This window comes from Haematobia irritans, chromosome 3 (assembly GCF_050003625.1).
Source record: "Haematobia irritans isolate KBUSLIRL chromosome 3, ASM5000362v1, whole genome shotgun sequence".
Taxonomy (NCBI): domain Eukaryota; kingdom Metazoa; phylum Arthropoda; class Insecta; order Diptera; family Muscidae; genus Haematobia; species Haematobia irritans.
In genome coordinates, this window is record NC_134399.1 from 229363107 (window position 1) to 229639883 (window position 276777).

A 276777-nucleotide genomic window follows, 5' to 3' on the forward strand; every position below is an offset into this window, starting at 1 on the left:
AAAATTTCATCAAAGAAAATTATCCTCATATCATAAACTTCTTCATACCGCAAAAAAATGACTTAAATAAATAATGTGAAAAATTTCCTTTTTTAATAAAATAATGAGAAAAAAGTTTTGTAATTTTATGTTTAATTTTATTATAGGTAAGCTTTTCGAAAATAAATCTAAAATAAAAAATGGTAAAAAAGGACGTTTTACCCAATTATTGTGTAAATGTTGAGTCCTTCAATTTAGATAATATTTTATATTAGGTTAAATTCTGTTCAGTGTCCCACAAACCTCCTACTATTTAAACAATCCCTGGTTTGGTGAAATAATCCCTAATCTGGCAACCATACAATATTCTAGAAACCCTTAAGAGATACCTCAGCTTATCAATGGTAGCAATTGCGCCTGGTTTAATCCATAGCTCTTTTAGAATATCAGCTGATGTCAGCTATATGCCATCAAGGTATTTAGTTCAGGTAGAATTGGTTTGTAGGTTAACTTAAACAGAGACATTACTACACCATTTCATTTGTAATTCTTGTGCTACCAAAGTCCATTAAAATATTTTAATGGCAACATAAATTTTCATATTCAAACTCGACTTCAAGTAGAAATTAGAAGTGTTAAAAACATATCCTATTTTTAAACTCTTTTTACCTTAGTAACTAAGATGCAAAAAGTCTGCAAATTTAAAGAAGATTTCATTAATTTTAAATATTTTTTCAGAAGTATTAAAGCCAAGTCGACCTTAGTAAAATGAAATTTTTTGTCATGTTAGGACACCCAATTTTAAGTCGAATTATTAATTGAATAATTGAAATGAAAAAAAAAAAACAAAATAATCACCTAACAATAAGGATAAAACAACTTCGTTGAAAAGTTTATCGACTTTTGGATAAGGAAAACAAAAAATTATATCAGAGAAATGTGTCTTTTATGGTAAGCAAAATTCGCATTCGAAATTTAAGGAAATCTTTGGCTTTACGACAATATTTTTTCCAGTGCAGAGAGTTAAATATAATATTATAATTATCAGTGATATCAGAAATTTTTACTGTAGGGAACGATATTATTATGTTTTTGACATTTGTATGCAATTAGTAGCAATCTAATCCGCTAATACAACTCCTTTAATTCTCTTATCATGATGGTCTCCTTCGAAATCCTAATACTTTATTGAAACTAGAGACAAGAAGTGTTCGTCGCAAAATTTACTTACGTGAGTCTCGAATGAAATTCAAACTACATCTCGAAAATTTGCTTGAATGGGTATAAAAAATGTGTCGTGCATGAGCGTGAATGAAAACCAAATTTTGTTCCTGAACCCACACTGAAAAAAAAGCATACTCGGTTCCAAAGATTTTGTCTTTACTTTAAAAAATGTGGAATTGATTCCGAGCCAAAGAAGCGGAGAATACAAGTAAGGATACTTTTAAGACACAATTCTCTTTTAAATTTAGGTTTTGTGTACTTGCTTCTAGGAAGCAAATTTTAATTTTTCGCTTTCTCAGCTTTTTTTCTTCAAAGTTCTTTAAAAACGAGTTAACGGCAACTTTATTTTCCAAATTAGGACTCGACTTCCAGTAGAAATTATGCTATGTTTGAAGTAAAAAACTTCTTTAAAATAAAGTTTTGAAAAACATGTCCTATATTTGAACGATTTTTTGCTTTTAGTCAAGATGCAAAAAGACAACAAATTTAAAGACAATTTCATTAAATTTAAAGAATTTTTCTGTATTATTAAAGTCAAGTTGACCTTAGCCTATAAATTTTTTCTTTCATGTTAAGATACCCATTTTTAAGTCAAATCACTTAATTATAAGGACAATACGACTTCATTGAAAAGTTTATCGACTCTTGGACAAGGAAAATAACTTTATTTTAGAGAAATGCGTCTTCTATGCTAAGAAAAATTTGTATTCGTAGTTTAAAGACATGAAATTTTTGACCTCACGACAATATTTTTTTCAGTGCAGTAAAAAAAGCGTCGCCAAAAAAGTAGTGATAATGTTCTTTTTGGATCCGGAAGTAGTGCAAAATTGGCGCAGAAGCGATGAATGAACACGGGCTTGTCATCGGACGGATGTCCACCATTTCAACAGCCGTTGTACTGAGTCTGCATCACTTCTTACTCTGCGATTCAAATTCAGTGTTTTGGATGTGAATTAAAACATGTTGTCATATTTTGACAAATAAATAATTTTTATTCTTTTTGTTTGATTTTTAATGCATTCTAAGGCTTGTCCGAAACGTTTCTTGAATAGATTTTGAATTTCAATAATTTGTACCATTTTTGTAATGCTTACTCTGTTTTTAACCGTTTTGAAGCAAAAAAATTAAATTTACCCATTAAAAATAAGAAAAAAGCGAGTTATATATAATTGAATTAAAAGAACTTCCTGTGTGGTTGAAATAAAGAACATCTTTGGGACTACATCTTTTGGAAGTGCTTTTAAAGTTGTGCCTTTGGAGGAACTTCCAAATTTTTTTGCTGGGAACTTACGTGAGCAAAATTTCTTCAAAATCACATTCAAGAAATAAATTCACGTTTACCACACCATGATAAGTCATATGACCACGTCAAACATGTTGCAAGAGAAAAATTATATTTTTGGATAGGGAATATGCTGTCTCGTCAAACATAATATTGTTTTCTCGCCAAACATAAAATGGTTACCGAAATCAGATACATAATTTCCGAGAAAATAAGATGGTTGTCAAAAACATGTTAAATGTTCTCCATGCAAGTTTTCGTCGTGAGTTATGAAAATGTTCCGTACTCATGAGTAATTGCAGCGGGTTCGTGAATCACGAGAATTGTCATATTCCGAAAATTTTCGTGAGCTACGAGAATTTTCCCAAATCTCGAAAATTGAATCTTGTGCGAGCGTTACGCTTTAAACGTTGTTCGCGAAATAAATATGCGTGAGCTTGAAGTCGTACCCACTTATCATGTGTGAATGTGCGTGAGTATAAATGTTTCTTCATGATTGTGCATAAACAAAAAAAAAAAATCTGATTCAATCATGAAATTGATCCAATTAATTTTTTAATTGAATGTCTTCAATCACAGAAATGATAGTATCAATTAAAAAAATAATTGACAGCCAATTAAAAAGCTAATTGATCCAATTAAATAATTAATTGATACTATTAATTTGTGTGATTGATTTTTGATAAAAAAATTTTGAATAAAAAAATTTGTTGAATCAATGAAATTTTTAATTGAATATTTTTCAAACAATTAAAAAAATTTTAATTGTTTGAAGATTTTAATTGGAAAAATGTTCGAGATTTTTTTTTCTGTGTACGGCTGAGAGAAATTTCATTCACGCACACACCCATGGATTTCACTTTAACTAATGTTTACAAATAGTCGCAAGCCTCCGACCTTATTTGTGCTCAGCGAGAGCCTTTTATTAAGTTTGGACGAAAAATATGACACAGCTCCAAATCTGGAGAATATGTACAAATTGTAGATGTAATCATGTTCATTACCATGGTTAAAAATAAGCTTTCTTCGCGAATAGTTTTTTCTTCAATTCGTACTGTATCGAATGATTGTATGATTGTATCCAAACGTGTTTTTTTTTCTTTCAAACAAAAGGGAATTATGAACGATGTTCGTTTGGGAGGAACAAGTATTTTCTTATGTGTAATCAATTCAAATTGACGATGGTCAAAATCGGCTTTTAAGTATAAGGCTATGGGCACACTAGGCAAATATTTGATCAAAATGAGTGCCAAACTATTTTCCAGGACCTCTTTCGAAATATCTTGATGCTGTATTAGGAAAATTCTCCTATCGTGACGTTATATACTCAGTATGAGCTAAAAATGTTTGCGGGTTCGACTGTGACGAGGACTTCTTTTATGATTTCTATCAAATATTTGGCCAGTGTGACCGTACCGTAACCCAACAAAGTTATTCTCTACAGGAAATACTTACTTAAAATAAACTTGCTTTCTCTTTGAGATTTATTTACCTAGAAGGAAACAACAAAAAGGCAACTCCAGTTCCAAAGGAAAAATATCGAAATTTCATTTTATCGCTAAATAACAAGACGTTTTTATTTTCAAATTTATTTTGGTTTAAAATTGATTCATGATCGGTTGTTTACCTTAAGACAAAATTATTAGAGTAGTTTTTCAAACTGATCTCTGATTGAAATGTTTATTTTGCATCAATATTGTATTCGGTTTATCATTATTTTATAGCGTTTTTTTTTTGAAAGAATTATAGGAGTTTCGTCTTAGGGATTTTTAAAATATCTTTTTTTTGCCAACAATGTCAATAAATATAAGCTTAAAAATATTTAAATATTTTTTTCTCTCATTTGGGATTAATTAAATAAATACATCATACAGTTTAATAAATACGTTTTGTTCATTTGTTTAGGTTTTATTTGTAATATCATATCATGAAAATATATGTCTGCAATCATTTATGGATATTTTGCATTGTTTTGTTACTTTTTATTCTTTTGCTAGTTTTATGTAAATACACATATTTTAGAAATATTTGTCGCTTTTCATTTTTATTTTTTTTGCTTCAAAAAAATCACATCAAAATTACATTGTTTTTTTATTAAGATTTTTTTCTTGTTTTCAAAAAGTGTTTTTCTCAATTGTTTTCTTTTTTGATGAGGGATTCCAAAAATATGTTTTTTTTCTGGTTAAAATAGACTTTTTTGGTTTGTTAAGTTTCAGTAAGTTTTTTTGTGAATTGTACTATTTTTACCATATTATATTCAGGTAATGGTGGGTCAATACTATGTACGTAGTTTGTTTTTTTTTTTGTTTCGTTTTTAACAATAATAATGGTAAGTATGTAGGAAAATATGTGAATCTATGGTTGTGGCTATGTTTGTTCATAATGAAAGCATACGCAAACACCATAATACTCGAATTGTGTTCCATTAGATAGAAGAATTTCCATTAAAATTTACTAAATTATTCATTATTTTATACACCTACTCCCTAAAATAAAAATAATTATATTAAGCTACAGTTGGGATTATTTCCCATGTTGATCCTTAAAGCATGTGCATTCTTCAAACATTTTTGACAAAGTTTTACCCTTAGGTGTCTTTTTTCTCATTAGCTGTTTCGATGTATGTTCGAAACTTCCTCATTTTGCGTCTTCTTTCCCAGTTTCGATAAATACTTCTCTTTTTTATTTTAAATTCCATTTTTTTGTAATCGTTTGTCACATGTATTTCTCTACAGATTTTATATACAAATAATATACGTTACAAACAAGTAGCATTTTTCGATCAGAAATTCGGTATTAATGGTCGTATTTGTAAAGGAGAACTGACAGTTTTTTTTTTTAAGATCAAGGGTATTATAACACTAATGAAAAAAAAATCTAGTAAATTTATTTTTGTTTCATCGTTCGTTTCACCCATAGAAAAAAGTCTGCTGACAGTTTTTTTTTTAATAAAGGGTATTATAACACTAATGATAAAAAAATCTTGTAAATTTATTTTTGTTTCATCCTTCCATAGAAAAAAGTCTGCTAAAACAGCATTCGATGTTTGCTGTTATATGTTTGTAAGCAAACATTTTGTTTGTTATTGACTTAATTTAATAAGTATTCAGATTTGTGGGCAAATACAAGACACATTATTTATACATTATTTTTATAGGCTTATTATAGGCCATATTTAATTCTTTTTGTTTGTTTCAGCCAAGCTAAAACATGTTTTAGTGTACTCGAGCCTAAAAAATAGCATTAAATGCTGGCTATTTCAGCAAAAAAACAATTGGTAGTTTTTGATTATGCAAAAACATTTGCAAACAGTTCGCCATATAGTAAATATATCGTAATTTAGATTTTAGTTAAAATATTTTTTTTAAATTAATATATTCCAAAATATGGATACAAATTTTTGTAGTTGTTATAGCAGCTATTTCAACTACTACAGTTTTCTTTCTCAGCAGTCATGTTTGTCAAAAATTGTTAGCAAACACGTTAGCTAAATCAGCAGTATTTGTTTGCTATTTCAGCAGATATGTTTGTTGAAACAACTACATGCCCTGCTTTGCCTCTATCAGCAAACGCAAAAGCCTATTTTAGCACAGTTATGTTGTTTTTAATAAACATTTTTTTTAGAGTGTAAGAAACAAAAAAAAAACTGATACACATTTCCAAAAGGATCAACTTGGGTTATAAGATTCTAGCACATATTTTTTTTAATAGCTAACCAATGAATTTAACTTCTAAACCATTTTATGAAATTACATTAATCTATACAACGTCTATCTTAGTGTAGGCTAAGATTGAATCAAATTCTACAAATGTTATCTGATAGTTTAGAAAACAGCTATAAATATAGCATCTGTATTTGTCGACCAATATTTTCATAGTTGAACAAAATAAGAAGTACTTTTTTGAAAAAGAAAAGTTGTTTCGTGAATAGCAAATTTCGAGCATTATAAACTATGTCGTTTAAATTTTCTTGATCAAAATTTTGGTATCTGAGTAAGTGATTGAATATAATTCACCTTTTACGTCTTCGTTCAGATCGATTGCTCTATCTGCTGCAAGAGATGCATTGTTAAGTTCGCTCATCATCTTCCTTTTCTGCTGAAAACAGCTACAACTGATTGAAAATTGGTTTTCAAGCGGATGCTTTTTAATTAAACTTCTGCATATAAAACGTATTTCTATTGAATATCTAAAATGTTTACATTCTAAATGCAAAGTAATAAAAATTATTTTCAATACAGAATATAGTTGTGAACAAATTCAGTACCTACAGCCATATTAAAAAAAAAATGCTAGAAAATTGTTCCAATTTATTGGCAATTTTGTGACTCCTATAGTATTAATAACTAACATGTAACTATGCCTAGATTTTATAATACAATTGTAGGTAAATATTTATATTTAAACAAGTAGAAAAACAAAAACAAATACATCTCTATAATAAATTTATAGAGCCAGAGACTAAAGTGAGTTTACACCAGTGTATATATAGTACATGATTTACTTATGGTTATTATGCTGTGTTCCATATGCTCCAAAACGTATGGTTGAATCTGTTTGCACCAATCCTCTGAATAGAAAAATGTAAAGCATATGTAATGATTGATTTCTACTACAAGGATTTGAAGGGTCGCCTTTGTTGGCATCGCTCCTAATATTTTCTTCACTGAACACCAACAAGATTTATTTCATCAATTTCATTGCGTTTGTAATTACATTTGCATTAATAGGTTTAACTGGTTCCTTCACTTCTATATATTTTTGGAAATTTTATGTAGTTTGTAATACCATCAAACAACAGGAGGATACAGTCTTTCTAGCCAGGTACCTGTAAGGAGCAATAAACCATAGTTGAAAAATATATAAGAGTCAATTTTCTGTAAGGTTTTACATCGTATTCACAGTGAAGGACATCGAAGAGTTTCCGAAGAGAATCAGTATGAATACTTTTTAATACTAATTTTATAAAGATATACATTTTGAATTGTTCATATTAATTTGCTTTAGTGTGTAAATACAGTGAAACCTCTCAAACTTGGACACTCTGAAAACCGAAACGTGGAGAGTTGTCTGGGAACGTTTGCTATATTAACACATGTGGACAAAATTTAGGCGACCGTGGGTTTCCACCTTTCAGAGGATTCACTGTATAACCATAGCGATAGGCGGTAGGCAACCACTTGTTGACGTGTATCTCTTATGGGAAGCCCAAAATCCGTTACGGAATAACGTAGTGCCGCCAAATTAAAATCTATTCTAAGTTCCTGGCGGAAAATGGTATAGTGTTGCCATCGCTTATCAATTTTTTTTTTAATTCCCCGCTAGGCATTGTTGTTGTCTGGCCTGACATTTTTTCATCTTCAAATATCTTAACAAATAACAAGATATTCAAGTTTTTATTCAGCACCAATATTAAATATTGAAAAATCATCTTGGAAACAATAAGGAAGAAATTTTTGTTATATTTGTCTACACGGAAAAAATGTTTCGCCTACTGCCTATTCGCTATGGTTATATTTACTCAATTATTGTAAATTCTTCCTGAATTGTAGTATAATACTATTTATGTCTCCGATGCTTGACAGTTGGAGCACTAGACATACGCACCCAAAAATTGGTAGTTGTTCCACAAACATTTCTTTTTAAGAGAACGCCGGGATCCTGCATCAATTTTTTGTACTTCCAATTAATTTAAAAAAAATGTATACAAAATATTTTTCCACATTTTTTAAGGATCTAAAAAATTAATAAAATTTTATATAAAAAATTACAATAATAAAACAATTGTCTGATACGGGATTCGAAGCTGGGTCCCCAAACCTTTTGTTTGCCATTAAAAGTTAAATAGTCCATGCCTGATTATAAATTCGTAACCATTACGTTTTCAGGTCATGAATGCTGGTTATTGTTTTGACAACTCATGGTGTAATTTTATCGTTTTGAAACTCAGGTTTCCTGATTTATGATCGTGATACTTTCAATGGACAATTTTCAAAATTGCACTTTTTTTCAAAATATTTGATTAACTATTGCAAAGAATATTTTATGAAATTTTAAAGTGACATTGTACTTTATTATATTAAATTTGAAACAATTTTGTAGTCTTTTAACCCTCCGATGGATGATAAGGTTGCTGTGGACTTTTTGCACAATTCATGCACGCAGAGAATGAATATGATCACCTCAAACATGTTTCAAGAGCAAAATGTTATTTTTGTATGGTGACCATGTAACATGTTTGTCACTAAAATGTTATTTTCTCGTCAAATATAACCTGCCGAAATCAGATACATGATTTCCGAGAAAATAACATGGTTGCGAAAACCATGTTACATGGTCGCCATCCAAAAATAACATTTTGCTCTTAAAACATGTTTGAGGTGATCATATTTGTTGGAATTGAAAAATTTATTTACACGCCAAATTAGCAACATCATTTATTACATATGTAAATATTTCGTATCTATATGGCAACATTATAGTTTGAATAAAAACTTTGTTTTTCTCTCTCCTTTTGTACATCAAACTGAGCGCGTGTTTCACTTAAAGCGATTACAAGGTTTGTTTCAGGTTCACCCGCTTCCAACAGGTTATGGGCCCAGGAATCGCATAATGGAGAAGGTAATCGAAATTGAAAAGCTGAGTGGTAGGGAAAACTACCATCAGTGGAAGTTTGCTGTGGAGCACGCGATGAAGCTGCAAGGTTTTTGGCAAGCTGTTACTGGTACGGAGCAAGATGCAGCTGTCAAGGAGAAGGCCATGTCCAGGTTGGTTTTGTACATATCACCAAGTTTATATGTACATATCCAAGATGTCTCAACGGCAAAAGACATTTGGGATAAGCTCAAAACAACCTTTGATGACTCCGGATTAACGCGCCGGTGTGGACTATTAAGGAAGCTTACAACAACACAATTGGTTAATTGTAAAGACATTAGTGAGTATGTCAACACAATTATAGACACCGCCCAGAAACTCAACCAAATTGGATTTAAAGTAAATGAAGAGTGGGTTGGAAGCCTTTTGTTAAGCGGTTTACCTGAACATTTTGGTCCAATGATAATGGCAATTGAAAGTAGTAACACCAAGGTTACAGCAGACACAATAAAAACAAAATTATTGCAAGATTTTGATGCGTACAATAATTTCAGTGTTACGGCCGAATCAGTTTTTTATGCAAATAAAAAAGGTAAAAAATTTCCGGATGGGAATAAGATAACCATTTGCTTCAATTGCAAAAAAGAGGGACACATTGCAAAATTTTGTAAAGCGCCAAAGAAAAAGAAAAATGGCGGCAATAATGAAAAAACATTAGCAGCGAAGTTTGCAGAAAACTTCAGCAGAGCCGACGACGCATGGTTAATCGATTCTGGCGCTACAACACACATGGTGAATTCTGAGGATGTATTTGTGAGTTTAAAAAAATTTGACGTTGATGATACTGTCACCGTAGCTAACGACCACAAAGTAAAAGTTCTTGGTATTGGTAATGTAAGAATCCAACATAAAGTAAAAAATAATTTGGAGTCCATAACAATACAAAATGCATTGTTGGTACCAGAACTTTCGGCGAATTTGATATCAGTGAGTCAGCTTACAGAAAACGGTTTGGAAGTTATGTTTAATGGTGATAAATGTCAAATTGCAAAAAATGGAGAATTGTATTTAGAAGCTCACAAAAAAGGAAAATTGTATCAAATTAATGTACACACAAGAAATTTTGCAGCAGTTAGTAAAGAAATTCTTCATAAGCGTATGGGTCACCCTGGTGACATGAGTGTAATTAAAAAAAATGCCGATGAAAATTTGGATGCTGAGTCTTTGGAAGTTTCTAAGCCAGCAATTTGTGAATCGTGCTTATTAGGAAAACAAATCCGTCCACCATACAAGTCGTCATCAACAAAAACAGATGATATTTTGCAAATTATTCATACAGATGTTTGTGGAAAAATGGAGCAGCAGTCTATTGGTGGCGCAGAATACTACGTACTGTTTTTTGATGATTTTTCAAATAAAGTATTTGTTTATATGATGAAACGTAAATCTGAGGTGCCAAAAATATTTCAAGATTTTAAAAATCTAGTGGAAAATCAAACGGGCAAACGCATTAAAATCCTTAGATCAGATAATGGCTTAGAATACATAAACAAACAACTAAAACAGATTTGTAACGACAGTGGGATTTTGCATCAAACGTCAGCACCGTATAGCCCGCAACAAAACGGCAAAGCAGAGCGTATGAATAGAAGCCTTGTGGAAAAAGCTCGAACTATGTTGTATGATGCAAATATGGGTAAAGAATTTTGGGCAGAAGCGACTAACACCGCAGCTTATTTGTTAAATTTGACCCCGAAAAAGAATTTAAACGGAAAGTCACCCGAAGAAGTGTGGAGTGGAAAACCACAAAACTTAAATTATTTGCGTGTGTTTGGCTGTGTAGCGATGGTGATGACACCAAAAGAGTTAAGGCGAAAATGGGATCCACGATCAAAGAAATGTGTATTCGTTGGATACAGTAAAAGTTCAAAAGCGTACAGATTGTATGAACCTGAAACGAACAAAATGCACATAAGCCGTAATGTAACTTTTATTGAGGATAAAATGTATTTTTCAAAACCCGAATATGATAACAAAAGTATTTTAAGAGAACAGGATCAGAATTTAGTGAGGATATATGTGAAAGAAAATTCTAATCCAGTTGAAAATTCTGATGAAAATATTAATTCAGTTGAAAACACAGTCACAGAAAATAGTATCATTCCTCAACAACAAGATGAAGTATGTGACACTCCGCGTCGTTCCACAAGAATAAGAAAACCAACGCGTATGGATGACTATGTGACGTTTTTAACATATGGAAGTGTGGAGGATCCAATGGATTACTATGAAGCTGTAAACTGTAATGAAAACAAACATTGGTTGGAGGCGATAAACAGTGAGTACAAGTCATTATTAGAAAACAATACTTGGAATATAGTTGAAGACAAAAGTGAATTTAAAAAGTTGTCAACAAGATGGGTTTTTAAAAAGAAAATTGATGAAACGGGCAATGTCAAATATAAGGCCAGATTAGTGGCAAGGGGTTGTGCCCAGCGTAGCGGCATAGATTATCAGGAGACATACGCTCCAGTGATGAGATACAACACACTTCGTTTCTTATTAACGCTTGCCCTGGAATTAGATTTCAAAATCAATCACTTAGATGTTTGTACCGCTTTCCTCCAAGGAAATTTAGAAGACGACATTTTCATTGAACCCCCTGATGGAATACAAATTAATAACAACCAAGTTTTAAAGTTGAATAAACCATTGTATGGTTTAAAACAGGCATCCAGAATGTGGAATAAAAAGCTAAGTGGAAAGTTGAGGGCTTTAGGAATGCGTCAACTTAAAACAGATCAATGTGTTTACGTTATCAATGAAAATACAGAAAATATGGTCATTTTAGCAGTTTATGTAGATGACATGATTGTTTTATGGAAATCTGAAGAGATTAAAAATACTTTGATTCAACAATTGATGAATGATTTTAAAATGAAGGACCTTGGACCAGCGAAATCATTTCTAGGCGTGAATATTGATTATGTCCCTGGTCAATATGTAACAATCGATCAAATGACATATATTAAAAAATTGTTGGAGCGATTTGATATGGTTTCTTGCAATCCAGTTTCTACTCCAATGGATGCAAACGTAAAATTCCAGAAAAGTGAACAAACAGCGCATTCGAAAGAAGAAAAGTATCCATATCAAAATTTAATCGGTAGTTTGCTATTTGCAGCTCAGGTTTCCAGGCCTGATATAAGTTTTGCTGTAAATCTGCTAAGTCGTTTTAACAACAGCTACGAAACACAACATTGGATAGCAGCAAAGCGGATTTTACGGTACTTGAAGGGTACCATGAATTGCAAATTGACATTTAAAAAGAAATCGAGTTTTGAAACTACATGTTTTTGTGATGCAGATTATGCGGCGGACCTACAAGGAAGGAAATCAGTAAGTGGTTACGTTTTGATGAAGAAAGGCGGACCGATAGCATGGGGCTCTAAAAAACAACAAACAACTGCACTTTCGACTTGTGAGGCCGAGTATATGTCAATGGGAATGGCGATTCAAGAAGTTCTATGGCAGAAATGTTTGGAAGAAGAGTTAATGCAGCGTCAGCTTGAGCCAATTCGTCTATTTTGCGATAATCAAAGCGCAATTCATCTCGCTATGAACGGATCGTTTCATCCAAGAACCAAACACATAGATGTGAGGTACCACTTCATAAGAGATAATGTAGATTTGAACAAAATTTCTTTAAGTTATGTATGCTCCGAAAATAATGTGGCAGATGTTTTCACAAAGCCTCTTGTTCATGTAAAATTTAATCAATTTACTAATTTATTGAATTTGAAATAGTAAATAAATTTTTAGTGAGGATGTTGGAATTGAAAAATTTATTTACACGCCAAATTAGCAACATCATTTATTACATATGTAAATATTTCGTATCTATATGGCAACATTATACTTTGAATAAAAACTTTGTTTTTCTCTCTCCTTTTGTACATCAAACTGAGCGCGTGTTTCACTTAAAGCGATTACAAGGTTTGTTTCAGGTTCACCCGCTTCCAACAATATTCCTTCTCTGGGTGTGCATAACTCTACTATTATTACTAGCTCCAAAGCATGACATTATTTAGCCAGCATTGATTCTTGTTATTCTTTTATTCTTTTTCTTATGTCTTTTCTTTTGGAAACATTATTTCACTATTTTAAGCTTTTTTAAACTTTTGGCATTGAAATGTTGTAAAAATCAATAAAAAAAAATCAGTTATGGATCCAATGTACTCAGGTTGAACTCACGATCGGAGCGAACCAATTTCTTTTAAGTTTTCTTTTTATGGAAACAACATTGATGTCACCATTCAAATTAGCGTCCAAAGCATAGCATCTGAAGCAGAGACAAGGATACCAAAATGGAGTGCTTCCGTTCTATAACAAATTAATGTAAAATTCTTTGGAAGTGATCTAAATTTGCACCACATGTTGGGAATACAAGCCATCTTATTTTGATTCTCTGTTTTTACTCGAAATTCGATTACAATGTCCTTCACTGTATGTAGACGATTAGATCCTGCAAAACAATTGAGCACTTCTTGACTAGCAGTATATTTGTAAGCAAGAAGATATAGATAGATAGGAAATTAAGATAGAGATTTGTATAATGATACATATACAGAGATACATTCAGTCAATTGGCTACTTACTGCGTGACTTATATTAGACGTCTTTTCTTAGTTTTAGTTAATATTCTAGGTTTTGAGTAATGATTGATTGTTTGATAATAGAATTAATAGTTTGAACGCACTGACACACTCTCTAAGTCCTCAGCTATGGTATTATGCAAGTTGGCGCAAATCTCAGATTAGGCTATGCTTGTGGTGGTGTGGTGTAGTGTTGGTTGATTGGCGGTGGTTTGGTTAATCGCTTCACTTTGTCCAATTGACAAATGAAATCAGCTACAGATTTTGGAAAGCTTTGTTAGATGCATTGGAGTAGGAGTTGAGTAATTGTATATGTAGTGGGTGGGTAACATCTAAATTTTGTCTCTAAGATATTGATGGGAGATGGTGGTGGGATCCACAATATGCCACCGAGTGTCATGTTCTCAAGACTGACTAATTGGACGAGCAGGTGTATAGTCAGCCCACTATACCACTAATTACTCCTGCCACAGTCACAGTTGAAGATATGCTGCTGCCGCTGCTTTCACTACTTCTACTGTGAGGATTAGTGTTGATGACCAAAATAGGTTTTGCGTTTCAGATAGCCACTGCGTATTGGCGAAGACAGACCGGTCGTCTCATTACTGATGATTGAGAGCAATTTGTATTGCCGATTGTAGTTAATGTTGTAGATGGTCCATTTGATGATGACATTTTGAATAGGTTGGTGGGTATTTAAGTATTGAGGAGGGGGTTATAGATACAAGTTCGTAACAAATTAATTATAAATTCTTTGAATATCAACAGGTTGGTTTGTTTGGTTTTGGGTGAAATGCAAGGATTTCTCAACTACTGTTTGTTTTTTTAAACACAACATTCATTAAATACTAATTGTTCATCTGTATTTTTGTTTTGTTCGTTTGCTGTGATTGTTCGTTAACTGTGTTCGTTTTGAGACACAAAAAAAAAAGAGACAGAGAGGGGATTTGTCCGATAACGAGAACAATATCATCTGTGTCCTTGTGTTTCTATGACGGCACTTCAGTTTGCAGATTTAAGCGTCCTGTTGCTCATGCAGCCTAATTTAGAACATAATCAATTTTGTTTGTGTTTAAAGGGGATAGGTGATGGGGTATTTATTGTGGTTTGCAGGATGATAGGAGGAGGGGTGATATTAGTTTGGGGTTTGGGGCCGTCATATATGGACCGTTTGGTATGTGGGCGGGAGAGGAATGTGATAGTTAACAGTTGCACGTATGAGAGAAACCAAGAAAGACGCAGAAAATGAAAATAAAGAAAAGAAAAACAAAAACAATGAAACATTTTTTAAACCCCAATAAAATAAAACGATTATAAGAAAAACAAACAGAAAAGACATATTTTAAACATTTCATTCATTGGTTAGTTGCAAAATTTAATACGGTTGGGTAGCTAGTGATTTAGATGATAAATTCATTATTATTAGATATAACATTCATCATATATGTATATATATAGTTTTGGATTAGTTCAACAAATTAATATTAAAATTATTAATAAAATTAAAAAAAAAATTGGTTAGATTCTCAAACTCAACAAACAATCCTTGTCGGTCACAATCGATTTAGTTTTGCTCTCCCATATAAACACACATTGTTCTCCATGCCCCCTAGTCATCATCATAGTCTTGCATATTGTTGGGTATATTATTTGGATCGAATGTATTGCTACGTCCGAAAAAGAATGAATTAATAAAATAAAATTTTGAAAATAATACAATTTCTTTTTAATTTTAATATCCAAAAACAAGACAAAGCAAAAACATAAAGTCGAACTCAAAAACAAATTCAAAACAAAAAACTTTCGAAAATTACCAACAACAAAGGCAAGGCATCATAAGACTAACCCCATATATACAATTGACATACATACATATATACAGACATTCCAAGAGGTATTTATCCAGGTATGGATTGTGGAAGAAGGGATACATAAGAATGGTGCTGGGGGTTATCAGAAATCCATAGTAATTAAGGAATTCCTTTATGCTATCTGTGCAATGGTAGCATGAAAATTTAATATGCACGCAGAGAAGGAATATGATCACTCTAAACAAGAAATATTTTGTTACAAAAATATTGTTTTCTGTCCATATATAAACATGCTTGTCGTAGTATACAATTTCCGCTACAAACATGGGACATGTTCCCCGTGCAAAAGTAACATTAGGTTCGTCAAACATTTTTGGATAGAAATTATTGCATAGAAATAAAGCGAATTTATTTATGACACTTTTGTTTAGATCGATTACATTTTAATGGAAATTATTGCAATCAAGAGAGTGCAGTGAAACTTGCTATTTAGATTAAAGACGTTGAACTTGTCCCAATAAATTTAATTAATTTCGTTCGGGATTTTCAAATAATGACGACCCTTTGTCTTGATTAAAATGTTAATTTAAAGTATTTAAAGGGTGATACGGTCAACATTTGGTCAAGGGAAAACGCGTGTAAATCGGTGAAATCGTTTATTTAAAAAATCAAATTAAATTTCGTTTTCAAGTTCAATTAGTATAAAATTCAGGAAAAATATTCAGTTAGGCTTTCGCTTTTCCAAATCCGAATTGCCGGGCCTCACGCTTGACACCTGCCATAAGATTTTGTACAGCCACCTTGTCCACCTTCTTCGCCGCAGAAAGCCAGTTTGCCTTGAACTGCTGCTCGTCCTTAGCAGTTTTTTTGGTCTTCTTTCTTCTCAATTGGGCGGAGCTCTGGCGTGTTGGTAGGGTTCTTGTCCTTGGGAACCACCTGCACGTTGTTGGCGGCGTACCACTCCATGGCCTTTTTACCGTAATGGCAAGATGCCAAATCCGGCCAAAACAGTACGGAACAACCGTGATTCTTCAGGAAAGGCAGCTGACGTCTATTCAAACACTCTTTCACGTAAATTTCTTGGTTTACAGTCCCGGAAGCTATGAAAATGCTGCTTTTCAAGCCACAGGTACAGATGGCTTGCCAAACCAGATATTTCTTTGCGAACGTTGACAGTTTTATGTGCTTGAAAATATCTGCTACCTTTCCCCTTCCTTTTGCCGTATAAAACTCCTGTCCCGGAAGCTGCTTGTAGTCGGCTTTACCGTAGGTTTCGTCGTCCATTACCACGCAGTCAAACTTCGTCAGCATCGTCGTGTACAGCCTCCGGAATTGGGCTTTGGCCGTCGTATTTTGTTTATCATCGCGATTTGGAGTCACTACCTTCTTGTAAGTCGATAGTCCGGCTCGTTTTTTGGCTCGATGCACGGTTGTAGACGATACACCCAGCTTATTTGCGGCATCTCGGAGAGAGAGGTTAGGGTTTCGCTTGAAACTACCGGCAACTCTCTTTGTCGTCTCAGCGGCTTCCGGTTTTCGATTTTCCCCCGATCCAGACTTCCTGGCTGTCGACAAACGTTCCCCAAACACTTTAATTACATTTGTAACGGTTGATTTGGCAACTTTTAGCGATTTTGCCAGCTTTGCGTGCGAGTAGCTCGGATTTTCGCGATGCGCGAGCAAAATTTTGATACGCTGCTCTTCTTGCTTGAACGGCATTTTGACAACTGGAGAGTGAATTCCAAAATCAAAATAGGAGCAGCATTCTACACACACACACCTTCAAAATGAGGGGTGTTCAGGTTTTTTAAATGCAAAATTGAAAGAAATACGTCAAGTTTATATTGACCAAATTTTGACCGTATCACCCTTTAAATTCAATTCAATTAAATCAAATTAAATTTAATTGAGTTTTTAATTTTCTTTAATCTGTTTATGTTAATCTTTATTTTAGCATTATTTAATTTAAATGTACACCGAAAAAAAACACCAAAATACTTCCTAATAAGAAGTTTGTTGAAGCTGAAAACTTTTTCAATTAAAAATTAATTGATACAATTTGCGTTTTAATCAAACTGAAATCATTAAGTCAATGATTGAACATTTTTAAATAAAAAATTAATTTATAGAATTAACTTTATAATCAAACTCGGAAGACTTTCGATTTTTAATTAAAAATTTATTAGTGTAGTATATTGTTATTCGCTAAATCGGCCTTTAAAAGGCTTTGGATTGCTTAAATAAATGGAAAATAAAAAAATAATATGATTAAAAAATAATCAAATGAAAAACACTAAGTCAGTTAAGAAAGTGATTGCAAATAGTTACGTTTTTAATAAAACAATACCTTGCAAATAGTTGCGTTTTTAATAAAACAATGCCTTGAGTTTTGCAATCAACATCAATTAAGTTCATAATTCAATCAATCACAAATAATTTACCAATGTAATTAATTAGTTTTTGAAGTATTTTTTTATGTCCAATTAAAACTGTGATTACTGTGATACTATCATTTTCGTGATTGAAGACATTTAAATTAAAACATTGATTGGATCAATTAATTTCGTGATTGAATCAGGAAAACATTTTTGTCTGTGTATGTAACACATTTCAGATAATGTTTTGTACCAAAGTATACGAGTAGGCACTTTTTATGCAGGATTTGAGCATGTCTTCTCCCAAATATATGTTTTTTGAAATATTCCTAATTTATAATTTTACTAAATAATTAAAAAAGGAAATTGTGGTACAATTGGAATATATTTTGACTGACAATATGAAGGCTAATACTCAATGCTATTTATGATAAAACCTTTTGAATTGTCAAGGTGGCTTATGAGGGGGCTACATATAAGGTGATTATTCGAGAGGGAAATGCATCTAAAGAACCTAACCTCAGAAAAAAGTGAACAAAATTTTTATAGTCGATTTCACTTTTAGTTAATAAAAATTAGTTGATTTTAGTTAAATTTTGTCAAATACGAGAAGATTTTCCACATTTTAATGTGTTATTGATTAATTTATTGACATGAGAGAAAAAAGTTATATTCGTAATTTTACTAAATTTGAAAATAGTTCAAGTTTTCCTAAAATGGGTGAAGTTTACTTAAATTGTGTTTATAAGTTTCTGGAATGTGTATTTTTTCTTTAATAAATTGTGTCTGTCTTGAACTTCATATAGCGCCAAATTTAACTCCAATATCAATATTTAACTCCAATGTTTTCTTTCAAAATATAAAATTTTCTTAAACAACAGAAAAGCAAAAATTATTATTTTTATTAAACATTCTTCAATTTGATAAAAATGAAATGTGAAATGTTCACTTTTTTCTGGGTGTAATTTATTTTACCCACTCTAGGAATAATATATTTATAATCGTAATATATTTGATTATCTATATTTCGTATTCCTAAACGCCCATTGGCAACTAATCCTAATTACTAGAATCGTCCTAAAGTATGAACGGATACCCTATATTCTGGAAATTTTGCTATGGATTTGTGGTCTATTTAGGTTATAACATAGATACGTACACACATTAGACATACATACATATACAACATCCATTGGAACCAATTGTGATTACGCAATACAAGTTTTATATTTTCCGCAACTTACCTTCTACGTCTGGGATTTGTAGTTTGACCAGGTAAATTGAAACATCCTCGAGGAATTACCATGCGGGCATTACCCTTAGCAGGTCGAGAACCACCGACAACTTGTAGAGAAGCCAAATGTGCCGCATAGCCATCATTAAGAACTGTGGCGTTTGTTTGCAATTTTTTGCTTACCTACAAAAAAAAACAGGAAAATTTGATTAATGGAGAGACAATAGCATTTCGTACGACAATAGCAATGTTTTCCAAATTTTTATATGTTTTTGTTCTTTGATTAGTTCTCGATCTCCTCTATACAAGACTTGTACTAACCTTGCCAACAATAAATATTTGATCCATTCTCAAACCGACATTGGAGTAAACACTAATGTCTTTACTACTACCATAAGCTGCCATAATTGAGATTCCATGATTTTGTACCAAATTATTTAAATAGGACGTTTTGTGTCCCAACGGATCTGTTGTCAGACCATCGGCAAATGATATCAAACCATGGGGGAAGTTGTGTTGGCTCAGCCACGAGACGACACGCTGTTGTTGCATATCCGGCCGACCTGTCATATAGATTAGTAGATAGCCGAGTTCTTGCCAATGACGACATACGTCCACAGCGCCAGCTCTTACTTTGGGATCTCGGCCGGTGACTGACATAGATGCCGTAAATGAACCATCTATACTAAAGACAACACATTCAGTAAGTGGTGGTACCACGGCCAAATAACAATCGACGGATGTGTGATCTCCACGAACCACCATTTTGATGGGATAGATACCATAGCCCAAGGTAACCTCATCTGGAATTGTGTATGAAATGCGACCAGTTTTATCGGTAACTTCAGTACTGAGGTAACTCCACTCGCCAGCGGGTGGATCTTTCATGATGTGAATATCAACTTTCTCGCCATGCAATGTGATCATGTCCAAGGGTCCATACATGAAACGGGCATTGATTCGTTGTTCGCGTCCTTCCAACACTATCACATCGTTAGCCCGGTGATTGGCGGCGACATTCTTTAATTTCACCGAAGTTCTCTTTCTTATCCATTTTTCACGCGGTTGACCAGGGTTGAATTGTACAGTCTCCTTATGATCCGGCGAAGTTACATAGGGGATGCCTTCAAACTTGCCAATCTGAAATAAGAGCAACAAATTAGCTTCAATTTAATTACTGCTGGTATTCCTCATACCTGTCGTAGAATAAATGCTATAACATCTGCACTCTCCCAATAACTGGCATGGAATAGATGAGGTAATGCATTGGCTGGGAAATTACTCAAGCCTTCCGGACAATAGAGGGCATAATCTAAACGTTTTGTACCCCACCATTTGCTTTGTACTGAAAAGATAGTGAAAATCATTAGAAAAATTTCACATAGATACATACAGTCAAAGATAAGAAATTAACATATAAAGCCTAGTATTAAGATCACGTTTTCGCACGAAAAACTGTTATACTCCATATAAAAAACGTTAGCGCGGAATAAATGCGAAATTTTTGTTTTAAGCATTTTAAAACACATATTTATACAACCCTGGATTTTCCGCACGAAAAAATAGGCAGGCATATTATTTCGCATAAATAAGTTAACATCCCTGGGTTTGAGAGCCTATTTACAAAGATAGATGAAGATATTCGTTTTTCGCAGAAACGAACTTAGTACTAAGCATAAGACCCAAATTGAATCATCTCGCCCGGCCAGACTTACTAGAGACTATGGGAATGTGTATTGGCCAACACTGAAACATATGTGTAGTCAGGCTTATGAGATTGGTATCTGGCATTTTCTATACCAATCCCTTAATCTTCATGTCTAATAAGCTCGTATGAGAATTGTAATGATATGTAAAACTTTTTCTTCTTTAGTTGAAACAAACAAATTAAATTTGGGGGTTATATGGTTTTCTTAGGAAGAGCAGCCACCAAAATGTTTGCTGATCGTATTTAGGAGCTTTTAAGACCATTATGTGGAGGGCAGGGATGCCCAATAAACTGTGTTTGGTTCTTGAAAATACTTTGGGTAACATTTTACAAATTTGTTATATGCTAGATCATGAAGTACAAAAATTGTACAGCAGACACCGACTGCTGTTTTTGGCAGACTTTTTTCTTTGGGTGTAAGGTACGTGTAGACGTCAACCTGAATGTATACAAATATTAGCCAGATATTCGTTATTGGACAGACACTTTCTAAATTTTTTGAACACAGAAATAAATCCTAAACAGCAGCAGTGTCGATCTCACCATTTGTCAAATAAACGCAGGGTTATGGCCAACAATGCCAAGCTAAGGTTAAGCATCCACTGTCATAAGAAAACTATCAAATGGAAAAGGATCCGGTATCAATGGTATACCCGCCCAAACCTGATGTAAATCCTACTGCTGAAATCCTCCTCCCTTTGACAACTGAAGTCTAGGAGCAAGGAACCTTTCCGAGCGAATGAAAGGATATAATAATTGTTAAAATTGCTAAGAACGGAGACCTGAAGGAATGTGGAATTTAGCGAGGTTTCTGTGTTTTACCGACAATAGCAAAAATAAATGATAAAATTATACTCAATGGCATCAAAAGACTCCATAAACACCGCCCAAGTCGGTTTCCGAAGTGGCTGTGCAAATCATATAAATACCATCCGTTTAATTATTGAGCAAAGCGTTGAATTTAAATCTTAAGGTGAGTATTAAGTTCGAGTTTAGCCGCTAAATTTCACTAAAGTGAAAACTAAATCAGTAAAAAAAGCCATACAAGTATACATATTTGTTGCAGATTTCATTATAACTTGATGGGGAATATCCCAAAGCAAATTTTCACAAAGTTTGTATTCCTTAAAATGGATTATTAAAGAAAAGTAATCGTGAAAAAATGACGATTTTAGCGGCTAAACTCGAACTTAATACCCACCTTGAAGGTGAGTACTATGTTCGGGGTTTTCACCAAAACACTAAATTAAAAGTACAAATATATTTAGGAAGGCGATTACATTTTGATCAAGTCTTGCAAAATAATGGATGGAAAAGGTCCAAGGAATTGATTGCAAATAATTTTATATTTCTAAATTAATTAATTAAAAAAGTAACCGTGAAAACAAGCTGGTTTTCAGCTTGAAAACTAAACATAGTACTCAGCTTTAGTTGCATCTACTTTTCATAGATTTTGAAAAGGCTTTCGATAGGCTGCATTTGGAATTCATTGCACAAAAAATTATTATTTAAAGCCTTATAAAAGAAAGATATAGTGGTGCAGAATGCTATGTACTGGATAAAGGAAAATTATCCCAACCGTTGCAGGTTGTGAATGGAATACGCATACACTCGACCATCTTATTCTTGCTCGTTTTAAATATAACCCCGTTCTAAGAAAAAGGAATAAAATTGTGAATGAACGACACATATTTAATCCAGATCCAGTGACCTAAGACAATCCATCACCAATATTAAACTGAACATACTCTTTACGAACATCTCTTAAATCTTCGGATGATAACTCGTAATAATAATATTTAATATTAAAATATAACAAGTTTGGCAATATTAAAGAGGGATTCTAGCATTTCTACTTACTTGAGTTAATGGTACTTAAGGAGATATTTTCAATTAAACCCGACACTGTACTTTGCATGGACGCGTCAGATAAGCGACGTCCACTCAAAAAGTTTTGACCCTCACTGAAATGATGAGGATGTGACTGTATAACCTCCACTAAAATATAAAGAAGCGTGATAGAAATTTACTACAGCTTATAGCATATCGCTTACATAAATGCAGCGGTTGGCCATTTCCAAGTGGATATTTGGCATATCTTGGTATGTTGACTGGAGGCAACATAGAAAATCGAGCACTAACCAAAGGCTCAAGACGGGAAGCTGTTGGATCGGTTGGATGAAACATGTTGTAGACTTGATGGCAATTTGGACGTTGCAAAGCTAAAAACGAGACAGAGATTTATTTAAAAGTGATATCGAGATTAGTGAAGAACTACCTACCAGTTTTGGAGTCATGCAGTTTTTTAGCGGCCAAGACTATGGATAACGGCGAACCGAACATAAAAAAGTCACTAACTTCAAAATCTAATTTCGAATGTTTGGAATCGCTTGTTGAGGAAGAACGTCTGCGACGTGGGGATGGGGCCACCAGCAGACGTTTTGCATCCATATCACTATCATCGAAACGTTCATCATCGTCGGTGGTACGAGAGGAACGACTACCACCATCGTTAGAGGACACTCGGCATAGGGCTTCATAGGCCAATAGAGAACCCATAGAGTCACCCAGCATAACAACTTGCCCCGAAAATCCACGTCCTTCCTCCGATTTGAGGAACTCATGGTAGACGATATTTGCTGCGGCTACTGTTTTATTGACAGTGTCATGGAATTCTGGAGAGCTCACCGACAGCAATGGGATGGCACCAATAGGAACGTCTGCTATATTTGGTATATCAGCTGAGGGGGATGCATCAAACGAATATGGACTAAGACTAGATAGTATACCAAGAGCATCGGTACATATGGAGGGACAAGGTACCATTTTAATGGTAACATGAGTTAACAAACTTGGATAATGTTGTCTCATAACGGATTCGAATGCACCACGGAAAGTTGTTACATCGGATTTTTTTGATGTCAGTTCACTCGTGGCATCTGCAAAAGTTACTTAGCTGGTCAACTATTCCACAAATGTATATTATGGTAATTACCTAATACACTTCCAGCATGGACTACCATAATCAATATGGTTGTTGAACATGAAGGTGTTCCCGGTGACCCAGGTGGTGAGACATCATGTCCTCCTCTTTCCAGGCTGGCCGATGATCGCAGTTGCCTTTTATTGCCTCTCTCAGAAGCAACTCTCATAAGAAAATCTTGATTGAAAATACTGTCATCTTTGTTATTTCTACCAGGTACTCCACTATGTGGTGGCGGACTATCATCAGTTTCACCCAATAATTCCAGTGAACTCCATTTTGCCAGAGAGTTGGTTTCATTGGTATCTACCAAAGAATATTAATAAATATTGCAATTGCACAAACTAAGCCATTGAGGATGATAGACTACTAACCCACGCAATCGAAGAATTCTTCATCTGAATTGGATTTCGAATCCACTTCCAAACGTTCCATACGCCAATTCGCTACCTGTAAATAAAACAAGTTTATTTAGAACATTTAGCATAAACCACCAATGTATTCATCATTCCAATTTTATTCTAAACAGAACCATTTAACATTAGATGAAAAATCAAACTTACATTTTTTATTTTAGCATTTTTGGCATGCGGCTTTTTTTGCAAAACAATTAATTAAAAATATTTTTTAAGGAGAACAAAAAAACAAGACGGAAGGAAGAAGAAAAATAATTATAATAGATAACATAGAGTATAAGCGACAGTTTTAGAATCTGGGCATTGTTATGAAATATAATGGCTTTGGACTTGGCAATATCGTGAGGTTACATTAACATTGCACACCGATAGAATGAAAAGGTAATTGTGACCACTAACCCTTCATTTTTGTGCTGAACCGACATCTGAATTATGTTATACGCTCCATACACGGTACGATATACTTGTATCATTCCGCGTGGATGGAGGTTAGATTTCTCGTGCGGAATAACAGGCCCTGAATAAGGTTTCTGGATATATGCATATTGGGAATGTTCTTATGAAACTATTGATTGGGACCCACCTTGGTGCAATGGTTAGCATGCCCGGATACCAAAAAGTTTTTCAGCAGTGGATTATCCCCCCTCAGTAAGTGATTGCATCGCAATGTGGAACGCCGTTCGGACTCGGATATAAAATGTAGGTCCCTTGTCATTGAGCGAAACATAGAATCGGGCAGAACTCAGTGATAAGAGAGAAGTTCACCACTGTGGTATCACAATGGACTGAATAGTCTAAGTGAGCCTGAAATATCCTAACCTAACTATTGATAACACAATAGGTTAGTCCCCAAGGCTTTTCCACTATTAGTCCGTCCAACTAGTCATATTGTTACTTTATTATGAAATGGCGGCTGGATCGTCTATTCCCCGCTATACGAACATCCCAGCAAACAAATTTGGAAGTTCTTCCCAAGGCACAACTTTAAAAGCACTTCCAGAAGATGCACTCCCAATGATGTTCATTCAATTCAATTTTTTATAACTTGTTTTTTTTCATACTTTTAATGGGTAATTTGAACTTTTTTTGTTTCAAATAGGTTAAAAATCATTTAAATTTTGTCGAAAAAATGTTAAATCCAATCTGAAACAATTGTGAATTTTTGAAAATATTTGAAGTCAAACGTTTCCGACAAGCGTTAGAATCCATTAAAAGTTATAAAAATTTACAAAAAAATATTTATTTGACAACATATCACAGAATTTTTTAATTTACATCCAAAACATTGAATTCGGATCACACTTAAAGAAGTGATGCAAATTCATTGCAACGGCTGTTGAAATGGAGGACTTCCCTCCTATGACAAGTCCATGTTAAATTCATCGCTTCTGCGTCAATTTCGCACCACTTCCGGATCCAAAAAGAACAATTTCATTACTTTTTTGGGGACGCTTTTTTTGCTGGGATATTTAACAGAAGGTTTATGTCTACGGCAAATTTTTTATTATAAGAATTTTCTTCGATTTCATTCGACCTTTCTCAATTCCAGTAAAAGACTTTAACTCTTTAATTGTAACTACAATATCATATATTCCTATCCCAAACTGGTTTCTTTTAAAATGCCGCTGGGACAAAGGAATATTTTCTTGACTTTTCCTATTGAATTTCGATACCCTTATTTGAGTGAGAAACAAACCCCCAACCAACCCTTTAGGACGAAATATATATGCCATTTTACCATTGCATTGTGAAAAAAGTTTTGTGATTTTTGGAAAATCTTTGAAACCATGAACCATTTAACAATTTCTTAACATGCTTCGCTAAACGTGAACACTTTACCAATCTTACCTGTAACTCAAAACTATGGGCTGAACCAAGAGGTGAATGGAGACCACCGGCTTTTGAGCCATATTTCGATTTCGGAGCCATTTGTATACTTTGTGAACGTGATCTTTCACTGGAGTTATTTTGTTCCTGGTGGCCTTCATCATCCGAAGAGACTTCTTCGCTGGGTGGTTCTTGGGTAACTACAGGTGGTTCTTTAGTTTTACGCTCGTCACGTTTGGGTGATTCAATGGCTGGTTTTTGGTCATTGGCCTCCGATACACTATCTATTGGGTATAGAGCGTTTTTTTTTGAGAGTCATCCTAATTAAGAAGTCTTTTTGTAACATACCTTCTTCATCCTCCTCCTCCTCCTCTTCTTCCTCATCCTCGCCACTGACATCACCTCCGCCCATTTTTCTAGCCAAAGCCAATTGAGTTTGTCGTTCAATTTCGCGTACATCATCAATGGTCAGGCCATGCCATTCATCCTGCCAAGCCCAGGCTTGACGATGGGCTCGCACCATGGTTTTCCTTAAAGCAATATCATGAATAAATTTCTCCAATTTTGTTTGCATGCCCCAGTAACGAAATTCCACTCGACATATTTTGTAAGCACACATCAAAGACATATTTCGGGCAGTGGGCTGCTTTTTGCCTTGTACTTCCTTCCAATATTCATCCAGCCACTCATCGGACAAAGGTCCACGACCTGTCTTTTCGGACACAAATAGTTTTGGATCTTCTTCTCGGACATAGTCACCGCCAGTCAGCTGGTCCTTAACAATGTCAATAACATCTGATAGAACAAAGCAATAAATCAAGTCAAACATGGTTAACTAATATAACTTTCGCCAAAATACCTACCAACAACTCGATTCCTTAGATCACTTCCTGTTAGCTTAAAGACATTATCCTGATAACCATTATCTGGGAAATAGTATGTCTCAATGTCAAGGAGGAACTTTTCAACAAATGGACATGTATAGCGTGTTCTTGTATAAGGATAAGCATTCCAGGCTTCCTCTTCTACCGTTAAAGCGCTTTTGGGTAACAAACCTTTAAGTTAAATGCAAAAAATTCACATAACTACATTCCAAATTTATTATGGACTCACTTTTTATCCAGCCAGGTAAATGACTGCCGACATGATAGATTTTTTTGGTATATTGTCCCTTTCCGCCAGGACCATCATTGTAGGGTTCATTGATAATAATTTCCACACCACTGCCTTCGCCATGACTCTCTTCACGACTTTTTTTCTGTAAGAATTTAAAGATTCTTTTAATTGGCTCTATAACCAAAAAGACCAAATACCAAATTGAATTTTAGAAAAACAAAGATCACTTTTGTCATACTGTAATTAAACTGGCCATCTGAGCAATGAAGAACCCTTGTTTTCCTAATATTTCGTTTTGAAAACAAACAGATTTGTTTTCAATCTACATTTCAACTTACCGCTATCATATACAATTGAGCAATACGATATTCATCCACTGTCAGTGGCAATGGTATGCGATATTCCTTAATTAACATTCTGTCTTATTTTCTCTTCCAATTTAAGAACCGTATAATTGAAATAAATTCCAATTTTCCTATTAGACTAGCATCGTTGGACTCAGAATTTTTGTGATTTGGTATGGATGTTTCTGTAAAAGAAATGTAGACATCGATTAATAATGCATTCGAAAATATTATTCATAGGTGTTTTTTATTTGTAAATTATTAATACACTCATGGATAGTTTCTGGTGATAATAAATTTCTAAGATAATTAATAATACAAATATTTGATTTTTTTTTTGAATACTATTCGTTGTATAAATCGATCGAAGCGCTTATGAATCTAATTCGGAACCCTCCTATCCACATAAAAGGAGCATTTCAAAAAAAAAATCCATTAAGCTTTATTTCTATGGAACCATACTATACTGTGAATTATCGAAAACTATACACCAAAAAAATTTTCTGATTCAATCACGAAATTAATTGATCCAATTAATTTTTAATTGAAATGTCTTCAATCACAGAAAATCAATTAAAAAATTAATTGAAGGTAAATTAAAAAGTTAATTGATCCAATTAAAAAATTAATTGATACTATTATTTTTGTGATTGATTTTTGTTTCAATTAAAAAATTTGTCGAATCAATTAAATTTTTAATTGAATATTTTTTAAAACTCAATTAAAATTTTAATTGGAAAAATTTTCGTGAAATTTTTTTGTGTGTACGTACAAAGAAAAGGCAAACAAATAGATATGGAATTTCTAGGTAATGATGACCTCATATTTAGAATGCAAATTGTGCATTTGAATGGTTTCCATTAAACCTTCGTTTGTTTTTCCTTCTTTCTCGATTCTCACTTTTTATCCCTTGCATATGGTGATGGGGGTGTTATTTTTGTGAAATTTCAGCATTTAATTTAAATGCATGTGTAAATAATAATATATGTGTCAAAAATATTAGTCAGTATCTGCAGTTACATTTTTGTAATTGTTTCGAATTTAAAATTCCTACGGGAAATTGATGGTCTTATCACAGGACTAGGGTCCTTGGTCCAGTTTGTCGCAATTTTAAAATGTTCATCATTTCTACACTTATTCGATTTACACATGTACTCAAACCAATGTTGTCAGGTTATTTGTGGACCTTACCCCCAAATATTAAGGAAAAATCTGAAAATTGTTCTAGAGTTTTTTTTTCAAAAAAAAAACAAAAAATGTAGGAAATAAAAATGACTTTCCAAATTTTTTAAAATCTTGTATTGATAGAGGTACACAAAATATGTATATCAAGTTTTTAAATCGAATTAACTAAATATATATGTATAATCTCCAAATTGTTCAAGAGTTTAAAAAAAACCCAAAAAATTTAGGTAAAAATGACTTTCCAAATTTTGAGATAAAATCTTGTATTGATACAGATACACAAAATATGTATATCAAGTTTTTAAATCGAATTAATTAAATATATATGTATAATGGTTTATAGTGTAGAAAATTAATAAAATTCAGTAAATATATGTATTATTCGCCAAAAATAGTCCAAATTGTTGGAAGTATTTTTTTTAATTCTTTCTTCAAATTCATGCTTAAATTGTTCCAAATTTGATTGAGTATTGTTTTACTTTATAAGGTGTAAGTTGTTTTTCACCACTAAAAACCACCAAAAAAATTCACCCCTAGAAATCCGCCCAAACTTGGAAGAAACCCTAAAATTTTGAGGAAACCCCAACCGGTCATCACTGACTGAAACACAATTACAGTGAAAGTACTCAAAAGTGGACTCGAACGGTCCAATAAATTTTGTCCACATTTCGGAAGTGTCCAGTTATGAGAGATTAATTTTTATGTGTTAATATAGCACGCGTCTCACGACAACTGTTCACTGTTGAAAAGTGTTCGGTTCTCAGAGTGTGCAAGTTTGAGTTTGAGAATAGCCTTTTGCTTAAATATTAACAAAAAAATCTGTTGCGATTCGATTCTCCCAGACTATTTGCCTTATATGCCAAATCGTTTTTTTTTTAATAATTCTGTAACTTTTGAACGGATAAAGATAGCAACATAATTTTCTGTGTGTGAAAGCTGAAGTGTTTTCCTCTAAGTTTGCCAATTTGTGGGTCCCTAGTGGGTCCACGAGCTGACCTGTAGGCGTTGAAAGTTTGAACCTATTTCGATGATTTTTTCTTTGCTGGGGAACTTGTAAAGCTCGGAAAATAGATATTTATATATACTCCCATATATATCTATTGTCCGATATATACTTAAATCGGCCCCGGAAACTAAATTTTCACTCTAAGGCCACAGTTTCACTCCGATTTACTTGAAATTACGAATCCACTCAAAAACAGAAATCCTAGGTTCCAAATACTGACCCCACTTTGTCAAAATTTTGCAAACGGTAAAAGATAACTGCACACGCACGCAAACTTTTTTGTAGAGCTTTACAAGTTCTACCCAGCAAAGAAAAAAATCATCGAAACCCTAACCTCTCTCTCCGAGATGCCGCAAATAAGCTGGGTGTATCGTCTACAACCGTGCATCGAGCCAAAAAAACGAGCCGGAATATCGACTTACAAGAAGGTAGTGACTCCAAATCGCGATGATAAACAAAATACGACGGCCAAAGCGCGATCCCGGAGGCTGTACACGACGATGCTGACGAAGTTTCACTGCGTGGTAATGGACGACGAAACCTACGTCAAAGCCGACTACAAGCAGCTTCCGGGACAGGAGTTTTATACGGCAAAAGGAAGGGGAAAGGTAGCAGATATTTTCAACCACATAAAACTGTCAAAGTTCGCAAAGAAATATCTGGTTTGGCAAGCCATCTGTACCTGTGGCTTGAAAAGCAGCATTTTCATACACGCAAAAAAATAATTCTTTCCTCCCAAACGAAATTTTAGACAAACAAAGTTCGTTTCTCATTTGCTTTTCGCTGTAAGGAAGTGTATTTGGAAGAAAAGTATATACTTTTTGTGATAAACGTTTATTCTTTTCCAGGATGTAAAAACAATTTCATAAAGACTAGCTCAAAAAAAAACATTATTTTCTTGCTAATTGCATTGTCCCTCACATCTTTCTCATATCCACGAGGTTTTTAGTTCTTAACACCTTTTCCTGTAATACCAACAATGTAGAAGAAATTATACAATTTTATAAATTTTTAAAATTTTTTTTACCTTTCGCCTGAACGGAGAATCGAACCGCGGACCATGCACATTGTAAGCCAACACACTAACCACTGAGCTATGTACCTGTTATGGTCATCAATAGATAAATATCCATATAAGTTATATTTATATAGCATAGCTTGCGGCGCCCACGAACCGAATAAACAAAGTTTATTTAATAGAAACAAACATTTAGTTTGGCACCGTGGAGCAGTGATAGCTACGTCCGACTCTCATGCCAAGGGTCGTGGGTTCGATCCCTGCTTCGGCCAAACTTTTTTTTTTGCTTTTGTTTTTTTTTACATATATTCCAGATATATTCGGAAGATTCCGAAAAAATGTTCAACATTACATTGTACTATATTAAATTTTGAACTGTAAAATGTGTCTTATTAAAGACCTAAAGTCAGAAAAGAACAGTGTTTAATATAAACGAAATGGACTGTGTTGTTACTTCAAAAATAACTTTTTTTATTGAAAAAATAAAAATTTTGTAACAAACGAATTTTTTTGGTGATAAAAGTTTAAAATTTTCGAAGCAATTCAAAAAACTCTAACAAAAGAAAAACGTTTTCGGTACACGTTTTCCAAACGTTTTTTTCTTTGCGTGTAGCTTCCGGGACTGTCAACCAAGAAATTTACGTGAAAGAGTGTTTGAATAAACGTCTACTGCCTTTCCTGAAGAAACATGGTTGTTCCGTACTATTTTGGCCGGATTTGGCATCTTGCCATTACGGTAAAAAGGCCATGGAGTGGTACGCCGCCAACAACGTGCAGGTGGTTCCCAAGGACAAGAACCCTCCCAACACGCCAGAGCTCCGCCCAATTGAGAAATACAGGGCTATTGTCAAGCGGAACCTAAAGAAGACCAAAAAAACTGCTAAGGACGAGCAGCAGTTCAAGGCAAACTGGCTTTCTGCGGCGAAGAAGGTGGACAAGGTGGCTGTACAAAATCTGATGGCAGGTGTCAAGCGTGAGGCCCGGCAATTCGGATTTGGAAAAGCGAAATCCTAACTGAATATTTTTCCTGAATTTTATACTAATTGAACTTGAAAATGAAATTTAATTTGATTTTTTAAATAAACGATTTCACCGATTTACACGCGTTTTCCCTTGACCAAATTTTGACCGTATCACCCTTTAATATTCTTAACAGCTTCTAAATACGACCAGCAAACATATGGTGTGTTATGTCTTAATTTGGGAAATTGTTCAACAAGCACAGCACATTCTCTGGGTGTTAAAATAATGACCGGTTCCAAAGTTTTTGTCTTTCCACTAATGATTTTGGTATAGATTCTGAGCCAAAGAAGCGGAGACTTGAATCAAGGATACATCTAAGTCCCAATTCTTTCGTGGAAAATTTATTCGTGTTTTTTTTTTTGCTTTTTCTTTTTGTGCCTTTAAAAACGTGTTGAAGAAAATTTAAATTTCCAAATTCGGACATGACTTCAAGTAGAAATGATGCTATGTTACAAACAAAAAACGTCTTTCAAATATAGTATAAAATCGCCTTTTTTGCTTTGTAATCAAAATTCAAAGAGTCTAGAAATTTCAATCACTATTTCATTAATTTTAAATATTTTTTCTGAATTTTTAAAGCTAAGTTTACCTCAGTTCAACAAAATTTTCTTTTATGCAAAGATACCCATTTTTAAGTGGAATCACTTATTTATAAGGTAAAAACGACTTCATTGAAAAGATTATCGAATTTACCATTGCCACCGTGGTGCAATGGTTAGCATGACCGCCTTGCATACACAAGGTCGTGGGTTCGATTCCTGCTTCGACCGAACACCAAAAAGTTTTTCAGAGGTTGATTATCCCACCTCAGAAATTCTGATGACATTTCTGAGGGTTTCAAAGCTTCTCTAAGTGGTTTCACTGCGATGTGGAACGCCGTTCGGACTCGGCTATAAAAAGAAGGTCCCTTGTCATTGAGCTTAACATGGAATCGGGCAGCACTTAGTGATAAGAGAGAAGTTCACCAATGTGGTATCACAATGGACTGAATAGTCTAAGTGAGCCTGATACATCGGGCTGCCACCAAACCTAACCTAACCTAACCTAGGACGAGAAAACAAATTTTAATAAGAAAAATGCGTGTTCTATGATAGAAAAAATTCGCAAGGACAAGAAATCTTTGACTTAACGACAATATTTTTTTTTCACTGTAAAAATCATTTTTATTCGGTGTTGTTACACTTCATTTATGAAAAAATGTATAATAGGAGTATCTATTATCATAGTATACCATAATAAATACTCCTAGCAAATATGTTACTATACTGGGAATTGCCTCTGATATCGATGTCATCATTGGATAAATTGTTGCTGATTGTGCTGGAGGAAAACAAAATAAAAAAAAACAACGACTTTGTTTAACAATTACTTAATACCAATTCTACTGAGGCATGTAATTCACTTAATGGTCACAGTGACTATTTCTGCAGTTACTCTTATGCAGGTGCATGTGCATTACCTTCATTGTGGTACCGTTTCACAACTGAGCACCACCATTTATACGAATCCATATGGATATCATTCTGGTATTGGTCTTTTATGCCCTGGATACATATAGGTTTGTAGGAAGTCAGCTGGATAATTTGTGCCACTTTTTACCTCTCTTCAGACATGTATGACATTTGAGTGACAGGATGATATAGGTGGGGTGGTTGTTAGTATATAACGATGTATCCCGTCTGCGATGTCCTTACATTCAAGGAAACCGGGCGTAAGAGTTTTAAACTAATTTCAAATTTCCAGCTAAAAACAGGAGTTGTTAGGAAGTTTCAAAAAAAACTTGATGGGGTTTTTATGAATGTATTTTTGAGAAATAAACGAATATGCATATTCAAATGGATGCCTAAGTTCATTCCAAAGAAGTGAAATTCCCACCAGGTGTGTTGGGACGAAACAGCTTACATATCCTACTAAGTCGAATGGAGCGTGTCCATACGCCAGTACTGGCAACTAACCATTCTGACATTTGGTACAAATTAATCCAACGTGAATCGAATTCGAAGGAGGACAATAAAGGGCATCCTTGTCTGGTATCTTCCGTTACAGTGATCAAAATTCCCGTTTTATGCCAAATACAAAATTATAATTAAAGTTTAAAAATAATATAAAATAGATGCAAATGCAACTGTCGAAGCAAATCGAAACTAATCTGCCCTACCAAAATGTACATGGTAAAATCCACCGAAACTGTTTTCGAAACTTCAAGATTTTTGCTCATTTGAAATTTCTCCGGTACTATTGAAGCCTATTTATTGTTGAGTAGAAATTCAAGAATACATACAAAATTGAATATTTTTTTATGGAATATTTTTCGGATATATCTGTGAGGTGGCATCTCTTCGAATAAAAGATAAACTATTGTATTACTACACCGATAAAGATAAAGATATTGACTTAATATGTAAGATTGTGCAACCTACATTTTGCGACACGTAATTTACAAAATTATAAAGAAAAAATTCTTTAAATTAAAAAACAAATTGGATTAATTTGTTAATGAATTGCAAAAAGGTAATACAAATTCGCAAAATGAAATCTGTATCCTAATTTTCATTTTATATAGCCTACATTTAAAGTTACATAACTCCTTAAAAGATGTCCTTATTTTAAAGAAGCCGCTTCTTTGGTTCAAAATCCATACCAAAATCCTTAAGGGAAAGTCAAAATCTTAGCCAAAATACAGCTTTAAAGTTGGAGATAGCTTTCTGAACCTTCGATTATCATATAATCGGAGAATACATAAGTGCACTAAAAAACAAACATGCTCGGTTCCAAAGATTTTGTCTTTACTTTAAACATGTTGGTATTGATTCCAAGCCAAAGAATCTTCATATGCTATCAAAGTCCTTTAAAAACGAGTTAACGACAACTTTATTTTCCAAATTCACACTCGACTTCCAGTAGAAATTCTGCTATGTTTCTATTAGAGGTGCCCAGGACAAAATTTTAAGCAGGACACAAATTTTTGGAATGAAAGAATATACATGCTCTCAAAAAAAGTGTACTTGGATCCAAAGATTTTGACCTTCCTTCAATGATTTTGGTATTGATTCCGAGCCAAAGATGCGGCTTCTTTAAACTAAAGACATTTTTTACTGACCTCCCTGGCTTTAAATCTAGGATCAATAAAATTAAAATTGGCTACAGATCTCATTCATCGAATTTTTATTCTCTGTTTGCCAATTTCAAAAATTGTAAAGAATTTTTCTGAATTATTAAAGTCAAGTTGACCTTAGCCCAAAAATTTTTTCTTTCATGTTATGATACCCATTTTTAAGTCAAATCACTTAATTATAAGGACAATACGACTTTATTGAAAAGTTTATTGACTTTTGGACCAGGAAAAAAACTTTATATTAGAGAAATGCGTCTTCTATGCTAAGCAAAATTTGCATTAGTATTTTAAAGACATGAAATCTTTGACCTCACGACAATATTTTTTTCAGTGTGGTTGAACAAACGGTCTTAATGGTTACAATGATTTGCATACAATGCACATGGGTTCGACAATTTTTGTGATTTTTTTCAAAGCTTCTCTATGTAGTTTTACCGTAATGAGAACCGCCGTTCCGGCTGTTGGTTGCTGCAAAATAAAATTCCAAAATCAAACTCCATTTCAAGTACAAAATATGTAATACCCTATGACATATCCTATTTCTGAAAACGTTTTAGCTTTATAATCAAGTTTTAAAAATCATCGTATTTAAGGACTATTGAAATCGTCCTTAAGTTCAATGATTTTTTTGAAAATCTATTCCCAAGTTTCGTGCTTGGAGGTAAAAGCACTTAGTAATGCTGATTCCTTTTGAGAAGGATAACTAATACCATTCGAATACGAATTTAATTGAGTGTTAACTATTTATGGAAATTCTACACAAATCTATTCGTATAAAAATCAAGATATAAAAACATTTTAAATTCTATTTAAAAATTGGTGACATCACGGAAAAAAAAACTATTCACTGTAAGTCATAAACAATCGATAATCTCTTTAACGAATCCTCGAAGGACAATTGTTGAACCAAATGTCTGAAGGAGGATATTTGTTACAATTTTGTTTTACTTCTAAGCACCATCATAGAGTTTATGTGGGCAATGTAGCTGACACTATTGGAATGACATCATAAGCATAAACTGACTGTGGATGGGCCACTTGTCACGACCTCTGCCACCACAGATAACTACGTATTCATAGTTATTCTCCATACCTCTCTTGTCATTTATGTAGGCGATAATAAAGAGATAGAACCTCGAAAGGACATGCACATAAAATCATAATGTGAAAGCCATACGTTTGATGTCCTATAAGTGTCTATCAGTGTATGTGCCACTCTGTTTCTTTGTTTTTGTTTTGTGTTCGATGGCAACCTACTTTTCAGGACATGCAATCATCCTTTCGTCCGCCTATCAACTTGCAATGGTTCATGAGTTAGGTATTGGCATTCAATAATAAAGTTGGCCATAGAAATATCTAAGAATGTCATTCGACTATCAGGCTTCCATGCATAGCAATTATGGTTGCCATGCAATGTACATTGCTCCATTGATGTTTGGAAGAAGTAGGTTCATGTACATACATTCTTTGAAAAGTTCCAACGCATGTTTATCGATTGTTTTTTTTTTTATTAAATCAATAGCAATAATCTAAATTCGAATCATTTTGAAAAAGGTATTCTTTTATGAAAATGATAATTTGATTATTTTCAATTTATTTATTTTGCAGTTTATTCTTTTTGTAGCCGCTAAAAAAGAAGAGCTGTTATATCCAATGAATTTTACATGAGATTGATATTAAGGTGAAGTACTTTTTTACGTATCTTTCGTTTTGGTTTGGAAGTTGTGGTTTAGAATGGAAAAATTCGCAATTTTCCGACCGCTCCGACCGGGTGTTGAACCTGAATATCCTGTTAAGTGTTTTCACCTTACAACCATTCGTTGTCTAAACTAGAGTTGTGCCACGCGACGCGTGATTGGCGCGTTAATCACGTGAGCGGTTAGCATAATCCAAACCAGCTAAAAGAAATATGTCTTGTGTGCGCGAGAAATAAAATCGGATCGTGACTGTGCGTGAATAAAATTTCTGCAAAATCACGCTTAACTGTCGAACTATTTCTATCATCCATGTTCGGATATCCACTTCAATTCCACTTCCACTATTCACGACAAATCCACGAACGTGAAAATTTGGTGTCCTTAATTCCACGTTCTTTTTTGAACTTTTCTGTAACTTCAAAAATTCACTAAGGCGGAAATCAAAAAAAAAAAAAAAAAGTGGAATCAATAAACTTATTTTAATTTATTATTTTTTTAATTAAAAATTACACATTTTTAGTAAAACTCATGTACTAAATATAAAACATTTAAATAAAATTGCACGAGTACTTTTTTAACCGGATATACATACAAAATCGTGGAATTTATTCACATTCACCTGGAAGTGAATTTGCGAACATTATATGCCCTGTGCGCAAATCCACTTCCAGGTTAATGTGAATCATTTCCACGGTTTGAATTTTGTTACCTTTGCAAATTCGAGCAAAGTACGAATAATTTCAAGAAACGTTAAACTAAACATGGAAACTTCTCAAAAAAGTCATAGCCTATATTTGAAGAGTTTTGATCTTAAATTTAAAGATTCAATAGCTATTTTAATTAAAAAATAAAAAATACAAATAATTAAAAATTATTTTGCTTTACTTTGAAGTACCCAGCAAACAAAGAGCTTGCAAAAAATTAGTTTCGATCGCCTTAGCACACTAAGCCACAAACGCCAATGAACACGAAGCGTCGAAACGTTAATTCAAATGTTTCTAATATGATCGTAATTTGACACCAAAGCATCACTACTTCTCGAAATGTTCTTCATTAGTATGAGTGCTGCCCGATTCTATGTTTAACTCAATGGCAAGGGACCACCTTTTTATAGACGAGTCTGAATGGCGTTCCACATTGCGGTGAAAGCACTCAGAGAAGCTTTGAAACACTTAGAAATGTCACCAGCTTTACTGAGGTGGGATAATTCATAGCTGAAAAACTTTTTGTTGTTCGATGGAAACTGGGTCTGAACCAACGACCCCATGTATGCAAGGCGAGCCTGCTAACCATTGCACTACGGTGGCTTCCTGATGGGATCAGCTAAAGTAACAACGTTTCAAAATCCCCAGCCACATTTCATTTAATTCAACATTTCGTTTAAGTGTACACAAAGAACTCAAAGGGTTTAAAAAAAATGTAGATGTACTCAATTTTATTAAAAAAGGATATGGTGAATTTTTCATTTAGTTGTTTTTGTAAATCTGGCTGTCATAAAATGGACACAAGTACTTGGCAAATAAATCTTGCACAATTCCACAAGTGCTTCTTCATTGTTTTCTATTGGAAATTTTGTGGGCGGCAGTATTGGGGATCTGTTGCAGCTTCTGTCAGTGACAAGGTCAGGCGTACCAACAATTTTCCATGGCTGAGCAGCAATGTGATATTGTTGGTGTATGCAATGCATGGTTGCATATCTTTTGGGTCAAGATTCTTTGGCAGCCAAATATTTATCGATGACTTTTGAGCATTGCAGATTTTGGAATTTCATCGGCGTTAAATAAGTGTTTCAATGCATGAATAATTTCAAAACCTGTATTTTATTTCAATACAACTAAATAAAAAATAATGGTAAATTTCTTAACACCTTAACACCATCCTTTTTGATTTCAACTTACGTTCGAAAACACGTTACCCAATTCGGTAAGTGGGAGGTTGGATTTTATGTTATCCTACCATTTCATATGTGCCATAATTGTCTAGAAATCCCTGCCATTTATTTTACTGGACAATTAGCAAAGAATTTCATGGCTAAAACGTAAATAATCCCCAAACGTTGATGACCACGATAGACAGAGGGGACAAAAATGCGACAAATTGCTACAGTGTCCATAAAGATGAAACGGACACTTTAAGGCAATTCTCCAGGGAGTCAAAACACCAAATACCTAAAACAGAATTCTGGCTGGATAGCTCGCACATAAATTGGGCCAATATGTAAGTTTCCTTGATGTTGGTTTTGCTGGCAAGCATTGTTTTCATAATAGACACAGTCCCATTACAGTCCATAGGGCCGTGTACACGCATGTGCCACATTGTCTGTAGAAATGCGGAGGCTATCTTGAATAGAACTTCCTTTGCTTTTTATTTTGTCCAACTTCTTCTTCGTACCACCTTAGTAATGTGAGCGAGCACAAGTTTAAGGACACAATTATCTACACATATTTGCTTCGTTTTTTTCTTCATCACCTTTTTGTTTAAAACTTTTTCCAACTTGTCGTTTTTTTTTTACAACAATTGTGTTTATTTGTATACGTTGTGGTTATTTTCACACTGCGATAATTTTCTTTTGTCCCGTTTCCGTTGAAATTCACATATTGACAATGGTTGCCTTTTTTTCTAATTATGTTCTTTTTCTAATTTTTTCTCTATAGAATATTTTTCTTTGAAATGCTCTTTCCCGTTGCTGCCGTTGTATTTCCAATTCGAACTACACTCCATGAACCCTCAAATAAAACTAAACAACAGTAGGTTTTGTAACATTTCATAGATACTTCCAGGTACATTGGGGCTGATCAGTGGGAGCTGTAAAATAGGGTTGCCAAAGAGCAGAATTAAGAAAACTCAAAGTCCAGCAAAGGTCTATATTTAGCAACTATTTTTTGCTGGGATTATGAGCAGAGTAAAAACACTAAAAAGTTTGTCGATTTGATGCATTTCATATTGACTGATATTATTATTGTGCTTTTTGGAATTTTTTTGAAGCAACTCTTCGAAATGAGGACTTTAGCAATAATAATTCGAAACTATACAATTCTCTGAACTTCGGACTACATTGTATTCTTTTATATGACAAAAATAATTACTAGTTTTGGAAGGTTAGTATACACTGAAAAAAAAAATCATGCCCGATTTCACACTAATGATTTTGGTATTTATTCCGAGCCAAAGAAGCGGGGAATTGATGTAAGGATACATCTAAAACACAACTATCTTTTAAATTTGAGTTTTGCGTACTTGATACCTGCAAAACTTGGATTGTTCTTATGTCTACATTTGCACTAAAAGTCCATACAAAAGCTGCATAAGAAATAACGGCAAAATAACATTTTGTTTTCTAAGTTCGAAGTGAAATGATAAAAAGTACTTACACATTTATTAACAATATAGACAATATAGTCCCTAAAAATCAATTTCTTATTTAATGCACTAAGTAATTAACACTACTTTCCCATTCGACTTCCCTATTGTTAACAATTAAATTTGTTTGGGTTCAACAATATTTCTTCCTTTTCCTTGTAAAAAATATCACATGACATTTTTCTGAATTTAATCGATGTATCTTCCATTTGGCATAATAAATTAACAGTGCAACCACAAACCACTCTATATTAGATATTATAGGATTATTATTTGTGTATAAAATTCGGGAAATTTTTATTCTTAAAAAGATTTATAAAAATTCAGCAAGAGATTTCAATAGTTAAGTCTATGGCAACCCTATTTGCGCACCCTCATAAAATAAATTTCTCAAATCTCTCTTACATCCAGTGTTGCCAATTTGGTGCTTTTAGCACCAAATTTAGTGCTTTTCGATTTCTAAAAAGCACCAAATTGCCTTTTTGGTGCCTTTTCAAAAAAAGCACCAACTTGGTGCTTTCTGGCATTTTCATTTAGTGCTTTTGGTGCTTTTTTTTATTTTGAACAGTATTAAGTTTAATTGATACAAAAAATTTGATTAGACCTTCAAGAGCCGAAGAAACTCAAATTTATTGCCAAATATAGAATTTGATCGTTATGAAGTTGGTATTGATTATTTTTTAATTAATATTGTTATTTAGGGTATTCTGTAGGAAAGTCGAGTGATGAGTGTCGAATTTTTGAATTTGGTAAAGATGTCATTAAAAACGTTTGTATTAAATTCGCAAAAGCACGCACAACTGAAATAAGCAATAGACTCCTTCCATATATTAATATTTTGAAAGTTGAAAAACATCACTGATCAAAATGAATTAGACGAAAGCATTAAAACTGATCAAAGTGTATACTTTGATCAGTTTAATGCTTGGTTCATAATGGTTAGTACTAAGTTCGAGTTTTGCCGGTAAAGTGAAAACTATATCAGTAACAAGTATATACGGCCGTAAGTTCGGCCAGGCCGAATCTTATGTACCCTCCACCATGGATTGCGTAGGAACTTCTACTAAAGGCTGTCATCCACAATCGAATTACTTGGGTTGCGATAACACTTGCCGATGGCAAGGTATCGTAAAACTTTTTAACACTGTCTTCTAAATTGTAAGTTAGTCCATAAGGGGTATATATTAAACAAAAAAAAAAGGCCGATTAAATACGTATATAATTCAGTTTGACAAAATTTTCTATAGAAATAAAATTTTGACAAAATTTTCTATAGAAATAAAAACTTGACAAAATTTTCTATAGAAATAAAATGTTGACAAAATTTTCTATGGAAGTAAAATGTTGACAAAATTTTCTATAGCAATAAAATTTTGACAAAATTTTCTATAGAAATAAAATGTTGACAAAATTTTCTATAGAAATAAAATGTTGACAAAATGTTCTATAGAAATAAAATGTTGACAAAATTGTCTATAGAAATAAAATGTTGACAAAATTTTCTACAGAAATAAATTTTTTACAAAATTTTCTATAGAAATAAAATTTTGACAAAATTTTCTATGGAAATAAAATGTTGACTAACATTGCTATAGAAATAAACTTTTTACAAAACTTTCTATAGAACTGAAATTTTGACAAAACTTTCTATAGTAATAAAATTTGACAATTTTTACATGGCTGTTAGAGGCCATATACTAACGAAATGTACCAAATTTCAACCGCATCGGATGACTTTTGCCCCTCCAAGAGGCTCCGGAGGTCAAATCTGGGGATCGGTTTATATGGGAGCTATATATAATTATGGACCGATATGGACCAATTTTTGCATGGTTGTTAGAGACCGTATACTAACATCAGGTACCCAATTTCAAACGGATCGGATGATTTTTGCCCCTCCAAGAGGCTCCGGAGGTCAAATCTGGGGATCGGTTTATATGGGAGCTATATATAATTATGGACCGATATGGACCAAGTTTTGCATGCTTGTTAGAGACCGTATACTAACATCAGGTACCCAATTTCAAACGGATCGGATGAATTTTGCCCCTCCAAGAGGCTCCGGAGGTCAAATCTGGGGATCGGTTTATATGGGAGCTATATATAATTATGGACCGATATGGACCAATTTTTGCATGGTTGTTAGATACCATATGCTAACACCACGTACCAAATTTCAATCGGGTAGGATGAAGTTTGCTCCTCCAAGAGGCTCCGGAGGTCAAATCTGGGGATCGGTTTATATGGGAGCTATATATATTTATGGACCGATATGGACCAATTTTTGTATGGTTGTTAGAGACCGTATACTAACATCAGGTACCAAATTTCAACAGGATCGGATGAATTTTGCCCCTCCAAGAGGCTCCGGAGGTCAAATCTGGGGATCGGTTTATATGGGGGCTATATATAATTATGGACCGATATGAACCAATTTTTGCATGGTTGTTAGAGACCGTATACTTAGACCACGTACCAAATTTCAACCGGATCGGATGAATTTTGCTGCTCCGGAAGGCTCCGCAAGCCAAATTTGGGGATCGGTTTATATGGGGGCTATACGTAAACGTGGGCCGATATGGCCCATTTGCAATACCATCCGACCTACATCAATAACAACTACTTGTGCCAAGTTTCAAGTCGATAGCTAGTTTCGTTCGGAAGTTAGCGTGATTTCCACAGACGGACGGACAGCCGGACAGACGGACAGACGGACGGACATGCTTAGATCGACTCAGAATTTCACCACGACCCAGAATATATATACTTTATGGGGTCTTAGAGCAATATTTCGATGTGTTACAAACGGAATGACAAAGTTAATATACCCCCATCCTATGGTGGAGGGTATAAAAAAGGCATATTTGCTGCAATTTTATTATAACTTGATGGGGAATAGCCAAAAGTAAATTTTCACAAAGTTTGTATTCCTTAAAATGAATTATTATTATTGTGAAAAAATGACTATTTTAGCAGCTAAACTCGATCTTAATACCCACCTTAACTTCTTAAAATTCAATTCACAAAAGTTCTATAATACATCTTCGGAAGTATTTTTTTTAGTAGAGCATTTAATTTTCGATTTTGTGGTGGAAGGTGGTATGTTAGAATTTATAATATATTTTTGGTGCTTTTTGGCCTTGGGGAGTTGGCAACACTGCTTACATCCCTATACTCTCTCACACACACTCTGACTCTCCTTCTCTTTACAATTGCCTTGAATTAAGCTTCAGAGGGTTAGTTTTGGTTGTAAGAAAACTTATGACGTCATTATACATAAATCGTTGAGGTTGTACTATCAACGAAATACGTCATTAAATTCTAACTTGTAACCTCTTACTCTATCTCTTTCTCTCATCCATCATTGCTCTTCGATTCACTCACTTACATTATGCGCTCAGCCAACAAGTTGCAGTTGTATGTTTTCTATAATGGCCTTTTTATACCCACCACCATAGAATGGTGACGGGGGTATAATAAGTTTGTCATTCCGTTTGTAACGCATCGAAATATCGATTTCCGACTATATAAAGTATATATATTCTTGATCAGGGAGAAATTCTAAGACGATATAACGATGTCCGTCTGTCCGTCTGTCTGTCTGTCTGTCTGTCTGTTGTAATCACGCTACAGTCTTCAATAATGAAGCAATCGTGCTGAAATTTTGCACAAGCTCGTCTTTTGTCTGCAGGCAGGTCAAGTTCGAAGATGGGCTATATCGGTCCAGGTTTTGATATAGTCCCCATATAAACCGACCTCCCGATTTGGGGTCTTGGGCTTATAGAAATCGTAGTTTTTATCCAATTTGCCTGAAATTTGAAATCTGGAGGTATTTTATGACCATAAAGATATGTGCCAAAAATGGTGAGTATCGGTCCACGTTTTGGTATAGCCCCCATATAGACCGATCTCCCGATTTTACTTCTAGGGCTTATAGAAACCGAAGTTTTTATTCAATTTACCTGAAATTTGAAATCTAGAGGTATTGTAGGACCACAAATACATGTGCCAAAAATTGTGAGTATCGGTCCATATTTTGGTATAGCCCCCATATAGACCGATCTCCCGATTTTACTTCTTGGGCTTATAGAAAACGCAGTTTTTATTCAATTTACCTGAAATTGGAAATCTAGAGGTATTGTAGGACCACAAATACGTGTGCCAAAAATTGTGAGTATCGGTCCATATTTTGGTATAGCCCCCATATAGACCGATCTCCCGATTTTATTTCTTGGGCTTATAGAAACCGCAGTTTTTATTCAATTTACCTGAAATTGGAAATCTAGAGGTATTGTAGGACCACAAATACGTGTGCCAAAAATTGTGAGTATCGGTCCATATTTTGGTATAGCCCCCATATAGACCGATCTCCCGATTTTACTTCTTGGGCTTATAGAAACCGCAGTTTTTATTCAATTTATCTGAAATTGGAAATCTAGAGGTATTGTAGGACCACAAATACGTGTGCCAAAAATTGTGAGTATCGGTCCATATTTTGGGATAGCCCCCATATAGACCGATCTCCCGATTTGGGGTCTTGTGCTTATAGAAACCGTATTTTTTATCCAATTTGTCTGAAATTGGAAATCTAGAGGTATTTTAGGACCATAAAGAGGTGTGCCGAAAATGGTGAGTATCGATCCATATTTTGGTATAGCCCCCATATAGACCGATTTCCCAATTTTACTTCTTGGGCTTCTAGAATCCGAAGTTTTTATCCTATTTGCCTGAAATTGGAAATCTAGAGGTATTTTCGGGTCACAAAGAGGTGTGCCGAAAATGGTGGGTATCGGTCCATATTTTAGTATAGCCCCCATAAGAACGATCTCCCGATTTAACTCCTTGGGTTTCTAGAAACCGTAGTTTTTATCTGATATGCCTGAAATTGTAAATATTCTGGTATTTTAGGCTCACAAAAACGTGTACCGGATTAAGTTTTTATCGGTCCATTTGGTAATGCCTCCATATAGACCGACTTCACTTCTTGAGGGTGTAGAAGGCGCACTGATCATGAAAATTGCTTGAAACTCAATGTAAAATTTCCAGATTTTACTTCTACAGATTTAAGATTTCAAATCAAGACGTTATTTTATAATTTTCTTGCACACTTACAAGAGATGTTAATGATTCCTCTAAACCTCAAACAAAAATGGTTCTTATAAATCCAGAATCTGATATAGTCCTCATAGGTGAAATCTTTAAATTTATCTTCGGGTTGTGTCCTCAAGTCCTCAAGCCCTCCTGAAATTTCAAAGGAAACCCTAATATATGGTTCATGGTGGTGGGTATTTAAGATTCGGCCCGGCCGAACTTACTGCTGTATATACTTGTTGTTATTGTTTTGTTCGCCCTGGAGCATGTGGGGCTGGATGGCTGGCTGGCTCACTGCCATTTATATAGAGCGCACTGTTTTCACCAGTGACGTCACATTTATTATGATTTTCTAGTTTGTCGTTTCATTTGGAATAGACGAAAAGAAATTGAGATGGGTGTCATTGGTAAATGACATTAGTGGTAATGGGCTTTTTTCCTTTAATCTCAAGCAGAAACATCATAAAAATAAACTCATCTTAAGAATAAAATGGGGAGTAAAAAAATTGTGTTGTGTGTTATCCTATTTCCTGGTTTGGTGCTATATCTGTTTATTCCTCAATTTACTGGCTTACAATTCGACCTTCACATACATTTGTGTGTATGTATGTGCCTCCATATCACAATTAGTTGCTTTTGTTGTTCAAGAAACTGTGCTAATTTTTCAGATATCAATTGTCATATTTTCGTATAACAATGCCATTAAAGTGTGACTGCTATTTAAACTGTAAAGGGTGGGAAAATTATAATTCGACAAAGGGTTTATATGGATGAAAATAAATTGTGGATGGTTGGACATCTCCAAGGAAATCTTTCACGATTCTCTCGCAACAAAAAACGATAAGGAAGCTCAAAGACCCAAATTATTGGTATCTGAATAATCTTTTTTACAATAACTGCAATTTATACTATAACTGGTTTTGACATCTAAATTGTTATTATTCATTTAATTGGATTAAAACAAAACTGACCTTATTTAGCGTTAAGTTGTCGAATCCTTATATAGCGGTAAGTTGTCAAAGCTACAAAGATGAATTCCTGTTGTCCATAATCAGTCCATGTAGGTTTTTGCAAATGGTCTTGATAAACCCTTATCAGGTCAATTGGGTAGGCAATGGTTTATTCGCATTTTTGTTCTGTGCCATTGATCGATAAACTGCCAAATATTAATAAGGTGATAAATTTTTGCTTACTAATCGCAATTGACGTGCGGGTATTAACAGCTTTTATGGGTTGAGATGAGTTCTCCAAATTAATAAATATAATAAAAAAAACTCATACACAAAAAGGCATATTTATTAAAAAAATGTAGTGGAAGGAAATGTTGTTGCCTTTGATGTTACTATTTCCATTTTCAATTACGTGCGACTGCAGGCGATACTAACTATAAACGAATGATTTATTATTTTAAGTTGGATTCTATGTTCGATTTTCCACCAAAACAATGGGTAGTTATATCTAGCCCGTATGATCTTAGCTTAGACCGCCTTCATTCAGTTTCTAATTTAAAGGGCTTATATTAATCGTTAGCTTTTTAACAATTGATTTAATTACCTTTGAACAAACATCGTAAAGTAATTAAGTGTTAAAATACTGTATGAAATCAAGATAACGCTATGAGTTGAGTCATCCAGAGCTACTAACCTATTATTTTCATCCCACCAAAAGTAGAGAGGCATATTCCTGGAATTCTACATCTTTGCCAATCTCAAAATTCCATCTTTTGTGATACTTGAGACAAAGGGTTTGACTACAAATGCAGCTAATAGCAAAAGCTGTCGCTAATATGTATATGAAAACTTTTGTTTTAAATGTTCTTGAAAATTTTGGTTAAAAATTAAAAAAAATAACTTTTGAGACCTATTATCTTCTTCAAAATATCTTGAAACAACTGTTTCGAAATTGGTTGTATCAGCAAAATATCCCATAATAAAATAATCTTAGTTCAAACTTTGTAAATGGAAGATTTGTTTATATTTGCAAGGGCATATCCTACAAAGAAACTACACCCATAAAAAAAATCATAAACGGCGTGCTCATTTCAAAACGATCCGTGCATGAAAGTGAATCAGCACACATGTGGTGTCAAACGGAGAACAGACGGTGTCAATCTGACTACGATAGAATGACACCATGCGTTGTCAACAACAACCAGTGCTCATGATCTGAAAACGTAATGGTTACTAATTTATACAAAAAAAAAAAATCCGCTACCGTGACATGAACCTGCCCATACTCGACTAACAGAAGCCTTAGCGCATTGCACCACCAACGTCTAACGAATATTTGAAGACTTTTCATGGATAAACAATAATGAAAGCCTTTCATGAATTCGTGAACGCTCGTGGACGAAGCCGTGAAACCGTTTCATTTCATTACCGTCCGTTCACGATTTTTGAACGTAATTTTTTCTATTAGGTAGTACACCAAGAGCTAAATTATAAGCGTGGACGAGATATGAGAAAACAATGTAGTATGCGAAAAATAAACCACGAAATACGTGATTTTTGTAGTCTGTACACCCAAAGAAAAAAAATTTCCTCCAAAAGAAAATTGTGGACAAATGAAATTCCATTTTCCATTTTATTTGATTTTAAAGAATTGTTTTTTGAGTAAAAAAACTTTGAAAAAAATATATAATATTAAAGATTATGCAACTTAAATTTTAGTACAAGCAATTTATACAATATTAAGAGCAAATTTCTTTAAAATAGAGAAATTTTAATTTTTTTTTTTTAATTTTGAGTCCTTCTGTCGAAGTCGTATGTCTTTGAAATAAGGCGATTATCCCTTAAAGTAAAGAACACTTTTTGGATTTAAAGAAACAATCTTTAAATTAACTAAGAGATATATGTTCATACTTATTTTGAGGATTCCGCATCGTTGGTTTAAATTTTTGTTTTAAGAAAATATTTTTTACTTTGGATTTTTTTATTTTGGGACATGGAGTTTTTATCTGACTTTGATGAATAGTTGTGTTAATATATCCCAAAAAGAGAAAAAAAAATTCAAAAAATGATCTGTATCTTATTTCTATATTTATAGATCCAAATATAAAATCATTAAAGGAAAGTCAAAATCTTCCGATTCAAGTAAATTTTTTGAGTGTAAAATTTTTCCCCCAGAAAAGAAAACTCTTCTTCGAGCACTAATGATGTGTGGTATCCGAAATTGCCCGGTAAGGGTAAGTCACCCCAGCATACGGTATTACTGCTAAGCACTTTTTCACATTTACTTTAACTGAGTTGCATATTTCTTTGAATGTTGAACTCATCTCAAAGTTGATTTGTGAAAAGTAAGCAAAATAAATATTGTTTACGGTATTAGATGAATGATCTGCATATTTGTGTGAATTATATTCAGGTCGACTATCGAGCATTTGTAGTTATTGAAGTCTACGATATCGCTATTGTGGTTTGCCGTTCATTCGTTTATCTAATCAACTGTAATCGTCTTCAATTAAGTAAAACTAATCAGTGGCAATTTCTTAAGCTTCATATATAAAATATAAGGGTGGATCAAAATATGGATGGATAGTTGCATAACTTTCTCTTCAATATAATTATTAAAAAAATAATGTTTCAAAGTAATCACTAATTAATAAGTAAGTAGCTGTTATTAATTTTAAATACATAATTTTTGCATCGTTATTATTTTATGTAGTCACGTTCATTTCTCAATTTGAACCACTTTAATGTAGATGTGTACATTCGCACAGTTTTTAGATCGCCTGCCAATGCTTATGGTCTTCAACTTATCGCCTTTTGGGGTCATAAACTATGCTCAAGGGTTCCCTCACCTTAATCTTTTTGATTGGTTTGGAGACAACCATTTGAAATAGTTTAGTGGGAAATCCAAATAAAGAACGATAACTTTTAAATGTGTAATTTGCGTGATGGGACAAATATAACCAAAGTTGAAATATTTAATTATAGTTGAAGTTCGTCACTTGAAAACAATGCAGATACAACGGACTTGGCTCTTTCATAATAATGAAATCACAGCACGTTTTATTTTATATTAAGGCAATTTTAAATATGTACCCAAAGAAATTTGTTAGAAGACAAAGCAGAAAGCCTGCTGAAAACGGGAAAATTTGAATATTTCTCTAATATATCCCTAATTTAGGTTTAAGAGCAAACAAAATGTTTGCTGATGTCATTTAGAAGCTTCTAAGGATATTATAGGGTAAGAATATAAAAAAACAAGTAAGTAAAGCAGAAAGTCGGGCGGGGCCGACTATATCATACCCTAAACCACCCTTACTGAATTAGTAAACATAAGCATTTGTGGGGTAACATTGATATAGGTATGGGAGATAAACCGCAGTTGCATATTTAAGAAAATTAAGGGGTACATGTTTATGGGTGCTTTGTATCAATCTGACTATAGCTCATAGTCAGTGTTGCCAGGGAAAATGTTCGGTTTACCCTACAAGGACAAAAAAAGTTCCCTACTTTCCCATACATTCCCAAACAATTTTCCCTACAATATTTTTCGTTAAATTTAAACAAATTTTACAAAACTAAAATGGTTCTAAGTACTTTATTATCCTAAAACATAAATATGCAACGTATAACATATAACTTAGAATATAAATTTGTATTACCAACACGGTTGCCACAGTTGGTAGAATTCTAATCAAAATAGTATTTTTTTTTTTTTGATAAATCTCTATAAAAATAAAAATTTGGAAAAAGTTTCTATAAACAAATTTTTGTGAGAAAATTCTGTATAGAAATAAAATTTTGACACTAAATTCTATAGAAACAAAATTTTGAGAAAAAATTCCATGGAAATAAAATTTCGAGAAATTTTTTTATATAAATAATATTTTGAAAAAATTTTCTATAGAAATACAATTTTGATAAAATTTTCTATAGAAATAAAATGTTGACAAAATTTTCTACAGAAATAAAGATTTGACAAAAATTTCTATAGAAATATTTGCATTAGCGTAGCTAGAAAATTTTCCTAGGGGGGGCTATAGCCCCCCTAGCTAAAAATTAATGGACTGAAATTATAGGTTATATTATTGTTTTATTTTATAAAAATGAATAAAAAATCAGATTCCAATATAACTAGACAATTAATTTATAATAAAGCAACTAAAAGCAGTTCCAAACTTTTTCCCTACTTCCAAAAATGTCCTCAGAAAGAAGTTAACAGGAATTTTTTTAATTCAATTTTTTATAACTCTTTTTTTCATATTTTTTTGCAGCATTGTTAAGATATTCGTTTATTAAAGAATAGTTTTAATATCAATTACTATTTGTTAATTAAATCGACTAAAAATTAGACTAAACAAAAAATCCGACTAAACAAAATAAAATTGTACATGAAAGTCATTAGCGGAACTTGGTGCGGTTGTATTTACTAGTTTAATATTATATAACAACAATGGAAAATCCTAAATAGGTTTTCAAATTCTGGGGGGGGGGCTAAAATTTTTCTGGGGGGTCTAATCCCCCTCCCCAGAGGCCTTCCTACGCTTATGAATATTTGTTTGGTAGATTTGTGGTAATCTTCAAATTTTGGTAGATTTTTTTTGGACGCGTGGTAACTGGTGTTACCACACATTGTTAAAGATCAAGCCTTGCCGGCTTCTAATTTCCTAGAGCCACCAAAATGTAAAAATTATTACAAATTGTGTTGAGTGAAAATGTCCCTACATTGTGGTCCAACTTGCCTACAAGACGCTAAATATTAGAAAACCCATATATAGGGAATTTCCCCTACTTCTAGCAACACTGGCTGTAGTTGATATTGCACCTACGGAGTTAGTATACCACTAATATTGAGCCCATTATTAAAAAAGAGAAAATCGTTCAATTAGTGTGGGTAATAAATCCAAATTTGTGAAAATTGAGCAATATTCTTATGTAAAAGCTAAATTTGGCAAAATCGAGCGATGCATATATATGGAAGCTATATCTAAATCTGAACCAATTTGCATAATATTTTGCGAGTTTGATTAATACCACAAAAGGTTACCTTGTGCAAGGTTTGAGTAAGATCAGTTAAGAAATAAGGTCTGTATGGTCAAACATCAGGTTATTAGGGGCGAATTTTTCAAAATCGGGCGATACATATATGGGAGCTATGCCTACATTTGAACCGATTTCGATGAAATTTTGCACATATAGTTAGTACTATAGAAGACTATATTTAGCCAAATTTGAGTAAACTCGGTTGCTAAATAAGGGTTTTATGGCCAAATTTGGGAAAATCGGGTTATACATATATATGGGAGCTATATCTAAATCTGAACCGATTTCAATGATTTTTTGCACATATAGTTAGTTCTATAGAAGACTATATTTAGCCAAATTTGAGTAAACTCGGTTGCTAAATAAGGGTTTTATGGCCAAATTTGGGAAAATCGGGTTATACATATATATGGGAGCTATATCTAAATCTGAACCGATTTCAATGATTTTTTGCACATATAGTTAGTTCTATAGAAGACTATATTTAGCCAAATTTGAGTAAACTCGGTCGATAAATAAGGGTTTTATGGCCAAATTTAGAAAAATCGGGCTAAATCTGAACCGATTTCGATGATTTTTTGCACATATAGTGCTATAGAAGACTATATTTAGCCAACTTTGAATAAGATTGGTTAATAAATAAGGGTTCTATGGCCAAATTTGGGAAAATCGGGCTATACATATATATGGGAGCTATATCTAAATCTGAACCGATTTAGATGAAATTTTGCAGACTTGAAGAACGATGAAAAATATTACTTTTTGCCAAATTTGGTAACGATCCGTTTGAAAACAAACGCAACGTGACCCGATTTGTCGAAATCGGGCGATACATATATATGGGAGCTATATCTAAATTTGATCCGATTTCTTCCAAATTCAATAGCGTTCGTCCTTGTTCCCAAAAAACTCCCAGTACCCAATTTCATCAAAATCGGCTAATAATAGCGATCGGAATCCTGTGAACAACAAATACATGGACAGACGGGCACCAAGCGCTAGATCGACTCAGGAGGTGATTCTGAGTCGATCGGTATATATTTTATGGGGTCTAAAATCAATATTTCTGGTAGGCACATTTTTTGGCCGATCAAACTTATTATACCCTGACCACTATGTGGTTTAGGGTATAAAGAGTTTTGGTTCTTGCAAATACCTTGGGTAACATTTTAGACATTTAGGGATTCATGGATAAAACATAACATAAAATATTGGGGAGGTTTTTTTAATAATTAAAATAAAATCCGTAAAAAGTTTAAGGATCACATATAGCATTTCGATTTTTTGCGAAATGCTATATGTGATCTATATAACGCAACTGTGCCTATTAAGAGGATCAAAGTGAAATCAGGTACTAAACCATGGTTTAACGACACGATTAAGACTGCTATTAGGGAAAGGGATATTGCATACTCACGATGGAAGCGCTTTAGATTACCACATCTTCTAGAGGAGTATCGATCGGCGCGGAGAATAGCGAACAGAAACATCAATGCGGCGAAGACTGAATATTACTCTATGCGTTTCAATTCTGCTTTAGATTCCAGGGAAAAACGAAGAATTATACATGATATTGGCGTTGGGAAGCTAGGTCATCGGGCGGTTATCAAGGTGATCCAAATGACTTGAAAGAGATTTTTACTAATATCCCTGCCCCTCCGACGGACACATCCTTCTATGACACGGATGACGGCATAGGAGCAATCTTATCTGAGAGGAACGATTTCGAGTTCAGGTGCGTTACCCAAGATGAGGTCATAGAGAGTTTTTTCATGGTTAAGTCGAATGCTATTGGCCTGGATGGAATGGACCCCAGGTTTATACGAATACTGCTCCATCAACTTATTCCTCTTTTCACCTACTTATTTAACACAATTCTGACCTCCAGTACTTATCCCACGATATGGAAGCATGCAAAGATTATTCCTATACCGAAATCTAATTCAGAGTCACGACCCATTGCTATTTTGTGTTATGTTTCTAAAGTGTTCGAAAAGATTTTACATAAGCAGATATATGATTATCTTCTTCGCGGTAACTTGTTATCTGAAAGGCAGTCTGGTTTCCGCAGAGATCATAGTTGTGTGAGTGCACTGATCGAAGTATCGGAGTCAATTAGGAGAAATATTGATAAGAACCATGTTAGCTTTCTTGTACTCTTAAATCACTCAAAGGCTTTCGATACTGTTGATCACAAAATGTTATGTCTAAAACTTCAAAGATTTTTCAATTTCTCACCTACTGCTACATCTCTCATAACTTCCTATCTTAACAATCGGTTACAGACGGTTTACACCAGAGATACTTATTCATTGCCATTACCAGTTACGAAAGGGGTTCCACAGGGTTCTATAATTGGACCTCTATTATTTTGCATGTACGCAAATGACCTCCCTCTAGAAATAGTCCATAGTCAGATACTTATGTATGCAGACGACATACAAATCTTTTTAAGTAGACCGGTAGGTGATACTAGTGAGTGTTTGGGGAAACTTAACCACGACCTTGATCGTGTGTTTCGATGGGCAACAGCAAATGATCTGCTACTAAATCCACAAAAGTCTAAATGTTTGATTATACACAAGAATAGAAGGTTCTCTTTGTCCAATGCTGACATTATGTTGAATGGTCAAAAAATCGATGTAGTCACTAGTGCTAAGAATCTTGGAGTAGTATTCAATAGCACATTGAGTTGGTCAAGTCATGCTTTATGGGTTACTCATTCCTACACACCAGTCAATATTAGACTTCTCCTGGCGAAAAGTCTTTTGTTACCGGGTTTAATTTACGGATCTGAACTCTTCGCGAATTGTGACTCCGTGAGCAAAAATAGACTTAACGTGGCATTCAATAGTATAGTTCGTTATGTGTATGGGTTACGCAGGACCGATCATGTTTCGCATGTTACAAACTCCCTCTTTGGCGTTAGTTTTAATACCCTGCTTAATGTCAAATCGTTAGTATTTCTACATAAATTGATTTACAAACGGAAACCCAGCTATCTCTATGATAAAATTTTGTTTACCAGATCTGATAGAAATAGGAATATAATACCCTTTATAAGGACAAGTCTTGTATCCGAATGGTAGTTCTTTATTGGCACAATACGTCTCTGGAACACTCTACCACCCGATATACAATGCATCAGCAACGCATCATCTTTTAAGAAGAGTATTCAAAATTTATTTCAAAACTAGAATATTTATCATTAAAAATTTGCTTGTATTTATAATATAGTATCACAATTTCAATTTCAATCATCAATAATACAACGCAATTGAATATTAAAAGTAATTTCTATATATATATATTTTTTTTCTATTATTATTAATACAATTTTTATTTATTCTAATTTTAATTTATTTTCTTTTTATCTTTAATTTTAATTATTGTACTTATTATTAATCGGAGATGTTTTAACATTTATAATCCTGCACTGTAATTATAAGATTTTAATCTGGTTGTGTAGGTACTCAATAAAATGAAATGAAATGAAGCTCTATCTGCATTTCAAATAAACAATTTTCGCATAAGGAGTACTTTTTGGTAGCTTCCAGACATGACATAGAAATAGGAATTGCACAATTTTTATAAAAATATTTTAAATGTATTTCTTTACTTGGCATGTAGTTAGTAAACCCACTAGTCTTTTATTTATATCAAAGTGAATTTATAGAAATAGCTATGTTTGCACTAGAATTTATTATAGAAAATAATATCCCACGTGTGTTCTATTTTAGACAATCTAATGAATGGACTAGGGGAATATTAATACTGCTTTCCTCATTGTAAACTATTAGACATGTTTTGTTTTTGGCAAAAACATGAACATTTTATATATTTTGGTTTGTTGCTATGGAGGAGAATAAATAATTTCTTATTTTGTGTGTACATGAGAATTTGTTTAAATTGAAAAATTAGTAACATTTTCAAGAGAAAATCGACAATGATGTATTCTACATTTACACTTGGATTAGGGATGCTGCAATTATATTAACCTAAATGAGATGATATTCAATTATCGATATATAATTGTGACTATCTACAACATTTAAATGTTTAAGTCTAAAGCGGCAAAAAAATGCATCCTCCTCACACAACAAATATTGCAGTACTCCCAAAAAGACATATGAAATTAATAAGAAGGATTGTGCAACATTAATTTTAGATTATAAATTTTATGCAATATTGTGATAAAATTTGTTTGTTTAAAAATATACAATGGGGAGCAAAACCGAGTGCATTTTGACCACGTAGGAGTATGATTTGCTTAATAAAAAACGGTTTATTGAGTCCAATTGCTGCAAAATTTTTTTCACACTGAAAAAACAGTGAACCAGCACCCAGAAAAAGGTGCCTTCGAAACTAAAGGAAAAAATGTTTATACATTTAGTTTATCCATTTTATTTCCATTAAATAATAAAATTTACTTGTTTCAGTAAAAAATCCTAAACTGGAAGCAGTTAGGAATAGTTCACTAACTAGAATAAGTCATGGAATTATACTAATACTGTTTTTTTTATTCACTAATAACAAAGCATTCGTAAAAATAAACAAAATATGAACTAAACCCAAGTTTCCTCAAATTTAGTAAAATTTCTTATAAAACGATAACACTGAATTCATTTATTATAGAAAGCATATCATACATACGAATAACACTTGGCATAGAAAAATATTTTAGTTCATTCGTACTAAGAAGTATTCAATCCTTTCAAAACTTAAGGAAACACACTTGTTAGAATATAGGAAATTTTCCTATATTTCTTTTATCTACCTGTCATCGATGTAAACGATATGTTTGCGCGTGGGTTGTTTTTTTTTAGTTTGAATCGTATTGTTATGGTATACGGAGAGCTTGTTAAATAATAATATAGTAAAATAATATAATAAATAACAAATAAAATATTTATTATTTTAAATTAGTGAGAATATTTTTAGTTTTTTCAAAATTATTGAACATAAATAACTAACAATATTCTATCAATGTTCGTGATGGTGTATAAAGAAAGAAAATAGCAACAGAATAACAACCCCTTCATTCGTCTTCATTTTGGAATCTTCAATTATCAGGTAACATTCATACAGTGACGCTAAAAAATTGGTTTATGATTTTTTATATCTGTAGGTATTGAAATTGTAAAAGGAGGACAAAATCGTTACGCAGCATCTTATTAAAAGTGAAAGGAAAAAGAAGAAGAAAAAAATTTAACTAAATTGTATTAGAAACGCAGATTACATGCCGATTTCACGGAGGCGCAAAACTTCACAAACTCAGGCAAATTTGATTGCACAATATCAAGGTAGTCTCCTTTTTTCATGATTCCTTATCACTAACCAACAGCCAAGTGTGTGATCATCCCCATACCATGAGACTTTGTAATGTTCGGAAGTCATTACCAGTAATGTTCTATTGCATCAGATTAAAAACGGTTTATTTTTGTTTCATCTGACCATTTAACTTATTAAAAGTCATCAACGACCCAATCTCTGTGGGTGTTACTAGACATTTTCTATTTAATAAGGATTGCAAAAATTTTGCACCACTACCGGATCCAAAAAGAACAATTTCATTACTTTTTTGGCGACGCTTTTTTGCTGGGATAGTCAAGTAAAATAATCTCAACAGTATTGATACATGTTAAAGAAATTCTTTCAAGTTTACTATTACAAATTTGTTTGTTAATTATGTACGCATACATGGAACTATCTGCTTTGCAATGCGTACTAGACATTAATTTAGAATAAGTTTATCGGTTGTTGCTAGCTGTTCTATAAGAAAGGTTATATCAATCGATCAAAGTAGGAAAGTAAATTAATGATTCCAATGAACAAACACACAATGATTTCAACTATAACTACATAAAAAATTAAGAAGAAAAAAAATTTACTAATTGTTGATACAATTGCCTACATCTGATTGAGGAAACAAACGATAAATTTGTACTTAGCTCACGGTTTATGTGTCGACGAAGAACCACTCATGTGTATGCTACGCTAGCGAAATGCACATAGTCATTGCAAATGTGCATAAAAAGTGCGTTTATACCTTGACCTTGCTCCAGTCACAATGAATTGAAAAGACTGTCGTTGGTTTAATTTCAAAACTAATGGTTATGCCAATTATGAGTATGTAAACATTAACACACACACGAGGCACAGTCATGTTTCTGTTAATACACCAAAGAGAGGCCAAAAACCTAACATAGCCATAAGTTTATGTTTTCATCTGTAAAGTAAAGAGATTGTACTCATTTACAGAGTACAATAGAGTAATAATATACGATTTATACTGATAACATTGCGAGCGATATTAGTACATCCCACACAAGTTACTTGCACGCTCACAAAAAATCGCTTCTGTAACATATACTCCCAAACATATTTTGCTTCAAGCATATATATTTTTGGGTATTGCCCAAACATTTATATGTTTGATCTCTTCCAATATATAATATGTTTGAAAGCATATTGGTCTAAACAATATATGTTTTGGTAGTCTAAGTTCCAAACATTTTGTATTTTTGCATCCAAATTCAATAATGTTGTCTTCCAAAAAACAATATGTTATTATGTGAACATATAATATGTTTGGAAGCATTTTGCACCCAAAAATATTATATGCATAAAAAAAATTCTCCCAAACAATATTGTGCTCAAAATTTTATTTATTTATTTATATATTTACAATCATAATGAATTATGAAAATAAACAGGTAATATAGGTGCTAACAACATAGGTTTTCGACCTGAATGCTCAAAATTTTGTTTCTGCCCAATTGTATATTCCCCCACATCTTTCTCACTACCACGAGATTTTTTTCTGTAATACAAACATTGTAGAAGAAATTATTCAATTGTATGATTTTTTTATTTTAATTTTACCTTTTACCGGACGGGGATTCGAACAGCGGACCACACAGTTTGTAAGGATCAAAGAAGTAGCTGATCAATTGCCCAAGGAAAAATAAAATGTTAATTTTGTAATAACAAGCAACAACCACCAATTTAATTCAATATCGCTCCCTGTTAAATAGCGCTCCAAGCTACTAAACACATATATGTTTATAGGCTATTTCTAAATTAATATATGTTTGCATCCAAGCATATTATATTTACAAACATTTTATGTCCCAAACATAATATGTTCTAACATATTAACATATATGTCCCAAACATGTTATGCTAGTTTATGAACATTATATGCTTGCACTCAAAAATATTGTGTTTAAAAATTTGTGTTCCAAACATATAATGTTTATAGCCAAACATATGAAAAACAGTCTTTTTCATCCGTGTGGCTACTAAGATAATTAATAACTTATTTTTTAAACCACCAGAATTGGTTCGAGAGTAACAGAGTGATTTTTAAAAGCTACAGCAAAAACTAACACATAAAATTCACAAAATATTTATTTGAATCGATAGTACGGTCCATATAATATAATGTTTGAAGATTATTTCATGCAAATGGTCCATAAGCTTAGTCCAATTTGGCATACTCTTTGCAACATTTCGGTCAGTATCTCACGAATAAATGCCTCATATTGTAAATTGAAGCGGGCTTGTCTGTATAAACATTAGCTTTAATATAGCCCCACGAAAAATAGTCTCAAGGCCAATTGGCCGGTCCAGAAACTGAAATAAAATGCTCACCGAACTCGCCTCTCAACGCCATTGTTACGTTTGCTGGGTGACATGTGGCACTGTCTTGTTGAAATCCCAAGTCATGCTAGTCGAGCTCTTGTAAATTATAGCAGAGAAATAAGGAACATGCTCTCTTTTATACTTTATTATTATTTTCGAATTGTTAATTTTACGTTTGCCCTGTTTGCTCCTGTACAGACCAAATGAATACAAAGTATTTTTTCAGGAAAGAAGACTCCATAAGACCTCAGAGATAATATATATATTTTTGACTATGCAAACTAACCATGGCCGTTATACTGTCTGTGTGAAGAATTTTGAAAGGAAATATTGCATCATTGTTTTGTATACTTCCATGTTAACAGATACCACAAACGATTTTTTGAACGTCGATAAGGTGTTCTAAACAAGTAAAAGCATAAGAAAAGTTGTTCCTATATAATTTTTTTTCGACATACGGCCATTTTCATGTATATCCGTTAGACTTTAACTCCCAGCTAACAGAAAGTAAAATCGAAATATCTTGTCTCCGGTTAACTTTAATTGAAAAATTTTTAGCAGTTAAGTTCCTAACTGGCATATGGAATATATAGGCAAGATAACAGATATGTACATAGTACGGTTTAAAAGTTCGTTAGCTAACGTAGCACTAACGGAGCTTCATGAAAATGGGGGATAATAATATTTTGGGACTAAACTCCAATAATTTCATGTTATTTTATATTTCTAATGATAACATTTGCAACTTCAAGTGTGTTCGCCAAAGAGTGCACCAAAAAAAAAATTGAACGCACCATGACAGAAAATGTAGGTCTATGTTAGAAAATTTTAACAAAAATAGTTTTCTAGCAACATGTTACAAATAAGTTCACTTTTTGTCAAATTGAAGAAAATTTATTAAAAATAATATTTTTTTTGTTGTTTAAGAAAATTTCATATATTGAAGGAAAAAATTGGATTTAAAAATTGTTAAAATGTCTTTATTGCTGTTCCAAGTTCAAGACAGGTACAAGTTAATAAAGTTTACTAATTTGAGAGACTTATGAACTCAATTTAAGCAAACTTCTCCCATTTTGGGAAAATATGAAATATTTTATTTTTTAGTAAAATTGTGCAGTACATTTGTATGCAACATTTTGTCTTATTTTTAGTTCACGTCATTAAAGTTAGCCAAAAATTATTCAAATAAGGGACATTTGCTCACATTGCGAATTTCCCTCGTTAACAAGTATCGTCTCTATACTCACAGACGTACACACAATTCAACCGTACATATGATAAGTGGAGCAGAGTTTTTACAGGGCAAATAAATACACAGTGCATAGCCATAAGAAAGTTCTCTTCTCGTGCTTGCATTCGGTTATGGGGTGTTGGGGGTGGGGGGTAAATTAACAATTACGGTGTGTGTTTTTTACTTACAACACGTTTTTGTTTATTATTGTGTGAAATACTGCATCGCTTATTATTTAATATCCCACAGCAGCCATTTGTGTCGTTTTCAGCTTTGATTTATGGGCAGGTGGGGGCACGATTCTCCAGTTTTGTACTGGCAAAGGTCAACTACAACAGTGAAGCTACTCGAGAAGTGTAAATAAATGAAACAGCAAAACTGTAGCTTCAAAATCACACACATTCACTGATTTCGTAATACGTTTTTTTTTTACTTTTTTGCTTTTTAATTAATTGACGGTGTTGGGTATAATTCACAAATAACAAAAACTGGAGGGGAGCACTTTTCTTATGGCAAAATTACTACTATAATCAGATATATGCATGCAATATGTATTTTATCTGCGTGTATGTATGTACATTCATTTGGATATACACTATGGACTCTCGTTCGAATCACCGTCACGCAAGTATTTTCAGATGTACGAATTTACGGATTTCATGTATATTTGTTGTTGGGCTTTTTGTTTGGTTTCTTCTTTAGTTTTATTTTGGTTGTTAATGTGAAAATTTTCAATTTTGTTTGTTTGGTAAACAAAAGAATTTTCTTCCACCAGCGATTTTGTTTTTGCCAATACTATACACCACAGGAGAACCGTCGTTTACCATCCATCCCCCATGGATGGTCAATTTTATTTCTGCAAAAATAAACTTGTTTTTCACGGACAAACGCACACGGTAGCGGGCTGTTGATTTTCATCCGTGTTACTGGCGTTTCCGAGCGCGTCAAAATGAGACTGTGCCATATTTGTTGATTCCATAACATTGAGTGGTACCCCCCCAAAAAAGCAAACAAACAAAAGAAATTTCGATTAGCCCCAAAAGTGAGAGAGAGCAGGCAAGAGAGAGAGAATATATAGATAAAATGCTTATTTTTTGGGAACACTGTTGACAATTTGCAACAATTGAATTCTCTTTGAATTCATAGAAAACGCTAAAATGAGTTTACTCTATGATGAATTTCACAGGTGAAAATCAAAAATAGTAACGGTTATTTTTCTGTACTATGCTATTTTAAAGAGTGAACATTTATTGATTTGATAATTTGGACCATTCCTTTAAGTAATGAATGGCATAATGGATTCTCTAGCTTCTCTATTTATAATCGGAAATAGTTTTTAAAACTTTGACATTAAAGTGTATCCTATTTATATTGGAACGATGCGTCCTACAAGCAGAGAATGAATTTGTATCCTACATGTAGAAAGGAATATGGTCACCTCAAACCTATTTCAAGATCATATTGTTACTTTTGGACGAGACATGGTGGAACATTTTTGTGGCAAAAATATTCCAAACATAAAAATGATTGCCGAAATCAGAAACATTTTTCCGAGAAAAAAACGTGTACAGAAAAACTTCTTCTGTTTTAGTTAGAATTGAACTTATATAAATTAGATGTAGCATCAGTTTTACAACCGTCGTTTTTCTGTGTGGTAGCGACAACCATGTTACATTATGCTCTTGAAACAGGTCTGAGGTTATATTCCATCTCAGCGTGTAGTATAAATTAAAGCAAAACTTACAATAAGAATAAATTGCGTCTTAAATGTATCATTACTGAAATTCCCCTTTCGAAATCAATACCAAAATTATTATTGGAAAGACAAAATCTTTGTCTGTCGCGTGTGTTTCATCAATGTTATGAATCAAACAAATTTTGCATTTAGTGAACGAAATTCATTTTATTAATGAATACATTCACTTCATTAATGAAACTCATGAAAGGTACTCGCAGAGAAGGAATATGATCACCTCAAAAATGTTTCAAGAGCACAATGTTATTTTCGGTCAGTGAACTTGGAACACTTTTGTCGCAATCATGTTCTTTACTCGGAAAACATATACGTGATTGCGAAATCAGGTACATAATTTTCGAGAACATAACATGGTTGCGACAAACATGTTACATGTTCCCCGTTCAAAAATAACATTTTGCTCTTAAAACATGTTTGAGGTGATCATATTTCTTCTCTGGGGGTAGTAAACGGGCGTCCTTCGGTAATATTCTATGTTATCAGAAGTTTTAAAATATCTGTAGGATAATGAAAGTGGCCTTTAAAATTTTATAAATGTCCATAAAAAATAAAAAAGCACCTTTTCCTTTTTCCTATGGCATTTTGTCTCTATAAGATTTATTTAGAAAAAACATGTATGTGTCTTATATAAATTATCATCACTGTTAATTGGGCAATCTCTTAGCTCGTGCGCGAGAGGAAGTATATGAAATTCTCTTTCAATGCCACAAACAATGTTATACCAACGAGTATTTTTGCTTGACAACAGCACCTAAGAGAAATGTGGAAACATATGGTTTGTTGGAACACCATTTCCAATTATGCTAGTGAAGACGCAAAAAGTCAACAAACTTAAAACGATTTCATTAGTTTGAAAAATAGTTTAAGATTTTTTAAAACCAATTTGACCTTATTTTTTAAGAGTTTTTAAAACCAAGTTTACCTTGGCGTTGCCCCATGCCATCGTGATGCAATGGTTAGCAGCGCTGGATTATTCCACCTCAGTAATGGTATTGACATTTCTGTGTGTTTCAAATCTTGTCTAAGTGGTTTCACTGCAATGTGGAACACCGTTCGGTCTCGGCTATAAAAAGGAGGTCTCTTGTCTTTGAGCTGAACATGGAATCGGGTAGCACTCAGTGATAAGAGAGAAGTTCATCACTGTGGTATCACAATGCACTGAATAGTCTAATTAAGCCTGATACATCGGGCTGCCACCTAACCTAACCTTCATATCGGGCCATATTCTTATATAGCTCAATCCTTCTATTCTACTTCTTGCGCACATTCGAGTATAAGAGTTAAAATAAACCTGGCCCAAGACATAAAACACGAGGTTTTCATTCGACTTTCTGTGATTGAAATGGTACCCAGAAAAAAATCATTGACGGTTGGTTCCACAGATTTTGTCTTTACACTAATGATTTTGGTTTTGATTCTGAGCCACAGAAACGGAGAATTGAAGTAAGGACACATTTACATTACAATTCACCTGTAAATCTGAGTTTTACATACATGATTCTAGGAAACAAATTTTATGAATTTTTGGACAAGGAAACAAACTTTATATCAGAAAAATGAGTCCTCTATCCTAAGCAAAATTCGCTTTAGTATTTTAAGAGCATGAAATCTTCGGCTATTCAGTCCATTCACAGAAAAAATTTTCAGGAAAATTTTTCCAATTAAAATCTTAATTGAGTTTTGAAAAATATTCAATTAAAAATTTAATTGAATCAACAAATTGTTTAATTGAAATAAAAATCAATCACAGAAATTAATAGTATCAATTAATTTTTTAATTGGATCAATTAATTTTTTAATTGACTGTCAATTAATTTTTTAATTGATACTATCATTTCTGTGATTGAAGACATTTCAATTAAAAAATTAATTGGATCAATTAATTTCGTGATTGAATCAGAAAAATATTTTTTTGTGTGTTGTAATACCAAGGTGGCGAGCTTCAATAGATGTGGATTTCAATAAAATTGTAATTCAAGGATACCGCTACACATTTCTTTTTACGTTAAGAAGTATTCCCGTTAAAACAAAAATGTTAAACTATTTTTAATTAAAATAACTTTCTACTGATTCAATCACGAAATTAATTGATCCTATTAATTTTTTAATTGAAATGTCTTCAATCACGAAAATGATAGTATTAATCACAGTTTTAATTGGACATTAAAAAATACCTGATTAGAAAATTAATTGATTTCATTTAATTGATTCCATAAAAAAAATTTAATTGATATTTATTGCAAAACTCAATTTTTTCATTAAAAAATTAACTATTTTCAATTAATTTCATAATTGACTTTCTTCAAATAAATTTTTAGTTCAACATTAAAAAAATCCATCAACTTTTTAATTGACTTAGTCTTCCTAGTTTGATAAAAAAAGTTAATTGTATCAATTAATTTTTTAATAGAAAATGTTAAAATTGTCAAACATTGACTTAATTAACTTAATATTCCTATCTTGATTAAAAAGTTAATTGATCCAATTAATTTGAAAAAAATTAAATTTTTTGTGATATTTTTTTCTGTGTATAATTTTTAATAACTACTTTTGTTTATATTTTGAAACTGTTGCACTTATTACACTCGAAATTTAATTTTGTTAATTTTGTCTTCATAATTTTCTTAGTCCTCAAGTGCGGCATCTTTAGGAAATTACATCTTTGTTGGACAATGTAGGGTTCCTGTCTAGAATAATTGAATTTGCTCGCTCCCGCAAATCACTATCACCACCCAGCAAAAAAAGCGTCGCCAAAAAAGTACTGAAAATTTTCTTTTTGGATCCGGAAGTAGTGCAAAATTGGCGCAGAAGCGATGAATTTAACATGGGCTTGTCATAGGACGGATGTCCACCATTTCAATAGCCGTTGTACTGAATTTGCAGCACTTCCTAAGGTGTGATCCCAACTCAGTGGTTTGGATGTGAATTACAAAAATGTATGATATTGTGCCAAATAAATAATTTTTATAATTTTTTATGATTTTTATTGCATTCTAACGCTTGTCTGAAACGTTTGACTTCAAATATTTTAAAAAATTCTCAATTTTTATTGAATGAATTTAGCATTTTTCGACAAAAGTTTAATAACTTGTACCATAGTACATTTGACTCATAAATGATTCTTCAAACTGATTAAATCAATCATATACGATATGATTTTTAAGTCAGATATGAGTATTTTGCATAAAGAAAGTGTGCCCTCAAAACGATTTGTCTCAGTGAGTCTTTAAATAATCATTTTAGTGATCGATGTAGCACTCCTTTCATATAAACATTTCGGAGTCAAATATGAGTATTCTGTATAAAGAAAGTGTGCCCTCAAAAAGATTTTTATCCATATTACTCTTTAAATAATCATTTTTGTGATTGATTGTGCATTTCGCAGAAATGTTCGTTCATGAGTCTTTACATGTGATGTTTTCTTTTTTATTTTTTTATATTATCTAATAGTTTGCATTATTACATATAAAATAAGAAAAGAACGTTAAAAATATGGTAACTATTGTTTTGTTTCATGTCCGTAAAATGCATTATAAATGATATGGGCTTATTGTGTTAGCATATTTTATTCAACTGAAAAAATATGTATTCTATTTCATGGCCGTCAGACATATAAATTGTCAAACCAAAGCAAACAATAAACGATGATTTATCAATTACATGTATGCTTGTTTGATGAGCGTTAGCTTTTTTCTTCTGAAAATCAGCATATTAAAACAAAAAGATTAAGAATATACTCTCTAATGTGTTTCATCACACAATCTTGAGTGATGAAGAAAATATTCTACAAAATGAGTTATGAAAGTGAGAAAGTCACATTTTTAAATAACTCGGCTGAAATTTGGTATATGGTGTAAGTATATGGTCTCTAACAACTATGCAAAAATTGGTCCACATTGCTTAATAATTCAATGATTAAAACCGCTATGTTCATCGTAATTAAAGGAATAGGAAAAACAATTAGGTAATATGGGGAAAAATTTAAAAATTTGAAGCAGAACAAAAAGTGAAGCAGATTTTTGGAAGAAGGAGTGACAAAGTAAATTTTGTGAAAATGAAGCAAAATACTTCGATTGAAGTAGTAGCGGCAGCACTGGTCGTAGTCTTAAAATAGTCATTCCAATATTTTCTTCAGCCATCCTAAGACTCTCAGAATGTTTGGAGGGTCAGTAGCAACATTTCATGAGAACTAACATTTCATTTAGTTAATTGTTTCTCATTTTTTTCTATTCTAAGCTATGTTAATGAAATGCATGTGCCAATCCAATTTCGTAAAAAACAAACGACATTAATTTTCTCTAAACCCAAAATACCACACTGTACCCAAATGTTGGACTGAGCTCGCAAACTTCGAATTTTCGATTCGAACTTGATGCAATCTCTTTCTAAATATATACTCTTTGGTTCAGTCGTCTTCCGATAAGTTTATCGATATTTATGGAAAATGTAATCGCATTTGTGGTTGGTGTCTAAGCTAACAGTTAGTTTGCTCTTTCGAATACAGTGTTGCATTCCATCCTTTCGTCATCTCTCCTAAAAAAAATTAAAGTGACATTTCTTGCACACTAAAAATGTTGAAAATCTATCTACACTGAAAATAGTTTACCATGTTTTAAAATAATATACCCATGTTGAGGTTGAATCGTTTATCAGAAAATTGGGACATCTATAATAAGGAATATAATAATTGACAAGTTGAAATCACTTAGAGAATCACGCAGAATACCACAGCCGAAAACTTTGGTCGAAAATCGGGAACATTGCAAGCAGGGTGAGCATGCTAACCTTTGCACCATAGTGGTATAATCTTGGAAATATTTTTTTTTTTATGAATTTGTTAAACTTTTTGTTATAGTACAAAATTCGGAGACCGCATCTTCTTCAATATACATGAACGGTTTCCTATGCTATTCCATTTTGGCTTCCATATTTTGCATATCAGTTCCGGATTAACAATGCGTTATTTTAGAATAAAAAAAACACTTAAATCACTCCAATGGTCATTAAAAATTTAAATAGTGACACCATGGAATATTCGAGTGAATAACCATTAGAGATAGAAACCAACATATGTTCCATGTGCAATGGTAGAAAAGTGCCTAAAACATGCATGATTTAGATGTAGGCCCATTAAAATCCAATCTAACCCTAAAAACTCCTCGTTTTAATGACCATTTATGGGAGATTATTGAAATTCACTCACTATTTATTTTTTTTATTTCTTTGTGGAAATCCAAATCCATGTAAAGGGGATTGTGTGATGAGCGTAAATAAAACATGCTTTTAGTTTTTTTTTTTTTTGATTTTATGTGTTTTTTTTTTCTCAATATGTTTTTTATTTGTTTAGGATATTTTTATTTGATTTTTTGTTTCGTTTTTTTTTTTTTAATTTTTACAACTTAGTATAGAAGCCAAGTTAAACGTTAGCGGTTAATAAGTACAATTAATAAATTAAACAATGAGAAACTTTACATAGGGGGAAGGGGCAAAACGACAGCTGTTTGTATCACAAAGTAGTATGGCCTGTTGTCAACTCGGGAAGGACGTAATTCCCGCCTTTGACAAAATCTTTTGATCCAAACAGCGTAAGGAAAAAATCTTCATAGAGCTTGAACACAATTACTTTCAGTTATTAGAAAATGAAAATAAATCCTTGCAATTATTACTAAATTAATTCGCTTATATTTTATTTACAATTTATTGGTGTCGTTTTTTTTCTCTTAAAAGAAAACGGACAATTCAATTTAAAAATTAACATAAAAATTACAAAGTAAACATTTGCACAGTGTGTGAAACTTTTAATAATTTAATTCACATTCACTCGATCATCACATTCACGCAAACTTACATTTAAAAAGTTAAAAAAAAAACAGAATAACAACATTCACTACCCAAACACTCGCAACCAAAAGTATTCGCACATTTGCCAGGGTTGTCGCCCTTTTTAATCTTAGTTATTTACTTTCTGTTTTTTTTTTTTTTTGTATAAAATTAGTTTTATTAGTTTCTTTGTTTTTTATTAAAAATAAATTTTTAGCACTTGTTTTTTGCTTTTGGGCTTTTCTTCTTTCCCTTCGTTTCTTTTCTTTATCCCTTTTGGTTTTCATTGACAGATTTATTTATTTGCCTCTATTAAATAGATCGATTAAGCAAATCTTCAGCTTATTATTGGTCATCCACAACATTACCACTCTCGTCAAAATTGTTGAGGAGGAGGAGGTGTGGGTGTTTGTGTCTCTCTAGACGAACCCAGATCCACAATGAAAATTACAAAAAAAAAACAGGAATCTGGTCGTAGGGACAGTTTTCACCCGACACGGGTGGGATGGCTAATTTAAATCACGCCCAATATTTCGTGGTTTATGGCAAACGTTAATGATATTTAAAAAATCTATATATTTTAGTTTCGTGTTTGTTTTTGGTGACTAGGAGCCGTTAGTTTAAATTAGAGAATCGCATTATTATCGTCCGCACGTTTATAATGCGATTGTTAATAGAAAATGATAGGATATGTTCGAAAGGCACAGGCACATTGAGGCTAAGTGGGCCCTGCTGGAGCAACTTCGACATTCTTCGCTTAGACTTTTTTGAAAAGTCCTTACGTGTGAGTACATGGTTGGGGAAGGGTTTGTGTATGGGTGTGTGCATAAAAGGCTGGCACGGGGAGGATACAGAGTTGCCACAGGATCCATTGGATTTTTTGATTTGTTAGTTTGTTTTCCTTGTTTTTTTTTTTTTGTAAAAGCAACACATAACTGGACACAGAGAACTCTAGGAGTCTTTGTTGAAAATAGGCGGCAGGTAGGCATTTGAATTCATCCTTACAGGTGCTCATCGCCATGGTAGCCATTGCGTAATGGTTGTCGTTCCATGGTATGATCGGCAGGGCGATTACGATTGAAGAAACCACACTGAAAGAGAAAAAATAACGCGTCATATAGGCAATGAACCCCTAAATTCCCAATCCCATTGAACATACCTTGTATAGAAGGAATATCAAGAGCAAAAGTATCAGAGCACCAACACAAGCTGCCAATACGACAACCCATAATGGTACTACATCTGGTACCGGGGTTGGTTCTGGTACGGCCTTATAGTAGATCTCATGCGTCCTTATTATGTCATCGGTGGGTGTACCAATGTTGGGTAGCTTAGTGACATGTGATACCGCCATGGTGGATATATTCAGGGGAACACTGCCTGCGATTTTTTCCATGGTCTTGGCAACCATACGTGTGCGTATGGCCACCCAAACTCCATCACCCTTTTTCAAGTTACGAGCAACACAGCGTAGAGTTTCACATTTAGTGGCCCGACAAGGTGAGCTAAGGCCGATTTCTTCAGGTTCATCACGACGCGTTCTGCTGTGGGGTCCACTGGGGCTATTTTGTAATTGAATTGGATCGGAGAGATCATCATAGTAGTCGGTGCCATAGTAAGGTTTGTTATCGAAATTGCTGGAAGATTGCTGATAGCTGGCATGCGTCTGGGGAGATCCCGACGATGAATGGTATGACTGGTGATAGCTGCTTTGTGTTTGAGGTGTTCCCGAGGAGTGCGATGATTGTTGATAGGTGTTGTGTGTTTGGGGGCTTCCGGATGATTGCTGATAGATGGTGTGTGTTTGGGGACTTCCAGAAGAGGAATAATGGTAGGAGTAACCACCACCTTGGGCGGGATTGCTGCGACCTCTAATTTCATCATCAACATTGCCACGGTTCAAGGTACCAAGATCCATGGTATTCGTGCGGAAACCTCCACCTCCAGCAGCTATCTTACCAAAGTCGGCTCCACCTCCCTGGGAGAATTCATTGTAGCCAGCACCTCCAGCGCCCACACCATACTGTTGTTGCTGATGATGCACTTGCTGTTGTTGCTGTTGGGGATAACTACCGCCAGAAGAGGAATAAGTGTAGCTTGTCCTTTGTGGTTGGCCGGAAACATAGTGAGTGCTTTGATAGTGTCCCTCACCCCGAGGAGGTGTGGCCATTTGAATATGTTGCCGTACATTGTGAGCACCCATATTTTGGCCTTGGATATTGGCCGCATTTTGATTTCCTTGCTGCACATTGACATTTCCGGATCCTCCTTGTTGCTGATAGCTGCCATATTGTTGGCTGCCCATATTTTGACCTTGGGCATTGCCACCTTGTTGTTGATAGTAATTGCCATAATGCTGTTGGCCACCACTGTACGCACCTTGGGGTAGTCTTCCATCACCATAATTGACAGTAGAACCATTCCTCATAGTCACTGTGGTAACGTGGCCATCGTTGTCGGTTGTGGTAGTGGAGTTCCAATTCCATTGCCATCTACCACCACCAATTTGAGCATTGGCTGCCTCATTAGCACGCATAGTGTGAATGCGAGATCCATCTCCCGACTCAACCTGGTCATCTTCTTTTTCGAGACGGGTCTTCTCTTCCTCACTCAATTTCTTTCCTTGACCAATGGTAACTCCTTGGGCGCCACCAGCATTACCATAGGACTTCTCAACATAGCCCCAAGCCGATGACTTGCCTACAGCTCCTCTCTCTGCCAAATATGATTTACGCACTAAATTCTGGTCCAATTGCAAATTCATTGGGTTCACACCCACGTGTGGATCACAAACTATATTGCCCGATACCTCAGGTTGATTGGTCATATACATTAGGGTGTCCCCGGCGACTGTTTGATAAGGATAGTGGATAAACATAACAGCTTCGACAATTTCCGAAGGGCCATTGTTGAAAAAATTGTACAAGTGCACCACCTGAGGCCCCAAGTCTTCCTCCTTTGTGGCATTTTCCACTGATTTGTAATCCGAGGCTTTGTAAAGATCAAAGTCGGGCAAAGAAGCACCATCAATGGCCAAATCGGTTTCCACCCAGATACTAATGTTCTTGGAAATAATGTTGTCCAATGTGGAACCTTCATTTTCGGCATTTGTGGAGTTGGCTTCCATGTAGAATTCATAACTGGGAGACATGCCCCTCTTCATCGAAGGCATCATAAAGACTCGGAAATTGGCTACCTTCTTGGCGGGTAAGGGATTGCCAATATCGCATTTCAGTGTATAGTGGTTATCATTGGAAGGAGCTGTGCAAGTAATGGAGGCATCATTGGTGTCTGCGATTTTCTCCATCTTCATGTAATCCAAATCCTTAGGCATCACCAAATAGAAGGCAGCTTCGAAAGCATCCTCATTGTTATTGGCAATGAACACATCAATGGTCAAAGGTTCCAGAGAACCAGACAAATATTTGTCCACAGTCCTGCAAGAAAAAAGAAAAATGACAATGATCTCATCCTCATACTCATACTCAGTGTTCTCTGCTTAGCGCTATACTTACTTAATTTCCAATTTAAGATCAGGCACACAAATATTATCGGGCCCGCAATTCTTTTGAATGTTGATGGTATCCCTCTGGACAATTTCACGATTTTGATCTATGACAGGCTCCAAGGCAGCGCGGCGGCGTCTCACCAAGGGTGCCGGATCCATGTTACTAGTAAGATTGTATCTAGTCTCCACTTCCAAGGGAGTTAACTTGTCTTCTACGTTGTCAATGTACACAGTTTCGGTGTGGCAGAACTGTTTGCCAAAGTTCAAGGTAATAAGCATGGTACGCATGCTATTGAGATTCGACATGAAGAACATGCGGGGATTCTTGGTCTTCTTGGCATCTAGCACCCAGGAGACGGTAAAGTTCAATCTTGATGGCAGATAATCGCCCATGTAACTCCAACAGGTGGTTAGATTGGTACAAGGTACAGGTCTTTTATCACGTCTCGATATGCAGGCTTTGTCTTCGAGGTTAATGAGTTTCGAAGGACTGGAGAAATAGGTACTGGCATCCACAGCCGCAACTGGCCGGGATTTAAATATGAACACCTGAGCAGAAGAGTAAGCACCCACTGCCAAATCGGGATAAGTATTGTCATCCATATCGATACCACCGGATAGGGCGAAACCAAAAGTGCTGGGATAAGGAGCAACACCTACGATATCCTCAGCTCTGATGATCTGTGAAGGTTTTTGCAAGGGACCATTTGCCGAACCATGGAATATGTAAACAGCACCACGTCCAAAAGCACCATCATAGGGAGCACCAACGGCGAAGTCACCATACCCATCTCGATTAATATCGCCCAATGTGGTCAAGGCCAAACCAAAGCGACCCTTGCTGTTGTAACCATCACGAATATGTTCGACCGACCAACGTTCAGCCTATGTAAGAAACAGTTAGGATAATAAACTCTCCATGAATTTGGGAACAATAGATGACCAGTACTTACGCCACGTTTCTGCAAAAGAATATATACACGACCCACATCATATTTTCCCTCGGCATTGCCATGTTCACTGTACATGGGGGCACCAATGATCAAGTCATCGAAACCATCACCATCCACATCTGAGGTGGCCAAGGCATAACCAAAGTATTCACCAATCTGGCGACCAGTGATATTGAAAATATTCACCATATTCCATTGATTGACAACGATCTTTCCCAACAGACCAGCACCACGAGGCATACCAATGGCAACATCCTCAATGCCATCTCCATTGAAATGACCCGATACCATGGAATAGCCCAAATAGGAATCATCATCGCTGGAACTGCTTTCAGCTGTAGAGTAGACTTGATTTTCAGGCCGTGTGACATCATTCGAATAGGTTTGACCTAAATGGTGAGAAAATTCAAAGTTTCCAAATATTAGAATAACAGGAATACATCAAATGATCTAATTTCCTCCTCCCAAAATGGTTGTGGGTCTGGAATCAATGGATTAGTAATCTGAGGGTGCAATGAGAATAAAATTTATCGCTAAATATGTCCATTTATATAAAAGTAGTATAAGAGAAGGGCTACCGCCCCCATTAAAAATATCATATTACAAAGAGCGTTAATTTGTTAATGGAGTGTTTAATTATGTGTGAAAAAGTGTCCTAAAGAGGGTGTGAGGTTACATTTAATAGGGTGTTAAGTGATGTGGGTCGGTATGACTATGCGCCTGTGCACTTGAATCCCTATGGGGTAGTGTTAAAATATGTGCACCTGTGCATAGAAATGTGCGTGTGTGAAGTGATATGGGTCGGTATGACTATGCGCCTGTACACTTGAATCCCTATGGGGTGGTTTTAAACTATGTGCGCCTGTGCATAGAAATGTGTGGGTCGGTAGGACTATGCGTCTGTCCACAATACACTTGAATTATTTTTTTTGTATTTCTAAATATATGGGTCTCTGCTATATTAAAAAATATGTGTGCATGTGTGGTCTATAGGATAATATATGTATATGCCTTGAAAACGCTAGGTGTTATGTGATGAGGATATAAACGAGCATGCGTCTGTGTAATGGATTAATTTGTTGGTCTTTGGAAATGTATGTGTCTATGCTGCCTTAAAAATATGTGCGCCTGTAATTTAGTCAGAACTCTTCTGTGAAGGTTAACGATTATGGGAAAATGTGCATTTTAACATATGTGGATGCGTTAAATTTCGAAAAATTAATGTAAAACTAGTATTTATCGATTGAAACTCTTCTGTGAAGGTTAACGATTATGGGAAAATGTGCATTTTAACATATGTGGATGCGTTAAATTTGGAAAATTTAATGTAAAACTAGTATTTATCGATTGAAACTCTTTTATCAAGGTCAACGCACAAGGGAAACTATAAATATTTTGATGCATGCGTGTGCAGGAAAATTTTGAAGTGGTTTATTTCGTATCCATGTGTGTAAACCTTTTATCAAGGTCAACGCACAAGGGAAACTATAAATATTTTGATGCATGCGTGTGCAGGAAAATTTTGAAGTGGTTTATTTCGTATCCATGTGTGTAAACCTTTTATCAAGGTCAACGCACAAGGGAAACTATAAATATTTTGATGCATGCGTGTGCAGGAAAATTTTGAAGTGGTTTATTTCGTATCCATGTGTGTAAACCTTTTATCAAGGTCAACGCACAAGGGAAACTATAAATATTTTGATGCATGCGTGTGCAGGAAAATTTTGAAGTGGTTTATTTCGTATCCATGTGTGTAAACCGAGATTGAAAATCTCACACTTTCAAGAATATGCTTTTTTGTGTGGAAATCGGCATTTAAACATTTTTCTAAAATCTGTTTTAGTCCTCTCTCGAGTCTACCAAAGATCGTTCGTTTACAAAATCGTATTCAAACTGTGTCTAATTATTAAATTAAAGTGAATTTATTAATTATATTTTGAAATTATATATGTGCAAATAAAAACTTAACAAAATAATAAAAAACACACACAAAGCAATAAAATATAAATATAGACATATTTACTGTGTTTAAAACTAAAACAAGAAGATAATAAAGTTATATTAAATTATATATGTGTAAATTAGAACATAACAAAATAATAAAAAAAAAAACAACACCAAGCAATAAAAATATAAATATATACATATTTACTGTGTTTAAAACTAAAACAAGAAGATATTAAAGTTATTTGAAATTATATATGTGTAAATTAGAACATAACAAAATAATTAAAAAACAACACAAAGCAATAAAAATATAAATATATACATATTTACTGTGTTTAAATTAAAAAAAGAAAATAAAGTTATACTAAACTTTTAAAGTGCAAATTAAAACTTAACAAAATAATAAAAAACACACACAAAGTAATAAAAATATAAATATATACATATTTACTGTGTTTAAATTAAAAAAAGAAAATAAAGTTATACTAAACTTTACAAGTGCAAATAAAAAAATTAACAAAATAATAAAAAAAAAACACACACACACCAAACAATAAAAAAATATAAATATATACATATTTACTGTGTTTAAAACTAAGAAAGAAGAAATTAAAGTTATTTTAAACTTTTAAAGTGCAAATTAGAACTTAACAAAGTAATAAAAAAACTTCAAGTAACTCAATAAAAGAAAACAAAGTTTATAAAAATGGATCCTCATCAAATAAATAATTTCATTATCCAACAACAAGAGCAAGCTGTATTTGGTCAAGATGGTGAGAGAATAAATTATATTACTCCTACGTTTATGATGCCACAATATATACAACAAGCAATATATCCCGGTTCTTACGAACTTTTTAATAATATGTTGTATGCACACTATCCACAATATATATACCCACAATATCCCACCTATCCACAATATTTCCAAATACCCATGCAGCCTCAACAACAATGGTCTCACTATCCTCAACAACAAATGTTTGTAAATTCCAATGAATTTGTGTATGGAGTACCACAATTTGAAAATAGGAATGATTACATTCAAGAAGAAGAAGAACACATTTATAATTCTCCTATTGACATGGATATATGTAGCCAACAAAGTTCTGGTGAAGAAAATATGGAATTATGCAGTCAACACATTTCTGATGATGTTAATAACTTTATTGAAGGTAGAGGTCTGGAGTCATATTCTCCTATACCCATGGATTTAAATTCTGAACCCGTTTTAGAATTAAATAAAAATCCAAATGAAGGAGAACAAAATGAAAATAGCCTGGAAAATAATGATGAAAATGATGATTATAATATAATAGAGCGTGCTTTTAAAGACCGTATTATTACATATGGTATACCAAACAAAAAAGATGATTTAATGTTTGAACACTTCTTCGTGGAGATAAAAAACGTAATTATGAATTTGCTTCTAAAAAAACTTGAAGAGCATGTTATTATAAAATTCAGTATCACCATAATTGGTGAATATATTAAACTTGGTGGTGACGATGAATGTGAATTCAGTTTAATGGCTCACAGAGCGAAAATGAGCTTGCTCACAAAAGCTGATAACGTTGAGGATCGTATAAAAAACCAAGTAATAGAAATTATGACAAAGATGTCTGAGTTTCAGGAGAGAGACTCTGGATGGTCTTTAATAAAAATAGTTAGAGCAGAATTAAATATAAATAAATCTGCTCTAGTAAAAGGATCTCGGTGGATAAGTACACCAGAAGGTCTCCAAAAGAAGCTGGCGTGTTTAAATGTCGAAAATAGCGATGAATATTGTTTTAAATGGGCAATTATATCAGCTATGGATACTTCGGTTAAAAACTATATGCATCCTGAAAGGTGTGGAACTTATAATATTAATGACATAAGCCATGACATAATAACACTCCAAACTGGTGTTAATGTCAGCTTTAAAAATATGAGTTTCCCAACACAACTGCGGGACATAAAACAGTTTGAAGAACAAAATGATGTGAGCGTTAATGTATTTGGATTCGATGAAGACATCAATGAGGTAGTGGGACCATATTATTTAACAAAAAACGAAAAACAACAACACATAAATCTGATATTACTGGAAGGAATAGAAGGTTTCCATTACATTTTGATTAAAGATATTTCCAGGTAAGTTATGAAACAAAAATAAAAAAAAATTTCAATTATTTGTATATTTTCACTTTTAAATACCATCCTTAAATTTCTTTCTTACAGACTTTTGAAAAATCAAACTACGAAATCAAAAAATAAGAGATTTTTTTGCAACTCATGTCTACAATATACATCAAGCCTCAACACCTTAAAAAAACATAAATCAGAGTGCGGAGGAGTTGTAACTATTATGCCTATGGAGGATAAAGCTGTGTTGGAGTTTACTCACCACGAACGGCAAATGGATGTATCATTTGCCATATACGCGGATTTTGAATGTATTTTACAAGGTATGGATGTAGACTTGAATTCAAAAAGCAGCAATGTTCAAAAGCATATACCATGTGCATTTTCATATAACATTGTATGTTCTTACGATAGTAATTTAAATATTCTAAAATCACATGTACACTGAAAAAAAAGCATACCCGGTTCCAAAGATTTTGTCTTTACTTTAAAAAATTTGGTATTGATTCCGAGCCAAAGAAGCGGAGAATAGAAGTAAGGATACTTTTAAGACACAATTCTCTTTTAAAATCGGGTTTTGTGTACTTGCTTCTAGGAAGCAAATTTTAATTTTTCGCCTTTTTAGCTTTTTTTCTTCATATGCTATCAAAGTCCTTTAAAAACAAGTTAACGACGACTTTAATTTCAAAATTAAGACTCGACTTCTAGTAGAAATTATGCTGTATTTCAAGTAAAAAACGCCTTTAAAATAAAGTGTTGAAAAACATGTCCTATATTTGAACGATTTTTTGCTTTGTAGTCAAGATGCAAAAGACAACAAATTTAAAGACAATTTCATTAAATTTAAAGATTTTTTCTAAATTATTAAAGTCAAGTTGGCCTTAGCCCAAACATTTTTTCTTTCATGTTATGATATCCATTTTTAAATCAAATCACTTAATTATAAGGACAATACGACTTCATTGAAAAGTTTATCGACCTTTGGTCAAGGAAAAAAACTTTATACTAGAGAAATGCGTCTTCTATGCTAAGCAAAATTTGCATTCGTATTTTAAAGACATGAATTCTTTGACCTCACGACAATATTTTTTTCAGTGTAGGGGAAGATGCTCCCAAAAAATTTTTAGAATTACTAGTTCAAGATGTAGAAAATATACACAATACACATCTAAAAAGTAAAAGAAAAATGGAAAATTTAACAACAGAAGAAAAAGATGCTTTCCGAAAAGCCAAATATTGTTATATTTGTAATAGACGACTAAACAATGATAAAGTTCGCGATCATTGCCATCTTTCGGGAAAATATAGGGGTCCTGCACACAATTTGTGCAATCTTAAATATCAAGTACCGAAATTCATACCAATTTATTTCCACAATTATTCCTCTTATGATTCGCATTTGTTTATTAAGGAATTAGGACAATTATCTAGTAAGATAAAAGTGCTCCCTCTTAATAAAGAAGTTTACATTTCATTATCCCATTTCTCTAAAATGAAAAATGGTGATACAATGGAACTACGCTTCTTAGATACACTCAGATTTATGCCAGCAAGTTTAGACTCATTGGCAAATAATCTTGATAATGACCAGCTACATTCCATTAAATATCATTTTGAATGTCAAGAGCATTTCAATCTCCTCAAAAGGAAAGGTGTTTTTCCCTATGAATATTTAAATTCATTTGAAGTTTTAAATGAAAAACAGTTACCACCAAGAGAGACTTTCTATAGTACTCTAAATAATAAAGAATGTAGCTTGGAAAATTATAATCACGCTCTAAATGTTTGGAATACCTTTAAATGTGAAACCATGAAAGAGTATCTGGAACTATATTTAAAAGTTGACGTCTTACTGCTAACAGATGTTTTCCAACAATTTAGAAGTTTATGCAAAAGAGTGTATAAACTTGACGCCAGTCACTATTATACAACTCCAGGCTTGGCGTGGGACGCAATGCTAAAAAGTTCGAACATAGCATTACAGCTTTTAACAGATGTAGATATGTACAATTTCTTTAAAAAGGGAATACGCGGTGGGATAGTACAATGTGTTACCAGATATTGTAAATCTAATAATAAATATTTAAGGGATTACGATGTGTCAAAACCTTCTTCATATACCATGTATTTCGATTTTAATAATTTGTATGGTTGTGCAATGTCACAATCTCTACCATGTGGTGGTTTTATTTGGGTTGAAGGTGAAGAATTCGAATTCTTATCTAATCCTGAAATAATAAAAAAACTAGATTTTGATGGTAAAGTTGGATATACATTTGAAGTAGACCTCGTATGTCCATACCATAAACATGATGAACATAATGACCTACCTTTTTGTGCTGAAAACAAACAGGTAGGTCAGTCTAAATGTAAAAAACTTATTACTGATTTTGCTCCAAAAACTGAATATGTAATCGACTATAGAAATTTAATTCAATGTTTGGAAAATGGATTGATTTTAAAGAAGGTTCATCGTATTATAAAATACAACCAATCACCATGGATGAAAAAATATATTGATATTAATACCGACCTAAGAAAACTAGCTAAAAATAGTTTCGAAAAAAATTTCTTTAAATTAATGAATAATGCGGTATATGGAAAAACCATGGAAAATGTCGATAAAAGGAAGGATGTCAGAATTGTAACCAATTGGCAACGTACGAATCGTAACCATTTGGGGGCAAGTGATTGGATATCTAAGCCTAATTTTCATAGCATTTCGATATTTTCTGAAGATATGGTTGCGATACAACTTAAACGGGTAAAGGTGGTTTACAATAAACCTATATATTTAGGTTTTTGTATTTTAGAAATTTCTAAATGGAAAATGTATAATTTCCATTATAGCATAATGAAGGAAATTTTTCCAAATAATTTCAAACTAAATTATATGGATACCGACTCCTTCATATATACTTTAGAAACGGAAGATGTTTATGAAGATCTTAGACCACATTTAGAAAAATATTTTGACACTTCCGATTATCCTGCAGATAACCCTTACAAATTTCCCTCAGTAAATAAGAAAGTTATGGGATTTATGAAAGATGAAAATTGTGGACAAATAATGAAAGAATTTGTGGGTTTGCGGTCAAAGATGTATTCATATTCTATACAAGATGGTGATGAAACCAAAAAAGCGAAAGGAGTGAAGTCGTGTATTATAAATAAATACAATATTAATAAATATAAAGATTGTTTATTTAACAAAATTAAATTTTATGATAATATGTATACATTTAAGTCAAAATTACATCAAATATATACTACAAAATTAAATAAAGTAATTTTAAGTAGTACTGATGATAAAAGATATATCCAAAATGATGGAATAAATACTCTTGCTTGGCATCATTATATTTTAGAAGGCAATAATCCAGAATATGAATTGGATAGATTATTAGAAGATATAGATACGTTAGAACAAGAAGATAATAATTCAGAGTATGAATTAGATAGGTTATTAGAAGATATAGATACATTAGAAAAGGAATCTAATGAAATTACATAGAATAAGACTAAATGTATATAGTGTAACAAACCTAGGAAAATATAATATAAATAAAAATAAACAAACATTTATTTGAAATATTTATGTTTTTATTATTTTAAAAAAATCAAAATGATTTGGTAAGTATAATGCATTCTAATATATTTTATAAAATTTTTCTAACAGTTCCACTTAGGGGTATATATTCTATTAAACGATCGTGTATAATAAGACAATATGCGACAGTATTTGCTGGGATTACAGTACTGGTTTCTAATTGTATTTTCAAATCAATAGGGCCACTTTTGGTTGCTTCGTTTTGATTGCTTATATCTACAACAGCTATGGGATTCTCCTTAAATTCACTGAATGATAACAGAGGTTGAGGTTCTTTCATATAAAAACTTTGTTGGAACTTTGCATACATATCATATAGTATAGCATAACGGTTTTGATTGAATTTCAAATTTAAATCATCATAAGGATAAGTATCTGAATTTAAGTGCACTTTAATATTTGTAAGATTGCAGTGTACAAACTTATTATCTTTCTCAAATGTAAATGCAATAAACCTGGGTCTTTCTCTATTTGCTGAAAGTTTTACATTCCAGCTGTGTTTGGTTCCACCTGGAAATGTGGGGTTAAAATAACAATCCCAACTTCGGAATGCAATTGGTAGTGATTTCCCATCCTTAATTGTTTTCAAAAAACTAAGCTTTTTATAGTCAGATAATTGTATATGTTGAACTTTCCACACAATATTGGTTATCGTTAAGCGAATGTCTTCTTTATCATCTATTGAGTAACAGACGCTATTATCATTCGAACTACGCAATAGTATTAAATCATGTTTCGCATTACAAATTACTTTATTATAGTCCTCAGCAAACCCTAGTAATCGGTTAAGAGGAATACAAAAGTTAAAAGAATTTTGAGTAAAATCATCATCTATGTTCCATCCAGCATTAGTCATCATATTATTATCAAATGAATTTAGTGAAATAAAATTTTTTATTTTTGTCGTAGTTCCAAGATATCGGGTGCGATCAATTTCAATTCCATTAATTTCGTATCGAATTTCATCAAACATGTATGCCACACAATTGTTTCTCAATCTGGCGCTGGCAACATCTATTCCACTTGAATTTTTTAAGCTTCCTTCAATATAAATATAACTTTCCGATGGTAAAATATATAAGTCTTGGTTTTGAATAGTAATTCGTATTTCATCATTGTTTTTAAAGGATTGTATGTAAGGAACATAGCTGTGATAGTCTCTTTTTATAATATCCTCATCGGAAAATGGTTTTTCAGTTATATTTAAAATTTCAGACATGTTGATTCACCTGTAGATTGATTTCTTTTAAGAATGCTTTATTTTCCTTGGTTAAGCGTGGTGTTTCCCGCTTGACAGTTTGAGTAATAGTGTGGGAAATATTTCGTTTATTTTTATATTTATTGTGTGGTTTAATGACGTTGTTTAAATTATCAGGTTTATATTTATATTTATTATAAATTATCATTTTCGTTTTGGACGCAAGTGAATTCGCAGTGTAATTTCTTCTCCTCTAAAATTTATTAATCTACCTTCCTGATCTACAACTCGAATTTCAAGAGAACTTATTTCTTTGGCGTTTACTGGTAAATAAATGAGATTTTTAGGTCTTTCAACTATTTTATAGCCGGGAGGTACATCTGGTGAAAATTCATGAATAATATGTGAAGGATGATTATTCATGTAGGATCCCGTTACAATGTTACAATGTAGTTGTATTGCATTTACTTTTAAAATATTTACTGGTAAGTTCGAAACATATTTCTTGGCGGGTTCTAATATGTTTTCGTTAAAACCAAAAAGTTTACCAATTGACCGCTTTCGGTTTAAAAATACAGAGTCATGCGAGGATAATATCTCAATTTGTAGAGTATTATTATTTGCTTCTATTTGTATAGTTTTATTTGGGTTTTTATCCTTGTACTCTTTTTTTAAAAAGTTAACTACATCTTGTAGTTCATAAGATCCAATCGGAACTTCTATGGTATCATCTCCGATATGGAAGAGATTATTATCATTGTCCACGTTTGGAATCGAATTATATGACTGGAAATCAATTAGACAACATTCATACTCATTATCTGATAAGTCTATAGAAGGGGAATAAACTGAATGCAAAGTTGAAGTTTTTCCGCTCAAAGTTAGTGTTCTTAACATAATGAAGTTTGGAATACGAATAAATAAAACACAAAAGGTACTTAATTTTTTAATAAATTTTATTGTTTATATAGTAAATTTAGAGTATATTATTTTTATTTATCCAGGAATTATGTTCTTTGGGAAAACCCAACCATTTCACAAAGACGTTATTATCCTTACTTTTTAATATTTTTTCTACAAGATATATATCAGGATACTTTGTTTTCAAAAGTTCTTCTTTATAGAATCCACCTTTTATTGGATTTCCCTTATAGTCTTCCAAGAGATATGTAGTTGGATTTGTATTTTGAATAGAGCGTATTTTAAAAATCTCAGTGGTCCAGTTGGGTGTATATCCTTTTTCAAATATATGCTTATACTTGCTAATGCGAACGTGATCTCCAATATGAAATCGTGATGGTTTAAAAATTTTCAAATGATTATACACTGTGTTTAGCAAATATTTTTCGTTTGAAGAGTTAACATTGGCAGGAATCATGTTTATGGTGCGATGTTTTTTCTCATTATACTGCTTAACCAAATTTTTGTAAATGTGTAACCATTTGTATGTTCCATTGTAACTAAACTCCTTCCACATCATACCTTTTAAAGTTCTATTGAATCGTTCTACAATCGAAGCTTTCATTACGCTGTACGTTGAGTAGTGATTTATTGAGTAGTTTTTCATTAATACATCAAATTCTTTATTAAAAAATTCTTTTCCATCATCAGTTTGTAAGTTTTTAGGTTTTCTTCCACACTCCAATACTTTTCGAAATGCTTCACACACATCAATAGATTTTTTTGATTTAATGGCTTCAGCCCATGCAAACTTTGAAAATGTGTCGATAACAGTGAGCAGAAATCTATATCCATTATTTTGGTTCGAATAAGCACCCATTTCCACTAAATCAGCCTGCCATAGGTCATCAATTCCTTTCATTATAACCCTGCGTTTTTTAAAATTTCTACGAGCTTGTGTATGTAGTTCATTTACTACATTCCTTTTCTCCATCATTGTATACAATCATACGATATTAAACTAAATTATATGTGAGCTGAGTTATCCCCAAGTCTTAAGAATTCAAACAAATCTAAAATGCTGTGTTCAATTTGAGATATTTCTTCCCGAAGTTTTGTTATTTCATTATTTAAATCTCTCTGGAAATCTTCTCGTATGTACTGCATTTGTGAATATAAATATGTTTGGTTGACTGCGTCTGTGGGTCCCGTTGGGGGAGCAAGGTTTTTAATTTTTTTATTTTGGACATTAAGGTTGTTATGTGAGTCCAGAGTGATCCCCAAAAATTGCGAAACATTTTGCCGTTGTTTATCCCGGTAACGTTGCTGATAATGTCCAAATTTGTCAACGGTCATAGGTTTTAAAAATTTATTAATATTTTGTTTTCTTTTTTACTTTATTATATTTGCTTCGCGCAATTCCTCAATAATTGATACAATTTCATTGGAATGATTATTATTACCAGCTTGTTGTGATGCTAACAAGAGCTTCAAACGATCTACTAACTCGTTAGGATCATCCCAGTATATATAGCAGGGTTTTTGCAAATTTAATGTCATTAATCCTTTACCAATGTGTGTATCAATTATCTTTTTTATAATATTTTTGTACTTGTACCCTTTGTTTGATTTTATCCTACCATTCGGATCAAAATTTACTCTGTGAGCATTTGTGTTTTTTAATATAGTTTTATAAATATCCAGTTCTGTAGAATCATAGTTTTTAGGATGTTTTGAGAAGAGCAAGTCAAATAATCCTGGTGTAAAATGCCACCGTTGAGTTCCAATAATAATTTTTTCATTATTTACATGTAGATCTTGGTTACCAAACTTCCATTCTCCATTTTTATCTATATTAGGTCCAAACACTGTATCCAACTTATTATTTTTCTTCATAAAGGATAAAGTCATACTACTTTCATCCTGTGAATAAAATGTTTCATCATCTCCTTGTTCCGAAATTCCTTGTGAGTTCATTTCATCATTATTAGGATAAATTGTACTATCCATATTAGATTTTTCGCTTTTAATAATATTTCTACCAACACTCTCTTGGTTTTTCGTTTTATGTGGTGTGCTAGTAATAAGACGTTTTGCATATATATTTTTTATCTCCGTATTTTGTTCAGGTTTTATTAAGGAATTATTGTGAACATTTTCGTTTGTTAATGTTACAAGTTTGTTAAGAGGTTCAGTTAAGGGTTTAAATGTATTTTGTAACCCTTTAATTGTCTCTTCCTCACCCATTTTTAGGCTTTGGAACTTTTTCTTCAAAATGTTTCGTGATTTTACTAATTGTTTCAAAATTGATTCTTCCATTTTAACTTAGTTTGTATTACTAGATGTAATCTTCTATAAGCAAAACCTTAACGTCCTCTATATATAAGAGTGTAATTATAACTAAAGTTGTATAAAAATATCAAAGCCTTTTCTATATCGTCCATTATGGAATTCATCATCTTTACTAATTACAAGAAAGCCATATTTATCCTTCCAGCATTCACGACAAATATCCACAAATTTTTCCAGATTCATGTCACTCCCAACGTGATCGTTATATATATTTCTCAGATTCCGATCATCCTGTTTGAACATGATAATCATGTTTGCATTATCGCGAATTAGATGTTTCGGAATTCTTGTATAGGTTTGACATAAATAAAAAGAGTCTACATTTTTATGTCGACCCATACAAAAGTATGATCTAATGCTGTTTTGTTTTTCACATGCTACATCATCAAATATTATTATGGAATTTGGTTTTATATTATCTGGTTGAATAACATCAGCATTGTCTGAAAATGTAAAATAACCCATTCCTTTCACAGAAGTAATAAGTTTCTGTAAGTATTCATATTTTGGTTGATATAAAGATTTTGAATAAATATATAAATTTCTGAATTTTAATCCGTTTGCGCTCTCTATTAGACTTATCATAACATTGGTCTTGCCACAATTAGAGGGACCTACTATCAGAGCTCTAATCGAATTTGGCAGAAGTTCACTATGTCTTTTTTTGTGTGATTCTGTGAAATCCAAATTTCTCACCACGATATTTGATTGTTGCTTAACAAGATGCATTTTCATTACTAAACCTTTTATAGATGATTTTAATCTTTATATAAAATTATTTTTCATACATTTAGGATAAAATTTAGTATAAAATGATTGTATATAAAGGGAAGAAACCTATTTCAAAACGGTACGTTCATGGAAGAGGTCTTCTGAATACAATTATAAATAAACTACCCATTGAGCTTCACCTTCCTGGTTACCAATTCTGTGGACCAGGTACAAAATTAAAGACCCGTTTGGAAAGAGGAGATAAAGGTATAAACCCATTGGATGAGGCTTGTCGAGTACATGATATTGAATATTCAAAAAGCGAAAATTTAAATCATCGGAATCAGGCTGATAGAGAACTTGCGGAAAGAGCTTGGAATAGAGTCAAAGCTGAAAATAGTTCTATAGGGGAAAAAATTAGCGCCTACGTCGTAACTAACATAATGAAAGCAAAAGCAAAATTTGGTTTAGGGATTGAAACCAAAAAAAAAAAAAATACTAAATGTGGTGAAAGATTATTTCATAAAGCAATTAAAAACGCAACTATTGTTTTGAAGAACGAAAAACCATTAGATATTAATAGCGCTATCAAAATTGCCAGAAAAGTTTTTCAAAAATCACTTCATGGGAAAAAATCAAAAGCTCTAGTACCACGAGTTATAAACGTCCCAAAAATTGGTGGATTCCTTCCACTGGTACCCATTCTGACAGGTCTTGGAGCATTGGGAGCACTATCGTCTGGAGGCTCTGCCATAGCAAAAGCTATAATTGCTACAAAAAATGCAAAAAAAGAACTCGAAGAGAGTGTTAGACACAATAAAACCATGGAAGCAATAGCAGTTGGAAAAGGACTTTTCCTCAAACCTTATAAAACTGGATTTGGAATCTATACAAATAATGCTCCAAAAAACTTTTAGAAAAGCTGCCCAAACGAGCACTCACAAATTTTGATTTGAATTGTTTTGGTAAAAAATTCATACCCTTTTTTAGAGGAGTTTACATGCGCGATAAATTACCAAAAACAACCCATAACAGAGAATGTGGTATTATTAACTTGGATACTCAAAATGGTTCCGGTACACACTGGGTTGCTTACAGTAAAAATTATAAAGAAGTCGAATACTATGATAGTTTCGGGAATCTTCAACCACCGCTTGAAGTTGTAAAATATCTTGGGAACAACTTAACATATAATTATAATAGAACTCAAAAATTTAATACATTCAATTGTGGTCATTTATGCTTGAAGTATCTGCTTCTAAAGAAATATAAACCACCTCCTTGAACATTGTGTTTTACTGGTATCAATTATTAAAAATGTCAACTTTCAAAAGAGAAGATATTGCGGTTGTAGACTTCCAATACTGCCACGGAAATGATAAATGTATATATATGAAGGAGTTATCGTTTATGTGTGGATCTTCTTCAACACCAAATAACTTTTTGTTTCGACCCCCTTTTGATAGTAGAGAGCTAAAAAAAGATGGGTATAAAAAGAATATTTATTGTAAAAAATTTATCAATGGATTGGATTGGCGAGATGGCTCTTTAGATTATTGCAGTATTGGTGACGTTCTAGCCCCTCTCAACAAATACAAATGTATTTTTCTTGTGGGACGTGCAAAGAAAGATTTTTTGGAACGTTATATCAACACAACCATCATAGATTTAGGAAATATAATAAATTTAAAAAAAATTAAAAATTATTTCACCACTTGCACTAATCACAGTGGTGTAAGATATAAATGTTCACTCAATAACTTGTTTAAAATTGTTGACTTTATAGAACACAACATTCCCTGTATCAAAGATTTATTGGAAGAAAAATAAAATTAAACAAAAAAAAACAAAAACATATATATATTTTTTATTTATTTTTTATATTTATTAATTTTCTATAGGTTACAATATTTTTAAAATTGTTTCCATTTACCACATACATCAAAAGAAGGTGGGGGGAGCAAAGAATTTAATATTTCAGGATTTAAGGATATATTTGATGTTGGATATCGTCTTAACAATAAACAGCTTGGTGACCATCGCAAATGTTCCCTTAATGGACAGTCATCAGGTAACCACCCATAGATTTCAATTCCACAAAAATAGCATTTTGCTTTATCCAGATCTCCCATGTAAAACATGCCTAACATGGCCAACATTTTACAATCTATAATTTTTAATGGCCAATTTTGAAACGTTTTCAAACGTTCGTCTTCTCTTTCCAATTTCTTATATTCTGGTTGCACTGAATACATCTTTACAATTGAGGACTCTAAAAACGACTAATACCCTTTTTCAATGTATTTCATAACACACCACATATTTTCAAAATAAAAGAAAAAAGTTTTGATTTTCATTATTTTATTTATTTTCATTTTATTTTCAAATTCACATTTATGTTACTTATAGAAATTAGAAAAACGTGTTGGTGAATTGATGACTTCTTTCAGCTCTAGATTAAAATCAGAATTACCATCCTTATCCACAGAAGCCTTCTTAGAAATAGCAAAGGATCCACCAGATATGCGATCAATCATTTCATTAGACAGAGAATTGTATCTTTTGGGCAAATATATGACGTGATTTTCCAGAATAAGTAGAATAGAGTCACCATACTTTGTACAGGTTCTATAAGCCCCTTCAATATTATATATTTTATCCAGCTCCATATCTTTGAGATGTAAAATTTTCTTATTACTCAGCGAGTTGAAAGTACAAATGAGTCCAGCTTTGTTGCTTGTAATCCGTTGGAATAGGGAATCAATGTTATGTACTGCCATTGTAAAAAAATGTAGACGAATTTTTTTCTTTGTGGAGAATAAAATATAATTTTAGTTTTTAACCAATTTTTAAAAACACGACTTAAGGAAAACACGAACCGTTTTAGGGAAAGTTGAAAGAAGACTAAAAAATAGTTTCCAGACAAATGTTTAAAAAACGTATTTGAAAAAAGACGATTCTCAAATAATTTGAGAGAAGAGAAATTTGTATATTTAGAGAGAAAAGAGAATTTTTTAGTATCAAATATAGTTTTTTTCTCACTTAAGATTAACCGCATACGGAATTCATAGACATGCAGTGTCTTGCAGTTTAGACCACACGTGTTGGTCTCCACTATATGACATAACAAAGAAAAAATAAACAAATTCTTGAAAGTGTGAGATTTTCAATCTCGGTTTACACACATGGATACGAAATAAACCACTTCAAAATTTTCCTGCACACGCATGCATCAAAATATTTATAGTTTCCCTTGTGCGTTGACCTTGATAAAAGGTTTACACACATGGATACGAAATAAACCACTTCAAAATTTTCCTGCACACGCATGCATCAAAATATTTATAGTTTCCCTTGTGCGTTGACCTTGATAAAAGGTTTACACACATGGATACGAAATAAACCACTTCAAAATTTTCCTGCACACGCATGCATCAAAATATTTATAGTTTCCCTTGTGCGTTGACCTTGATAAAAGGTTTACACACATGGATACGAAATAAACCACTTCAAAATTTTCCTGCACACGCATGCATCAAAATATTTATAGTTTCCCTTGTGCGTTGACCTTGATAAAAGAGTTTCAATCGATAAATACTAGTTTTACATTAAATTTTCCAAATTTAACGCATCCACATATGTTAAAATGCACATTTTCCCATAATCGTTAACCTTCACAGAAGAGTTTCAATCGATAAATACTAGTTTTACATTAATTTTTCGAAATTTAACGCATCCACATATGTTAAAATGCACATTTTCCCATAATCGTTAACCTTCACAGAAGAGTTCTGACTAAATTACAGGCGCACATATTTTTAAGGCAGCATAGACACATACATTTCCAAAGACCAACAAATTAATCCATTACACAGACGCATGCTCGTTTATATCCTCATCACATAACACCTAGCGTTTTCAAGGCATATACATATATTATCCTATAGACCACACATGCACACATATTTTTTAATATAGCAGAGACCCATATATTTAGAAATACAAAAAAAATAATTCAAGTGTATTGTGGACAGACGCATAGTCCTACCGACCCACACATTTCTATGCACAGGCGCACATAGTTTAAAACCACCCCATAGGGATTCAAGTGTACAGGCGCATAGTCATACCGACCCATATCACTTCACACACGCACATTTCTATGCACAGGTGCACATATTTTAACACTACCCCATAGGGATTCAAGTGCACAGGCGCATAGTCATACCGACCCACATCACTTAACACCCTATTAAATGTAACCTCACACCCTCTTTAGGACACTTTTTCACACATAATTAAACACTCCATTAACAAATTAACGCTCTTTGTAATATGATATTTTTAATGGGGGCGGTAGCCCTTCTCTTATACTACTTATAAACATACATATATGATGGCATACACCTTTGTTTTATTTACAAAATGTTGGCTTTACAAAGCATAAAACCATGCAAAGGTTACAGCAGGCATACATGCGAAGTTATTTACAAACGATCTTTAATGAGGGGAATAATGATTGACGGTGAAGGTGAGATGGCTATATGGACTTATACCAGGATGATTTTATTGAAATGTCTTTGTGATTTTCAGATGTACGGACTGTTGATGACAATAATGATTTATGACTATGGAATGGCAATGACAATGCTATAGGGTGTTGAATATTCAAAACATAATACCCAAATATGAATCTAGAAAATATATGTAACACATATCTGGTTATATAATAGAAAATCAAATATTAAAATTCACTTGAAAATATTTGTTGTTGTTATTTTTATCCTCTGTGATTGACCAAGATTTCATTTTGAAGGCCTGAGACTTGACATCCTAAATCAGCTTTAGTGTCGTAATGGTGAAGAATCACTGCTCTTTTTCTTAATTTTTAATGGCGATTTCGATTGGGAAAAAAGGTGCGACATTCTCGAAATTGATTGCCAAATATAAAGTACACTGTCGTAGATTTTGGATACTGTATCCCTCATAATATTATGAATTAACAATAACTTTGGAATGACACTATTATTTGAGCGAAAATACAATGAGGGAAAAAGTAGTGTAACACCAGAGCAACATATTTTTTGCAAAACGAAAACGCCATAAGATTTTTAGTACCCTTAAGTATGATTTCTAGCTCTTTCATTTCATTAATTTCTGAAGCTACACTTTTAAGTTTGGTACACTTAATACCCAAGTTCAACAAAAATTGTTATCTCTTTGTTCGATATGTACCTTCCTGGCACAGTTTGTATTTTTTGGACCATTTTAGTACGTGCATACATGTACGTACTTACCTTACCCCAATCACTACTTTGTTTGATTTTTTTTTCCAAATTATGTCCTTTTCTCAGTCACCCAAAAATTGTTATCTCTTTGTTCGATATGTACCTTCCTGGCACAGTTTGTATTTTTTGGACCATTTTAGTACGTACATACATGTACGAACTTTCCTTACCCCAATTACTACCTTGTTGCATTTTTTCCAAATTATGTCCTTTTCTCAGTCACCCAACCATTTTGAATTTGAGTCTCATTCAACATTTTTTCTATTTTAGCAGCCTTTTTACTGTTGTAAACAATGCACTTCCTTCATCAAGGGCATCATGAAGACTCGGCAATTGGCTACCTTCTTGGCGGGTAATAGATTGTCAATATCGCATTTCATTGTATAGTGGTTATCATTGGAAGGAGCAGTGGAAGTAGTGGAGGCATCACCCTCTAACATTTTACACAACAAATGTATACATAGAGCAAGAAAGGTATGGTTCTCTCCTCGCCGTAGATGGAGTGTTTTCCTTCTGTAAACTAATAATTTACAGAATTTGTCTAGAAGTTTCAGCTATGTTTGAATGCAAATTGTACGGCAATTCTCTTTCTGCCAAGAGAAATTGGGTAAAATTGAGAGTGCAATTTTTAATTCAACAACTTGAATTTTTTTACCGTTATTAGTGTGTAAATATAACCATAGCGATAGGCGGTAGGCGAAACATTTTTGTCGCAACGGCAAATACAATAAGCTTGACGGCGAATAATTCCCTTTTTCACGTTTCCTAGCGTTTTTGTTGTCAATACAGCATGCTTTGACAATATTAAACAATGAAGTTGAATAAAAACATACAATGGCTTGTTATTTGTTGAGTTATTTCAAGAAAAAATAATCTACGCGTGTCCAGGCAACAACAATTCCTAGTGGTGAGTTAAAAAAATTGATAAGCGATGGCAACACTATACCAGTTTTCGCCAAGGAGTTAGAATAAGTTTTAATTTAGCGACCCGCCGCTAGCCGTCACGGTATTCCGTCGCGGATTTTGGGCTTCCCATAAGAAATACACGAAAATAAGTGTTCGCCTACCGCCTATCGCTATGGTTATATTTACACACTTAGTTTGGATAGCAATGTCATAGTTTCTTGTTTTGGTGCGAGTATGAGCCTTTTGTACAGGCAATGAGAAATTTTATTAATTAATTCCCAACCATAGCTTGGAGTTTTTATTCTGCGATATAATTCTCCATTAAGTGAAGATTTTTAAGTGTTTACCTGACTTGTTCAAGGCAGGAATCCATTCCCGGAATATTGGAAATTAAAAAATGAGAGCTACTTGGAATATATGTTAGAAATCAAGACTAAATATGTTGAGCAAAGCAATTATTACAAAGTTGATTTGGAATTGTTTATTGTTTGAGGTCTTTATTTTATCTTCATGGATTCATTTTTAGTTTTCACTATATGCCAAGATATATGTTATTGTTATTTTGTTTCGTAGGGATAATTCAACAAATATTTTCATGTGAATTGTAATTTATTGAGTTCCAACCAGCAAAATGTTTATCCCACTGATCCTATGAAAAATGTGTAAATGTTGCTGATGATTCTTATACTAAATATGAAAATCGTATGTGTAGATGTGTATGTGTTTGTGAGGGTGTGCAGGAAGCCAGGTTAACTTTGGAGCAGCTCTTCAGGTCACGATCAGTGGTGCATGGAATCGGTTATAATGGAATTATTTGCATGTTTTTATTTTTTCACAAAATTTTAAAGAAAAACATTGTTCCTTAAGACATGTTGGTCTGATTTCCAAAAAAAAAACAACAAGGAAGCTTTGAATGTGAACCCATAAATACAACATAAATAAATGTATGTACGAGAGTATGCGCTATATAACAAGAAGAGTTTGTATGTAAGAGTGTTCTAATCACACCAGGTGGCAACGTAGAGAAGCATTAACAGCAGATACGAGTAAATATTAACTTAAATTTAAATGATAATCCTTAATCAACTAAAAGCATGGTGGCGATGATTTTGTTCAAAAAAAATTCCAGTATCTCATAAAGAAAACAAAACAAAAATTTGTACAAAATTATATTATTTTTTTTTGCCAATTGTTGGAGATATACAGGAAGAAGTTTATGTTTGATAAATGCATTTTGGTGTCAGATTTATTATTTAAAAAAAAAAAAACGAAAAAGAAACTATTAATGTTGGCGATAAAAAAACAACGAGACCAAGTTTTGGGGGTTAATTTGGTTTCTTTGGTTGATAGAATTACCTCCTGTGCCGAAAGGCTGATAAAAAGGCGGCTTATATGGGAAGGTGGCATTTGGTGAGACGGAGTAGGTTTGTCCTTTTTTGTTTTAATTGTGGATTTATGGTTGATTTTTTGTTTTGCATTATTATCGATATTATTATTAATTTATTTCATTATTCGGATTCAGACCAAAAGATACGTGGTGTTTGATTCATTTTGGTTTTTTTAATTTAAAGGTGAACATTAACATTAAAAAATACAACGAGCGTCACAACATGTTGGTTTAGATTTCAAAATTGACATTTAAGACAATTATGTTTGGTAGGAGATATACGTGTGTGTGTGTGCACGAACGATAAAAGTAAACAAAGAAAAGAAGAAAATAAAATAACATTTTTTTAATATTAATATATATGGAGCCACAATACAAGCATAACAACATAATAACATCTATATATAGAATAATAAAATATTTTTAAATATAATTTATAATTAAAATATATTAAAAATCATACAAACTTAGTCTAGCTTAAAGGAATGTTTCACCCAAAAATGTACATAGAAAATAATATCGCCCAATTAAAATCTCAAAGGAAAGTGAAAAAATATTCAGTTAAAAAATCTGCAAATTTGTCCCTTAGCTTTGCTTTTATAAGGTTGGATTAAAAAAATTGTAAAACTACCAGAATCTGCTTTGAGATCTATAAAAGACTTATGGTTCAATAAGATTCAAATCGGTGCCTTAGTGTCATTTAAAAATAAAGTTCGAGCCAAAAATAATCTACCAAAATTTGGAGCAAATTTTACCAAAAACTACCAACCAAAAAATCATATTTTGTCAAAATTTTATTTCTATAAAAATATTGTTAATATATTATTTTTATAGAAATTTTAGTCCAAATCTTTTTGTCTATAGTAAATTTTCTTAAACTTTTAGTTCTATAGAAAATTTTGTCAAAATTGTATTTCGATAGAAAATGTTGTCAAAATTATTTTTTTATAAAAAAATGTGTCAAATATTTATTTCTATAGATTTTTCTCAAAATTGTAGAGGGAAAAATCTACCAAAACATCTACCATATTTTGGTAGAAATCTACCAACTGTGGCAACCATGAACACAAGTCATACAGAGAGAATAAAAACACAAGAGGACGAAAATTTCTCTTCTACAAAAACAACAAATTTCAACCGTATAGATGTCGCACAATGCCTGCAGTGTTGGTATTACCTACATTGCGGTCGAAGCTCTGTTTTGATAAATAGTTTATAAAGGCATCAGCAGTTATAATTTCAAATTGTCTGCCAAAAAATTTAAAAGAATGAAAATATTTATATAAAAGAACATTTGTTATTACAAAGTATGTTCTAAATCCTAGTTTCCTTACGTTTCGTAAAGCCGGCAGAGAACTGAACTGGGTGACGCCGACGCAAACTGTATGATATTTGAGAGAAGCACCGACAAAAACTGCATGATATTAGAGAAATTTTCCTCATGACTGTTTCGTCCACTTGTCTTTTTATTCTCTCTGAGTCATAATCCCAATCATTTACAGTAATACATAGTTTTTTATTTGTATATTCATATATATAGCAATTATACTTTCCATAGAATAGGTTAAAAATATGAAAAATTACGAAAAAGCTTGTAGAAAAAATGGCGTTGCGATCCCAGCAAAATAGCGTAGCCACAATAGCAATAAACAGCAATAGCAAAATAGAAAATGTTTTTTTTTTTGTTTTCTTTTGCTTAGAAGCAATGAATTTTACATGGGCTTGTCATAGGGCAGAAGTCATCTTTTTAAGGTTCCGTTGCATTGATTTCGCATCAATTCTTCCGTTGCAATTCTATTTGAGTATTTCAGATTTGATATATTGAACAAATAGGAAAATCTTTAAAAAAATATTTTTTCTTAACTTTTTCGACTGAGAAACTTGTCAATATTTTATAGCAAATTCCACGTCCGAGAACTTTTCAAATATCGTTTAGAAATTTCTATTATTTTATTTAATTTTAATTTTATGGCTAAAACTGCTAAAACAAAGAACTTACAACCTCAAAAGAACTTCTAGTGAAGTGAAACTAAAATGCATTTTTAAAAGATCATTTTCGGATGTACTTTAAAAGTAATTACTTAAGAAGAACTTCCAAATATTTTTGCTGGGATATCGTGTCTTTTAACGATTTTTGTATAAAAAAAATTTAAGCTTTATATGGCTTAATTATATGGCTTAATTTATATGGCTTAATTATAAAATACAATTCAACTTATTTGGGCGTAAAATATGAAAGATAATTTAATTTTTAAAATCATATATATAAATGTTTAATTTACAACTAAAACTAATTCTAAACTAGATCTATACCTACATCAATTTTCTTAGAACTTAAAAAAAAGTCACCATTTTTATAAATTGATTGAAAAATCATGCATTGTTTCTACAACAGAGATTTCCAAACAAAAAAGAAAAAAGTACGGGACGACGTTTACCAATGGCTACATACAACATTCGATCTTAAAACTACTTTACAGGATATTTTCAATTAAAAATGAAGAAAAAAAAAACAAACAGACAACATGCAAACGATTTGAGTATACGGACTCCAGAATTTTTATCTCAATAGTTCACACCTTTTTACATACACAAAAAATTATTATTTCGATTCAAATATATTTATCAAGGATTGCGAGCCATTTGTAAAAAAATCTGTCTTTTGTGTTTTATATAGTTATTGTCCTAAAATTTAGGTTGTTTAACCTTAATTATTGGGTCAATAGTATTTCAAACATATATCAAGAGGAAATCCAATATAGTAGTATCAATCAAGTTTTCAATTACAACAAATCAATTTTTTTTTTGTGGAACATCAACTGGATTCTCTTACAGAATCATTCCAGAGAGTGAATACTCAAAAGAACAGGCGCTGCTAAGTATAATGAATATTTGATCCAAAAACGAAGTTTTTATGAAAAACTCATTACTTTTCGGGCAAATAAATTGAAATTTATAGCAGCCGTAGCAATAATTAAGCCAATTTTATCTTAAGAGAAATTAAGAAAACTTCGATAATAAAATATTTGGTATGTACTGTGAGGTGTTAGCTTTTCTTTTTCCCATAATTCTTTAGTTCTGATTTGATTCGATTAGGACTCCCATGACTAACATCTATCCCACTTTAATGAAGGCTGTAATGGATCATGGGTCATCATAGCTCTGTGTCTGATGTATTCCTTATGGGGGGACTGTTAGGAACAGGGGGTTCGGACTCGGATTTTTTGTAAAGGTTTGTTGTTTAAGGGGGTCTATGCATTACGGGTAAACATTAACAACAAAATACAACAATCTCTGTAAAACTACATAAATACCATATATTTGTTTTTTGTTTTTTGGGATTTATAAAAAAAATATCGAATTAAACATATTCCGAACAAAGTTATCAAAATATTGTTTTGTTTTTAATATTAAATATTTTTTAACATCATATATAGATAGGTAATAAAGAAATAAAATTTCTAAAGACTTACAACTTCTATGTCAAAAAAATGGAAATGCGCATATCTTACCTTGCCAATACCAACTACCGGGAGCACCAATGTATAAACGATCACCGTTCTGTAAAAATCGGGAATAAAATTGTATTATATTTAAATAACTAAAGGATAAATATTAGATTGTTCATGCATTTGTAGATTTGTCTTCACGAGTGAGAGTGAAGTTTTAAGATTTTCTTGACGCTTTTTCACTTTGCTTATCTGTTCTCAATTTGCAATTTTTAGAAAAAAAAGAAAAAACGTCAGTGAACAACATTTGAATACAATGGCCATAGTTTTTTTGCCATCATAGGTGGAGAGACCTGCTTGAAGGTGTTAATGGTTTGTCTTGGCTTCTGTGGACTCGTGCAAACTTTGTTTATGCCGAACACGTTGAAAAAGATCAGTTATGGCTTGAAGTGAGTTTTCAGTGCTCCGTCAAGAAACGTGTCAATGCTTTCTGTTCGTCCGTCTGCCTGTCGGTTCTTTTCTGTCCATTATTGATTTACATGCGTGAGTGTATGTAGCCTTTTGTTTTAGGTGAAATATTCTGGGAAAAAAGCTTTAAAGTTTGCTTTCTTATTATATTCAAATGTTGACTGTTGTGTTTTTTTTTTGTTTTTTATAAAAAGAAGAATTTTTAATTTAGAGAAGATACTTACGGATGTGGCGGCAGCACTAAAGCCAGCTTGACAGTAGCCTTGACGATGGTAACCCCAGTTATCTAAAAAGAATTTATAAAAATATATACAAATCAATACATCAATTATACATTGTAAGGAAATTTTGTGACATATACGCAGTAAAAATATATTTGGTTATGATATGATTCCCCGTAACCAAATATAAAACTTTATTCACAAAATGTATATGAAACAAAATATTTGCATACGTATTAATTAGGATTAAGAAAATCTATGGAAAAAACTCAGTAGGATTGCTGGCGCCAACATCCAAACAATGGAGGTGAGTTGTAAGATAAGGCGAAATAATTAAGTAAACACTCTCTCACTCCTAAATTTACTTTGCGTAAAACTAACAGAACTGTTGATTTACAGTGATTACATTTTTTAAATTATCTCTCTCTCTATTTCTATGTTATGCTTACTGAACTGTTGATTTACAGTGATATATTTTTTAATTCTCTCTCTCTCTTTCTAGGTTAGGTTAAGTTATAAAATTGTAAGTTCAAAATTCAATCTGTATACCGTTTATCTAGTTTTTCCTTTAGCAGATGCACCTATTAAGTATTCTATTTTTTTTTTTTTTTTTTTTTTTTTTTTTTTTTTTAACAGAAAAGTTACAAGATTATCCGTAGTTCTTTCGAAATTCGTTATTCCAAGCTGTAGTTGATTATAATATTCATACCTAATTCCTAACTCACAATCTTAACTTAAAATATCAAAGAAATTCGGTACCAATATTTATTGCCAGTATCCTCTTTGAATCAACAAGAAAATATTCTCTATACGAATTCCATCACCAGTGGAAGATTTGAATCTCTTTTTATGGTCAATGTGCAGGGGTACTGAGGAAAACAAACATTCCTGATTGAAAAGTAATTTGTTAATCATTCCTTTTGCGTTCCTCGTTGTTTCCATTTGCCATAAAAGGATAATTGTTCTCTGCGGAATTAAAACATTTAAAGGAATATCAGCAGCAGACATACAAGTGAGTCTAGCTACATGCAAGGCAGAGAGTTTTTTTTTTTTTTTTGTTGCGATCGAAACGTACGTTTCGGCAAAGACGAATTTCAAATACCCTTGATCAAATATACGATTCCAAAAATATTCAGGAGTATATTTTGGAATCGTATTCAAGAGAACTGGACATAGTTCTCTTGATCACAGGTACCCAACCATTGATATCTCAGAATCCGCACCACTTGAAAATAAATCTTAAATTTTATGATCTTGGCTAAGATGTTTGAAGGAAGTGTTACCAAGAAAGTACAAATGCAACATTACCACCTTCCTGGAGTATGATAACATAGCCCAGAGTACGTACATATTCCATTGTGCGATTGTACAAAAAAGGCAAGAAATAAAGAAAACAATTGACGTTCATGACCAAGCAGAGTAAAACAAGGGTTTGAGACTTGACTTCAAAGCCCTTCCTCCTCCGAAGCGTAAAGTGTGCAAAAACACATGCGATTGCGCACCACCGCCATCAACTAAGTGCGCACCACCATCAGAGCGATCGTGCGCCAGATCAAATTAAACGATAACAATTTGTCTCCGAAGTGTTTCAATTTGAACATTCAGCATTCAGTAGTGGTCGATCGCAGACGAAGGACAACGTCGCAATGTATGAGCAGGCAGGCCAAAGAAAAGCTCGCCGCCACAAATGTGTGACACCATCACCATGTTGCCGCCGATTTTTGCTGGTATTCTGGCCTTGCGCACATTACCACTGCTTCCAGAATAGAAAGAAGGCAACGGCTGCGACATGCTTGTGGAATTGCTGGGCCATGCTTTTGCAATTGACAGAACAAAACAAAAGCAAAGCGACGGGAATGGCATAGCTTACTGCTGCCTTTCGTCCCTCGTTTTCTGAACTTGAAGTGAATCGCTTCCTCGACGACGAGATTACAGGAGCATACATCGAAGAGAAGCCAACGTCCAGATCTACAAGCCACAAGCTTCAACTAAGCTGTTGTAGGCCTTCCCGTTTGCCTTGTGAACTATGGACTTGAATGCCTGACGCTTTCGCTGGTAAACATTTGAGAAGTTGGTAATTCTCATAATAAAATCGCCCCCGTATAGAATTTCAATTAGTTGTAACATTAAGTTTTGATGCTTTTATTTCAGCTCGTATTATTTATTCTTTTCAACACAAAAACAAACCTCAACTTGAAAGCTTACCTGATGGATGGATGGCTGGGCAGACGGACGGACGGACGGACGGACGAAAGAATGATTGTTGGTTAGTTTGTTTTGTAGTTCTTTGGTTTCGGATGGATAGATGGACATGGCAGGCGACAGAGGCAAAGCCATAAGACGGACCCTTTCACACAAACACACATACAATCACACTAAAATATGTGTGTGTGTGTGTGCACGAGCGTTTGTGGAGTTTCCATTCAAACGGAAAAAAGTTCATGTCACATGAGCACTTGTAATTTTTGAAATATTTAATGCGTTAAGTTGGTATTTATTGCTTTGAGTAATGTTGGAATGCTTGGAGGGCTTCGTCTTCTTCGATGACTTTTATTTACAGAAGAAGCGATTAATCGCATGGACGGACATTTTAACATTAATCGAATCTCGTGTGTTTTATTTATGTCTTTTTAAATATGTCACACTGGGAATTGTAGAAGAGTCGATTGACCATAGATCGTTGAGGAATCTGTGAAAACGACTAAAAGAATTGGTTTTGAGGACCTACAGTGGACTGAACATTAATTATTTTTTGCAAATAAATTTAATTTGTTTATCACTATGATTTATTATATATTTTACATAATGGCAGTTATCATTCTCCTCATAGATGATTCAAAAATAAGACAGATATATACTCTCCTATTGGGAGCCACCGTGGTGCAATGGTTAGCATGCCCGCCTTGCGTACACAGGGTCATAGGTTCGAACCCAGTTTCGACCAAACACCAAAAAGTTTTTCAGCGGTGGAATATCAAAGAAGGTCCCTTGTCATTGAGCTTAACATAGAATCGGGCAGCACTCAGTGATAAGAGAGAAGTTCATCACTATGGTATAACAATTGACTCAATGGTCCAAATGAGCCTGAAATATCGGGTTGCCACTAAACCTAATCTAACTATACTCTATTCTGCTTGTGCAAATGTCACAAATGTAGATGACGTTTGATCCCAGACCCAATGTTGCCAGTATTTTTTTTTTTTTGCTCTTGTCCCCTAATTAGGACGTTTTCGTCCCAAAAGGAACGTTATTTTTATAGCCGAGTCCGCACGGCGATTCACTTTACTGAAACTACTTTGAGAAGCTTTGAAACACTTGCGCCGCAACAAATTTTGATACAATTAATTTTTAAAATTTCCAATCCAAAAAATTTTGAAATTTCTTTTCTTCTTTAATTGATACTATTAAATTCTGTGATTGATTCTTGTTTCAATTAAAATTTTGCTGAACCAATTAAATTTGTAATTCAAATTTTTTTAGAATTCAAATAAAATTTTTTGGACAAATTTTGGTGATATTTTTTGCTGGTGCCTCCTGCAAATACGCAAAGATATCGGATTACTCTCTTGAACTGTCATCTTCATCCGTTCGAAATAGAATAAATGCATTGTTTATCCATTTGGGACGTGTATACTTTTCTTGGTCTATGCTATTACTAATACGATTGATTTTTAATTTCGATTCACCCCCTTTGTATTTACCTTTCCCCCTAACGGAATACTGTCTGCAGATTATTCACTCCATTTTCACCCAGTACATATGCGATGATAATTTACAACGTGCGCGACTAAATTGAATTGATGTTAATATTTTTTATTATTTACAAGTGTCCAACAGATGGTATCTTTAATGTCGGCATCAATATGTAAAGAACTCGACAACAACTCTTCCCTAGCTGTTGTAAAACTCCCTCAAGTAAATGTAAATTCTATATTTAGAGTGTATATTATTTTTATCAGAGACGGACGGTAGTAATCGTATGGTGCCATTGTCGATCTTGAAAAGGAAATTCGATGTTTCCAACATAAACATTTTCCACGGAACTCAAAATCGAATGCTCTAAAATGCAACAACAATGAGGGTTCAGTGAAACAAGAAGAACTTTCGTCAGTTGCAGGCAACTCTGCTACTGGCAGACGAAGTCAAATCACTTCCATTTTTATGATTTGGGATATTTAATTTTAACGATTGGTTTTAAGGATTCCCCGGCAAGCAAGAATATTTGTTTCACATGAAATTCGATATCATTCACTGGGATAGCCATACGGCAAGTTAATATTCAATGAGGCTTCATTTGTTGGTGTTGTTGTCGTTATTGGGAACAAATACTCTCTAAGGGTAAAACCTTTCTCTCTCTATCTTTCTGTGTGAGAGAGACAGGAAATTATTTTAATTTATGCACAAATCACCAAATACTGTAGAATCCATTATGGTAAGTAATCAAATAGCAAGCTCTGGACGGGAGTACTTAAGCGTTGTTAAGTACTTTGGGAAACATTGTGGTGGCTTGCTGTCATGCCTTTCCCTGCCCTGGAGAAAAGCTTAAAAAAAGGATTTACTCACTTGTACGACATGGAGAAACTTCTTTGAAATGGGTAAAGTTCCTGGTGGTGAAGCATGTACCAATGGGATCCCAACGTAAGTTCTTCTTTGGCGTTATTGTATGGAAAACATAGCGAGGAGCACAAGCCTGAAAAATAAAATAAATTTAAATCACAATTGTACAATAAGTAAAAAAAAAAAAAAAATAAACAAGAAATAAGAAAGCGATCAAGGAAGACCACAACGTTTACTTGCGAATAAATATTATTTTATTATGTAGATAGTCCAGGGAAGGTTAACTCAATAAAAACCAAAGTCTCCAACTATAAAATTTGTTTTTGGAGTTTCTCTAAATACCATGACCATAATCATAAGTAGAAATGAAATCAACTACACCAGTACCCGAAATAAAGGAGGAGACCATGGAAGAATACTTGCTGCGCTTTTTTTTGCCACCATAGAACTCTAAATGACAAACAAAAGAGTCCAAGGTAGCCTAGTAGTTTTTTGTGTTCTTGAGATCATCACATCATCAAGAGATCGTCAAGAGATGTGGACATTTGTGTTGGATTGCAGTTGAATCATATGTCCGTCTCCATAGATGGACGGACAGGCAAACAGTCACAAATGGACTACCATTGCATACACACATCTATATAGCTGTGGTTAACCTACCGACCATCTACTTGAGTGGCATCCAACCTGCTATTCCTTCCAAATATGGTCAGTGAAGGCAAGGCATTGATCATATCCCTCACTGAGAGATTTTAGTGAAGTGGTTAAAAAAAGAAAAACAACAACAACAACAACAACAACAAAAATCCTTTTCGAGTTGGATCATAAAACAATTACTTTTACAAATTTATACGAAATCTTTTATCTAAAGTTGGCAGGAGCCCAAAATGAAGAAGACGACGACGGTCGATGTATGCATGGGGTGGTGTACAAATGGCCAACAGAGACCTGCCACAAAACAATGGAATTTTTTACCAAACTCTTTGAATTTCAAATGTCAGTTAACTGCACCAGCTCAACCGCCATCATTGCCTGATCTATCGCAAATTTCTATCGAAAACGTCTCAGCTTGCTAAAGTAAATAACTTATTTGTATTCCTATTCTTTTGGTTGAATTGTTCAAAAGGTATTTCCATCAAAACATGAGTTGATTAATAGGGTTCCCAAATGAAAATCAAACAGAAATTCAGAAATGAGTTTGTCTTTCGGTGATGGTTATTTTCAATGAATGTTCGATGTTATGGTATAACATCGAAATCGTTCAAATTTACAAAGAATTCAGATTCGCTATAAATTTCAACGATCTCTTGCCGGTAATTCGAGAAGAAGGAATCGTTAAGCATTACTTATTGATATCTCGAGATTGCCTGAATTCAGAGCTGTTATGAGGTTCGTAAAGGGTGATACGGTCAAAATTTGGTTTCAATTTTGCATTTAAAAAACCTGAACACCCCTCATTTTGAAGGTGTGTGTGTGTGTGTAGAATGTTGCTCATATTTTGATTTTGGAATTCACTCTTCAGTTGTCAAAATGTCGTCCAAGAAAGAAGAGCAGCGTATCAAAATTTTGCTCGCGCATCGCGAAAATCCGAGCTACTCGCACGCAAAGCTGGCAAAATCGCTAAAAGTTGCCAAATCAACCGTTACAAATGTAATTAAAGTGTTTGGGGAACGTTTGTCGACAGCCAGGAAGTCTGGATTGGGGGGAAATCGAAAACCGGAAGCCGCTGAGACGACAAAGAGAGTTGCCGGTAGTTTCAAGCGAAACCCTAACCTCTCTCTCCGAGACGCCGCAAATAAGCTGGGTGTATCGTCTACAACCGTGCATCGAGCCAAAAAACGAGCCGGACTATCGACTTACAAGAAGGTAGTGACTCCAAATCGCGATGATAAACAAAATACGAAAGCTTCCGGGACTGTCAACCAAGAAATTTACGTGAAAGAGTGTTTGAATAAACGTCTGCTGCCTTTCCTGAAGAAACACGGTTGTTCCGTACTGTTTTGGCCGGATTTGGCATCTTGCCATTACGGTAAAAAGGCCATGGAGTGGTACGCCGCCAACAACGTGCAGGTGGTTCCCAAGGACAAGAACCCTCCCAACACGCCAGAGCTCCGCCCAATTGAGAAATACTGAGCTATTGTCAAGCGGAACCTAAAGAAGACCAAAAAAACTGCTAAGGACGAGCAGCAGTTCAAGGCAAACTGGCTTTCTGCGGCGAAGAAGGTGGACAAGGTGGCTGTACAAAATCTGATGGCAGGTGTCAAGCGTGAGGCCCGGCAATTCGGATTTGGAAAAGCGAAAGCCTAACTGAACATTTTTCCTGAATTTTATACTAATTGAACTTGAAAAAGAAATTTAATTTGATTTTTTAAATAAACGATTTCACCGATTTACACTCGTTTTCCCTTGACCAAATTTTGACCGTATCACCCTTTATGTAAACCTAAACCCACACCCAAAAAAAAGTGACCACTTCTTTAAGTTAAAATGAACTCATTGTGAAGAAAGTTGAACTTCGTATAGCGCCAAAGACATTTTTATTTGTTTGAACGATGTGATTTTCGTAGAAATTAAGTATAATGCATTCCATATATTAGTTAACATTTTCCTATATTTATGTACCACTATACTACAGAATGAAAAAATTTAACTGATTTGAATTCATATATGGAATGATTTTATTGAAATTTTTTCATTCATTTGGACAAATCTTACATATTTGTGGAAAAACTTTTACTTCATAATTAGAACTGCTTGCCTTCATTTTTAAATACAATTTTATTTATTTATATAAGCAATTTTATCTTCAATAAAAGACATGTTTTATTAATATATTGAATATATTTATTAAGAATCAACAGCATCGACTGTCCTTGAAATATTAGTTTATTATTCCACTATTTCAAATTTCCATGTGATATTATCAACTGTAAAACGCACTTTTTCGTCTTCTTCTTGTACTTTTCACTTTTAATAAGTTGCTTCCTAATGATTTTGTCCTCCTTTTACAATTTCAATACCTACAAATATAAAAAATAATAAAACATTTTTTTTACAAAAGGTTAGCGTCACTGAATATTACCTGATATTTGAAGATTCCAAAATAAAGACAAATGAAAGGGTAATTATTCTGCTGGTGTTTTCTTCCTTTATACACCATCACGACATTGATAGATTTATTTTCAAAAAACCAAAAATTTTCTCACTAATTTAAAATAACAAATATTGTATATATTTTAATTGCTATTTATTATATTATTTTACCATATTATTTTTTAACAATCTCTCCGTATACCACAACAACGTGATTCCAACTAAAAAAACAAACCACCAGCAAACATATCGATTACACCCACGCGCAAACACATCGATTACGATGACAGGTATCGATTACAGGTAGACAATAGAAATATAGGAAAATTTCCTATATTCTAACAAGTTTTTTTCCTTACGTTTTGAAAGGATTGCAAACTTCTTAGTAAGAATGAACTAAAATATTTTTCTAAGCCAAGTGTTGTTCGTATATATGAAAAGTTTCTATTATAAAGGAAGTCGCAATTATCATTTTATAAGAAATTTTATAATTTTGAGGAAACTTGGTTTTAGTTCGTTTTTTGTTTATTTTTACGAATGCTTTGTTATCGGTGAATAAAATTTTCTTGTTCAGTAGGAAATTCTTATACCCAGCGAAGAAAACAGTATGAGTAAAATTCCATGCCTTATTCTAGTTAATGAACTATTCCTAACTGCTTACAGTTTAGGATTTTTTTACTGAAATGAGTAAATTTTATTATTTCTCACAAAAATTTACCTTAATGGAAATAAAATGGATAAACTATAAAATGGATAAACCAATTAAAAAGTTTATTGAAGTTCAATTTTTTCAATTAATACATTAAGTGTTACAATCAACTTTTAATCAAACTCGGAATACTAACTTAAAAAAGTGATGGAATTTTTTTTTAAATTTTAAATTAAAAATTTATTTCAAACAATCAATTTATAATCAAACTAAAACCACTTAAGCAGTTAAGAAATTAATTGAAAATAGTTACCTTTTTAACTAAGTTTTTTTAATTAATAACAATTAAAGTTTTAATTGAATCAATTAAAAAAATAATTGAAATTTGCTAATGAAATCAATTATTTGTTCAATCAAGTATTTTTTATGCCCATATAGGTTAGGTTAGGTTATGTGGCAGCCCGATGTATCAGGCTCACTTAGACTATTCAGTCCTTTGTGATACCACAGTGGTGGTTGATACTATTATTTTCGTGATTGAAGACATTTCAAATAAAATATTAAATGGATCAATTATTTTCGTGATTGAATCAAAAAGATGTTTTTTTGTGTGTACAAAAAATTCATCTCTACTTTTCTCCCGTTAGTTACTCTGCTTCATTACAGCTGATTTCTTTATTTAAATCTACACTTAATTGTGACTATTTTAAATTTTATTTTCTTTAGCAGTAGAAATTTGACGCTATTTGTTAGGGGAACTCTAATACTTCAGATCAATTCGATGATTTATTCCAAAATATATGCCAACTGTAATAGAATACGATTTATGCCTACATCGCTAACCCCACCACATTATTCTCACAAACGTTTATCCATACATAATATGGAATTCGTAATCTTTTTCAATCCTGGCAGTGATTTTCTGGCAATTCATTCAAGTTTTCTTTATTTTATTTTGGATGGTAAATTTTTTTGTTTTGGTTTTTGTGGATATCTGCTTCCTTGTTGACGGTGTCTTCATCGCTAAACCTTAGATGGTCATATTGGCCATTTTTGGTAAATAATCGGTGTACAACGTTGTCGGTTGTTGATAAAAACAACAGCAACAACAAATCATATACAATATTTAAAAAAAAAAATTTTTTACACTAAAGAATATATAGATATGGGCACTTCAAGAAATATGAGAAATTGATTTTCAAATATGATTTTTGATTTTTAAATGAGACGCTGTGGATAAAATCATGTCATCTGTAAAGATTGAAATTGCAATTTTCGATCACTCTACTTCCTGTACACAACAGAAGTTTCGAAATCTAAAATTTCTCACGAATCCAAATTCAAAGCTATTCGAAATGTATTACAATACATTTTCAATACTTTAACATTAATTTTTTCGTATTGGACAAAGCATACATGTCGATTATTTAATTTTGTCAGAAATCGAAGATGTAATGAAAAGTTCCTGACGACGATGTTTTAGTAATTGCGAAGGTCTGAAAATTGGAAAAACGACCAATGTTTAAAAAAGTGTAAAGTCATCCTCAAAATTATCCCTATACGAATATCGCGCAGTGTGTGTGTATGAATGTACATATCTTTGGAATACTACATTGTTTTGACCAGGCGAACATTATTGCCCGGTTGGGGTTGTAGGCGCATATCCATCTATGTTTGTATGTGAGCACAATTCGCATGATTATGTTTATCGCAAACATTTATATTTTATTTTGCTGGAATACAATGCCGGAATGCCAGTCAGCCAAGAAGCTAAAGCGGCAGATCGCTTGGGAAGCAAACCATACACAAACGGTTCTTATCGTTGGCGTGCAGATATTCCTGTCATCATTGTCAGTTTAATGGAGAACACAAAAGCTACTCCAATGATCATTGATAGCCTCAGCACCACCAGCACTACTGCCCTCAACCGGGGAGCCATAATAAAACCACAAAGAAGATCACAATGTCCCTCAACCAACTCTAACAATGAAAGGGTATCAGTCGTGCAAGAAAGAAATCGGTTCAGTGCAAAATGGGAAATGTGTTTAAGCACCCACCGTCATTGCTACCATCACCACTGATCATCGACAGACATCATCACCATCATACCCAAAGCGAGGAAAAAACCATCGATGATGGCACAAGGAATCGATGAGTGGTGATTCAATTCAGTTGTAAGTTTTTTTTTTTCTGGATGGCAATCGATGATTGTTTAATTTCCAGCCAATCTGATGAGGCTTTATTGAATTTGGCAATTGTACATGAGTGCACGCCTGCCTACAGTATGATATCCGTTGATGCAGATGCGCATTGTCGACTCGTAAAACTGTCCTGTCACGTTGTTGTCAACTGCATGCATTGTCTCTTGATACCTTGGCCGCCTATGTCCGTCGCGACTAAACCGTATTAGGTGCGAATGTATTGCACAATCGTCCATGTTCATGTGGAGATGAAAGACAGCGTCTACAGCCAGATTTCGATGGAGTTTGCAAATGACCATGACGATATATCGCAGACAGGAGTGCCATGTCAAAAGTCAACACGATCAAATCAATGGTCTCTTGTTACGATTCATTCCCCCACCCCTTCAGTCGATCTTTGTAGCTAGGATAAGATCAAAGATTGTGCTCATTTTGTGCTAATTCACAACAATTGATTTGTTAATAGACACATGCCGGCAATGGCATGGCATGATTCCGATAGAGTTCGAATTGTAATAGCTGACACAATTTTAGAATTTCGTCTTAATGAATGTAATAAACGAGCAATCTAAAATATCCAAAACTGTAATCGAAATGTTCTATTTATGATGAGATCGAGTTGAATGTGTCCATAAGATTCCGAATTATTTGTCTTCTCACTTTAGATTATTATTAGACACATTTGCAACCCATATAAGATATGTCAAATTCTGTCTGTTGTATGATTAATCAATGCCGCTTTATTACACAGACTTTGGGGGAACCAATAAATACAAAAAACAGAAACATTTTCCAAACTCAGCGAACAGACCACTTACACACCAGAACATTGTGAACTAACAGTCACATGGAGTTAAGTTGAAGTTCCCCAACAATATCTTAAAGAAATCTGCAGCTATTCGGTCAGCTAGTTAGTCCGAAATTATACTACACAATATTGAGATTTAAGTGTCTCAGCTAATGCCACCATAGATCATACTAACATAAAATCATTTTTAGCGGAGATATATATGCTCTCAGTAATGTTGTTAACATTTCATTTCGAAACGCATAGCGTGAGAGGATGTTTGACCTATGGTATGAGATGGAGGAATTCACCAAATGATAGTTAAGAAGGAGTTCACAATATCGTTAAGTGTATCTTGAACGATAGACAAAAATAATGTCTAACCGAAAATAACAACATGGATGGAAGAAACTCGAAGCTTCAAAAACTATTAAAGTGTAATAGAATAAGTTTGCTATACGACGTCGACTTTTCTTTGAATATTAATCAATCTAAGAACATGTTAAACACAATTTATTATTAAGCATTAGTCTGTACGGAATATTTTTCCCTAGACGAAATAAATAAATAAATAAAGTGCTCTCCACTAAATCGACATACATTTTTACGTTCACTTTAGTGTGAACAAAACATATTTTAGAATCTCCTCGTGCTCCAAAAGCTGCTCATCCCATAAGAAATCCATGCCCGAGGTTTTGTACTTTTCTGCAAAAGAAATACAATCATTTTTTTGTCGTTGGGTTTAACCGCGTTTTAGGAATTTTACATTCGTATTTTAGGCCTATATCGTTCTTAACAATTTGCTGAATTCGTTGACTATTCACATTCAAACCCAATTCTAATTTTATTTCCCTACAGCTCTTATTTTCGTTGACTGCAAATTGACGAATATGTCGTTTTGTCCTTTGGTCAATCGTTGGAGTTGATCGTATTGCTGTGTCAATTTCCCGCAGATGCAACTTCTCTAATTTTTTATGCAGAAATGTTCATTTCGATCATTTTTTCCGCTTCTTCATCTGAAAGTTCACTTCCTTGAGTCTTTTTTCACAGAAGATTCTTTCGAATATATTAAAAACAATCTAACTCGCCCATGATGTACACGCAAAAAAATAATTCTTTCCTCCCAAACGAAATTTTAGACAAACAAAGTTCGTTTCTCATTTGCTTTTCGCTGTAAGGAAGTGTGTTTGGAAGAAAAGTATATATTTTTTGTGATAAACGTTTATTCTTTTCCAGGATGAAAAAACAATTTCATAAAGACTAACTCAAAAGAAAAAAACATTGTTTTCTTTCTAATTGCATTTTCCCTAACATCTTTCTCACATCCACGAGGTTTTTTAGTTCTTAACACCTTTTCCTGTAATACCAACAATGTAGAAGAAATTATACGATTTTATAAATTTTTAAAATTTTTTAGCTTTCGTCTGGACGGAGAATCGAACCGCGGACCATGCTCTTTGTAAGCCAACACACTAACCACTGAGCTATGTACCTGTTATGGTCATCAATAGATAAATATCCATATAAGTTATATTTATATAGCATAGCTTACGGCGCCCACGAACCGAATAAACAAAGTTTATTTAACAGAAACAAACATTTAGTTTGGCACCGTGGAGCAGTGGTTGCTACGTCCGACTTGCATGTCAAGGGTCTTGGGTTCGATCCCTGCTTCGACCAAATTTTTTTTTTGGTTTACATAGATTCCAGATATGTTCGGAAGATTCCGAAAAAATGTTCAACATTAAATTGTAGTATATTAAATTTTGAACTGTAAAATGTGTCTTATTAAAGACCTAAAGTCATATATAAACGAAATAGACTGTGTTGTTGTTTCAAATATAAGTTTTTTTTTATTGAAAAAATAAAAATTTTGTAACAAACGATTTTTTTTGGTGATAAAAGTTTAAAATTTTCGAAGCAATTCAAAAAACTCTAACAAAAGAAAAACGTTTTCGGTACACGTTTTCCAAACGTTTTTTTTTTGCGTGTTTAAGTACTACTCACCACAAAAACATATCTAAATAACTAGTTGCTATTGAGCTTCCAACTTTCATTACAATTTCAAATAGCGGTACAATGAATTGGGATCTAGTAACAAAATCACCAATGAAAAAACTGAAGTACCATTATTTTCGTCCAAAAGAGAAGTGAAACTGTTTTTACACATATGTACCTTTATTTTACAGAGGTACATGAACAGTACACTCAAAAAAGCCAAAAATGTTGTCTTCAAAGATGTCTAGAAGACAGACGGGCATCGCTCGATCGCCAAGAATATACACAAATACTTCGATATCGATACTTTGATGTACTAGAAACGGAATGGCAAACTTATGGTGGCTGTATACATCCTATCTTCAAGTCTACATGCAAACATAAAGCAAATCTCTATTATTGCAACATTTGTAAAAAGTAAAACCCATAAATTTCTAGTATCTCCCAATAATGAAGACATATCGTTGACATCAGACACTATCTATGAGTCTATGTACATATGTCATCATCATCGTGACCTATAGATTGACTGACTGACCGTAAGATCATCATCTATTCACAGAATACAGTTATAAACTGTAAACCCATAAAATCGAAATGGTAAAACTAGAAAATGGCAAACAATTGTTTGCACCATTACTCTATAGAGGCTATTGGAGGTCATGTTCAATAACCATCACATGAAAAAGCACAAAGCAAACGATTCCTTGCTTTTTAAATGTCTCAAAGCCCAGGGAAATCTTGGCAAACACAATCGCTCATAGAAAGAATGAAATGGCACATGCATTACCTGGGCGATGAGGAAACAGGTCACTTGGAGGAGGTAAATCACCACCACCGCCACAATCACTAACAATGAGCCTTGATGAGATCCTTATCCTTATCATTAATTGAGCTTTCATTAAAGCAAAAATACCAACAAAACAAACAAAAGTGCAAACAAAACGCCTGGGAGAAAATTAACCACAGCATAGATTACATGGCCACAAAACCACTCAAGCAAGTGGAAAGGCCAAATACCAGCTGGATAGTGGCCTGGCTGGCACCAACGGGAAGGAGCAAATGGCAAATGATGGGCAAACAAAGCAAATCGTTAACAATTAAAAATCATTTAAACCCAAGAGTCAAGCGAACAGGACACACCTTAAACTAGCGAGCGAAAGTCACCGTCCATTGTCCGGCCCCCCTCAATTTTGTTGTTCATTTACTGGGCTGATGACCTGACCAGGATATACAATGTGAGTATCACTGTTCGCTGGTCTTCTTGGGGTAACCTCATGATGATGACCCACTGATGGTGATGATAGGACTGCAAATGACCCAATAAGATTTCATTTTCACTTTCATGCACTCACCTCAAGCATGGGTAATTCGTGAAACTACATTCCACACAAACACAAGTTGCCATTCCATGAGACACATTACACATTCCTGGACATGGATGGCCACAAAAGTGATTTCCTCGTGTCCACTGCCGCCAAATGGTTTCTAATGAAAACTGAAAACAATGTTTATGACCATTTGCTGGCATGTTTTTGGATATGCTGGTGTTGGTTGGCTCCTCCAAAAAAAAAAAACACCCTAACACAGAGAGAACTTTTCTAGGTGGTCGACTTATTGCTCGTCTGCTTCTTCATAATGGCCTCATAGATTCGAAGACATGGTTTCTTATTGCTATACCTCCCACCTGATATTGACGAGATTCCACACGTACCAAGTCAGCAAAATGCTATCCAGACACAAGACTTTTCATTCGTCCACCCACCTATGACTGCCCACCCGTTCGGTCACTTGTTCTTTGGTTTGTTTGGTAATGTGTCACAAATTATTGTTCATATCGTAGTTGTGGAGGTGGTTTTATTTGTTTATCGATGTAACAGAATCAACCAAATGAGACATCGATTTAGTTCATGGTTATCAAGGCACATAACTTCTTCTCATTTGAAAGGGAAAGTAATGCGACCATATTCTTTAAAGCCTCCTAACTTTACTTTACTGTCTGTCGTTGCATAAACGTCATGCTATGGGCATTGCAGCAAGACTTTGGATTTCTCAGAAGGGATACCTGTGTAAAGATTTTGAGTTTTATTAATGAAAAATTATAAATTAGCAGAACTACCAATAGTGGGAACAACCGTTGTTCAGACACTTTTTCGCGTTTGTGGTATTGTTCATATGTACTATATTTCCAATACCAAGCGTTTTGTGAATTCCAATAGCAGTTTCTCTTCAAATGAAACCTTTTACACTACATATGAAAGTTTTTTTTATTCAAATCAAACGTCGTAGAATGTACTTAAATTTGAATTTAATACTTTTATTTTAAGATGGGTAGGTTTTTCACCAAAACTTTTGATTAAAAGTGCAAAAATATACACCCAGAATTTCGTTCTACAAAAGCAATTTTTCTTGGAAAATTCCATTTAACATATTTTAGCAGGTATGATTACAATTACGAGCAAAACGGTTGTAAGGATTGTCCATATAAAATAAAAAAATTAAATAAGACAAAAATTCGGCGTAAAGGTTATTACATTCTATACGGTTCCACTTGAACTGAAAAAGGGGCATCGTATCTTTAAAGATACAACCGAAAAAAAATCGTACGTCTTCAAATTTTGACCGAATCCTATGAAATTAATTTCGTTTGATTTAAAACATCGTAACGAAGTTTTAAAAATATGTTTTTCCGGAAAATCTATAGTATTTCTGTGTGATCTAAAACCAAAATTTAAAATCAAATTTTGCTCGAGAATTCAAAAACTTACAAATTTTAAAATAATTAATATTTACCAGAGTTAAAAGTAATGTTGGTTAAAATTCTGTGTAGTGTAAAAATATCTCTATGCAGGTGTTTTTATACCCTCCACCATAGGATGGGGGTATTATAACTTTGTCATTCCGTTTGTAACAAATCGAAATATTGCTCTAAGACCCCATAAATTATATATATTCTGGGTCGTGGTGAAATTCTGAGTCGATCTGAGCTTGTCCGCCCGTCCGTCTGTTGAAATCACGCTAACTTCCGAACGAAACAAGCTATAGTCTTGAAACTTAGCACAAGTAGTTGTTATTGATGTAGGTCGGACGGTATTGCAAATGGGCTATATCGGTCCACTTTTACGTATAGCCCCCATATAAACGGACCCCCAAATTTGGCTTGGGTATCCTCTAAGAGAAGCAAATTTCGTCCGATCCGGTTGAAATTTGGTACATGATGTTAGTATATGGTCTCTAACAACCATGCAAAAATTGGTCCACATCGGTCCATAATTATATATAGCCCCCATATAAACCAATCCCCCGATTTGGCTTGCGGAGTCTCTAGGATAAGCAAATTTAATCCGATCCGGCTGAAATTCATTCTGATTCAGTTGAAATTTGGTACGTGGCGTTAATATATGGAATCCAACAACCATGCAGGAATTGGTTCATATCAGTCCATAATTATATATAGCCTCCATTTAAACCGATGACCTCCATATAAACCGATGACCTCCGGTGCCTTTTGGAGAAGCAAAATTCATCCGATCTGGTTTAAATTTGGTACGTGGTGGTAGTATATGATATTTAACAACCATGCCAAAAGTGGTCCATATCAGTCCATAGTCATATATAGTCCCAATATAAACCGATTCCGAGATTTGGTTTTGGAGCCACTTGGAGGAGCAAATTTCATCCGAGTCAGTTGAAATTTGGTACATTGTGTTAGTATATGGCCGTTAACAACCATGCCTAACTAGGTCCATATCGGTCTATAGTTGTATATAGCCTCAGATAAATCGATCCGCAATCACACAAAAATTGGTCCATATCAAGTTCATAATTTTATATAGCCCCCATATAAGCGAACCCCATATTTCAATTCTGGCTCTCTACGTACCGTGCAAAAGTCCATATCGATTCGTATTTTTTTGTAGACTTACCTATACATACCTTTTTTGGACTAACTCACAATTTAGAAAACGATGTTAAGAAGTTTTAAGATAACACAACCCAAGTAATTCCATTGTGGATGACAGTCTTTCGTAGAAGTTTCAACGCAATCCATGGTGGAGGGTACAAAAGATTCGGCCTGGCCGAACATACGGCCGTATATACTTGTTTTTACTATTTTCTATATTATATATTTTTCTGATGAATCGGTTATCTTGTGCATTTGAGGGTTAAATTGATTTAGAAAAAATTTTACTTTTCGAAAAGTTTTCAAATGAAAATGAAAGGGATAACATCAATCATAACTTGGCTGGATAACAAGATTGGTGAATAAACCAATCTTGTCGACGAAAATTTCTCTTTACTTGTTTTTAAATGTTTTTATGTCAATAAATTGTTAGTTTTCAATGTTCCACCCTCCATTACAATAAAACAAACATGCACGTTGTATTTATTAGTATTTGAATTCACTATTTATTATTTAAAAAAAAAAAACTCACCTTATGGTGAGTTTACAAAATTTTAAAATTTCAAAGAATAAAATTAGATGTAAATAGGTGTTCGCCTAACGACAGTCGCCCTGGTTGTGTCTAAATTCTATGAGGTACTAAACTTTTCGTTGTGGGGCTATATTTAATTTCTCTTGTGTTCGCAAAGAAGGTGTAAATGTTATATGATCAATATGAATTAGATTAGTTTTCTCTTCGTAACGTTTTTGTTTTTCTCTGGGTAAAAAATATAATTCTATGTTCTCCAAATATGCTTAAGTGGGAACTTTTGCTCTTTCCTATAACAAGAGAATGCTTAAAATCAGCTTTTGTTTCTCCTTCAACCATTTGATCATTTTAAACGTGCACTGTAATGCGCACAAATATGCATATGGTTTGCCCTTCCCGGACACTTAACGTCAAATCATCTCAAGTGATTTATCTACATTAGCTGCACTATAAATAAATAAATTCAAGGAATTTAAATGTCCACTTACCACTATCAAATCACTATCACGACTTGTTGCTACTGTTGCTCCGAGCCACTGATTTGACTTGCGATCAATAACATCTCCCTGGGTATTTCGATTATTGCCTGTAAGTAGGAAAATTAAATATGCATTACTACGTAGTTTAAACAAAAACATCGATAACATCGAAGAGAAGCTGTAATAGTCCATCCATTGTCCATATACGGATGGACCATCATCATCATCACCATAGTCTACAACTATGCTGCTGCTACATCGACAACATTTAGATAATTAATCAAAAAATGTAATCACAAAAGAATGACTCAATTAAAAGGCAGTTAAACAAATAAATATTGAAATAAATGGAATGAAATGGACTGGAGTCAAGTGAAGTAAACATAGTAGAAGTGGACGAAGCTCGCTAAAGCTATAGTCGATGAGAAGATGCCAGCGAAGTCGGCTTGAATATATATATGAACATCTGAGTCCGTCCATTGACCAGCATCAATGCCTCTGATGTCTCAATCATAATCACAAAAATTAAGAAAAGAAAAAAAAAAAAAAACAAAGCAAAGTCAAGTCGAAGTAATCGCTAATGTGTTGAGTGCCAGAGATATTTAAAACATTCTTCATTCGGTCAGTCAGTCGGCGGCGGCGGCTCACTTAACAAACTTAAAAGAACGACATCTTCGTTGATGCATCTCAATGAATCGCATGAGCGGAAGTATCGCTGTTGATGGTGGTGAAGAACAAATAAAACCTAAAGCAAAATACGTTGACAAACTAATGAAAATGAACGGAAAACAATCTCTAAATGAAAAGTGAGAGGCATAATGTGTGCGACATTGTAACACTCAAAATAAAAAGGGAGAAATGCAGTGAAAGAGTGGGTGTTGTTGGGTTGAGGCTGTGTGGTGTATTTACATTTATCTTTTGTTGAGAGAGAGAGTGCTGTGCATTGTTGTTTTACATCGATCAAATGGGAACACGACAGCCGAGATAACAGCGCCTACCTTTAAATTTGATGAAACATTTGTTTACATCTTCATTTCACCGTTAGATGACATATGTGATGTTTTTATCAATATATTTTTTATTGTTATTATTTTAAGGAAGGAATAAGATAATAAATAGGCATAGATATTAATTTTGAAAAACATTAATGGAATATAATAAATGTATAATAATATGTTTACGTCTCATGTCAATCTGCTATGTATTTTTATAACATCAATTTTAAAATCACACATTGTTATTTCGCTGTGAACTAAAATTGTCGACAACATCACAAAATCTATCAATCATCAGTGATTTTTCTAGCTCTTGTCCCCAAAACATGTCGATTTCATCGCCAAAACTTCCCAATTTATACCGAAACATTTAAACGTATGGACTAAAATACGGAACAATAAATATACAGTATGCAAAATCCGTATTCGTACACCCGCGAGGAAATAGGAAAATCGCTATAATTTTAAGGTGTGTAATACCAAAACCAAAAACTTTTTCATATTAATATTGTTTATGCAAAATACAAACCATACAAAAAAATATGGCACCGTATTGCATCAATTCTAATGTAGATGGCGCGTTTTTCATTTTATTTGAAACAAAATCCGTATTCGTACACAATAACATATATGAAAAAAAAATTATTCTACAATATATTATAACTAAAGTTAATATTCTGTTGGATATCCTTTTTGTTTTAGAACTGCATTTAGACATCTTGGAGTGGATTCGACAAGTTTGGATGTTAATTCTGAGGATATTTGATCCCATTCAGTTTTTAATGCTGTTTTGAGGTCCTTTACGTTTCTAATATCGTATTTTTTTAATTTTTCTTAAAAATTGACCATTGGTTCACAATAGGATTGAGGTCTGGGCTTTGGGGTGGTGTCTTAAGATATTTTGGACAGTTGTACAGGATCCAAAGTCTGGAATCTAGATCGGTGTGTTTCGGATCGTTGTCCTGTTGGAAGATAAAGTTCTGGGACAAACCTAATTTTACGGCACTCTATTTCAAGTTTTGCTTCCAAATGTTTATATAATCCTTTGCTGTCATTATTCCATCCACAAAATTAAGGTTTCCAACGCCTGCTGCGGAAAAGCACCCCCATACCATCACTGATCCCCCACCATGCTTGAATGTACGAATTAGGTTATGGCGTGATAAGCATGTATTTTTCTCTCGCCAAATTTTTATGCGTCCATTGTATACTTTGATGTTGAATTTTGAATCATCAGTAAAAATAACTCTTTTCCAGAAGTTAAAATCTTCATTTTTGTATTTTTTAAAGAATGTAATTCTCTTTTGCTTTGAAGCCTGCTGATAATAGGTTTTCTGACAGCATACCGGCTCTTAAATCCACATTTTTTAAATAATTTCTCACTGTCTGGAGGGTAACACGTATTCTTAAATGTTTTTCTAAACTTACATCCAGTTATACCTCATTTACTGTCGGATCGATGCGAATTTGATGGCGAAGGAATGAACAGTGTCTCCTTGATAGCTTGGAACGGTTAACTTTTCGACGTTGTTTTTTTAACTGGCCACAAGTTTTGAATTTTGAAATAATATATTGTATTGTAGAAGCACTGCGCTTCATTAATTTTGCGATCTCACGTAAAGATTTTCCACTTTTATGCAGATCTATTACAATTTTTCGTTGTTCGTCCGAAAGTTCGCTTGATTTTTTACCTATATCGATTTTCGCGTGCTACTTGCAGAAACAACACTAAATTTGATTTATTTCGATAACACAGGGCTCTATAACCAAAATGCGGGTTTTGTTTCAAATAAAATGAAAAAAGCGACATCTACACTAGAATTGATGTAACACGGTGATATATTTTTTTGTGTCGTTTGTATTTTGCATAAACAATATTAATTTGAAAAACTTTTTGGTTTTGCTATTATTACTATATTATTTCATCGAGGGTGTACGAATACGGATTTTGCATACTGTAAGTCTTTTCTCCAATTTTTTTAAAGTATGATCACACTATGCACATATTTGCCCAAAATCCAATTTTTTCAAGGATCATTTTCAAAATATCAGGTTAGCGTTTTTGGGAAATAGTCTTATCGCGCATTTTGGATATAAATTCAATTCTTCTTGGAATTTTCGTAAAACGAAAGAGTTCGTGTGACTTAGAGACATTAGATGTTCTGAACAGATTTCGCAAGCCCCTAAAGTAAAAAAAAAATCGTCTCCACTCACATAAAAAAAACAGAAGTAATTGTGACCACGTGAATTAAAAACCATTTTTTTAAACAAATTATTATTGTAATATGAAGCAATCGCGTTTCTGAGACGCATTTTACATAAACTAACTTTATAAAGTTGCTATTTTGGTTGTAGTAAGAGTAATACGAATTAATTGTCGATTTTATAACAGTATGGAAACATAGTGTTCCTAAAATTGTGGAAATGTAGGGTTTTCAAAATTTTGAAAACCTTACTTTTTTGCAATTTATAATTTTGGGAAAAGTCCACCTTCGACTTTTTCAGACGTCGACATTTGGAATTTCCAATACTGACATTATAATTATTGAAGATCCAACTTTTGAAGTGTGCGACTTTTCAACGAGCTACAGATTGAAGAGCCCATTTGATCCAAAGACATACATCTTTCTACCAACAAAACTTTGACCTATCGAATTTTATAAACTTTAGCGACAATACTCAACTATATCTTAGGAGCCACGGACACATATGGTATGCCAAAAGGTGATTCTACGTCGACTCGATGTGCAACCGAAATGTGAGGATTTTATTTGAGTCGAGCAAATTTGGATCCAGCCCTTACACAGAATCGAAAGGTATTAAATATGTCGCAAAAGTGACGTGCAACTTTATCAACCCTTTCCTGTATGCCTTCTTTTTCTTATCAATCGATCTACTCCATTGTCAATTGAAACTGTCGATAGAAAGCAAATGCAAAATGCAAGATTTTTTAAGTATTTATGAGTCTAATTATTCCTCCACTAAAATCTACAATTCTGGGATGATATGAAAGGATCACAATGACATTCTGTGTATGTTACTTTGTCAATGGTTACATACGAATTAATTAAAGTCCTCTGTTTATTTCGCCCTACCTCCATTAAGAAATCGATCGAGTTTAAGTTGCTATTTATATGGATTTATTTTAGCACACTCCAATTCAACTCAATTAACTTTGGACACTCCGTATTACACCTTTCTGATTACCTTAAATAATAAATAATCCCCTAATCCCATACTAAATGGATTTACGAGTCACCTAAAGGGGTTATCAAAATACAATATTTTTATGTTACTCTTTGACTCTTGCCAACGATAAACCACACCGATGAACGGAAGCTTCTGTCACTTGGATTTAACTTCAATCTCTCTCTGAAAACCCCATTGTTCCTCTTGCTATTAATTTATCTTCTGCCTGGAGACTCGAGCTCATTACAACAATACAGTAGTGAACAGAGCACTCTTTAGCCCTTCCTCTGTGACGACGAAAACGATGACATATTTACGTACGAGTACGGGCACTTCCTAAATTGAATGGCAAATGGTTTCCGCTTTTGTTAAATTGGATACAACATTGTGGGGAATTGAAATTCAATTGACGGAGTCAGTCAGCCAGAGAATGGAGAGTGACGAATGCTGTTTCTGGTGCTCGCTGACAGGCATTATTCTGTTTGGAGCCCAATGTCCCCCGTCTGCTAATTTTATTGGCGGCTCTTGGATGTTAATCAGTCAAATCACGTTGTCACTTAGCCACTCAGTCACAACGAGAGAATTTGTTTGTGCAAATCCCTTGTAAGACCCCCTTTGGAAATTGTGCACAGCAAAAAATATTGATTGTTAGTGATTGATGGAGAGAAAAAAAAAAAACAAAACTACGATCAAAGTTGATGTTGATCCCCCGGAATATGTTGGTTGGCCTATTCATTATTACCACCATCACTAATAGGATGGATGTCTTTTGCTTTTGTTAGTTATCATCATTGTCATCACCAACTTTGTTTTTGCATTTGTCTTCAGATTGAACCGTGGTACGAAATCTAAGAAGGTAGTGTAATTTGTGAGCTAACTCAATGGACTTGGATGTTAATTAATTATGTATTAGATGGCATAAAGAAATGCTCCAGTTCTCTTGCAGCAGGAGAAGCTTTAGGATATATTAAAGTCCTCTTAGATTCCCCACTAAAATCTTCTTACATTCCCTAAGTCAATTTTTTGTCTGTCTCATTGTTTTCAAGTTAGAAATTCTAAAAAATCTTTATCGGTGAGAAAATTAAATCATGCAACAAAGGGTTCATTTTTCAATTCAATTTTCTCCATGCTCCTACAATTCGGGACACTTCTCCTCCGTGTCATGATATACGCGTTGTCATAGAAATTAGTAATTACACTTTGTGATTTCATTATGTTTCGAAGGGATATCCTTCTAAACATTATAGTACCTGGGACCAAATAATTCGGTTGACAAGACAAGAATGGTTCTCACAACAAATTAGTTTTCTGTATGTGGTTTATTGCAATATTTGCATAAACCAGCCCACTGTACTGAATAAATCAGCACGTTTACTTGTAAATGCTGGTAATTTTGCTTTCATTATCACATTCATCTTTTGCAGCCTTCCCGCGCTAGACTTACGCTTCTGTTGTCCGTAGTCGTAAGTGAAATGTGTTAATGTTTGACACGATCTTATGGTTGAAAGACAGAATCGCAGTAATGTCTTTAGCTAGAAAGGGGGTTATTGAGGCACTTCCTAAAATTTTAATCAATACACAATAAAATCATGGACTGTACAGTATAAAGATGTCTACCATTTTATTCTATTGAATAAAATATTGATTAGTTTGTCTATTATATCTCTTCATTACGAATTTTTCATTAAAAATCAGTTTCTTTCCCAAGCCATCTCTGGTTTCCCCTAACATCCTACTGATCAGCATACGCTACTGTGCAATTTGATACAAGTGCTGTTTATTTATCCTGGGGGCTAAGTTGCCATCACTGTTATACGATAACCATAACCATGAATTAGCGTATTTATAGCACTTCATGGACATGGACAAGAAGCTCATATCATCGTTGTGGCATGATCGCCATGAAAATCTTCCTCACTCTCCAATTGTGGGAAAGATTTAGTGCCTAAATGTGATGAGTGCTGAGTGCAAAGCCCACCACCAATGATCAGTCGCAAACACTAATGACGATGCACTTGGACTTTATTTATCCTTTTGACCATGTTCATCAGCAATTGGATGGATGGTGAAGACGATGATTATGGTGGCCAAAGAAGCGTATGGAGTCCCTATCATTTTGCACGAGTCTATGGAGCCATCACCATCATCATTAGTTATTATCTTCCTGTCGACCAGCCAGCCAGTCAACCAACCATTCAGCCACATGAGCATTAACGCGTTATTCACGGCTGCAGACAAGATGTTCTGCATAAATTTACATTTTACGCACACAAATTGTTATGGTTTTTTTTGTGGTTTGCTAACCATATGGGAGTTTCCATATCTGAGAAGATAATAAATAAACAAATGTGTATGAATTATGTGGCTAGGGAGCCTTAATTGAGTTGTTTCGATTTTTATGAAGATTCGAGGTATCTCTTTGTTGGACTTGTTTCTTACACTTGGTAAAAAAAATTTCAATTACAAGAGGCATCGCAGATATTTTAAATACAGCACCTCTTGGGGCATAATTGGAACATACAATTTGATATTAAGGAAAAATTTATATAATTGTTCATTATGTCTTTTGTAAAGAAAGAGCGAAAGTTATCAAGGGAAAATTATTAGTTTTGTTTCTTAAATAATTTTGTTTAAAGAATACAAATTTTTTTAATTGTTACTTTGGATCATTCTTCATTTTCCCCCATAAGGCTTACATTTTCCCTAATATTTTTGGGAGAAAATATATACTGGAGAAGGAATTACTGAAAGGAAAAAATCGTAATACTAACGAAATTTGTTATTAATATTAAACCAATGCACTATGGGCGGAAATCGCAAAACAGCGGCAAAAAGTCAAAATGAAAAATTATTGGATGTTCCAATTGAAATTACTGTAGAACATCTTGGAAAGTACAAATCGAAAGTTAATTTAAAACTTGGCAACCCTGTTCAGGAGAAAAAGGTTGCCAATGTTTACCAAAATTTATGCAAGTTGCGTGCAATCAAGGAGAGCAAAAATTGAAAAATTTCGTGTTTAATTTTTTCGAAATACAAGTGAATAAAGAAAACTTTTAAATGTAGATTCTAAGAGAAGGTTTAGTAGTTCAAAATGTTGTAAACACTTTTAAAAATATATTTCGTTTTGAAGTTGAATTTGTGGATTTAAAAGTGCTGTTTATATGTGAAAATTTCAGTACATACGTATATTTGCGAAGAATAGAACTAGAAATGTGAACGATTGTTAATGAAAATTGTTGCTTATAATTGTTCGTGAGAAAGTATACTTTTACGTACTGTAAGGTTTGTCTGCCCAAACTTGCCCATACTAAAATAAATGTAAGGGTTTTATAGCCAAATTTGGGAAAATCGGGCGATACATATACATGGGAGCTATATCTAATCTGAACCGAATTTGATCAAATTTTGCACACTTTAAGGGTACTATAAAATATTACTTTGCGTTAAATTTGAAGATAATCGGGTAGTAAATAAGCGCAGTATGGTCTCATTTGTCGAAATCGGGCGATACATGTATATGGGGGCTATATCTAACTTTGATTTTTTTCCAAATTCAACAGTGTTTGTTCTTTGTCCAAGAAACACGTTGTACCAAATTTTATCAAAATCGGTTAATAATTGCGATCGGATCCTGCGAACAACAAACACAGACGAACGGAATTAGAGTTAGATACCGAAGGAAGTGATTTTGATGATTAATATTTGTTTAATCTTAATTAATAAAATTAATTTAATAAAATGACAACTGGTTTATACTATTTACATAAAGTTCTGGGGATAATGCGCTTTCTTAATAAAGAAAATAAGCAAATATAAAATAAACTCCATCTAAGAGTATATTCTATAGTACTCCAAGTGGACTTACAATTTCGACCCATCTATAGTAACGCACCTGGAATAGGGGGATTGACTCCCTTTTTGTTGGTAACATTTGATTTTGTTAAGATATATCGCTATACCATGTTTGGCGATACTAGATTGATTATAAATAATTTTTGCCACAAATTTTTAATTTCCGCCCATAGTGCAATGAAATAATTTCATAAATACAATGAAACATGTCATTGTTCTAATAATTTTTTGTTATTTAATAACGAAATTTTACATTTTATTAGTGAACATTTACATTATCCTAATGAAAACTTTTAGTTACGTCAATGAAAAAATTTCGTTGGCTCATTATTAATGAAATTTTATTTATACGTAAGGAACTAGGGAAAGGAGCAAGTTCCTATTGAGGAAAGAAACCTAAAGGAGCTGTTACTTCAAGGAGATATAAAGTCCACCGCTAAATTTAATCCGTGTTCTTTTGGGGGAAGTTTATGGGAATATTAAGGCCGTTGTATCATCACACACAAAAAAATATGTTTTGTCTTCAATCTTCGTGATTAACTGACCATATTAATTTTTAATTGAAATTTAACAGAAATTATAGTATCAATCATCAACGTCAATTAAAAATTTAATTGATACTATTAATTTCTGTGATTGAGATTTGTTTCAATTAAAAAATTTGTTGCTCCAATCATATCTTTACTTGAAAATTTTTACGAATTCAATTAAAATTTTAATTAGAAAAATGTTGGTGATATTTTTTGATGTGCACTTTTTAGTCAATGAAACAAGCGACTTAATAACGGAGTAATATCATCAATGGAACATGGAGATATTGACATCACTGGAAAGGAAATCCTTATGTTTACACCCATATTTTTGCATTCGCATAACCTCCGACTACAAGGCTTTTTAATTCTTGCACAATGTTCTGCATTCAGAGTGATCGCATTGGAAGTTTGTTTTCCTCTGTAAATGTTCTTGTTCTTGCTGTGGTCACATCACATTGCTTTCCCTTATGGCTATACCAAGTGGTGTGTGGTTGCAGAGTATTTCATGGGACACATAAAGCCTCCATTGAGAGTTATGAAAACAGCCTGCACCATGTGGTGATCTGTGGTTTTTCGGTTAGTTGTCGGTCTTCTGTATAGGCCAATGGCGGCGGCTGCTTTTAGCAGATCTCTCAGATGCTGGGCGCACGCGCGGGCTTTCATCATCAATCGCATTAGCCTCAAGAAAGCGTATAATTTTATTTGCACATCCGCAGTTAACATCAGGCCACCACTCGACATGATTCTTGAGCTATGTCAGGGAGAACGAGAGAGAGAGAGACTAGGAAAACGTTTGCCTCAATTTGTTTTTATTGCTTTCCGTAACAGAACATTGGCCCGGGTATGAAGCGTAAGTGAATTGCCAACATATTTTGTCCAATAAGACTGCTGGTCATCCAACATTAGAGTCATGCTAAGGACCATGTTAGTTCCAGACACATAGCTGCAGACTTACCACGACTCGGTGTGCTTTCATTTGCCTATTAAACAAACAAATGCGGAAATGTGGCAAGCGGTGTAAGTTTATGGACCACTTTTATTACAAACAGAAGACGACTTCTTCTTCTGCGTCATGAGAATACAAATGGCATGCGTTTTATTTTTTGCGCGTTGGTTGTACTTTTTGACTGGGAAACAAGATCTTTTACTTTTCAGATTTATTTTCAGTGGTTCGCTTACAAAGTGACTACAAGCACAATTTTAGTGGAAAATGGATCATTGGTCAGATCAAAGAGTCAATGAGGGACATTAATAGCCATCATAAAACAGGGGTTGTGCTCAGTTGAATATGATCATAGCCTCCGGAATATGTAAGATACACCCTATAAATATATAAAAAAAACTCCAAAGAGGAACATGTTCCAAAATGTAACGGAAAGGTGGGACGCATCAATAGATAAACCTATTGGCTTTTGTAAGTTTCTTAGGTCTCAGTTATATATCAGGAACAGACACAGTTAACATATATAGACCAGAATAGGTCGGTGAGTCGATTCTTATTTTTGAATGTTAAATCGTGGTTTTTTGATGTACTTGGTTTAACAAGTTTCAACATGAACGTTTCTGCTCAGTCTTATAGAGAACCCCAAAAATCAAGCACGTACGATGGCATATTGTCGCCAATTGCACTGAAAAAAATATTGTCGTGAGGTCAAAGATTTCATATCTTTAAAATACAAATGTAAATTTTGCTTAGCATACACGGATGAAAAAGACTGTTTTTCATATGTTTGGCTATAAACATTATATGTTTGGAACACAAATTTTTAAACACAATATTTTTGAGTGCAAGCATATAATGTTCATAAACTAGCATAACATGTTTGGGACATATATGTTAATATGTTAGAACATATTATGTTTGGGACATAAAATGTTTGTAAATATAATATGCTTGGATGCAAACATATATTAATTTAGAAATAGCCTATAAACATATATGTGTTTAGTAGCTTGGAGCGCTATTTAACAGGGAGCGATATTGAATTAAGTTGGTGGTTGTTGCTTGTTATTACAAAATTAACATTTTATTTTTCCTTGGGCAATTGATCAGCTACTTCTTTGATCCTTACAAACTGTGTGGTCCGCTGTTCGAATCCCCGTCCGGCAAAAGGTAAAATTAAAATAAAAAAAATCATATAATTGAATATATATAATACAATGTTTGTATTACAGAAAAAGGTGCTAAGAACTAAAAAATCTCGTGGAAGTGAGAAAGATGTGGGGGAATATACAATTAGGCAGAAACAAAATTTTGAGCATTCAGGTCGAAAACCTATGTTGTTAGCACCTATATTACCTGTTTATTTTCATAATTCATTATGATTGTAAATATATAAATAAATAAATAAAATTTTGAGCACAATATTGTTTGGGAGAATTTTTTTAAGCATATAATATTTTTGGGTGCAAAATGCTTCCAAACATATTATATGTTCATATAATAACATATTGTTTTTTGGAAGACAACATTATTGAATTTGGATGCAAAAATACAAAATGTGTGGAACTTAGACTACCCAAACATATATTGTTTAGACCAATATGCTTTCAAACATATTATATATTGGAAGAGATCAAACATATAAATGTTTGGGCAATACCCAAAAATGTATATGCTTGAAGCAAAATATGTTTGGGAGTATATGTTACAGAAACGATTTTTTGTGAGCGTGTAGAAGACGCATTTCTCTACTATAAAGTTTTTTTCCTTGTTCAAAAGTCGATCAGCTTTTCAATGAAGTCATATTGTCCTTATAATTAAGTGATTTCACTTAAAACTGGGTATCATAACATGAAAGAAAAAATGTTTGGGCTAAGTTCAACTTGACTTTAATAATTCAGAAAAATTCTTTAAATTTAATGAAATTGTCTTTAAATTCGTTGTCTTTTTGCATCTTGACTTCAAAGCAAAAAGTCGTTCATATATAGGACATGTTTTTCAACACTTTATTTCAAAGACGTTTTTTACTTAAAACATAGCATAATTTCTACTGGAAGTCGAGTCTTAATTTGGAAAAAAAAGTTGTCGTTAACTCATTTTTAAAGGACTTTGATAGCATATGAAGAAACAAAGCTAAAAAAGCGAACAATTAAAATTTGCTTCCTAGAAGCAAGTACACAAAACCCAAATTTAAAAGAGAATTGTGTCTTAAAAGTGTCCTTACTTGTACTCTCCGCTTCTTTGGCTCGGAATCAATACCAACATTTTTAAAATAAAGACAAAATCTTTGGAACCGGGCATGCTTTTTTACAGTGTGAAGTTGCGCTAGGTAAATGACATTTAAAACAATCTCGAAGTCCATATACAACACGAATTTGGTGCAATATCTGTCGTTGTATCGGTGCAATTCGAGAGCGTTTCTGCCTCATTCCTTTAACGCGCATTCACTAGTACATAATGGTGGCCAAGGAAGAGTCGAAACAGTGGAGTGCACCGAACTGTCTTGTATGCCAAAAAGGTGATGATTACTTTTGGGGTTGATATTAGGATAAAACGATAACAGGGATGTTCTATGCCGAATTATTCGACACTTAATTAAAATCAGAAGCACACTAACCTCCACGACACGGTCGAATTGATGGAATTAGACTTCGAACTCCTATCTCCCCTACAGTATTTCCTAATTTCTTCTCGTGACACAATTTATTTCCAAGTTTAAAAAAGTCAGTTGTTGGGCGCCTACTTCCAGGCTCCAATAAAATTTATTTTTTACTTATATGTTTAAAAAATTTTCGTTCGTTTTCGTAGGGCATATAGTTATCAAGAAACCCTGGTATATACTAAGATAAAAAACTTGAAATGAAATCCTTAAACTCTGTACTTTTTTGCATGACATTGGAGCACTACCGTAAATATTTCTACAAGATAAGCGAGCAGTTCAGTACAACGTTAAGAATTTGGTGGGTTTGGCTATAACAAAAAATGTATCTACAATAGGAAATAAACTTGGAATTGGCGGTACAGGACCTCTATACACGCAGAGAAGGAATATGATCACCCCAAACATGTTTCAAGAGTAAAATGTTATTTTTGAATATGTTAACCGGAACATTTTTGTCGCGAAAATATTGTTTTCTCCAAAAACATATACATACATGGTTGCCGAAATCAGCTACATAATTTTCCAGAAAATAACATGGTTGCGACAAACATGTTCCATGTTCACCGTCCAAAAATAACATTTTGCTCTTGAAGCATGTTTGGGGTGGTGATCATATTCCTTCTCTGAATGTAGGAGCATTCTAAACCTCTATAGGAGTATTCTAGACGTGAGCAAATAGTTTTGTGGATTTGTGTGTTCTCCTTGAAATCGCAACTATTTCATCCAAAATCTTTTTAAAACCGAAAAAAATCACAAAGTGTATATGTGACTGAATGCATTTCCAAAACCGCAAACAGTAATTTTTTCTGCTTTAATATAGACAAACATTTTTCCATTTCACTGTGGTATCACAAGAACATTTCATAATTTCGATTAGAATACATTCACCATTTGCCATTTATAGTGGACCACAAGTAAGGTGAACCAGTTTTGCCCTAAATAAAAACGCTCCAAATACAGAATGAATTATACGAGCATAGTTTGAAAACCATATAGATAACAAACAAATAAACAAACGTCCGTCCGTCCATCCATCCGATCATTCATGTTGCTTTATACCTGCTGAAAAGAACCACAAATAATTTCCATCGCTGGAGAACTTTGCAGCCGTACATACCAAAATCGAGAAGAAAAAAGAAAAAAATCTACATTACTCGCACATTAGAGATGATGCGTAGGTTTTACCTATAATTTGTGGTATTTTGTCATCTCTTTATGCTGCTCCTCCATCTCGACTAGATACCGTTGCCTTTTTGGCTGTACCTGTATGTTTCACATTCAGCCCATTGCTCCAGCAGTTGTATTTATGTGGGTTGTTGGGTGCGATAGATACGCCCCAGCATTAAAAACAAATAACCAAGATAATATTCCCGGGAGATACATATTTGTCCATAATGCTGCCATGTCATTAATGAATGGTTGTTGCATGGATGGATAGGTGAGATAGCCATCAATCTGAAAACATTGATATTGACTAGCATTTTGGCGATTGTTTACACATGCTGGAGGTGCGATCGATCTAACGATCGACAAATCATAGCAACTTCAAAAGACACGAAAGGAGAGGAAAAAAAGCTTAAATGTCAGAGGTGAATTGTAAATCTTTCTTCCACACCCTCAGCCCAAGAGATAATAAAGATCACAATATCAACGGGATGCAAGTGTGTCATTCGTGGTGGCATTTGAATTAATCGCAGCTTTTCAGCTTCGAGCGATGGCCATTAAAATATGTAACGGTGTGTGAAATTCATGACAGTGGACATTTGATGATAGTTTTTATGGCTCACTATTTTTGGTTGTCATGAAATGAAAAATATAGGGCCACACACTGTTGTTATATTGCCTTTGTGGATTTCACCATCAAGGGCCAAAGGTTTTGCTATGAATAAAAGTTCCCATTGCTACAGCATTTCATGTCACCATTTAAATGCATAAAATCTGCCACTTATTCTACATGAACTTTCCTGGCTCTATTCAAATTCTGCTGGTAGACTAATTACTTAGACTGGGAGTTGTATACTTACTTGATGAATCGAATCTGATCAGTGAACACTGATCATCATCCATACCACAATTGAAGACAGCACCTGCTTCTTTTACGCCTTCCTGATATGAAGAGGTATCAAATTTAGGGGCACCTACCACCAAGCTGCAAAAGAAATGAAAAACAAACGAAATAAATTAAATCAATGGAATACAGATTTAAAAGAGGTATTGTTCCTCTAATTTTATGATCGCAGTTAATGCCTTGAAGTAAGGGGCGAATTTTAGCTGGGTATTCTTACACAAAAAGAAAAAATACTTCTCTTCGTTTCTTAATAGAGAAATGTTTTTTTTTTTCAATGTATATATGGCAGAAAGAAATGGTAATTTGACTTTATATGAATTTGCATAGTCATGTTTAATATATCTCCATCCAAAGAAAAATATTTTGTTTCGGAACGAAATTTTAGACAAACAAAATTCTCCTCTGTTTGCAGTATTTTTGTTCCTCAATAAAGAAAACTCTTATTTCAGTTTAGTTCTTAATCTAAAAAATATTGTACTAAATCAAAAGTGTTTGTTTTAAACGAACAAATTTTCCACTTGACTTTAATAAATGTTGGGGACAATACCCAGAAAAATCTCGATAAGTAGTCGAGAGGAAAAACTGTTTGCCAAGAGCATTTGCGCCATACCCTAAAAAATACAGAATAATGACCCATCGCCTCCTCAGTGGGGAGATGTTCACTTGTGAGAGGTTAATTGTAAAGTGGCATTGTCAACTTCTGAGTGGAGTCCGCTTTTCAGATTGTTCAAGTTTGAGAAATTTCACTGTGAATCTACTACGTTTGAAAAACAGAAAACGATGCTGAAATTGATGTCAATAAAGAAAATCAGCATGAATATCTCGAGTTTTACTAATGAATCGGATGTCCTCGAAGTTTTCCGTATTTTGTATCGATGCTATGTACCAAAATTGGTTGAATCTTCAAAATATCGCGAATTTTGGCTATGCCGAAACCTTTGTCAATGGACAATGAAAGCCATATTGAAAACATATCCCTTTACTCAATCAACTGAAATTGTTTCGCTTAACATTTCTTAAAACATTGTAGGGGAATTGATGTTGAGACAGGGATTTACATTTTGGCGCGAATATTTTTCATGCAAATTTGTGCAAATTTTCTTTCTATAGCAGCCAGTAATATCATTGGCTTAGCTATGATCAGCTAAACTTCCAAGATATAAATTGATAAAAAAAATTATCTGATTATAGAAAATTTACATCTTATCATAATGAAAAAACCTCCCATTTAGCACCATGCCCAAGAATACGATAATAGGAATACAAATTTACAAAATTAGCATTCGAAAAATATAAATATGGCAATTGGAGTGACTGAATAAATAAATAAATGAATAATTTGAACTGATAACGGAAATGTATTAACATCAGGTATTAACAAATTAAATTTGTTTAATATGTATCTGTGATGGGTATTTGGTGATTCCCTATTTGGCATTTAGATATAAGCTTGGCGCCTCTTTGGGCATTCGTCTAATTGTTCAGTAGGCATTGTGTCTTGCCAAAATATGAACACCCTGTACACCTAGAATACATTTCAAATGAATTTCCGCCGACAATGTAAGGTGAGATTCATAAGAGAGATTGTTGTTTACGTCGCTGTTTACTCAGGGCATAATTAATTTGCGACTAATTACATGGTGTCTGTTGGCGAGCAAGATCAGTTTGTTGGGTAGCTGACCCTCCCACACTACACACAGCCAGCCATTGAAAAATCCATCCATTTGAATAGTGGATTAATTATTTAATTTATATGTGTTCGAAAGGCAAACAAAAAACAAAACTCAATTGAGAGTATGCTCACTTCAATGTATCTGTGCGTGCTCTTGTTGGAGTATAGAAAGAATGTGAGGCCCCACAACCGTGTCATGCAAATGAATTAAACTAAATGAACAAAAACAACAATGAAATATAGATCACTACGGCAGCTCACACATACCAAATTGAGCAATTTCAGCCGTCAATACAGAGCAGAGAACAATTATGACGAGAATTGAAATTCAATTCAAAGTAACAACAATAACAGTTTACGAAACAATAACAACAATCGAAACAAGTGCGGCGGTGATCTGTGATGGTGGTAGCACGTGCTATAAATAATCGCCTTTTTATTTAAACAAAATAAAACGATGATGATCTTATGTAATATCCATATGCTCAGTAAATAATAGGGCATGGGTTTGGGGGGTATGAGAGCATATTAGTGTGTGTGTGTGTCTCAAGATTTGTAATTGGCATTGATTGCGATTTGTTGCTGAATTGTTGTTGTTGTCGATGGTGTTTGTTCGAGACACCATATGGCATATTTGCACTCAAAAACAGAAAAGAACAAAGTCACTATGGTACTTTTTTAACGTCGCCACCTAACCTGTCTATGTATTAAAAGTATAGCCAATTAAATCAATTTAAGTTCCAAAGTCGACATTATTTTCCCATTTCACAGATGAACTCTAAATTCATATTTTTGTGAAACATTTTATGTTAAAATAAAAGCGCAATAAAATTGTCAATAAAACAGAAAAATGATAATATTATGAGGAGCATGCTGTGAAGCAATGGTGAATATTCATTTGTGCATATTTCACATATAAAAACTACTTTGCATAAAGAAATATTTTCAAATAACGGGAAAAAATTAATATACATTTATTTTGATATACTATTTTAATATAGTTTAATGAGTTATGAATATAATTTATATACAGTGATACTTCTCAAAAGTGGGTAGATACCCTCGGTCCCTGTATTTCACTGTATCTCAATCAATGTTGAAAAAAAATAATAATAATTGATATAACTTCGAACATGGAAATAATTTTATATATGTAGGTACGTTACGCATTATCCCAAATAAAAAGATTCCTCACAGGTTTTTAAGAACATCAAATAAAATCATCTAAAACAATTATGTCATATGAGAAACAAATTATTATCAACAAATCTTTTAAAGCCGGTTCTATGATCGGTTTTTGCTGCGGAATCCAGTTTTTTCAGTTATTGTTTTAAAATATTTTCGAGAGACTTATTTTTTACTCAATTATTATGCAAAGTAACATTCCATCTTTTGACATGATCTAACAGAATTATGTCTTCATTTATACTTTAGATTATTCAAAAAAAATATAATCGTCCATTTAAATTGAATTCAACTATTAAATATAATTTCTGGGCAATAATTCATCAGATTATTTTATATTGCAATTATTTTTTATTTATCGCATAGGATAAACAAAAAATGCTTAAAGTAATTGCAAAAAATAATGAACTAAACATAAACATCACAGAGGTTTCCTATAATCTAAATCACAGTTCAATTTAAATAAAGCTGTCGAATTTAAATTGTCGATTTAAAATTTGTGGATACTTCATCTTTTTTAAAACTTTTTAAAAGTTTTTGATTTATACTCCGTTAAAGTCAATTATGAATATAAATATTCGATTGGAGGATTGTCATCAAAAGTCTTTTTGCAAAAAAATCCAATTCCCATTTTCGGGCAATGTTATTTTTTTTTTTTTTTGGTTTTAACTAAAAAGTCAACAATTGTGGTAATTAAATAATTAATACATACGAACCATGCCGATACAACATGGCAAAGAATAGAGCTTTTCATGATTAATTTGTCTCTGGATATAGGGAATTTATTTGAGTATACATTAGAATATTAATGCCCCTCCGTGGGTGAAACACTCTATGTAAAAAGTTAGTCATCACATTGTACTTAGATCATGGAGATTTTACAACCACCCACCAATAGCTTTCGTTTTCTCACCGACTTTTCTATTTACACCTGAGGTCACTTTTTTTCTGAGAATTAATCGTAATGGCAAATTGCCCAAATATGCAACAAGTGAATGAATGAGTAACGTATTAAAATATTATTTACGCTTACGTTTTTTCTTTTTCTTTTACTACATTTTCAGTGTTTCCTTCTTTTTTTTGTTTTATTAATTTCGTATTATTTTATTTCATTTTTAGATAAACAATTGAATAAAAATAGATTTTTATTTGTTGAATCTATGACTCATTGCTCATTCGGCCATTTGGTGATGCTGATGATTGAGTCTGTTCTCTTTTATTTGCAGTTGTGCGTGTTTGGGTTGCCAATTGCCAATGATCGTGGTGGCTGCCACCAACCAAATGAATTAAGAAATTTTTGAAAATTTTTTCAAAAAATTATGTCGAAACTTGTGGTATAATAAACTTTGTACAACAAACCCTCCTAGCGGGCTGGCGACGCCTTCAGAATTAATAATCAAAGGCGGACATTCGGATCATTGGGTATTATATTTTTTTATTAACACAATTATTATTACTAAAAAGAGATTGACATGTTCTGACCATATGGTGTTTCCAAGCAAACCAAAGTCAATTGACTATCCAATGTTAGGTATGTTTTTGTGTTGGAGATTTAAAAAGTTGTTGGGAGATTCCAATAAAATTCAAGGATAATAAATGGTACGAATAATTTCAATTTCAATTGCTTGGAAGCATAAATAAATGAAAAAATTAAATCATATACCAGTATATGATATAATGTCAAAATTTAATTTATTCTGTAGAATAAAAAGAGTATTCTAAACATAACCCACCATGGTAATGGTATTCACAAACATGTTTGGACATGTTTGGAAGTCCTTTTAAAGTCGTGCCTTTAGAAGAACTGACAAATTGTTATATATATACAGTGGAGAGCAAAACCGAGCGCATGTTTACCCCTTACGAGTATGCTTAATGTTCTTAATAAAAAAAATGTCTATTGAGTCCAACTGTTACAAAGTATATTTCATTTATGCTTTATTTCCCGACATACTAAACTGCACATTCAGATAAATTATATACCTATACTAGTGCATTTTTTAAAATAAAAAACAAGCCTGCATTCAGTTTTGCACTTTATGCATACTACATTAAACTAAAATCTTTTAGTATTTAAAAAATAATGAAATTTTAATTAAAATAAAGTTTGTAATCTTAACTTCAAAAACTTTTTTCATTAAATTTAAGACACAAATTTTGTAAACTTGCGTCCCTTCGTTAAAGTCGCATGTCTTTGAACTAAGGCTAATTTTTCTTAAAGTAAAGAAAAACATTTTTGATTTAAAGAAATTGTATTTCAATTAACTGAAATATTGAAACTTTAGATTAAAGATAAAAACGCTTCAAATATAGGCTAAAACTTATTTTGAGGATTTAGCGTCTTTGGTTAAAGTTTTTTTTTTTTTGGAATTAAGAAAACATTTTTACTTTGAAGTATCCGTTATAATTTGGATTTTTAAACTGGCATTTGTTTGTACGTGAGTACCTTTATTAATAAACCGAAAATAGGATGGAAATTTAATAAATAAGATCTGTATCCTAATTTTAATTTTATTGATCCTAAATTTAAAGCCATATAGGTCGCTAAAAATTTATTTATTTTATAAAAGCCAAAATCCTTGGATCCAAGTAAACTTTTTTTTGAATGTAAGATTTCTTTATTTCTTTTGGTATATCCGATTAATTGTGCTGAACTTGGCTCTAGAGCTCATCGCTATTTTTTGGTGGTCTTTGGTGTAATTTCATGCACCTTTTAGCGAGAAACCATAAATTCTTAATGGGAGATCGGGGCTTTGTGGTGACCACTCGAGAATTTGAAAACTTTTCTCCGCAACCATTTCTTAACTATTTTCCACGTAACATATGCTTGTGTTTGCCGTCTTGTTGAAAAACAACTTGCTCTCAAGTTAGGCTCAAACCTCCAAAAACTTGATTGCAAAATATGATGGTAGTCCCTGTTTTCATGATTTCTTAAGTTTTAACCCAATTTTGTCACCATCCCCATGTTAGATTAGGTATAGTGGCAGCCCGATATTTCAAGCTCACTTATACTATTCAGTCCATTGTGATACCATAATGGTGAACTTCTCTCTTATCACTGAGTGCTGCTCTATTCTATGTTTAGCTCAATGACAAGGGACCTATTTTAATAGACGAGTCCACTTTAAAACTATCAGAAATAAATATCACCTGTGTTCAATCACGAAATCTATTGATCCATTTAATTTGCAATTGAAAGTTCTTCAATCACAGAACTGATAGTATCAATCACTAATGTAAATTAAAAAATTTGTCGTACTATTAATTTTTGTGATAGATTTTTGTTTTAATTAAAAACATTTTTGAACCAATAACATTTTTAATTGAATATTTTTTACGAAATTTAAAAAGTTGTTTGTCTCAATAAAATGTTGAAACGGTCTACATTTAAAACATTTTTTATGAGTTTTGAGAACTATAAAACTATGAAGTTTGTACTAGCTCATTAAAAAAAAACTAAATTGCCGTATACCCCCCATAAAATGTAAATATGAAATTATGTAATAAAATGTAATTATGGAAACCACTTAAAGAATTCTTGAATTTTCATACGAAACATTATTTTCCAGAAATATTTAAAAAAACTAACATTTTACTTTTTGCACCCTATTAAACAACAATCCCAAATACGCATCATGCATTTTCAAAATTGAGAATGAACAATTTTAAAATTCGAAATTGTATTCAATTGAAATTAAACTATTGGACAATTTTTTTATTATTTAATTTTATTTATAGATATGGATTATTCATCGCCACAATTAATAATAAGTACCAAAAAAACTGTGTGGAGTTCTAAGAACTCTAATAAAAACGGAATTAACTAAAAATGTGTTTATGCAATCAGTTACGAATGTCATGCCAATTTTCTGTTTTTGTTTTTTTTTTTTTTTGCTAATGCATTTCGTTCAGTTCATTTGCTTAGTTGCCTGCTAGTAGCAAGCTTATACAAGTAAATGTTCATTTAATTTATGAGATAATATTTTAAAAATATTTTTTCCATTTCAAATAAAATAACAACTAAATTGTCGTGATAGTTTACTATGTTGATTCACTGATAAATTGCAGTTGAATGGAAATGGCGTCATTCTCTCGAGATGGCAGTGAATTTGTAAAACTTTTTTAATTTATTAGATATTGAATTCTATTAAACGCTGTCACGACCATATGTTTATTACATTTTTTAATAAAAAAGAAATTGAAGAATGAAGATTCCTTTTTTGTTTAGTTAAACAAAGATTACAGATAATCCTTGGAATATTGGCCTTTTGTTGTTAACTTTTAAAGGCAGATGGATAATTTTTTGTGAATTGCAAAATCCTTATTATTGAGTATTTACCATTGCCTATTGGCACCCACCCTTTTTATTTATTTATCCTATAGCGTTATATGAAGGGTTGGAGTGGAGGGTTTGTTTTATTTTCCCGCTGAACCAGCATGTTGTCCCTGTTTATTCGCTTGATGTCAAGTAAAGTGAAGTGTTTAATAAGTAGAATGTTTCATTTAATGGGATTTTAAGAGGATTTCCAATAATATCTCGATTTCCAAAATAAATTAAGGCTATCAATTTTAATTAATCCCTAGCTTTATCCTCAACTCTAATGCAAGTGATGGTCTTTTGATTTTTATTGGAAAAATTCAATTGGACATTTCTTTTACTTAATTCTATGTTGATGGTTTGTTAAGGAATTGATGAAAATATACCATATAGTAAGTGGTTAATTAAAACAACCGTCATTACACTGTACAAAATATGTTGAACTCCTTTTTTATGTCGTCTATATTGGAAGCAAAATTGAGATGAGGTCAAACATGTCGTTAAAATACGAATCCGAATTTTACTTAGCATCTTCTATGAATTTCTCTGATGTTACGTTTTTTCCTATAAACAAAAGTCAATAATTTTTTCAATGAAGTCGCTTTGTCCTTAAAGTTAAGTGATTCGACTTAAAATTGGGTATTCTAAAATGATAGAAAATTTTGTTTGACTAAGGTCAACTTGGCTCAATTCTCAGCTTCTTTGGCTTGGAACCACTACCAAAATCATTAGTGTAAAGACAAAATCATTGGAACCGGGGATGCTTTTTTATCAATGTATCCAACCAGTGTTGCTAACTCCCCAAGGCCAAAAAGCACCAAAAATATATTATAAATTCTAACATACTACTTCCCACCACAAAATCGAAAATTAAATCCTGCACTAACACAAAAAAAACCTTCCGAAAACCTTCAGAGTATCCAACCAGTGTTGCCAACTCCCCAGGGCCAAAAAGCACCAAAAATATATTATAAATTCTAACATACTACTTCCCATTACAAAATCGAAAATTAAATGCGGTACTAACACAAAAGAAAAACCACTTCCGAAGATGTATTACAGAACTTTTGTGTATTGAATTTGTAATTTTGTGAAGTTATGAACCGCTATTCTAGTATACACCTTGATCAGTTTTAATGCTTTCATCCAATTCATTTTGATCAGTAATGTCTTTCAAATTTCAAAATATTAATTATGGAAGGAGTCTATTGCTTATTTCAGTTGTGTGTGCTTTTGTGCATTTAATACAAACGTTTTTAATGACATCTAGGCTAAGTCTCATTTTGATTTTGCATTTTTTTCTTTCCAAATATCTGTTACATTTTTTTTAAATTTAAACCGACTCAGACTATTCAGTTCATTGTGATATCACACTGGTGAAATTCTCTCTTATCACTGTGTTCAATCAAAACTGAGATGGAACCCAGGACCCTTTTATGCAAGACGGGCAAGCTAACCATTCCATCATATTGACTCCCAGTCAAGATAGAAGCTTGTCTACTTACAAATTTTCTTCAGTGTATTACTACCACTATCATTAGAATTGAATAGGAAAAATTTTCGTTCGGTGTAAAACCATCTGTTTCCATGCAAACTATTTCGGTTCAATTGTTAAAGCAAGTCCGCATGGGTAATGCATGAAATTTCCGCAATTATTCGACAACAATGCCCATTCCATACGCTGCCAGCAAAAAGGCTCTGAATGAATGAATGGATGGATGGATAGCTATGCAAAGTTCATTAAAATTATAAAAATTAGAGGAAAAACTGCACTTTTGCGCACATGGCCCCCTAACACCCTGGAGTGTGTGATAGAGGTTCTGTCATCGTTTCATGGAGGCGTGCGAGTGTAAAATTGAATTTTGAATTGGAATACAAAGAAGACTCATGCCACAAGCAACAAAAAGGAAACATGCAACACATGGCACACACATACGGGCGGACGGAAAGACACGACTTGCGCAGGGAGAATGTTGCAACAGAAATGTTTGAGATGCACTAAAATCGACTCACCGTTCTTATGTGTCAGAGGTACTCCGGACATCGTGCAGTTGATTTGTAATGCACATGTTAATGTTTATTAGTTCCTCTACACTGGAGAGTCGTCTACCGCTGCCGTGTTGTTATTTTTAGAATTGAGTTGTAAACAGACAATAGGGACGTACTCCAAGGGTATGGACAACGAAAGACTACAATTTTCCTCCCTCTAACTTTTTCCATAGTAAATCATCAATGCCTACTTGTGAAGTTCTATATCTGATATTAGATGGAGTTACACAGCCATAGCGTGTGTGTGTGTGTGAGTGGAGGAATAAAAAATATTGGATATTTACATATGTGCCATCGAAATTTTAGTAGCGAACATCCTTGCTTTAGTACTCCATGTAAAGTGGGCACGACCTATGTTTTGTTCTTATCAATGGAAAGTCTAGCGGCTACTGTGGCTTAATTTAAACAGAATTTAATTTAATGCAAAAATATAATTCTATATTTTTGATCAATTTTCTGGTAATTTTTAAATAATAAATGATCATTATGACTTTTTATTAAAAAAATTATAGTGATGTTTTTAAAAGATGCCACCTGTGAGTCGAAATCAGGGTTGACCTATCCCAGTGAATAGACCACCGTTATCATCCGATATACTAGTTTTTTACTCGTAATTGAAAAATGGAAAAAGAAATTACTACAAATAATTTATTTTTTTAAAGAAAATTTCATATCTTAAAGGAAAAAATTGGAGTTCAAATTTTTTTAAATGCCTTTAGCGCTATATGAAGTTCAAGACAGACACAGTTTAACAAAAATTTTCACATTAGATAAACCTATGAATTCAATTTAAGTAAACTTCACCCATTTCAGAAAAATATGAACTAAAGGGTGATTTGTTAAGAGCTTGATAACTTTAAAAAAAAAAAAAACGCATAAAATTTGCAAAATCTCATCGGTTCTTTATTTGAAACGTTAGATTGGTCCATGACATTTACTTTTTGAAGATAATTTCATTTAAATGTTGACCGCGGCTGCGTCTTAGGTGGTCCATTCGGAAAGTCCAATTTTGGGCAACTTTTTCGAGCATTTCGGCCGGAATAGCCCGAATTTCTTCGGAAATGTTGTCTTCCAAAGCTGGAATAGTTGCTGGCTTATTTCTGTAGACTTTAGACTTGACGTAGCCCCACAAAAAATAGTCTAAAGGCGTCAAATCGCATGATCTTGGTGGCCAACTTACCGGTCCATTTCTTGAGATGAATTGTTCTCCGAAGTTTTCCCTCCAAATGGCCATAGAATCGCGAGCTGTGTGGCATGTAGCGCCATCTTGTTGAAACCACATGTCAACCAAGTTCAGTTCTTCCATTTTTGGCAACAAAAAGTTTGTTAGCATCGAACGATAGCGATCGCCATTCACCGTAACGTTGCATCCAACAGCATCTTTGAAAAAATACGGTCCAATGATTCCACCAGCGTACAAACCACACCAAACAGTGCATTTTTCGGGATGCATGGGCAGTTCTTGAACGGCTTCTGGTTGCTCTTCACTCCAAATGCGGCAATTTTGCTTATTTACGTAGCCATTCAACCAGAAATGAGCCTCATCGCTGAACAAAATTTGTCGATAAAAAAGCGGATTTTCTGCCAACTTTTCTAGGGCCCATTCACTGAAAATTCGACGTTGTGGCAGATCGTAAGTCTATTCATGATGAAATGTCAAAGCATACTGAGCATATTTCTCTTTGACACCATGTCTGAAATCCCACGTGATCTGTCAAATACTAATGCATGAAAATCCTAACCTCAAAAGAATCACCCTTTATTTGCAAATTTAGTAAAATTGTGGACTTCATTTGTAAAAAAAAAACTTTTTTTCCTTTTTAGTTCACGTCATTAAAGGATGCAAAAACTAATCAAAATAATAAGAATTAGGTGACATTTGCCAAAATTTAAGTAAAATCAAAAAATTTTCACGAACTAAAATAAAGTTATAACAAATACCCTGATTTCGACCCACGATGTAATATTAAGGTGGCATCTTTTAAAAACATCGATGTAACTAATTAACAAAAAAAAAAAAAAAATATATATATATATATATATATATATATATATATATATATATATATATATATATATATATATATATATATATATATATATATATATATATATATATATATATATATATATATATATATATATATATATATATATATATATATATATATATATATATATATATATATATATATATATATATATTTCTTTTTTTTAATTAGTTACAGCGATGTTTTTAAAAGATGCCACCTTAATATTATCGTGGGTCGAAATCAGGGTTGATCTACCCCAGAGAATAGACCACCGTTACCATCCGATGTACTAGTTTTTTTACTCGCAATTGAAAAATGGAATTTTATTATATAATAATTTATTTTTTTAAAGGAAATTTCATATTTTAAAGGAAAAAATTGGAGTTCAAAATTTTTAAAAGCGCTATATGAAGTTCAAGACAGACACAGTTTAACAAAAACTTTCACATTTGAGAAACCTATGAATTCAATTTTTTTTGGACAAGTATTATAAAGTACGCAATTAGGATATTTTAAGTGAAAATTTTAGATTTGGACAATTACATTTCACAAAAAAATTAAATAAATTTCATCCCCGCTGGAATTTGATTTTTCCCTTCCATGGAAGTTCCTTTGCGAAGGTTCTGCAAATTACGATAATTTTTAAAAATATATTTATACAAAAATATTTTATCAAATATTTTTTAGCAAAACAAAATTGCCGTTGGTGGGATTTCGTATCGCTAACATTTGAATATACATTTTGATGCATCGTGTTCAATGGCGTTTGTGGCTGTGTGTGCTAAAACGTTCTGTCACGGTGAAAGCGAAGAACTTTTTCAATTTGTAAAAATTAGGTAATAGGAAAATAAAAGTGTAAAAATACAGATACAAATAATAAGAAAAAGAGAAATTGAAGAAAAAAATTTTGTTTTGTTAGTTTTTTTTTTTTTTTTTTAATTTCTTCATCCAAATGAACTTCCAAGGCTCAACTTCTAAAGCAATGCAAAGGATCACAAAATGGAGTACTTCTGTCCTATGACAAGCCCATGTAAAATTCATGAGATATGATCCAAGTTTGCACTACTTTCGCATCACAAATTGGGCATGCAAACTATTTTTTTGGAAACTCTTTTTTTGCTGGGGAACTCTGTACATGCAAAACAAACCCCTTCCTCTCAAACAAAATTTTGACCAACAAACATAGTTTTGAATTTTCTGTACGCGGTAAAAAAATTTAGTTATATTAAAAATAATACTCTTTTTGTGCTCAAGACAACAATATCACTATTGCTGTCAACACACATGCACGTGATCCATTGTATTTATAGAGCACATTCAACCATATTCAAAAAAATGTTTGTATTCCAATATTTGTATCTTTGCGGTAAAAAACATTTTCTAAACTCACAGTCGATTTGATTTATTTCAAGTACTGCTCATTTCTGAAGAACGAATGGCTCAAAACAGATCGACGAAAATCAAAGAAAATTCTTAATGAAAAATTAACCTTTTACGGTTTAGCAAACTAAGCCAGCCACACCAGACACGTGATTGCAGAAAAATCTCTTGATGGCGTTGAAATTAAACATACAGTCGAAGCTCAGTTTAACGAACGATATATTGTCAGGCCCTTTCGTTATTTAGAAAAATTCGTTAAATCGAACGGGGATATTAAATGTTAACTTTTTTGAAAATCGTAGTTTTTTTACCAGATGAGTAAAAATTCATAATCATTTGAAAAAATTAAAGCACAGAGACATTTAAAAAATAATACTTAAAATAATCCTGATGAACTTGATATGTCTAGGTTAGGTTAGATTAAAGAGAGGATCCAAGATTCGCTGTCGTATGGGGGCCTATATACACCCATGTCATCATTTGTATACTCTAACTTCTTAGACGAATTGTCTAATTTGTTTCCAGTGCCCAGTTTCAAGAATGGCCAGGCCAGTGTTCATAATAACATCTTCCTAAAACGTCTTACATACACCACTACTCCGCTGCTCCTGTCGGCATAGATGTACTCTCAACGCTAGATTGGCGTTTCGGGCACCAAAAAAGTTTTTCAGCGGTAGTTTATCCCTCTCACTAATGATGTTGATATTCCTGTGTATTTCATAGTTTACCTTCAGCTATAAGAGGGAGGTTCCTTGTTATTGAGCTAAATATAGAATCGGGTAGCACTCATTATTAAGAGAAAAATTCACCATCTGTCCAACTAGCAATCCTACGAAATATTTTCACTAATGGACCTATTACAGGACTAGTAACAGTGCTCGAGTTTGTCGTAGTTTTTAAATGTTCATATAATTTATTGATTTCTATACTCTCTTTATTTTAAAATTTTATTTGATCTAGACATTTACCTATGGACCAACATAGTCCAAAAGTTTTTCTTTCTGATGCAATTTGGATGATCAAAATAATACCGGTACCTAAGGGTTTGTCCCAGACTGTTTCCTGAGGACCTGTCTAGTCCTACTAAGTTCTCCCAGGTCATGTAGTTTGGAATGAGTCCAATCCGTGGCCTGCAGTGTAAATTTATCCCCGTCAATGACAAACCCGTGTTGAAGTGACCGGTCCCTTCCATACGTTTCGGCCAGAACTGGGACTGGTCTATTCACACCAGGGAGAAGTCCTGTACCGGTTCTGTTGTAGATCCATTTCCCGTAGCGAAGCTGCGCCACTCTATCTAACCTAACTTTACCAGTTACCCGGCCATTGAATATGTGTTTTCAAACATATTAATGGAATCTAAATATCTTGGGAATGCCGTACTTTGTGGACATTTCCTAAGGACTTAAGCCATACTCCCAATCGTCAAATATTGCTGATTTTTTGTTGTTTATTTTCTTAAGATTAAAAGTCTTTTCGTTAAATCGAATGTAAATTTTCTTCAATTGTTCGTTATTTAGAATACTCAATGTTAAGAATTTTGACGTTCGTTAAAATGGATTTTCGCTAAATGGGATATTCGTTAAACAGAGCTTCGACTGTACTTCCATAGATCATAAACCAGCCAGGCGAATTCCCTAACACATGAATGAAACGCCAAAACATCATTGCCAGAAGCAACAGCAGCCGAAACACTGAGGTGTTGCTCTGAGATGAAATTTCCCATTGTTGTTTGTTTTATTGTGAATTACAATGCATGAAGGGGACGGACGTTTGTTCTTGCCCTCTAAAAGTCATAGTCAAGCCTTTTTGTTGTTTTTCTTTTCATTTGTGAAAATTTGAAAATGTTTTGGTTGACGGCCGTAGTTTACATTGTTGGTGGGTACTTTCCCTGATTGCCATTATCCGAGGATGTATACTCAGCATGTTGTTGTAGTTTTATGGATTTATTACATGACATTGAACTTCCTCTACAGAACCTTGAACCATGTGGAAAAAAAACGAAACACCAAAACAATAGACTCGGGGAGTTGGCGAAGGCAACTTAACACAAAGACAACAAAGAACAAAAACTCGTAATAAAACCAAAGTTTATGTTTAACGGATATTACCACCTATTCGAGAATCCCACACAAATGGTCAATGTGCTTCCAAGCCCATAATGACGAGCGAATGAGCAAAGAAGAGCAGATATTTCATTCATTGCGCATGTGTGACCCTCGTATTGGAAAATTTGAAATTGGAATTTTATACAATAAGTACGACCTTCTTGGAATTAATATTCCATGGTGACCATTCCATATTGCCTTTGAAATGCCTTGATTTCCCTATTTTTCCTATCCACTGGCAATGAGCGTTTTACATGCTATTACATTTTTTACACGCCCGCTCACAGACCATAGACCCTATGTGTGTGTGAGAGAGAGTAATAAGCCCGCTGATTAGAGGGCATACAAAAATATCCCAAAAAAAGGGGGAAAGTTTCCCAGAAATGACATTGCTGTTATATTTCTTTAAACCACAAACAGGAACGGGAAATATGCTCATTGACCCAGGTTCACTAGGAGTTGGTCTTGTAATTAATGTCTGATAATGGAAAGTCACTCATGCGCTTATCCGGCAATATTTAAACGATACAATTTTCAGCATTTAATGCGGGATGCAAGCAATATTCGTGGTCACTTGCAAGGGTGACTGACACAAAAGGGAAATGTTTTTGAAAAAAAGAGTCAATGTGGTGACTGATGTATGTGTATCCTTCAATGTAGTCAGTCAATTATTCATGCCCACTGTAATAAACGATATTATGACTCTGGGCCATAATTTACAACACCTACAAATGAATTAAGTGAAAAGTGCCCGCACATTTTTCAAAACCGTTTTTTATGTACTCCATGAATTTTTGTAATTTTGTGTAAGAGATAAATTTAATTTGAGGTAAACCCCCATTTTTAATGGGAACGCAAAGAAGTTAGCGAAAAAAATTAATTTGACCTAAATTAAAAATTGTAAAAAAATATTTTTTTTTTTGAATTTATCAATTTTTATTCTAAACTAAACATTCTACAAAAAATGTTACTAGAATCCAAAGACTTTTTTAAGGATTTGGTATTCATTAAAAAAATAAACAATTAAAGAAAACAGTACGATTTTTTAAAAAATGAGTGTTTATACTTAAAATTAAATTAGAAAAAAAGTTATTTTCCGTTTGAATAGTAGTTTTAAAATTAGTTTTTCTTCCTCCTCGCTTATATATTACCAGTTAAAATTTCAATTGCATTTTAAAAAGATTTAACCAAAAATTAAGCTGAATCAATTGTTTTTTAATTAAAACAAATTAATAAAGCATTTTATTTGCATATTGAGTGGCCTTGAAAGCCCATTCAAGAAGAGATCTAAAAATAACCAACAAAAACAACAAATAATATTTTAATTGAATCAATTAAATGTTTGCATAATTTCTTGATTGAGGATGGCAATAGTTTTTCTGTGCATATTAAAAACCAGAATATGTTTCTTTAGCAGATGGCCTCGGTTGTCAATTGTTTTCCTATTTATACCCTTCACCATATAATAAGTTTGTGCAATTGTAAGTAACGCCAAGAACGACAAGATCACATTTTTTTCCGTATACCGATCGTCTTAGAATTAAATTCAGAGTCGATTTAGCGATGTCCATCTGTCTGTCTGTCTGTTCATGTATTTTTGTGTACAAAGTACACCTCGCCGCTTACCATATCTCCACCCAGAAAAAAGTGCCTTCGAAACTAAAGGAAAAAATGTTCATCAATATAGTTTATCCATTTTATTTCCATTAAGGTAAATTTTTGTGTAAAATAATAAAATTTACTCGTTTCAGTAAAAAAATCCTAAACTGTAAGCAGTTAGGAATAGTTCATTAACTAGAATAAGGCATGGAATTTTACTCATACTATTTTCTTCGCTGGGTATAAGAATTTACTACTGAAAAAGAAAATTTTATTCGCCGATAACAAAGCATTCGTAAAAATAAACAAAAACCGAACTAAAACCAAGTTTCCTCAAAATTAGTAAAATTTCTTATAAAATGATAATTGCGACTTCCTTTATAATAGAAAGTTTTTCATACATACGAACAACACTTGGCATAGAAAAATATTTTAGTTCATTCGTACTAAGAAGTATGCAATCCTTTCAAAACTTAAGGAAACACACTTGTTAGAATATAGGAAATTTTTTCTATTGTCTACCTGTAATCGATACCTGTCATCGTAATCGATGTGTTTGCGCGTGGGTGTAATCGATATATTTGCGCGTCTGTTGTTTTTTTAGTTGGAATCGCGTTGTTTCGGAGAGATTGTTAAAAAATAATATGGTAAAATAATATAATAAATAACAAATAAAATATATAAAATATTTGTTATTTTAAATTAGTGAGAAAAATTTTCGTTTTTTTTTTAAATAAATCTATCAATGTTCGTGATAGTGTATAAAGAAAGAAAACACCAGCAGAATAACAACCCTTTCATTTGTCTTCATTTTGGAATCTTCAATTATCAGGTAATATTCAGTGACGCTAACCTTTTGCAACAAAAATGTTTTATGATTTTTTATATTTGTAGGTATTGAAATTGTAAAAGGAGGACAAAATCGTTAGGCAGCAACTTATTAAAAGTGAAAAGTACAAGAAGAAGAAAAAGTGCGTTTTACAGTTGATAATATCACACGGAAATTGGAAATAGTGGAATAATAAACTAATATTTCAAAGAGATTCGATGCTGTTGATTCTTAATAAATATATTCAATATATTAATAAAACATGTCTTTTATTGAAGATAAAATTGCTTATAGAAATAAATAAAATTGTATTTAAAAACGAAGGTAAGCAGTTCTAATTATGAAGTAAAAGTTTTACCACAAATGTGTAAGATTTGTCGAAATGAATGAAAAAATTTCAATAAAATCATTCCATATATGAATTCAAATTAGTTAAATTTTTTCATTCTGTAGTATAGTGGTATATAAATATAGGAAAATGTTAACTAATATATGGAATGCATTATTCCTAATTTCTACGAAAATCACATCGTTCAAACAAATAAAAATGTCTTTGGCGCTATACGAAGTTCAACTTTCTTCACAATGAGTTCATTTTAACTTAAAGAAGGGGTCACTTTTTTCTGGGTGTCCGATCATCCTAAAATTTGGCACATAGGCTTACTTCGATTCAGAGACGATCCCTATTGATTTTCGAAAAAAATAGTTTCTGATTTAGATATATCTGCAGATTTGGTAATAATTGACGTATTTATACCGAACTTCTTCAAATTTCGTACATCCGATTTTTTTCCGAGTCTCGTAAAACTCGCAAAATATAAGCCAAATCGGTTCAGATTTATTTGTAGCTTCTATATACATATATCTTTCGCGCAATATGCACTTATATGGGCCCGGAGACCAAAGATTCACTTTGATTTGCTTAAAATTTTGCACAAGGAGTACACATGATAGCATCGCCAAGAAATGAGTTCAGATTTAGATATAGCTCCTATATATATCTTATGCCCGATTTAGATTCATATGTTGACCGGAGGCCAAAGTTTCATTCCGATTTACTTGGAATTTTGCACTGAAAGTGGAATTAACATCTTAGTAAATTTGGTTCAAATCGATTCAGATTTAGATATAGCTCCCATATATATATTATGCCAGATTTAGGAGATACGGTTGAAAATTGTATAGTTTTTAAACGGGATGTTCTCATCAAAATCAGGCGCGGCTTCACTTTCTCAACCATCTCATTGGGAAATTTTAGGCATTCACGGGCATATTTCGAATTAGTTGAACAGTTTTTAATTTGTTTGTAATGTTTTCAATTTTTATAACGATTGAACAATTCCTTATTTTAGCTTAATCTTTTCATGTAATTTAAAACATTGATCTCCGGTGGCACGTTCAGATTTTTTAGCGATTATTTAAAATAAACCTGATTAATAGATTGTTGTGAAGTTCCAGTCAGGAACGTTTTACGAATTTTAATTAGAATAGAGACCCCATTCGACGATGTTTAATCCTAGGCCCCAACACACATTTACGTTACAATTTAATCACGATACACAATCAATTGGCGTTAAAATTGTCTCCATCCGCTATCACACTCTAGTCGAAGGCTTGACGCCAGTAATCAAAAGAAAATCAGAAGATTTCTGGATGATTCAATTCAAACCGACAACATATAAAGAAGCTCACGTATTCTGGTATTTATGATGTTTACCAGGATCAGATAAACAATGAAATAAAAATTAAACATTGCCTGGGCTGCTTGAAATACCCTCTAACAGGCAGGCAGGCAGGCAGGGGCGTTAAACATTCGGTAAAGCTGAGTAATTGATCCCTATCGAAGCATTGATCAATCGAAAGGTAACTCTAGGATTTGTGTATTTAATCTGAGAGTTTCCACTTTGAAAAAAATGCTTGAAATGCAGGACATACATCTACGCATGCGCGTAGTTCATGTATTTTCTTGTTGTCAATGGTTTTTGCCTGGCGTTTCCCATATTGTTTTTGGTGCTATTGTCATTTTCTGGAATAACGATTGTTCCCACTGATAAACTAACCATCAATGTTGTTGTTGCTGCTAATGGTGGCGGTGGTGGTGGTGGCGTTGATGTTATTTTTAGGATTTTGGTGGCAAAGTAATTGCTTGTTTGTCAACTATGCTGACGATAGTTGAGGAAAATAAATTCTTACTGACCTGCGGCAAACCAATTTCCGCCTCTACCACTCTTGGGTATATGTGGAAATGGGAAAGTAACAAGGAAATATTGTTTTCGTATTTACTCATGCATGCCATGCCACGTCAATGTAGTATATCAGATAATTTGTTTGTTTAGGTTCAAAACAAAAGAACCCAGGCTACTCGTGATCGTATCAATCGATGTTTGTGTCAATTCGAGTTTGCTTAGAACACCAAAATGAGCCTCAAGCCTTAAGAGCAAACACAATCGAAATGCCCCCGAATACAGATCTTTTCCTAGGAAATTTCATTTTCCAAATGTGAATGTTTGGGCACACTTCTATTATTTATTGCAAATCAAATAGTCTAGAGTTTAAATTGCAAGTCATGATTTTTAAATTGGATTTGCAGGACTAGAATCACAAATGTATTTAGGGTAGATTCAATGAATAACAGGATCAAAAATACAAATGATATTGTCTATGACATTATGGGTTATTTAAGGTAATGGAATTTCAAATATCCCAAAATTTAAATTTTTCATTTAAATTTATTTTGCGAAAAACATTTTTTAACTTACACGCACTAAAACATATTTTCTCTGAAGCTATATTTTGAACCCTCAAAGCACAGTCGCTCCCAATTGATTTTTTGAAGAAAAAAAATTATTCTATTATTTTTTATTATATGATGGTCACCTCCTAGAGCAAAATGTTATTTTCGAACGGTGAACATGTAGCATATTCGTCGCAACCATGTTATTTTATCGGACTTATGTATCTGTTTTCGCCAACCATTTCATATTTGGCGAGAAAACAGCATTTTTGCGCAAAAATTTTGTTCTCTCCCCATCTAAATTTAACATTTTCTCAAGGAGGTGATCATATTCCCTCCCTGCGTGTACTCATTAATGGATAAAAATATCAATTCATTTTTTTCTTTTGTGTAAGCTGACAAATGCTTTCTATAAGCTAGCAAGTTTCTGTTTGCCTACTATGTCCCTGGATACTAGGGCGTTGAAAATAGGTCTCCTCATTCTGTCTTGATCGATGGATAGAACTTATAAAGATATGGATCCTTATTTACTTTTGTAAAGGTCTATATATGGGTATACGTTTCTGTTTGCCTACTTTGTCCCTGGATACTAGGGCGTTGAAAATAGGTCTCCTCATCATGTCCTGATCGATGGATTGAACTTATAAAGATATGGATCCTTATTTATTTTTTGTAATGGTCTACATATGTAGACCGTTTTATTAGGACTTTTCTCTTTTGCTGTGATAAAAAACGAAACATTTGACGATGGGAACCGAAATTGATTTCGTCCTTTGCAGCAAAGAATCAAGTTCTTTATCACCATTTGGAAATTTTACAATACTAACTTTTTTATCTGAAAAATTGTCAATTTTGTGAGTGAATTATAAAATTCTTGACGAAAATAGACGACAAATTCAAGAGAAAAAATGGACGAAAGAATCATTTTCGAAAATAGTTCAAAATTTGGTCTGTTTTTGAGATTACTAGCCCAATTCTCAATAACAACTCCCTGGGAATTTTTTCCCTATTCCCTGTTCCCCTATTCTAAACAAAATCTCCCTGGGGAATTTTTCTTTATTCCCTTTTCCCTTATTTTAAACCAACTTCGAAAATGGGAAATTTTTCCCTTGGGGAAAAATTGGTATTACAACTGACAATAAAAAGGCAAAAACGATGATATTTTTTGGGAATAATTCCCCCAAAAAAAATCAAGGGTGTTGTAACCGATTTCCGGTCAAAACCCTTAAATTAAAATTGATTATGGGATGCATTCAACTACCGAATGCTCATCTCATGGTCACAGATCTGTACATATTTTAAAAATTCTTTTATATAGAAAAAAAGGTTTTACATTTAAACTAGGTTATAGTATCCCTTCCTGTTTTAATGTATGTGCTTGTTTCTTAAAGGAGCAATAATGCGAACATGTGTCCCGCGTGGCGTAAAAAGCTGAAGAAATTTACTAGTTTTCTTCTTCCGTTTTGATGAAATATATCCAATTCGGGCATAGGTGTTCTTTAAATATATTTATGACTTCTTTATGAACTTTGTTCAGGCTACTCTGGGCCACAGATATGTCTCGATCTTTCCTACGCCCTTTTTGGTAGCCACCTTCGACAAAGAAGCGTAGCACCTAATCTTACTAGTGGAGATAATGCAAAAGATTTGCGTTGAGGTGGAATGTGGGCTGCTAATACATCCAACAGGTATTTGAAGGCTGGATTATTTACCCTATAATATTGTATCACAATGGACTGAATGGTCTAAGTGAGTCCGAATCAAATCGGGCTGCCACTTTAACCCTATAAATCCCATGAACTAAGTAACAACCTCTTCATGTATAAGTATGTAGTTACAACGTTTCAGGCAACTCAAGTGGGTTAATGGCATCGCGTAGCTTTCTCCTTTCTATCCTTTAGACCTTGTTACGTAGATACGCCTCTCCTCAGCTACTACCATAAACACGGCACTAAACATTTTTGACGTTTTTCGCGTTTAATTCAACTTTTACATCAATTTAGTACAATTTCAATTCAAAATTTTAATATTAAAAATTTATTAAAATAAAACAGTTGAAGTAAAACAGCTGTCTTCGAATACATTGAATTATTTCTCCCATGTTATTCCCTTCCCCTACTGTTTAGAATAGGAGGATTTTATTCCCAGGGAAAATGAACATTTTGAAAATTTTGATAATTTCTACCAGATATCAAGATAACGCGAAATTTTACACTATCAACGCCCATAGAACATCCCATCCACCAGGAAACCTCAAACTTATGCGTGAACACTCCATCTTTCACACATAAACCTTATTTACATATTTATCCATTGAAAAGTTGCAGAATTGATAAAAAAGCGTTTTTGAACAACTGTGCGAAATTTCGAGGCAACATCAATAGAAGGTCTGGTATAGCTGCACAAATAGAAGTTCCTTATTACCCTCGTTATAATTTTCATAGTTTTGTCACAAAGACGTTTATAGACCGATCGAGCAGTTTTAGTTTTGGTGGATCAGCAATTTTGCTGAGGGTATGATATGCATATCCATAAAAAGAAACACTGAAGAAAACATTTGGTTTACTACAATCATTTCAAGTTTTGTAAGTAAGAGAACTTCTAATTCAATCCACAAGCAAATAGAAACAAAATAAACATTCCATAAAAATAAATGATTTGTTTAGCCAGTTAGTGAAAAATGGCATCAATTGAAATGGGTCTGCTTCTTAATTTGGTTCCCGCTAATGTGACCACAACAACTTTATACACCATCTATATTATGCTACCAGAAAACAAACACCATCAGTTGTTTTCCATTTTTCTTGGTGGTGAAGAATGTATGTCAAAGTCCGTATTGAATCTTGAGCTTGCCTTGCCAATGATAGTAGCAGTTGTCGTCTTCTCCATATCTCGGCAACTTGTATGCAACTCTTGTGGTCATTTGAAAAATGTGTCCAAACCAAAATTGGTAATTTTCGTTCATTGTCTTGTCGGCCTCAGCCGTTGCACTACTTAACCATGTTGGCCCCCTAACAACCACACGCACAGAACACAAACAAGATGCCAATGGACATCTTGAATGGGTCAATCAATCGCTTTATGGCTTTATACCACAATTTGTTCTTGGCCAAGTTGTAATGCACTAGACTTCTTCATACTAATTAGTGGCCTCACTGGACATTTCCAACATGTATGAGATGGCCGGAGGTATGGATCACTTTAGCTTTCCCGAGTTCTGGTTCTCCCAAATGAAGCCAATACGATGCCTGGTGTCAGTTTGTCTGGTGGCCTGTGATATCTTGCCACGATCTTTAGGTCCTTTTAAGGTAAGTATGACCCAATATTTGCGCGATTTGGTTTGTTCGCATTGACAAAATTGCAAACTTGAATCGATGGCCTGTTCTCCACTTTTGGCATTATTATCTGAAGTATTGAGTCAAGTGGCTAAAAGTGGATGATTTCCAAAGTATTTGTGGAAGAGTAGAAACACATGTTTAACTTGCACTGCTTGTCAATGGTTTGACAAATTGTTAAGCAAATACATAAATTTCACAAAGCGCTGACAAATCAAAGGGATAAGTATATTTCCATTATACTTCCGGTAAAGAGAGTTCAATAACACACGGGCTTTCAAGAAGGTATTCGAAAGTATATTAGAAACAAGAAAAATCAACTATTAAATCTTGTTGTCATTCCATGGCGGCTTTCTAGATCATCCACTTAGCCATTCGGGTTTTTTTAAATAAATTTATTTGTATTTTCGTAACTTTAGCTAGGTAATCTTTTGCTATGCCAGCTATTCTTGTATTGTATATCTTCCGTTCCCCTTTACCATCTCATTCTAGAGTCTACATCAAGTGTGAGTGTTATTCTTTGCTTATTTAGAACTTTTTTTACCATTCTGAGTAATTTTGAATTTATTCCCAATTTTTCCCTTGAATTTCTGGTCAAAGAAGCGAGCTATAGACAAGAACAATGTAAATATTTTAGCAGACCATTAAAAGCTATTTGGGACACACAAACATAATAATACACTGTAAGTTACAGATTTCGAACATACTACATGGTACGGTATATTCTGGTGTGTGGTGTGTGTGTGTGTGCGTATGTTTATTCATATGGCCAATATTTAAATATATTAGGGGGCCTTTCAACAACTCAAATGTTAAAATTACATCAACTCCCAATTAACATTGCATTTAGCACCACGTAATGATCAAAATCCAGTAAGAGAATTGGCGGGTAAGAAATATAAGGCAGATTTTGTAGAATCTTAAATCCTTTTCCGAATATTGCATTTTTACGAAGAGATTTAAAATTTCCTAATCGTGTTTCTACGAATAAAATAGTAAAACAATCCCGAGATTGGCAATTTCATGTAATATTTTGGAAAAAAATGTGCTCATTTTTATTCTCCGGTTGAGAGTAATGATAGAGAACAGTTAGACCAATATCGATTAGGATGTTGATTCTGATTTGATCAGTTTTTTCGTCTACAACTACTAATTTAATAGACAAATTTTTAATTGTAGTCTAGGGTATCAAAATGAAATGAAATAATATAACAAGCAAAAGTGAACAAATATTATGGTGTTGTTGCATTCCTCAGAAATGCTGGCGAAATTTATCAGAACAATTTTTCAATAAGTTACTTCCACAGGCTTGTAGTAAGATTATGTGGAAATCAAAGTTAAAAGTGCCAAATAAGAATAAAGTAAGGTTTTTCTTTCTTTCTAAGTTAGCATATTCATGTTGCATACAACGCATCATGAATTAAATCCAAATTCTGGCCGAATATCAAAACCTCTTTCCTGGGTGATTATCCGAGTGTTTTTTCACAACGTCACAGTAATGCTGAACGTTCGTTCGGACTCGAAGGTTGCTTGCCATTGAGCTAAACATAGAATAGGGCAGCCCTCATTGATAAGAGTGAAGTTCAGTAGGTTGTCACACCTAATCTATCCTAACCAGAGAATGAAGCCGCCGAGTCGCGCCGCCGATTTTAGCCGCCGCCGACCAGTTTCTTCCAGCCGAAGCCGCCGCCGAATATATCGACTCATCTCGACTCATAATTAGCCGCCAAGTAATCAAAAATATTGATTTAAATCAGAAAAATGTATTAATAATTGTTGTATTTTTTGTTAAAATGTTTAACTTTCAACCCAAAATCCATCAGTATCATGTTTCTATAATAGCTTTGCAACCATTTAGCTCAGAAAATGTAAATGAAATGAAAATTTGATTGTAAGTTTGGTTGTACAACTAATCTCATTACCATTCGGATTACCTCAAATCGATTTTATAATGGATAATTGTCCGCCGCCGAATAGACGAATTTATATCGGCTTAGCCATCAAGCCGCCGCCGCCGGAGGCAAAAAATTAGTGTCAGCCGCCGCCGGCAAAAATGGGTCGGCTTCATTCTCTGATCCTAACATAACATCGAGGGAATAGACCAATGACTCAATTCAAAAAGTTTTATTTTCTTAAAATAATACAGTATTCATGGCCATATATGATTTTTCCTGTAAAACCCCAATTTAGTAGCACTTAAATTATTAAATATACCTTGAAGTGCTGAGGCCACCTAATGTACAAAACACCTTTCATGTGTGCGCTAGGTTTTATGCAGATAAATATACCCATACATGTATAGGTAATTGTAATTACATATATAGGTATGTACACATGAATTCATTTTAAAAATAAACAAACAAATAAATTTCTTAACTTTTTAAGGTAATAAAAAGAAATCCCAAAAATTTCGACACTAGTGGAAGTTTATCCAAAACTTGAAAGCAATCGCCTTCGTTGTGCGAGTATGCCCTGGGACAGACGCAAATTCAACTCAGCCCCTTTAATGTTTAAAAATATATTTTTTAAAAGCTTTACCATACATACTATGTGTATATGTGGTGTTACTTTGCAAATAGGTTTGCCATAAAAATCTGAATAGTCGACTTTTGACATTAACTGTTAATCCGTCCAAAGGAAGAAAATCTGATGCCCAGGCCAAAAAAAACATTGATTAATGTAAAGTCTATGATGGTGATTCAAACAGTTGCGGCGCTTTCACAAGCACTCTGATCTGTGTATATTTATAGGAGAAAAAGTGCTATTCAAGAGAGAAGATCAAAAGGCTATCAGAGTAAACAAATCATAAGCAATAGAGTACTGACAGTTTCTAAAACACTAACCTAGAGAGTGGGAGAGTGAAGGAGCATAATGCACATCCATCTATCCATACAACCTCTTATAGATCTGTCGGTATATGTGTTCATATTTCATTCTTTTGGTGGGTGCATTTTCATAAGGTACATATGTACATACATACAATACACTGGCATATTACCGTGAAATCTTTAAGGCTATCTTAGAAGTTATACTCATCCAGTATTGTATACAAATATGAAATATTTCAGAGAACATATTTGGATTTTAAATCCCCGCGACCATTTAAATCATTGCTCCTATTTTGAAATGCATGGCTGATTGCTAAGGAATTTTCCCATAAACATCAGCCATAATAACCACACGCATACACTCCCCTAAATACATCAAATTTAAATGGAAATAAAAATAAGTATGGTTTATTCTTTTCAATCTTGCCCTGATAATACCACACTCCTAAATTCTTTTCATTATTTCCATAAAATATTTCCCCAAATATTTTTCTTTAATCATTTATCAACTTTACTTAGATGAAAAGAGACCTTTGAAATTAGAGAAGAGATTTAAGTCACTGTTATTTTGAAATATTATTAATGTTAGTTTGATGAGAGTATTCTCACACTAATATGAAGTACACCTTAAATTACTTCTACTCCCCTCTCTATGTTGTTTATGTGTAGGTTATCGGTGACTTATTTTATTTGCTTACAGCATCCAAGAAAATTCATAGTAATTCGTTTGCTATCTGTAAAGAATGTATGAGAGGTCGCGCGTATGGGAGTATTTCCTTGTTTATCTTTTATTTCTTCCTAACCAGTCAAGCCACCTACCTTCCTTATCTTTGCTAGCTATTGTAGGTGAGCCTAAGTTCAATGTATGGGTGAAGTATTGCGGTGCTTGTTGATTTGTATCTAACAAGTAAATCTGTGTATTTTATTGCTATTGTTGTTATTGTCATTTGACTATTTAAGCACAATTATTTGTCAGATTACACACGAGCATCATGTAGGTAATATCCACCACTATCACATCACCACTGTGATACGGATAAAATACCGCATTTATCAATACGGGGAATTCTTGAATACATCTCGTTAAAAATAATATTTTCTATTTTGGTTAATTCCTTAGATAAAAATAAATATGTAACCACCAACAGTTGAGTAGGCCATGATAAATATGTCATAAAATGATGTGGAATATATATGTACATCAAAAAAAATTGTCTAGACTGTACACCCAGAGAACGAATATGATCACCTCAAACATGTTTTAAGAGCAAAATGTTATTTTTGTGTGGTGACCATGTAACATAGTTTTCGCAACCATGTTATTTTCTCGGAAATCATGTATCTGATTTCGGCAAGCAGGTTATATTTGAAGAGAAAATAACATTTTAGTGACAAACATGTTACATGGTCACCATACAAAAATAACATTTTGCTCTTGAAACATGTTTGAGGTGATCATATTCCTTCTCTGCGTGTAGATAAAGGGTGATTCTTTTGAGGTTAGGATTTTCATGCATTAGTATTTGACAGATCACGTGGGATTTCAGACATGGTGTCAAAGAGAAAGATGCTCAGTATGCTTTGACATTTCATCATGAATAGCCGAACGATCTGCCACAACGTCGAATTTTCAGTGAATGGGCCCTAGAAAAGTTGGCAGAAAATCCGCTTTTTTATCGACAAATTTTGTTCAGCGATGAGGCTCATTTCTGGTTGAATGGCTACGTAAATAAGCAAAATTGCCGCATTTGGAGTGAAGAGCAACCAGAAGCCGTTCAAGAACTGCCCATGCATCCCGAAAAATGCACTGTTTGGTGTGGTTTGTACGCTGGTGGAATCATTGGACCGTATTTTTTCAAAGATGCTGTTGGACGCAACGTTACGGTGAATGGCGATCGCTATCGTTCGATGCTAACAAACTTTTTGTTGCCAAAAATGGAAGAACTGAACTTGGTTGACATGTGGTTTCAACAAGATGGCGCTACATGCCACACAGCTCGCGATTCTATGGCCATTTTGAGGGAAAACTTCGGAGAACAATTCATCTCAAGAAATGGACCGGTAAGTTGGCCACCAAGATCATGCGATTTGACGCCTTTAGACTATTTTTTGTGGGGCTACGTCAAGTCTAAAGTCTACAGAAATAAGCCAGCAACTATTCCAGCTTTGGAAGACAACATTTCCGAAGAAATTCGGGCTATTCCGGCCGAAATGCTCGAAAAAGTTGCCCAAAATTGGACTTTCCGAATGGACCACCTAAGACGCAGCCGCGGTCAACATTTAAATGAAATTATCTTCAAAAAGTAAATGTCATGGACCAATCTAACGTTTCAAATAAAGAACCGATGAGATTTTGCAAATTTTATGCGTTTTTTTTTTAAAAAAAGTTATCAAGCTCTTAACAAATCACCCTTTACAACAATTATTATGCATAAATTGCAGCCCACACTGAAAGGAAAACGTACGTCATGAGAACGAATTGTTTCGTCCCGGTGACGAATTTTTCGTCAAAAATGAGCTAACGTAACAGTTCATCCCGGTGATGACTTTTTCCTCATGACGATGAATTGTAATTGATCGCTGTGACGAACATATTGACTTCCCATTGCACGCCCAGGTGATGAAAGTATTTCATCTATGCGATTATGTTTTTCGTATCTGCGATTATTCTCTTTCATCCATGCGATGATGAAATTCTTCAAAAGTGCGATTCTCCTTCGTCGTCACTACAAACGTGATCGTCACAGCGTTGCCAGAATTGTTTCGCCAAAAACCGCTAGATTTGCCCAAAAACTAGCTGAAAAAACTAAAAATAGCTAGAAAAAAGCTAATTTTTTTGGTATCAAAAGTCACATTTTTCATTGAAATTTATTTCACTTAAAATGCATATTAATTTAATTGTATTCATTTTAATTCTACTTCTGTGAGACTGCAGCAATATCTACGTCATATCGTTAGAATATATCAATATGTTTCGATTCTAAATTTCCAAATTCAGACTGACTTGAATAATATTTTCTATTTTGGTCCTTAGATAAAAATAAATATGTAACCACCAACAGTTGAGTAGGCCATGATAAATATGTCATAAAATGATTGTGGAATATATACATCGAAAAAAAAAATTGTCTAGACTGTAGATACAACAATTATTATGTATAAATTGCAGCCCACACAGAAAAAAATTTCCGTAGTTAAACTAACGCAAAATTTAACTTATTTTTATTGGAAAAAATGTATTTGCTTGTGGTAAATGTTTTTATTATTTTTATCGAAATTTTCCACAGCTTAATGAAATCTTGCTTTTTTTAAGTATGTCTCAAAAATTTTATGAATTAAACGTGAGTATAAAGTTCAATGACCGTACACATAAGTTCAGTATGAACTAAAACAACTGAAATTTTTCGTACGATTCCCAAAAATAGTAAGAATGAACTTCTGTATGGTTAAAATGGTCATGATTTGTGCGCCAATGATTTTCTTCTTTACTTATAGTTCATTTTTTATTCTATGAGATGATGTAATTTCGTGAACTGCAGTTAAAAAGTACAACAGGGCATTAAAATTTCCTGGTTTTAACAACGCTTTGTGGAAATCTCAAAATGTGGAGTAAAATTTAGTTCAATTTTCGTGCGAGGTAGTTCATTTTTCCTATAAAACAGTTCACTTTTTTTTCGGTGCAGGGTCCCATTTTTTCTGATAGACATATGTCAACAAACCTAATAGCAAAATGGAACATGGTTGGTATAATTCCCCAACATTGTTTTATATACTGGATCTATTTCTTATACAGGACAGACTGGAGGCGCAGTATGTAACATATTTGTTGACAATTTTTTTTAATGTTGGCCAAAAGCAACAGGTATATCTAATTTAATCAAATTCTAAATTTTAATTTTTATAGTCCCTCCAACAATGCAACATCCAAAATGCATATTATGTAGTTATTTTTTTTTTATTAAAAATTAAGAGCGCATTTGAAAATTAAACCGTTTTCTTTGTTTAATGAATGTATTGTTTTATTACAAGTTGAAGATCAAGGCTTTTGCATAATTAGTTTCGTTGGCAATCAGCTAATAACTGACAATTGTTTGTTAATTGCCTTTTAGAGTCTAAATGTGCACACAGATGTTTATATCTTACAAACTAAAACAGAGGAAATACTTACGAATTTTGGTATGAACCTTTGTGCAGGGCAATACTAAAGCCAAACATGGTACTATGTTCTGGCCGCTGGTGGATGACATACGTGGGTATATCAACATTGTAGGCCGTGGCCAAAGGCCACACTAACATCGAACAGCAGATGGCCAATAAGATCATCCATCCCGAGGTAGTTTTGGTGATGTAATAGTTATTGCTATGGCGTGCCGCCGGTAACGACCGCTGTCGTGTGGTCGCTTGGAATAGTCTTTTCATGGTGACTTCTGTGTTGTATTATCTCTCAGCTTCGATTATAATGCGTGTTGGAGATGCGCTATAGCGTGTTGATGGTGTCTTTTGTTATTATTTTATTTTTGTTGTTTTTTTTTTTTTAATTGTGTATCGATCAATAACTGGGTACGCACAATTTTTTTGTTTCCGATTTTGTGGAAGGGATTTATTTTTTTATGAATGAACGAACAACTTAATTAGAATTCATCATTATTTGGCGCGAGAGTAGTGTTTGTCGTTTTGGGGGTTCGTTAACGATTTTTTTATAGTCGAGATGATGGTGATGATTGTTGTTGTTGTTGTTGCTGTTATAAGGTAATCTGCCTAAAATGTCAAAATTGAAAATACACAGTAATAAGATGAATTTCGTGGTTCCTATTATTGTTGTTGTTGTTATTTCACTGCTGTTGTGAATGACAATATACGAGATTTATATTCCATTCAATTTTCTTTAAAATCTTGCCCAAGGTCTTTTGTCAGTTTCAGAGGAGGAGAAAACTCACGCAATATTCATTCACATCTTGTTCTGATTTGGATGATGAGACACATAACATCTTGACAACCTTATCTCATTGGGTGAGTGTAAATGTGCCAAGATAGTTTTTTTTCCTACCAAACAATTGAAAACTATCATATTACCTAACTATCATTACAACGCCACATTGCCGCAGATTGATGATGACATTCACATGAACAAACCTTTTTGAGATGGTAAAACAAAAAGAATTTTTACAGTGGCTCACATAAATTGAATATTTCAAAAATCTTTATATATTGAGAAATTCTATTTGATTGTTAACCACATCACTGTTCAAAGAGAAAATAATTTTTCAGTTGTTTATGCCATTGTCTTTGAGGATGAAGCAACATTTGCATTACGGAATTTTAATAATATTAATTATACTCTATATTAACCACGCTTTCAACCACGAACACAATCCAGTGAAAACCAAAACAATCCGTGCCTGCGGTATTCTAATTAGTTATACAAAAATAGATTTTTATGACGAGTTTTAAGGAATTGATTGTGCACAATTTCATCTTTTAAAATTAAATGATTCACAAAAATAAGAATGGCTGGAAAATGCTGCTTTTCAGCTCTATGTGTATGCAGTTAAAAAGCATCATTTCGCATTTTTCAAGCATGTTACTTTGTCACGGAAAACATGGAACATTTTTGTGGGGGATTTTTGGGGAATGGAGGCCATGAGTTTCGAGTGTGCAATAATTTCCAAATTGGAGTTATACTTTCTGAGATTTTGGAGCAGGTAAAATTTCAATTTTTCAAAAATTTGTTAAAAGGTAAAAAATGTGTTTTTAATTATGATTTCAATGCCCATTCTTCTTCTCACTCATTGGTAGAACAAAAGTCTGTATGGAAATATCAAAGTGACAGGGGCTATATTGTCGGCAAAACTCTAACCTCTGGTTTGATTCAAACAAATCGATGATAACTGTCGCATTCTATTGCTGTAAAATGTGCGACACCAATTTGAGAAGTTGTTAATTACAGTAGGTAATGGAAAGAAAATTTTATCGAAGCACCATCACTTTTTTGTGTTCTTTAGTACGAAAAAGGTTTCATATCAAACGTTTATAAGAAAAATCTGATAAAAGAACAATTGAAAATATAAGTCCTATAAGAAAACCTAATATAACAGGTTGGCTGATAAGTCCCCGGTCTGACACATAGATGGTGTCGCCAGTATTAAATGCATATTATTTTTATATAGTACCAATCTTCAAATGATTCGTGTCAAAATTTGATGTCTGTAAGTTAATTAGTTTTGTTATTGTGAAAAAAAATGGGCCAAAAAAGGAATTTCGTGTTTTGATAAAATACTGTTTTCTGAAGGGAAAAAATACGGTGCAAGCAAAAACTTGGCTTGGTAACGAGTTTCCGGACTCTGCTCCAGGGAAATCAACAATAATTGATTGGTATGCAAAATTCAAGCGTGGTGAAATGAGCACGGAGGACGGTGAACGCCCCCAGCGACTTTTTCTTGTTCTCAGACCTCAAAAGGATGCTCGCAGGGAAAAAAATTGGCTGCAATAAAGAGGTGACCGCCGAAACTGAGGCCTATTTTGAGGCAAAACCGAAGGAGTACTACCAAAATGGTATCAAAAAATTGGAAGGTCGTTATAATCGTTGTATCGCTCTTGAAGGGAACTATGTTGAATAATAAAAATGAATTTTGACAAAAAAATTTGCTTTTCTTTGTTAGACCGGGGACTTATCAGCCAACCTGTTAATATAATAAATATCAGGTCCCTTGTCATTGAGCTTAACATAGAATCGGGCAGCACTCAGTGATAAGAGAGAAGTTCACCACTGTGGTATCACAATGGACTGAATAGTCTAAGTGAGCCTGAAATATCGGGCTGCCACTATGTTATATCTAACCTAACCTAATATCATAATATACTCGAAAAAATAAAATACGAACATTCTTGTCATAACAAAGACACAATCAAAAGTGTTATGCTGTTGCAAAATGATTTATAGAAAGGAGCTTTCGTAACATGAATATTTTGTCATTTATAGTAGCAATTTAAATTTATTTTATAACCTGTGAGCCCCTGTGTAAAGAACACACAAAACAAAAACTTTATACATTTTTGAAAAATCTACACCTAGACACATATGTATCTATTATATCTACAAAAGCAAGTCAAGGTTGCTCTAAAAAGACGAAACGAAAACAGAATTGTACCTCGTTACGGACGCGACAATATAAACAATAATTGTTAATTGTTTTTATACTTTGTCATATATTAAATTTTTCAAGATGGACTTATTGAGCCTATAGAACAAGCCAACGAGCTTCATACATCACAAATTCAATGTAAAAAAAAACACACACACACGCACATACAACAAAGCTCGATCACTTGAATGCTGCTAAACTTTTATTGCTGACGTAATTGCGCAAAATCGATACACATTAACTTGTTCCATGTTTCAATGTTCAATAGAAATATGAAAGGAACATACAACTATACCTACCACACACGCACACACCAACACCACAAACAATTGGCGAGTATTTTTTTTTTTCTTGTCTTCCTTCCAGTGTTAAGTTGGAGATCAAGAATCGAGATCTCCGAGAATTCTGAATAGTAGAGATTCGATCATGATCAATGTTTTCAGTTTTTTCTCAATAAGACTATTAGGAGCTGAATTCGTAAGCTAATAATGACGACGAAGAAGAAGAATGTGGCTGTTGGCGGAAACTGACTGTAGCTGAGGAGGTTAAAAGTCGACGGCGTTTATTTGTTGACTGACTGACAGACTGTGTCTGTGTTCTTGGGTGCTCTCAATATAAAACAAAATATTCTCCAAATATATTTCATTTAGAACTTTTAAGATCTAACGAAGCAATTTTGTGTTCTCATCCCCATTGGGAAAATGCAAGTGTGTGCGCTGCTTAGGTTTATGGGTGAGCTGTGCAAAAAAACTGTCTAATAATCATTTGCCGCCTCCAGATACTTTGTGTTTGTGGCTGTATCGCTCTCAGATCGTTCCCAATCAAGCACACAAACATGCGGTCATTTGTTTGTTTGGCAAAAATTATCTCATAAAAGAGCTTGTATTGTGTATCTCTATGTTGTTGTTGGTGCTGTGTCTGAATATGAGATGTGTTTGTTTACTCGTATGACAGCAACCCAGCGGCTGCAACAGTAGCAGCAGAGATCTTTGAGAAGACAAGAACTATAGCAACAATAATAGCAACAACTTTGATGTTTTACATTTAAAATTTCTCATTCGATTTTTGCTTTGTTTTGTTTCTTTCGTGACATCACTTTTGGCTTATTTTTATGGATTTTTCGATTTTTTGCTTCAATGGGTTTTCGTTTTTTCACTTTAGCATAAACTTCTCTTTATTGTGTATGCTTTTAAAGGTTTTGTTTATTTAACAACACTAAATTGATGATCATTGAATTTAATCTCGAACATTAAGAAGTGGCGAAAAAACGAGTTGCACTTGTTTATAGTCTTTGTTGTCTCTCCTTTTCAGTGTCAATTGTATTTTGTTGTGATTTATTTCAAAAATTTTGCATTTGAGTTTTAGTATTGAGGCATTTCTTTTGAATGAATAGATAGACGAACAAACTTGTCATTCATCCATATCCGCACAAAATTGAGTAGGTTGAGATGCTAGGTGCTGCTAACTCTCGGACCAAGTTGTTGCTTGTCATTATTTTTATGATTTTTTTTTTATTGTAACGTAGGTGGTGGTAGTGTTGCCTGCTTGTTGGTGGTCTCATTTGTTTTTGGCGTTTTGGTGTTTGTGCCTTGCTCTTCTTGAATACTATATATTCCAATAATGACCTTAATTTTTTGTAAAGTAAAGTAAACAATAAATTGTTAAGTCAATTTGCAACGGAAATACTGGAGGTATTTTCGATATGACCCGATGAAAAATAGAAATTCCAATAACTACGTGGGTATATTCGATTCAAACAGATTTCAAGAAAATTTTATGAATGAATTATTAAATTTAGTTGTTGCAAATAACAATATACAATATAAAAAATCGTTAAAAGTATTTATTTTATATTGGAGATACAAATATAATGAAATTGTATTAGCTATTCTTGTGTTTCAAACCTATCGAAAATAATTTTTTTTGAGAAGTGGAACTAAACTAAATTTAACTACGAAAATGGAGCGGATCGTTCTGTATAATAAAATAAAAAACTACGGAATTTAAGAAGTATTCTACACTCAAAAAACAGTGAATCCTTCAGGGCACTAAAGCCAATTTAGCTCTATTTTAAATCTTGGAAATTATTATGTTTTAGTTAAAATTCTTCCAATATTATAAAGTTTTCTTGGCTTTAATAATTTTTTTGTGTTAAATGAATAAAAGAAGGGGAAAAATTATACACAAATGGGGTATAAATATCCTCTAAATTCATATTTTCCCAAAAATAAAAATAATAATTTTAATTAAAATAGTTTTCTAATTGCAACATATTACAAATAAGTAAAAATTTTTGGTCAAGTTGAAGATAGTTTATTAAAAATAATATTTTTATAATAATAATTTTATATGTTGAAGAAAAAAATTGGATTTAAAAATTGTTAAAATGTCTTTAACACTGTTCGAAGTTCAAGACAAGTTTATAAAGTTTACTCATTTGAGAGACCTATGAACCCAATTTCAGCAAACTTCTCCCATTTTAGGAAAATATGAACTATTTTATTTTTTAGTAAAATTGTGCACTATATTTGTATACATTTTTTTTTTTTTTTATTTTTAGTTCATGTCATTAAAGATAGCAATAATTTATTCTAATAAGGAACATTTGCTCACATTAGACATAATTTAATTAAAATGAACTAATCTTCTTGAACTAAAATAAAGTTCAGGTGGCATTACTGCCCCTTTTTTGAGTGTACTTCGTACAACAACGGTCTCATCATAGAGGATAAATGCATTTTGAAAACAAAAGACTGATAAACTAAAACAACAAAAATAATCATATCTAATAAATTTCCTTGAATTTGTCGAAAAATATTTGCTTATTTTTGTCATATCGGCGTTTGTGATAAAGTTTAGTTTAATTTTTCGAAAATTTTCCTTCCAGGTGGGCTCACTTTTTTTTGAGTGTACATGAAATGTTTGTTCAAAACGCAACCTACCCAAAATAAATCTCCGCCAGTGCATGCAACTTTTTTATCTTTAATCCAAAGATTAGAAATCTAGCTTTTTACGGTTATCATAAACCCCAACTATTTCCCATATCAGTAAGTTATTGTTCTATGTTGAAATGCATTTTTTTTCTAGCTGCCAAATGACATCCACTTATTTACTTATTTATGGCATCGCTTAACATTTCCTCAATCAATGCTGACCCATCCAGTGAGTGACTTGCCTACCCAGACCAAAACGAAAAGTCAATTTTATTGGCCATTTATTGCACATTTGGTGGTTTTATGCTTTCTATGCTTCCATGTATGGTGGTAATTGAAGGGTTAATGTGTTGCACAGTGCACTATGCACGTACTCTGATAAAGAAATAAAAAACTCCACAAAAACAAAGTAATGCCGATTAAACGCTTAAACGTGGGCGCCATTAACTCATAGTTGACTGAGATGTGTTAGGTGACTTAGTATGGACGAATGAGGAGTGAGGGCAGCAAGAGAGTAGAGTACCTCACCGCATGCTTATGGTTTGCGGGCCAAATATCAAGGAGGCCGTAATTTTTTCAATTGAGTACTAACACCCAATTGAGAAGCTCATAAACGGCTGTAAATGAATTGAACCACTCAGTCACTAGCCTCCCTCCTCCCTTGCCATCATATCGTAATGGTGGTAATGGTCAAAGGCATATGGGGCGGTATATCATATCGATCGATTCTTAGGAATACCGCACCAAAAACACTAGCCAACCAACACAACACCAACTGAATAAAATGAGGTAGTTTTCCAATTTTGAAACCACATTTCCACAATTTAATTAAAATGCCAACCATGTTTGTAGAAACACTGGTAATGTGTAGTGTGTCGAACTGGGGCTGATGTTTGGTGGTTGAGGGGGGCCAGGCACACAGAAAAGGGTGGGTGGTTTTGGTTTGCGATTGAGCTCATTTCGATCGCTTTTCTAGGTCTTCCAATGAACTAAATCAAAATCTATCATTTGATCGAAAAAAAAACAAAATCATTCGAAGAAATTCGAATGATGATCGATTTGTTCTCATTTTGTATGAACTATTAATAAAGTTTCTACCAATTCCATGGTATAATGGGGATACAATAGCCATCCTCCACCATCTTGCATTGACGATTAATTGCATAAGTTGAGGATCAAAAAAAGATGAACAGATGTTCAATGGGATTTTTTTTGTCATAATTTTCTTGTTTATATTCTCTTTAACGCCTTATTCCGCTGTTGCCTTGTGATGAATTTATTTTGTGGAAAATCTTATCTATTTTTTTTCGTACACGCAAATGTTGATCGAAATGTTAAAAAGCCAAAACGAAACATTTATTTTTAGAGCATCATCACATTAAACTTTTTTTTTTAATGAATTGCTCATCACCAACAGCATCATCAGCGGAGCCACAGTATCAGCATCAACAAAAATTTCTGTTTCGTTTCGTTTTCGAATTTACGTATTCGTACGTCGCGCCAAGGTATTAGTCAGCTGTCTCACAAACTTTCCTCAATATTGAGGGGCCAATTTTGTATGGATTTTTTTTTTCACTGCAAAGCAGACAAAATAGATAAAAGTTCAGTTTACTTTGAGAACTTTTATTTTTATAGATGATCATGGGCTTTTTTCCCTCTGCAATGCGAGATATTGATAGGTGGTTGAGGGAGGACACACCAGAAAAAAAACGAACAAACACAAATCTAAAAATACTTCATAGACTCTACGATTTCTTTTTGGAAATGTCAAGATTGTAAATTAATTACACAATTTAAATTAAATTAAAGAAATTTGAAAACGTTTTAGGAAATGTGAATGTAAGGCCTAAATTTGTTTCTTTATTTGGATATAGTCCAGAATATTGGACGATAATAGCATAATATCTGTCAGTACAAAAAAAACTTTTAAATTTATTTGATAACAATTATATTACAAATAGAGAGAGGAAGAGAAAAAAGAAATAAGCACGAAGAAAATATAATGGAATAAAAATATATAATAGAAAATATATATTCACAGCCATTATAAATAATTTGATATATTGGTATACTCAAAAAAGTTTGGCAAACGAGTTCTTATGGATAATGTACAAAATAAAATACTACACTCAAAAAAAAGTGAACTCTATATTTCACTAAAGCCAATTTAACTTTATTTTAGTTCATGGAATTATTAAGTTTGGAGAAAGTTTCCTTTACTCTAATAATTTTTTGTGTACGTTAGATAAATTAACTAAAACAGAGGAAAAAAATATACTCAAATGAAGCATATAGATTAACTAAATTCGTGTCTTCCACAAAATAGTTCAGAATTTCTTTAAATTTGTAAATTTTACCGAAAATGCGTCCATCGTGAACTTCGTATGTCACTAAAGACATTCTTGCAATTTTGAACTCCAAGTTTTTCCTTCAAACTACAAAATTTTCTTTAACAAGTGAAAGAACTTAGTTATGTGTAATAAATTTTCTTGAATTTGTCGAAAAATATTTACTTACTTTTATGACATCGGCGTGAAGCCAACGTCTGTAATACTGTTTAGTTAAAATTTTCTACAAATATTCAAAATTTTCTAAAATTAACCGAAAGTTTTCTTCCGGGTGGGTTCACTGTTTTTTCAGTGTAAGGACAAATTTCTTTACAATAAAAAAAAAATTTAATGAAAAGATAGTTAACAAATTGTAAATAATTTGTATTATAATAATATTTAAATTAACCGAGATATTGTTTCTTTGCGTTATAGCTAAAAAATCTTCAAATACACCAAGAAAAAAGTGCCTTCGGAACTAAAGGAAAAAATGTTCATCAATTTAGTTTAGCCAATTTATTTATATTAAGTAAAATTTTTGTTTAAAAAAATTAAATTTACTTGATTCAGTAAAAAAATCCAAAACTGAAAGCAGTTAGGAATAGTTCATTATCTAGAATAAGGCATGAAGTTTTACTAATACTGTTTTCTTCGCTGGGTATAAGAATTTACTACTGAACAAGAAAATTTTATTCACTGATAACGAAGCATTCGTAAAACTAAACAAAATATGAACTTAAACCAAGTTTCCTCAAATTTAGTAAAATTTCTTATAAAATGATAATTCTGTCTTTCTTTATTATAGAAAGCGAATAACACTTGGCATAGAAAAATATTTTAGTTCATTCGTACTAAGAAGTATTCAATCCTTTTAAAACTTAAGGAGACACCCTTTTTTTACGGAGGGATTGTTAAAAAATAATATAGTAAAATAATATAATAAATAACAAATAAAATATATAAAATATTTGTTATTTTAAATTAGTGAGAAAAAATTATGTTCGTGATGGTGTATAAAGAAAGAAAACAGAATAACAACCCCTTCATTCGTTTTCATTTTGGAATCTTCAATTAACAGGTAACATTCAGTGACACTAACTTTTGTGAAAAAATTGGTTTATAATTTTTTTGTATATTTGTATGTTAGCAACTTATTAAAAGTGAAAGGTACAAGAATAAGAAAAAAATGTGTTTCACAGTTGATGACATTACATGGAAATTGGAAATAGTGGAATAATAAACTAATATTTCAAGGTCAGTCGATGCTGTTGATTCTTAATAAATATATTTAATATATTAATAAAATGTGTATTTTATTGAAGAAAAAATTGCCTATATAAATAAATAAAATTGTATTTAAAAACGAATGTAAGCAGTTCTAAGTTTGAGGTAAAAAGGTTTACCACAATTATGTAATATTTGTCCCAATGAATGAAAAAAGTTCAATAAAATCATTCCATATATGAATTTAAATTTTTTCATTCTGTAGTATAGTGGTACATAAATATAGGAAAATGTTAACTAATATATGGAATGCATTCTACCTAATTTCAACGAAAATCACATCACATCATCACATTTAATCTTTTTCTGGTTGTATCTTAAAAGATACAGCGCGCATTTAAGTGTTAATTTCAAAAACAACTTTTAACCAAGAAAACAAAATCTTCAAAATAAGTATTAGCCTATTTTAGAAGCTTTTTTGTCTTCAATTATACAATGAACTTTTAATTTATACAATGAACTTTTAACTAAGATAGAAACATTAAGTTTATTAACTCAATGATTGAAATTTTTTAAATGTTTAATTAAAAAAACAATTGATACAATTAACTTTTTAATCAAACTCGAAAGACTAAGTCAGTTAAAAAGGTGATGGATTTTTTTTTAATTTTTAATAAAAAAAATCATTTCAAACAATCGCATTTAATCATTCTAAAAACACAAATTCAGCTAAGAAAGTAATTGAAAATAGTTACGTTTTTATTTTAAAAAAATATAGAGTTTTGCAATCAATATCAATTAAATTTTTAATTGAATCAATTAAAAAATAATTGAGATTTGCTCATGAAATGAAATTTTTTAATGAAGCATCTTTTTTATGCCCAATTAAACCTGCGATTGAAGCTTATTTTTTATGATTGAAAACATTTCAATTAAAAACTTAATTGGATCAATTGAGTGATTGAATGACACATTTTTTTTTGTGCATGGGTGCTTGTTACAAAGTTTGAGAAGTATTCAAATACTTATTATAACCTTGTTTTTTTGCATTTCGAATTATGTGGTTTTCTCTGTGTGTAATATGCAAAAGTGTCCATATTCTATTTGAACAGTTTACTTTTATGCACAAATATATTTTGGCTATAAACAAAAAATTAATTGATTCAATTAATGTTGAAGTGAAAATTACAATATCCAACACCAAAAATATTGAAATATTAAATATTAAAAATTATTTGAAATATTAAAAATTATTTGCTTCTTTAAAATGCTGATACACTCATAGAAAAAAATCTGCTCAAAAGTCAGTCGGTGTTTGATGTTTTATTGTTATACTTCAACATGTAACCAACATTTCAATTAGAGGTGTGCGCGTGACACGAAATTCTCGTGACACGCGTGAATCACGTGAGTCGTGAACAAAATCCAAAGCAACTCTCGTGAATGTGCGTGAATGGGACTAAAACAAATATGTCGTGCGTGAGCGTGCGTGAGACTTAAAGTAGGTTCGTGAATGTGTGTGAATACAATTTCTGCAAAATCACGCTCATGAAAAAAATCAAGATTTAATTCACACTCGTATGTTAACTGAAATTAGTTTAGCTCTCGAACTATATTTTATTTTTGAATTTTGTTACCTTTGGTCATTTCCGTTTGGAAAATGTCGTGAGACTCGTGAATTTATCGTGAATCGTGCGTGAGCGTGAGCCTTTAAAAGTAGTTCGTGCGTGAGTACTGGTTTTCATTTCGTGAATGTGCGTGAGTGGGATTGGCTACCACACGTATCGTGCGTGAGCGTGCGTGAATAAACATTTTGCTTCGTGAATGTGCGTGAGTGTGAGTGAAATTTCAGTCACGCGCACACCTCTAATTTCAATATTTTATTTATATTGGTAATATATTGGTTATATTTGCTCTGCACTGCATTCTGCAAAGAACAGCAGACAATGTTTACTATTTCAGCAAATAGGAACTGTTTTCCCGTTTTCAGCAGAATTTTTGTTGTTTTAGAAGATTTTTCTGATGTACCCAGTAACAAATTTCTTTGGTGGTATATTGGTAAAAGGTATTCTCAACCATACTATATTTACAATCAACCGATTCTATACTTTAATTAAAAAAATATATGGATGCTTGATTCACAAAAATATGGTGAAGAAGAACGCCGAAAAACAAATGAGACAACACTCTTTAGGTATTTTATGATATTTTTGTTATTTTGCCAAAAAAAAAAAGAAACAATAACAAAAGAACAATTATATGTGTCACTAATTGTGCTATACTTTTCCGTATTAAATTTTTCTTCATTATCGTACATATTTTTTGTATTGGCAACAATTTCTTATATCACATTCTCTCAAGCTTATTGTTTTCACACTTTTACTTCTTTATTTATTTATTGCGGTAGGTATGTGCGTTTTTTTTTAATTAATTTTAATTTCTTTTAGTTCACTTTCTGTGTGGCTATATTGCATGGGTTACACTAAATTTATATATTTATCCATGTTGATTGGTTTAATTTTTGGTATATAATTGTTTTTTTTTTTCTTTTTTTAATATTATTTTATTTTAATCACTATATATATTTTTTCAATTAATAAGTTTTATTTCTTTTTTCACACTATTTTTATGCGATTTTGTTGTTGCTGTTGTTGGTTTTAACCTTCAATTTTATTTGTTCACTAATTTGAATAGATATTCAAAGCTATCTTGTACATACATCATCTCAATATATTAGGTGAGATTAGCTCACTTTTTTTGTTTTGTTTTTTTTTTTTTCAAATCTACATACATTTATATATTTATATCTAAGACGTGTATATATAAATATATGTATATACACACTCCTATTGCAAATTTCACGAGTCGGCTAATATTATTAGAAATTTTGATCCAACCGCCGCGAGAATTCAACACCAACTGAATCGACTCGAAGATTTTGAAAAACTTGGAACTCTTTTTTTTTTCAATACGAATTGCTATGAAAACAGCAATAGTCGTACTGTCAGCAGAGACGGCAACAGAGTTTGCTTCGAAAAACAACACAGCAGCAGTAGCAACAACAACAACAACGACTAGATGATAGTGTATCTCTTCCATAAGGTACTCACGATGTCTTTAATATTCAATGTTGGCGTTTCTGTGTGTGTCCGCTTTGTTGTTATTGTTATTTTACCTCTGCTCCCTCAAACGATGATGGTACTTGTCTTTGCCAAAACAACACCGTGCCGTATTTGTTGGCGTCTAATGCGGCAGATCGTTGTTATTCTTTAGAACGTGCTCACTTCGCAGAATTTAACTTTTTTTGCTTGGCGTTTTTTTGATGTTGTTCTTTCACAAAACATCTCGCAAAACATGAAATCATGTCGAAATTAAAGCAAAACATGTGTTTGTCAATAACATTATTTAATAGCTCTTATTTAGATACATATGAATTTATGCAAATTTGTTTGCATTTAAAAACTTTCAACAATTTCTAGATTTACTATTCCATTTGAATTTACGATGTTAAAATAAAACTCTTATCGATATGTTTGATTTTAATTTTAAACATTTTTTTTTTTTAAATTCTACCGTTATTTTTTCACTTTTACATTTCCGTATCCGTATTTGAATTATTTACCGCGCGCACAATTCGCTCCAACATCCGTTAACGTTGGCTTCTTCAACGAGAATGATTTAAACATGTTGGTGTTGCGACCATTCTTACGAATAATTATTTTCTGAACACTTCCCATTTGTTGCCAGACATGAAGTTGCCACACTGATTTTATCCCTGTTGGATTGCAATAAGCAACACAGGCAACCCGCCAAATGCTCAAGTTATGCCTAGTGGTTTCTTAAAACTCCCCAACAAACACAAGGATGAACATTTTTCATAGGTAACGCCATATCAATTTGATTTTGAATTTGAATCCCATATTCAACATTAATTCAAATGGCCTTGCAAATTGCTTGGCTTCAACAAATTTTTCAATAGGTTTGAAGCATTAAAATTAAATTTAGTGTGAAAAGTTGTTGGTAATATGTTGAGAAATTGTTGCTAACGTGTTGAATTCTACTGTTGAGGGTAATGTCTGTTTTTTGTTGAGAACGCGATTTTCTCAACAATTTCTCAAATTGAATTTTAAGGTAATTCTTTGAAAATTTTTTTGAAAGCGTATTGAATATAAGCATTTCTCCAATGCTTGTGTTTATTGGGTCAATACACAGAAAATAATATACCTACAATGACGTTGTATTTATGTATTAAAGGCATATAGCATAAAATCATAACTAATAGAACAAGAAATTAATGCAATTCGCAAGCATTTATTTTTCTTATTTTTTATGTTCGCATTGTCGAAAATATTGATGGAATATTTACAATAAAATATATGACAAAAATATACAATCTCATACTGTTTTTACAGATTTCATTTTTGATTCTAGCGGCTATAATGGAACTTAATAATTCTGTGACTGTCATGTGAGTGTGCATGAGTGTTATCAATCTGAAAGACTTTATTCATGGTAGAGGTGTGCACGTGAGCAATATTTTACTCACGCATACTCACGACGGAAAAATCTTACTCACGCACGATACTGTTTGGTAGGACTCACGCACACTCACGAAAAGAAAATTTGTAGTCCACACGAAAATGTCGTGACTCACGAAAAACACCGTGACTCACGAATAGTTTTATGAGTAATTTACCTTAGGGACGTGTCTGAAAACATGAGCATGATTAAAATCGAGAGCGTTACTAAACTCTTAACTACGTGTTGAATTCATTTACAAAAAAGCGTTTTATGTCCGCGGGCGGGATTATTTTCGCGAGGGTATTTTCCGGAGTTCGTTACTCACACACACTCACGAAAAAATAATTTTCGTGACTCACTCTTACACACGAAATTTGTTTGTTAATCACGCTCACGCACACTCACGCCCTTGTCATCAGTGTAAGTCACGAAAATTTATGTGAGTCACTACAATTTCGTGTCACGTGCACACCTCTAGATCGTGGGTAAAATTTTTGAAAAATAATACCCACGAAACAAAAAAATTCTCACAGAGGTTTCCTGATGCCACTCGCGCTCATGATATTAATCACTACTGGTTTTAATCACACTAACGATTTTAATCACGCTCACAACGTTATTTATACTCACGATTTCAATCATACTCATGATTTTACCGACACTCACATACATAAGTCCAATCAAGCTCGCAAGTTTAATCACTCAATCAAGGTCATGAACTTTTATTCACCCTCATGATTTTATTTCAATTCCAAGTAAAATGTATAGTCGTAAATTTTATCGTGATTCGATAAAATATTTCGTGCGTGAACGTTATTCTTAAAACAAAATATCCAGTCATGACCGTGTGTGAGTGCGAACCGTTAAAGTTGCGCTTATGATTTACATTTCTCCAGTCCGGAATGTGCCTGAGTAAAATGTTCGCTCGCGAGTAAAACTGTTCGATCCTGAGTGCTTGTGAAATATCTCTCACGTGCACACCACAACATAGTACCCACTTATAAAGAGATATGCTCGGACTTCATTCCCATTTCCAACCTAACCTAAGATGGTCAGAAAATTAAACTGACACTCAAGTATTAAAACGAAATTTACAGCATATTGTGCTTCGTTTTTAAACGAAAATTATTTTTTTTTTGGAATTACATGATAAAAATCGTGGCTCGAAATTATTAACAAAAAAAAAAAACAATTTCGGATTTTCGGTAGGAAAATCAAAATGTTTGATAGCCTGAGGGGATATTTTCCCCAGTTTTTCTCTCTATAAAGGCCTACACTTTGCTCGGGTTTCGAAATGAGAATCACTTTATTTTTGAGGAAATTTTAAAAGAAAACCAATTTCTAAGCAGATACGTTTGCTGAATTAAAGCTTCCCAATGAAATTTTACAAAAATCAAATTTTACAAAAATCAAATTTTACAAAAATTAAATTTTTTCTATGGCCAAGACAAATCATCAATTTGAATGATATTGATTTGCTTTTGTTTTTAGTGAGCTTCCTCTTGATTCCATTTCAGTCTATTTTATTTAATAAAAAATGTAACCGCGAAAATATATTTTCAAGAATAGTCTTAGAAGATTTTACAAATGGTTTTGCTCTAGTAGACCAAAAATTACAAACAACCCAATCGAGGACAATAGCTGCTAGCTTCAAGGTTTCGTATGCTGAACAAATATTGACTTATAAAATTCAATGTCTATCGCTTTGGTTTTGCCAATTCGTAAATCCGAACATGGCATAAAGTGTTACACATTCTTACCCTCCTCCCTATCAATGCTTTCAAATAGATTACTACTTTGGAATGATAATTGGCATCCTAAGAATATTCGTTTATTGGTTTAACTCAATTTTCTGATTGCAAAATAAAAGTAAACATTTTTTGTGATACAAATACATTTAATTATTGGTAGAGTAGTGTGAGTGCTATTCCTCAGTATGTCTATATCAAAATTCATATATCAATTGTGGTCATTATGAGGCATACAATTATCATTGTCTGTTGTCAGCAAAGAAGATTAATCGTCTGACTGACAGACCACATAAATAGGAGATGAAATCATTTTGTCCTCTGATTCCGAATGATTAGCATTGTTCAATTTTATTTATATCTTTATAGCAATATATGTTAATATGTATATGTTTGTTTATATTAAAGTTAAGAAATAAATTAAGTGTATTTTTATTATTATTATTATTGTAATTTTAATTGCTATTCTCAAATACATTTGGGGGGACTTTGAGAAGATTCAAAAACTGAAAGAAATAAAGCTTACTGAAATTGTGGAGACAATCTTTCACCTATGAAGAAGTAGAAAATAAAGAATTTTGCTGGTGGCGGATACAAAAAAAAATTCTATCACTTCGATAGTATCATCAACATAAACTATTTGCACAATAAATCAAAAATAAAATAAAAAAATCTTTTAAAGTAGAAAATGAATCCAATGAAGAAAATTACAAATGGGAGAGGAAATTTGATGACGTACAAGAATATCTAGACTATGAATTTCCGCACAAATGCTTCTAGAAGAGTTGCAGATCGAGCTGTCCTAAGCAATTACTGAAGAAGTTCGCCACTAACAATTTCAAGAACCATCTTCTGCCGGAAATATTCCATGTTCTGTTGGGAGAATGTAATCTCCTTGTTGCGTGTGATATATTCGGCAAACATGCAACTGAAGACGCCACAATCGCTGCCGTTCATTTGTCGTGGAACACCTTGGACAGATTCGATGAGGAAATTACTTGTGTCGAATGGTTGCTTACGCTTGTCCATAGACTCGTCTTTGAGGTATTGCTCCAATGCTTTAAGCACTGTAGGATTCGGTGTTCCCATCGAATCGTAGTATTTAATAGTGCGATTCTTCATGTGTATGATGGCCATGCACCAATGGACGCCACCAACATGTACGGGCACTGGCAGAATATCTTTGGAAAAGATGTCCACTTTACGCGTCCAGCGCTTGACGCCAGCATGGCCCGCTTGTATTAGACGGGGAACGAAAAATGTATTCATTGCATACACCGTAGGCAAGCCGTGTGATTTGCTTTTGACTTCTCCACGTTCCGTAAGAAGATTCATGTAGAAATTAATGACCTCATCATTGAGCCAGTTGTGACCGCACAAGGTGTGGATATCACGTCTAGTTATATTCAAATTGAATTTGGACACCAACACCTACAAACATAGGAATGTACATTGACTCAGAGGCCTACTTGTTATGTCTGTCATTCACATACCTGATCGGGAGGACCACGAATAGCTGCGTTAATGCGATCCACATGTTGTGGAGTCAATTCCACAAATTCTGGTTCTGGTACCAGATCAGCAAAATCATCTACCACTAAGAGCTCGGGATCTACAATTTGGAATTTGCGCAATCGTTCTTGTATCTCTGCTTCAGCTGCTCTGCGCTCCGAGGCCAGTTTCTCTGCTCTGCAATAGAAGTGTTCGCTATGGTAATAAACTTGAAACGATTTGGAAGTTCATACTTACACTTTGGCTGTCTCATTGACTTCAACGAGCCTGTTCTTCTTGTGAAGAGACCATTTTGACTGTAGATTCTGCAGCCAGTTCTCTTTGAGGTGAGGATATGAACTGATGCGTTCTTTGAAAGAGTTTACCGGTTCGACATACGGTCTGAAATAAAGACAATTGCTATATAGTAAAAATATGTTGAAAATAGGAAACAATGAAATAAACGTACAACTCTTTTTTGGGAGCTACTGGTTTTTCTGTAGTGATGCTATTCAATATATTTTCCTCCTGTTTGATCTTTGCACATTGCGACAATACATGCTTATCTGCACTTTCCAAATCCACAATATCGGATATATCGTCGTCTACGACAACTGTCGCCACTTGTTGGTTTGGCTTTATCTTCGTCAGTCTAGGTGTGGGCTTTATTTCAGAAATGCCATTAAATAATATGTCGTCATCATCATCATCGTCCAAATTTATGGTCGACGATAGAGGTGGTCGCTTCAAAAGGGATTGGTTGAGCCCAAGAGACCTTCTGTTGTTGGCTGGGGAACTACGAGCAGACGATGTGGCAGCCGCCAGCATTAGTCCTGATCTTCTACGCTGAGTCACAGTTGGTAACTTATTTTCATTAGAGGAACTATATAGACGGGGCATCACTTGCTCAAGTAGCTTTTGATATTGTTGCCGTTCTTCACACTGTTTCTCTTGTGCTAATACAGATGACCGTGCGAAACTGGACCAGGGATTTGTGCGTAGGCTGGAGAAACCATTCATTAAATGCGATGACTCCGAGGTGGAAGCCCCACCAGATGAGGATACGCTATTATTCCGAACACCCAATACATTTCCTTGTCTTCCCGATACAGATACACGAGCATTGCTCTGACGCAGTGCATCGGCGTAGGTAAGCTTTCGCTCAGGCTCCACATCGGGGAAATTTGATGAAGATACAATACTCCCAGTTCGTGGTTCTATCAACGGTGGGGGCGGTGGTTTCTGACTCAATGATGTGGCACGTTCGTCTGAACGAACAATGGGAATGTTAAATGTTTTCGATGTACGCCGTACAGCACCCGACGTCGATGGGTAGACCAATTGAACGTCATCGTCATCAGAAAATTCGATATCGGCATATGAGGTATTCTTTATCACTTGTTTCGTAACATGTGGGGCCGAAAACATGGACTTTCTCAGTACTGGTTTATCTGTAAATAATCGGTAATCTCGTATGACTGGTGTACAAAATAACGAACTACTGGCCGTCGTACCTATGCCCGAACGGCGAGTTGATGTCATGTTATGTGGAAGAAATGAGTTTGTGTTCTGTGGCGCTGGTGGTTTAAACTGCATTATTTCGTCATCCTCAGTTTGGGAGACGTATTTCGGGAACCGGTTCTCCACTTTGCGATATTTGATCAAGTGATCACTTGCACTCTCCCCAGTGTAGTCCTCAGATCTAAAGAAAAAATGGCCAATAAATGTTAATGTATGCAAAATAAAATTGTAATTTATAATTTATTTATTTTTTGTGACAAATTTGTTCTACATGAACTCATGTTTGTACTCTATTCACCATGAATGATTTTAGAAATCGTTGGAAAATATATAGAATTATGTCAAATGCATGCAATAATCTAGGAACGACACGGAAGAAACAACCAAATATTTTTCAGTATTTAAATTACTTCCCAGCACAACTTTAAAAGCACTTCCAAAAAATGTCCTCCCAAAGATGTTCTTTATTTTAACTGCACAGGAAGTTCATTTGAGTCAATTTTTTATAACTCAATTTTTTCATATTTTTAATGGGAAATTCAAAATTTTATTGTTTCAAATAGGTTAAAAACCGATTAAGAATTAAAAAATAGTGCAAATTATTTAAATTTTGTCGAAAAAATGCTAAATCCTTTTTAGAAAAATTGTGAATTTTTGAATATATTTGATGTCAGACGTTCCAGACAAGCGTTAAATGCATTAAAAATTATTAAAAAAATTTTAAAATTATTTGTCAAAATATCACAAAATTTCTTAATTCACATCCAAAACACTGGATTCGCATCACACCCTAAGAAGTGATGCAAATTCAGTGCAACGGCTGTTGAAATTGTGGACATCCGTCATATGACAAGCCCATGTAAAATTCATCGCTTCTGCGTCAATTTTGCACCACTTCCGGATCCAAAAAGAATATTTTCACTACCTTTTTTGCTGAGTTATTAATACTGGTTTCTACAACTGAAGACTCCAAAATCATTTCCGTTAATTTGTCTAGTAGTATCTCGGAAGATTCTTGGTTTAAGCCCAGTGCCCCGAAGCCGTTTTGGCATGACGAATACAGAATGCATAGGTTGGATTATGCAGAAAGCGAATGTATGCATTAATTTGCATGGACTCCAAAATACAACATTTTTTTTAATCTATATGCATATTAATTCGGGCTAAAAATTTAGGGAAGATTTTGAATAGCATTGGCAATTCATTTCAGAAATATGTTAAAAATCTTAGAATCGTAAAGTCGACCTTTTATAAGAGATGGCAGAGGCATACAAAAATCCAAAAATGAAACAGATTTTTTCTTATGCTTAGAATTTCATGCTTTGAAAGAACAAGTAAAATAAAAGCTAAAAAGAACATTTCTGTCACACAAATAGAAAGCACAAATGTAGTACACATTACAATTTCCCGCTAAAATAAAATAATAAAACATAACTTGCCAAAACTGTACTACTAACCTTCGTTTTCTTTTTCCTTCTTGATTTTCGGTATCTAATTGATGGGATGACGAGTTCCAAGTGAAGATTTGCCTTATTTTACTCAATATGTCGAGTCCCATTTGGACGTCTTTTTCAAAAAGTTCTTTATCACAATCTCTTTCGGATATAGCCTTTCCAGTCTCTAAATCCGAATAGTAATTGTAATTTCCAAGATTTTTTAATCCGTTTGCCGCACTTTTTTCCCTTGGGCTGGAGGTTCCGACGTCGGCGAACGAGAAACTTCCGTTTAACAATTTTCGTTGGTGTAGTTCAAGGGGAATTGCTTCTGGCACCGGCCTTTTAGTCTTCGGTGGTATTGGCGCAGTTGACTAAGTAATAGAAAAAGTATTATTAATGTTATTAAATATTTTGTTACAGAGAAATTCCTAATTTTGTTTATATTATTATAGTTTTATGTTTCAAATATTTTTATGTCCAAGATATTTAAGAAAGTATGCACTTCAAAAGATTTCTTGGATCACATCTTACAAATTTTAGGCATCAGAATGCTTGCGATTGCTTACATAAAAAAACAAAAAAACAAATATGCACAAACGTAAGACCAATCCAGAGCAGTTATAAGCAAACCAATTTAGTTTCTGCTTCGTTTTGTGACAATCGACTAAACACATATTCACTGGTATACATGTTCCAAGAACAGACCAAACAGAGGACTGCACCCGACACATGCCCTCACAAGAAGGCCAAGATTGTCGGAAAGGTTTTATGAGTAGTTTTAAATTCCTTAATTTATTTGTTTAATGTTTACGTATTTATGTTTTTGTAATTTAGTTATGTATTATGTTATATCAATTATTTTTTTATTTATTTTATTGAGTCTCATTACTAGATTTTTATGTTAGTAATGCTGTCTTACTCACGGAGTAGTTTTATATTCGTTTTATTTTTTATTGTTTCTTATTTTGAATTTTTTTTTGAATTTTTAAATTAACAATTAATAAAATTTATATCTTTTACATATTTTTTTCGTAATCTTAATATTTTTTCGTAATTTTTATAATATTTTTTTGTTAATTGTTTTAATTATTTTGTATCTGTTTGTTTCAAATTCTGTTAGTCTGTTATAAACAGGGACCGTAACGGTTATAAGTGCTATCAAAAAAGTTATTTTTTAATCGTTATTTTATGACTAAAAAAACTAGAATGAAATTGTTAAAAAGAGAATTTTATTTATCCGTCATAAATAAAACTCTTTTTATGAGTTTTATTTTTTTCTTCAGAAAATGATACTCTTTTTTGTTTTATTTTTTTCTTCGGAAAATAACTCACTTTTACACGATAAGTTAAAAATATTTTCTGAACATGCCTGGTCATCTTAATTTGCCCCAATGCGTTGCAAATCCTGCTTGAAAAATTTCGATGCCGCGCTTAATCTAAGTTAGTCAGAATGGGAAAGTGTGGAAGATTTATTAGCCCTCTTGGAGCCTGTATACGTCGCCACATAAATGCTTCAAAATATGGCTTCAAATGAAGCTTGACATTCAGACGAAGACAACCAGGTCAGAATTGCTGACAATATTAGAACGGCGTGAAAATGTGCTGCTAAAAAAACCCAACACTCCTTGCAGCCTTATATTTGGATAGCGAAGGAGCCATTACAATTAATGTGTGCTTAAACACATCTTAAAGAAGTGATAATTCGGATTTTGCAGTTTGAGAATCAAGTAAGTTGTAATTCTTTTTCTAAAAATGCTATTTATTTGTTTTTCTCTTTGCAGATAAATAAAATATAACAAATAAATACAAACTTTATGTGAGATAGGCTCAATAAAACCAGAAACTGTAAAAAAAATATGAGTTTTATTTAAAGGTGAGTACTATGTTCGGGTTTTTCACCAAAACACTAAATTAAAAGTACAAATATATTTGTGAAGACGTTTGCATTTTGCTCAAGTCTTACCAAATAATGGATGGAAAAGATGCAAGGAATTGAACAAGCTGGTTTTCAGCTTGAAAACTGAACATAGTACTCAGCTTAAGACGGAAAAAATAAAACTCCTGAAGTTTTATTTTCTGAAGAAAAAAAAAAATAAAACCCCAAAAATGTGTATTATTTTCTGAAGAAGAAAATAAAACTCAAAAAAAAGAGTATTATTTTCTGAAAGAAAAAATAAAACTCATAAAAAGAGTTTTATTTATGACCTTTTATTTTTACGTTGAAAAATAACCGGTATCTTTGGAGTTGGGAGTTTTTTTTAATATCATCGTAGATTCCTAAAGAGCTTTCCGTTGACTCTAACATGAAGAGTTTTTGAGTTTAAATTCTCTGGATAACAGTTATTAATACTATTTATGTTACTATTTTCTAGTTTTTAAGCTCATAATTTTTATAATTTATTATTATTATTTATGCTTTGGGTCATACCCACCAATTTACATTAGACTTTACAAAGAATATCCGTATTTTTATTCTAATTTTCCACTTTTAATTTTAACTTAGTATTGACCTTGTTCCCTTAAGATGAGCTTTATTAGCGTAGAGTTGTGTTGATTCGATACTTAAGTTTTGAAATAAGATTTGACCAATCAAAACATTAAATATCATACATAAAGAATCTTTACGCATTGATTACAACCAAGAAATTGTGCAAACTATTCAAGAGAAAACGTGGAAGGAAGACTTACAGTTTTCGGCAGTAGCCGAAAATAAATAGCAACCCCCTTATTATTAGTAAAATACTTACTGGATATTGATTAATTTCTTGGTATTGCGGTGATTGGCGAATAGATTTTCGCTTGGGCACACGTGTTACAACGTACTCGTATTCTTCGTCTTCGTTATCGGTTGCAGCTACTCCTGACCCCGAGACTTTGTCAATGTCAATAACAAAGTGGGTCGTAGACCTATCAACGCTTTTCTCTTCTGGCTGGCTTTCACCTTCTAGTCCACTTCGAAAATTAGAGGTTCCGGCTTCTGGTTCCTTATCATCAACGTCTTCAACATATAAAAGTTCAAATTTCTCTTCTTCGTCTTCCTTGTTCTTAGTTAAACTTTCTAATGCACCGTTTAGAGCTTCTTTTGGTATAGCATATGGCAAATGGTTAGACCCATCCAATGATTTTAGACTTTCGACTGGAACAAGTTTGGGCTCCGGACGGCGAACCCAATCTTTGCTACTCTTCTGGTGCTGCTCGTTAACCCCCTCCGTGCTAAGCTGCTGACTTCTGGGTAACGTCGCCCGACCGCCCTAAAAAAATATGAATTATAAATGTTAATCTTGTTATTTATATTTTGTCAAGATCAAAAAAGCCATTAATTTCTTTTAATATCCAAAATAATTTTGTGTAAAAATAATTTTTATATGATAAATGAATTTAATGGTTGGCATTCCCAATCAAAATAAATATGGCAAGCAATAGTTCAAAATGAACTATTTTTAAGCAATTCTGCCTCACTACAATGAATTAATACGATTTACTGCCAATCAGGCATTTGATATATCTCAAATATCAGTTTTATCCAGTGTCGATTCTCGGCCAATCTTGTTTCGTAGAAATGCCGCAGTAGGCTACTTGAGACATTCAAAGGCGACTTAAAGGTTACACAAATGCATATCTGAATTCAAAATCAAATGAGTTAAATATTGTCGTATTACCATCAATTATCGCAGAAGCTATTCCCTAAAAACATCATCTGCTTGGATATATTTAAATTTTGATACATTAAAACATATTTTGTATTTGAGGTCTCCGGTTATTTATGGGTATTACATCTTTTGATCGTTTGAGCTATAATTCCCATCTTGGGTGAGATGTAGTTACATAAGTATATGCAATTTGCATATTTTTCGTCGGAAATAGAATTTCACTGTAATATGTAAACCAGTAGCCGATTATTGGAGTATTTGCAATCAACTTTGTCAGCTTCCAAATCGAAAATTGGTAAAGCCCATACAATGTTGTGGTAAACATTTTGTTGGAAATAGAGAATGGATCTTATAGTTTCCCTTTGCCAAATTTATATTAGCAAACATATATGCATCGATCTAGATTATAGTGGAAATTCATTGCGCGGTATTAAACAATGGACAGAAATTACTGCGCAAATGGAACATGACAACAACAAGAATACATCTACGTGGCCACTAAATGGAATCCTAGACGAGAATCTTCTTTTGGCCATTTTCTAAAAAACACAGCTCATTTTGGTTGGAGAGCCCTTACATCGTAGATGATAAGAAATAAGCATTAAATAAAACGAAATGAAATCTTGGACTACTTGGACTAATGAAAAAATCGGCAAAATTGTGTTTTATTGTTTACCCGTAAATTAGAGCTGCTCGGTTCAGCTTCCTTTTGATCGATATCTTGGTACCTTGAGGTCGGTACACGATTCGTAAGAATATGGTGTAGATTATCTTCCAGTCCAGTGTGTTCAATGTACATCATCAATGCGAGCTTATGGGAACGGCTACAATAGTTCCTTTATCCATCTACAATTGGATGTGTGTCGTCCTTATGCCACCACTTCTTTTTCACAGCGATCCACCTGACTTTCTTTTTTACCTTTTTTCGTGTCTACAATGTACCAACAGCTCAGTTCAGTATGCCCGCCTTCATTTATGAGCGTCGCCACACAATTACTTTGTTAAGTGGATATAAACACAAATGTCTGCTAAACTCTGCATTTCAGTGCCACGCTGCTAATTTCTAAATTACTTTTCTTTATTTTTCGAACAGGTAGACGCATAAATATAAGGTATATTCCAATTTAATTAAATTTTCTGCGGAGTTGTCCGTAGCGTGCTGTCTTTTTGCACTATGCTTGTTCTTCTATATTTCTTATTCTTCTGCTTTTTCATTGTTCCCGTTCACCCCGCATAATAGAAAGCATCCCTCTTACCAATGTATAAGAGAAACGAACATAGGCCAGACGTATGCGGGGCTTGCTTGCTGCAGAAATAAAGCCGCACGCTTGCAATTTAGTATTCAGCAAGCCCACGGTTGTATTAAAAGTGCAGTAGAGAAGAATCGACAAATGCATACAATGACCTAGGAATATGTTTTGATATCTATTTTCATATGTCTAGTAATGGCGAGATTTAATACAAAATTAAATGTTCATTAGTATCCGATCGCAAATCTATAAAGCAACATAAAATTAGGGACACAAACTTATCTATAATGGAATACAACTATGGGTAGGTAACATTATTGTACAACCGTGATTGGCGGAAATAACAAAAACAAACTACAGTGTTGCCATGGGTTTTCACGAAAACTGTCAGTAAACAGCTAAAAAAGCCGTTTAAAAAGTGCTACAATAGCTCTGTTCGAGAAGACGATAATTTTTGATAATTATCACAAATTTGTACTGGAAGTCGTTCGTTTACACCAAAAAGCCAGCAAAAGAGAGCCGAGAGAGAATTGCTTGAGATTTTCCCCTAATAATAAATATCCCTGTCGTCAATTGAGTAGCTGACTACCAAAAACACTAACTTTAAGTTCGCTTGTATAAACCAACTTTAAACTCATTAGAAATTTCATTAGTAAACAATACCGCATGCTATCGCTTGCTTGAAAAATTGTTTCTTAAAGTAGAGAATTACTGAAAAAGTATAAGGGCCAGTTTCTCAATGTCTTGTTATTATTTATCGTGTCGATAAAACAAAAAATTTTACTAACCGGAGGTCTATCCACCGGTTAAAATTAATCGGAGGATGAGAAACTGGCCATAAGTGTTTTAATAACTAAAATATATTTAAAATTATTGTGTGTGGTTTTTGAATATTTCTTACAAAAGAATGCGAAGGGTGTTGAGTAGGCTTTTTAAAAAAGAAAGGGTCCTGTATTCCAGAAAACTGTATTTCTATATTTTGATGTTAAAGTGTCTTATTTAATTTTTATGTGAATAAATTTTTGTTTTATGAAAATATAAATTTTTAAACCGTCTTCTATTGTAGAAAGCTAAAAATAGTGATTTAGGTACAACTTTACTTTAACTAATTTTTCGTTGACTGAAAACTAACTACTAACTAGCTTAAAGTACATTTAAAAAGTTAACTTTAAATTGACAGATTTGTAACTAACTTTAAACTGATTAAAAGTAATGCAGAGATGGGCAATTGACTACTTCCTATGACATCGCCATGTTAAAATAGTTAGTTGAGTCCATATAAAATCAATCCAACTGTCAACCAGTACTAATTGAGAAATAGCTATCTTTAAATTAATTTAAAGTTAACCACATGTACGACAGGGATCTTGCACACCAGAGAGTATTAAGATAACAAGAGAACGAAACTCTCAAGCGAAACTGTGTCAGTAGGTGGCAGTCATGAGCAAATTTATCTAATGTCATGCAGTTAGCGTTGGCTTAGTACTTCGGTGGCCAAATAATCCTCTTTTCGAGTAACTGGACAAAAAAAAAATGCAGTTCTCTCAAATATCACACAGTTTGCGCCGGAGTGATTTTTTAATTTGGCTTTAATTTGTTTTCTTGTTGAAACACCAAATATTGTAAAAGCTTATAAAATTCTATCCATCCAGACCTTTTCTGTAATGCAAATTGACTGATTTGTACGGTTATTCTCGTTTTCCAAAAATAATTGAGTCACTTGACTGCGCAATTGTCTGCACACCGTAGAGGGCTCTTTTACGTCTGCAATTGAGTGATTTTTTTAATTTGGCTTTAATTTGTTTTATTTCCTTTGTTCTTTTGATGAAACACCAAATATTGTAAAAGCATATAAAATTCTATCCATCCATTTTTATACCCTGCGCCACACTGTGGAACAGGGTATTATAAGTTAGTGCATATGTTTGTAACACCCAGAAGGAGACGAGGTAGACACCCTGCCAGCATTTCAAAGTTCCATTTCAACCTCATCGTTACCACAGACTCGTAAATGTCACTTCAACCATCATGAAAAGGTACATCAAAAAGTACATGCAAGTAATTTGCCATCCCTACTGTTAAAAAAGCCATTTTTTTTGTGAAACGCCAAGCGCAACCAGCTTGTTACATTTTAATTAAATAAAAACGAAAATAAAGTTCTGAAAACATAGATTATACGCTTAAAATTGTGAAAGGTATATTGGTGAACAATTTGGTGATTTTCCAAATGGAATAAAGTGATTGTTTTTCAGATATTTTACAGACACGCTGCCATGGAATAAAAACACTGGTTGATAGACGCAAACATGTTACTCGCTACTTGTAACTCAACATCATCATTAATGCCAAAAATTATGTTAAATGTAATATGATAGTGGTATAAATGTTATATTTTTAAGAATTTGTAAATGTTTAATCAAATTAATAAATATCTAAACAAACGTGTTTTACTCGACCACAATGATTCTTTTACAACTATCTTAAAATGCACTTTTTCTGATTGTTTGGAGGGTCCCTTATTGGCGTCGTTCTATATTGATCTATAAAGGCACCTAATAATTGCACTCATACGAAACATTTTTGTAGTAACTTGGCGTGGTACAACTTCTCAATAGTGACGGCGCTTTTCCGACGAGTTTTTGATGTCGTATATGATTGTTTTCGACGTAGTGGGGATTCTCAAAAGAGTCCCCAAATTCAAAAAATGTTGGCAGGGCATATTGTGTCTTTGGCAATAATGCTCAGGGTGGTTCCCTAAGTCGATATAACCATGTCCGTCTGTCCGTCCGTCTGTATGTGAACACATGTTTGTGATCAAAGTCTAGGTCGCAATATAAGTCCAATCGCCTTCAAATTTGGCACGTGTTCCTTTTTTGGGTCAGAATAGAACCCTATTGATTTTTGAAGAAATCGGTTCAGATTTAGATATAGCTCCCATATATATCTTTCGCCCGATATGCACTTATATGGCCCCATAAGCCAGAGTTTTGGCCCAATTTGGTTGAAATCTTGCACTAGGACTACAATTAGTAGTATAGCCATGTGTGCCAAATTTGATTGAAATCGGTTCAGATTTAGATATAGCTCCCATATATATCTTTCGCCCGATATGGACTATTATGGTCCTAGAAGCCAGAGTTTTGGTTCAAATTTGCACACGAAGTACAATTCGTAGTATAGTCATGTGTGCCAAATTTGATTGAAATCGGTTCAGATTTAGATATAGCTCCCATATATAGCTTTCGCCCGATTTGCACTCATATGAACACAAAGGCCAATTTTTTACTCCGATTTAATTGAAATTTTGCACAGGGAGTATAGCATTGTAGCTGTGCGTGCCAAATTTGGTTGGAATCGGTTCAGATTTAGATAAAGCTCCCATATATATGTTTTTCTGATTTCGACAAAAATGGTCAAAATACCAACATTTTCCTTGTAAAATCGCCTCTGCTTAGTCGAAACGTTGTAAAACTGACTGTAATTTTCCTTAACTTCAAATATATATATATATATATATATATATATATATATATATATATATATATATATATATATATATATATATATATATATATATATATATATATATATATATATATATATATATATATATATATATATATATATATATATATATATATATATATATATATATATATATATATATCGAGCGATAAATCATAAATAAACTTTTGTGAAGTTTCCTTAAAATTGCGTCAGATTTAAATCTTTCCCATATTTTTATACCCTTAATTTTTTACTAACATTGCGTTTTTCGCGGGATAAATTCCGTCCCGAAAAACCCGAGATAGATTATTCTAACAAGTGATAACATAATTAGATCGTTACTATTTGAAATTTTAACTAAGAAAAATCTCATTCGTAACAATATAAGTAACGTAGTTCTACAAGCTTGTTGTTACAGCGACATCTGTCATGAAATAGTAAAAAGACACTAAAGTTGTGTTTATTTTAGGACTGTCATTCGCGATTAACCCTAGGATAGACTACTTGGTCTGGCCAGACCAAATTTGACTTTGAGCGGTTTGTGATCGAAAGCTTATCGCCTATCCTAGGGTTAAAAAAATTGTTAATTTGTTACATTTTGTTTATTACTTTCTATTATTGTTTGTTTTTGTTGGTCAATAAAGTTGAATTAAACCCTATTGTTATTACTCAAAATATTTAAAAACCCCGAAATTTTTCATCCCTTTTAATACGACAATAATAGACAAAACTTAACAAATTAGGATTATTGTTTTAAATCCCGAAAGACAGCCCTAGTTATTTACTTTGCCCCCGGTATAAGTTAATATATAAGAGAAATAAAAAAACACTGAATGTAGACAAATTTATTATATTGGGTACACATAAACCCAATACAAAACGTCTGCTACTTTTACTCTGAAAAATTTGTACGTAGTAAACGTAGTAAAAAAATAGTACAAGACAGTGTCACTTTGACAATGGTTAGGTCGAAAACCTTAGTTGTTAGTACCTTCATTTTTTTGTATTTATTTTCATAATTTATTATGATTTTAAATAAACTAATAATAATAATAATAATTTGACAATGGTCTCTTTCTAGGGAAATTTAATAAAATTGAAACTAGTATCAGGTAAAAACCACACCTAAAGATCACTACTAAATTCGTGTTTCACTAGTGGATAGGGATGCCAGACGTGCTCTTTTAAAGAGCACATGTGCTCTTTTTTGCAAAATGTGCTCTTAAAACATGATAGGTCAAAAGAGCACGCAAAAGTGCTCTATTTTTAGTTAAGCACTCTTTTTGTGCTCCAACGCGTATCAATAAATGGTAGAAGTAAACTGAACATACGTAAATATCACACCACGAGATTTTCCTACGCCGTTATTTTCTAATTAAATAGTGTTGTACTTTATATATCAGAGTCGAAGGAGAGCACGCCGATGTTGCTTCTTCACTTTGTACTCTGTTCTAAATGTAAACAAACTTCTTTCAATAACATTTTTCACAAAAACAACAAACAAATGACTTACAAAGTATTGTAAGAAAATTAGCTTGAGTTGGAAGTGGTTTATTTTATGTACGTGTTATGAACCTTTTTTATGTTTAAATGAATTATTATGGAATTATACGTTTTTTTTTTATTTGAAAAAGTGTGCTCGTTTTTTCGTATGTGCTCTTTTTATAAACTGAATGTACTCTTATTGTCTCTTCAAAATCTGGCATCCCTACTAGTGGAACTCAACAAAACTCGTATGGAATTGTCCAAAGCATCAATTGAATAAGTTTATTTTTTTAAAACTAGGTACAGAAAAATAACAGTGAAGTTATATGATATTCTCGCGTGAAACATGAATGTAGTACCGGCCTTACTACAATGTCACCACGGCCTTTCACTCGTGGGACACAAAATTGAAAGTGCAAAATACGGATATAGGAATATTCTTCGCAAAACCTAACATAACTTTGTATACAAATAAATTTCTTTGAGTGTATGGTTTCAAATGTTCACTGTATGAAAAAAAATGTTTTATCTTCACTAAGTATAATAAAATAAGTTAGGTTTTATTTAATTAATTTCTACAACTAATGCACATATAAACTAAGTTCCATAAAATGATAGCGGACGCATATAAGGCAGCAGCCAAGCCAACACTTGCTTGGAATGAATAGTTATCCACCACCCAATGGGCTAACAAACCCCATAACAAAATAAGAAGGCCATTTGTAAAATGTACTGGATATCGTATGGCGTTCCATTGTGCCTGGGTCATCCCCATTTGTAGTACCCAATCTTGCAGGAATAATGTGACCGATTGGCCGAATCCCAATAGAGCAGCAGAGACACTTAGTAATAGCTTCGAAGTGGAAAAACTGATAACTACGGAAGAAAAGAGCAAAAACATGTAATGAGATTAATAAAAGATTTGGAGAAAATAAAATTTCCCACCTAAATGTGAGAATATATGAAGACGATTATATTTTTATCAAGTCTTGTGAAATTATGGATGAAAAAGATCGTAGGCCTTGAGTGCGTAATGTGAGTAATATTTATAAATTAATTAATTCAAAAAAGTAACCGTGAAAACAAGCTGGTTTTCAGTTTGAAAACTGAACATAGTACTTACCTCAACCCTAGACAGTCATCCTTCGTCAAAATGAAGACGCGTTATTGGATTTTCGATAAAAATTCATTTTTGACGTTTGAAAAATGATAAATTTAAGTTACCCATTTTATGAATATTTGTTCTATACTAATTTAAAACAAATTAAATAAGAAAATAAACTCAATTTTGGTTCTCATTGTTTGCTCACGATGCAAATGCTATCGTTTTAAAATAAGCCGTAGTAAAAATGAATATTTTTTGCCAAGTCTTATTATTTGAATTAGGTCAGCATGCATGTAAGCCTGATTTACGTGCATCACTGCAATGTCGAACGCCGTTTGGACTCGGCTATAAAAAAGAGGTCCCTTGCCATTGAGCTTAACATAGAATCGGGTAGCCCTCAGTGATAAGAGAGAAGTTCACCACTGTGGTATCACAATGGACTGAATAGTCTAAGTAAGCCTGATACATCGTGTTGCCACTATAACTAACCTAACCTACTATACTGAACAGATTTCGCAAAATCTCCCTCGTATTTCTGGAAATTCTCCATCAAATCCCCAAGTTCTCAACTGAAAAATCCAGCCCATCTTTGGAAAAACAATTTTGGGAAAATCCTCAATAACTCTGGTTTTAGTGATGTGTACGTGAGTAATATTTTACTCACGACGGAAAATATTTAAATGCCCATGCTCGATAGGACTGACGTTCACGCACATACATGAAATTAAAATCCGTACTCTCACACGAAAAGTATTTATATACTCACACTCACGAGTAGAAAATTTTTAGTCACGCCTAGTCATGATATTCATATCGCAGAAAGTTGTGACTCGCGAAAACATTGGAGATTCACATACACCCAGAAAAAACTGCCTTCTAAACTAAATGACAAAATGTTCATCAATTTAGTTTAGCCATTTTATTTCCATTAAGGTAAATTTTTGTGTGAAATAATAAAATTTACTTGTTTCAGTAAATAAATCCTAAACTGAAAGCAGTTAGGAATATTAACTACAATAAGGCATGGAATTTTACTAATACTGCTTTTTCGCAGAATTTACTACTGAAAAAGAAAATTTTATTCACTGATAACAAAGCATTCGTAAATCGATATGTTTGCGCGTGGGTTGTTTTTTTAGTTGGAATCGTGTTGTTATGATATACGGAGGTATAGTTAAAAAATAATTTAGTAAAATAATATAATAAATAAAAAATAAAATATATAAAATATTTGTTATTTTAAATTAGTGAGAAAATACCAGAAGAATAACAACCCCTTAATTCGTCTTCAATTATCAGGTAATATTCAGTGATGCTAGCCTTTTGTGAAAAAAATGGTTTATGATTTTTTATATTTGTATGTATTGAAATTGTAAAAGGAGGACAAAATCGTTAGGCAGCAACTTATTAAAAGTGAAAGGTACAAGAAGAAGAAAAATGCGCTTTACAGTTGATAACATTACATCGAAATTGGAAATAGTGGAATAATAAACTAATATTTCAAGGCCAGTCGATGCTGTTGATTTTAAATAAGTACACGCAAAGAAAAAAACGTTTGGAAAACGTGTACCGAAAACGTTTTTCTTTTGTTAGAGTTTTTTGAATTGCTTCGAAAATTTTAAACTTTAATCACCAAAAAAATTCGTTTGTTACAAAATTTTTATTTTTTCAATCAAAAAAGTTATTTTTGAAACAACAACACATTCCATTTCGTTTATATCAAACACTGTTCTTTTCTGACATTAGGTCTTTAATAAGACACATTTTAAAGTTCAAAATTTAATATACTACAATGTAATGTTGAACATTTTTTCGGAATCTTCCGAACATATCTGGAATATATGTAAAAAAAGAACAAAACAAAAAAACTTTGGTCGAAGCAGGGATCGAACCCACGACCCTTGGCATGCAAGTCGGACGTAGCAACCACTGCTCCACGGTGCCAAACTAAATGTTTGATTCTGTTAAATAAACTTTGTTTATTCGGTTCGTGGGCGCCGCAAGCTATGCTATATAAATATAACTTATATGGATAATTATCTAACAGGTACATAGCTCAGTGGTTAGTGTGTTGGCTTGCAAAGTGCATGGTCCGCGGTTCGATTCTCCGTCCAGACGAAAAGTAAAAAAAAATTTAAAAATTTATAAAATCGTATAAATTCTTCTACATTGTTGGTATTACAGGAAAAGGTGTTAAGTACTAAAAAACCTCGTGGATGTGAGAAAGATGTGAGGGAAAATGCAATTAGCAAGAAAACAATGTTTTTTTTTTGAGTTAGTCTTTATGAAATTGTTTTTACATCCTGGAAAAGAATAAACGTTTATCGCAAAAAGTATATACTTTTCTACCAAATACACTTCCTGTATATTTAATATATTAATAAAACATATATTCTATAGAAGAAAAAATTGCTTATATAAGTAAAAGGTTTACCACAAATATGTAGATTTGTCCAAATGAATGAAAAAAGATCAATAAAATCAATCCATATATGAATTCAATTCAGTTAAATTTTTTCATTCTGTAGTATAGTGGTACATAAATATAGGAAAATGTTAACTAATATATGGAATACAATGTACCTAATTTCTACGAAAATCACATCGTTCAAACAAATAAAAATATCTGTGGCGCTATACGAAGTTCAACTTTCTTCACAATGAGTTCATTTTAACTTAAAGAAGGGGTCACTTTTTTCTGGGTGTACATTCTCGTGACTCACGGAAAATCTTCTGACTAACGAAAAATCGCCTCACTCAAGAAAATGATCGTTTCTCACCATTACGTCATGCTACGTTTTTAGAGTGCTTGGAGCGAACAACACCACATTCAAACTATGCTCGAACTCATCCTATTTCGACACTAGAATCTCTCCATCTGCTTTAAAGCTTTCGCCGAATGAAAAAATTGAACCAAAATTCTCTCTAGCGGACAAATTTGCAATATTGTGGTAAATAGTACATATTAGTTTATTAAAAACATGTAATAAAACAAAAGGGATTAACAGGAGTTAGCTATTGGATTGAGAATCAAAAAATGACTTTTTGATTTTGTTTTTGAAATAATCACCTTTTCAATTTTTTTGGGGCGACTTTCTTCCTTTTGGTTAACTTTGAAAGTTTGTGAATCTTTCGAGTCGATTTTGGCTAACATCAAAAGTCGATTTTGAAAATTATCGAAATAGTACATGGATCCATATTCTGATAAAACTCTCATATAGACCAATCCCCCTATTTCCCTTTCGGATTCATTTCTATCCGATTTTCTTGAATGCTTATCTGAGGAATTTAAGATCCCCCTACAACTTAAACTAATGTACAAAATTTTTAATATAGTTTAGGTAACTTATGTGATGAATGCCTCCAATAATAATTTAGGTTTCATATACCGACTGCTTCTGTTTGTCTAGTATCTACATATGTGTGCAATGAAAATGGAACTAAAAACAATCACTTTTTCACTAATGGTACCAATTTGGACAAAATTTGTTCTCTTGATGTATTTCTACTTGCCAACAAATGCTCAAAGACTTACATATAAGTGCCAATCCTTTGGAAATGCAACCCAATGTGTGCCATTGGAACTTTTGCTTGTACAAACTATTCCCAAATCGTGGTGTCATCAACGAGAAACACATCCAGGGAAATGCCAGCAATGAGAAGAGGAATGGTATCTCTGCATTTTTGATTGCATGATGGCTAACGGCCAAACCGGGGAGTACCGTAAGACACATGACATAGGAAAAAATATCGGCCGATAGTAAGAATGTAGTCGGATACAACTGTGGCACTAACAGAGCCCTCTTCAAGGGTACAGCAATTTTATCCAAAAGATTTAGCCAAAGATGGGATGTAACATCTCGTGAAAATTGTTGTAGTTTATCCTGGAAACAGTCCATTTGAATTATGGTGCACACTTAATTTTGTTGTTGTTGTATACGGCATACATACCAAGTTACTATAGCCTGAATCGACGAAACCCTCTCTACTCATTTGTAGGCCATTTGAAATGGATTTATGCATCTGTTGTGAGGTACTAATACTGCTTGTTTTTCCATAATTATCAATGGTCGCCGAGCTGGATCGAAGTACGGATACATTTTCATCCTCTTCGGGAATAATTTCCATGATTTCAACCCCGTTGGGATTGATGAATGTGACATCGACTTGTTCCGTAGGTAACAGGCAATGGCGATTATCAGCCCCTGTCACATTGTTATGGTGCTCCATTAGGGGATTTTTCCAAGTGCGTAACTCAATGCCATCCAACTGATCGGCAAATGTATTCGCATATCTTCCCAGTTGATGGTGAAGCGGAGTGAATGAAGTATCAGCCTTAATTACCGATATGCGCTGAGTTATGGCTCCCTCTCGATGTCGTGTTATGATTAGGCTTATGGGTATGAGATTCACCAATAGAGCAGACATTAGAACTATGGACTGGGCTGTGCCGTACAAAGTACGCAAATTGGTAAAAGCGAACGAGAGAAACAATTGGCAAAAGGCTTCACCGCAAAGGTGTATCGTCTTACAGACGAATTTATCTTCACGTGGTCGTACTGCTTCCAATATTACATGAGTCTTCCAGATGAATAAGCTGGCTCCAATTCCTGTAACGAGACATTTCCTTTTTAATTATTGAAATTCCAACTTGGTGTTTGGTGTAAAACTTACCTCCAAAAAATCCATAGAACACAATGGCAATGATTTGTGTTGTTGTGGTAACCAGTACCCATGCAGATGAGAAGAATATGCCACTAATCATTAGGGAGCAGAATGTGATCAATGTTGCCAGTAGGAATACTCTTCGATATTGTACCGTTTCCCTGGTACGTCCATGATATTCCGTATCCAAATGTTCAAGTATGCTACGACACAATTGCCCTGTCGCCATATAGACAATAGCAGGCCATATTCGTAAGACCATATCCTTGTCGGACTCGACAACATTACCGTATAAATAAGCGGGTGTTGCTAGGAATGCCTACCAATATAAAGTAAATTTCTTTAGATGGAGTCCATAAAATTTAGATCTTGTGTATGTCTGAAGATGAGATGATGACCTTTCTTAGCCTGACGTGTTTTAAAAATATAAAATTTGTAAATTTACTCCAAAAGTAAGGAGAACACGTGGGTAGACCATGTAAAGTTTTCGATGAAGGTCCTTAGGAATACCTATACCGGAAAGTGGCATGTCCTCCACATATATTGTTCCTATGGAATGTGGATTTATGTCGATTGATCGAAGTAGAATCCCCATAAGTCAATTTCTTCTTAGGTATTCGTTCGTCCCCCTCACCACTTCTGGTTTCTTAGAATGTTGCGGCTACTCTTGGAAGTGGACGAATGGTGGTTTATTAGTAAAGTTTTCGGGGGAAGACCTTGAACTTATAACGGAATACCTCATATGTAGAAACCTCAACGTTTTGTCACCGTTATTATATTATAAAATATGCCTTCGACAAACATTGGCATTGTGAATATTGGTGGATCTGATTAGATTTCAAAATTGGTCCCTAGATAGACTAGTCTAACATTAGCTCTGACTCCGTCGCAATTAGATCCGCTCCGATCTAATCACAAAAATTACATCCCTAACTTTTTAAACGGGAATTTTAAACTTACTAAGATGAATTATTTCCATAAATTTTCCGAGGACTCTGTGGATTTGAGGAGAATAAGACGGCGAATTACTATATCGTTGTTAATGGGTTAAAAATCCCCGGAATTCCGTGGTGGAAATTGATGACTTATTTAGGGAAAGAAAGTGTGGAATTTTTTTATTTTTTAACAAGGAGATTGTTTTAAATTTAAGTCACGGCAAATATATAAATATTTGATCATTTAAAGTACAATCGTAACATCAGCACCATTATATTAACATCGTATTATTTTAAAGTAAGTCAATTAATTACCAAACAAAACAATCTCGAAATATGATATCATGAATATTCCCAATGGTGCGCGGACTTGATACACCCCATCATCGCTATTCATGCTCACATTATCTAAAATCTTCAGCGATTCAGAAAACTGTTTGCATATTCGTGGCAACCGAGAAAATAAACTTTTTTTTGCACATTTACGAGAAATCGTATATCCACTCGAGAGTCAAAAATGCTATCATAGCTAACAGAGTTAATCTTCTGTTTATTCCAAAGTATGATGGATTGATGACAGAAGTATTTTCGGGGGAATATGGTTGCTTTTCGCCGTATGCACACAAACACTGTCGCATAGTAATCAATTAAAGGCTTATTGCCAGTGGTGCAAAAGGGGTTAATGTGATGCAAACTCTTTGTCTTCTCGACACTTTAACGATTTCGAATCAATTGGCAGAAATTCGTTATTCGCTTAAGATTGATTGTTTTATGGCTTTGGGAGTAATAACCGGATAATTTTCCGGAATGAATTTTCACTGTATGTTGCTAATTACAATATAGGGATATGTTGAACTGTCCTTTTATCAGTGACAATAAAGGATTATGCTGATCCTAGTGAGTAAGTGCTCGTAGAGAAGGAATATGATTCCCTCCTTGTTGACGAAATCAGATGCATATTTTCCGATAAAATAACATGGTTGCAACAAACATGATACATGTTCACCGTCTAAAAACCTTCCTTCTCAGGTTGTGAGTTCTTATGAGCCTCGAGTCCGAATAGCGTTTCATATAGAGATGCTTTGAAACACTCCGAATTATTATTCGCGAGGGGGGATGATGATTCAATTGTGGTTTTATATGCTAACTTCTAGTGGAGAAAGCTAGAATTTTCCCCTTGCATCATCCAATTTTTGTTAGGTCATAAAATTCTTCAAAACACTTGGGGCTGATCTTATTGTTTATATGAATGTGTTTTGGGTGTGTGTGTGTGTATGAAAGTCTTTTTAGTTTGTGTGTATGTACATGTATTACGAAACCGCACAACATATACTTCTGTTGAATATGTTTCTTTATCACTCGTCTGCGCTGAATTCCCGCCGTAGCCACGGCGGGTACCGGACGTCTCACACCTGCGGTGGCATTTGACCCGATCAACGATGTCTCCAAAGGATTACGCGATAAATTTCCAACCGATTCTCTTGTATCTCGAAATGCCGCATTTTGCGAATAACCGCCACCATCCATTTGTTATGGAATTCACGCAACGGTGTCGTTATCGATATTCCAAAATATGAACACCAAAGCGAAAATTTATAAAAATAGAAAATTAAAGCGAAACTATTTCGTATGTTTACTAAAATAAATCCGTCGCCAGTGAGTGCTCTCCGGTTAAATGGTAGTTTGTTGAATCCGACATATACTGCGAGTCTCATAGAATCGCAAATGTCAACTTTCAAGCATACCCACCTATAAACAACAACAGTATAATTTATACGCTGATAAGTGTTATCTGTTGATAATATCTTGAGATTACTTCACCATATGAATGCATTTAGTCAGTCAAAAAAAAAATTGGAGTTCTTTTGGACTGAGTGGGGTTGGCGATTGAGTGACTGGCACAATGAGTGTATGGTGAAATTTGAGGGGACATAATTTTGAGTGAGTGTAACTGTGAATTGAATCGACTTGAGTGATTTGTGACAACTTAGCGGTGAAATATTATTTTTTGGTTTTCGACATTTTTTGTTCTATACCTATGCCTACGCTAATGAACATAAGAGTGTGCGTTATTGTTTTAATTTAAAATTAGTGATGTGCGATTTAAATTGTGAAGGCTTAAGAAAAACAAGTATATACGGCCGTAAGTTCGGCCAGGCCGAATCTTATGTACCCTCCACCATGGATTGCGTAGGAACTTCTACTAAAGGCTGTCATCCACAATCGAATTACTTGGGTTGCGATAACACTTGCCGATGGCAAGGTATAGTAAAACTTTTTAACACTGTCTTCAAAATTGTAAGTTAGTCCATAAGGGGTATATATTAAACAAACAAAAAAGGCCGATTAAATACGTATATAATTCAGTTTGACAAAATTTTCTATAGAAATAAAATGTTGACAAAATTTTCTATGGAAGTAAAATGTTGACAAAATTTTCTATAAAATGTTGACAACATTTTCTATAGAAATAAAATGTTGACAAAATTTTCTATAGAAATAAAATGTTGACAAAATGTTCTATAGAAATAAAATGTTGACAAAATTTTCTACAGAAATAAATTTTTTACAAAATTTTCTATAGAAATAAAATTTTGACAAAATTTTCTATGGAAATAAAATGTTGGCAAACATTGCTATAGAAATAAACTTTTTACGAAACTTTCAATAGAAATGAAATTTTGACAAAACTTTCTATAGTAATAAAATTTGACAATTTTTACATGGCTGTTAGAGGCCATATACTAACGAAATGTACCAAATTTCAACCGCATCGGATGACTTTTGCTCCTCCAAGAGGCTCCGGAGGTCAAATCTGGGGATCGGTTTATATGGGAGCTATATATAATTATGGACCGATATGGACCAATTTTTGCATACTTGTTAGAGACCGTACACTAACATCAGGTACCCAATTTCAAACGGATCGGATGAATTTTGCCCCTCCAAGAGGCTCCGGAGGTCAAATCTGGGGATCGGTTTATATGGGAGCTATATATAATTATGGACCGATATGGACCAATTTTTGCATGGTTGTTAGAGACCATATACTAACACCACGTACTAAATTTCAATTGGATCGGGTGAATTTTGCTCATCCAAGAGGCTCCAGAGTTCAAATCTGGGGATCGGTTTATATGGGAGCTATATATAATTATGGACCGATATGGACCAATTTTTGCATGCTTGTTAGAGACCGTATACTAACATCAGGTACCGAATTTCAAACGGATCGGATGAATTTTGCCCCTCCAAGAGGCTTCGGAGGTCAAATCTGGGGATCGGTTTATATGGGAGCTATATATAATTATGGACCGATATGGACCAGTTTTTGCATGGTTGTTAGAGACCATATACTAACACCACGTAACAAATTTCAATCGGGTAGGATGAAGTTTGCTCCTCCAAGAGGCTCCGGAGGTCAAATCTGGGGATCGGTTTATATGGGAGCTATATATATTTATGGACCGATATGGACCAATTTTTCCATGGTTGTTAAAGACCGTATACTAACATCAGGTACCAAATTTCAACCGGATCGGATGAATTTTGCCCCTCCAAGAGGCTCCGGAGTTCAAATCTGGGGATCGGTTTATATGGGGGCTATATATAATTATGGACCGATATGGACCAATTTTTGCATGGTTGTTAGAGACCGTATACTTAGACCACGTACCAAATTTCAACCGGATCGGATGAATTTTGCTGCTCCGGAAGGCTCCGCAAGCCAAATTTGGGGATCGGTTTATATGGGGGCTATACGTAAACGGGGGCCGATATGGCCCATTTTCAATACCATCCGACCTACATCAATAACAACTACTTGTGCCAAGTTTCAAGTCGATAGCTAGTTTCGTTCGGAAGTTAGCGTGATTTCCACAGACGGACGGACAGCCGGACAGACGGACAGACGGACGGACGGACGGACATGCTTAGATCGACTCAGAATTTCACCACGACCCAGAATATATATACTTTATGGGGTCTTAGAGCAATATTTCGATGTGTTACAAACGGAATGACAAAGTTAATATACCCCCATCCTATGGTGGAGGGTATAATAATGTTAATAAGTTTAAGCAGAGGTTGATGGGCGAAGTTAACGCTCAGGCTTTAGGGAAAAATACTCCGAAATCCGAAACGAATTTTTAGACAAACGAAATAAAAAAATTTCTTTAAGAACAAATAAAATATAATTTATAAAAAGCGATGGAACGATTGTCGCTGATATTCTTTATTTGCGTTAAAACAAATTAGCGACAAAAGAAAGGTCTTTTGTCGAACATTTTTGTTCCTCAGAAAAGAAAACTCTTCCTTCAATATATACTGAAAAAAGTTCGTAGTTAAACTAAAGATAAATTTAACTTATTTTTAGTGCAAAAAAATATTTGTTTGTAGTTATTGAAATTTTTATTTTCCATAAAGAAATTTTTCTCTTTTTAAGTATGTCTCAAATATGTTATGAACTAAACGCGGGTATAGAGTTTAGTGACCGTACACACAAGTTCAATATGAACTAAAACAGAAGAAAATGTTCGTATGATTCCCAAAAATAGTAAGAAATAACTATAGTATGGTTAAAATGGAAGTTCAATATGAACTAAAACAGAAAACAATTTTCGTATTATTCCCAAAAATAGTAAGAATGAACTATAGTAAGGTTAAAATGGTCATGATTTGGCGCCGATGATTTTATTCTTTACTTTTAGTTCATTTTTGCTTCTATGAGATGGTATAATTTCGTAAAGTGCATACAATTTTCCTGCACAGAAAAAACTAAAAATCGTTTTTAATTATTGAAAATGGCCTGAGATTGTAAACTCAATTATTTTTTTTATTAATTTTGGGTTAATAAAAAAATTTGTAAACTCAATAACCCAATTTGTATTTTCAATTATCTAATTATTTTAATTACCAAAATTGTAAATTTAATCATTGTAGGTAATTAAAATTTCTGAGAATATTTAATGTTGAAAGTAATTATGTATGTTGTTGAAACCATAAAAATATTTTAATAAACATGGTTATTAAATTAATTAATCAAATAATTGAAAACGTGAAAATGTTCAATTATTGGCATTATTAAATAAATTACGCCAATAATTGAAAATATGCTTTAACAGTAATAAACTGCATTAATTAATTTGATAATTGAATAATTTCTCTCAATATAATAACCAATTTGGTTTATTCAATTACTGCGTTTATTAAAATTATGGAATTATTTTAATAAACCTAATGTTACTATCAATTACCGCAGTGATTAAAAAATTAAAATTACTGCAGAAAAACCTAGCCTATTTTTAGGCTCTACCTAAAGAAAACACGTTACAATCATTTTTCTTAAATCATTTTATTAGTGATTATTGAAAAGATGTATAAATTATACAAGTACAAATTATGGAATAAAGGAACAAACTTAACCTAATAACATTTCATTTATAGTAAAGAAAATAAAAAGTTAGACAAAATAATATTAAGTTAATGAAGTTCACATGAAATTTCATATAAATACCGATTTGTGTGTCTAATATAATTCATCAATGTAATTACGTGTATTTGTTATTATTTATATTGAATTTGTAATTCATAAATATAATTATGTTAAACTTCTAAACTTATATTTCACAGTCAGTTGTTTTTAGCCAATATTTCATGTTTTAATGAACATGATTTAGCGTATTTTTTAGATGTGGGTAGATTAAAAAGGAAAAGTTGAATAAAATAGTAAAATACATCAGATTCTTCAGGAAATTGAAGATTAAATACGAAAAATATCTTAAATAAGGTATCAAAGGCATCCAGTACTGATAAAAAGTTGTATCTGTTATTATCAAAATATACTAAAACAGACTTAACATCATTAATTTCACCTATCATAAGCAATCTAGGCTGTATATTTTTCGCTTGCAATTTGAGGACGTTAAGTTTAGCTTCAATCTCTTCCATTGAAGTTCCAACAACAGCAAACCCCTCCTGCGACTCAACCACCGTGCATCGTTTACGGAATTTTGCACCAGATTCATCTGTTTTAGATCTCTGTTGAGGAGGTAGTAAATGATGAAGGTACCACAAAAGCGAAAAGTCTCTCGAGTCTAAGAAAATGGAAATTATTACTTTGTCTGTGATAAAAAAAATTACAATACCCACCTGTATTCAATGTAGTGAGATTAACCAATTTATTTGAAATATGCGCTTGCGATATTTTGGTCCTCATGACGTATGCGAATTTATCAGAATATTGTGTCCATCTTTCTTTGAAATCTGCTGCATGTGGATATTTTAGTGCGAAATCTATATTAATCTGAAAAAGGAAGAAAAAATCAATTTTGTATAAATATTTAAATATACACTGAAATTCTACTTACCAAGTTAACACCAGATTTAAAAAAGTATTCCGGCCACTGCTGGTAAATTTCGCCATTGTGTTTGGATTTAGCAATTTGTTGAAATCGTAAAGGCGCACATTTTCGCCAATAAATATCGAATTCTTCATTTGAAATACCATCACTGCGAAGAATTTGAAGAATGGGTCCGTAGCTATCCTCGTGTATAACTTTACAAAAGATACAATTGCAGAAAATATACGTAATTATTTTAAGTATTTACCGTTTTCAGTATTTTCGTTTGATTCAATTTCTTTAAGAACGTTTCTTGATGCCCTTCTATTGTTTGATAATTTATTGTATATTTTTCCCCTTTTGCCTGTATTATAGAATTCCTGAAGGAGAAAAATTGTAAAAAATACATGTGGAAGCATTCAAAAATTTTAGGGTTTTAAGTAAAAAACTTACAATTTGCTCTGAAGGAAAAACAGAGCATATTTGGTTTTCAATTTCCGTACATTCAGATAGTCCGCATGTAATTTCAGAGCTCTCGATGTATTTTACAATTGTATTAATTAATAAACTTCGTTGCTCTTCATTAAAATATGAATACCTGGAGTAATATTTTAAAAGTTCCTTTCCATTTGAAGTGTTCGCTAAAATTTCATCGACTGAAATGCCCTGCGATTTTAGCTGCTTATTCTCTAAAGAAGAAGGTTTTAATGATTCTTCCGGAGGTTTATCAAATGTAGTTCCAGAAGCTTTCCACACCTTTAAATTGTATTCCAACATGGCTTGTTGACCAATTGTCATATTTGTTATTTTGTAGATTTTATCTATATGTCTTTGCTCAAGGATTTTGAGAACATTTATATCTATATCTTCAGCTGAAAATATTATATACATTTTAAAGTATACATTAGCTTATATAGGAATATGAAACACATATACTCAAAAAAAATAGAAAATATAATTTTTAAATAAATTTTTTAACTAATATTACCATTACTTACCAAGAAAAATATCATACAAGAAGCCTAAATTCCATTTTATCAGAAGTTCTTTAAGGTTGGGTTGTTCATTCATTACAGTATCAATAAACACTTCCATAAAATTCCTTGAGTTTTAGAAAATTTTTGTTGTGCGAAGTTGTGGTTGTTTCAATAGGGGGGCCAACTATATCCCCGAAGTTAATTAATGTAAACGTGTTTTCAGTCCCTTCGCATTCAAACGCTGCGTAATGAGTGCTGAAAATAACTTTAAGTTTATTACAAACAAAATAAATGCTATTTGATTCAAGCTGAACTATGTAGCAAATTCTATACATTTCAAAATCTGACGTGAACTTCGCCACAATCTTTTGAGTATCATATCTATAACCCCAAATATCTGCTTGTAAAAAAAAATTTACACTTCTCCTTAGGTATTTTTAGATATGCACAAATTTTATTTATTATTTTTGAGTTTGTAAGCGAATTTTGGAAATTATTTTCGGAAAATTTCTCCTCATTAAATAAATAGCTAGCAAATTCCAATTGTTTTTTGTGCGAAAAAGATTTTGCAATATTTTTCCTTGAGGTTATGATATGAGCATAAATTTTGAATTCTCTATGTTTACCTTCGTATTTAAAGCTCCAAAAATTTCGAGGAGGTCCACTTTGTCTCAAAATGGTAGGATAGTGGGTAAGAAAATGAAATTTTGGCGTAAGAGATTTTTTAAAAAGTTGTTGGTAGCCAGCTGTTAATTTTTCAACTTTATTTTTTATTTGATTAATGAGTGAGTTCGATAATTTATAACAGGTTAGATCATCAATTAATTCAAAAAAAGTTAATAAGAACTGCCATACTTTGTCCCCGTTCATAACATATTCGCCAAACAAAATTGTAAAATAGTGGCAAAATGCCATCATCTGTTTAGCTGACATTTTAAGTTTGCCACTATATATTTCTGCTTTTTTAATACAAAGTTTTTCATTGCCTTTATCATGTTTGGGATATCTAAACGTACTTAGTCTATCATTTAACGAATTCAGAGTAACATAGTCCATATTAATAAAGTATTTAATAGCTTCAGTTAAAATATTGTGGCAAACGCCTTCGAAAACATCATGCATTAAGTCCACTGCGAAGTTTTCTGTACAATGGAAGGAGGGAATTTCGTCGAAAGGACAAATGTCATTTATACCTACATCCTCGTAAAGTAAGCCCCTTTCATGAGCATTTCTATAATTAACCCTATTTCTGAAAAGCTGTATGTCTTCGGACGACTCTTTTTGTGCATTACATTTTTTCATTAGACAAAATCTGCAAAAATAATTTGCTGAAAATGATTTTGCAAATCCTAGAATTGAATTGAGGCCTAAATTATCGCCAAGTAAAAGTCCCATTATGAAATGTACCCTTTTGCAGCCATCTCCCGTCTTTATTTCAACCCCTTTCAATTCCAGCTGTTTTAATGTATTTACTAGTGGTTTTAAGCAGGCACTTCCGTGTTGTTTCAAATCATTGGACTTCACAGAGAATGCCAAAAAAATGTCATCCAGTTTAGATGATTTTTGTGGTGGGCATGCGAAACTATAATAAAAGTTGCACATGTTATTTTTGTTTGCTTTGGCTCCAAGGGGGTTATCGATGCCGAAATCGTCGGCATATAGAAAATACGGAATTAAAAATTTTCCCGGATATAAGCTGCGTTTCTGTTTCCAAAGTTGACCCTGAACAAAGTTTGTGAAGTTGGAGTCATGTTCAAGCATTTTTATATGATTTAGTACAAGTTCAAGATAGTCGTTATGTTCAAAAATTGTTTTAAACTGAAACTCCAATGGCATAATTGCTGCATTGATGTTTATTTTATTAACATCTTTTATATAATGCACATTCCCAATTAAGTTTTTTTCTCGAAGTGATTTTAGTAATCGAAACTCAGTATTATGATTATTGAAAGTTGTTCGTATATCTTTTATCACATCTGACAAGGGATACTTTTCTGAATCGGATGAGGCTTGACTTTCTTCAATCAACTTAAGAAAAGGATTAAGTACCAAATTTTCGGTTAACATTCTAATAGAATAAACATCTGAGCGAGACAAATTTTTAAACGTATGTAATTTTACCAAAAATCTAATCACCGAGTTACTCACTTCATTTAAATTATTTTTATAGTCGTAAATCTCTTTGTTATTAGCGCTCGTTGTAATTTCTATTAAAGATGTAGCATCAATATTTTCGAAAGGTGAGCACGGTAGAGAATTATTTTCCATTTCTGGTGGGTTTAATTTATCCCTGCTTCTTTTAAAATGACGTCCCAAATGCTTTTTAACTGTATTTCTCGCAGAAAATTTTTGATGACACTCTCCAAATAAACACTCATAAATAACACCCACTGGCAGTACGTGTTCTTTCAAATGTTTAAAATATTCAGGTATTTGCCCAAATTTTTCTTCACACAAAAAACAATTAACGTTCATTTTCTTATAAATATACTAACTTCAAAACAACTTTTACACAAATAATTAAAAACAAACACCTGTATTAAATGCACAATTGGAGCAGTTGAGATACCATCTAATTCGAATGAAAGTTAACGTCGTTTTGATGTATACAGAAAATGATCAAAATTTGGTGTGTTTGTTTACCACAAAAAAACGCAAGTGATGCCAACTTTATAATAATGCGTACACGCATTATTTTAGAATAAAAGTTATTGTGGTGTACTTAACCGTTCCCCAAAATCTGACATTTCCTTACTTTAAAATTTTTTTGTTTAATTTAAGACAAGTGCAATTCACACAAATGATGACTATAATTTCACTGATTTTGAATTTTGCACCAAATAATCCATTGTTTTAATTTTACTTAAATTGTACTATCTTGTAACTTTGTAAAACATAGCGCTTACAACATTTTCACAAAATTTTACTACAACACACACTGAAACAAAAGCAGGCTCGGTTCCAAAGATTTGGCTTTACACTAATGATTTTGGTATTGATTGCGACCCAAAGAAGCGGAGAATTCATGTAAAGATAACTTCAAGACATAATTCTCTTTTAAATTTGAGTTTTTCATACTTGATTCTAAGAAAAAAATTTTAATTTATTCTTTTTTCCGCTTTTTTCTTCATGTGCCCTCAAAGTCCTTTAAAAACGAGTTAACGACAAATTAAATTTCCATATTCATGGTCGACTTCATATGGAAATTATGCTATGTTTCAAGTAAGAAACGGCTTTAAAATAAAGTGTTGAAAAACATGTCCCATTTTTTAACGCTTTTTTGCTTTGTAGTCAAGATACAAAACGTCAACAAATTTAAAGACAATTTCATTAATTTTAAAGAAATTTTCTGAATTATTATAGCCAAGTTGACATTAGCCAAATAAATTTTCCTTTCGTTTTAAGGTACCCATTTTTAAGTCGGATCACTTAACTATAAGGACAAAACGACGATTGAAAGGTTTATCGACTTTTGGACAAGGAAACAAACTTTGTAACAGAGAAATGCATTTTCTATACTAAGCAAAATTCGCATTCATATTTTAAGTACATGAAATCTTTGGCCTCGCGACAATATTTTTTCCAGTGCACGACATTTTTAAACAACATTTATTACAAAAACATTATTTTTAATAAATGTCCTCTTATTTGACTAAAAAAGTTTTTGTATCCTGTCGGTCCTTTTAACATATACTTTTACACTTCATACTTTTCTTTTCTGAAATCGGACATGACAAATTAGGTATGATATTGCCGTAAAACCTCGTTTGGATAATTCAAATTGCTATACTTGCATATTTTACTCTATGCAAATAATTGAAAGCGAAAAACGCTATTACCAGATATCAGAAGTATGATATTGGCAACATTGTGTTCTTACTCACTTCTCTGCATAGAGGATACCCATGTACATAAGTGTTAGTATGGAATTGCTACCAAGGTACATTAGGGTGGTTATTCTTGCACCATGTATATAGAGAATTTAATTTGATCAGTTGGAGTGGAGTTAAAGATGTACAATTAACGAATAAAACTTAATCATTACATAGCACGTAAAACTAATTTGGAGGCGAAAAAATTGAGATTTCGGAATATACTACACACTTTATATAACATAATTTTCATTGGAACTTAAAACTAAAGCTTGAACAATAAGTGTTCAAAAATATTTTAAAATATTTTTCCATTTTGAATAAATATACCATTAAAATAAAATCCATTTAAGAACTTGACATTTTATATTCACTTTTGAGTAGTTTTTTTACATCCACCCCAATGTGATACAAGAATGCGTCAGTTAATAAACAGTTAGATTTCAGATTGAAAGAAACAAAAAAGTTGGCCGAAGAGAAACATGCAAAGACAAGAAAATATATCGTTCCTCTTTGTTTTTTAATGAGAAATTTGTAAATCTAATTATATATGTAATTACATTTACAAATTCTTAATTTTTGTTTTAAATACCTCATTTGTAAATATAATTATGGTAATTATTGTATTTACATCCAATTTGTTTCTGTGCTTGGATAATAGTTTTTTGTAATTTTAATTACTGTAATGATTATATTTACAAACAACGAACTTTTCTTTTAATAATATTATTTGTAAATGCAATCACAAACATAATTATATTTACAATACGCAGTTTGGTAGTTCTAAATGGCTTACTTTGTATATATAATAACAAAGATAATTACCCTTACAAATTTTTTCAATAAAACCCATAATTGATCGTATTTATTGCGAGTTTTTTGCTGAAATTGTAAATACAATTATTTTTTTATTAAAATTTCATTCAAAAAATTACTAAAACCCATAATTAAAACCAAAACCTGGTATATTTTTTCTGTGTGGTTTTAACAACACTGTGAAAATCTAAAAACGTGGAGTACAAGTTAGTTCAATTTTCGCACGAGTTAGTTCATTCTTCCTATAAAACAGTTTACATTGCTTCTGTGTACTGGAATATTAACTACAGAGATGTGTTTAACTAGTGCAGCCACCACACATACTCATCCTTGGGTTCAATTCCCGTCAAAAACAAAAAAAATAATAATAATAAAATAAACCCAATTAAATAGAGAGCGTGTTGCTTCTAATTGTTTTTATATCAAAATATTTATAAATAAATATTTTAAAAGTAATAAAAACATTAGTATTAGATATAAGAAATATACTTACAGTTAGGCAATATAATTTTAAAATGAGTATATTTACATGAAAGCCAATTCGTGTGAACGAAGGTCAATTTGTCTTCAATAAACCGGAAATCGTAAACATTCTGAAAAAAATAAAAATTCCTTCATCCAAAACACATCCAACTATTAATCTATTTTGATATAGGGTATGATCGAAGCCGAATCTTTTTCGTATGGAGAGAAAAAATTGTTTGCTGTATTCATTTTTAACAAATAAAACTGCAATAAAATTGTCAGGAATTTTCAGGGCTGGTGAAAATATAGTCACCTCGATTTACCTGAAGTTTTAACAAATGCTATTAAAATGTTTCGGTTTCGGACACGCCATTAAACTAAAATTGTAAAATTCAGTTGTTGTTGTACAACAATATTAAAACAATTCTTCTCCGCAATTTTAATTCGGCTCAGTCACCGTAGAGAAACATATTTTAGCTTCACATCTACACCTTCAGGATTATTTCCGGAATTTGTACAAAAAAACTTGTTTGTACTTTGCAAATATATTTTATGTTTCACCTTAAGCACATCGGCTGCGAATACACAATTGAATGTTTAGACTTGAACATATCAAATGTTTTAAGAATGTAAGCTCATTTATCCACATAAAAATACGTCTCTCAAGCAGAGCAAAACTTGCTCTCATTCGATTCTCTTGCGGTGTTATGTTGATGCCTTTTGATATCTATCTTCATCTTCATCTTCATCTTCATCTCCATCGCCATCTTTATCTTTTTTCTCTATTCTCTCTTGTCCTATCTTACATTTCAAAAAATATATATATGTTTATACGAAATTTCTAAACTAATATACACTCAAAAAAAGTGAACTCTCTATTTCACTAAAGCCAATTTAACTTTATTGTAGTTCATGGCATTATTATGTTTGGAGAAAGTTTCCTTTACTCTTGTCATTGAGCTTAACATGGAATCGGGCAGCACTCAGTGATAAGAGAGAAGTTCACCAATGTAGAAGTTCACAAAGGTATCACAATGGACTGAATAGTCTACGTGAGCCTGATACATCGGGCTGCCACCTAACCTAACCTTCCTTTACTCTAACAATTTTGTGCATACGTTAGGTTAGGTTATGTGGCAGCCCGATGTATCAGGCTCACTTAGACCATTGTGATACCACAGTGGTGAACTTCTCTCTTATCACTGAGTGCTGCCCGATTCCATGTTAAGCTCAATGACAAGGGACCTCCTTTTTATAGCCGAGTCCGAACGGCGTTCCACATTCCAGTGAAACTACTTAGAGAAGCTTTGAAACCCTCAGAAATGTCACCAGCATTACTGAGGTGGGATAATCCACCGCTGAAAAACTTTTTGGTGTTCGGTCGTAGCAGGAATCGAACCCACGACCATGTGTATGCAAGGCGGGCATGCTAACCATTGCACCACGGTGGCTCCCTTTTGCATACGTTAATTAATATACACAAATGAAGCATAAAGATTAACTAAATTCGTGTCTTCCACAAAATAGTTCAGTATTTCTTTAAATTTGTAACTTTTTATTACAAATGCGTTCATCATGAACTTCGTATGTCACTAAAGACATTCTTGCAATTTTGAACTCCAATTTTTTCCTTCAAACTAAATTTTCTTTAACAAGTGAAAAACTTAATTATGTCCAATACATTTTTTTATGATGCCAGCGTTTGTAATACTGTTTAGTTTAAATTTTCTAAATGTATTCAAGATTTTCTAAAATTAACCGAAAGTTTTCTTCCTGGTGGATTCACTGTTTTTTCAGTGTAGGTTTGCACCCAAAGACATTATATTTAAGAAAATGTGATGTCTCAAACATAATGTTTTCTAACATATTAACATATATGTCCCAAACATGTTATTATAGTTTATGAACGTTATACACCCAGGAAAAAGGGCCTTCGAAACTAAAGGAAAAAAATTTCATCGATTTAGTTTAGACATTTTATTTGCATAAATTTGTGTGTGAAATAATAAAATTTACCCGATACTGAAGGTTTTACCATTAATTAGGGATGTCGAATTAATTCTTTATTTACTTGAAATTTCAAACCGATCATGATTTTTTAGTAGAAAAGTGGAATTGGATTTTTTCATTTTTTAATACTTATAAATCGACTTTTCGATTATACAAAAATGTTAGTTGCAGTTAAACTAGATAATTTTACACATTCGTATTCACAACATACTTCACATTGATCGTGAAAACCATGTTTCATCTCTGCGTGTTTACACACAAAAAAAAAACTAACTGTTGGGTATAAATGTCAACGACCGTAAAAATAAGTTCAATAATAACTAGAGCTGAAGAAACTCTTCCTACACTGCTCAAAAATTGTAAGAAACTATTACATCGTTGCTAATGGTTTGGCGTCAATGATTTTTTCCTTTACTATTAGTTAATTTTTTCTTTCATGAGAAGGGATATTTCGTAAATGCTTTTTAAAAAAATAAGTCTCAGTAAATTCCTTTGGAAGAATTCAAATTTTTATCACCGCAACAGAATACTTGTTACTCTATGCTGCAAAAATGACACATTTTGTAGTTTCTTGGTAAAGGTTTATTTTAGTTTTTCAAAATTTCTTCATCCAAATGAACTTCCAAGGCACAACATCTAAAGCAATGCAAATGATCAAAAAATGGAGTACTTCCGTCTTATGACAAGCCTATGTAAAATACATTGGATATAATCCAAGTTTGCACTACTTCCGGATCACAAATTGGGGATCCAAATAAATTTTTTTATACCCACCACCATAGAATGGTAATGGGGTTATAATAAGTTTGTCATTCCGTTTGTAACACATTAAAATATCGATTTACGAAGTATATATATTCTTGATCAGGGAGAAATTGTAAGACGATAAATCTTGTCCGTCTGTCTGTCTGTTGTAATCACGCTACAGTCTTCAATAATGGCGCTATCGTCCTGAAATTGGCATAAGCGTAGGAAGGCGTCTGGGGAGGGGGCTTAGACCCGCCCAGAAAAACAGATTTTCAAAACCTAAAGACTTTCGAGGTAGCAGTTGCCGATGTCAATATATATTATTTTTTTATATAAGTGAATTATTATAAGTGAATGTTTGAAGTCTGATATTTATGAAATAAAACTGTGGTTGAACTTATGATTTAAGTTCCTAAATATGTGTTTAGTTTAATAACTAAACTACCTTTATTATTTTGTTTAGTCAGAGTTTTAGTCAATGTCGATATTAAAACTATTCTTTCATAAATGAATATATTAATAACGCTGCAAAAAAAATCGCCAAAAAAAGTAGTAAAATTGTTCTTTTTGTGCTCGGAAGTGGTGCAAAATTGACGCAGAAGCGATGAATTTAAGATGGGCATGTCATAGGACGGATGCCCACCATTTCAGCAACCGTTGCACTGAATTTGCATCACTTTTAAGGTGTGATCCGAATTAAAAAATTTTGTGATATTTTCCCAAATAAATAATGGGAAATGAGACCTAAAATATTTTCAAAAATTCGCGACTTTTCTAGAATGGAATTTGCATTTTGCCGACATAATTTAAAAAATTTGTATCATTTTATTAATTCTTACTTTTTTATCCTATTTGAAACAAACGAATAGCCATTAAAAATTTAAAAAAACAAGCTATAAAAATTGAATTAAAACACTTCCTGTGTAGTTAAAATAATTAACTTCTTTGTGAGGACATTTTTGGAAGTGCTTTTAAAGTTGTGCCTTTATAACTACTCCCAATTTTTTTTGCTGGAGTGTGAGACTACTTTTAGTTGCTTTATTATAAATTAATTGTCTAGTTAAGCGGAAGTCTGATTTTTGATTTAGTTTTATAAAGTAAAACATTAATTGAACCTATAACTTCAGTCCATTAATTGTTAGCTAGGGGGGCTGTAGCCCCCCTAGGAAAATTGTCTAGCTACACTGATGGAAATTGGACACATTTGTCAGCACGCAGGCCAATTTCGAAAATGGGTTATATGGGTCCAGCTTTTGATATAGCTCCCATATAAAGCGATTTTTGATTCATGCACTGTTAGAAAAATATGTTTTTCATATGTTCCGATATAAACAAAATGTGTTTCGGGCACAATTTTTAAACACAATATATTTAAGTGCAAACATGTAATGTTCCTAAACTAACACAAAATGTTTGGGACACATATGTTAATATGTTAGAATATATTATGTTTGGGGCATGAATGTTTCATAAAAATAATATGTGTGAATGTATACATATATAATTTTACAAATTTCGAGTAAACATATATATGTTGTGATACTTTATTCAGAGAGCGACAGAGAGAGAGAGAGAGAGAGAGAGAGAGAGTTAGTATAGAAAAAGAAATAGAGATGGAAACCAGGAGGGTTGAATAAAAAGATATCAACATAACACAGCGAGAATGAAATGAGAGCAATTTCTGTGAAACCGCTTGTATGTAGTTTCGGAAAACTGTTTCATGATAAGGCCAAAAATGTAATATGCTTAAGTCTAAATATTATTTAATTTGAATATTAGAATGAGTATTCGAATAAAGAGAATAGACATTCGGAACCAAGAGAATAGACATTTGAAAAAAACAGCATATTTGTATTACAGAAAAAGATGCGAAGAACTCAAAAATTTCGTGGAAGTGAAAATTATCTGAGGAAATGAGCACAATCTTCTTTGAGGAATTCCTCCAAGCATATACTATTTTTGGATTCAAAATGCTTCCAAATATATAATATGCTCACATAAAACAAACATATTAATGTTTCGGCAGTATCCAATAATATATGTGCTTCCTGCAAAATATGTTTGGAACATATGTTAGAGAAGCGATTTTTTTGAGGGTGTGGTGGTTAGTATTTAAGGATCGGCCCGGCCGAACTTAAGTCCGTATATACTTGTTGAAAGCTCTTTTTTGCTGGGATTACTATATTAGAATATATGGAAAATTAATTTATTGTTATTTGTGATATATCTACAAGTTGTATTTGGTACGTCCTTTAAAGGAATGGGTGTATCAGAAATATACAACAAATAAAGATGCTTTCAGTCTGCTGACTCTAAAAATAGAATTGCTTAGTTTATGCGTTGATTGTGTATTGACGAAGAGTTTTCTAAGGAAATAATTATATTTTTGATTCATGGTGGTTAGTATTTAAGGATCGGCCCGGCCGAACTTAAGTCCGTATATACTTGTTGAAAGCTCTTTTTTGCTGGGATTACTATATTAGAATATATGGAAAATTAATTTATTGTTATTTGTGACATATCTACAAGTTGTATTTGGTACGTCCTTTAAAGGAATGGGTGTATCAGAAATATACAACAAATAAAGATGCTTTCAGTCTGCTGACTCTAAAAATAGAATTGCTTAGTTTATGCGTTGATTGTGTATTGATGGAAGCGATATTTGTGTGTTGGGAGGGAAGATTAATTTTTTTGGGTGTATCTATATAAAAGTGACCTAGAGTAAAATCATGATGGCGACTTCCAATATCCTATTACATTCGTTGATATTCTAAAGCACTTATATGCCAAAATCATATTTCCGCTTCCTGTTGTGCGATGACTCAAATGAAGTCAACATGAATGAGTTTTGTTATTTTATATTTGTGAAAAAATGGCAAATTCCATTCCAAGCGGATGTTGTTATAGTAATAAAAAAAAAAGTTGTAAAAGTCTTTCTGTGATTATAGCAAAATTGCTTGTCTACTTGCCCCTGTCCCAGATAATTTGTTTATATTTTGAGTGATCGTCTGATCATCCCCTGCACTTTTTTGCGTTTCCATGCAGAAACTTATCTATGAAGATTTGTGATCGAGACGCTTGTGCGCAAGGAGTCACACAGATGACACATCATATATATTTACACGAGTAGTGTATTTGACCAAGATAATTGGATAACCGACATTGTAATTCACCCGTAGGAGGGCCTATAAAAACAACTGACAATTCTGTTGGGAAATCAAGTATTCGAAAAACAATAGAAACGACAACACCAATGGCAGAACTTAGAAGGTTGGCTTTGGGCCTTGCAGCCCTATACGTAGTGGTAAGAAACGCATCCCCTTTATCCTTGCAGTTGGATTATTCTCATAATTTGGTATTTGGTAGATTTTGGCCAATATTGGTACTGTAGATGGCGATTTACTGACGACGACTGTTGCCCCATTGGTGGGTGACAATGAGGAAACAACTATGCGCGCTGATTGGAATCGAATGGTTGCCGAAGGAGAAATGGAGGAGAGTTCAGGAGTGCTACCAACCGAGGCCCCAGTAGAATGTGAATGCAATTGCGAGGAGCAATGTCGTGACTGCTTGCGACCAGAGGACTGCCCCACATTGACCACCCAGATGCCCAATGACGACGTAGTTGTAACAACAACAACCGTGGCCAATGTGGAGGAGGAAACAACTGTAGCTGTTCCAACACAACCACCAATGTGTAGCACCCCCGGCGTTGAAACTGATGCCAGCAACTGTCACGCGTATCATTTGTGCAGCTCAGTAGGTTTCCCAGATGGCAATAACCACCTTGTAACCAAAATGTGTGCCTCCAATGAAGCCTACAGTGCCCGCTTTGGCCGTTGTGCTCGTGACATTTCATCGTGTTTCCCTGAAGATTTCTGCATGGTGAAGGGTGGCTTTGCTGATGCCTTGAGCAATACCTCCTACTATTTGTGCGAACCTCGCTTAATCGGTGGTGGTTTCCATGTCTTCCATGTCAAATGCTCGCCCCATCAAATATTCTATCCTGAATTGGGTAAATGCTTCCTTGACCTTGCCAACTTGCCTCAAACCGGAATGCCCCTTCATCCTTCATTCACATGGAATCTATTCGAAGATATCGATGTAGTCAAGGCCGAACTGAAACTAATCAAGGAACAGGACAAGCAGACATTGAAATTGGAAAAAGACCGTTTGAAGGCCGAAAAGAAACGCCAAAAGGAGGAACAAAAACTTGCTGAGGAAAGAGCCAAGGAAGAAGAGAAGCTACACAAGGCCATGGTAAAACAAGAGAGTCTAACATTTGTTTGCCCCAGCCAAGGAGCCTTCCCTTCAAGTGTCAGTGATAGCTACTACTTCATGTGCCTGCTCAAGAAGGACACACTTAAGGCTGAGGTCATGCATTGTCCAGTGGGTTCCAAGTTCAATACCGTAACTGGTTTCTGTGCCCTCGACACTCTTCAAGTACCCAATGACTCAGTATCAGAGGACGATGACGAATAGGAAAATTTTGTTCATTAAGAAATTGTATTATGGCCAATCTGCGAAAAAAATTAAGTTCAAAAACAAAACTGAACCTTAAGTCATAACACCTGATTATTCGTCAAAGAAATTATTGTTTTTATATCTTGATTTTTTTCCAGATGGTTATATACCGATTTAGATATTCTATTCCAATGATGATGGTGTGTTTAAATATATATTCTCCTATGTTAATGCACGATATTTTTAATAAACGTTTAAATGCTTTAAACTCGATTCTTTCAATTGTTCACAAGAAGATTTAGGGTTACATTCCGATGATTTACATAATTGAATACTTTTTTTTAATTCAGATCGATTATTTCGATTAGGGAGATATAGGTTAGGTTAGGTCAGGTGGCAGCCCGATGTATCAGGCTCACTTAGACTGTTCAGTCCATTGTGATACCACATTGGTGAACTTCTCTCTTACCACTGAGTGCTGCCCGATTCCATGTTAAGCTCAATGACAACGGACCTCCTTTTTATAGCCGAGTCCGAACGGCGTTCCACATTGCAGTGAAACCACTTAGAGAAGCTTTGAAACCCTCAGAAACGTCACCAGCATTACTGAGGTGGGATAATCCACCGCTGAAAAACTTTTTGGAGTTTTGTCGAAGCAGGAATCGAACCCACGACCTTGTGTATGCAAGGCGGGCATGCTAACCATTGCACCACGGAGATATAAAGAAATATCAAATCTAAAGAACTAATGCGCAGCGGATGCTTAAAACCATGACTCGCACCGTATAACAAACTCATGTAGTCGTCGTTTCTGAGCCAATTTTGAACCACTTTCACATCCAAAAGTAACATTTTCAATAATCTTCTAGCTACGCTTTTTCTGCTGGGTTTGTAATTCATTGCGCCACGACAACATTGTTTTTTTTTTTTTTTGTTTATAGGACGCTTTGAGAAAAGAACCCTAAAACATTAGAATCATCTGTTTCGCAGTCACTACCTGTTAATTTTATCGTGACTAAACATAATTATATTTCTTCAAACAAAAAAAAAATAGCCAAAGAAATGTCAGGATGATAAAATGAAATGAGTTAATTATTAAAAAAATAAGTGTATACGACCGAAAGTTCAGTCAGGCCGTGAAATAATTCTGCTAAAGCCTTTCTTGCATAATCGAATTGGGTTTTGCTGATGGCAAGGTATCATAAAACTTCGCAACGTAGTTTTCTAAGTTGTAGGTACCAATTTTAACATGGTAATTTCAACGCTATCGGATGAAATTTACTCCCCCAAGAAGCTCCGTATGCCAAACCTAGGGTTTGTTTATTTGGTCCGACCTACATCAATAACAGCTATTTAAGCAAAGTTTCAAATCGATAGCCGTTTTCGTTAAGAATTTAGCATGATTTCAACAGTCGGACCAATATTTCGTTGTATTACAAATAGAATGGCAAATTTAGGTTAGGTGGAGGTAAAAATCAAACATGCAAAAAGAAAACGGTTATAAAAAGGGAGACTTCGATTTGGGCCATACTATATAACAAGAGGAGCGTCATGGAAATTGTGCCGCCATAGCTTTTTATATCGAAACCCAACAGATAATCTTGAGAAATTGCATTCGACCCAGGTGAATGGTTACTGCTGAAGGCGAATCATTTCTCAGAAATTCAGCCAACTCTGATTAAATGGAAATTTCGACTACCCAATTGCTTAATAACATACATTCGCCCAATATCAAATCTAAAACATTTCACTTTTACGGATAATGACAAAACACTGAGGGGCAGATAAGACATTCATTCAATGTCTCCATATCTGTATGTATTGTTCTAGTAGAGAGATTTCAATTTATCAGTTAATTACGAATTTTTTTGTGATAGAACCACAGAACCCTAAATCAAGGGTACATTGGGTGCAGGGAGGGTGTTCGATAGATGTATTGACGATTTTGATAATGGTGATATAAAACCTTTAGTTGCTTCTGTTCGTGCGATCATTTCGTTCAATTCTTTCGCCAAAAACGGTTCTTGCAGTTATAACCCGTCAGAATAGTGATTCGATTCGATATTCGATTAAATTGAAATTTATCGCCTCACCATGAAATACCATTGTGTGTTGCTTGTTGTGGCTATCAGTACCGTAATTTGCACTGCAGCTGAAGAAACGATTTGTAAATATCCTGGATTTTTTGCAGTATCGGATAATTCGGTTCACTATTATGGATGTTATGCCAACAAATATGGAGGCTTAACCAAAATGGATTTGAGTTGTACCCAAGGAGAGATTTTTGATTCCCGCAGAGGAGTCTGTGTCATAAAATCTCCAACTGCCGCTGACGATGATGAAGCTGTTTCTGAGAATCCTACTGTACCGCCAGATGTAGAAAATCCCACAATTCCAACAAGACCAACAACAGACGATAACGTGGAAAATCCAACAATTCCGACCACTCCTAAGGCTCCAACAGATGATAATGACACTACTTTGAAACCCGAGGAACCTCCTACAACACCTAAACAAGAGGAAACCACAGAAAAGCCTGAGGAACCTCCTACTACACCTAAACCAGAGGAAACAACGGAAAAGCCTGAGGAACCTCCAACTACACCTAAACCAGAGGAAACAACAGAAAAGCCTGAGGAACATCCAACTACACCCAAATCAGAGGAAACCACTGAGAAGCCCGAAGAACCACCAACAACACCTAAACCAGAGGAAACAACGGAAAAGCCTGAGGAACCTCCAACTACACCTAAACCAGAGGAAACAACAGAGAAGCCTGAGGAACCTCCAACTACACCCAAATCAGAGGAAACCACTGAGAAGCCCAAAGAACCACCAACAACACTTAATCCAGAGGAAACCACAGAAAAGCCTGAGGAACCTCCAACTACACCTAAACCAGAGGAAACCACAGAAAAACCTGAGGAACTTCCAACTACACCTAAACCAGAGGAAACCACAGAGGATGTAACCACAGATAAACCGGAAGAAATTCCAACAACTCCTACAGTAGCCGAAACTACTGAAGATGACACCACCGAGAAACCAATAGAAACACCAACTACTCCATCAATAACAACAACGGAGGTGGTGACTACAATGGAACCCGTTGACACTACAACACCCGAACACACAGAAACCACTGAAGACGTGACCACTGAAAAACCTGTTGAGACGCCAACAACACCTAAATCCGAAGAAGATACCACAACCACGGAAAACAATACAACAACTGAGGAAAACGATACGACAACCGAGCAGCCATCAACAGCCTCAACTCCTGAACACACTGAAACTACTGAGGAAGACCATACAACAACCACAACCAAGCCCGAAGAAGGAAGTACTACAACGGAAACTAATGATACAACAGAGTCTGTCAGCACAACCACTCCCGAAGACACTACAACGCACAAACCTGAAGAAACTTCAACTACTCCGGAAGATAACGAAACTACCGAGGAAGCAAAAACCACAACGGAGGCTACCACAATCACCACAGAAAGTGATGAAACAACTGAAGGATCTACAGAGATGTCAACAACCCCAGAGGTTAACGAAACTACTGAGGATGATAAAACTACACCAACCGAAGGACCTACAACAACAGAAAGTGACACCTCCACCACCGAAAGCGGTAATACAACTACTCCTGGAAGCCATGGTTTTGTATGTCCAACAACTGGATTCTTCCCGCAAGATGGCAGTTGTAACAAATTCAACTATTGTGCCGAGGTTAATGGCGAAATTTCGCCCTATGAAGTACAGTGTCCACCGGATCAGAACTTTGATCCCGTGAAAAACTATTGTTCTTCTAATTTCCAATGTAAAGAAGGTGTCGAAAGTCTTTAATTTCTTGAGAGCTAAATAAACGCTCCAAAAAGGAAGGTAAGGGATAGTATGTTTTTCAATTAATGTCCAACGAAAGGTATGAATAAATTTTTGTAACTGAACTATAATCAAAGTAGGTTGGTTCTTTGACCATTTTTATATGCTTATCTTGAATCAAAGAAATCTACCTGAAATAAATAAAAAAACAATATTCAAACCGATTTGAGTTCTTCGCATATGATATGGACATGACAGGCGATTGCGTATTTAATAGAAATCTAATAACCGAATATAATTTTGCTTTTATCGCTATGGGTTCTAATCGTGGGAAGTCACCGTTCAATGTCTCAATCTAAAGGCAATTCAAAATTGTTTTTAACCATTTCATTGTCAGAATCACTTTCGCTATTATGACTGATAGATGACAAACAAATACATGAAAAAGTAAACACCTATCTACCGATAATTGGTATTTTTATTGGCGCTGTTTTATTTATCAATGAGATTTTGTCTTGCTGTCTAATTTCGTATTTTCGTTTCTAAAGCAAGGTGGGGAAAAAGTAGCAAATTTTGGGATATAGAATTGATAATGACAGTGGTAGCCAATTTAGTGTTTGGCATTTCACCTACTTGCATGCGAAATTCATTGAAATATTAATTAAAATTGTTAGCATTGGGATTTTTCCCTTATCTTCATGGTTTACTTTATGTTGAATTGAAGAAGCTCTGATTAGAGATGTTGAAGACATTGTTCGATAGGGCCAGGGTCGTTTACAACAATTATCGGATGCTTGTAAGGCTGCATTCGAACAAGTACAAGGCTGTGTCATGATCGCATGAAACAAATATTCAATCACAGCAATTAAACAAATATACGCTTCTGAATTGTTTACCCTATTCGAGGGAAGAGTTATCATTAACCCAACGAACGAAAGGTTACACGAGCGATGGCAAAGAATAGACAAGAAAGTCCCCTTTCTACATAGTATATGGAACTAATAATGTACTGTTAATGAAAATTGACAATACCAGTGTTGCTTTTTATATGCTCAGATTGGGCAGCCCTAGTGTTGCCAGCTGCCGACTGATAGCTCTATCGTAAAGTTTGACTTTTTTGAGGTTATACTTACTCCGAACGTTTTGACATACTTACTCCGAACGTTTCGCATGATCTATCGTGAGATTGAGACAACCTTAGGAGTTAGTGGGACCAGCATAATTCAATATTGGATGAGGACCAGCATAATTCAATATTTGACCGTCAACAAAATTTGTTCACTTTGAATTCCACACAATTTGTCAATCGCTCAAAAACGGGTTCGTGTCAATTCTGCGAAGCACCGCGATCACATTTTTGGAGCATTTCAAAAATGTGATCGCGGTGCTTCCAAACACGTCTATGACATCGTGACAAGTGATGAATCGTGGATTTACGCTTAAGGAGACAAAAGTAAACAGCAATCGAAAGTTCGACACCTGAAGAAGCGGCTGATGCGTTCAGAATATATGTTTTGGAGATACCTCAATCAGAGTGGCAAAAGTGCTTCGAAAATTGGATCAAACGCATGCCAGAGTATATAGATCTTAATGGGAAGACAACCCTCGTATGGGGAATATTAAGTTCACTTATCGCTTAAAAAAGGAAAGGAATGCCAAGAGGATCAGCTCAACGATTATCGCCGTTATTGTTATGGAAGTTCTCTTGGACCAGTAATATAATAATTGACCACTAACTAAAAAATAATGCCCAATTACGTCGACGATCTCTTCTGTATTTGAAATAAGAATGAAGTTCAAAATACGCTAGCGGCTTTAAAGTCATTTGAGAGACAAATTCAATATGCAACGGAAAGCGCAGAGGACATACTTAGTTACTAAATTTCCAAACGACGAACTTCTCAAAGATCCCAAAAAATGACTTTTAGAAATTTGGAAACAGTTGAATGGTCAAAAAGTCGAAATGGGCATAGTGGAAAAGTCCGACAATCGACAGTTTGTCTAAAAGGTATCCTAAAAGATTGCATGTACATTCTTTAAATTTTAATAAGATCGGTTAATTAATAAGGATTAATATTTGGAAAAATCTTGTGATTCTGAACCGATGATTAGGTTAGTTTAGATTAGGTACAGTTGCTGAGACTAACAAGTACTTTGCGAAAATATCCGACCGAGCAGAACCTTAATGTGAGCTCATGAAATCGAATAGACCGCCCCAAGAAAATGGGACTTCACAAAACGTCCACATGGTAACAACTATGGTAACGCAAATGTAGCGAAGGCGAGAAAAGTGGAGGAGTTTGCTAGGTAATGGGTTCATGTCATTCCCAATGCCGCATTATTCCTCAATTATACGAATTATTCGGAAGTTTTTTTACTTGGTCTAGTTTATCAAACTACTTTATCTCTTACCACTCATTAAAATACCTAATAAAATATATACTTTTTGAAATTTATTTTGTTTTCAATTGTATTTATACTTATAACTTTATTTACAAATTCATATAGATTATAATAATTAAAAATAAGTTTATTAATTAATTACTACATAAATAAGTATTATTTATGATTGTTTATTATGATGACTATTTCCTATACATTGGCAGGCATATATTGCATCGAGGGCTGGATGAAGGAATACTTACTGAACCCCGACCCTCGCATTGAAAAACAAAAAAAAAATGAAAATTAAAGCTAAAATTCTAAATATGCTAAAGATGTTGATGCGCAAATAAAAAAAAAAATAATGAAAAGAAAACTGGTGAAAGGCGGTGGACTATATTACAAGGACGTTAGGTTGCAGGTCATAGGAGCGAATTTATCTAGGCGAGGGTTCAATTTTAGTCTTTTTCTTGGAGTTGACAAATTTTTCCTTGGTTAGATCCATTATATTCTGAGGCGAGGTGGTTGTTTCCAGATTTTTTGGTGATTTCACAATCTTCAGAACCTGAAATAATAGTGGGTATGGTTGTGGTGAGGGGAATGCGAATTCGTATGATGTGGAAATGGGTGATGTGTAGTGTAAGGGGGCAAAGGAAGAATTGTAAATTAGTGTCGTCACTTCGAATTTTAATCTTGAATTTTTTTATTAAAATGCTTTACTTTGGAATTGCCATCGATGATTTCAACCGGTTGCGAGGGAACATACGCCGACAGACCTCTCAAACCGAGCTGATCGGGAATAAAGAAGGAACTACTGCTGTAATGCTCTTGGGATGAATCAAACTTGTGCCTCGGGCTGCCTTCGTTGGTACCTAAAATTTTCAAAAGATTACTGGCTGTAACTGGAAAAAAGGATATTTGGGTTTAGGGATATGCGGGCTCGGACTATTAGGGTGTGCAGTTTATTTACCATTTCCGGGAGTAGGTCTAACTAAAAACCTGGGTGATTTAAAAGCACTACCTAATCCATCGAATGGTCGTTCCGTAGTAGATGTTGCTGGAATCTGTCTTTGGGGGAAGAAAACGGGCTGTGGTGTTACCACATAAACTTTCTCCTTTGTTTTGGGCGATATGGATACTTTGGCCTTTCGCCAAAGTTCCTCAGGTTCTTGATCAATCATATCTATGTGATATAAGGGACGACCAGTCGTCGTTGTCGTCGTGGTAGAGCTCGAGGTCGTTGGAGTGACACTTATAGGAGTTTGGGGAGTAGTTGTTGTATACTTGATCATTTCCTGGCTGTCATAGATGTCCTGAATATGGTTGTCGTTTATGGCTGTGTATTGGAAACGTTTCGTACTTGCTCTTTCGTACAATGGTTCTAGGCTATTTACGGACGCCGGTAGCTCGGAAGCATCTAGAAATCCCTTGGTGGTTTTCGATTGCCTTTGAGGCTTCACTATTGCCGAGCTGGTACTGGTAATGGTTGTTGATGGCAGAAATTCCTTTGGTATATGCTTGGATCTGCCCAATATTGTAGGTGTGCTAGGGCGATGTGATAATGAGGTATATTCCTGCTCTGTCCAATCATCAATGTTCTTTTGCAAGGCATGTAGATCTATGCTCAACGCATTTGGACTGTTCTTTAGCTTTGGCGAAGAAGCGTGCTCTTTCTGCAAAAGTTCTCTTAAATTCGATGCCAGTATTTTTGTTAAATATTTTGCATTTGTACGCGACTTCGATGGAGTCTGAGAATTAAGGGCAGATTTCACATTCACCAACATTGTCTCAGCTGGCGTATGCAAATCTGCATTTTGAGCTTTAACCCAGGATGAGAAACCAGGTTTTGTGGATGCTTGAGTGGTCAAATCATTGCGAGTTGGCTCGAAAGGACGAGGTTGGATTTTAGTGGTGAACTGTATGAAGTGGTTTTTGTGTGCCTGTGTGGGCATTGCTGGTGGGGACATTCCTGCGAATTGTCCGCTAGCATCCAAAGAACTGTATGTCGATGTTGGTGTTGGAGACGCAGGCGATAGCGTCTGCGTGGACTGTTGCGATGATACTTCTTCAAGGGTTTTGTGGTTTTTCGCTACCACCCGTAAATCCAGTTTTGAGGGATCTCGTGTGAACGGTCTGGGTACACCTAAGTTTCCACTTATATGTTGTATTGGAGCATCCAACAGTCGCTTGGGGGTATCTCTTCCACGTGTCTTTGTAGGCCAAAGTCTGGTTGATTGTTGGCCATTATTGTTTTGGTTGCTTGTTTGTACCGATGCAATAAATTCGACATCATTATCGTTCGACGCTTCCGTTGGTATGGTATGGTATGGTTCCGATTTTGTTGTGGAATGGTATGGATCCGATTTTGTTGTGGTTTCCACATCCGTATTGGAATACTCTTCTGGTGTTGTGGTCGCATATTCGTAGTTATTGGTTTCCAAAGTCCATGTATCATAATTGACATTACCCACAATGGATGAGTTCTGAACTGAAGCTGACGCATAGTTGTCATAGTTGTCGAAGGCCTGATCGTGTCCACTGTCCTGTATTGTGCTCTGTTCATAATACTCAGCCGGCAGCGTTGACTGCTGTGGCGAATAATGACTTTCGGCAACAAAATTTCCCGGTTCTGTTAGAATCTGTGAAGCCGGGATATGTTGACTTAAATACGGACTCAATGTGGAGTACTGATAACGACCGGTGCTTATAACTGGTTGAAGGTCCGGTTGATGATTCGTAGGAACTGCGGTGCTCGAGGAAGTAATATCAAATGATTGTGTCTGAACAAATGTGGCAGGATATTCAACAGAGGATACGTAATCAGTAAGTTGGTGACTTTTTACTATCTCAAAACTGGCATCTCTGTCCCCAGTAGAGGGGGGTATTTGTGTGGGTATAACCGAATCGAGATTCAATTCTGATTGAGCCGAAGCGATACCATCGTTGAAATGTGCTGCCTCTGTAGATGGAAGTTGCTGTTGAGCTAGTGGTAAGTCCGTCACTGGACTTGATGGCCGGTATGGTGATTGGGCAGGCTGCAAAGAGTTTGATTCCCTGAAGGGTTTCGCATTATATATGGGCAGTTGGGCCAAATTATTCAAATTTGGTATTGTCATGGGTATAAAAGGTCCTGATGAGTACTGTGGAGCACCTCCACCTACATACTGACCCTGAGCCGTTGATGCAGCTGCAGCTGGTGGCAACAAGGGATAATTAAATTGTACTGCCCTTTGTTTAACACTCGATGCAGCATGTTGCAATTGTGCTACTGGGAGTGGAATGTTTGCTGGTTGGTTTCGCGTATATCCTGCCGATTGTCCTTGTTTCAATTTCGTTAGATCCCATGGGTAATGCACACTATTGTGCATCATTGGTACCCAAGGGTATTTGTTACAGAGATTACAAGGTTCCTTATTACCTGAGCCCTGCTGTTGTGGCCTTGGATAATGGTAGGCGGCATGATTATTGGCATTTGCTGCACTCGTTTGTTGATCTGCTATATGCTCCTGATTGGCGAATCCAAACCAACGTGCCACTCGGCTTATAAATCCCGGATCACTTGGAGTTTTCGTTACTGTTTGCCCATTATTTAGTGCATATAAGGGAACAGTCCGACTTTCAGTGCCGAGGTTATTCGAAGGTCTCGCTGGTTTAAAGTGTGTGGGTTGAGATGGGTGTGCGGCCGAGGCGGGTAATGGGGGCGGAGCTAAATAGTCCAAAGGAGCGGGAGCTGCACATAACACTATTCCATAATATTGAAATATTGTGCAGAACGTTATTAATAGCAGCAATTGCGTAACGTCCACATGCTTCCGATGTCGTCGCATCTGAAATGAAAAATATTAAGAAAGTTATTGAGGAAAAAAAATAATTTTTATATTTTGTAATGGAAAGAATTCTTGAAGTATGAGAATCGTTTTCATCTTTGTATTAGCTTTATGTGAGTTACACTTATTTATTAAATCAGAGCTTCCCAACCCAATTTGCTTCGCCCCCAAAAATGTATAAATTTCGTTGCGCCCCCCAACCTAAAACAAATTTTGTTTACCCAAACAAACAGAAATAAATATTAACAAAAGCTGAAAATATGTAATCATATAATTAATTAAATAATTAAAAATAAAAATGTTTGTGAATATTAATATAAAAGAGTTTATCAATTTCTTTCTTTTCTTTAATAATTAATTTTAAAGAAAACAAACCTTTGGATCACTCCCTTGTAAGCTAACACAAAATTTGGCAAAGAATCTTATAATTTATAATATTCTCACATTTATATTTATAATTCGAGCTTTGTGTTAACAATTCATTGTAATAAAATGAACATTTAATTCGTGATATACTTTCAATGTCTTGCCTTTTGTTTTGTAATAATTTTACATTTAATACAGTCAAAGTTAAATGCGACTTTTTGTTTATTTTTTATGAGATTTGGATTTTTAACTTCCTCAGTACGTCTTTTTATGAAGTTCGACTATCGGAAAAAATCTAGATAGAAATTTCATAGGGATACAAAAAACCGGTTAACCGATGTTCAAAAACCGCTTTTCGAATTAACGGAAAATGTTATCGTTATCGATTTTTGTAAGGGAATCCTTGGTCTTCAAAAAGTTTTAAACCGATTACACAGTGCAACACAAAAAATCCAAACAAAAAATCGTTTATCCCAGCTGAAAGTACTCGATGAGAGAAGAAAAGTAATGTCTGGATTTTGCTAGATTGGTTGCCGTTCGTCTTTTATGACCCTTTAAAGTTTTGTCGTCAAATTCGATTTTGAAAAATGCTGTGAATTCATCTTTGACGTATTCAGTAAATCTAGTAGCTCTTAACTCGGCCAACAAAAATGCTGAATATATTAAGGTGGGTATTAAGTTCGAGTTTAGCCGCTAAAATCGCCATTTTTTTATGATTACTTTTCTTATTAACCCACTTTAAGGACTACAAACTTTGTGAAAATTTGCAACAAATATGTATAATTTTATGCCTTTTTTTACTGATTTAGTTTTCACTGTAGCGATTTTAGCGGATAAACTCGAACTTAATACCCACCTTTAGGTCGGAAAATTTTCATCTTCATGCTCAAAACTGCAAAAATGTCGATAAAATTAGTACTTTTATCACCGATTTTTTTCGGTTTTTCGACTACAGCTCCTGAACTGTTGAAAATTTTACCAAACAGTCGAGGGAAGAAATGTAGCCTATAAATTTATGAACAACTTTGTAGTACATGCCAATTTCATATGATACGCATTTTTGCGTATCCTATAAATTTATGAACAACTTTGTAGTACATGCCAATTTCATATGATACGCATTTTTGCCATATAAAGGGTGATACGGTCAAAATTTGGTCAAGGGAAAACGCGTGTAAATCGGTGAAATCGTTTATTTAAAAAATCAAATTAAAATTCTTTTTCAAGTTCAATTAGTATAAAATTCAGGAAAAATATTCAGTTAGGCTTTCGCTTTTCCAAATCCGAATTGCCGGGCCTCACGCTTGACACCTGCCATCAGATTTTGTACAGCCACCTTGTCCACCTTCTTCGCCGCAGAAAGCCAGTTTGCCTTGAACTGCTGCTCGTCCTTAGCAGTTTTTTGGTCTTCTTTAGGTTCCGCTTGACAATAGTCCAGTATTTCTCAATTGGGCGGAGCTCTGGCGTGTTCGGAGGGTTCTTGTCCTTGGGAACCACCTGCACGTTGTTGGCGGCGTACCACTCCATGGCCTTTGTACCGTAATGGCAAGATGCCAAATCCGGCCAAAACAGTACGGAACAACCGTGTTTCTTCAAGAAAGGCAGCAGACGTTTATTCAAACACTCTTTCACGTAAATTTCTTGGTTGACAGTCCCGGAAGCTATGAAAATGCTGCTTTTCTAGCCACAGGTACAGATGGCTTGCCAAACCAGATATTTCTTTGCGAACTTTGACAGTTTTATGTGCTTGAAAATATCTGCTACCTTTCCCCTTCCTTTTGCCGTATAAAACTCCTGTCCCGGAAGCTGCTTGTAGTCGGCTTTGACGTAGGTTTCGTCGTCCATTACCACGCAGTCAAACTTCGTCAGCATCGTCGTGTACAGCCTCCGGGATCGCGCTTTGGCCGTTGTATTTTGTTTATCATCGCGATTTGGAGTCACTACCTTCTTGTAAGTCGATAGTCCGGCTCGTTTTTTGGCTCGATACATGGTTGTAGACGATACACCCAGCTTATTTGCGGCATCTCGGAGAGAGAGGTTTCGCTTGAAACTACCGGCAACTCTCTTTGTCGTCTCAGCGGCTTCCGGTTTTCGATTTCCCCCCGATCCAGACTTCCTGGCTGTCGACAAACGTTCCCCAAACACTTTAATTACATTTGTAACGGTTGATTTGGCAACTTTTAGCGATTTTGCCAGCTTTGCGTGCGAGTAGCTCGGATCTTCGCGATGCGCGAGAAACATTTTGATACGCTGCTCTTCTTGCTTGGACGGCATTTTGACAACTGAAGAGTGAATTCCAAAATCAAAATAGGAGCAACATTCTACACAAACACACTTCCAAAATGAGGGGTGTTCAGGTTTTTTAAATGCAAAATTGAAAGAAATACGGCAAGTTTATATTGACCAAATTTTGATTGTATCACCCTTTAAATGTTATTAATTTTCATTTTTAACAACAGCAATAACAACAACGATTTTACAAATACGCATTTGTTTTGTTGTTTCGTATACAAAACACGAAAAATAAATAAATAAAATTGCAAAATGAGTATCAAGGAGTGGTCATATGAATTTGGCATGTAGTACAAAGTTGTTTATAATTTTATAAGCTACATTTCTTCCCTCGACTGTTTGGTAAAATCTTCAACAGCTCAATCGGTTGTTAATGTGGTAATTTTTGCGATTTTGAACATGAAGTTGAATATTTTCCGACTTAATATATTCACCATTTTTGTTGACCGAATCAAGAGCTAAAATTTTGCTTAACACCTCAAAAATAAATTCACAGCATTTTTTGAGCTATGGCCATACGAAAATTGCAAAAAGTGCTCAAAATCGAATTTAGCGACAAAACTTTAGAGGCTCATAAAAGACAAACGGCAACCAATCTGACAAAATCCAGAAATTACTTTTCTCCTCTCATCGAGTACTTTCGGCTGGGATAAGTGATTTTTTGTCTAGGGCCAAAAAGCTTAATTTTGGGTCACAGTGTTATTTACTTTATTTAAATGTAAAACATTTAGAATATTCTTTTTTTCTTTAATAGAACGGTAAATGACATAATCCATATCATTCATACCTATTGATATGTCCAATGATATTGGCTAGGTCATTTGCAATGATGCCATGAATACAATAACAACAATGTCTTTTATATGCATAACACATGCCCCGTGAAGTTGCGTCCGAACAAAAACCATGGTAATTGTTACAATTATCATGTACATTTAAGCAAATTGTTAAGTAATCGCTGATCAGGAGGATGGTGGTGGTGGTGGTATACAAAGTCATAAATTATCATTGCTTTTGTATTTTAATAATGACGACGTAAAAGACAAGCGGCGGTCGTCATAAGTATGCGTAACATGACTTCTTTTGCATTTCATCAGAGAGCAGCAGCGCAGGCGCACAAATCAGACGATAGGTTGATGTGATCTATTATGAAGAAGACAACCGACACTCACCGCCGTAAGTCAACGATAGTTTTCATTCGTTATTTGCATATTCACAGTCATACCTATGTCATCCATACATATGTAGGTCTATGATAGAGATTGGCCATGGGTTTGTGTGTTGGAATATGCGTGCATTAGCATGTAATCTATGCTAAAAGAAATGCAATTGCCAACAAATTCCCATGGGTTTTGTTTCTTTTGCAAATACCCACAATTCCATGGATTATGCAGATACTCCAAGTCTTTGCGATTTGTCTTTCCTTTACTTTTGCAATTTGTCGTAATCGCTGTAATGAAATATAATAATAAATATCATCTTACTCGTTTACATATATGAATACTGACAGGCCGTCGGACGGACGGATGGGCTAACCAATGTCATCATTATGATCATTATTGTCATCATCATTGTTTTGTGGCCGGTCATAAATCTAAAGATTGTTCATGAAATCTCTGTGAAGATGTTCCAACTTAATAATCTTGGCTCTTGCTAACCGTTTTTGCTTTCACCATAAAATAGCATATGGATACAAAATAACAATAATAATTTTATTTTGTGCTATTGTTGCTGTTGTAAAATAATTGCTTCTGTAAATGGATGCAACAGTTCATAGGAAGCTTAAAATTGCACAGATGTCGTTCGTCATCATCATCATACACTGGCGGTGACATAATTTTCTAATGCTGTAATACCAAGTTATTCGTATTCGTATCAAAGAGGATTATGGTTGTACAAATGGCTAAAAACCATTTATTCCAATAGATCACATATGTCCACTTACATATTTGCTTTGACATAAATGTTTATTTTCCAATTATTATATTACACACTCGAATCATAATCAAGTATATTGCAAAAGATTACGTTTTATGTACAATATCTGCAATAATTGTTTTGAAATTTTCTATATCTTCAATTTGTATGCAGGAGGTATAGAAGAATTGATGATATAATGTATATTCTAATTTCTTATTTATTATTAAAAATGCAAAGGCCTAACCTGCATATACTGAAAAAATGAAAAATGGGCACTAAAGCCAATTGAACTCTATTTTAGTTCGGGGGATATAATTATGTTTTTGTTAAAATTTCTGCAATATGAGAAAGTATTCTAGACTTTAATAATTTTACATTTATATTAGCTAAATGTACTTAAAGAAAATGTTCTTTAACAAGTGAAAAAAAAAATTATTTATACCCAAATAAATGTCTTCAGTTTGGCGAAAAATATTTATATTTGTTATATATTTGCGTTTCTAATACAGTATGGTTATAATTTGTTAAAATTAACCTACATTCTCCTTCGTGATGGGTTCACGTTTTGAGTGCAATTTAATTAACCCTTCTTATTAAATAAAGCAGTTTGTATGAATCACCCATTTGGAACAATTTACAAAAGCTATGCCACATCTGCAATATTCAAGCCATTGAAAATATAAGAATTTCTAAAAAAACAAGTAAGAAAAGTCTAAAGTCGGGCGGGGCCGACTATATTATACCCTGCAATCCTTTGTAGATCTAAATTTTCGATACCATATCACATCCTATATAAAGGGTGATTCTTTTGAGGTTAGGATTTTCATGCATTAGTATTTGACAGATCACGTGGGATTTCAGACATGGTGTCAAAGAGAAAGATGCTCAGTATGCTTTGACATTTCATCATGAATAGACTTACTACACGCAGAGAAGAAACATGATTGCCACAATCATATTCGAAGAGCAAAATAATATGATAGCAGCTATTTTTGCGGCGACCATGTAACATTTTAACCTGCAACCATGTTGGCTCAGTGAACATGGTTCTAAGAAAAATACAATTGTCCTCATCTAAAATGTTATTATATTGATAAAAAGAATTTTGTTTCCATTAAAAGACAATGGTCACGATCTAAAATGTTATGTTATTCGTCAAAAATGTTTTTCTTCTAGTTAAAAGAACATGGTCACAACCTAAAATGTTTTGATTTTTATGAAAAAACTTTTTTCGTCGTCGAAAAAAGGACGCCACTTGAGAAAAGAAAACACAAAATCAACTTTATTTATTTGTTTTTATTTATTTATAAACTAATTCATTGTTTATTTGTATTTATAATGTCGTGCAAGCAAACTTCACATATTTTTACACACTCTAGTTTGGTTCAATTTCAACAATAAGAAATCATTCCATATTTACTTCGTGACCATCAAATGTACAAACGCAGACATCATGTAACTGCAAATAAAAATAAATTATACCATATATCAAAATGCAGAACAAAAACCAGGTATATTTTTTACAATTACACTTTCCTTGTTTGTATTCACATAAAACCACGTGCCATTTCTGAATAAATAAATTAACACAAAACACTATAATTCCGTATTCTCCGTCCATTCCAAGAAACAATCAACACACGACTGACGCGCAAAATGAAAATCGTGTGTACCTGCTCAATGTTTTTATAAAATTCTTGTCGCTGCAAAAAAATTAAAAAATTAAATGGTCACGAAAACAATGTACATGGTCTTTATGGCCATGTAATGGTTGTAGACATGTCTATACGTAAACTATAAAAATATTTTTTTCTCTGCAAAAAAGTAAAAAAATTGAATGGTCAGATACATGATTTTCCTGACCATATAATGGTCTCAAATTCTATCATTTAAATAATAGAACATGTTTGCGGCATTTGAGAACCATTTAAATGCTTATTGCCAACATATATTTTTCTCCGCTCGAAAATTATTTTTACAAAGACAAAATACATGGTTTTCGCGACAATTACATACTCTAAATAAGCATTAAATGGATGCGGCAACCATGTCCAAACATGTTTTTTCTGTGCGTGTAACGAGCACCGCTTGCAAATCATTGAATTTTATTACCAAAATCAGTGGCAGAAAATCCGCTTTTTTATCGACAAATTTTGTTCAGCGATGAGGCTCATTTCTGGTTGAATGGCTACGTAAATAAGCAAAATTGCCGCATTTGGAGTGAAGAGCAACCAGAAGCCGTTCAAGAACTGCCCATGCATCCCGAAAAATGCACTGTTTGGTGTGGTTTGTACGCTGGTGGAATCATTGGACCGTATTTTTTCAAAGATGCTGTTGGACGCAACGTTACGGTGAATGGCGATCGCTATCGTTCGATGCTAACAAACTTTTTGTTGCCAAAAATGGAAGAACTGAACTTGGTTGACATGTGGTTTCAACAAGATGGCGCTACATGCCACACAGCTCGCGATTCTATGGCCATTTTGAGGGAAAACTTCGGAGAACAATTCATCTCAAGAAATGGACCGGTAAGTTGGCCACCAAGATCATGCGATTTGACGCCTTTAGACTATTTTTTGTGGGGCTACGTCAAGTCTAAAGTCTACAGAAATAAGCCAGCAACTATTCCAGCTTTGGAAGACAACATTTCCGAAGAAATTCGGGCTATTCCGGCCGAAATGCTCGAAAAAGTTGCCCAAAATTGGACTTTCCGAATGGACCACCTAAGACGCAGCCGCGGTCAACATTTAAATGAAATTATCTTCAAAAAGTAAATGTCATGGACCAATCTAACGTTTCAAATAAAGAACCGATGAGATTTTGCAAATTTTATGCGTTTTTTTTTGAAAAAAAAAGTTATCAAGCTCTTAACAAATCACCCTTTATAAAGGTTTGTCCCAAATACATACATTTAAATATCACTCGATTTGGACAGAATTTGATAGACTTTTACAAAACCTATAGACTCAAAATTTAAGTTGGCTAATGCACTAGGGTGGAACACAATTTTAGTAAAAAAACTATGGGAAACATTTAAATCTGAAGCAATTTTAAGGAAACTTCGCAAAAGTTTATTTATGATTTATCGCTCGATATATATGTATTAGAAGTTTAGGAAAATTAGAGTCATTTTTACAACTTTTCGACTAAGCAGTGGCGATTTGACAAGGAAAATGTTGGTATTTTGACCATTTTTGTCGAAATCAGAAAAACATATATATGAGAGCTATATCTAAATCTGAACCGATTTCAAAAAAATTTGACACACTTGACTACTCTACTAATTGTACTCCTAGTGCAAAATTTCAACCAAATTGGGCCAAAACTCTGACTTCTGGGGCCATATAAGTCCATATCGGGCGAAAAATATATATGGAAGCTATATCTAAATCTGAACCGATTTCAATCAAATTTGGCACGCATAGCTACAATGCTAAATGTACTCCCTGTGCAAAATTGGGCCACATTGGGCCAAAGCTCTGGTTTTTAGGGCCATATTAGTCCATATCGGGCGAAAGATATATATGGGAGCTATATCTAAATCTGAACCGATTTCAATCAAATTTTGCACACTTGACTATACTACTAATTGTACTCCTAGTGCAAAATTTCAACCAAATTCGGCCAAAAATCTGGCTTCTGGGACCATATAAGTCCATATCGGGCGAAAGATATATATGGGAGCTATATCTCAATCTGAACCGATTTGGCTGATATTTTGCAAGATTTTCGAGATTCATAAAATATTTGGATGTACGGTATTTCAAGAAAATCGGTTGATAAACACGCTAACTATGACCACATCGGGGATAAATATATATGGCAGCTATATCTAAATCTGGACCGATTTTTTCCAAAACCAATAGCGATTGTCTCTGTCCCAAGAAACGACCCTCTGCCAAATTTAAGGACGATCGGACTTAAATTGCGAGCTGTACTTTGTGCACAAAATTACATATACAGACAGACGGACGGATGGACAGACAGACAGACGGACATCGCTAAATCGACTTAGAATTTAATTCTAAGCCGATCGGTATACTAAAAGATGGGTCTATGACCACTATTTCTTGGCGTTACATACAAATGCACAAACTTATTATACCCTGTACCACAGTAGTGGTGAAGGGTATAAAAATATTGAATGATGACAAAATGAAGGATATATTAAACGGCCATTAAGAAAACGATTGGATTAAATTAGTTTACTATATTAAATCGACTATGAAATACAGGCAATACTTAGTTGATGAACTAATCTGAATCAATGATAAAACGAGGCAGACGTTTTTATAAAAAACCACATTGTCAAATTACATATTTATCTTTATTATAAATGGATGTTATATAGAATAATGTGATGTAATGGAATCACATTACATCACATTAATCACATGAATACCGATGTTCACTACAGAAGAAAATCGTTAATGACACCATACTTCAAATCCACCTAGTTTTGATTTATTACTCGTTGTTATTTAAGAGTACACCCAGAGAAGGAATATGATCAACTCAAACATGTTTTAAGAGCAAAATGTTATTTTTGGGTGGTGACCATGTAACATGGTTTTCGCAACCATGTTATTTTCTCGGAAATCATGTATCTGATTTCGGCAAAGAGGTTATATTGGACGAGAAAATAACATTTTAGTGACAAACATGTTACATGGTCACGATACAAAAATAACAGTTTGCTCTTGAAACATGTTCGAGGTGATCATATGATACTCTGCGTGTATGCTGTAACATTTACATTTTTATAAGCTTTTTTTAACAATCCACAAAAAATACGCAATTTTGAGATTAGAGATCAGAGAATTTTTTTGATTCAATTACGAAATTACTTGATGCAATTTTAATTTTTTAATTAAAATTTCTCTTCAATCACAAAAATAATAGTATCAATCACAGAATGAATTAGAAATAAAAAATGTACTTGATTAAACAATTAATTTATTTTTTCAGGCACTTTCAATTAATTTTTGTAGTTGGTTCAATAAAAATGTAATTGATTTTGGTTGAAAAATCCAATTAATTTCATAATTTTGGAAATCAATTATTTATTGGGACCCTTTTTATACTTTTTACATTCTTAAATTTTTTGGGGGCTTTTGAAAAAAGCGTAGACCAATTTAGGGGTTTTTTTCTTAAGATTTGGGGGGAAGAATCAAAAATCGCCTGGCCTCCCTGTATTAGATAAATTAATTTTCTTGTAATTTTACAAGAGTTTATAAATTCTAATGAAATTTTCTTTTGATTTGAGCCCAACCTAATTTAAAAAAGAAAACCTTTAATTTTTTCGAAATATATTTTTATTTAATTAAATGTAATTGTATCAATTACTTTTTTAATTGATTACCTTTTATACTTCAATCACCCTTTTTTTGTAATGTTTTGTGATATTTTTTCTGTGTACGTCTCTAGTAAATTGGCAAGCAGGCAAAAACTATAGCTCATATTAATTCTATAGAGCTTATTTTCGTAAGGTCACTTGGTGCCAATTCAAGAATCAAGTCTTAAGAACAAGGGGCCTCAAAATTACAATGTTTTCTACATCATCTTAGTATAAGTGAAAAAGGAGAAATATTAAACTATTTACCATGAGGTTGTGAAAGATCAACACTTAAAGTCATTATACGAACAAAAATGAGTTATTCATATGTTAATTTGCAAACATTGTATAGTGTATTTCAGAATCCACAAAATAAGTGGCAGCCTACAATTTACGTTTATTAATTTTTAATTCAAAGATTCAATAATGTAAAGATTATTTCATTAAATTAAAATTATGTTTCTTTAATTTAAAAAAAAAAATTGTTGTACTTCAAAGACATACGACTCTAACGGAAGAACGTATAATTCAAAGATTATACTCTTAAATTTGATAAAAAAAAAATAAAAGAACAAATATGCTTTTTTTAAAATTATTTTTTTATTTTAAAGAAATTTGTCCTTAATATTGGGTGTGCAGTAAATTTAACTAATTCACCCTACTGTCTTTAACAGGCTTTAGAGTCCATGTGCGTTTATATGTGTTAGTGAATGTAGCCATGCAGCCATATGCAAACATTTACAATCTATCCGTGGGATTTACATAAAGTCAATGTCCCATATTGTGGTTTCTTGCCAAGTATTCATTCATGTAACAATCGCTCATATCGATGTTGGCTTCTTTTTTATTTATTATTCCTTATAACGATTTGAATGGCTGTAATATTAATAACGACACTTTCTTTCTTCGTTCATGATTTTAATATGTTATGTAAATAATATTTGAGCTTTTTGGAAAACCATTGTCTGATTTCAAAACGTTTTCGAAACAGTGTTTTATATTAAACTAACCTGAATAAGGGGACAGAGGAAAATGTAACATAATAACTTTTCTTATGTTCTTTTTCTAGTAAATTTAGTAAATCAAATTTAATCCAGAGGACTATGAGGTACAATTCTTAAGAATTTTTAATAGTTCGATTGACAGTTAATCGAATATTCAATACGATTCAAATTGCATTTAGTAGACATAAAATTTTTAATTTTTTTCCGTTGGAATTTAAAATTTTCTCAATAATTTGAAGAGGATAACTAGAACATAGGCCCTAAATGTTCATATCTTTTCACTAGATAATATGTAAATTCCATAGATTAAGTTTCTGACATTTCGTGTAGAGCTTATCTTAAAGATTCAGTTTGTATAGAGTAAATGTCCTTAAAATTAATCTTCGTATTTCCGTGACATATTTTCATAACAAGGCACCACCAAGTTGAGCAACAGGGAAGTTTAGAAAGTAAAAGGCGGATATTACAAATTTGAGGTATCGTAGATATACTCCTCCATACTCCCCCAAATGTGTTGATGACCTGCATCTCAATTGGATTTGTTTACAGAATTATGAATCCTACATTTAAAATAAATTAATTATCTACACCTTCGGTTTTACATAAATATTCATAAATATTGCGATCCGTAATAAGGTTAAACTTATTCACACGATAATATTAACAAAATATTTTCTCAACCAATTTCATTGTCAGATAATTGAAATTGTAAGCGCCACAAAATGTTTAGAGAATGTCGGAAAGTCCTTATGTTGTAGTTTTGCAACCGCATTTTTATTTCAATGGGGGAAAATAGAAAAATTAAAACTTGACCAATTCACTAGGTGATTTAATTTAAACTTGTTATGGTTCAGTTTCACTTTTGTCTGGAGTAACCATACCACAACAAGATCTCGTCGAATGAAATTATTTAATTTTTTGTTCCTTTCTTCAGTTTGGTTAGCTAAGTTGGTTGAAATCCAATCAATTCATACGGCCACAAGTAAATATGCTGTTGATCTAGTTCCAGTGGTGAGACAGGTAGATGGGCACTTGGTATAAATCAAAACACATATCGAAAGTGCATCCTTGCACCCATCCGGACCAAATGAAAATATTTACGCATAAAATGTTCAAATGGAATGTGTATTAAATGTACAATAAAACGCATTCTCATGTCTTCAGGGAACATGGAAAATAAGCGATTTTAATTGAATTCTTTGAAACACCAAAATGTATTACCGCTGACATTACAAGATAAAGAGGAATAGTTCAAAAATTATTTAATTTAAGTCAAAGAAAATCAGTGAGTGCTGCCAAATTCTATGTTAGACTCAATGGTGAGGAACTTGCTTTCTATAACTAATTCCGAACCGCTTGTCAAACTCTGTATAAAACGATCACCTTTGAAACACTTTACCCCAAGCATTACTGAGCAGGGATGATAAATAGCATACCTGAATTGTACTGTATCAGTTTCGAGAAGGTACTTTTTTTCATTTTGGGAAAGATTTTTCCTTTTCCCTTATGAAATAGATCTGTCTGGATGAAATGGTTATGTTAGGTGGCAGTCCGATGTATCAGGCTCACTTAGACTATTCAGTCCATTGTGATACTACGTTGGTGAACTTCTCTCTTATCACTGAGTGCTGCCCGATTCCATGTTAAGCTCAATGACAAGGGACCTCCCTTTTAAACGCCGAGTCCGAACGGCGTTCCACATTGCAGTGAAACCACTTAGAGAAGCTTTGAAAACCTCAGAAATGTCACCAGCATTACTGAGGTGGGATAATCCACCGCTGAAAAACTTTTTTGGTGTTCGGTCGAAGCAGGAATCGAACCCACGACCTTGTGTATGCAAGGTGGGCATGCTTACCACTGCACCACGGTGGCTCGCCAGGATAAAATGGTTAGCATGGATGTTTGTCATACAGATCGTCATGATTTTATTGTGGTACTTCCTGGAATAATGCTGTAATTCATAAATTGCTCACAATGTGAAAACATCGTAAAATTGATATGAGTTATTATTTGATTCTTTTCATTGTACAAAAATTTAGCAATACCAAAGTCTATGAAAGTTAGAACCAAAATCTTATCGATATTTTGTAAACGATAGTTGAAATTCAAGATAGTTCAAGGACGTATTTATCATATATATTCAGACGTATACAATTTTATTTTTATGAACTTAATGAAGGTTAAAAAAGGTACCAAATGTGCCGCGGGGGTACCTCGGTACATTTTATATTCAAATTGTATCAAAAAAAAGTACAAAACTTTATCCACCCTGTTACTGAGAAATAGTGCTGCTGAAAAACTTCGTTGTGTTCGGTGTTTTGCATGATGTTGTCTTTGATAGGGTATACATTTTGTCTCCCAAATACCCATGTATAAACCAAAAATAGGACCAGATCTATAGATCCAATCTGAAGAATAATTCGTGAAATGGGAATTATTCTTCTGATTGGAATTATTATTCTTCAGATGGGAATTATTCTTCAAATTAACCAAACGAAAGTGCTCGATGAATCAGCACTTTCGTTTGGTTAATTTTTTTCTCCTTATTTCTTTCTCCAAAAACGCTATGTTATAGTTACATATGGCTCTTCTTTTAACGATTCTCTGCAAACATTTTCTTTCACTAAATATTATTTATCAATTCGCCACAATCAATATTTTGTTCGCGGCGAATAATCATCTGTCATCCGAATTCGATTTCCCCGTCGCCAGTACTTGGGTCCGAATCGCAAATATTCTGAAATAACATTATTTCATTCGAAATTAAAATTAACTGCGTGGACTTTCGTAAAAAATTCTTCTGTAAAAAAATCTTTTTTAAAATTCTTGTATTTAATTTTTCTAATTTTATGACCATGTCCCCACATTTTAGAAATGTTTATATGTATATTCTTTATTATCCTTCTGCAAAACTTCGATTATACCCTCGTTTGCTAATTTCGTAAATTTACTGTCGTTTTTGTTGGCCTATCAAACAGTCATACCAATTTTCCGGGAGATCTCGCCAATGAGGTGTCAAGAACAATTAAAAATTATTCGCCAATGGTATGCCCTCCCACTTCTTCATGAAAACTCTCTCAAAAATATTTATTTATTATTCGAGAAGATAAAACTTTTTCCAAAATCCTTCACGCTGTTTGCTGGCTTTAGACAATGAAAGCCTTCACAATCGCTTCTGTAACATATATCCCAAACACATTCTGCTTCAAGCATATATATTTTCAGGATTGGTTCAAACAAAATATTGTTTGTATTGTTCAAACACATTATGTTTCACCTTAGGCATACACTGGTAGAAAAGAATTTTAATGAAATTTTCTTTGTGTCGATATAGTTCATAGGCTATTTCTAAATTAATATATGTTTGCATCCAAACATATTATATTTACAAAAATTGTATGTCCCAAACATAATATGTGCTAACATATTAACACAGAAAAAATTTTAACGAAAATTTTTCCAATTAAAATTTTAATTAAGTTTTAAAAAATATTCATTTAATAATTTAATTGATTGAACAAATTTTTTAATTTAAACAAAAATCAATAGTATCAATTAATTATTTAATTTTAGGTCAATTAATTTTTTTAATTCATTTTTTAATTGATACTAACATTTCTGTGATTGAAGACATTTCAAATAAAAAAATTAATTGGATCAATTAATTTAGTGATTGAATCAGAAAATTTTTTTTGTGTGTATGTCCCAAATATGTTATGCTCGTTTATGAACATTGTGTGCTTGCACTTAAAATTATTGTGTTAAAAAAATTGTGTTCCAAACATATAATTTTTACACCCAAACATATGAAAAACAGCCTTTTTCGTCCGTGTATGCAGAAAACTTTCAATAACCACATAAGTCGAAAAAAATAATTACAATTGAAAAGTCTACTTTTGGAATTTGAAAAGGTCGTCTTTTTGATTCTCATTACAATCGTTACTAGTCACTGACCCCACATTTTGAATGTTTGCTTTTACACCTGTTCAACTATGGAAAGTGATTTCGCAGTAACTCCTTGACTCGCTCCCTGCCTGAGGGAATTTTTCATTATTGGTAACGATACATACATATATTACAGGCAATGGCAAGATTATTAGATTCATGATACGCAATCACATCACTCCATCCATAATTCAATAATAGCCAGTAAACCAGGCAACCGCCTTTAAACAGAAGGCGTTAAATTTAATAAAATGCCCAAGCATATGAGCGCTTATCTCACGTTTTCTAAGCGTTTCATGCAAAATGCGGAGAAACTTTTGACTATACCAAAAAATAATGACAGTTTTTCAAGTGCCGTACGCCAGTTACGCTACTCATTATTAGGATGCAGTCGCAAGTGGCCAGCCAGCAAGGCAGCCAGTCAGGCAAACCACAACATCCGAAAATGCTCTCGTTTTGGTGTTAGTCTAACCATAGATTCCAACCTCAGAGTGTTGACTGCAGTTCGACTTGAATTTTGGTGTTCGCATAGTTAGTTAGGATTTAGTTACTGGTGCTATTATGAATAGGGTCATTGTAATTCACAAAGAAAGTGAAATTCATTGTTGTGGGTAAGCGCGAGTTGTGGACAGGGAGCATGGATGGAGAAGATGTCTGGCATCATCTTCCAGGCCAACAAAAAAAGTCGAATGCAAGATCATTGCTAGTCAGTCGTCACTATATCGATATGTGGGTATTTGTGAGACCCATAGATCACGTTTGCAGGGACACTTACGAGGCGGCATTGACTTGATGCCAAACTCTATTGCTCGTCGTGCGACAGCAAGCATGTTTTCTATATGACTGCACTGATGCTGGGAAAAAGTTTGCGAAGGAAAAATAACGAGTTTTTGTCAATATTGCACGCGACATTGACTGAGTTTTCTTGGAGCAGAGGATGGCTGACTTGAAACACATTGCTCATCGTTGTAATCACCAGCGGCAAAATGCAACATAGACCGATGCAGTTAAGGAAAGCATTGGTGGTGGAGGAGATGACCTCCCTCGCACCACTCCTCAGCTGTGTTTACCTGATGCACTTTGGTAAACTCGAATCCCGAGAACGATAAAAACTCATACAAAATTTTCCACCGATGAGTTTGTAATCCAGTTGCACATCATTGCTGTACATCAAGGTGCTTTTCGCCAAGTTTTTCTAGCTGCTTATTTGCTCGTTTAATGTAAGCCACTGAGGCAACCAACTGGCCCAACTTCGAAGTGGCATTCCTTTGCCAAACTCACATTTCGACTTGGGCATCTAATCACCCCCCGCCACTCAAATTACAACTTTCTGCAGTTGTTGTCATTGTCCGCTCGATATGGAATAGGTAAACAAATAATGGCTTACTTTGCCGGTATTGTGAGCTTCAACAAAGACATGGCCGGATTAGGCAAGGTCGTGAAATCTATTGGGAGGCTCCTTGAACTTCAAAATTGTTGGAATACAAATATGTAAAACTGAAATGAAATACTCAAGAAGATAACTGTTGTACGAGTATATAAAGGGTGATTTGTTAAGAGCTTGATAACTTTTTTTTTTAAAAAAACGCATAAAATTTGCAAAATCTCATCGGTTCTTTATTTGAAACGTTAGATTGGTCCATGACATTTACTTTTTGAAGATAATTTCATTTAAATGTTGACCGCGGCTGCGTCTTAGGTGGTCCATTCGGAAAGTCCAATTTTGGGCAACTTTTTCGAGCATTTCGGCCGGAATAGCCCGAATTTCTTCGGAAATGTTGTCTTCCAAAGCTGGAATAGTTGCTGGCTTATTTCTGTAGACTTTAGACTTGACGTAGCCCCACAAAAAATAGTCTAAAGGCGTCAAATCGCATGATCTTGGTGGCCAACTTACCGGTCCATTTCTTGAGATGAATTGTTCTCCGAAGTTTTCCCTCAAAATGGCCATAGAATCGCGAGCTGTGTGGCATGTAGCGCCATCTTGTTGAAACCACATGTCAACCAAGTTCAGTTCTTCCATTGTTGGCAACAAAAAGTTTGTTAGCATCGAACGATAGCGATCGCCATTCACCGTAAAGTTGCGTCCAACAGCATCTTTGAAAAAATACGGTCCAATGATTCCACCAGCGTACAAACCACACCAAACAGTGCATTTTTCGGGATGCATGGGCAGTTCTTGAACGGCTTCTGGTTGCTCTTCACTCCAAATGCGGCAATTTTGCTTATTTACGTAGTCATTCAACCAGAAATGAGCCTCATCGCTGAACAAAATTTGTCGATAAAAAAGCGGATTTTCTGCCACTGATTTTGGTAATAAAACTCAATGATTTGCAAGCGTTGCTCGTTAGTAAGTCTATTCATGATGAAATGTCAAAGCATACTGAGCATCTTTCTCTTTGACACCATGTCTGAAATCCCACGTGATCTGTCAAATACTAATGCATGAAAATCCTAACCTCAAAAGAATCACCCTTTATTAATTATTAATTACGAACCAAAAATTTAAATATTATTTTACATTGAATTTATCTATACTAAAATATTATAAATAGTTATTCACTTTTTTCGTCTTATAAATACAGAAACAATTTATCATTAGGGCTGTTTTACTAGCTTATCACTAATTGTCTCACTCTCTCTCTCTCTTTTACTCACTCATTGTATTATAACATAACTCATTAGTAAGAACAAGAAGTACTCAACTTGGAAGTTCTCTTTTAGTTTTTCAATTAATGATTTTCATTTGTACTCTCTTTGTATCACTGGCGTTATGTTAATTCTTGAAGATTAAATCACTGAGAGGAATAGCAGAACAACCAAAATTAAAATAATCATAAAATAGAATTATTCGGGATGATACCAGATTTGACGAGTGCGTCTGTCTAGCCCTCTTTCCTTATAAAATGTTATATTGGCTGTATGTTTATCTTTCAAGAGAAAACCCAAATATTATAATTTTTTTCAATAAAATATTAATTTATTAATAATTTTCCCTTCCGGAAAACTTATATGGCCACAATAAGATATTTACATACTTCCTTAACCCAATCATTAATTGATAGAAAATTGAATCCAATTTTGCGGTTTATTTGCCAAGGGCCCTCTTCCACAGCAACACCGTAGTACCACCAATATTTCTTGTGTGGGTACATAGTTCGATGATTAGTTGTGGGAATATCGCATAAAACCAAAGTTAGCAACTGCATCAATGGCAACGCATCCATTGTATGAAAGCAATAAAAACAAAAATGCTCCACAGCTCTGAATATAAATCAAGTGGGCTTGTGGGTAATGGGAGAAAGAAAATCGCGTGGAGAGCTCCCATCGACAGGAATAAACAATATTGACATTGAATGCAATTCGTGCAACACTCTAATGGAAAGTGAAAAGACTTTTTCGTTAAAAAAGAAAAACTTAATTAATACTTAATTGATGGGAGTTACATGAATATATTTCGTTATACATATTTCAAGCTATATACTTTTTTCTATCACTTAATGGGTGGGCATCCTTCAGATTAATGAGTAGGGCAAGCAATCTCATGCACTAAAAAATAGGAAATATGCGCCTAAAACATGCACTTAAAATAAGAAAATATGAAAAAAAGCTAATATGCAAATAAAAATATTTTTAAAAATAAATATTTCAAGCAATTTAACAAGAAGGCTAATAACAATTAATTTAATATAAATAGTTTAATATGTTAACAAATACAATAAGTACATAAAAGGGAAAACAAAACCATAAATTAAAAAAAATGTATTATATTATAATTAAATAAAATTAAAGCAATTGAGTCCATAGAAGAGAGATCAGTTTCAATTTATTGCGTTATTGGCGTAAACAAAACAGGTGTTTTTATGTCATCAAACACAAAACTTTCCCGTCTGGAGCATATTTTAAAGAACACACTCTTTTTTTTGTGTAATTGGTGTGAGAACAATTTTCAGCAAAATCCAATATTCTTGCTATTGTTTTTATTTCAAGAAACTTTTATTTTTTAATAGAACATTGTTAAACAATTCTTTTTAACAAAATTATTTATTAAATCGACAGCATCTGCCAAAGAATTTCGTCCTTCTAGTTATACGCTAAACCACATAGTGGTCAGGGTATAATAAGTTTGATCGGCCAAAAACTGTGCCTACCAGAAATATTGATTTTAGACCCCATAAAATATATACCGATCGACTCAGAATCACCTCCTGAGTCGATCTAGCGCTTGGTGTCCGTCCGTCCGTCTGTCCATGTATTTGTTGTTCACAGGATTCCGGTCGCAATTATTAACCGATTTTGATGAAATTTGGTACAGGGAGGTTTTTGGGCACAAGGACGAACGCTATTGAATTTGGAAGAAATTGGATCAAATTTAGATATAGCTCCCATATATATGTATCGCCCGATTTCGACAAATGGGGTCACGTTGCGCGTTTTTTCAAACGGATCGTCACCAAATTTGGCAAAAGGTAATCTTTTCCATCGCCCTTCAAGTCTGCAAAATTTCATCCAAATCGGTTCAGGTTTAGATATAGCTCTCATATATATGTATCGCCCGATTTTCCCGAATTTGGCCACAAAACCTTTATTTATCAACCGATCTTACTCAAAGTTGGCTAAATACAATCTTCTATAGCACTAACTATATGTGCAAAAAATCATCGAAATCGGTTCAGATTTAGCTATAGCTCCCATATATATGTGCCGCCCGATTTTTATAAATTTGGCTATAAAACCCTTATTTATCAACCGATCTTACCCAAATTTGACTAAATGTAGTCTTCTATAGCACTAACTATATGTGCAAAAAATCATCGAAATCGGTTCAGATTTAGATATAGCTCCCATATATATGTATAGCCCGATTTTCCCAAATTTGGTCATAGAACCCTTATTTATTAACCGATCTTACTAAAAGTTGGCTAGATCCAGTCCTCTATAGTACTAACTATATGTGCAAAATTTCATCGAAATCGGTTCACATGTAGATATAGCTCCCATATATGTATCACCCGATTTTGAAAAATTCGCCCCTAATAACCTTATGTTTGACCATACAGGCCTCATTTCTTAACTGATCTTACTCAAATCTTGCACAAGGTAACCTTTTGTGGTATTAATCAAACCCGAAAAATATTATGCAAATTGGTTCAGATTTAGATATAGCTTCCATATATATGCATCGCTCGATTTTCCCAAATTTGCCCATAACCAATGTTACTCAAATTTCAAATTTTGATGTACTAGCCGATCGTACTTATACGTACTTGTTGCTCTTACATAAGAATATTGCTCGATTTTTACAAATTTGTATTTATTACCCACACTAATTTAACGATTTTCTCTTTTTTCATAATGGGCTCAATATTAGTGGCATACTAACTCCGTAGGCGCAATATCAACACAGCCAGTAGGGGAAATTCCCTATATGTAGGGTTTTTCTAATATTTAGCGTCTTGTAGGGACCTAGGACCACAATGTAGGGACATTTTCACTCATCACAATTTGTAATAATTTTTACATTTTGGTGCCTCTAGAGGAGGAAATTAGAAGCCGGCTAGGCTTGATCTTTAACAATGTGTGGTAAACTTTATTCCTGTAGAAAATTTTGTGAACATTTTTATTAACCAATGTTACTCAAATTTCAAATTTTGACGTACTTGTAGCTCTTACATAAGAATATTGCTCGATTTTTACAAATTTGTATTTATTATCCACACTAATTTAACGATTTTCTCTTTTTTACTAATGGGCTCAATATCAACACAGCCAGTGTTGCTAGAAGTAGGGGAAATTCCCTATATGTAGGGTTTTTCTAATATTTAGCGTCTTGTAGGGACGTAGGGCCACAATGTAGGACATTTTCACTCAACACAATTTGTAATAATTTTTACATTTTGGTGGCTCTAGAGGAGGAAATTAGAAGCCGGTAAGGCTTGATCTTTAACAATGTGTGGTAAACTTTATTCCTGTAGAGAATTTTGTCAACATTTTATTTCTATAGAACATTTTGTCAAAATTGTATTTCTATAGAATTTTTTTCAAAATATTATTTCTATAAAAAATTTTCTCAAAATTTTATTTCTGTGGAATTTTATCTCAAAATTTTATTTCTATAGAATTTATTGTCAAAATTTTATTTCTATAGAAAAATTTGTCACAAAAATTTGTTTATAGAAACTTTTCCAAAATTTTATTTTTATAGAGATTTAACAAAAAAGATTACTAATTTGGGTAGAATTCTACCAACTGTGGCGACCGTGGTGGTAATACAAATTTATATTCTAAGTTATATACGTTGCATATTCATGTTTTAAGATAATAAAGTACTTAGAACCATTTTTGTTTTGTAAAATTTTTTAAATTTAACGAAAAATATAGTAGGGAAAATTGTTTGGGAATGTATGGGAAAGTAGGGAACTTTTTTTGTCCTTGTAGGGTAAAACGAACATTTTCCGTGGCAACATTGACTATGAGCTGTATTCAGATTGACACAAAGCACCCATAGACTCAATTTTCTTAAATATGCAACTGCGGTTTATCTCCCAGACCTATATGTTACCCCACAGATGCTTATGATTACTAATTCTGTAATGGTGGTTTAGGGTATGATATAGTCGGCCCCGCCCGACTTTCTCCTTTACTTGCTTGTTTTTTTTTTATTACTTCGCTAAAAACCCATAATTGCTGTGCACAAACATCAATTGAGATTTGAGAGAAGGCAAGTGTAGCAGTTCTTTTACGAACTTAACCGATATTGAGTCGGAATCGTCAGGTTCCCATACTACTTCGGCAAATTTTGTGTTGGCTATAATAATTGACATCATTTAGCTACGTTCCCCTTCTTGTTATAATTGGCTCTGGAGGAAGCGGAATGCCAGGAAATTTTTCATTGAAAATGTGTCCACGAATATTTTGTAAGAAATTATGTTTCAACTTTAAACAAAAGATGTCGGACTAAATATAAGGGGGCTGATATTTTTAGCAAAATATGCAAAACCAAATGTCTGTTTTAGGATGACGAGAAAAAACATGCATTTGCATGAGATTCCTTGGCCTATTTATGAGGAGTGCACAAATGTTTTAATATATGAATACATGTTATATGCAAGTTGGGTAACTCTTAATTAACTTAAGTAAAATGGGTTTTAAATTTCTATTATAATTAAAAAAAAATAATAATTTTCAATGAAGAAATTGGCATACCTACCCGTATGTTAAAACCCAGTCTCCCCTCAAAATCTAGACGAAAATTGTATTTAAGATTTTATATTCTATTGAATTCCTTAAACGATAATATGTAATAGAATTAAAGAATACCAATATCAAATCAGATAAAAACGAAAAGCAAGAATATTGTACTATAAAATAGACTGGGAACTTTACTTCAGTTCCTATTCGGTACCAGCTGACCTACGAGGACAATTCTTTTATTGAATAATTCATATTTGAGTTTATCAGCAGGAAAATAAATTATATAATGTGATAATAAGAACAAATTATAGTAATACAATATATTAATACAAACAAATTAGCAATCAATAAATGTGGTTTATCGTCGATTCGATAAATTAACAAGTTAATTTAATAAGTTAGCATTTCTTGTCAATTGTTTTTCTAGTGGTCGATAACGTCTATAGTTTTTTCTCCAGTGTGGGATTTGGAATAACTAAATGTAAGTACATTGTTGCCAGATGTCTCAAGGTACTTGAGGTATTATGAATTAACAATAACTTTGGAATCACACTATCATTTGGCGAAAATACAATGAGGGAAAAATAGTGTAACAACAAGGCAACATATTTTTTGACGAAACGAAAACGTCCTTAGTGAAAATACGTTGTGAATAGTCCGTTGTTTCTCATCTTCATTACCCGTTTACAAAAAGTAAAATTTGCAGGAGAAACATACGACAGAGTAGATAAAGATTTAATTGCAATTCAGTAATACCAGAATCAATGCCAAAATATCTTTTGAGGTAATGTAGAATATACCGTATAAATTTCGCATATTAGTTAAAAAGTTATTCGTTAAGTTATCCCTTTCACTACCGAATTAAAAGTAGCCATTGCAATATTAGTTTTTCTTCAGAACTAGTTTATTCTAGTGATATAGACTACAAAACAACAAAGTATGTAAACATGGATGTAGCAAGATCTTGGAATACTTTTGGATCGCATGCTAAATTTTAGATCTCACATTTCTATGACTGTAAATAAGGCCTATGGATCATTTGGATTTGTCAAGCGCTGGAGTAAGGAATTTTCTGACCCATTTGTTACAAGAAACTTATATACTTCACTTGTGCGTCCTATCCTGGAATATGGATCTGTAATTTGGGACCCACAGTACCAAATTCATTGCAATCGTATTGAATCTGTTCAGAAACAATTTTTACTGTTTTGTTTACGTCGGAATAACTGGACACCTCAAACCTTGCCGTCTTACAAAGAAAGACTATCGCTCATCAAATTACCTACACTGAAAAGTAGACGTACCATGCTGAATATCTGTTTTATGGTTGATTTAATTAACGGAAGATTTAAATCTGACTTCCTTACTAACAGCATATCATTCAATGTACCCTTTAGACCTACCCGCGACTTTGAACTGCTCCACATTGAATACTTTCGAACGAACTTTGAAAACAACGATCCACTTCGCCGTCTTTGTAAAGAATTCAATAAATTTTATTATTATCTTGATTTGTCAGAAGAGAAATACAATGTAAAGAAAAAGATAACACTATTATTAAATACTTGATATATTAACAAACAATATGTATATAATGTAATATATTACTGTTAGTCTGTAAGGGTTTAATCCATAGATGAAAATAAAAAAAAAAAAAAGATGTCCTCCAATGTGGACACTGGTAGTCAAGGGAGTCAATTCACCTAAATATACTTAAACACTTTTAAATACGTGACCAATTCAATTCTGTTAAAAAATGTTTTTTTTGCATGTATTTTTGTATGATATGTATTTTGAAAAATAATAGTATGTAGATATTGTTTGGAAAATAAGTAACATGGTCAAAAACAAAATTTTTGGAAGTATATTTTAAAATACTTTAAGGAACTGTAGCGGCGTTATTAGTTATTATTTTCATAGATAACACTTTATATTCTTTAATTCATAAAAACATAATAGCTTTGAATTTAATATACATAGGTATAGTTTTTCTTTGTCATTAATTTTCTATAATTAAAATTTATTATAATAAAAAATGCATAACTATAAGTCAATCTCGAATCCTCTGATTATAGGATGACTTCTACAATAACATATGTTCATGTTTCCCAAATTTTCATTTTAATAAACATCTAATGTTTTGTGCTATGTTATGCAGCATTTACTTGAGACCCATCTCTTTAAACGTGATTATAATACACGATCTGATATGTAACCATCGATACAATTGCTTGTTTCCTGAATAATCGAAAGCTTAGTTTTGATAACTTTTTTATCCAAGTTCTGGTTTAAGAGTTCAAAAACGTACTTATTAAAACTCCTTAAAGTTTCAATTTGGTATATAGGATATACACTCGATGAGTATTTGTTTGTTTTACGAACCGGTTAGCTAGAAAATTTAAATTTAGTTACCGATGTCCACTATAGAAGACATGACTTTATCGACTTACACGGTATATATCGTACACCCAATTTTCAATTTGTTTATGTCCTTTAGTTAAATAACACTTGGGATTTCACTTTTTCCATAGAAAAACGTGCATAAAATTGACGAAACACATGTACGACTGTATACACTGAAAAAAACAGTGAATCCAAGATAACTTTCGGTAAATTTTAGAAAATTTTGAATATTTTTAGAAAATTTTAACTAAACAGTATTACAAACGCTGGCATCACCCCGATGTCATTAAAATAAGTAAATATTTTTCGACAAATTCAAGAAAAATTATTAGACATAATTAAGTTTTTTCACTTTTTAAAGAAAAATTTGTAGTTTGAAGGAAAAAATTGGAGTTCAGAATGTCTTTAGTTACATACGAAGTTCATGATGAACGAATTTGTAGTAAACTTTGCAAATTTAAAGAAATTCTGAACTATTTTGTCGAAGACACGAATTTAGTTAATCTTTATGCTTCATTTGCGTATATTTTTTTCCTCGGTTTTAGTTAATTTAACTAACGTACGCTATAAATTATTAGATTAAAGGAAACTTTCTCCAAGCATAATAATTCCATGAACTAAAATAAAGTTAAATTGGCTTTAGTGAAATATAGAGTTTACTTTTTTTTGCGTGTACAACTGGTAAATTAATATTAAAAGGACCCCCTTAACATACTCCCACAAAATTTTTAAGTAAAACGTACATATGTAATGTACAATCGACGCTCAAAATTATGTCCTCTCAAGTGGACATCGGTAGTGAAATGGTTAAATCAATGAACATTTCCTGTTTCAATAAAGAATTTACGATGAATGTTTTGTTAAAATAACGAAGATAATTCTTTCGGTGTACCAAACCTCCCCAATTCACAATATCATCCTGCATATGGTATGCAGAAACTTGGGAATTTCAAGGGAATCGGAGTTACTCACATTTTGTAACATGTTCTTCCGATAAGGACTTTAACATCAAGAACTGCAAATACCTCTATATATTAGACTGTAACTTGAATGAACCTTAAATCAAAATGTTCTATAATCGGAGATTTACATGTTGTGGAACTATAAATATGTCATTTAAAATGGAACTCGTGTTATATGACGAATGCCAAAAAGACATCCCAAATATCATCATGAGTGATTTGCCATGTGAACATTTGCAAACAATGCTGCGTTAAAGACCACCAAGGTCAATAAGTTTATGGTCTTTGGAAAATCTACAGACTTAGGTCTAGTCATTGCCCCCAGACGGACTAATAAAACAACTGACTAGATGATGGGTCATATTTCTTATTTGTAATATCTCTATTTATTTTAATTAATCCATGAAGCATACATACCCATTTACATAAATAGGTATATGGGAGGCTTGATCATCTATGTGCATTTCTTCATAATTTGATGTAAAATTATTTGTACTAGCCTCTGTTCGAAAACATACTTGACAATGGGACAATTGCAACACGAAAATGTAACAAAAAAAACAAACATTTTCCCACACTCCAAATGAAACGAATGGAAATGAAGATTTTTGGATTTTCAGTGTTAGAGGAATAATGAAGTAAGAGATACCGAGTAACAAGAAAGACAAAAAAACTTCCAACGTCTTGCTAACCTAATCACATGTCGCATGAAGTACCATATCTCCTCTTCGCATCGTTCCCTTCTTATCTTCGGTTGGAGGTGGCACTGGCAACCGGCTAAGTGCTGCACTGACAATTACAATGTAATTACTGTGAATGACACCGTTGGGTGTCATCGCATGATTTGGAGGTATCTGTCACTGCTTCCATCTTTTGTTTGATGCTGCTGATAGTGTAACACAGTGGTGGGCAACCTTGCATAACGAACAGTTGATCCATCCACTTAACAAGGGGTCAGCAATGTTTATGCAAATTGGTTGTTCCATTACATAATCGAAAAATAGATGGAGTGGATTAGAGTAAACTCAGTAAAATAAATGTTCAATGGTAAGAAAATGTAATCAAAATTTAATTTTACCATTATATTCGAAATATTTCGAAGTGGAGACCACATATATAAATCAGAAATGAAGATTCGTATTTTTCCAATTTTACCAACGTGAACCAAAAAGTGTACAAACTTTTGATATCATCATAATGAAATACCAAGTTGAACTTAAAACACCTTACGATAAATTTATGCAAATTGCCATTAACAGACCAATTATAGGACTGGTTCCAGTGCTCAAGTTTGTAACAATTTTTACATTTTCATATCATTTATTGATTTCTATACTCTCTTGGCAATATTGGATCTTACACTGAAATAAAATTATCTCCATAATCTATTGTTATCTCAATAATCTATTGGAGTTGATCCATTTCTCGAAGGACAATATAAAATATGTTGTTCCTATAGCATTATCGCTAGCATGTAGACTAAGTAAGAGAAAATGGTTAATGGTCAATCGTAGAAATTGACAAACATATATGTTAGTAAAAATAACCAGATTTATTTCACTTAGGAAAACATTTATGAGGGCGGTTCGGAAACTTCTTAGCCTATGTTTATTTTTCAATATAATCTCCTGAAACTTCAATACACTTAGTCCAACGCAATTCTATCCCTTGATTAAAATAGTTTTCCTCAAGGTCTTCAAAATAGTGGTTTACAACTGTAATTGCATCTACATTTGAGGTAAAACGCTTGCCAGCAAGGAATTTTTTTAGTTTTGGGAACAAGTAAAAGTCACTGGAAGCTAAATCAGGAGAATAAGGGGGGTGGTCAAGCAACTCGTACTTTAATTCGTAGATTTTAGCCATTGTTAAAACACTCTTGTGCGCTGGTGCCTTGTCGTGATGAAAAATTATTGTTTTTGTGTTGTAAGCCAGGACGTTTTTCTCGAATTTGTACATTTAATTGATCCAAAAGGTTGCAATAGTACTCTGAATTTATTATTTTACCTTTTTGCAGATAGTTAATCAATAAAATACCTTTGAAGTCCCAAAAAAAACCGTTGCCATAACCAGGGCTGTGGAGTCAGAGTCTTGGAGTCGGAGTCTGAAGATTTTGCTGGAGTCGGAGTCGTATAAATTTTTCTTGACTCCGACTCCGGCGAAACAAAATTTGACAAACGCTTCATATCTTTGTAACTAAAGAAATATTTCGACAAATTAGACCCGATTGGGGTTTTTAATCGAACAACGAAAAACGAAGTATTGGATTTCAGGCCATTTAAAGTGTATTTATGTGGGTGAAATTTCACGGTGAAAAGTAGGTTTTACTAGAATATGGGCTGATTTGGTCAATTGTATAGATCATTTTTAACATAACATATTAAACTATCGATTTTTAACCCCATATATGCTCTTGATAAAAGTACAATTTTAATTCAATATAAAGGGTGATTCTTTTGAGGTTAGGATTTTCATGCATTAGTATTTGACAGATCACGTGGGATTTCAGACATGGTGTCAAAGAGAAAGATGCTCAGTATGCTTTGACATTTCATCATGAATAGACTTACTAACGAGCAACGCTTGCAAATCATTGAATTTTATTACCAAAATCAGTGTTCGGTTCGAAATGTGTTTCGCGCTTTTTTATCGACAAATTTTGTTCAGCGATGAGGCTCATTTCTGGTTGAATGGCTACGTAAATAAGCAAAATTGCCGCATTTGGAGTGAAGAGCAACCAGAAGCCGTTCAAGAACTGCCCATGCATCCCGAAAAATGCACTGTTTGGTGTGGTTTGTACGCTGGTGGAATCATTGGACCGTATTTTTTCAAAGATGCTGTTGGACGCAACGTTTCGGTGAATGGCGATCGCTATCGTTCGATGCTAACAAACTTTTTGTTGCCAAAAATGGAAGAACTGAACTTGGTTGACATGTGGTTTCAACAAGATGGCGCTACATGCCACACAGCTCGCGATTCTATGGCCATTTTGAGGGAAAACTTCGGAGAACAATTCATCTCAAGAAATGGACCGGTAAGTTGGCCACCAAGATCATGCGATTTGACGCCTTTAGACTATTTTTTGTGGGGCTACGTCAAGTCTAAAGTCTACAGAAATAAGCCAGCAACTATTCCAGCTTTGGAAGACAACATTTCCGAAGAAATTCGGGCTATTCCGGCCGAAATGCTCGAAAAAGTTGCCCAAAATTGGACTTTCCGAATGGACCACCTAAGACGCAGCCGCGGTCAACATTTAAATGAAATTATCTTCAAAAAGTAAATGTCATGGACCAATCTAACGTTTCAAATAAAGAACCGATGAGATTTTGCAAATTTTATGCGTTTTTTTTTTTTAAAAAGTTATCAAGCTCTTAACAAATCACCCTTTAGTAGTAGAACCTAACGTTCTGAATTTTTGGCGGGCATGTCGAGTTCGAAGATGGGTCAAACCGGACATTTTTGTGATACAGCACCTACATATAAAACCATCTCCGTTTTGTTTTAAGAAATTTTTCCGAGTCCAAAATCTTCATAAGATTTATCAGAAATTTTGGGTTATTTGATATCCATAAATAAATGCGGAAATTTCCCGTGGCCCAAATTTTGTATATGGAGATAATGACTTGAGAAATCTCCATATACACCCAATGTCCTTGGAAACTGTAATTTTAAATTAAATCTCTGCCAACGTACTGATCTGATCTGAGGCGGTCTGTTGGGAGAAAGTTTGTTTCATTAAAGTCACTCGAAATCTTTACATTAAATTAATGGCCTATAATGTCCATAACTGATATACCATTTATAAATCGTTGTTTCACCATTTTACTTCTATAGAAACAATATTCGTAACTGTCCAGCTATTCCTGTCATCTGTTGTATGGTAGTGGTTATTTAAAATTCCGCCCGTCCTAATTTATGACAGTTTATGTTTGTTTTATATATCCGACACATTACATTTTTTTAACATTTAAACGTTCTATCTGATTAGCCCGGCATTTTTATTTTTGTCAATTCTACCCTCTGTGCAAAATTTCACGAAGATCGGTAGTAAACGTTGGCTTCTGTGGTCATATGAGTCTAAATCGGACGAAAGCTATATATGGGAGCTATATCTAAATCTGAACCGATTTGGCTGATATTTTGCAAGATTTTTGAGATTCATAAAATATTTGGATGTACAGTATTTCAAGAAAATCGGTTGATAAACACACTAACTATGATCAAATCGGGGATAAATATATATGGGAGATATATCTAAATCTGAACCGATTTTTTCCAAAACCAATATCGATTGTCTCTGTCCCAAGAAACGGCCCTATGCCAAATTTGAGTAAGATCGGACTGCTGTACTTTGTGCACAAAATTACATATACAGACAGACGGACGGACGGACAGACAGACAGACAGACGGACATCGCTAAATCGACTCAGAATTTAATTCTAAGCTGATCGGTATACTAAAAGATGGGTCTATGACCACTATTTTTTAGCGTTACATACAAATGCACAAACTTATTATGCCCTGTACCACAGTAGTGGTGAAGGGTATAAAAAGGGATCAATATGGCCACATCAGCTTAATTCGCCTCCCCAAAAGATAGATTTTAATCCTTTGGTGGGATTTATCGGAAAATAAAATACCATCATGCAATATCATAAAAGAAATGCTTATAATAAAGGGTGATTCTTTTGAGGTTAGGATTTTCATGCATTAGTATTTGACAGATCACGTGGGATTTCAGACATGGTGTCAAAGAGAAAGATGCTCAGTATGCTTTGACATTTCATCATGAATAGACTTACTAACGAGCAACGCTTGCAAATCATTGAATTTTATTACCAAAATCAGTGTTCGGTTCGAAATGTGTTTCGCGCTTTTTTATCGACAAATTTTGTTCAGCGATGAGGCTCATTTCTGGTTGAATGGCTACGTAAATAAGCAAAATTGCCGCATTTGGAGTGAAGAGCAACCAGAAGCCGTTCAAGAACTGCCCATGCATCCCGAAAAATGCACTGTTTGGTGTGGTTTGTACGCTGGTGGAATCATTGGACCGTATTTTTTCAAAGATGCTGTTGGACGCAACGTTACGGTGAATGGCGATCGCTATCGTTCGATGCTAACAAACTTTTTGTTGCCAAAAATGGAAGAACTGAACTTGGTTGACATGTGGTTTCAACAAGATGGCGCTACATGCCACACAGCTCGCGATTCTATGGCCATTTTGAGGGAAAACTTCGGAGAACAATTCATCTCAAGAAATGGACCGGTAAGTTGGCCACCAAGATCATGCGATTTGACGCCTTTAGACTATTTTTTGTGGGGCTACGTCAAGTCTAAAGTCTACAGAAATAAGCCAGCAACTATTCCAGCTTTGGAAGACAACATTTCCGAAGAAATTCGGGCTATTCCGGCCGAAATGCTCGAAAAAGTTGCCCAAAATTGGACTTTCCGAATGGACCACCTAAGACGCAGCCGCGGTCAACATTTAAATGAAATTATCTTCAAAAAGTAAATGTCATGGACCAATCTAACGTTTCAAATAAAGAACCGATGAGATTTTGCAAATTTTATGCTTTTTTAAAAAAAAAGATATCAAGCTCTTAACAAATCACCCTTTAATAGTTACTAACCTAAACTATTATAGAACAATGTGTCATAATTACGAAGAAACTATTAAATTGGTCAAATCTAAGGTGACCAAAGAATATACCACAAGTTATTAAAAATATATCAAACTTTTCCAAACGTGTATTGGTGAATTTTTCATATGTATGGTATGTTATTATTCCAAATGTTTGGTGGCGCGGAAGGGTTTCAAGAATACTTTTTCTGACATGTGATTTCAATTTGTTCTATATGTAATAGCGAAAACTAGCTTCTTATTTAATCGGTGAAACAAGAAACTTTCTGTAAGTTGTTGCACATACCTGATGTGCAAACAGTGATTGCAATAACAAACCTTTATAGGTTGGAGCTTGGGATGAGAGCACAGAGTTAGAAGACACAGCAAAAGTGAAAATGTTTTCACGTATTCGTAGTTATAGACTTTTCTCAGCAAATGAGACGACCTGTGTGAACCGAAAGTAGCGAAATTCCCCAGAACGTGTGTTGGTTGAATAGAGCACACATCTTCCATCCAGATGCATGAATGTAACCATCATTATTGGCGTAAGTACTCCTTACCATCTTTCTCCTCCGTATGTCCTATGTGTGTGTGTAGGCTTTACGACTACATTCGTTTTGCCAATTTTAAAATCTCTCTTGTTTTGTGGTATGCGAACTAAGTAACAATCGTCATACGCTGCTGTTGATCAAACACTTTGAAGTTAAGGTTCGGAATCTCCTTCTGTTGGGACACGCATGCATGTAAATTTGATGATGTTCAGACCTTTCTTGGCTTGTTGTTCGCTTTACCAATATCGTTACCACAAAAAGTCACTAGTTGGCAGCAATGGGTTTAGGATTTTGAAGCATTTTGGCGCATGGCGCATGCTGACGAGTTGCCTTTAAGCATCACCGTCATCATTGTGGCATCATAGTTTCTTTTGTTGTTGTTTTTTTGTTTTTGTGGGCATCACCACCACCTTTTCCCCACCACCGACTATTGACGTCATAATCATTGGCACATTGTTGGAGCTTATTACATTCATTTGTGGCCGTTTGAACTTGCCTGTTCGTGGATACTTTGAACTCGTGGGGTGTATGTGAGTGTGTGTGTGTGTGAATGACAATTTAAACAAAAGTAAAAGTTTTACTACTCCCATAGTTTGGTCGATTACTAGAAGATGTGCTCAACAGGGCTACAAATACAAATACCCAACATAATTGAAAATGTGTTGTACATGCTTCTCGCCTTACTGTTTACGAGCAGTGTAATTTGTAAACTATTGGCTCCACAATAAGGCACTAGCAAACATACATGTATGTAGGTATGATGCCCCACCTAATGTTTGACAAATTGGTAATTGATCGTCAACAAAACATTTATTTACTTTCCCACAATGTTGGCTTCCTTCCGACTCTGTAGACGTTCAACACCTTCCTCTGCATCCTAAAACTGACAGTTCCTCAATGAAATTGTAAGCACTACACATTTTTCAATGATTTTGCAAGTTGCATGGATAATTTCATGCCTGTACGAAACGCGGGGAATGTATCCCAAATGTCAACTAAATTGTTTATACAAAATTATATATTTTTTACAACAGACATTATTTGTCATATCGATGTCTCCATTCCAAAGTACGCTAAGTCTAAAAAGTGAATTTTGCAGGAAACAAGTTCAAAGTTTTTTGGGAATTTCTCAAAAACCATATAAGATATAAATTCACTTTTTTCAAAATAGTGATAATAGAACATGGCTAAAAATGACTTAGACCATTTTAGACCGAACATAGCTTTTTGCCCTTTTTGGAAATTTTTAAAACTTTAGTCACAGGATAGGTACAATATTAACCATAACTTTTGATAGAAGTGTCCAATAAATTCGAACTTTTGACGGAATGCAATTCACATCAATCCGAATAAAAAACAACGAACTCCATCAAAAATGCTAAGTGAACTTAACGTATTCTGGAATGAGGACATCAATATGATGTCAAATGATTGCTTTAATGAATTTTTAACTTAAAGGCGTAACTATTTTCAATCACTTTCTTAATTGACTTTGTTTTTAATTTTGATTAAAAAATTGATTTATCAATTAATTTTTTTGTATTAAAAGTTAAAAAGTCAATCATTTCTTATCTGCCATAGTGTTCCGAGATTGAATAAAAAATTAATTGAATCATTTATTATACCCTCCACCATAGGATGGGGGTATATTAACTTTGTCATTCCGTTTGTAACACATCGAAATATTGCTCTAAGACCCCATAAAGTATATATATTCTGGGTCGTGGTGAAATTCTGAGTCGATCTAAGCATGTCCGTCCGTCTGTCCGTCCGTCTGTCCGTCTGTCCGTCCGTCCGTCTGTGGAAATCACGCTAACTTCCGAACGAAACAAGCTATCGACTTGAAACTTGGCACAAATAGTTGTTATTGATGTAGGTCGGATGGTATTGAAAATGGGCCATATCGGACCACGTTTACGTATAGCCCCCATATAAACCGATCCCCAAATTTGGCTTGGGGAGCCTCCCGGAGCAGCTAAATTCATCCGATCCGGTTGAAATTTGGTACGTGGTCTTAGTATACGGTCTCTAACAACCATGCAAAAATTGGTCCATATCGGTCCATAATTATATATAGCCCCCATATAAACCGATCCCCAGATTTGACCTCCGGAGCCTCTTGGAGGGGCAAAATTCATCCGATCCGATTGAAATTTGGTACCTGATGTTAGTATATGGTCTCTAACAACCATGCAAAAATTGGTCCATATCGGTCCATAATTATATATAGCCCCCATATAAACCGATCCCCAGATTTGACCTCCGGAGACTTTTGGAGGGGCAAAATTCATCCGATCCGGTTGAAATTTGGTACCTGATGTTAGTATACGGCCTCTAACAACCATGCAAAAATTGGTCCATATCGGTCCATAATTATATATAGCTCCCATATAAACCGATCCCCAGATTTGACCACCGGAGCCTCTTGGAGGAGCAAAATTTATCCGATCCGGTTGAAATTTGGTACATGGTGTTAGTATGTGGTCTCTAACAACCATGCAAAAATTGGTCCATATCGGTAAATAATTATATATAGTTCCCATATAAACCGTCCCCAGATTTGACGTCCGGAACCTCTTGGAGGGACAAAATTCATCCGATCCGGTTGAAATTTGGTACATTTTGTCAATATATGGCCTCTAACAGCCATGTAAAAATTGGTCCATATCGGTCTTTAGTTATATATAGCCGATGACTTATTACACAAAAATTGGTCCATATCGCCAAAAATAATCTACCAAAACTTTATTTCCATAGAAAATTTTGTCAAATTTTATTACTATAGAAAGTTTTGTCAAAATTTCATTTCTATAGAAAGTTTTGTCAAAAGTTTATTTCTATACAAATGTTTGTCAAAATTTTATTTCCATAGAAAATTTTGTCAAAATTTTATTTCTATAGAAATTTTTGTAATCTACCAAAACTTTATTTCCATAGAAAATTTTGTCAAATTTTATTACTATAGAAAGTTTTCTTAAAATTTCATTTCTATAGAAAGTTTTGTCAAAAGTTTATTTCTATAGAAATGTTTGTCAAAATTTTATTTCTATAGAAAATTTTGTAAAAAATTTATTTCTGTAGAAAATTTTGTCAACATTTTATTTCTATACAAAATTTTGTCAAAATTTCATTTCTATACAAAATTTTATCAACATTTTATTTCTATAGAAATTTTTGTCAAAATAGTATTGCTATAGAAAATTTTGTCAACATTTTACTTCCATAGAAAATTTTGTCAACATTTTATTTCTATAGAAAATTTTGTCAAATTTTTATTTCTATAGAAAATTTTGTCAAATTTTTATTTCTATAGAAAATTTTGTCAAACTAGATTATATACGTATTTAATCGGCCTTTTTTTGTTTAATATATACCCCGTATGGGCTAACTTACAATTTAGAAGACAGTGCTAAAAAGTTTTACGATACCTTGCCATCGGCAAGTGTTATCGCAACCCAAGTAATTCGATTTTGGATGACAGCCTTTAGTAGAAGTTCCTACGCAATCCATGGTGGAGGGTACATAAGATTCGGCCTGGCCGAACTTACGGCCGTATATACTTGTTTTTTAATTAAAAATGTTGAACCATTGACCAAAGTCAAGTTTGACTGAAAAATTAATTGAATCAATTATCAGCTTTAATTAACTTTTGTTGATATTTTTTTCTGTGTAGACAACAGTTTTGGGTATTCACACCCTCAATTGTAATCCATTGTTCTTATGTCATGGTCGATGAATAAAGTACTAACATTCAATACTTATAAATATCGGGATTATTTTGTATATTTTTGCTGTTTTCCTAACATTGTTTTGAATACTTCCCATGTTTTGTATTTTCGTTAATTAAAGACTGACGGTTACTGTCATTATCGTCAACTGAAAACTGACATCAAATAGTCAATGACTCCTGACAACAGTCTTGGAAAGAAGCAGCAGTAATGTTGGCCACAACATAGCAAAAAAAAAAAAACAAAAACAAAAACCACATGTGTATTTTGATAACAACAACGGCTAAACTCTAGTTTAGCTATACCTCTCAGATTTTTTTCAAAACTTCACAGATGGTAGTACTCTTTGAGCAGATTACAACAACAACTTTTTTCTCGGCGGTCGTAACCGGATAACCGGTTATTCGGTTCTAAAGTGTAAGTTAAAAATCCTTAATATATCCGGTTCTATAGGACCGATTACTTTGAAAAGTACATCACTAGAAAGGTCTTGAAGAGACCTTTAAAATGATGTATGAACTGTTATATAAGCTTCATCCGTTCCAGCTGTACGGGTAAAAACTTGTATTTTTCGGAACCGGTTTTTTATAAATAAGCTTATATCTCAAAAACTGCTCCATATAAAAGTACTAAATAACGGATTGCATTGTGTAGCTAACACTTCTACCTTTCCATCAAGGTCAAAATCAAGCTGCTATCTTTACTATAACCGGTGATATTAACTATTATATATCCATATACGGTTTGAAAAATAAAAAATTTTTTCAAAAAAATCGCGCGATTTTTTTGAAAAAATTTTTTATTTTTCTAAACTTATACGGATAGGATATGGGTAATATGTGTAATTATAAGAATAAGAAAGCGCCGCAGGAAAAATTTTTTGCCTCCGGCGCTTTTTTATTCCTGCAGACATATTTCCCAGATCCTATCCATATCCGGTTCAAAAAGACAAAATGAAAAATTTTTTCAAAAAAATCGCGCGATTTTTTTGAGAAAATTTTTCGCCTGCGGCGCTTTTCAAAAATTGTGTGACCCGCGTGATTTCCATATTTGCAAACAATTAACTTTTGAAGCACATGGCTGCATTTAACGCCACAGCCGATGTTATAACGGCACTTTTCATATTTCGTGTACTTCCCCATTTTTTGCTTAGTAATGTGGCTTTAGGAACAGTCAGTTCATTCAAACCATAACCGGTTTTAAAACGGATCTGTTTTCATTCCACCCCGAAAACAACTTTGAATTAAAATTGAATGCAATTCTTTTTTAGCAAAATTCAAATTTTACGGCAACAATTACATTTCAGATCAAATATATCCGGTTCTAACGGCGATATCGGCAAGCAAATGACTTTAACGGATAGGTAGAAGTGTAAGCTACACAATGCAATTATTACTTTTGTACCTTTACATTGAGCGTTTTTGGATTAAAAGCCGGTTTTGTAAAAAAAAACCGGTTTAAAAACAACTATTTTTCCATCTAAAACCTAAACTGATAACCGGATAAACTCAAATTGTACCTCATTTGAAAGGTCGTACCTTTAGCTTTCTGGTTTTATTAACGATAAATTCAAATTTTACGGTTACAATTACATTTCAGATCAAATATATCCGGTTCTAAGGCAGATATCGGCAAGCAAATGACTTTAACGGATAGGCAGAAGTGTAAGCTACACAATGCAATTAGTAATTTTGTACCTTTACATCGAGCGTTTTTGGATTAAAGGACGGTTTTGTCAAAAAAACCGGTTCAAAAATACGTATTTTTTCATATAAAACCTAAACTAATAACCGGATAATCTCGAGTTGCACCTCATTTCAAAGGTCATATTTCTAGCTTTCTAGTGATGTACATTTGAAAGTAATCGGTTCACTAAAACCGGTTTTATTAACGATTATTTGCTTACACTTTAGGTTCATATAACCGGTTAACCGGTTACGACCGCCAACCGGTTACTCTTTATTTCGATATTAAACTTAATTCTCTATCGACCCAAAAAAAAATTTTTTTTTTTACGAGGTATAGCTAAACTAGAGTTGCTCCCAAACGAAGGAAGCTTGGACAAAAACCAAAACAATAATTCAGAAAAACGCCTCACTATTGCAACGACAATCACTCACTTCACTGAAAAAAAAAATGAATTACGCATATTACACTCACATTACACTTACTCTCACTCACTCTTACCTTGGGGATCTTCGCATGCTTCATTAATGGATTAAAACATTTGTGCCTGTGCATATCATCACCAACATTATTTCATTCATTTTGCCGAAGTATTTGTAATTAATCGATGTGTAATCGATTCATTAGGAGAGCAATACAATTCATATGGCGCATGGAAAATGTTTCATTTAATGTGCAATACGATATGGGGTAATCTGAATGTGATGAATGTGTGTCTGCTTCAATTATTGTATTATGCGAAGTTTAAAATTATGTGTGGTCCATAAGGGAGCCATAAGAATCACTCGGTGTGTCCACACCAACAATTGAAGAAAATGTGCACTTACATTTTATATTTCAAAATTATGCTTGAGCGATTTTCACTAGTTTTACTTTTAATGTAAGTCAGGAACAACGCATTGTTGCCTCTGTACATAAAATCCCACAATAATCAACAGCAACTTGCCTATCCTCTAACTGAGTGGACTTAAGAGAGGGGGTACTAGCAATACGAGTGTTAAATAATTACTGTTATTTTTGACTTGGACAGCAATTAAAATTATAATATTACATAAAGAGTTCGCTTTGCTCTTTCTCCTTCTCTCTCTCTCTCTTTCTCTTTCCTGATTCAAAAACGAAGTGCGAAAATCTTTTGTACACGCTTGAAAGATTTATTAGATTAAGTGAAGCTTTACTGACAACGTTTTTTTACACTGGGGGAAAAGAAGGGGGTTTAAATATATGTATGAAAGCATCATACTCCTAAGTAGAAAAATGTAATCTAAAGAAAAAAATGTGTGGAACTTTTCAGAGTTTGAATTATAAATCACAGTGATCAAATATATTATGACCCTCATTTAAAACAAACAGCTTCCAGAAAAGTATCTCCAATGAATTTTACATTTGCTTGTCATAGGACGGAAATACTACGATTTCGAATCTTTTGTATTGCTTTAGACGATAAGTCTTTGAAGTTTATTTGAATAGTCATTGAAGTTCTGATAAAAAAAAAACAAATTCTATCCAATTTTACCTTATGGTTTTGTAGATTTTTTTATCAAACATTTACACTGAAAAAACTCATACTGCAAAAACATTGATGTAATATGAAAGATTATGGAACCTAAGTTTTAATTTACACTATACTAAAATCAACTTTCTTTAGCATATTGAAATTTTAATTAGAAGAAAGTTCATAATCTTTGACTTTACAATATATTTCTTTAAATTTAAGACACGAATCTTGGAAATTGTCATCCTATGTTAACGTCGTATATCTTTGTAGTAAGGCAAACTTTCCTTAAAGTAAAGAAAAACATTTTGGATTGAGAGATATTATCTTTAAATTAACCGAGACATTCAATCTTTAATCTATTATTTTTTGGAATTTTGCATCTTTAGTTTAAAGTTTATTTTAAATTAATATACTTTTTTTTTACTTTGAATTAGCTTTTATAAAGTGAATTTTTAACGGAATATTTGAAGAATGAAATCTGTATCGTAATTTTAATTTTATATAGCCTAGATTTAAAGCTCGGAATCTATACCAAAATCCTTAAGGTCAAAATCTTAGGATCTCTCTCACTAAAAACTCATAGAGAATCGAAAGTCAAATGTCGAATTTTAAATAATCGCAAAAATCAACTTGTTACACATTTTCGTTACAATTCCCTACTTTTAAAAATGTCTGACAATTTTAGTTTCAGTGTACCTCCATAGCCATCTTTCTATTTAAGATGTACAATACACGATGGTCTTCTTGTTTGTTCGTTCAACTACTTCCTCGTTATCATTCATTAAGCTGGGTCGGTGCGGGCGTGTTATGCTTTTTTCTGCCTTTCTTATTTTTTTCTTATTCTCCACAGTTTCTTTCTTTCTTGAGACTTTTGCAAAGCGTTTTAATTATAATGATAATTTAGTGGAGTGAATTCGTTATTAGAGTGTGGGAAATTTGACAACCATTCAAGAAGAAAATCTACATTTTATGAGAAATTTGCAAATAATTACTGTGAAAACTGACTAAAATTCAGTGGATCTTATTGGTTTCGAGAAAACAAACAAAAATTTGCACTCAAATAATGATTGTGAAAATTTTTAAATCTGACGATGGGAGAGGTCATCTACTTGGCAACATGAATAATGGATGGGTCTAAGTTTGATGCTCTCATAAAACATTTTAAAATATTTTATATAAAGGACAACTAGAACTACTCCTACTAATTTTCATTTATTTTTTAAGCTTTTTAGAGTAAAGCTCAGCTACGGAAAAAATATTGACCTAATACGAAATATTATGCAGCTTAAATTTTAGAACCTGTAATTTAAACAATAAAAGACCAATTTCATCAAAATAAAAAAAAAAATAATAATAATTAATAAAGGAAAGTTTATAATTTTTGCTGCAAAATTAATTTTCATAAAATTAAATTTAATAAACTAATCTACATATGAAATTTGTCGTATGACTTTGAAGTAAAGAATATGTTCCTTATCACAAAGAAAACCATTTTTAATTGAATGAAATAATCTTTATATTAACTCTGAATATTTGGATTGAAGGTATATAATTTCAACACAGAAAACATTCCGTTGTTAAATTGATGCTTACATTGACTTATGTTTATAGCAAAAACTTTATTTTTTGGAATTATTTTCTTTATTCCAAATTTTATAAACTAAACGTGGGTACAAAATTCAATGACCATACACTGAAAAAAATATTTACGTTATTTTAAAGATTACGCAACCAAAATTTAAGGATGCGAAATTTACAAAATATTAAGAACAAATTTCTTTAAAATAATGAAATTTTAATTAAAATAATGTTTATAATCTTTGCTTCAAAATTTTTTTAATTAAATTTAGGACATAAATTTCGTAAATTTGCGTCCTCCGTTTTGATTTAAAGAAATTGTCCTTAAATTAACTGAAATATTGAAACTTTAGATTTAAGATAAAAACGCTTCAAATATAGCATAAGACTTATTTTGAGGATTTAGCGTCTTAGGTTTATTTTTTTTTTTTGAATTAAGAAAACATTTTTTACTTTGAAGTATCCGTTATAATTTGGATTTTTAAACTGGCATTTGTTTGTACGTGAGAATTCCTTATCCTAAATCTGTATCCTAATATTAATTTTATTGGTCCTAGATTTAAAGCCCGACAGGTCTCTAAAAAATTTATTTATTTTAAAGAAGTCGCACCTTGGCTCGGAATCAATACTAAAATCCTTAAGGGAAGGTCAAAATCTTTGAATCCAAGTAAACTTTTTTTGAGTGTACAAATAAATGCAATGCTAACTAAAGCATACCCAGAGAAGGAATATGAATACCCTAAACATGTTTCTAGAGCAAAATATTATTTTTGGACGGTGAACATGGAACATGTTTGTCACAATCATGTAATTTTTTCGAAAATTTTTATTTATTTTAAAGAAGCCGCATCTTTGGCTCGGAATCAATACTAAAATCCTTAAGGGAAGGTCAAAATCTTTGAATCCAAGTAAACTTTTTTTGAGTGTACAAATAAATGCAATGCTAACTAAAGCATACCCAGAGAAGGAATATGAACACACTAGACATGTTTCTAGAGCAAAATATTATTTTTGGACGGTGAACATGGAACATGTTTGTCACAATCATGTTATTTTTTCGAAAATTTTGTATCTGATTTTGCCAACCATGCATACATTTTCCGAGAAAACAGCATTTTTCAATGTTCAGCGTCCAAAAATAATATTTTGCTCTTGAAACATGTTTGTCATATTCCTTCTCTGCCTGCAAAAGAAGTTGTTCATACACTTCACAAAAATAGCAAGTATGAGCGTAGTTAAAATAGAAATCAAACTTAAAATAAATGAAATCATCGACGAGAAGATTTTTCTTTTATTGTAAGTTCATTTTACGAAAAGGATGAATTTGATCTCTTTTTCCTAATATTTTAATTGTATAGAGCCTAGATATAAAGCAAGATATTTCCCAAAAATGCCTTTAATTGGAAAAAGCCGCATCCTTGGCTTGAAATAAATATCAAAATCCTTAAGGGATCTTTGTATCTAAGTTCTTAGCGTGGATGTATCTGTCAGATAATGAAAGTATCTTGAAAATTTAGAAATCAATTTGAAAGTAAACCAAAGTCGTTAATATTGCGTTCGTTTTCTCTTTTAAGGGAGTATTAAGTTCGACTTCAGCAGTTAAAATCGAAAATAAATCTGTAAAAGCCGAATAAAATTAAAAATTCGTTTGGCAAATTTGATTGTAACTTGATGGTGAATGATCCAAAGCAACAATTGAAATCGTGAAAAAATGATTATTTAAAGCTGAGTACTATAATTAGTTTTCAAGCTGAAAACCAGTTTGTTTTCACGGTTACTGTTTTTCAATTAATTAATTTAGAAATATAAAATTATTTGCAATCAATTCCTTGGATCTTTTCAATCCAATATTTGGCAAGACTTGATCAAAATATAACCGTCTTCATAAATATATTTGTACTTTTAATTTTGTGTTTTGGTGAAAAAAACCGAACATAGTACTCACCTTTAGCGCGAAAATGCGAACTTAATATCGGTCTTTAGTGTTAGAATACAATATTAAAACCAACAAATGTAAGAATCGTTTACCTTCTATAAATCTTTTATTTTATCGATAAAATTATGTGCTAAAAATGCTTACCCAGTACCACTGACATTGCGCTAAGGATTTTAAGACGCAATTATCTTTAAAGCTAATATTCAAACACATTTCAATTGATTGTAAATTTTATTTATGGCCATCAAGGTTAGACGGTGATAAATGTGTTATCCCCAATGTTTTGTTTTTACAAAATGATGGAGGCGTCTTTCTCCGAATTCTGAACATTTATCAGTTTTAAAAAGTGATTCTTTAAGATTTATCACGGCTTAGTTGACATTATTTTATTTCACGGCTTAGTTGACATTATTTTATTTCGTATAATATCCGATTTGCAAGAAATATCGTATACGTATTTTGAAATGAGCAATCCTAACTCCTTGACCTGAAATTGGCGAACTAGATCACATTCTGAGTTTTCATTAAAAAGATTTCAGTATTTTGAAATAATTTTAGTCTTTCAAAGACGATTTTTTGTATTGATAGTTAATATTCCAGTATTGCACTCTTTTAAATTATTCACTGTAATTCACTCATTTGAGGGTTTGATGGATCACACATAATTTCTTGTAATTGTTTGCACTGTTAATAATGGGAATTTGAATATTTACATACACTTTGGGTACTTTATTGACCCTGTTCACTTGTAAACCTAAGCAAATATAAATCCATCATAAATCCTTAATCGGAGGACAGGTAGGTATTTTCCATCAAGGTGCCATTGCACATATTAATTTTCAACCACCGACTATATTCTGTTTTTGATTTTCCACAAACACCTAAATTCATCCTTTTATCAGGCTTATGGCATTTAGCCCATGCTTACCATTTTCATTGGAAAACAACTAATCCTCTCATAAATTCCGTTTCGAACTAATTAAACACTGGATTTTCCCAAAGAAACCCGATCGTTATTTATTTTTCTGTAAATATTTAGAAATTTTAGTTTATCTCTTTTAATGTACTATTTTGATTTATTCAGTATTTCATATTGAATTTTCGCTTATTTTTTTGTTTCTTTTTTTTCTAATACACTATTTGCTCTTTCTATCGAAATGAACCGTTCAGGCGCGCTTGCGCGTTTACACTGAGGTTTTAGTTGAATAGTTGCAGGTATCTAACCCATCGCAGTCGTAAGTTGGCAAACAACAAACTTCAGGCAATGCAAACAAATGCCAAAACATAGCCATTGATTATCACTGACTTAGCCACAGAGAATTGGCCATGCCCAAAGACAATAAACTCTAGGAAGATAGGAAATTGGCTTGCGTCATACCAAATGTTGCATTTACCACGTTAGTTCCATACATGTTCGTAATTTTTTATTTGTTTTTCGTTTCCTTTTTTTTAAATGAAAAACTTAATTTTCTTAATGAAACAATGTTACATTTTAGGCAACAACAAAAAAATTACATTTTCCCCTTTATGAAAATTTATTTCGTGCACTTAATTTCTTTTTATTTGCATTTTAATGCTATGTCAATACTTGTCGTATACGCGTTTGGTTCGAGTATGAAACTAACACGGTAAATGGTTTGATCTCCTCAGTAGCCAATCTCCTATCTTCCTAGAGTTTATTGTCTTTGGCCATGCCGACTGCAGGTAACATTTGCCGAGATTTGTAAACAGAGAGCAATGGAACTCTCTCTCTCTCTCCCTTTTTACTTTTCATTTCAGTTTTTCTTTGCCAAATAAACAAGCCACACAAAGATTCGTTACAACCAAAGACAATAAACTCTAGGAAGATAGGAAATTGGCTTGCGTCATACCAAATGTTGCATTTACCACGTTAGTTCCATACATGTTCGTAATTTTTTATTTGTTTTTCGTTTCCTTTTTTTTAAATGAAAAACTTAATTTTCTTAATGAAACAATGTTACATTTTAGGCAACAACAAAAAAATTACATTTTCCCCTTTATGAAAATTTATTTCGTGCACTTAATTTCTTTTTATTTGCATTTTAATGCTATGTCAATACTTGTCGTATACGCGTTTGGTTCGAGTATGAAACTAACACGGTAAATGGTTTGATCTCCTCAGTAGCCAATCTCCTATCTTCCTAGAGTTTATTGTCTTTGGTTACAACGCTACTACTCTACACACACACATACGCACGCATATCTGCTTTCGTGACATACAAACTGGTATACACAAATCTTCTTTGGCTACAAGTTGTAGCCTATAACTGATGATGGCTTATAACGCCATCAAATGTAAGGTGAGATAATTGAAATGTTTTGCTATGTACACGATTAATCTTGTATTTATTAAAATCAAAATGAAACGAGCGAGCTTGTTAATTTGTCATACAAAATGGATTACATGTGGCTGTGTGGATGTCTGTCAAGATATGCGTAATTATGCGGATAAAGCAGTTGTATACTCGTTGTAAGCAGGTATCGCACGTTCTGCGTTGTTCTTATTATAACAACCCAAATAAAAATTGTTATGTAGGTCCATAATCTTTAAGTTAAACCAAAGTGAACACACCAGGAAAGAAAATTTTGGTAATTTTTAATAAACTGCATTACAAACGCCGATATCACAAAAATAAGTAAATGTTTTTCGTCAGTTTCCAGAAAATTTCTAAGACATAATTATTTTTTCACTTTTTAAAGAAAAATTCGCAGTTTAGGTGGGTATTAAGTTCGAGTTTAAGCCTAGTACTAAGATCACGTTTTCGCGCGACAAACTGTTATACTCCATATAAAAAACGTTAGCGCGGAATAAATACGAAATCTTTGTTTTGAGTATTTTCAGGCACATATTTATACAACCCTGGATTTTTTCACACGAAAAAATTGGCAGGCATATTATTTCGCATAAATAAGTTAACATCCCATGATTTGAGATCCTATTTACAGAGATAGATGAAGATAATCGTTTTTCGCAGAAACGAACTTAGTACTAAACATTAGCCGCTAAAATCGTATTTTTCACGATTACTTTTCTTTAACAATCCAATTTAAGGAATACAAACTTGGTGACAATTTGCTTTGGGCTATTCCCCATCAAGTTATAATAAAATTTGCAACAAATGTGTATAATTTTATGTCTTTTTTACTGATTTAGTTTTCAGTTTAGCGGCTAAACTCAAACTTAACATAATTCCCACCTTTTGAAGGAAAACATTGGAAAAATGTGTTTAGCACAATAGAAATTCAAATCACATTTGTTTTTTTTTTAATAGGCGCACTTGTGATTTATTTTGAAGTAAATTTTTCTTACCTCAAAGATAGAAGACTGTAATGGAAGGATGCAAATTTAAAATTCCGAAAATCCTAAATTTAATGAAAAAACTTTAAAGAAAATATTATGAATTTTCTTTTTTTTGTACCCAGCGAGTGACTTCTATATTAGGGAAATATTGAACGTTGACAAATCGGGAGAATAAGGTGAATGGGGAGCAGTTCGTACTGGAATCTGTTTACCTTTATGTGCACTGAAAAACATATTTAAAGATTATGCAACCTACATTTTAGGATGCGCTAAGACTTATTTTAAGGATTTAGCATCTTTGGTTTAAAGGTTTTTGGAATTAAGAAAACTTTTTATTTGGAAGTATCCGTTAAAATTTGCAGATTTAAACTGACATTTCTTTGTAGGTGAATATCTTTATTAATATACCGGTAAAACAGAATGGAAATTCGATAAATAAGATTTGTATCCTAATTTTAATTTTATTGGCCCTACACTGAAAAAAAGCATGCCCGGTTCCAAAGATTTTGTCTTTACTTTAAAAAATTTGGTATTGATTCCGAGCCAAAGAAGCGGAGAATACAAGTAAGGATACTTTTAAGACACAATTCTCTTTTAAATTTGGGTTTTGTGTACTTGCTTCTAGGAAGCAAATTTTAGTTTTTCGCTTTCTCATCTTTTTTTCTTCATATGCTATCAAAGTCCTTTAAAAACGAGTTAACGACAACTTTATTTTCCAAATTAAGACTCGACTTCCAGTATAAATAATGCTATGTTTCAAGTAAAAACTTTCTTTAAAATAAAGTTTTGAAAAACATGTCCTATATTTGAACGATTTTTCGCTTTGTAGTCAAGATACAAAAAGACAACTAATTTAAAGACAATTTCATTAAATTTAAAGAATATTTCTGAATTATTAAAGTCAAGTTGACCTTAGCCCAAACATTTTTTCTTTCATGTTATGATACCCATTTTTAATTGAAATCACTTATTTATAAGGACAATACGACTTCATTGAAAAGTTTATCGACTTTTGGACAAGGATAAAAACTTTTTATTAGAGAAATGCGTCTTCTATGCTAAGCAACATTTGCATTCGTATTTTAAAGACACGAAATCTTTGACCTCACGACAATATTTTTTTCAGTGTAGATTTAAGGGCAGATATGTCGCTAAAAATTGCTTTATTTTTGGCTCGGAACAAATACAAAAATCCTTAAAGGAAGGTAAAAACCTTTTTGTAGTGTTGGCAAACTGAAAGAATAATTTTCTTTTTGGAGGAACTAAATTTTAATTAAATAAAAGAATATTTTCTGATTCTAATCATTTGTTAGGAATTTAATTCAATTTCTCCAAATGAAATCCTTGCAAGTCAAGAACCAAAGAAGCCCCCAGACCGAGCTTCAGCGGACCAGCACAATCCAGTTACTTCAACCAAGATTCACGATTCCTTGCCAGTGAGAAAAGACATCGGTGCGGTCTTAAGACATGCTGTCTTCGCTGATGAAACTAATAGAACCAATATCTTATCAAAGCACGGCCCACTAAGTGAAACGGGGAAAAATAAATCTGAAAATGTAACCGAAAAATCATCACTTAAAAAGCCCCAAAATATACCCATAATATTATCCAATGAAATTATAATTGACGCAAATAAAGAATTTAAACAATCGGTCGCATATCAAAAACCATCTTGCTCCAAACAAGCCAAAGACAGCTGCAACAGTTCAACTCAGATCGAATTTGATGAGGTCTCAACAGCACATTCAAACGCATTTGACACATCCATGTATTCTTTCTCATGTTCTGAAATGGACGACGAAGGATTCCAGATATATAGAATCAATAAAAGAAATCGCAAAGGAGACTATAATTGATTTGGCTAAACTTGGTAAACCTAGTATTAATGAAAACACACCCATAGCTTCATAAAACAGATATGCTATGTTACAAAATCCCTTAGTGCACGATGAAATGATGCAAATTTTAAGAGACGGAAAGTTTGAAGCATACACTTACACCCCTAAAGAATGTCGTAAAGTTAGTGTGGTAATAAGAGGCCTTCTACATGATACCGACTTAGAGAAACTGAAGAGGTTTTTAGATGTTGGACTCCTAACACAGTCCAAAATGTAGCAAAATTTACAACAAATCACTCCAGGAAAAACAATTACGATACCGGTCTGTTCTTGATCCATTTAGTCCCAGGTAAATCATATAAATATATACTAAAGAAAAAAATAACATTCGAGCAAATAGAATGGTTTTGCAATGTTGGCGTTGTCAGCAATGGGGACACGTTTCTAATAACTGTGCAAAAAACCGAGCTTGCGTTAAATGTGACAAATCTCACGAACCTGGTCAATGTAAATTCATTCAACGAGAGAACAATAGTCCATATTGTGTAAAATGGAGTGGCGGTAGTTTTTTAGAAATACCTGATATTCTATACCAAAACATTTTCCTAAAAATTAAGATAAAGCTAAATGGAACAAACAAAGTATTAAATAATATTCATCAACCTACGATGGTATAATTATAGGCGGAGATCTTATCGCAAAAAATACATCATGGGGAGATGCATACACTAATATAAACGGAAAGGGTCTTTTGGAGTGGATTAATGGAAACTCACTTATTCGACTGAGAAATAGAGAATAACTTTCCTCCAATACAACGCAACATCTCAAACAGTGAAATTGACCTATATATCGAAGACTTCACAACTACTGTTAACTGGGTCACTTCTCTACATTTTAATGTGAAGGATAGAACATATGTAATCTCTAATAAAGTAAAACAACTGTACAAGATTAAACATGATTGGCAGAAGAAATTGAACAGATTATACCACAGATTTATGAATAGACAAAACCCACAATACATACTATTATCTAAACAAATACAATTGCTAAAAATTTTAATTAAAGAACAGGTGGATATGGAACAGGCGAACGCATTTGAAAACAGATTAAAAAACATCAGACCAGCCCATGCGCAGGGTATAAAAAAAAAATTACGAACGAAGTTTTCTTTTGACGCTAAACATTTTTCTTTAAAAAGAAATAAAAATGATAGAGACAATGGTGTCATCGTTGAATGTGCAAAATCACGCTACAGAGCTCACACTTACAAAAGATTTCATTAACGCTTAAGATTTAATTCTTGGTCATATCTAATCACATTTATTATTTTTACTAATTTGGCGCACTTCGAGAAGTGGATCAATCCAGGACGGGTTCAGGACTAGGTAAGACATATGGAAGGAACCGGTCACAATTTCGACTCATTAAAAAAGACACGCCCTGGGACAGTTTAGCAGTACCCATCCCCTAACAACCTTCAAATGCAAGATAACACCCCGCATCAAAATCGGTGAAATCGTTTATTTAAAAAATCAAATTAAATTTCTTTTTCAAGTTCAATTAGTATAAAATTCAGGAGAAATATTCAGTTAGGATTTCGCTTTTCCAAATCCGAATTGCCGGGCCTCACGCTTGACTCCTGCCATCAGATTTTGTACAGCCACACGCTCACAAAAAATCGCTTCTGTAACATATACTCCCAAACCTATTTTGCTTCAAGCATATATATTTTTGGGTATTGCCCAAACATTTATATGTTTGATCTCTTCCAATATATAATATGTTTGAAAGCATATTGGTCTAAACAATATATGTTTGGGTACTCTAAGTTCCAAACATTTTGTATTTTTGCATCCAAATTCAATAATGTTGTCTTCCAAAAAACAAAATGTTATTATGTGAACATATAATATGTTTGGAAGCATTTTCACCCAAAAATATTATATGCTTAAAAAAAATTCTCCCAAACAATACTGTGCTCAAAATTTTATTTATTTATTTATATATTTACAATCATAATGAATTATGAAAATAAACAGGTAATATAGGTGCTAACAACATAGGTTTTCGACCTGAATGCTCAACATTTTGTTTCTGCCCAATTGTATATTCCCCCACATCTTTCTCACTTCCAAGAGATTTTTTAGTTCTTAGCACCTTTTTCTGTAATACAAACATTGTAGAAGAAATTATTCAATTGTATGATTTTTTTTATTTTAATTTTACCTTTCGCCGGACGGGGATTCGAACAGCGGACCACACAGTTTGTAAGGATCAAAGAAGTAGCTGATCAATTGCCCAAGGAAAAATAAAAGGTTAATTTTGTAATAACAAGCAACAACCACCAACTTAATTCAATATCGCTCCCTGTTAAATAGCGCTCCAAGCTACTAAACACATATATGTTTATAGGCTATTTCTAAATTAATATATGTTTGCATCCAAGCATATTATATTTACAAACATTTTATGTCCCAAACATAATATGTTCTAACATATTAACATATATGTCCCAAACATGTTATGCTATTTTATGAACATTATATGCTTGCACTCAAAAATATTGTGTTTAAAAATTTGTGTTCCAAACATATAATGTTTATAGCCAAACATATGAAAAACAGTCTTTTTCATCCGTGCACCTTGTCCACCTTCTTCGCCGCAGAAAGCCAGTTTGCCTTGAACTGCTGCTCGTCCTTAGCAGTTTTTTGGTCTTCTTTAGGTTCCGCTTGACAATAGCCCAGTATTTCTCAATTGGGCGGAGCTCTGGCGTGTTGGGAGGGTTCTTGTCCTTGGGAACCACCTACACGTTGTTGGCAGCGTACCACCCCATGGCTTTTTTACCGTAATGGCAAGATGCCAAATCCGGCCAAAACAGTACGGAACAACCGTGTTTCTTCAGGAAAGGCAGCAGACGTTTATTCAAACACTATTTCACATAAATTTCTTGGTTGATAGTCCCGGAAGCTATGAAAATGCTGCTTTTCAAGCCACAGGTATAGATGGCTTGCCAAACCAGATATTTCTTTGCGAACTTTGACAGTTTTATGTGCTTGAAAATATCTGCTACCTTTCCCCTTCCTTTTGCCGTATAAAACTCCTTTCCCGGAAGCTGCTTGTAGTCGGCTTTGACGTAGGTTTCGTCGTCCATTACCACGCAGTCAAACTTCGTCAGCATCGTCGTGTACAGCCTCCGGGATCGCGCTTTGGCCGTCGTATTTTGTTTATCATCGCCTACCTTCACTACCTTCTTGTACCTTCTTGTAAGTCGATAGTCCGGCTCGTTTTTTGGCTCGATGCACGGTTGTAGACGATACACCCAGCTTATTTGCGGCATCTCGGAGAGAGAGGTTAGGGTTTCGCTTGAAACTACCGGCAACTCTCTTTGTCGTCTCAGCGGCTTCCGGTTTTCGATTTCCCCCCGATCCAGACTTCCTGGCTGTCGACAAACGTTCCCCAAACACTTTAATTACATTTGTAACGGTTGATTTGACAACTTTTAGCGATTTTGCCAGCTTTGCGTGCGAGTAGCTCGGATTTTCGCGTTGTGCGAGCAAAATTTTGATACGCTGCTCTTCTTGGACGGCATTTTGACAACTGAAGAGTGAATTCCAAAATCAAAATTGGAGCAACATTCTACACACACACACCTTCAAAATGAGGGGTGTTCAGGTTTTTTAAATGCAACATTGAAAGAAATACGTCAAGTTTATATTGACCAAATTTTGACCGTATCACCCTTTACGCATTTCTCTAATATAAAGTCTTTTTGCTTGTCCAAAAGTCGATAAACTTTTAAATGAAGTCGTATTGTCCTCATAATTAAGTGATTTGACTTAAAAATGGGTATCATAACATGATAGAAAATATGTTTGGGCTAAGGTCAACTTAACTTTAATAATTCAGAA

General features: G+C 33.4%; 9 protein-coding genes across 25 annotated transcripts; 2 read left to right on the forward strand and 7 right to left on the reverse strand.

The window, feature by feature from the left end:
* Positions 1-4526: 4526 nt before the first annotated feature.
* On the reverse strand, positions 4527-60866 carry rdgB (retinal degeneration B). Of its 7 annotated transcripts, none has more exons than XR_012720049.1 (17): positions 60103-60866; positions 27546-27736; positions 27205-27349; positions 26955-27146; positions 26440-26886; positions 26113-26375; positions 24412-24441; positions 24223-24298; positions 23861-24154; positions 23148-23804; positions 22920-23087; positions 22726-22863; positions 20354-20502; positions 19479-20297; positions 19168-19340; positions 13741-14342; positions 4527-7313 (listed from the first exon to the last, which is right to left on the reverse strand). XR_012720049.1 is itself a non-coding variant. In XM_075298312.1 (16 exons), exons 2-16 carry the CDS (start codon positions 27621-27623, stop codon positions 15347-15349), a joined length of 3687 nt encoding a protein of 1228 aa, XP_075154427.1. In that variant the 5' UTR covers positions 27624-27736; positions 60103-60866; the 3' UTR covers positions 15076-15346. The 7 variants fall into 7 exon arrangements, 2 of the variants coding, with proteins under 2 accessions (XP_075154427.1, XP_075154428.1); XR_012720053.1 differs by having other exon boundaries at positions 13741-14777; XR_012720050.1 differs by lacking the exon at positions 60103-60866 and adding an exon at positions 39065-39315.
* Positions 60867-67329: 6463 nt separating this feature from the next.
* Positions 67330-172283, reverse strand: if (integrin subunit alpha inflated). 8 transcript variants are annotated; one of them, XM_075298329.1, is made up of 12 exons: positions 171823-172283; positions 159190-159779; positions 128911-129035; positions 114722-114819; positions 101079-101205; positions 96519-96580; positions 95890-95938; positions 92347-92421; positions 71952-72340; positions 71006-71883; positions 68650-70927; positions 67330-68581 (listed from the first exon to the last, which is right to left on the reverse strand). In XM_075298329.1, the coding sequence occupies exons 2-12, from the start codon at positions 159438-159440 to the stop codon at positions 68492-68494; spliced, it is 4422 nt and encodes a 1473-aa protein (XP_075154444.1). In that variant the 5' UTR covers positions 159441-159779; positions 171823-172283; the 3' UTR covers positions 67330-68491. The 8 variants fall into 8 exon arrangements, with proteins under 8 accessions (XP_075154444.1, XP_075154440.1, XP_075154439.1 ...); XM_075298325.1 differs by having other exon boundaries at positions 171758-172283; XM_075298324.1 differs by lacking the exon at positions 171823-172283 and adding an exon at positions 171439-171582.
* Positions 172284-174971: 2688 nt separating this feature from the next.
* On the reverse strand, positions 174972-184294 carry Ulp1. The gene is made up of 8 exons (XM_075298332.1): positions 183691-184294; positions 182112-182615; positions 179386-179735; positions 177922-178109; positions 176877-177858; positions 176666-176809; positions 176410-176605; positions 174972-176347 (listed from the first exon to the last, which is right to left on the reverse strand). The coding sequence occupies exons 1-8, from the start codon at positions 183814-183816 to the stop codon at positions 175727-175729; spliced, it is 3111 nt and encodes a 1036-aa protein (XP_075154447.1). The 5' UTR covers positions 183817-184294; the 3' UTR covers positions 174972-175726.
* Positions 184295-189779: 5485 nt separating this feature from the next.
* LOC142228048 (uncharacterized) lies at positions 189780-197653 on the reverse strand. Its single transcript, XM_075298335.1, has 5 exons — positions 197267-197653; positions 195036-195345; positions 194313-194971; positions 193897-194245; positions 189780-190132 (listed from the first exon to the last, which is right to left on the reverse strand). The coding sequence occupies exons 1-5, from the start codon at positions 197486-197488 to the stop codon at positions 189825-189827; spliced, it is 1848 nt and encodes a 615-aa protein (XP_075154450.1). The 5' UTR covers positions 197489-197653; the 3' UTR covers positions 189780-189824.
* Positions 197654-201592: 3939 nt separating this feature from the next.
* On the reverse strand, positions 201593-203530 carry LOC142231488 (uncharacterized). Its single transcript, XM_075302097.1, has 6 exons — positions 203301-203530; positions 202756-203174; positions 202571-202682; positions 202330-202517; positions 202112-202265; positions 201593-202056 (listed from the first exon to the last, which is right to left on the reverse strand). The coding sequence occupies exons 1-6, from the start codon at positions 203395-203397 to the stop codon at positions 201593-201595; spliced, it is 1434 nt and encodes a 477-aa protein (XP_075158212.1). The 5' UTR covers positions 203398-203530.
* On the reverse strand, positions 203482-205547 carry LOC142231489 (uncharacterized). Its single transcript, XM_075302098.1, has 2 exons — positions 203906-205547; positions 203482-203534 (listed from the first exon to the last, which is right to left on the reverse strand). The coding sequence occupies exons 1-2, from the start codon at positions 205545-205547 to the stop codon at positions 203482-203484; spliced, it is 1695 nt and encodes a 564-aa protein (XP_075158213.1).
* An 8785-nt stretch (positions 205548-214332) lies between these two features.
* Mur18B (Mucin related 18B) lies at positions 214333-215921 on the forward strand. The gene is made up of 2 exons (XM_075298336.1): positions 214333-214493; positions 214556-215921. Exons 1-2 carry the CDS (start codon positions 214443-214445, stop codon positions 215669-215671), a joined length of 1167 nt encoding a protein of 388 aa, XP_075154451.1. The 5' UTR covers positions 214333-214442; the 3' UTR covers positions 215672-215921.
* Positions 215922-217642: 1721 nt separating this feature from the next.
* On the forward strand, positions 217643-219705 carry Muc18B (Mucin 18B). 2 transcript variants are annotated; one of them, XM_075298338.1, is made up of 2 exons: positions 217643-218354; positions 218547-219705. In XM_075298338.1, exons 1-2 carry the CDS (start codon positions 217748-217750, stop codon positions 219503-219505), a joined length of 1566 nt encoding a protein of 521 aa, XP_075154453.1. In that variant the 5' UTR covers positions 217643-217747; the 3' UTR covers positions 219506-219705. The 2 variants fall into 2 exon arrangements, with proteins under 2 accessions (XP_075154453.1, XP_075154452.1); XM_075298337.1 differs by having other exon boundaries at positions 217643-219705.
* A 2219-nt stretch (positions 219706-221924) lies between these two features.
* Positions 221925-268875, reverse strand: LOC142228051 (uncharacterized). 3 transcript variants are annotated; one of them, XM_075298341.1, is made up of 4 exons: positions 268632-268875; positions 222885-225690; positions 222584-222735; positions 221925-222428 (listed from the first exon to the last, which is right to left on the reverse strand). In XM_075298341.1, the coding sequence occupies exons 1-4, from the start codon at positions 268638-268640 to the stop codon at positions 222300-222302; spliced, it is 3096 nt and encodes a 1031-aa protein (XP_075154456.1). In that variant the 5' UTR covers positions 268641-268875; the 3' UTR covers positions 221925-222299. The 3 variants fall into 3 exon arrangements, with proteins under 3 accessions (XP_075154456.1, XP_075154455.1, XP_075154454.1); XM_075298340.1 differs by having other exon boundaries at positions 222834-225690; XM_075298339.1 differs by having other exon boundaries at positions 222584-222765; positions 222834-225690.
* Positions 268876-276777: the final 7902 nt, after the last annotated feature.

Bases quoted from the DNA above. Each gene is read 5' to 3' on its own strand.
- rdgB (XM_075298312.1), bottom strand. From the start codon at position 27,623: ATGTTAATTAAGGAATATCGCATACCATTGCCACTGACAGTGGATGAA. The intron at 23,805-23,860 runs GTAATTACCATA...TAACTTTTGCAG, and splicing joins CCATGCTGGAAGTGTATTAG to ATGCCACGAGTGAACTGACA. The intron at 15,405-19,167 runs GTAAGTTGCGGA...TTTCGGACGTAG, and splicing joins ACAAATCCCAGACGTAGAAG to CAATACATTCGATCCAAATA.
- if (XM_075298329.1), bottom strand. From the start codon at position 159,440: ATGAAAAGACTATTCCAAGCGACCACACGACAGCGGTCGTTACCGGCG. The intron at 114,820-128,910 runs GTAAGTATACAA...TCCTACTTACAG, and splicing joins GATCAGATTCGATTCATCAA to GCAATAATCGAAATACCCAG. The intron at 92,422-95,889 runs GTAAGATATGCG...AAAACAAAAAAG, and splicing joins CGGTAGTTGGTATTGGCAAG to GACAAACCTACTCCGTCTCA.
- Ulp1 (XM_075298332.1), bottom strand. From the start codon at position 183,816: ATGATGTACATTGAACACACTGGACTGGAAGATAATCTACACCATATT. The intron at 179,736-182,111 runs GTAAGTATTTTA...TCTATTACTTAG, and splicing joins AAGAAATTAATCAATATCCA to TCAACTGCGCCAATACCACC. The intron at 176,810-176,876 runs GTACGTTTATTT...TCTTTATTTCAG, and splicing joins GTAGCTCCCAAAAAAGAGTT to ACCGTATGTCGAACCGGTAA.
- LOC142228048 (XM_075298335.1), bottom strand. From the start codon at position 197,488: ATGGATGGTGGCGGTTATTCGCAAAATGCGGCATTTCGAGATACAAGA. The intron at 194,246-194,312 runs GTATGTATGCCG...GACTGTTTCCAG, and splicing joins ATTCAGGCTATAGTAACTTG to GATAAACTACAACAATTTTC. The intron at 190,133-193,896 runs GTAAGTCTTTGA...TTTCTTCCGTAG, and splicing joins CAAAGGATTGGCACTTATAT to TTATCAGTTTTTCCACTTCG.
- LOC142231488 (XM_075302097.1), bottom strand. From the start codon at position 203,397: ATGGAAGTGTTTATTGATACTGTAATGAATGAACAACCCAACCTTAAA. The intron at 202,683-202,755 runs GTAAGTTTTTTA...TTTCTCCTTCAG, and splicing joins TTTTTCCTTCAGAGCAAATT to GAATTCTATAATACAGGCAA. The intron at 202,266-202,329 runs GTAAGTAGAATT...TTCCTTTTTCAG, and splicing joins TTAAATCTGGTGTTAACTTG to ATTAATATAGATTTCGCACT.
- LOC142231489 (XM_075302098.1), bottom strand. From the start codon at position 205,547: ATGGAAAATAATTCTCTACCGTGCTCACCTTTCGAAAATATTGATGCT. The intron at 203,535-203,905 runs GTAAACATAGAG...AGTTATTTTCAG, and splicing joins TTGGAGCTTTAAATACGAAG to CACTCATTACGCAGCGTTTG.
- Mur18B (XM_075298336.1), top strand. From the start codon at position 214,443: ATGGCAGAACTTAGAAGGTTGGCTTTGGGCCTTGCAGCCCTATACGTA. The intron at 214,494-214,555 runs GTAAGAAACGCA...GGTATTTGGTAG, and splicing joins TTGCAGCCCTATACGTAGTG to ATTTTGGCCAATATTGGTAC.
- Muc18B (XM_075298337.1), top strand. From the start codon at position 217,748: ATGAAATACCATTGTGTGTTGCTTGTTGTGGCTATCAGTACCGTAATT.
- LOC142228051 (XM_075298339.1), bottom strand. The intron at 222,766-222,833 runs GTAAATAAACTG...CCTTTTTTCCAG, and splicing joins TAGACCTACTCCCGGAAATG to TTACAGCCAGTAATCTTTTG. The intron at 222,429-222,583 runs GTAAAGCATTTT...CTATTATTTCAG, and splicing joins TCATCGATGGCAATTCCAAA to GTTCTGAAGATTGTGAAATC.